Genomic DNA, 204704 nt, shown 5'->3' with positions numbered 1-204704 from the left:
ATTAGAAATCAGATGGCATAGATGCATGGTATTGTTCGCTTTTCTGTTGGTGGACTTTGGACCTGGATAACATGGTGCTGGCACTCTGACCCTTTGTGGCACATTACAGGGAGAGTCCTGGTGTTTTGGATGATGCTATCATTGACTTGAATGGCTAATTCCATCAGCTTTACTTGTTCAGTGGGTTTACAAGTCTTGGGAAAAAAATTGCACAAAGCCTTTTGTGGCTCCAGGGGATAAACTACCTCAGTGATATCACTCAGTGGCTGTACTGCTCTGTGGGTAATGTAGGCACCAGTTTTTGAAAAGCAGTCCGTTAGTCTAGCATTGCACTGCTGTAACAGTGTTGAGTCATGATGAACAGTTCAAAAGCAAATAATCAAGACAATACAGCAGAACCAGAAATGTTGCCTACTGTATCCTGCACATTGGTTTCTTGGTGCCTTCATTACCCACAATGCAACTAAGCCAATTAGGTACATCACCAGAAACAAATTACCACATTTCTTGCAGCTTCCTCAGGAGGCACAAAAGGGTTTATACTACTTTTTCACATATGAGGACCTGTAAAAACACACTAAAGGATAAGTTCACCCAAAAAATTGTATTAAGTCACAATATAACAAGTTCGATTTCCTTTCAGCCAATTTTCCAAAGTCTGCACTACTGATTAACTGATAACTCCACTAAAGTTCACCCAAAAATTCAGTCACTATCTGCTCAGGTGAATAGGAATAGGCAATGACTGAATTTAAATTTTTTAAGAAAATTGACTTAAGATGATTGTTTATGCCCCCTTTTGCTTTAGCTGCTAAGCTAGAACAAAAAAACAAAAACAAAACTTGGGTGCGCACCCTGTTTAAAGTTGGTAAACAAGCTGAACAGTAAGTTGAGAGTGTAAATGACGTCTTTTCAAATCAACTTTGGATCTCAAGGCTAACAGGGTGTTCAATTTTGCCCGCCAAGCTTTACAAAGCTATTTTATGTTATTTTGCATTTGATTTTTTTAAACCTTAAAAACAAGTCCCCCTCTACTTCAGTTGTTCAGCAGAATGCCACAGTGCTGTTTTTCTGTGAATCTCCAGATATGTTTTGTGGACTGCGAAACTCCCCCTGACTTTCCATCTGCATGAGAATGAGTGTGAGTGTGATTTTTCAATTTTATGACGAAATTGTCCTCTAATGTGTTAACGGAATTAATGGGGTTATCTTTTAAATAGTAGTGTAAAATGTGTGATTATATTATCTAATAACATTCTTTGGGTGAAGGAATCCCTTAAAGTGTGGTCAGAGGTTTTCAAATGTGAAAAGGTAGTCTTAACCCTTTTGTGTCTCCAAAGGAAGCTGCACGAAATCTGATAATGTGCATGTAGTGACGTCACTAATTTTGACTAAGTTGCATTGTGGGCCAGGTTTCGAAAGAGAAGAATGTATGGAACATGAAAATCTACATTTCTGGTTCTGCTGTATTGATTTGATCATTTGTTCTTTAACTGTCCGTAGGGGGGCCAACTGCGTTACAAGAGTGAAACCTGTTGCCTACATTACCCATAATGCAGCTTGGCCACCGAGTGAAATCACCGGAATCGTTTTATCAGCGTCCTTATCTAAGACTCGAGAAAGCCTCCCGTTTTGCTGTATCTCTTGAAGCTACCCGGTACCGGCCGCTAGGTGGAGCTGTAAAGTAACGTGTGCCCGGTGCTACACAGGCGCCAGCACCGTGTGGCCTCTGCTCCAGCTCAAACAGAGCCCAGCCCCCCACACGCCAAACCAGCCTGCCTCGGCTCAACAAGGGGAGGGATGCGCGGCTGTTGCTGAAGCTCCTACTCGCGCTGCTGGCGTTTTACCTACGTCGTACTGAAGCAACAGTCACCGGGCAGTTTCTTTGACGTCTTCTGGGATGTTGCCACTACACACGACTGGCCTGTTGAGAAGGTGTTTCCGTAGCTTTCCTTGTACCAGCGTTAGCTAACACAGCTAGGCACAAAGACGTCCAGTCAGCTTCTAGCCGTTGTTAGCTAACGGCAACTAGCTTGCTAACAACACAACCGGTGAGGACGAGCACATCCTTGCGAAGTCATACGCGGGTTAATCTGTGCCGACCCGCTCCGTGGGCTATGTTGGCTGCTTCGTGAGAGAGATTCGCCTGTGACTTGAATCGAGTGGTCGTATTAGCAGTCGACACTCATGTCTAGGACACTTCGAGCAACATATCTGCATTGCTGGGTCGTTGGCTGCATGATCTTCAGCTAGCCACGGCAGAGCGTCGGTCTTGGAGGGATGGTGGCAGTAGCAAAACAAGCTAACTCCGTCTGAGTGCAAGAAGTGAGGAAACACTACAGCCGAGTGGGAGTTTTTGGTTTTGTTTATGTTAATTGCAATTCCGGGGTGGATGACGGGAGGACCGACCTGACAACCCTTGAACGCTGTCGGAGCTGAAACTGGGAATATCGCTAACAGATCGAAGGGATTATTGTTGTGCCTCTAAGTGGATTTCGGCCTCCCGTTCAGGATCGTCGTGGGAACACAGTAAGTGATTTGACATTGAGTGAGCCCACTCCCTCAAAAAAAAAAAAAAGACCCGCTCTCCCCTCGCCGACCTTCATCCTCCGATGCGGAGATTTCAGTAGCACCGGCAACCAAATCCCCCCACGGCGGCCGGAGATGCTGAAGTGTATCCCCCTGTGGCGCTGCAACCGCCACGTCGAGTCGGTGGACAAGCGGCATTGCAGCTTGCAGACAGTCCCTGATGAGGTGTACCGCTACAGTCGCAGCCTGGAAGAGCTTCTCCTCGATGCCAATCAACTCAAAGAGCTACCAAAGGTATGCAGGGTCCATAGCCCAAGAATATCCCCTTTGAGTCAGTCAGAAATGTGTGTCATTATCCTCACTGAAGTGGCACCTGTGTGGGTCTTTCGCTGGGGTTATCTATGCCAAATTCACCTTACCACTACACATTTGCACACAGTCGGTGTTAGATTGGCCCATTTGAAACGCAAAGGTGACGTAAGCAGAAAAATAGCTTGCATGATATCACCTGCTCAGGTACTTCCCTCCTTCCTGCATCTTGGAAATGGGTTGGGTCGTTCTGCCCTGCAGTGTTGAAACAGCATTAGATAATGAAAGCAAAAACAGTCCCCCCAGTTTCAAGCATGCATCTGTTTTGCACATATATCAGTGGATAACAATCAGTGTGCAACTCTGTAAGTGTTCTTGGAAACACCCTGCCACACTAGAAAAAGGAAGTAAAGTGCGAAGATGATTGGGCCAAGGTGGTGGGATGTTTTTGTGTGCAGGCTTCTCTGACTAACCCTGAGCAAAACAGCTGGCACACAACATGTTGCCTGTAGTAATGGCATCAGTGGCCAAGTTGTATTGGATGCAGGGTGGGAAGGCATGCGTGGAATGAATTGCAAGGCTGTCCCCACCCACACTCCCACTATTTGAAACATTACAAAAGTTCTCTGTGCACGGCCAAAGAGTTATTTTAAGGGGAGAACGGTTGTTGTTGGTCTGTATTCCCTGCAGCACTCCAGAGCTGTGGAACAAAGCACTTGCTTGCTCGACTTTCTCCTTGTTTTATTCAGTTCGAGGCATTGTTCATTATTGGGACAAGGCACTGGCTGTGATGGTGATTGAGCAGGGAGTTCATATGAATAGACTGGTTAGTGTTGGACATTGTCAGTCTCTTACGTTTTGTGACTTTGCCTTGGTGGTGAAAGGGACAAGTGGCACATTCAGTAATGATGATTGTTAACAAGTCAAGGTCAACAGAGGCTGTGTTGACAGGAACGCCTGTTACCTTCTGGTAATCAAACAATGGAACTTTTTAGTTCATCTTCCAGCGATAGATGCATCTGTGTTTTTGAACAATCCCTCATGTTTTAGTCTGTAATTATGTTATTTTATGTCATGTTCTTATTTTAGATCAAGCCTCCTGGAGTTTGATTAAAAAAAGATGTCCTTGTGCAGGTTAACTCTTGGGACACAACTTGGTTCTTTTGGCACAGATGGACAAAGAGTTACTCTAAAAAGACGCACAGAGAGCAGTTGCCGAATATTTAACCTGACTTCAGTGTAATTAGGGCCTTTTCTTGGCACAAAACTTCAGGGCTACTTTGCCTGATGAGGCTTACTGCAGACACAGTGTGTTTCCTCCATTTATAGTTCATACCTGTCAAATATTCTCAAGGTACCTGAAGCGTGGCCCCTGAAATACTAAATGACAGATACACCCAAATATTCTGGTGCAGACAGCTAACCGACACGGTCTCTCTGTGTGGCGCTGGCTTCAACCAGGAGACATAAATGCGTGGTGACAGAATGTCTCGTGTGGTCGCGGTGAATGCGTTGCGTGCAGACACAAAGCATATGGGCCCTCTCTGGTCCTCAGAGTCAGCGGGGCTTCAGCGAGGGAGCAGTGTGAGAGGTCAGGCCCATACAGGGTTGGGAACAAGGGCACTCACTGACTGTATGATGAATGGCATTACCATAATGAGCTCATAAACGAGTATGAGTCCGAATGCCTTTATGCATTTGTGCACTCCTTCCAGGTCACAGCGTATTCAAGTCAGAGATGAGTCTGGATGCAGTTGTCAGTCTTTGGCTATTTTTAGATGCAAGTCTAACATCCCGGTTCATTTTTGCTCTTGAGTTCATGCTTCTGCAAAATAACCCAAGAAAATGTGTAGGAATTGTGGCAGGCTTATCGGCTACACCACCATGTACAACACATGTCAGGGATGGAGAATAATAGGCAGAGGCGACACCCTCACATACTGTCACTTGTTTTGAAGGAGGGCTAAACTGTCCTGAGACAGTACAAGTACATTTTGAAACAATCAAGATACGACATAATCAATACCGCCATTCAGTTAATTTCAAACACAGGAGGCTGCTTACTTGTTTTGAATAAATAATGAACTATAAAGCAATAGCGACACATAGAGGTATTTTAGTGTAGTACTGTTAAGGGTGGAAAGGTCTCTAGAATCGTATTGGAAGGGGTTTAACATAGTGAACAGATGGAGATTTAGATGCCCTGACAGTTTCTTAAGTTTGCTGTGACTCACCCCCACCGCACTGCCCACCAATCTTAGATTATGGTCTCTCTGGTAATGATGTTTCCATTTGCCACATCAAGAGCAGTTTTCATTAAAAGAAAAGACACTTGGAATGACCATTTTTCTCTGCTTGTCTCAACTTTTATTTAAGTAGTGATTATAAGACATGATAGAGTGTAAAGTATAACTCTCTATATGGAAGGAGTTTAGAGAACCTGTTAAGTAGGCATCTGGTCAGGAATTCCCCTCATGCCCATACATACTTAGCCCTTAATGCCGCCTTGCTGCTATTCTAATTACACAAACCTAATCTTGGCTCTTTTGTTTTGCTTTAAAGGGTATTTAGTTTGTGATTTTTAATGTAGTTAAACTATGAAGGAGCCATGTCTCATTTTGTTTAAATTTGTTGACCTTCTGTCAGTTGTCGAAGAACTGCAAGTGATAGGCTGGTTGTAATTCCATGTTTCCCTATACTTGTTCTGTGTTTTCAGCAGAGACATTTGCACTAAAAATAACCTGAATTTCTTATTCCCCCTTGACAAACTAGCCCTGCCTCAAAGATCATGTTGAGGAAGAGGGGAATTATCTTTTTAGCCATTCTCAAGTCCCATGACAGGTTACAAAGAAGTCCATTCACTAGTCTGATTGCTCCCTTCTAATATCGAATGTCATGGCTCTTTGTGTTTCTTGTGTGCACTGCAAAGCCCCTGACCTGGCGTACATTAAGCCCACAAGCACATCATGCCACAAATGATCACTTTTAAGACTTGTTGTAGGTCAGTTACACCTGCTGAAAATCAAAAGGAGGTCCAATTATTTGAGGAAGAGCAGGGAACTGATCAAACATATGCACACAACTGGGTATATCTACTTCTTGTCTCTGCTTTTCCACTGTTGAAATAGGGAACAAATCCCTTGTGGGTGTGCCCGTCAGACTTTGCAAAACAGGTTTTAAGCATGTTGCTCCCAGTATTCTTGCCTAATAGGACCTCCTGGCTACACTTGATATGTTACAATACATATATCCTGCCACAGCCAGAAATATGAGAACAGTTGCATTAAATAATTGGGCTGTGATGAACTCTATAACTGCAATCGTCGACATGTTCAAGATGACGACTAACTGAAGGTCAGGTGTTGACTGAAAAGGGAAAATTCTACAGGTAGATATTTTGTTGTATACATTAAAGGGGAAGTATATGTGCATGATAAATAGGAAGGATGACAATGTGATCTTTTTAATCCTCAGCTGTCACCAGTTCCCTCTCTGTGTGTGCGCTAACAGATCTGTGGCTAAAGGGCAGATTGGGGCTCCGCTCGGCCGTGTAAATGCCCCTCAGTACCTCAGTTTTGACCCCCTCTGCATACACGCCAGAGTGCCTCCATGTGCGCTTCCTCTGGGGTTTGCGTTTCTGCCATCGAGTCTTTTGGAGCACATAAATGCACCGATAAAAATCTTGAGCGCTTTTCTCTCAAGTCCCCTGTGCATGTTCAGCTTCAGGTCATGAGGAAGCCCAAATGAGGCCCCTTCACTCAGCTGTTGCAGATTGTGAATTGGTTTGCCATTGTATACCCACACTTGAATTGTCATGTGTTTAATTTTATGTGCCCTTGTTTTCTAAAGAAGACAGAAAATAGCTCACTCTAATTGGGAATGAATGATGCTCCACCCATCTACTGTATAATTTCTGATTAAGGTGTGAGAGAAATTCAGCCAGACCAAAAGTTCACTGCGAGAAGCTTGGTTTTTAAAATGTAGGACATGTACACTTCACACTGTCCTTGCAGTTCTGCAATCCCTCTCCCCTCTCTGAGTTTCCACTTAACTCTACAGGAGAGCCCTGGTTTGTCTCTCCCCAGTGACGGGCTGAACTAAGCTAGGCCCAAAGATAAATTACACCTGCCACTGGCCTCTCTGCGGTACAACCACATCGTTCCTCTGGCTCAGCTCTTTCTTACTTTTCTGCACTTTTCTTTCCTGCTTTGGTCAAACTGGTGAAGCCACAGTCTCTATTGTTCAGAAAGTATAAATGGAACTTAAGAATGATTTGTCGTGTGATTGTTTTGTTTTTGTGGCTCAAGCCAGACTATATGATTTCCTCAATTTGAGGCTGTTTTGACCCTCCCCCCACCCTGATTGTAAAGAACTAGATCCGTGAGAAAAAACAGGAATAGAGGTTTATAGAAAAACGTTTGTAATCCCCCTTCCCCCCCCAAAAACAGGATCGGGCTGCATCACAGCCTGAAAAGTGAAACAAGAACTGTTGAGGCTGTGAAGAAACAGCAATGTGAGAGATCTGAGATTCTTTTTGATGCAAGAGCACATTCAGCAGGTTTCTTTGTCTGAGCTGATGACCAGCTGGTCTCACATCCTGCCTGCCCCCCTCCCCCAATCTGGTGGGACAGAGGGGCAATGGGAGGTGTGTGTGCGTGTGTGAGAGTGAGTATGTAGTGGTGGTGGGGGTGGTGTATTTTATTCCGGAGATGGATTAACAGGAGAAGGCGGGGCTCCGGCACTACAGTGGAGGAAGTGATCGAGGAGCTGAGCTCCACTGATCCACAGTCCTCTGGGACTCCTGGTGTTGCGACCATCCATCCATCCATGAACAGTAGGGTCTGGGCTGACATGCAGTGTCAGGTGGGGAAGAAGCAGCCAGAGAAGTGGTCACAGAGCTAACAGCTGGTTCCTTGGAGACTCCTGTATGGTGAAGATGAATCGTCTGCTTTGCTCTGTCTGACAGCAAATACACACCCACCCTCCCTCCTTCCATCCCTTTCACTTTGAGAAATCATGCATTCCTCCTGGGAAATGGCAACAATGTTAACTGGGTAAAGGCAGGCCCACATTACAAAATACACTTTCGCTGAAGAAGCCCTGACACACCAGACCGACGGCTAATATCAGGGTTGTTTGTGAGCATCTTTGGTCCCAGTCGTTGCAGTGTGTCCTGCCCTGTTGGCAATAGCCAGCTTCTCTTTTTGAAGGTACGAGCTATTTTACTGTTGGCTGTATTCTTGGCGGTGAGTTCAAGTACAGTTTTTTGCAATAAACATGCAATGTGAGGTGGCGCAACAGTCTGCTGTTGGTGCAGCTAGTTCTTTGATGATGTTTGTTTGTCATGTCTGGGCCCTAAGGCATGCATATGCCACTGACCTAATTTTTATGGTCAGTATAGAAATGCATTTTTTTGCCCCTGAATGCATCCTTTCTACCATAGATCCATAACAGTTTTAAGTTTGTATTTTTTGTATTTTTCAATATATTTCTCAAAATGCCAAATAAACGTAGAGACGTAAGATTTCTGCTTGTGTTTCTTGTCATATTATTGTAAAAGGAATACCTTTCGGGTGGTAGACTGTTAATAAGACAAAACAAGCAATTTGAAAGGCTCAGGCACCCAGTTTGAGAACTTTAGATGGGCATTCTCACTAAATGAGCAATTACAAGTAGAAGTTGGCAGATTAATCAGTAATCGCTGGTTGCAAGCCTACATAAGATAGATAAACACCCCCCTACAGCGCACACTCCTATTATTATTATGTTGATAGTTCCACCCTGTTTGCTCTGTTGACTTTGGGCACAGTAGCATTTCCTGTACAGGCTTTGGCTGTCATGTGACAAGCATCCAGTCATGCTCTGCAGTGTGATTTGAACACCCCGGCCTTGGTCAAAGGCCTCAAAGGTAAACAAGGAGGCAAACTCCAGTGAATAATTGATGGCTATGGTGGTGCTGGTGGCAGCTGTTTGCGATAGGGGAGCGTCTGTGACTGGGCTGCATGCCCTGCTGGAGCACTGTGATAGGATGGGAGCTCTGTTAGCAACAGGCATTAAGTACACACAGACAAGATGTGCAAGGTGACGGCATTTTCTCTTTTTTTGCCCCACTGTATTTTTGTGTTGATTCCATTCTCTCAGCAGCCAGTGTTTAGAAAACTCATGCGTAAAGGGCAGTGTCCAGGGTGTGGTGCGCCTTAATCCTCACTCATAAACTAAAATGCAAAGCAAGAACAAAACTTCATTGAGTGTCTCATAGGCAAAGTTGTTGGTGGCCACTTTTAATTCTCCTGTCGGTATTGAGCTGCAAATTCAGAGAATTCCTCCTTAGTTGAGCAAAATCAACTTTGTTTTAAGTCACATAATTTTAGGGCTGCAGAGTAGATTGTGATGTAGATAAATTGTTAGATTAATAAAATGCCAGGAAATAATGAAAAGATGTCAGTTAATTGATATGAAATATCACATTTTTTATGCAATAAGAAAAGTAGTAGAATAGACCTTTATAATATGATAAAAATAATAAAAAATCAAATCATATGGCATCATTTAGATGGCATTAGAGAAACTGCAATTGTGATATGATTACTGCTATGATTACTGATGCTGTTTTGTCATACATTTGACTTTTTTCAAAAACTTGAAGCTTCTGCGGTTTGGATTTTACTAGTGGAAACAAGGGAATGAATATTGTATGTAACACTAGATACAAAAATCAGTTGCAAAACTCCTGATCTTCTTTGTACTCAGAACTACACAACATAACAGGATATGTCCTGAAAATACATACACATTTGTTAGCTCTCTGACTTTGTATAAGACAGACAAACCAGATCAACCAGTTGTAATTGCCTAGTAAGAAGTTGTTTTTCTCAAATCCTGTTAGCATTGCAGTGTGTCTTCATCTTGTGCCAAATGTTTATTCTGCTTGCGTAAACTTTCAACTGGTTATTTAGGCCACAGACTCAAAAAGGGACCGCCGTCGTCATGTTTGGAGTGGTTAAATTCAGCAATGACATTTTCTTTGGGGATAGGAAGCCGTTTCTGAACCTTTGGATCATACGGGAGCTCTGGAGCTCCACTCTCAGTCACACAAATGGCCCTTTGAGGTTAATCTGTCCAGGGTGCTGATGTCGCTGTGGGTGGAAAAGGTCACCCAGGATGGCATTAAAACCAACCACAAACAAATGCTGCCCTTTATCTGCTGGCCACACACGACCATTGAAGGCCTCTATCTATCACACTGAAACCTGATAGCCCTTAAATCTTCCGCCTGGTGCACTTTCTTTACCACTGGACGGTTCACCGTCTCTCACCTTCAGCTCTATTATCTCCATCCAATTTAGTGTTTACAGTAGAAGCCATGTTTACCACTTAAAAGCTGTTTTAACATGTCTTCAACAGAAGAAGTGGATTCGAATTTAATCAATTAGCAACCGCTTAATCACCTCAACAGCTACCACAACAGAGCCGCTCTGTGTTTTGAAACAGGTGGCTGGTTCAGAGGGACTTTCTGTTTGGGCTCGTCCTGGTGGGAGAGTTGCTACAGGCAGCATACAATGCCGTAGGGTTGTTTTTTTTCTGTGGGGCAACTCAGGCATTCAGTCAGCATCTAGGTCTGGGCCGGTCTTGGTTGTTGACGCCCGTGTTTTTCTTGTTGATTCCTTTTTGTTGGGAGCGTCTCTGCAAGCAGGAAGTGGGAATAATCAAGTGAGTTGTGGAATGCCCTGTTTTTGTGAGACCATCTCCATTCTGGACATTGTTTTGTAGGGAATTGAGGGAACTTTAAGTCAGAGCATAAAAACAGAAGATTTGAGAAAAATCAGCTTATGTTGTATTGTTGTTTACTCCACTGACCCTCCCCGCTTCCTAACACAGCAGAGTTTCTGTTCTGCTCTGTGCCCCTCCTTCTCTCTCTTATACTCACCCAGACACTCAGTGTCTTGGACTGATAAAGTTTATGATAGGTGATGTAAAGCACCTTGTTTCTTTGTAATCTCACAAGATGTGGCACAAACCCGTGAAGGAATGTTAAGCTCAAGAGTCATGATAAAGGAGTCCAGTACCACTCTTGTGACTGCAGCAGTGTTTACCGCTGCGATGGCCGTGTCTGCACCACTTGAATACTCTTCACTTGACTTGCTATCTCGTTGCCTGTCATCTGCAGGGCTCCAGAGTGCAAGCATTTGGTTCCATTTGGGGAATATTTTTTCCCAGCCCAGCCAGTTTTGATTGACGATTGTCTCTAAACTACTGTGGATTGCATTTCTGAATAGCAGAAATGTTTTGCACTCCATTGAAAACTGCCATCTCTCTGGTTTTCAACTTTGTAATTTCTAAAACTGAATTAAATCCTAAATAATGTTGTACTGCACAAAAATGCAAACTTCCTGATCATTACTAATGTTATCATTGACTGAAAAATAATTTACAACTTATCTAATTGCTACGTTGTCTACTTCCCTCTGTATTGACCACTCTATTGATTTAGCCAACCATTAGCAGTTATCACTGATTTACCATTTATGGAAAAAAAAATTCTTTTTCTTTCTGTGCCAGGAAACTACTATGTTGTATTTGATAATGATGTCTATTTACTGCATACACTGGATTCTACTGAAGGTATATCTTCAGCTGCAGTGTCTCTAGTAACCATGGTCTTATCGGGTTGCTTTAGTCCACATGTTAACTCCACCGACACTCATTTAATATCCAAGGGTTTTATTCAGCTGTTGTACTTGTCTTGATAACAAATCTCAGCACCCTTACTTCACATGATGTTAAGTGTAATGTCCTTTTAAAGATAGAAAGGGAGAAGTTGTTTTTATAGTAGAGGGTGTCAGCATCTTGCTTTAATATATTGTCTTCTGGGTTCTGTGCATATCAATTCTACACTTTTGCTTATCCGTATATATATCAAATCACAGATATAATACGTCATTTAACACAGTGATTTGATGCAAAGATAGAAATCTGAAGCATGATATCCAAACACAGCTCCAAAGATTAAAAGTAGTGATAGTTATATTAGTCATCTCAATATTGCTCAAGGTATTTCGGCCATTTACCAGCAGTCCTGCTATAATCACAAACTGACAGATATGAATGAAATCCGGAGTTATTCCCCCCCGAAGCAACACAGCTGCATCAAAGTAGAGAGAAACTATTGGGGCAGGATATGAATTGCATGAGGGAGTCTACAGGCCAATATTTTGTTGCTGCTCCTAAAAATGAAAGTGGGTCAGGGCCACCTGTGAAGACGACGTCTATAGCTCTGATTTGGGACTATGCTTTTAGAATTAAACAATGATCCACAGTCATGGATGGTTAATTGGTTGCTGAGCAAACACAATGTAATGCAAGTTGAATGTGTGGGTTGTACCACATGACCAGTTTGAGGTTTCTAATAGAGGTGCTGATGGCTGAATGTTTGTGTGTATTGCAGAGAGAATAGATGAGAGAGGTCAATAGAAAACACAGCAGGGATCTGCAACAAAGCAGTGCACACGCATGTATGCGTCATGCTCATGCCAGCGATGAATAACAAACAAAGCGTTAACAAGTCCGTAGGAAAGAAGATGGCAGCAGTTCGTGTCCGCTGTGGCTGCGTGTGTGCGCGCACATCAGCGTGTCTGTCAGTCGGCCCCCCCCAAGCATATCTATTCATCTCCAGTGCAGCAAGAATGCCCTGATTTTCTACACGGCATTCATTTTTTCATGTGAATATGTTTTGGTCTAAGCACTTAACCCTTTCTTTGCTTCTTCTTGTGTTGATATCTTTGCATTTTAGACCAGTTGACACAGTCTCAACAGAACAGTCAAATCTGATGACTGACTCAGCAAGTGCTGACAGTTAGGGCATTGTTTAGACTAAAAGGTCGGTTATTTTAACTCGAGGAAATTCAGCAATTCACAATGCAGCTCTTTGTGTTCATTCTCCCTCTAGGGAACTTTCTAATAATATTTCTTCCATTACAAAACCATATAGGTTCCAGAAAATATAAATCTTTTGAGTTAAGGATACTGGATAATGTTACTCCTGTTTTGATTAAAATTGAATGTGATAAGTGGCATTTTAAACAACCTCGCTTCAACCTTTCCTAAATAATGGTTTTGCGTACGACTGAAACGTTCAAGACATGGCGACAGGCTTGGTGTGCTCTGTGTAATTAACTCAGCATAGCTGTGTTTGCACTGCAGCACGTGACATCCGAGGAAACGCAGGCATGCCTGGAATCTCCAGGAGTTTGCCCTGCCCTCTGGAAGCTGCACTGACTCTTCTCACTCGCGCTCACACACACACTTGAACTCTGCTCATTTCACATTCCTGTTGGTGAAGCCCACACACAGGCATGACACATAGACAAACGCTACATGCATGCATGATACACATCTTGTTTCAGTTGAATTCTCAAGCTAATTGACGTTAATTTCAGTCTCCCTTTGTTAAATATGAGTGTCTGCTCATTCTAGCTGTGCACTAATTAAGCTAGCCCATGAACTTCTGGGACTTCAGATGCAAATGGGAATACTGGGAAGGAGCTGAACAAATGTAGAATACACAATGGCACTTCTCAGTCAGCTTCATGTGTAATTTAATCATATTTGGTCACGTCTTGTTGGGTAATTTGAACTAATTTAGCAGACACTGGCAATGTCTTATTGATGTTCTGGCAAAAACTAAAAGTGCTTTCAGATGGGCTGGGCTGATGCACAGTACAGTAATCATGGAGCAGCTCATGACACGCTGCCCATGCTAACAACGGTATCAAGGCACTGCGATTACGCGATAATCAATCAGCAATCACTTTACGATACATCACAATATTTGTGTATCTGAAGAACACAAAATCCCCCTCTTTGACAGATTTTTTGAAACAATTTCCAAAAAATGGGCGTTAGGTCTTTACTCAGTGTTTTTTTTTTTTTTTTTTAAGACACATTGCTGCAACTTGTTCACTGCCAGTTCTGGAGTTAACAGGTCAAAAGGACAGAGACAACCTTTGCCTCACTTGATTTAATTTGTTTAATTTGTGTAAATTAAGACGTTTGTGAAAGACAGACGTTTACAGTACAAGGAGTTGTGAAGTAGGGACTGGAAAACAGGGTAAGTGGAATCTGTTTAGAGCATCTTCAAGTTTTCATGTTGCACCACTGCCTTAGTGTATTATAATAACAACAACAATGATAGACAATTGTTTTGCTATAGGAAGCAATACGGTCTACAGACTGTTGGTTATCACTTTAGGTAGCAAGAAAGCAAGATTTAACAACAAAATGTTGCAGGACAGAGATGCCAAAAATATGGTGAGAAACCGTGTTATCATTACATAATATACCTTTAGTGTCTTACTCAATGTGTTGGCCATATTTCTGGGCTTACAGCACAGATGTTTGCCAGAATAACATGCATAGACTTCTGCTCCACTGTGTTATGCAAATTTTCGCCCCTAAGTTGGAAATTGTAAAACGTGTGCAAGCACGTTTCTGCCTCTCTCTTTCTCTTTTTCTTTAAATTATTTCCACTCGAAAAGCTTCAATAAGACAAATTATATAAGAGTTTGGATGCTGGAATTCAAGTGCACAACTCCTCCTCTTTTGTAGTTACCAACCTTTGCATGATCTATGTGTGTGTTCTAAACGTTTTGGCTTTCACACCTGCACAGTTCTTCACCATAGCATTTTAACAGACTGTCCCTTCATCAGCTGCAATTTCTAACCATTTGTACCTCATGTCTTTTCAGCAGAATGTTTTTCCTATTGTCTACAACCAAGACCGAACCAGATTCCACACATCCAATCACTTTTATTTCATTTAGCACTTCTATTAGGAAACATTTTCAGACTGCTTGGACAGGCTGCAGGATGTGTATTGTCACATGTTAGTCTGTGAGCAGCGATCGTGTGTGTGTGACATTTGCTGCAGCTCAGCAGTTTAACAGTTCTTTTGAGCACAGGAACATGTCAAGTAAGGTCAAGGACAAGTGCAGATTGAGTGTCAATGTACCATGTGTGGTTGGACTCGGCCACCTCATATTGCCATGAACGTGGCATGCTGGCAAAGGTACAAAATGTGCTATCAGGGCTCAGAAGTACAGTGTGATTCTCTTCATGTGCATCATCAGGTTCCCCCATAGTGTATTTTTAGACCTGCTATCACAGACCAGGTTCATGACGTCGGGTGTGTAGAAGAGCAATGTTTCAGACAGCCATGGGGGGATCAGCATGAGCTTGCCTGTGGGCTTAGGGCTTGTGTTTTGGTTGTTCCTGACGTTGATCCTCTCTGGAGTCGTGTGGGAGGGGTGTGCAGACTACTCTGTAATTATGCTGTCTCCGTGACATATTAATGGGGTTTGGCTTGTAATCATAGGTAATGGTACCAGTGTCTTATATGGATGATAATCGTATGTGCCAAGTGTTGAGCACTCTTCTGGCCCAGAGTTTACTGAAATGATTAAATACATTTAACAGACATAAAGCCAGATTACATCACTGTAATCATTCCACTTGTGACAATACAGTGCATACATTCACATACTGCTTTGAGCAGACAGTAAGCGTGTCTGAATCAAGCGATGCTCAGTTTTCTTTTCGTCGTCAGTCGAGCGTCACCAGGGAGGTTTCTGCTTCCTTGTTCCCTTGGCAGATTCATTGAACAAATGCCTGTCTCCAAGGTAATGGATCTCCCAGGGCCAGTAGTTTGCCTGATGTGGGGGTGCGTTTACCTTGTGTTGTCAGGCAGATGCACCAGATGGGCTGGGGCTTTCCTGTCACTGCACACCTACTGTACCTTCAGCGTGTACACAGAGGCCCTGTCGATCGCTGTTCCAAATCTACTTGCAACACCACAACCTTGGCCTCTGCCCGAGTCGAACACGTCGTACAGAAGCAGAGAAGAAGAGCAGAACTGCTTGTCTCAAAGCTACACTTTGTCCTTGGACTGTGAAAAAGCTACAGCAGGCGGGCACGGATACTTTATAGCAACACCTAAAGTGGAGCAGTTATTTCTCCACAGGGTAGATAAGTGAACTACATAGAGCTGACTTTGTCCTGCTCTTGTGGACCACTTTCTGAAATTTGTGTGTTTTTGCTTCTCTGCTCTTTCAGTCTGTACTAACACTACAGAGTTCAACATGTACGATACTGTGCAAACAAGCTGCAGCCTGTTAACTAAATTATCTGTATTTGATTTTGCTGTTTTGTAGCTTACAACTTGGATATTTTGACCTTTTTAATTTTTGTACTCAAACAGTGGGAGTCCTTCTGTAATCCAGATTTGTTGGATGCAGGCAAAACTGACAGATGTTTGTCAGCACATGTGTATGCAACTCACGGCCAGCTGTCGATGTCACATGATAGGGTTACTTTAATTCTGACCTGATTGCGCTGTGAAATTATAGGAAGGTCTGACTTAAATTTATACTCTTGTCATGTTTACCGGTAGTTAATTTGACAGCAGGAGGTTCATTTTAAAATTGGTTCTTCTGGATTGACTGGAGTGTATTTTGCATAGCCAGTGAATTTAATCTTAGTTTAACTGAGTTTCACTTATTTTGGTAGATGCGGTGATATTGGTAGCTGGTTATACCAATTGATTTACTGAACATAGAATTTTGTTTTTTCAGACAGCATGTTTCAAGCTCCAAAATCCATCACTTTAGTGCAATCTAATGGTAATTCGTCATGAAAGGAAAACTTCACAGAGAGATTGAGAGAAGGAGAAGAAGTCAGTGAAGTTTCATAATCAACAAGACATTTCTGGAGCCTCTCCGAAGAACAGTATTGCAGCATTCCCCCAAAAAACTAAAATAGATGGGTACTTGTTTTAAAATGTAAAACAACAACAATAAGATTAAGAAATACCTTATTTAAACCCTAAATCTGCGGTCAAGCTCATGCACCCACTTCAGACAGAGTGTGCTCTAACTGAGTCTCTCAGCAGCTACATTTTGTCTCAAAAAGGGGTCGATTTTGGATGCTGAGCTTATGGAGACTTGGAAAACTAACTTTTTTCATATCAAGTTCCCATCTTTTTAGTTATTTACTATAAAACTGTTTTAATGCAAAGCTCCAGAAATTTTTTTCTGGACTATGAAGCTTCACCTAACTTTCCATCAGCCTGGGCATGAGACAGTAATGACTGAAATCTATGTCTGTCTTTCATTTTTGGCATCAGACTCTTTTGTCATTCAGACAGCAGCATCTTGAAGGGAAGCTCTGACAGATTTTCTGTGAATAATGATCACACTATGTATCAGAACCTGGCAGAATTAAATCTAGGCTATTTGTTGTAAAAAAAATCTCTCAATGTTGGTAATATATTAACATGGCACAGGGAAAACTAATGAAGCTACGGCTGTCTTTTTCCCTGTCCGTTTCAAACGGTCAGGAAACATTCCTGAGAGAGAATCATAAAGGCAGAGATCTGTGTGAAGCCCGCTACAAGAGGGTGAATGCCGAGACCATTGCTGGAAAATGATAGACGCTGAGCCACATGATCCTGTGAGGGAGGCCACAACCTGGACACATACAAAGCATCAATTGTACTGAGGCTGTTAGTGCACTCACAACACTCAAAGGCACTTTCAGTCAAATTTTTTAAGGTTTAATACGTGACAGCCTCCCCGTAGTAATCATGAAGAGGAGTTTAGATAGCATTTTTTTGCTTTCTTTACAGTTTTCCGACAATTTGCTACACAGCACAAGTGGTATAGATGAGATAGCAAGCGCGGATCAGATCCTCTATTCTGCCTCAAAGTGTTGATATGTAAGCCAGAGTTAAGTGTTTTATCTTGACAAGCACCTCAGCACCATCTTTGTGTATACAGTACATATCCTTCACACAGTCTGTAGTACTCCTCTTTCCGTTGCTCGTGTTTGATCATGTTATGTGTTGACAGTATACCAACTACCCAGAAAATTACTTGTATATACAACGACTGGTCCACCAGTGCCAGAGCGTAGCCATGTCTGTCCCCTGCTGCAGAGCCTCACTATGGGACAAACGGAGAGCTGGCATGCATACAGGCAGCACATACCGGATCTGGCCCATCCAGGAAAGCGCCAAACGGCCTCTGTGGACTATAAACAATAGGGCTCCTGGTTTTGTGTCATGTTTGTGGGAACACAGAAAGAGAATGAAGAGAGAATTTGATGAAATCCGGTGGTGGAGTTGGAGGGCCTCCTCTACAGTTGCTGGTGTCCCTGTGAACTCATTCATTCCTGCTGTGTGAGAGCATAGCTGGGGAATCTCAGGCCAGTAGTTCAACTAAACAGTAAAGTCTGAATGGGAGCAGTGGTGCTTGCTTGACCATAAATATTTCAGCAAAAACAAAACCTGAGGTCCAACCCTTTATGCTCACTGTGTGGTCATTGCTCCTCAGACACCTGTAGGCACAGTCGTTATTCACATTTCCAGGCAGTGATGGTGTTTATTATTCTGCAGCCTCTTTGGACAGAGTCCTATTATCTTTGGTTCATCACTGAATATACACACACACACAAAACATGGCTGCTTAAGTTGTTTTATTGTTTCCTGCTTCCTGTAATGTAGAATAGTGTTGTCAATAACAGTCTATTGATTTTATTTGCTAAGTGTTGTGTGTTTTAGTCGGGAGGAAGATGGGCCTTATGAAACCTGAAACTGAAGCAAACTGCAGGCAGGTGTAAGAGCTCTGAAAAGGTCAAGTTCAGTGCTTTCAGCCAGGCTGCTGCTTTGAATTTGGTTTGGATTGCAAATCTGCACAGGGACTCAGTGCTAACACCCTTTTCTCCCTCCACCTGTGTGTTTGTGTTCCTTAGGTTGTTGCACATGTCCCAGGACCGGCGGTGCAAGCTTTTCCACCACTGCGATGGTTTTAGTAACCAATGCGGTGATTAGCCCACCAGTAGTGCGACAGTGGAGGGATTACACAGCTATTTTTAAAATGCTTTTTTTGGTTTCTTAATCCTTCTGACAGCAAATTGATTAGCTCTACTTTGTGGTCAACAAAACTTTTAAGGATATCATTTAGGCATTTTTCAGTTTTCTTTTTTCCCCACATTTATTGACAACTAATTGATTAATCGAGATAGAAATCAACAGATTAATGGACAATATAGATACCTGTTTTCAGTAGGGATGCAAATTTTAAGCAGTTGATAGTTAGCTGCCTTAATCAACTATCAGTTGATTGTTGATATATGAAATTAGTGGGCTTTTATCCATTAGAAAACTGTTTAAACCACTGCCAGTATTTACTCTCGGTGCAAAATCGGAATAGGCTACTTTGAAGTTAAAGGAAGAGATAAAATAAATACCAAGTTACATTAATGATAAACTAAATTACACAGAATAATTACATATTGTTCAATTGGAAGTCCCGCCTGTTGCTATTCAAAAACTGGCCCAACAAAGCCAAAACAGAAATGAGGCTACCAAGTTCGTCCCTAGTTCGTTGCAGCCCTATCCCATGTTCATGTCTCACAGAGGCCTTGTTTGAGTCGAGGAGCCGTACAATGCCATTTCCACCTGTTCCCTCTCAGTCTTCCCCCTTCAGCCCTCTGAGGTCTACATCAACAGACACAAGTGTGATATAGGCTTTCTATTTATTTTACATCATATTTACAGCTGTCAGAAAGGAATCTATAAGCTCGACATTCCATTTGGCACATTTGGCTTCATTCAGTAACTGCTGAAACATAATAGCATTGTGTCAAATCAGCACAGAAGGCAAAAGGGGGGAAAGCCCATGTTGTCACTGTGGTTGTTTATTAACCGTGTTGATAGTTTGGTGTTCTGTATTTTCAGTTTGTAGTTTGAAGTCTTCATAATGGGCTACATTGTCACTATTTCAGTCCCTAAATTGAAGGTTCCCTCTTTTCCCTAACAGTTCTTGTTTTCCTCAACAAAAATCTTCACCATGTTTATCCAAAGTAGGATGCTGTAAAGCCGCCAGCATATACAAGAGCCCTCTCATACACACAATCATAAACACACACACATAAACTGTGTACATGTGCAGCCCGGGGCCGTAAGCCCTTCAGCTAGGACCTTCCATCCAGTCCTCACTGACTGTGTCCTGACTCATGCTCATTAAAGAAAACATGCTACAAGCTACTATTTATATGCCAGCGTGTTTGTAGTTGCCCTTAGGAATACAAGTGTGTCCTTACTTGATCGGCTTTGTTTAAACAATTTAAATGGGGTCATGTGCTGAAAACTCAAGATGGAGCATGCATTGAGAGATTATGAACTAGTTTGACAAAATGCTGCTTGCTACTTTTTGTTATAAAGGCTTGTTACTTGTTGTAACAAGTAATGTAACACATTCGTTTTAACTGTTCTAATGTGTTTTTCTCCTGCTTCTTTAAAAGCAGTATGCAGCCACCTTCACATGTGCGAGTGCAGTTGTATTTTGTCAGTGTGCAGGTGTAATTCAGCTAGCAAGATGGCCTGAGAATAGAGGGCAGCTTCTGGTTCATTAGTCTTGTACTGTAGGCTGTTTGAGCCTTTGTTTTATCGTCTTAATAGAGGCAGCTGCTAAAACTGTATGTCAGCTAAGTATGCAGCCAAACGATTGCACAGCCTCTACCCTTTGTTACCAAACTGTTATTGTTTTTATTGTTGGATACTTGTTTTATCTCCCTCCAATATCTCTTCCTTAGAGCTGGGTTTAGCTCCTACAGCTTAAAAACTTCAGATGTGTGGTGTCAGACTCAGACGTTGCTTGGCCTGACTTTCGGCTGTGTTTTCTCTCTGCACAGATCAAAGTCAACAGGACAGGTGTAAGTAGATGGGAGTTAGCTTGGCTGTCAGTCATACTGGCTTCACCACGCCCTTCTTTGTGTGTGGCCTATTGAGGGACTGGAGCCAGATAAGAATAGTCACGGCCGATAGTGCCACTTACGTGAAACACTAACATATAAACACAGTGTGCTTTAGATTGGAGAGTGTGTGGGAGACGGTGGGTGAGGGCAGAGGAAGTGGGATGTAGCTTTATAGTCGTGTGTGTGTGTGTGTGTGTGTGTGTGTGTGTGGGGGGGTGGATGGTTGTATTGTCAGTCTGATGAAGCCAGTGTGAGGATTGTACTATGCTGCAAAAGAGCCACAGTGGACCAGATTAAACCACATTAATGAGTCTGTTGATTTGTTGCATGTGTTGATTAATAAATGACATTATTCATCTGTAAGAGAGAAGGTCAGCAAGTCTTTAGATTGTTGAGGTAATTTGTTGGGCAGTGGTGGAAGTCTCTGCCGCCATTAGTGGTGCAGAGTGTCCAGAGCACTGTGGGAATCCATTGTGTACCCTCATTTCTTCATTAATAATCCACCATCACTCTCTTTCTCTGAGCTCTCTCCTCTCCACCTCACACACAATCTTCCTTTTCTTCTGAGCACTCATCTTCTCTATCCTTCTTAGTCATTCCTTCCTTTTGTTATCCTTTGCCACATTCCTCTTTCAAGTCTTCATCCTTCCATTTCCAGCCCTCTCTCTCCTCTCTGTGGTGCCCTCTCGGACAATGGAGGAATCCCCCGGCCTGGCTGCAGGAAGGGGGGCCACGAGGGCTGGCCTGTGACTGACAGCCTTGTGTGGGACTGGCTGTTTGGCCTTTGTCCTTCTGCCAAGGAAAATGGAGGGAACCCAGAGAGGTGGAGCTGCCGAGAGAGAGGGCAGAGGGAAGGAGGAGGGGGAGAGGACCAGTTAGGGTGTCATTCATGTGAAGAAGTTTTGGTAACTTTTAAACCATGGTCTCCAAGAGGAAGAGATGTTTTGGCCAGCACCAGACCTTGTTGCTTTATTTGCATTGGCCTCAAAATGTCTGAACATGTCGTCTTGCTGGTGCCTTAAGCCTCCTGTAACTTTGTGCTCGAGATGATAAATCTAGTAAGAGCAGGAGGACTGAGTCTTGTGTCTGTGCTCACTCATGTAGTGAGTTTATATCACAACAACGACTGCAGCTATCTATAGAAGCAAATGTGCAGTAATGAGGCTCGCCATTCGAGTGACCGACCAAGTTACTCAGTCAACCAGATCCTTTTTTTATTTCCCCGGACACTGAAAGAGTCCAGACCAGCACAAAAGCATGTGCTCTCTCCCCTCCCCTCTCTTTGAGCCCCTCACCCCAATAGTGTGCACACACTGTGTGTAGTTTGTGTGCATTGATATTGGGAAGAGTGGGGACATGCAGACTAGGCCGACTTGGCAGATTTGGCACCAGATTAAGAGGCTCTGGAATGTGTGAATAGGAATTCCACTTAGAGGAGAGGAAGTGTGTGAGAGTAAAACAGAAAAACGAGGGTTACAGGAAGAATAGATGAGCGGTTTAGTGATGGTAGTTCGACTTCCTCTTTCTTGCAAACGTGGAGATGTGGGAGTCCATTGATTAAATGCCCTAGGCGAGCCGAGACTTGATGAAGTTGGTTCTTGTTTTTGTTTTTGCCTCTGCAGAAATTATACCAGCAGTTTAAAACAATGAACCCAACCTTGGGTTAATGATTCAGAGCGCACATGGAGTGTCTGGGTTTTTTCTACGGTCTCCTGCACACTAAATGTGCTCTATAGGAGGAAGGCTGAATTTAGTGCGTGTCAGTGTGTGTGTGTTTGCAGGGCAGGAGGGGTCTGCTCCGTCTTCAGTCTGATGGCATGATTGGAGGGAAACTGTAAGCTAAATGGAGTCACTTGACTGGAACAGTGCATCCTCTGTGAACATCAGGCTTTCGACTCACTGAACCTACAGTGGAACGTTACTCATACACAGCACATACAGTTTACTCACATGTGTCTCGCACACACACGCACGCACACACACTTGGCCTCTTGGTTATCTGCAGTCACATTTTAATTAGTTTCTGTGGAGTGATGTGAGGTCGACAAACATTAACATTCCACCCTGTGAATTTACAGTCTCTTCAGGCTCATATAAACACACTCGTAAACACTTTTTAAACAAACACCCACCACTGCTAATACACATGAACACACATATATCCGTGTTAACATACTACCCAATCCCCTTGACACACACACATGCTGCGGGATACTTCTGAAAGAGTTCTTGGCAACCTGATGCAAAGTAAAACTCTGTCAGCAGTGGTGTGTGCTGACTTTAAGACCTACAGCACAGCATCTCCTCTCCTGTGACTTAAGGACGTCAGCATACATGCACATGCACACACACACACACACACACCTACAAACACACCCTGAGGCACATTAACACACTCTGAGTGGAATGTAAGCTAAGCAAGGCGATGGAGATAAGACAGCATTTCACGATGCTCCGCACACACACTCACAACCTGCTCTGCTCTCTGTCGCAGGCTGCTCATGGGTGACGAGGCTCCATTCACTGTATAATAATGGGGGGATAGCTCATGTAATAAGTACCCACACCGCAGAGCCCATTTCACACCAGCTTAAGTCGGTCACATTGTGGATGTTACACGGACCCAATCCTCCCGGCTGTGAAACCTTATCAGAGTCCAACAGAATCTATGCAGCTGTGTCAGTTCTCACAGCTGTCTGAACCACCATTAATGTAATATATTTAATACTTTTAAAGCAGTTTAAGAAGGAACATGGCCGCAGGCTTGAAACTAATTGTAAACACTACTGCTGCGAACTGGTTAAACAAAGACTGCCTACTACATTCGACAGTCATTAGGTGGCTTTTGTTGATTTTAGTGTATTGATGGATTTGTCTAGATTGTTTTAGATCTGTATATATGGCTGCAGCTGCTGATTATTTTTCATTACTGATTAACATCATTGTTTCATGTAGTATCAGCTTCAACTTCAGGTTAGGAACCTCTTTAAAATACAAAAATATAAAAATTTGGTGTCGGCCATGAGAAGCAGGTGATCATTGGCTGTCTGTATCGAACCAGCAAATGTTTGACATTTTTCCAAAATGACTGAAACAATCAGTCATAGAAATGGTTGCTGATGGACTTTATTTTGAACAAATAATTGACTTTACATTACAGCGTTGTATACAGAAATGACAATTAATAGGACCCATTGTCCACCTTCCTTAGGCATGAGCAAAAACCACTACTACTCGTACTAACCTCGATGTACTTTGCCAATGAACTGTGAACAACTGATATTCTGTGTTTGTGCTCTTGAGACCCCACACTGCCCTCTGCTGACATGGCTATCATTTACCCACCTCCACTCTCAATCCCTTCTGTTCACTGCACTAAATCCTCCCATTCACAGCTTCACTCCCTTCCTTGAGAAAACAACTCTTGCAGGGCTCCCACTAAAACACACCAGTTGCAAGTTATAAGGTAAAAGTAGCATAGTGGGTCTGAGTAACATGCTGCCTCACTCTTTAAAAGGTTACACGCACACACAGGCCTGTAAAAGCTGCCTGAGTGACTGAGCAGACTGTTGTGGCTCATTAATAGAGACGGTGGCGGTACACTAAATCCCACTGCTCCCGCTTGTTATTCCAAACGACCCATTGACCCGTGTAACACTGTTGGTTCTCTATTGTTTCATTTGAATGTACACCAGTCGGTGGGAAGCAGCAGGGGCATCAGATCCAGTTTTCATTGATAGAATAAGCAGTTATTGACTGCTCTAGAAGTAATTGGATGCACCAAACAAAGTATTTAATCCATTGTACTCTTATTTGATGTCAGTTTTTGATTGGGCAAGTTACTTTGCATTTTCTCAGAAAGAAATTAAAAAGAGGAGCATGCTTGCAAATTAAATCTTCATGTTCGCTTTTTAGTGCTGGAGTAAAGCTGGGTTGAGAACTGAGTGTACAGTAACACATTTGTCTCCTAGAAAAACATGGCAAGCCTGTCTGTGAGCGGCCACTCAGGAGTGAATGGCCATCTTTGTGCGTGTTCATAACTGCTTGTTCACAGGCATGATTGCATTACTGTCTACTGCTTTCCCGTCATCACTGATTGAGCTCTGGACGATATCAAGACAGGGGAAGAATGCGCTGATGTGAAAGCTTTTATTAGGTGATTAGCTTGGCCTGGATGGAAGAATTGCTGATTGTCCATTAGCAGTAATCCGGTTGCAAAGACTTGCAACTCATCAGCATTTGTTGTGAGTTGGTTAAGTTTCCACAGCGCAAGTTTTCAGGTACGTTTTTCAGCGCGCCCTTTCCCTGAGAGGCTTTGGTCCCCCGGGTGTCACCTGTTCTGCCAGACAGGTTGCCTCCCCTGCCGATGGACGGTCCCCATCTGGGCTTGTCACTGGTCACATGGTCCCTCACAGCTCCTGTTTCCTGTTCCTGTCATCGGATACCTGTCACCTGCTACTCAGGGAACAGCCAACACCCTCTTTTTTTCTCCCTCTGGCTCTGTCCTTTCCTCACTCTCCATCAGGTGTGGGTGCTACCAGTCAAATACTGGGAAATTGGGATAGTACTGACAAGCTCTGTCTTGTGCTGCCAGCAACAGATTCAGGCAAAAATCTTTGTTGCTGTAGCCGCCCTACTCCCCAGCCAAGCACAATACACATAACTAGTTAAGAGCAGGAAATGTCTGTCATCGAGGAACAGAGTGGAGCTGAACTGTAGCATTCTTCTCTCTGGCAGAGTAATTGTAGAGCTGTCTCCCAGCATGTTGTATTGAGTGTGTGTGACAAGCAGAAACCTGACAATACACACATCAAAGACGGTTTTGTGTTCTGATTTACAGCATATTTATGCAACAGGAGTGTAACGGCATAGTCCCAGCAACTAAGCAGGCGCTTGGAAATTGTCCAGATTTATTGAATTTTCTTATATTAATCTGTGGTAATTGACACACAATGCTTGTTTTCAGCTGTGGGCTTTGTGGGCAGCCTGAGGCTTAATTTGAATTAAGGTGTAGGCTCCAAGCTTGTAGACGTCTGTACATCCTATGTCCAGAAAGCATCCCTGAATAATGACTTGATACAAATTCCTACCCCAGAAAGCCTAAGTCGGCAAGTTCCGCAAGAATCCTCATCCCTGAGAAAGTCTGAGAAGTCAACTGGCTCTTGAAAGGGGGGACAGTGGGCCCACTGTTGGATGCAGCACCAGGGCCTGATTGAGGGGTTAATAACTGCATAGTTTTGGCCTGTTACCCTCGCTGTTCCCCGCCAGCCTGTCTTGTCTGTCCGTCTAAACAGCAGATGACACACAGACACACACAGCACGGCTGGCGCAGGAATGTTTCTGAACGCTGCCCCATCCAACAACCAGGCTCTTGTGAAAGCACTTGGCATGGCCACAGTCGCAGCTCTCTCCTCTGCCTGGCTATCGAAAGCCACTTTGTTTGGTTGGCGTTGCCATGGTGAGGAGGAGTTTTCGGGAATATTGGGATGTTTTTGAAACCAGCTCTTAGGACAGCCCTCTTCTGAATATATGGGATGTTTTGTGTGTTCACTTTAGAGTTGCGGTTAAGGCAGAGATAGGAATGTCTGCAGTATTTAAAACACTAACTTGCTGATGGATTTTTGGTCAAACAATTAACATTAATGCTGAAGTGAGGAGCTGATTGAATTGATAAATTGATTGACAGAAATAGTCTGATAGTCTAATAATAGATCTTTTTCTCTCAAATTTAGAGATTCTTTGTGGTTGTGGGTTTGTTTGGTGGTTTGTGGGTTTTCTAATTGTTGTTCTTTCCTATAATTCTGGTGTCTAAGGTGAAGGTCTCTTGCTATCCTACCATGTTTTTGTTTTACAACCTGTATGACTTACTGGAATCTCTCCCGACATGTTGATGTGCATCTTTGTTACTACAGATCCCCCCTTAGACTGTAAATAGTTCATGAGAAATCTTAAAAGGATATACATTGTTTAAAAGGATAATACGAAAGGAAATGAACACTGTAGAGTCAAACCGTTCATCGAATGCTCTTTGTAACTGCAACACTTTCTTTGTGGTTAGTGAAAAGTGCTAAGCTATCTTCTAAATCAAGAACTGAAAAACAAAAGGAAAATAATCATTTGATGCAGCGCTGCTAATCATGCATTTGCACTGTTTTAACTGCTTCTGCATTTGGTCTATAGATTTGATACTGATGCTCCCAAAAATGTGTTAAGCACTCTGAATCCTGCCAGGTTTTGATGATTGTATTTAACATAATATCGTTTCTCTCCACAGCCTTTCTTCAGACTACTGAACCTCCGGAAGCTCGGCCTGAGTGACAATGAGATCCAGAGACTCCCTCCTGAGGTGGCTAACTTCATGCAGCTGGTGGAACTGGACATCTCCAGAAATGGTACCTGCAAACATGAACTAGTTGCTCTGCAATATCTGATTTTAGACCAGCCATTAACGCACAATTGCGTTAACAACTTATTCTAAAATAACCTTCCGTTCATGTCTAGACCACCTCCAAATATACAAAACAAAAAGAGGGGTTCTGTCTGTAAAGATGATATCTGACATGTGGTGTTAAACAGCAGGCACATAGCCAAATCAGTTGGAGAATCAACACGCTCACTGCAGTCATTAAGTAAATATTTGCAAGCCCTCATTGCCAGATTATTCAGTCTACGCCCAGCAGCACAGCAGACATTCATACATGAATCACCATGCCCCTGAATTATTCCTTTAAGACAAGGAAAGAAATAAATTCAGCACCACAATGCAGCTAAAGGTAATGTTTCATACATGTCATTTCATTTGGGACTGCTATTCAATTTCTGCATCTCATCAGCTGTAACACACACAGATATCGTGCCCTCTCTGTGTCCTTGCATGCTGCATGCACACATGCACATGGATGCAGGAAGGGCCTGTGTGGCAGATATAAGACATCTGCTGCTCTGCTACACACTGCATCAGGTGCTGTTGGAGCAATGTGCGGTGGCCTGTGAGGGCCTCTCCCATCTGTCTGCCTGTCTGCTCCTGCTGCAGGACAGCACTGAGCCAGATAAGCGTCACAGGCTGCTCGGCTCAGTGGGGATTTCTTAACTTGCACCTGCAGGATCCAGCGCTAGAACTTCCTCACCTGGTCTAGCCACCGGATCACATTACTTCTTGTGCTTTCTATATGTGCGCCAGACTCAGCTGGCAAACGTTGAGCTGAATTTGTTTTTATCCTTCTAAGCTGTTGTAAAAATTAATTGTAAAAGCTAGGATGTGGGTACATTTCAGTCATCAGCCTGTAATGAGGGAGTTAAGATGTGTCTTATTGTCTTTGCAATATTCACAATAAGTAGATATATATACAAATTTAGTGTTGACATTGTGTTGATAATACACATGATAATATGTAAATCCAGAGAAGATCTTTGCTCTTGTGCATCTTTTGTCCTTCTACAATCATTAGAGTGCAATTTTTCTTTTTTGTACACTTACTTACACTTGTAATTTGACTTGACCCTGCACTCATATTGTCAGGGGAATTTAATTGCCAAAAAACGAGGCAAAACACACAGAAAATGGTTAAAGTTGAACTTGATTGCTAGCTCTTTCCCCCTGCAAAATTTCTATAGAGAGACCACAAAAAAAATTATTGTGAATTTTTTTGGCCTTAATAATGGTATAGTAAACATCTCATATCTTGACTGCCCAAATATTGTTTATGTAGTTATTGTCACACACATGATTAAATGCAGTGGGACTATGAATGGAGCTGAGACTAAATGGATATACAGCCCTATAATTAGACTTTAAGGCTTCTTTAATTCATCCAGCTGTAAATTTAAGTGGCCTGTAAGGGCTATTTAAGGAATATGTATAAATAGTGTCCTTCCTTTTTCTTTTTACTTTTTAGTATGTACATTTTTTAAAGGTATCAAAGAAACAGACAAGACACAGTAGATCTCAGAAACATTTGGTCACCTATGCATCTGTGCAGCTTTTCCCCAGTATTTCAAGACTTATTAACCTGTTGATTTAGCAATAAGCGTACTCTGTTCATCCCTTGAATAGTAGTTGCAATATCTGTTCAGTCTTTGTTGGCGGTCCAGTCTGTGACCATTCTTTTGTTACAGCTTTCATACATGCAGCTGATAATATCTCTAGTAGATATTTGTCTTGTACCTTTAAATGAGTTTGCAGTGCTGCCCAGAATGATCGTAGAAAAGGAGCATTCGATTCTATCACCCAGAAATGTTCTGTTTCACTCATAAGACCTCCTGCCATTTTGACCAAATGGTTGGGCAGCTACTAAATCTATGGAAATGTTCTGCCAGCTGTCCTCCGCATTTGACCCTCCCTTAGTTTATCCATTTTACCATAAATCAGAACAACTTCCCGCTGAGACTCAAATTCTTTGATATGAAGCTCGTTCTGATGCACAACTATAAATGTGTGATTGCTCTCTACACTTTGTGAGAGATGTAATAACACTCTCTGGTGCAGCCTCCATCTCTTTCTGTCTCATTTTCCCTTTCTCTCACTTCCCTGCTCTTGGCCATCTGGTTCTGATTACAAGCAACTTAAAATGATTCGCTCCATAGATTATGACCCCCCCAGTTCTACCTCTGTGTGTCCATGTTGCTGACTCCAGTCTCCCCCCGACACCTCCTATTTTCTCCTGCAGACATTCCTGAGATCCCTGAGAGCATTAAGTTCTGCAGGGCTTTGGAGATTGCAGACTTCAGTGGAAACCCCCTGTCCAGGTAATCTATTAATCATTACAGTGAGAAAATCTGATGTTTGCTCATATGCAACAAAGAGGGGAGCAGCCGTACAGCATTGATGGAACAAAGCATGGGAATCCCATTTGTGTGCTCTAATTACTTTGATTTCATTTTGTAAATGTGCAGTGAATCATATTTGGCACTCATATGAATGTACAGTCTGCGCTTCATGCTGAATAAACAGTGCAGCGTGTGAATACACACCTAGAGGAGAGATCAAACAAACCTCTGTATGAAAAATAAGTGTCAAATTAACCTATACTGGGTACTTATTAATCTCTGCGACATCCCTCCATAAAGTCAGAGTGCCCCTAATCAGTGATGTCTACATTAGAGCTTCACCTTTAGACTTGCTCCTATAGAAAATTAATTCAGGGAAGTTCTTTGATGCTGAATGCTTTAGCAGATGGGAACATTTGAAGGGACGATAGTATTGTGTGTATGAGTGATCTCATGTGTTGTACAACAAGAATCTCTCTCCACTATTTTCCCTCCTGCCTCTCTGCTTCAGATTGCCAGATGGCTTCACTCAACTCCGAGCGCTGGCTCACTTGGCACTCAACGACGTGTCATTGCAGACGTTGCCCAACGACATTGGGAAGTATGTACACATGCACAATTTGCACAATGGCTCATACCGTAGTAGATAATACAGTGGGGGAAAATTTGTTTTTTTGTCTTTGATATTTAAAGAAATGGTTGTCTTGTCTTCATATGTGATTACTTTTTTAACCCCAAAATTGTCAAACATAATCATCGGGTCACATGAAACAGATCAGTATTGTTGACTTTTTTTTGTGTTTGTTTCTTTTATGGATTACAGTTTTTTCAGAGTTTATGAATGTGTTTTTTAATCTTTATGCTTGGATTGCACAGCAATTTCAAGTCTATTTAAATTAGAATTTTTGTTGTTTTTATTTTGATACCGAACCCAGGAAGACTAGCAGCCACGTGGAAGTTAATGGGGATCCATTAAAGAATAATTATATTAAATTTGCTTTTAGCTTCCAAATCATTTTAATTGAATTATTAATCTTTAAAACCATTAAAAGATCTGGAATGATTTATTGATGTGTTGATAAATTCAGCATTGATCAGAAATGTTTCTGACTAATCACTCTAAAAAATATACTAGACATTCTCTAGTTGCAGCTTTAGAAATATCAATATTTATGGTTTATGTCATTGTAAATTAAATATTTAACTGTTGGTTGGACAAAATATACAAATCACTGTGTGGAGACTAGGCCTCTGACACCATTTTCCGATGATTTATAGACTAAGCGGTTAATTACCTAAACAAAATTGCTAGTTGCAGCCCCAATTGTGAATCGTTACTTGAGAAATTGTCAAGGTTATAACTTTTGACAAAATTATAAAAGCTCTCTAATCAAGTCATTACACTGGTGTCACCAGACCGGAGGCCTTCGATTCAGATAGATCCTTGATACATTAAGAGACCGAGTGGGTTTGCAAGAAGTGTAATTCTGTCACCCAGTGTACTCGGAGGCAGCCGGTCTCTGGGCTGTGGGCCACTGCTGTGCTCAGACAGATGGAAGAGCCCCTCACCATGCCAGGCAGCCCAGACGAACAGATCTGCCATCTGACTAACCAACCTGCCTCTCCTCTCGCCTCTCTCACTCCCCCGTCCTCTCTTTTCGGCACCTGCCAACTCCTATCCCCTCGTCCTTTTACTCACCTCCTCTTCCTTTTCCCTGCCACTCCTCCTTTTATAGCCTAGCCAACCTGGTGACGTTGGAGCTCAGGGAGAACCTGCTGAAGTCTCTGCCCACGTAAGTGTTGTCTCCCTCCAGAACACATACACAGCAGGGCTCAGTTTCTTATCTAGTTCCCAGTCATCTCCCTCAAGAACAATGGGCACTTGTTGACAATGCTAGATCCCAATACTCATCTTTGTACTTATAGTAGTTAGAAACTGTTTCACTTACAAATGCAGTTACATAGAAAAGAGATTTATTGCAGCATGGAAGAACATGACAAAAACAAGCTATGTGAACGTCTGTAAATTCTTTACATATGTCAGTACACGTGAATGAGTGGTATGTCTGCTCCTTGTTCTTTAGGGCCGCGTATTTGTGTGACTTACTGCATGTGCTATTTTGTGATCCTATTCAGGTCGCTCTCTTTCCTGGTGAAACTGGAACAGCTGGACCTGGGCAGCAATGAACTGGAAGTTTTGGTAAGTCAACAAGTCAAACACCCTCAATTGTGCACTGAAAATATCCATGTGACATGTATCACAAACATCCGTCTCACATTCCAACCACAATAATTATGATCCAAACCACATGTTTACTCCACCACACACATCAGAGCTGGTCTGTCAAACCTGAGGCCCTGCATGCACTATACCTCACAGTGAGAGCTTCTGTAAGCCTGGACACACCCACCTATCTCAGTAGGGCAGGGAAAACAACACTTCATGTCCAGACAAAGGTTGAGGCTGAGGAAACGGTTGACTGTCGCATGCCTGTCGTGGGCATAATTGACATCCTCGTTAATGTAATTTTGGCACTTGTGTTTCAATTCATGATGTTTTTTTGAGATATAGCTCAGTTATACTTGTTTATTCAATGGACTTTGGAGATTCAACAAAGAATTATATATTGGACAGTATGATTAAATGATGTCACTATTATCCTGGACAAATAGAGATTTGCTATACAATCTTGATAATTCTTAAAACTCAATTTTTTTAGTTAAGGAATACAAACAATCTTAATTAAAGTAATCATACCGGTCCCACTCAGTATATAATGATACGTAATTTGTGGGCACGTCCCTTTTGTTTGGAATCCAGAGTATTTTGTGAGTGGTACAAAGGGCAAGCCAAACTCTGAGTCACTGGGACAGGTTTAGGGTTTTGGATTGACTGAACAGATGCAGGCTCCCCTTTGTGGCAATCGAAAATAAATCAGGAAATCAATACAGGGCTGTACGTTATCGAGCTAGACAGCTTTCTCAAGTCACTGATTATTCCAATTCTAGAAAATTAATCAGTCAATTTATTTTTGCTATTCATGCTATTTTGTTTTGCCATTGAGCATTTTCACCCTGCAAAATGTCATACTAAAAGTTGTGAGTCCAGTGTTCTGTCACATACTGCAATTAAAACATTAGATGCCTTTAAATGTCTGTGGCCTCAGCCTCTCTTACATCGTTTGAAATGGAGCCGATTTCCACTCACATTTCCGTTTGTGGCTCAGCAGGCAGTCTGGCTTTGCACTTAAAACATTAATAAAAAAAATCAATAAGCCTTTTCCAATTGTCTCTAATCTCTCTATGTTGCCCCTTCTCTTAGCCGGATACCCTTGGTGCTCTCCCCAACCTGAGGGAGCTATGGCTGGACCGTAACCAGTTGTCCTCATTACCACCAGTAAGTACACTTTAGTTTGTTTATGTTTTTAAAAGCTGCCCTGTTGCAAGAAGTATGTGTTTTGTCTTTTATATTTTTATAAATCTAGATTACATATGTACAGAATAAACTCCCACTAGCAGACTTGTTTCCATTGTTTTTGTTGTGAAGGTAATGGTTGTTTTTTGCCCCTGTCTCACTGCAATTGGTATTTTGTGTGTGTGTGTTTAGGAGCTGGGGAACCTCCGGAGACTGGTGTGTCTGGATGTGTCAGAGAATCATCTGGAGGAGCTTCCCTCAGAGCTAAACGGCCTTCTGGCTCTCACTGACCTGCTGCTCACACAGAACCTGCTGGAGGTCGTCCCAGACAGCATAGGTGAGAAACACGAGAATGAAAGAGAGGAACATTGTCTTGGCGGGGATTCAGACAGAAAACCGAGTCGCTGAGGTGTTGTTTAAGGTGTTGGTCAGATGTGAAGCACGATCCAGGAAGCTTAATGGCCTATCAGACACCAAACACACTGCACAACAGTGGGTTATGCTCACCACATTTTATAACCTCAGTCGCTCACATGAAAGTGTCAAATGCACACCCATGTAAATATTGTCATGTGTTTCTCAGCGATCAAAACAGAAAATAAGGCAATTATTGTGGGTTACATAAAAGAACTGCAACAAGTTATCCCGTACTAATTAGTGTGGGTTTTTGTAGTTTTTTTTTTTTCTTTTTAACACGCTTTCTGTGAACAAAGTGTATATTTTAGGTGCTTGGGGAAAGTTTGCCATCTAATTAGGCAGCACTAGATTAGTTAAACCCTTGGGCAAGCCCACTGTGTGTAGGAGGCTGTGCTCTATTACATAGGAACAGCACTGCCCCCTGCTGGAGGTAAAATGCCAGTTAAGAAAAGCACAAGCAAAAAAAAACCAGCTGTAAATATGTCTGTTTTTGATTTAATTTATTTAAGTCCAGAGTCCAACATGACACATCTAGTACAAGTGTTTTTAAAATGTTTTTTTTTCTTCTGTGTTTGTGTTTTGTGTCCAGGCTGCCTGAAACAGCTGTCCATCTTAAAGGTGGACCAGAACAGACTGACCGACCTCACTGATTCAATAGGAGAGTGTGAAAACCTCACAGAACTCGTCTTGACAGAGAATCTTTTACAGGTAGGGACATACAAACCACTTACAGCAGCCTGTCACTGACCAAGATGGGATTTGTGTTTGCCCATTAATACTTAAGTGTGCTCTTAAGCTTCATTATCATTCCCTCTGATTAATAAATGGCTTCTGTCTCACTCCATTAAAGTCACTTCCTCGCTCGCTGGGCAAGCTGAAGAAGCTGACCAACCTGAATGTAGACCGCAACCGTTTGGGCAGCGTGCCCAAAGAGCTGGGCGGCTGTGCCAGCCTCAACGTTCTCTCTCTGAGAGACAACCGTCTGGGAAAACTGCCTGCTGAGCTTGCAGATGCCACTGAGCTGCATGTGCTGGATGTAGCTGGAAACAGGTAACCTCACTTAACACCCTCAACTGTGAAGAATACACAGCAGCTCTTCATGCTAAGGTTAAAAGTTTAAAATAGAAAGTCTCCTACAGAGATATTTCTTCTCTAGTGTGGCTGTCTTAATGTGATCAGGACAACAATATAACCTCATGTAGATGTGCTTTCAAAGCTGTTGTACAAAGTTACAGAAATTACATGTTAGAAAACCTCAAGAAAATGCACATAAAAGGGCCTTTGGTCATCTCCTGTTATAACGTTGAAGAGAGAACAAGGTTTCTGCAGTAATATGACATTTATTCAGGGGATTTATTTATGTTTTTAATGTGTACACATGAATGTTGTTTTAATACATCAAATTCTGATGCTTTTTTGTGGTCACAAATGTAACATTTTAAGATCATAGAAGTTTAGTTGATATTTTCTTTCAAGTAACTCTAAGGGAGAGATTGTGGCTCACTGTACCTCGTCCCTTCTTCTGTCCAGATTACAAAACCTGCCTTTCGCTTTGACAAACCTCAATCTGAAGGCCATGTGGCTCGCAGAGAACCAGTCACAGCCGATGCTCAAGTTCCAAACAGAGGACGACGAGCGAACAGGAGAGAAGGTGTTGACCTGCTATTTACTACCCCAGCAGCCTTCTCCAAGCCTAGGTGAGTACTGCTTCATTAGTTTGTGTCTTTTGTCAAGCATATTTTCAGATGTCTCTTGAACAAATTGTCATTTAGATCTTTTACTTATAAAATATGACTGCTGAGCTCTAAAGATTTATAGTATGCAAAATGTCTGACATCTTTGTTGTTGTAACTGGTAGGACATTTCTCCTGTATTTTGAGCTTTACAATTAGATTCTCTGTCATCTTGAGTCTGTTAGCTAACTAGTTGTAGCTTGTACAACCACGCATGTTGTGAGGTACTTGAAGCTGTCCCTGTAACATAATAATAATATAAAACTAGTCTGTGGCTTGACATCTCTCTTCTCTTCACTTTTCCTTTATTTTTCACAGAGAACTTGTTGCAGAACAGTGTGGATGACAGTTGGACAGACAGTAACCTGAACCGAGTGTCAGTCATTCAGTTCCAGGAGGAGACCAAAGCTGAGGAGGAGGATGATGAGGCTGCTGCAGAGCGCAGAGTGAGGAAACACAACAATACAGTGTTACTTTAAGTCCCCTTCATGTTACATTACACTCACATAATTCACAGGTTAATGAGCAGTATTATTTTAGCTAAGTGAGATTGAAAATTGAACTCTAACTCATGTTTTTAATCTGTTTTTCTTCCTGTCAGGGCCTTCAGCGAAGAGCCACACCGCACCCGAGTGAACTGAAGGTGATGAAGAAAGTGATCGAGGAGAGGAGGAATGAGGCCTATACATCCAGACCTGATGGAGAAGAAGAGGGCCTTGATGCACAGGTACAAACATTATTATCATGTCAAGAGATTTAATAATGTTGTCTTAATCCGTTTAGTTTTGTGTCATTATTCACTGGTGCACTTTGCTTTTGCTTTCAGGAGAAGCGGCTCAGTGACCTGTCCAATCAGAGCCATGACTCTCAGGTCTCTAATAGCACACTATCAGCCACCTCTCACGAGGACAGACACAACACTGCTGCTGTCACACGGAGGGAGGATCTCATAGATGGCCACTCTCCTCAGGAGGAGGAAGAGCTGGATGAGATGGAGGTGGAGTACATTGAGGTGAATTTTTTAGATATCCATCAGTATTAGGGTTGGGAAAAATTTTTTGTTATTCGATGCATTGCAGTTCCCCCTAGAATGATTATGTCTCGATGCAGATAAGTTGATAATTGGAATTTTAAAACTGAAATTAGTTTGCCCGCTGCAGAGCGCTACAGAGAAGGTAATTAATCTGTTGATTTTTTTTTAATGGTCATCACACAAGTAGGAAGTGAGTAGCAAACTCAGATTTAATTATTATTATTACTATTATTTATTTACGTCATGCATGGAAATGTACACAAAAAAATCATTGCATCAAGATGCATCGATAATCGGTTTAGAATCGAATCGTGAGGTGCCAAGAGATTCCCACCCTTAATCAGTATATTACAACCAAAGAACACATGCAATTCTCAAGTTGTTATCTTTCTCATTAAATATCAACCTCTTTTCTCTAGCCCACTGTGCACTTTGCCGAGGAGCCCATTATCCGTGGCGGGGATGAGGAAGATGAGGAGGACGGTGAAGATGGCGAGAGGAGCGAAGAGGAAGACGAGAGGCCTGCCTTTCCCATGGAGAAGCAGCGTCTTATTAGGAAAGACACGCCACACTACAAGAAGCACTTCAAGATCACCAAGCTGCCCAAGCCCGAGGCGGTGGCCGCGTTGCTGCAGGGCTTCAGTCCGGATGGCCTTAACTCCCCGACACAGGCCACCCAGGACGAGCAGGACGAGGAGGAAGACGATGTTCTGTGCACCCCTCAGCACCATCACAGAATGGAGGAGCTTGGGGACAGTCGGCTCCAGGTCAACAGCAGTCAAGTCAAGGTAAAGGAGAGATCCCAACACAAGGCAGGAATGTGGAGGGTAGCTGGCAAGCATTTCATAATGAGTAGAAACTTCTTACTGTTCTCACCTGTATTTGTGCACATGTATAGAAATATATTCAATATGTAAGTAAGGACATACAGTATGCAGAAAAGTTGCTTATTGTACGCTTAAAAAGCCTCTGTTCATGTTGTAAGAATATATTTGCATCGAATATATTTTGTGCTTGCTCATTGCCTCTATGCAAACACTTAATATGTATGCATAGAGTGCCTGTACCACCTTGCAAGTTGCATTCGGTATGGAGCACTTATTAAGGACGTGGCATTGCATGCAGGGTCATTGTGGAAATGAAGACGTCTCCACTTGAGCTGTAAATCAAGGGGAGTGGTTTTCCATCAGGAGTTTTACTGCAAAGGCACCAGCGGTCTCGCTTCGTCTTTAGCTCTGCCTCAAAGACGAGCTGCCCCTCACGTGAACTACCTAATTGTAAACATGTCTCATAATGGGAGACAAATGATGGAAATCTAATTTTAAATCATATGAGATAGCTTCTTGATCTTTGACAATAACACATCAGCTAATAATTCTGCAGTGTCAAATGATTGATGATTTTCCCTTCCACACAAGCATCTGCAGGCTTTTTTTGCCCAACACCGGCCCAGTTTAGTAGTAAAATTCTTGCCATATTTATCAGCCATCTCCTGATTTAATTGAATAATGACATTTTCACACTTTGCTCTTGTAACATTGTGTGTGTGTGTAAGCTTTAAAGTATGAATGACGTCTGCTCCGGAGCTGCTTATAAAAAACAATCTTCTTATTGATCATTAGTATTCGGGGAGACTTAATGAAAATTTTTGATTATGCTTAGCATATTCTTTTTAACACTGTAATCAAACATCATCGTTTCACCAAATCTGTGTTGTGTGTGTCTGTGCTTATGAGTGTGTGGCTGACCTCAGACCAACCAGAACATATACCGGCAGAGCTGGAATGTGAGATCCAACGAGTCTCTTTTGTGTCGTCTGTTATGGGATGTTTAAATCATTATAGTGAAAAACATTGTTTATTCCTGCAAAATAAAATTCTTTGATTTTTATTCAGCCTTTTTTTGTTGAACTTTCTGTAAATGACTCTTCGGAAGTCATCTTTTTGTAGGCTTGTGCACTTCAACACAGTTTATCTTTTTCTATAAATGAAAGCTTGCTACTGGAGGAGTTTGCTCCTTGTGGGCTTTTTGTGGTCTGGGAGCTTCTGCCTTCTGTTGTCCGCTCTCTCTACACCTTGTGTTTTTCACTGTAGCCCAGCTCCTTGGTTTTGTCTTTCCATCTCTGCCTGTATTTGCTTCTGGTGGCTGGGGAGTGAGTGTGTGATTGCTTCTGCTTCAAGGTGCTCCGTCCCAGGGGACCAGGAAGTCTTTCAAACCTGAAAGCAGACAGTGGAGTGTTTGGTGTGTTTGAGGTTTATGGAAAATGCGAGAAAGTTCCTTTAGTGTGCTTGTGAGCATATTTTTATTTTGGCCTGACTAATCCGCATGCCTCTCGCTGGTTCCTGTCCTAACAGGGGGTGTCATTTGATCAAGTCAATAATCTGCTGATTGAACCTGCTCGAATTGAGGAGGAAGAGGTCTGTACATACTCTTTCCCGTCCGGTCTGTCTCTCTGTGTCCTTCACTCACCCACTCATTCACCCACCTGTATTCAGAGGTAGAGAAAGTACCCACAGAAAATTCATGATTAATTCAAGCCAATCACTAGGGACCCCCTAACCACAGATCATCTTTAAGAGGGCCAGTGTGGCAGAACTGGATGCAGGAATCAAGTCTTATTTACTACAAAAATTGTTTTTTTCTTTCTAGGCAGCTGGGGTTTAAACACTTGAAGTGAGGTTAGTTGAATGTTCTGTGTTCGATTGCATTCTGCAAAATTTGACTAGTGCTCCATTGTTGAAATTGTATTTTTTTCTCTCAGTTGTGTCAATTTATGTTAACAGCTTCAGTTAGCAAGGTCAATATCAACTAGTAGGGATCAGTGTGGGTAGTCTCAGCTACAGGGCAACATTTCCATGCATATTGTTCTTTGCCATACATTATCTATATCTAAATGATCCATCATGTTTCTCATCCACAAGGAGTTACAGTTGAACATATGACTCAGCCCTCGTTATGTTATTTGATCTGATTCACAGCAGAGAGTTATAGATACAAATGTAAAACAGAACAAGTTGGAGACAAATGGAATAATGCCAAGATAAAGTGTCAAAGTAATAATGATACTGTTTACCTTTGACTTACAGATATGACTGATAAGTTGTAAAACACGCATGGCATGTAGCAGTGTGCTTTGCAGAAGTAGATTAAAATAGATAAAAACTGCAAGATAAAAGCATGAAATCCACAGGAATGCTGCACATCTTATCTGAGTAACACGTGACTTTTTGTCATATCCATGTAATGTTAGGCCAGATTCATCTTCAGCAGATAAAATAGCGGGTTTGCACATGACGCAGCACGTAAAATAAGAAATACTCTCTCAGGCACTTTGCCAATAGTATAATTTTTGCTGGAGCCCCAACCTCCCCAGTAATTATTAGTCTCCTGGATGCCCACAGTTGTGTTATACCCCTCAAGCTGAACAATATCTCAAATTGTTTGTCCCCCTGAAAAAAAAAAAACTAAAAGCTTAGTGTTCGACTTAAGAAATATAAGTCCTGCATCAGGTTCTGTCACACTACGTCTCTGCTGCTGTGCCTTTCCTCTGCTTCTGCTGCTTCGCTCCTTTTCATCCTTTGTCCACGCTGTGTTGCCCTGGAGTGAATGGGCTGGTAGAACTGTGATGGGACGAGTCTGCTTCACCAGCTTCCTTCTTTTTTTGGGTACGAAGCAGGTAACTCAACTGCCAACCAGAGGAGGAGCTCCAGATTCATGAAGACGAATTACTTCCCAGTAGTCTAATGTTAATTTTATAAACTTGTGACATAACTCAAGTTTTTAAATTGTATGAAATGACACTTGATATTTGTATTGTTAATATTTTGTAGAGGTGTTTTTTTTTTCTTCTCTAAACATATCTGTTTATGCATGCTTTTGTTCATAGTGATGTATAAGGATCCTCTCCTATGCCGTTTACTCCTGAAGAAAACAAGTCATTAGAAACATTGAAGTGTAATTTGTCACCACATGAAAACGGTCTCTGCAAGTTTAAGTCTGCTTTGGTCATTATTGCAACAAATGCCGTGGTATCTACACTACAACTGCAAATCATCTCCACCTCCAGGACACAGCTCACTCTTGTCATCTGTTACTCTTGACATTCCCTTTTTCCTTACACTTTCCTCATTTATCTCCATTCCTCCACCTTTTTGCATGGCTTGCAAATACATAGAAAGTACAGTCTCTTACAATCTACTTCACATTTTTAAAGTCCCTCTTCCCGTACATACACAACACGTATTCAGTCAGGGTTAAGCCTCTGTGAGTCCAATTAAAGAGGCCTTCAGATAGTTTGTTTTTGCTCACTTTATGTCTGAAGTCTACTGTCAATTAAGTGGTTACTGCACGATGACAAAGGATTTGGCCGCAGCTCTTTCAGATGTCTTTAAAACTAAAATTAAGTAACAAAATCATCCACTTAAACTGACATTAGGCTCCAGACAGTCACAGTATCTCTCCATCCATCTGTTGGCATGTTGGCAGGATGTTGCAGTGATACAGTTGACGCCACCCTCTGGCAGAAGGAGGGAGGTCACCCATAACCTATATCTTACACATTTAAGAGAATGGGTAAAGAAAATGATAACATTGTGGGCATGCCTCCCTCTCAAGCTGTCCTGAGCTGAGTGGTGTTTAGAAGGGCTTCACTAGTAGTTGTGTTGACTCCCGGCTCCTTAACTTGCAGCACACCCTGAACATCCAGCGACAAACAGGCGGACTGGGTATCAGCATTGCAGGAGGGAAAGGATCTACACCTTACAAAGGAGATGACGAGGTAAGACGTACCCCTAGAGTCTTGTTGGTTTAACAAATCAGAAGTCATCGATGACACATTCACCTTTCTTTTTGTTTGCGTGTTCAGGGAATCTTCATCTCCAGAGTTTCTGAGGAGGGTCCTGCAGCCAGAGCAGGGGTGAAAGTGGGAGACAAACTCCTAGAGGTGAAGCATTTTTTAATTCAACAGCTTTTTCTTCTGCTTTCCAGTAAGGTGTTTAAATTAAAAGTGAGTCCTTCTCTCCTTGTATTTGTTTTAGGTCAATGGAGTGGACCTCCATGAGGCAGAACATCACACAGCAGTTGAAGCTCTCCGTAGCTCCGGCGCCACAGTTTCCATGACGGTGCTGCGGGAGCGTATGGTGGAGCCAGAGAACGCCATCACTACAACGCCGCTGAGGCCGGAGGATGACTATTTCCCACGGGAGAGACGGAGCAGCGGACTTGCCTTCAACTTGGAGACAACTCCTAGCGGGCCCCACCAGCGGCTCTCCACCTGCCTGATCCGAAACGACAAGGGGCTGGGATTCAGCATCGCAGGGGGCAAAGGCTCCACACCCTACCGTACTGGAGACACGGTGAGAGTGAGAGCAGAACGATAACACAATCTGATTAAACATAGAAACTGATTCATTGATCAGTAGATTGACAGTAGATTGATCAGTTAAAGAGTCAATTTTTTAAGCAAAAATACCAAATATTTTCAGGTTCCAGCTGTTGAGACATTAGGATATAATGCTTTTCTTTGTTGATATGCTGTTGACTGAATATCTTTGTTTTGCAGACTATTAAAACAAACAAAATGAATTCCTTGCCTTAGGCTCCAAAAAAATATGATTGGCTTTTTTTTTTTTTTACTGATTAATTAAGAAAATAAACAACCAATTACTTTTAAATGAAAATCGACAATAGCAGTAGATGTTATACATGCATTAAAAAGAAAAAAACAGTTGCAGCTTCTGATTTTTCATCATAAGTACAAATCTGACCAAAGTCCGTAGTCGACTGAGAATATAGGTAGGAAGGCACAATATATTAATTATTAAGGACAAAATTATTGGGTATTTATCAGTATTTGTGGCATTATAGCAAGATGTAATTGACTAATTTACAGTCTGCCATACAATAACTAAATGTTTGTTGCAGTCTTGAATTTGGGTCACAAAGTGTTTACAGTAACTGTCTCAGTGAGTGGGATCTGTCTTTTAACAGCATCTATTCTAGCCGCAGCGTTTACAGTCATCACCAGGGAGACGGAGATATGAATAGCCAGCCTTGACACCTGATAGGTCAGCTGTAATTGCGCTGGCTGAGGTGTATATTTGGGTCAGTCCAACACTGCATTGCAACTCATGCAGCTCAACGAGCCCACAAAGAGGAGAGGATTCCTAAACTTTAGGATTTAGACGGGTGTGACTGTAAGTCTTGCCTCTCTTTCAAAAGCTTTTTGAAATGGATGCAGTGACTTGGCCTGTTAACAGCTGATATAAGGGAGGAGGTGCAGTAGACTTTGCTCCTGCATGTTTTTGTTATGGTGAGGCAGAGTAGCAGTTTTTATTTGGTTAAAAAAGTTGTGTAATTTGTCAGAACAAAGGGACAACATGCCTTAGGGGTCACGATTTTGAATGAGCTGCTTGTGTTGTAATCCCAATTTGTCCTAATGTTCAAATACTATGCCGCTGGTCACTTGTAATGTATGTGTGGGTTTGTTTGAGCATATCTACATCTTTATATCTCAGTTTGTTTGGGACATTGTCAGCTGATAACGTCACAGATCGACCCATGTACTGTAAAGTGTGCCAGCAGGAATTAATAAAATAATTCTATTTTTGGCTCAGATCCACAATGTCGAATATCCCACACTGACTGACTGGTAACTCCCCTCACAGACAGCTCACAGTTAGCACAGACTCATCCTGAACATTGCAGCCTGTTGCACCAGTTTACCATCGACCCTGTCTACTTTGATAGACAGGCAAGGGAGAACAGAAGTGATGGAATAATTACCATTTTTAGTTGCACTATATTCATCATACATTTTTATTCATTATAAAATGGTCTCAAAAAGAGTTATTTATCCACCAATGTACCAAAAACGTCAACATTTGACAATATCTTATCTGTTTTAGGGAATCTACATCTCTCGCATCGCAGACGGAGGAGCAGCACACAGAGACAGCACACTGCATGTTGGCGACAGGGTGATCTCTGTGAGTACAACGCATCCCCTCCACATCTCCACCCGGGCATCACTGTATACAGTGTGATGTGATCAAAACAGGGTTTCCTTTACATTGTGTCTCGTGGTTTTGAGAAGTGGAATCATTTTTGTTCTCTCAGGGCTCCGAGGTGAAACTGTTTTGGTTGCACATAAGCCCTGTCCAGTGTGTTTAAATGTTATCATTAGTTGCACTGGTGCACCTTACATTCAGCAGTCTGTTAAAATGTATTTTTATACATTTTTTTTTTAAATCCGAACACCAACAGGGTGTGTAGATAGCTGATGAACATATTTTTTGTAGCTTATTCTGCACACTTTTATCAGTTGATGTCTTTATTCATCAATAATATTTGAAGTTGATGTTTCCGCTTTCATTTGGGATTTAACAATTAGTTCAAAATTGATCTCACCAGATGTTCACGTATCACGCATTCTACATCTGTTCAGTCTTGTGCAATGCAAAGGAAACACTTCATGTACAGTATGTCATCAGTGCTGTGTTGCAATATTGCCATTGTAATTATGCTCACAACGCTGCTCTCATCACTCAAGTTTTGTCTTGCCATGTCAAAGACCAACTTGTTTTCTGTCCCATGCTGACCACATGCAGAAAATTAACCCATCAGCTGAGACAGATTACTAATACAGTCTTCACACACTAATTCTAACCCAAATTCTCCTTAAATAGCGGGTACATAGTGCAGGATTTAGATTTTGAAGTTTTCCTGCATGCTCTTCAGTTTCCTCTGCTGATCACACTTCACGCTTGGCTTTGCTCTACTTTTTCTGTCAGCACATTAGGCGCATGAGTTGCACGTTTTTATCCACCCACACTTTTTCATCATACACTATTACTGTGAACCGACTGTCGGTTATGAGGATCCTCTCTCTGTATGCCTAATGTGAAACTCCTTTTCCTTTTTTCTTTACTGTAAGCTGTGCTCTCTTGGATCACAGAAAAGCTTCCTGAATTATCCTCTTTGCTTTCCTGCCTCCAGCAGTTGTCAGGTTTTCTTTCTTCTGTCTATTCTTTCTCGCTTTCTCTCCGTCTGCATGCTCACTAATGCATTAAGTGCTTCTTCTTGCCTGCTTGGTGGTGGGTATGGTGTTGGGGTGGAGTGGGCTGAGCCTGTCGTCCCGCTGTCATGGTAGACTCGTCTCTGTGTTACAATGGCAGTGGGCGCAGCAGCTTATCAGCCTATGGTAAGAGCTGGTACTGTCGGGTCAGCGCTGACCTCTGCTTGTCTCTTTGGACCAGTGAACAGTTTTTAAAATTGTGAATGCCAGGAAGAAACCTCCTAAACTAAAACCCAGGTTGTTTTAGGACTTCCCTGCTTGCCTTTGTTGACTTAAGATCAAACTTTTTGGAGAAATTTCGACTGGTGTTTTAAGTAAACAAATGCAAGATGGGGTGGGAAAGAGTTGAACTAATTAAGTTTAAAGATAGCAGCACAAACAGTCATAACTAAACTTAATATAAACTGACTTCAGGGAGTTATTTGGAAATAATTAGCTTTGCTTGCTCATAGCATTTCTTCCTCAAGGAAATCTGCCAGCTTGAGTTGCCTGCAGCAGCCCGCTGTTACCCCCGCTCCCTCTTCTGCTCTGCCTGTTCCTGTTGCTCGTTATAGGTGTTGGGTTCTTCCGCAAATAACAGTACTCACTTTGGTGCACTCACAAACTCACTGGATTAAATCTCAGAAGGTTTTAGATGTTAGATAAACATTGTGAAGTAGTCAGACGAGAGAAGACTGGTGGCAGGTTGCCGTTTTTCAGCATATATTGTTATTTATTGTCATCGTGTCGAGTTTGGGCCGTTGTCATTGCGAGCGTCCTGGTGGGCTGACACCCTCCGTGGTTGGTTTTACTGTCGATCCAGATCAATGGTGTAGACATGACAGAGGCCAGGCATGACCAGGCAGTAGCGCTCCTTACCGGCACCTCCCCCACCATCGCCCTCCTGGTGGAGCGAGACCCGAACGCACCAGGGGGCTCTCCAGGTCAATCCCGGGCACGAGCCCACTCCCCTCCACCCCCAGAACCCTCAGATTCACCCGACCAGGAGGAGGAGGGCCTCCTTCACGGGAACCACCTGAACCAAATGGAGGACGAGTATCCCATCGAGGTGAGACCTCTTGATATTTGAGTATGTTGAAAAGCTTTTTACTTCAATTAGACCTTGCTATAGAAGCCTAATGAAGGCATTTGATGTTAACATTTGTTCATTTGGCCCCTGCCTTATCCGTAATGCTGTCCAGTTCCAGAGAAGATGGTGTATGGTATGAAGGCTTGGTCTAATTTAAATAAAAGTGTTCTTTAGTCTAGCAGGGTAATAAAAGCTGTGTCATTCCCCCTCCCAGAAATAATGCAGTTTACGTAATAGCGGCTTAGGCCTGTATAGAGATAGTTGTAGGTAGGTAGTAGGTTGGTTTGTGTTTGTTAGAAAAATAACATGCGAGTTATGTTTAATGGGTACATTATTTTTAGATTTAGACTTAGAATAGATAAAATAGATTCTGGAATCATTTTATCTACATTTTCTACCTTTTACCCAAACAGGAAGTGACCCTGGTGAAGTCAGGTGGCCCTCTAGGCCTGAGCATCGTAGGAGGTAGTGATCATGCCAGTCACCCTTTCGGCGTAAATGAACCCGGGGTTTTTATCTCAAAGGTAAAACTTTAAGGTAAAAAGTTTTTTTTACCAGTTTTCAGTTTTTAAGCTCTGTGTCTCACTTTCCATGGTCGGTCTCCTTATCAGGTGATTCCTCACGGTCTTGCATGCCAAAGTGGACTGCGTGTTGGTGACCGAATATTAGAAGTGAACGCCATCGACCTGCGTCACGCCACCCACCAGGAAGCCGTGCGAGCCCTGCTGGCCAACAAGCAGGAAATCCGTATGTTAGTGCGGAGGGACCCATCACCACCCGGGATGCAGGTGAGGCAAACTAGAACAAATACAAATATACCAACATAGATAAATCCATCTTCTTACCTAGTCTGACGAGCTGTTTATGTATGATTGCAGGAAATTTTGATCCAGAAACAGCCAGGGGAGAAGCTTGGCATCAGTATTCGTGGAGGGGCCAAAGGTCATGCAGGAAACCCGTTTGACCCAACAGATGAAGGCATCTTCATCTCTAAGGTTCTGAATTTTATTTTTTTGTCACCATTAAATTAATTTTAGCCCAAAGAGTCTCACATTTTTAGTTCTGGAAGCAGTCCAGTTTATTTCAGGACACATCTCATCTAACTGAGATTTGTAAGTTAGCGTGGTCTTGATCGTTGCCTACTGAGAAGAAAGCAGTATTAAATTTACTCGGTATTAATACTCGTACTTTGGTTGATATTTAAACAGGTGAGTTCCAGCGGTGCCGCAGCGAGAGACGGCAGGCTGCAGGTTGGCATGCGTATCCTGGAAGTGAACAACCACAGTCTGCTGGGGATGACGCATACGGAGGCAGTACGAGTCCTCCGTGCTGTAGGAGACACCCTGGGCATGCTGGTGTGTGACGGCTTTGACCCACAGAAAGTGGCTGCTGTGGAGGTAAGACGCCATGAGCAGTCTGATTCAAATAGAATGTGTTGAGGCATTAAGAGGACTCTACAGTATAAATGGAAGGGTAACCATATTTATTGGATTGATGAATTAATTTAAATGACTTCAAGTTAAATAAAACTTCAATTAGCTTTATCAAAAGTTGCCCAAACTTCTTCAATTTACATTAACTTCTTAAACAAAACCCTGTGTTTTGTCCATTTCCAGTCTTCTCCTGGCATCATTGCCAACCCGTTTGCAACAGGCATCGTCCGTAAGAACAGCATGGAAAGCATCTCTTCTATAGACCGAGACCTGAGTCCAGAGGAGATCGACATCATGCAGAAGGTATGATACAGAATATACAATGTTTGAGTGGTCATACCTATCTCTGGTTATGTATATGCATATTGGAGCATTCACAAGTACTGTGTTTTAGTAGTCATTGACTAATCCCATAAAGAAGTTGAATAGTTGATTGATCAGAGCACATTTCATCATGTTTTTGCACTTTCTGTTGTTGGAAGCCATCTTAAATGCTTTGAGTAGCCCAAATATGATGCATTATGTGTTGCTAGTGGCTTTGATATTGGACTAATAAATACTTCTGTGAAACCTCATGTGCATATAGCAATCGTGCACTGTTTAGACTTGATAAAGCCCTGACGAGCACTGAATAAGAGAGGTGAACAGTGTCTGGTTGTACACCAGGAAGTGCAGCACAGGCCATTCATCTACATTCCAGGAATCGGTTTGGCGATTTTGTTGTCAAGTCAACACGTGAGTCAGATGTTTTGTTCAGCAACACTCTGCTTCAACAGCAGTTTGGTGTCAGTGATGGTGGAGTATGACTCACTCCAACTGCACATACCCATCTTTTCACTAGAGCACCCAGAAAGCGCCAGCACAGTTGTTTATTTGGTCCAGATTAGCCTTTGGGAGACTGCCCGAACTAAAGGAATGCAGAATCTAGTTGCTGTTGTTTCTCAGTCATAAAACTCTTAATATATAAAGTGCTTTGGTTTAAATTACTCAGGCAGTCAGTGTTTCTGCAAAGATTTACAGGATGAATAGTAAGCATGGATCAGAATCTTAAATCTCTTCTCCAGGAATCTGAGATGGTGAGAGAGACATCGCAGTGGGAGCGAGAAGAGATGGAGAAAGTGGTAAGTGGAACTGAAAATCCATTTTGGGAAGGCGGGAGGTAAAATGGTATCTGTCAGATCAGCATAGACGGCGGAATTCAATTTTACTCCATTGTAGCTCAGAAAAATGGCAAGCCAGGGCGGAGCTTTAGAGGCAGAAGCTCAGGTCGGTGTGTTATCGGATGAATGAAGCTTCTCCTCTGGGTATTGTGATTGACAGAACTGTTCCTGCATTGTCCCGCCTTGCATGCTTTTTTTTCTGCTCCCATAGCGAATGAATAGAGTACTTTCTAACGTGTGTGGGTTCTATCCTTTCTTTCCCTTCTGTGTTTCCTCTCACCTCTCCTTTACCTTTGGTGTGTTTGGTGTGATCCAAAATCATCCAATCATCCCATCTCCATACACCCCTCCCCCTCACCTCTGTTTTCTGTTTTCTCCACTTTTCACTCCCTCTAACACTTCTTTCCTCCTCATCTTCACCTCTCATTGCATTACTGTGTGGCTGCGTGTGCTTGGGTGTCCTCCCTCCTCCTCCTCTTCCTCCTCCCCTTCCTCTCATGGTGAAGGAGCGAATGCGATTGGAGCGAGAGGAGGCAACTCGCCTGCTAGAAGAGGAGACTGAGGTGAGACACTCCTCATCAGCAGGTCTGCAGACAAACTTCCTATCTATGCAAAACGGGCCACAAAAATACCCCAACACTACCTCAGACATGTTGCTCATCACTGGTATTTCAGCGAACATAATAATCTTTTTCACTTTTCTGACTGGGGGTTACATATATATCGAGTATAGTGAATGACGGAATTGGTTAACTAAATACTTTACACACCTGCTGTAGATCTGTGAAACTTGCTTTTGCTAGACCTCAGTCAGGCAGGATGGTGTTGAGACAAAATAAACTGCAGCTCTATGGTGACACAGAAGAAGCTACTCCAGGATTAAGCCTGCAGCCCATACTTCTAACATGGGGTAACACATGACGTAGATGACTTTTACAATAGATGTGTGGATCCTTTATGTCATGGGTTGGCTTCTCTACAATTCTGCTCAAGTCAAACAAATTCACCTTGTTTTGTGATTCCTGCTTGTTGTGTAATAAACCTCAGCCTTGTCCACTTCTCACCACTGTTGTCTCTTTTCTTCTCTGTAGAACATTGGCACTGGACCTCTAAAACTTGACTACAAAACCCTGGCGGCACTGCCCACCACCAGTCTGCAGAAACTCAACAGGGTAAGCCTCTCTTTACATTCCCAATCCTATGACTTTTCTACGTGTTTGAAAAAGAGTGTACTCCCTTCGTGTTGTAAATTGATTTTTGTTCTGTGCGGCTATGTTGGAAATGGCCTTCATGGCTCGGAATAGACCTCATGGAATCCTGTGTTTTTATGTCCTGGGAAACCAAGTGACCCACAGTGGACCAGTTGCCCCTCCAGGAGCAGGAATGTTAACCTCACTCCATGTGTTAACCCCCAAGTCAACATTACAGACGGTGTCTCCAAGGCCAAACCCATTCATCAGTCTGATGTAATTTTGTCCCACATCCATTTTTGAGCCATTGTGACCACCCTGGATAGAAGAAATAACAAGAAAATGAAGGAACCGAGCTCATTCAAAAGAATTAAGTGGAATGAAAATGGCTGTTGAAGAAGGACGACTGGACGTACAGGAGGAGGGCAGAATTAAAAAGGAAGCGTGGCCAGAGGGCAGCAGGCGCTGTCCTGCTGGATAGAAAAGCAGTGTGAGTGTGTGGAAGAGATGGGGGAAGGGGACAGCTGCCCACTATCAAACAGCCTCTCCTCGGTGATATTTTAAACCTGCATCTGGCTCAGAATTGGATGGAGTCTCTTGGGTGGGTGGGGTGCCAGACAGGGAGGGAGGGTACGCCTGAGAGGAACAGACAAGTGTTTCAGTTTTCAAAGTCCTTGGAGGAGTAAGCGGACATACAGCATTGTCCTGTTACCATCCTACAGGTAGTAGCTTTGTACTTTTTCTGCTTTCTGTCTTGTATTTGTCTTTGTCTTTATCTTGAGTCATCGTCTCTGCCTTATTTTGATACAACCGTGTTAGAAAACACTATGATTTTGATTTGGTTTAAGACACGCTTGAGTGCTAAACTTTAAATAGACAGCTATTTGGATTAAATCTTTTTGTGCCCTACTTGTAGATCTCTTAGAACTTAACCTACATTTCATATGCAGCTGTTGGTGCTCAGTGCGTTAAGAGGTGGATTTGCTGCTCCAGCACATGTGCTGCTCCAGCACACTTCTCACACTGTATCACAGGGAGCCGTTACTACTGCCTGAAAGTTGGTCACAAAAGTTCTTGTTGAAAAATGGTAGTTAAGAAATGTTGATCAATCCAAAATGAGTGTGTCTTTAGTGTTAACAGGCCATGGTTTACTGTGATTTTATATTTCATAAGAAGTGAGGTCTCTGACTTTTGGTTTTGTAACACTGAAAATGCGAGTTAAGAGTTGGATTGTGGTACCGTTTTGTTGTTTGGAAGGAGACTTTTGTTTTATTTCTTTCAGAAATTAAGATATAGTTATAAATACAACATCTTGTTTTATCCCCGGTAAGAACAAGTGAAACTTTTCCATTTAAATAACCATTCCAGGATAGATCTTTGATATATCTGAGGTGCACTTGGATGAACCATTTCCATCATTGTCCTTGAGCCTTTATGAAGACAGAGGTGGCGTTCGGATCGTTCAAGATCACAGAATGTAATGGTCACATTTGTACAGGTTGGGGGTAAAAATAGGGAAGCTTTACTTATACAGCACCTCTTTAAACACAGTTACAAAGAGCTTTACACACATGCACACACACACACAGACAAAAGAAATATAATTGAATAAACAAATAGAGTTAAAATACAAACACAGCACATGGAGAGACAGCCAAGACAAAAACAAATTAAAAACCCTAAAAATGATTCAGTTCCCGGCTCCCTCAACTCGCAGCGCTTCCCAGCCGGGCCAGCTCAGCATGTCGGCATGCTGACGAACCAGCAGCGTCGCATCAAAACCCCCCAGCTGTCCCTCACAGTCTGTGTCGGAGCCAAAAGGGCACTCACTCACATTCCATCCCACTGACCCCTCATCACACCACCAATTCTTATAGTCAGCATGTAGAGCACCACATTACTGCCCCACAATGCTCGTTGTATTCTTAGTAAGTCTATTTTGATTATCACCAGACATGTCAAGGTCTGATAAATGACCAAAGTTGGTTAGTTACCTGGGTTGATTTGAGGAGGAACTTCCTAACATGACATGTCTATGGTTACGGTATCAGGTTTCCTTACATGTGTTAGGTTAAACATGTCAGATTTTCAACTCTCCTACAGTGACATTAACTGTCCTCTATGTTGAGTACAGTAGGAGATGAAGGTGTGCTGGAGCCTGAATGTCTCGCTGATCTGATAATGTGGTTATTTAAGGCAGAGGCCCAAGAGCCTGGACTTTACCAATGTGTCTGGCAGCGTAGAGCAGCAGTTACAAGTCTTGAATGATGGGTGGGCGCTGAGAAACTTCAGGCTTCAGGGAAGATTTAGTGATGTGAGCAACTCCTTTTAGCAGCTCGAGGCTTATGTGTCAACAGTCTATTTACAGAAGCACATCTTAAAAGACAAGGAAACACTTTGGTGGTTTGTGAAAGGTTACTTTTATTTTTCCATGTTTTTACTTTGTTTCCAGAGTTGACTGACAAGCTTGATTTATAACGATAAAAGATGGATCTGGTTTTGCCAATTTACTTCTTAACCATTTACAGTGGCTCCTAAAGGATAACTCTGGTTTAATACAAATTGTATCTTGATTAAGTTGGTTATGATAACACATCACGCACCGATTGCTAAACCAGCACTGGTAATAAGAAGTTGGAAACACAAGCAATCAGAAGATCAGATAGTTGTAAACAAAGCCACAGAAAACAAAGACAAATTTAGAGAAACGTTTCACTGGGATATATTGAGTCAACTATAGATATAATTCCCACTACACATCCAGGTGGCACTACAAATCGGTCAAATTTAGCATATAGTCTGTTACATAGTGGGTAGTGAGTGAGCTCTTCACACTACTTTGGTGACAGCAGTGTTATTATAACTGATGAAAATAAAATAAAAAGTTCTAATAAAGTGTGAGTGATGGGAGGGATTATATACTTTTCTCTCATTTTCTCTCTTCTGCTTTTAAACCTTTCTTTAAAATTCCATTTGTGATTATTTCCTTTGAGTGAGTAGGTTTCCTGTCCGGTTTACTGTATCTGTCCATCCTCTTTCCTTTGCTCCTGTCCAGTTCTCTCCTTCTGTAAGTCTGGCTACTCCCATGGAGGCCCCCCTGCAGGCCCAGTATGGAGCCCCTTTAGAGCCTTTGGGCTTCAGTTTAGGCCACATGGACCCCGAGTCCGGCCCCAGTCTGAACGAGGAGCACCTGCTCCAGTCTGAACACGCTGATTATCTTCATGGAACCCAGTTCTCCCCTAATGGGACCTCCACTACCGACAGTGCTGGCTCATCAACAACCCTTAACTCATCATCGTTTGTAGCTGAAGAAGAGGAGGAATGCTTGGTGGACTCTCAGCCTATCTGCTTCAAAGAGAACCCTTTCTTGGTGGCCAATCGGAAAGGGAAGGGTCGTCCTCCAGGACAGCAGCTCCTGTCTGGGCCTCCTGTGGGCTACGGGAAGCAAGGCCAGCTGCAGCCCTGGTTGTTCAGCAAGGCAAGCCGCCTGCCTGAGTGTGGTTTGGAGGCAGCATGGTGTGTTACTGCGCACAGTTTGGTGTTTGGCTCACTTGTTTCCCTTGAACGGGGTTATTTTATACATCAAAGCTTTGTGGAAGTTTTAACTCAAATATAATCTGAAGAAATGTCTTCAGATTAACGTTCTTATGCTGAAGAATTGTCTCTCACTTGATTTTGGCTGGCATGTATCCAAAGCATCAGACTCGACTATTTTAGGAGGAATGTAGAACTGCAACAAGTGACACAAAATGACACCACATCATTAGTCTGTGGGTAATCAATTAATCATTTAAGTTAGTTGAGTGTTTGTTGGAAAAATAAGACATTTCTATAATGAAATTATACCAGATGAAAATAATGTATAATAATAATGTAGCTTGTACTAATAAACCTACAAAGAATTGTCCCCTAAATCTAAATCTCGTAGCATTTAGCAGCTAAAGAGCTAGCTATTTCTCTCCGGAGCTGCTGGGGACCAAAACCAGAGCAAAAAGATAATAAATATTGAGCTTCACTTCATCAGGTCGACAGAAACATGACACCAAATTAACGATTATATTGCTGTGTATCTACTGAATGTGTAAATAAAACATTTTTTTAAAAAAAGGCAACAGAAAAAGCTGATGAAATGTCAGCATTGTTTGGGATTCAACGCTCTGGGTGCTGTGCTGAAGATTTTTCACAATTTTTAGAAATCCAACCCTTACAAACACACAGGAGGACTGATGTGCGGGTGAAAAAAGCTTTTTTTCCTGTAACAAAGCGTGTGTCCCGGTTGTGTGTATTAATCTCAGTGTAACAACCAGCTGAAGTGGTGCATGTGTTTTGCTGTGAGAACAGAGCTTGCGGCACCTTGCGAGGTATTCGGTCACATAGTCTGCACATAGTCAGGATCGACTGGAATGTGAGTCCCAACAGCTGCAAGGGAGGTCACAAGTCATGATGAACCACGACCTGCAGGACGCACAGAAAAGTGCAAGTTTCGAGCTTGAATTTACTGGATGATCAATACTCTCCCGGGCTAACCAGAGAATCTTGTTGTGGTATCTCTTTACTACGCGGTTTCTTCAGTGAAAGTAAGAGCAGCTGTTAAGTGTTTCTGGTGTGTGGTCTTTGTTTTTCCAGGCGCCTTCCTCTGATTACACCAGGACGGAGAGCCCGATCAGGGAAGCTCCGTACTCTCCTACTATCCAACCGGTGAGCAGCACTAACACCCATCGCTCCACTCATTGCTCTCCCACTGTCTTTTTATTTTATTTTCTCCTTTTCCACCAGTCATTTCAACCACTATAGAAGCAGTATGTCACAGTTTGACCCTTTTGACCTCTCCACCCTTAGCCCAGCCTCCACTCTTCCAACAGCCCCTTGGCAGGCAGGGAAACCCGCTTCGTAAGTGGGTCTTGTGGCCCTCTGCTCTGGACTGGAGTTATTTGTAGCACATGTGTCGACTGCTCTGAGCCCTCCTACTGTTAATAAAACATGAATAGTTCAGCTACCGTGTCTCCCGCAGTCGTAGCGATCTGAAAAGCATGTGACTGCTTCTCGGTGGCAGCTGATGACTGATGCTTTGCCTCGTGCAGACTGGATGCGTGTTCATCGGAAAGATAGATTTTCGACTGACTGTTCTTAATGCCGCTACTGACCAGCTGTGGCTTCACATTCTCTAAAGATATAATTCCTCTTGTAAAACAACCCTCAAATGGAGATTATTAGGGTGGAGGTGAACCCTGGCAGTGTTGCAGTGTTTAGTGTGTAATCATTTTGCATCATCCTAAAGAAGTTCCAGTGTTTAGAATTTAGTGGCTGCGGTGCAGATTCATGCATTTTATTTCATTGTCATTGTATTATTTCCATTTTTTTTGCAGGCAAACATTCATTACAGCTCCACTCCTACTGCCAAGGATGACACGTCATCATCAGTGAGTGTCTGTAGATCTTGAAAACAAAAAAAAATCTCCTATCCTAGATTAGAGAGGGATGGATCGCACTTAAGGTTTATGACAAACTAATATACTTAACGGTAGCAATGGCAGTTAAAAAAAAATGATTTCCTGATTCGATTCATAAAGTCCCAAGAGTGATCTTTTAAAAGAGGCTCTGTCTTCTCATGTAGATATGTTTAAAAATGAACACAGGTCAAACACAGAAGGATCTCTGTATTGCTAGTACATGTTTATATTTCATGTTAAAATTTGTAACAAAAAGTTGCATTCAGGGGCACCTCAAAAACTTGGAAATATATATACAAGTGTCAAAAAGGTTGTTTGTTGTTCTTTGACTACATCATTTTTAATAATTGAATGCTAAGATAATCATTTTCCATAAACAGATTTTAACCACAAATATCCAAAACTATTTAAATCTATTGTAAATATAAACAAGAATGTTTCAGTAATGCACCAGGTTAGATTTTTCACAGCAGTATTTTTCTCTGATTAGCTTTTAATATACATGCAACATTATATGTATTGTTGCTGAAGTATCGCTAACTGCACTTAAATCAGGTAAAACTGCATCAGGAAATCAGTGGCAGTACCCAGCTCTAGTAGACAGACACGTGCCAGAGTGATTAAATATCATAATAAAGAAAGAAAATATCTTAGTTATGTTTTAGAATAATGTATCAAGATCCAAACATTTAACTTGTTTGAGAGTTAGAACCTCCAAAGCTCCTAATTCTAGGGATTATGCTCTGATTCATATCCACCATCAGCTTCCATTCATTTTGAGTTGTCATTTCATCCTAAAGTTTGGTGTGTCTGAATAAAAAGGACAAACTGACTTGACTGATCTCTTGTATAAAGTATCATTTGTTTTCTCTCCAGACGCGACCGGGTGCCATCCAGCCAGTCGGGCGCGTGCGGCAGACCTCCTCCCCTGCCACCCCGGACGGCCACAGTCCGAACCCTTTCCAGCATGGCCCCTCCCCCTTCAACTCCCAGACCTCTGTAAGACCCCTCACCACCACATAGTGCTGTTTTCTATCCACTCTCAGCTCTGTGCCACCCACTCTGACTGCACAACCCCCAAAACACCCAGCTGGTGTCTCACAGCAGTACAGCAGAGATGCAGATAATTGAGCCACGAGAATGATTTTTGTTTTCTGACGAGGCTAAAACCAAAGACAGGAAGACTTGACTGAAAGCACAGGGGAGCAGAGTCTGTGCTGGTGCTGCAGGAGGTTAGCTGTCTTTGAACTCCACCTGCAGACGAAGCATCCAGCCCGACTCCGAGCTCCTGAATCAGACATAATTTCTCATAACTGCAGCTTTCTGAAATGTTCCGCTTATTTCTTCCTTTGGCAAGCAGCATAGCTGGATTGGTAAATAACAAAGAAGCTTGGATATCATCTCACGTCCTTCTGAGCTCATACAGACAAATCTGTCATGGCTTTGAACTTTCCGGGCCCTACTGTCCGTCTTTCTCTGGCATACTCCCCTCCTCTCTCACATGAAACCAGCCGCCATGCTGTTCACCTGTTCTCCTCCACAGTCTTCTTCAACTCTGCTGGTTTTTTTCATAGTCTGCCCTCTCCTCCATCTCTCTGTCCGTCTGTCTGTCTGTGTGTCTACCCCCCTCGGCTCCTTCTACCATATGAACCTACCCCTTCGCCCTCCATGACCACCCCACCCCCTCCCCCCCCTGCAGCCTCGCGCCCCCTCCCCCACCTCGCCCGACGAGTTCCCCATGAATGTCAAGCAGGCATACAAGGCGTTTGCCGCCGTGCCTCGCTCACTGGCAGTGCTGGAGCCGCCGCAGGTAGGCCGAGCTGCCCGGACTCCCCCGGGTCACAACGACACAAGCATGCTGTGCTGATTGGTTGGTCTCGCCCCGCCCCCCTCCTGACTGGAGCAGGCTGTCCTATAAGGAGCCTGCGCCGTGTCGGGGGGGCCTGTGACGTGCTGTGACGTGTGGAATGCGTTCATCGTTGGTTTTTGTACTCCAGTGCCATCATCTGTCATACTGGTGTTGATATTGATCCATTCGTCCATCCATGTGTGGCTCGTGTACTAATATTTATTGCCCCCCTGTTTTCATATTCTACCCCAGCTGCTAATCAGTCTGCCTGCTCTGTATCTGTCTTAATCCACAGAGTGAGTTTATTGAACTTGAACACTAACACTCTGCTGTGCCCAACAGGACCTGTACAGTGTGAGGAACAATTTCCACCCAAAGCAGCCATCTCCAGAGGTGAGTGAACATGCTGTCTTGAAGTTATCAACACACAGCTGTCTGTACTGTACTGGACCAAATATACAATGATATTTATTTCTAGGCATTGGAAAAAGTGTGGGTTGTGATTTATGACAGTACCAAGTTGTTTGTAGCCTTTATGTCCCGTCGGCTGGAGTTTCCGACAGCTTGTGTAACATGTTTTACTGCGGTGGGGGAAATAACTTCTTGACGAGTGAAATGAAAGCTTCTAAAGCTTCTCTCAACTTTGTTACTGCAAAAACCAGTCCAGTCATGCGTTGAGCAGCACAAAAAGAGAGACTGAGATGAGAGAAAATAATAGTTTTCTCAGATGTTCACAGATGATGGAAAAGAGGGGGAAGTGTCTTACAATCAGGCCATTACGGTGATTATCAGGTTAATTTGATTTGATCTGCAGCTGCAAGGACGAAATGTCCAAGCATGTCTAGATATGCTCTAAAAAAATCCTGGCTGTGACCGTGTGGTGACAAACTCTGTGGCCTTTTCAGCCTGAGTTGATCAACGAGGTGTTTGATGATGACATAGAGGGTAAGGGTCTGGCCGGCAAGCTCTCTCCCCGTCGGGAGTATTTGAACCTGGCAGCAGTGCCTCGCTTCTCCAGGCCGTCCATGGAGCTGCAGGTACCCACCGCCTCCGCCCACATCTGGACCAGCCCTCTTCTTTGCCTGGGCTGTGGTGTGCTTGGCTTGACCGGTGGTGGTGTCTCTGCTCCCACTGACTGGGAGACGGCCGTGCTACTTCTGTCAATAATGGGACTGCCAGTTAATTGATCTTAAATCGGCTAAATGGTGCAGGGTTCTGTTTGAATGGCTAATTTTCTTTTTTTCTTCGCAGTCTGTCATACTTCTCTCCTCTAGCATCCTGTATGATATCCTCTGCTCTTTTGTCAAATGACTCTGCAAAAATGCAAACAACAAAAAATTACTCTAAGCATTCAATACTGGCTTAATTGTGCTTAAGGAGCTTGTAATGACTTGTAATTTCCGATATTTGTGTTCAGTTCCTGCAGAGTCCTTCTCCTAGTGGTAAGGCCAGCCCAGAGCAGCGCTCTTTCAGGGACCGACAGAAGTATTTTGAGATTGACGTGAAGCAGCAGACACCAGAAAAACCCAAACCTCGGGTATCTCTTGTTGGAGAAGATGACCTCAAGAAAATGAGAGAGGAAGAAGGTTTGTTTTGTCGAACGCATCTTTTGCTAATAACCTGTAAAAACATTAGTTAGCTGACCTGCCCTCTGAATTTGTCCATCTCGCTCCAGAGAGGAAGTTTGAGCAGCGAGCGCGGGAGTATTTGTTGGATGAAGATGATGAGGATGATGAGGAGGACCTGGCTAAGCAGGTAGCGCAGATGAAGGCCTCTGGCAAAGTGTTGCTGGATGGCGTGGAGTACAAGGTGGAGCCAGTATCCACCCCGACGCAGCACTGCTCCACCCCACCAAGCTACAATGTCACACCACCCAGCTATTGTGGCAGCTCAGGGTAACAAGTTGGATATTATTATTATTGAAACTTCTTTTTTAATTCTTTAGCTAATTATCTAATGTGTGTGTGTGTGTGTGTGTGTAGGCCTTCCTCTGTTGATGGCAAAGGAGACTCTCAGAGGAATTCACTGGAGGACAGCTTCAGGCTGGAGCAGAGGCCCAACTCAATGACTGGGTAACTACATCATACACGTCATCATCGAACATTTCTGAGCTGTTATAGCCATTGTAGTCATCGCTGCTACTCGTGTGTCTCGCCAGTTTGATCCCAATGTACCAAGCGGACTCGTCGGCCCCCATCCGCACAGCCAAAGCAGAGCGCAGACATCAAGAGAGACTTCGTATGCAGAGCCCCGAGCTGGCTGTGGCCCCTGACAAGGACCTGTCCCCTGCAGAGAAACGAGCTCTGGAGGCTGAGAAGAGAGCCATGTGGAGGGCAGCACGGTAAACATAGCACACAACACATCCTGACAAGGAGGACAAACTAATAGTGTTTTTGTGTATTTTACTGTCCTTGTATCTCTAATACACTGACATTACAGGGATGTGTCAAAGACGAATACAAACCTGTCACCAAATGTAAATAAAATGAAATGAAGCACTTTGAAATGAGGTATAATTTAGCAGTTCTGAAAGTAAAAATATCGTGTTTAAATATGATTCTGGTTAAAGTGAAAGTCACATACAGTATATGAATAGTACTTGAGTAAAAGTCCATTCAGTGTAATCAAGTATGAAAAGCAATTTTCTGGCAATGTATGTACTTAAGTATCAAAAGTACAACAGCTGATTACTAGATTATCTGAAACAAATTAGACTTTAGTAACTATTTTTGGCTCAACTTTAGCACAAACATAAATGTTTTATCAGCTTTATCTGATCACACTTAAAGTTACAGTTGGCAGGTTACTCAGGAAGTATAAGTTACTTTAAAAAGTAATGACATTACTTAATGTTACTATTACTTGGTGTCGAAAGTTATGAGTTACATTACTGAATTGACATATTGTTACTTTTGTAATAATCAAAATCCATGATAAATTAAAGGCTAGTTAACTCATTACCTTCTTAAATGACTATTTCTGCATTTCTGTATTATTTTTATGTTGGCATAGCTCATCGTATCACAGCCTACCTAGGACAAACATACATTCTGGCACTGCAGTAATTATTACCATAATAACTGATTTGGGATTTGCAATCTCTTACACTACTCGTTACTGAGGAAAGTAATAATGTTACATTAATGTGATGCTGAGTAATGTGTTACTGCCCAACTCTGTACATAATATCAGTTTGTTGCCATGCTTTAAACTGTGCAGAGCACATGAAGGAGGTGAGGGTGAAAGTTTGTTTTCTTTGAGCGGCATGTGACAGAAACCTTGACTTGGCTGATAACTCTGATAGAAGCACACGGCTGGGGAAGAGTAATGAGGTTCTGATTAACAGTTAATAACACTGATCAATAACAGGGTTCAGTTTTTCACCCCAATGTTGCTCCAAATATAGGCCAACAGGCTGAGAACACCATCCTTTGTGTGTATGTGTGTGTGTGGTTAGTCTGTCTCCTCTTTTACTGTTCTTATGTCAAAAACTGGGATCTTGTTCAATATTCCTGGCTCTCCTAAATGTTTTATCTTCCATTCTTTGGTTTTCTTCTCTTTTTCTGTCTGTATGCCTTTCTTTCCTCCCTCACATTCCTCCTTCATCCTGGTGTACCCGTCATCCTATTCCCTCCTCCTCCTCCTCTCTTTCACCCCCTCCCTGGCCTTGCGGGGCCTAGGCCCTATGGCCTAGAGGAGGATGTTAAGCAGTATGAGCAGGACCTGGCTAAGAGGCTCTACCAGGCCCGAGTGAGGGCATCTCAGGGCACGCCCGAGGCCCCCCAGCCCCCCACCTCCTCTACCTCCTCCTCTGCAGCCTCCCAGCTCAGGTCTGCTCTTCGGCCCCAGCCACCAGGGCCAGACGCACGGCATCGTGAGGGTGTGCTGGGGTGCTTTGCCGTTGGGGTATTTTGCTAGAGGCCGAGTTGAGAAAGGTCCAAGCAAGCACTCGCAGCGACACTGTGACAGTGCTTCCACTGCCTTTCTACTGCTGTCTTGCTTCTGCACGTCTTTGCTGTTTCTAGCTTCCTCTCGTTCCCCCTCTCTCTATTCTCTGTCTTGTCTCCCCCCTCTCTGCAGCACTCTTTTTCATTTGCGCCTTGCTGTTCTCTTGATTTTCATCCTATTTATTTGTACTAACAGTTTGCAAGCTATTTGTGAGTTGAGGGTAAGCCTACTAGCAGTAGGTTGTCCTTTTCCTGGAATGCCTCTTATTGTGCAATTAAATTAAAGCGGTTGTTTGTCACAGCAGACCAGGACAAGGAGCACCCAAAATTAGTAGTGACGGGCACAACACCCACCTATCATGGTGTGTGCCTCTTGTCAGTCTCTGTTTGCATTTATGTAAGTCTCTTCTTCTTTTCTACCATCATTTATCTGATGCTGGTTGTTCCTCTCGTAGAATGAAGTCTCTGGAGCAGGATGCACTGAAAGCTCAGATGGTCATCGCCAAGTCTCGGGACGGGAAGAAACGCGGCACACTAGACCAGCTGACGGAGTCGCCCTCGCCTGCCCCCACACCTTCACCAACACCCGTGGAAGGTATGAAGCTGCAGTCGGTCCTGCTTGATAGTTATTTTTGTGAAGCACCATGTAACTTTTGTTTTGACCTGACTTACTTCCAAGCAAGTTAAATCAAAGTCTGGATCCCTTAAGATGATATTTTGTTTCCTCTGACAGAGCTCAGTCCTCGAGGACTAACCTCTCCAGGCAGGCTGGTAAGACTAGACCTTTTTCCTTTGTCTTGATTCCCATTTTTGGTTTTGATGGATTTTTCCACTGGCCTTCATGTCAGTGTGAAGGGTGTATTGTATCCTTTGTACAGATTTGGAAAGCTTCAGTCATCAATTATTTGAACAAGGCTTTAACACTGACTCTGCAGTTTTAATTAAAGGAGTATATCTGAGAAAGGAAGCATCTGCTATTGTTGGTTTACAAGGTGGAAAAGGGTAAAAAGTAGACTTCCTTCAAACCACATTGGCATTAATCCACCATCTTGCTCATTATCACTCTAGCCAATCAGCCATAGCTGGCTGTTTGAATCACCCATCAGCCTCTCTGCCTCCCACCCCTCCTTTTGCTATCCCCCTCATCCCTTTTTCTCTTATTCCTTTTCCTCCTCTCTCCTTTGACATTTGCCTTCTCCACCCCTTTCTCCTCCTCTCTGTACTTTATCCCACCCTCCTCCTCTTGCTCATTCACCTTGTTTTCCTCTTCTCCCTCCCCCCTCGACCTCTGCTCATCCCTGTTTGCTATCCTTCTAGTCCCTGTCGTCAAAGAAGTTTGACTACCGACAGTTTGCTGCCATTCCTTCTTCCAAACCCGTATACGACATCCAGGTATTGGCTGCATGCTGAGTTCCCGGGGCCCCAGCCTCCTCCCCTCCCCCTGGCTTCCCCTGCTGCCTCTCCCCTCTAGTTTCTCTGTTGATTAAGAGGCATCAGTGCAACTCAAGTCTAGGTTTTTGCTCAGTCATTGATCAGCACTTCCTGCTCTGCACTACAGTGGTGTGGCTCACTAACACTCACTTGCACAATGACAGCACTCTACATTTTTGACACACCAAATCAGCCCTGGGTCTCCTCACATTCTGCCTCCCCCTCCTTGGTCTCCCACTTAACACTCACAAATGTAAGAGCATCTGTAGCAGTAACCATTCACATCCATCCATCTCTAAGCTAACTAATCAGCACAGACAGTAACACCCAGCAGCTGCAGGCTGGTTTTTGATCCCACTAACCAGAATTGGTTCCGGGGGAAAATGGCCACAGACTCTGCATCTCATCCACTCTCACGTTCACTTCCATCAGCTCTCTTGTTCCACGCATGGGTCACATGTCAGGCAGAGGAGTAACATGTCCTCCTATGATGCTCTGCTTTTGAGACACTGGTTTCCTCCTGCGCTATCAGTAGGGTGGAGGTGTTTTCTGTAGTTTTTGTAAAGGGGGTGAAAGCAGGGGAAATTTGGAGTGGTGCTGGAGTGAGCAGAGCTTGTCTGGAAGTTATCTTTTCTGTTTTTGGGTCAAGTTATCTGTGGGTCGTCTGTGTCAGTCTTCGCTCCTTTGAGTGTGGGATCTCATGTGGTATCTCGTGTGGTTTGATTGTTGCACAGTGACCTCGGCTTGTTTGTATTCTTTCTCTGGTGAATGTAACGAAAGTGTTGTTTCTGCATAATGTTTCTGACTGACAAAAAAGGTGTGTAAGAGGTTTGTGTTCTGTCAGAAAGGTGACAATACAGGAGACTTGAGGGGGGCGCTAAGATCTGTAAGGTGAAGGTCACACGGCAGCAAAAAAATCTATCACTTTAATCTGAATGTAATGCAAACTTTTACAAATGTTGAGACAACTATGAGAAAAAAACTGCATCCAGACTTGTAGCAAGCCAGCCCCCTTTTAAATTTGACATTGTACCTTTTTTAATGAATATTCATACAAACCGAACTTGTTAAGTTGCTAGTTAAACGATTAACTTTTATTTATTTTCTTAAATTTCAGAATTCCTTTCAGATTCTTGTCACTCCCCAAAAAACTTTTACAAATATTTTTCGAATGTCTGACTGGAGAAATACAAAATATATTGATGAACAATTTATATAAACTAGTCCCTTTAATTCAATCAGGCCTACTTCAATATCCTATTTGTTACCCTATAGCGACTAAAATAAGATTACCCTCTATGAACCATATTCGAATCCGCTCAGTCCAGATCTTTAATTTGGATCCACATTTATTTGTACTCACTCATAGATACCATCCTAACCCTAACCACGCTCGATTTTCTTCATTAAGATCCATGCCCTGTTCCTCGAGAAATTATCGTAAATGTTGGGAAAAAAATGCCCTATTTCACTTTGTCAAAGAAATAAATTAATCCTGCATCCGTCCCTTTATCCAGACTACACTAAAAGTTAATGAGGTCCACTGTGGACCGAGATAAATCCTCCATCTAAGTGTTGTAGAAATCCTGCTGACAAACCAACAAACAAATGAGCACAGGTGAAGAGATAATGTTGTCAACCTGCAGTTAGCATGTCCTATAAAATAACACTGAAGTAGTTAATATGATTCTGGATTATCTTGCTAACAGCGGTGCCTGCTTGGTCCCTTGAGAGGTACAATAAACAGCTTTTCAACACTAACAACAAGGGGAAATATTATTGGTATCTAACAGCATCAGCACAAACAGACTACTCAACATGCTGCCTGGTTTCCGTTGTGCATTGGTGACTCTTGTCGGTGTTGCCCTGTCCGCTGTCTCTTTGTGGATGTGCCTACACTACACACCAAACCCCGGAACTGATGACCTAACTTAACCTCCCTTTCCTTTAACATGCCAATCTCTCCTGGGGGAGTAGTCGAGTAGATGTACTGTGGCTTTAGTGGCTCTGACAGATTGGGAGCTTCAGTGCTGTCTGCTAAAGCGGCAGTGAGCGGCTGGCACGTCTTCTCCCTCGCTGTCAGCTCCCCTTCTCACATGGTGAAGGCTTCCCCTGGGATACAGGCTACTGAGACACGTCTGCCCCGCTGTTACTGACTGTCTCCTCTTGTCTTCCAGTCCCCCGACACAGTCGATGACTTGCAGTTCATCGACGACGGCTCCAGTAACCCAGGTGAGTACAGGAGATATTCAGTGTTTTAAATAGTATTAGAACAAGCGAGAAAAATGTATTGCCTCAATTTCTTCTATTCCCCTTTGATTCAGGTGACTACCTGGGATAAGCGTCTCTTATTGGTAGGATCATGTGTGCATGTGTTTTGGGGTCTGTGTGTGATTGTATGTCTGAGTATTTGAGTGAGAAGTGTGCGCTGGCTTCAATCCTAACTTGTGTTGGTTCAGGTATTAAGATGGGGGTGTGTATAGCTGGGTGTGCTTGGCCTGCTGCTGCCCACCAAACATGAAGCAGCAACTGATGTGGAGAACAAAGTGGAGGAGAGATTTGCCATGTCAAAACTAATGACTTCACACTAACCGTGATCCTGACTGTGCATGAATGTGTGTAGCGCTGATTGAAACTAATGATTACAGGGAGCTCTGAGTGATTCCATCATCATTTTTTGGTTTCAGTATGTTTACATGCGGACAAGAAACCAGGTTACACAGGTCCTGGGAAATGTAGTTACATGCAGTGCAGTGACCTCAAAGGTCAGCCCTCCCCCTGATTTTATTTTAGAGGCATCTGAAGTAAGTGCACAACTTTTCCCAGATTGTGTCTGAATTTGACAAATGGTCTATTTGATGTCAATATATGAAATATTTTATATTTGAAAGTAATTGCAAAAATGGCCTAGTTTTTCAGCAACTAAGCTGAACTAACCCAGTCAAAGGTAATGGCAATGGAATCAGCTATTTAATAGGCCGACCATAGCCCGGTCATTGGAGTGCATGTAAACACCCATGAATACAGAGCTCATGGAGGTGGCTGGTTTGAAAACATGCAGCCACCGGCTGCTTCAGGTTTTCTGCTCAAACTTTTGGGTCCTGCTTGTTTCTAAGCTGTTGAATGTGGGGGCGTCTGTCGCAAGATTAAGGGATCCATCAGTCAACTGCTCCACAGATGCTGTTGCCGAGTGACTGTCAAGTAAAGCTTGGTCAACATGTTCTTGTGACTGAAGCTTTTCCTGTCACTTTTTGTCGTCTAGGGCCCGCTGCGAGCCCTGAGGCTGAGGTAACCACCGCGCTGCCTGCCACCTCAGCCCTGGAGGAGATGGCTTTATACAGCAACAAGCGCAAACTGAGGCAGGGCCGCCGCAGCCTGGAAACCGCTGTGCCCACGTAACACACCTCCCACCGAGAGAAGAAATCTGAAGACACGTTTAAATACACTGTGGAACACTGGTAACATGTGGGTGCATCCACGGGAGGTGCAGAGTCACTAAACACTACAGTGACAGTAGAGCCTGATTTACTCTACCATATATAACCACTGCAGAGACTACGATAGTCACCACACATACACACTCACTTATATCCTGCGTGCCAGTCTTGCCTATACAGTCTGTGGATGAGTTGGCAAGTCACTCAACAGTCCTTAAAGGGCGAGGAAAAGCTAGTGTGGGTAGATAGGATTGCTTCTTACAGATCATTCTTCTTTTTTTTGTTCCACACTTGGTTTACCTGGTAGAAGCTGATCGATTTTAAAAAAAGGAGTGATCGAAGGTTTTAGTTTTTTTAATTGTTTTCGCACCTCGAATGATTTTGCTGTTTAAAAAAAAACAAAAAAAAAAACACACATACTGGAAGAGAAAAGAAATGGGTCATAGCTATACTAACGATATTTTTTAGGCTTTCAGTGAATAGATTGTAAAATGTCAGGGCTTTCTTGAGCGGACAGGAGTGTATATATTAATCGAGGAGGGAACATCCTGCTACCTTCACAGTCACATTGTGGAGAGCTTTTTAAAGAAAACAATACATATCTTTCTCTTTTTTTGCACTGCCACTGATCAGCTTTTTACAATGTATATCTTTAGTAATTTATTGTTTTTATGCTTTTACTCAAATTGAAGGCCTTCTTTTTTAACCCATCCACTTCTTTTGGGCATACAGAACACAAAAGATGCTTATATAACTTATCATTTAAAACATTTCAGTGATAGTTATGGCTTCCTACTAATGAACTGCATATCACTTTATATCATTGAGTCTACTTTATATACACTTATGAATACCCCTGAAGGTTTTGAGAGAAGCAAATCTACAAAGTACAGCTGTGTTACATTCCTCTTGTAGATGACATGACTACACTGGAGGCAGCACCATTGAACTGTCAGTTTTACAGAAACTGTTTAGAACATCAGTTTGGCAACATGCATTTTTACCATCACTTAATAATTAACGGTACTTTCCCTGCCCTCTTCAGAGTATTTGTTTTTTTTATTTAACCAATGTGAATCATTAATGTCTATCCTGGAAATATGGAGTTGGAGTTGTTCCAGAGTGATGTGAAGGTAGCAGGTGTTTTTATTATTCTGTCTATGGTTAATTTAAATCTGATGCCACTGAAAAAAATCATTTATTATTGTGTGAATAATGTACAAATAGTGAAAGCAAAGCAAACTTTGGGTTTGAAATTGAGCCAGTCTTGACCTAGACCCAAGCGAGTGTCTGATGTGTCTGGGTTGGGACAGGCTTGGTATCGGGACGCTCTCTGCGTGTATATTAGTTTGTTAATGGGAGAGCTGACAGAGGCAGAACCGATTAGAAAACCCTTCTCAAGACATTGATCTCATTCAATTCACTGCTTGACACACTGTCAGTAAATGTATCTGATGGGTATTTTCGCAGAATCACAGCATAGTAGCATTTGTGTTAATTTAATGTAGGGTCTTCTAATGATAGCTTTCCATGTTGCTCTCACTGACTGAAATTCAGTTTGTTTGATAACATTTGTAATGGCTGATATCTCCTTTTTTTTTAAAAAAAAACTTACAGTAGGTAAATCTTTTTTTCAGATGGGTTTCACTACATTATTAATGCAGTGTTTCACGGTTTTTTGCGTTCATTCTTCTGTCTCGAGTTCTCTTTGGGGGCTTTTACTTGCAAATAGGTTGGAGGGGAAAGGGTCAGAGGTCCTAGGGTCAAGGGTTAGAGCTCATACAAGACTGTAACTAGTGAATTTGTACAACCAAAGAAGTCTATTTTGTGGTTCAGGAATAATAAATTTTACTTTTCATTTAAGAAGCTGATTCACTGTGTTGTGTCTTCTGTGCACACTACAATGCACACATTACATGGAGAGAAATTACATTTTATCACATGTAGCGCAAGTGAACACTGTAGTTCATTTTTAACTTGCACATTAAACTCACTTAACTAACAAGTGGGATTGGAGGAAATCTTCTCTGTCCAGGTGAGTTTCTCTGCACTGGAGTGAAGCCCAGCGCCCTGCTGTTCCTCTGTAGGGACAAAATCGAAAGGTTGAATTTTTGACTGGTAGATGTTAATTATAAGACGTTTGACAAAATTTAATTGCTGTTATTTGATGAAACAAGCAGATGTGAAACAGGATGGGACACTTGCCCTTTTCATCATTCTGTAGCGGGCATTGTAGAAGGACTCAGAGCTGGGATTATCAGGAAAAGGCCGTCCCTCCATACCCTCCTCCTGAGAGCAGCAGGGAAGCAGATGATACCTCGTCACCAAAAATTAGTCACAGCTCTTCCAACACACGTCAAACTATAATGACTTCCTCTCCATCGCCTGCAGCTGAGCGGGACTTGGAAGAAAATATGTAACTCCTAGCACCTGTTCTTTCTTTATTTTGTGTGAAGGTTTTTTTTACTCACTTGTCTGAGGCTCTTCTTCATAGTTACATCCAGCTCCTCCTCGGGTACCATGAAAGACTTCTTATACCAGATTTCAAATTCTGGAACACACATGAGATATTGATTATTTATCTGAGCTCTAAGGTATGCACTGTTTTCACTTTAAGGAAGATGTTTGGAGAACTGACCAGAGAGCAGGCGCACCCGACACTGATCCACAAGGTGTTGACAGTAGTTGACCTCTGCCTTGATGTCACGCAGCACCTCGTACCTCTGCCGGTACAGAGCCTTCAGCTCTCTGAGCCGCATCAGTAGAGAGGCATCTGGCTCCTGCAGCAGCGGCTCCCCCTCCAAAACCAAATACTGACCTTCATACAAAACACACAATGAAGAAATACAAAATATGAACCTTCACTGATCAAGACTGTGAGATGTAGTCGAAAATTGAATGGTAGAAAGTGCATCAGCACCAGTCTTGGATGCCATGTTAAAGCAATTGAACCAGCACCCTTACCAGCTGATATTCCACTCGTTTAGGTTAAACAAGCACCTCACATTAGGAAAGACTAGGTTCAATCTCATGTAAACTCTAGGAACATTAAGTACTTTCTTAATAGAATACCTTGGTCTCCTCTCAGCTCCCTGTGCTGCTGTATGGAGGTCGCGGTGCAGTCGATGTCTTTCTTGACAGTGTTAACCTCCTCGGTGAGCTGTCGAAGAAGGCTGCGGCGTTCCAGCAGCACAGCTTTGTTCTCCTTAAGGATGCTGTTGAGCTTACTGCCTTGTCCCAGTTTAAAATCCTCAAAGGCCTCTTCTTTGGGTGGAGGAGAGCTGGGCAGAGATGTCAATTTTTTCAGAGGAAAGGGTAAAAATAAAAACAAAGAACAGGAATCACATTTTACAAATAGGACTACCACATGTAGAGAAGACTAACTTCACATCATACTCAGGGTGGAGTGGCACATTCCCAGGCAGTTGTGATTCCTGTGTGTCCTGGCTCTCAGTGTCTGCCTCGGGTTCCTTCTCAGGCGCCTGGACACAATTCAGCTTTGATCTGGAGGCACTCTCCAAACGCTTCCTCGACACTGGACTCCCATCTCCCTGCCTCTTATTTTGGCTGGAAAATCATATTGAAGATGCCATTAGGAAAACCAAGTGGCTCATCAGTTTTGATACTTACAAAAACTTTCAAATGTGATGATTCTCAAGCCAATTGCAACAATAGGGGGCTATGTGTTTGAAGTACCCTAATTGCCACCATATGCTGTGAGTCTACATTGCTGCTGCTCCAGCTGTTCACCGTGTTGGTAGGTGGGACAAATCAATATGCTGAACAACAATAACTAATTTCCTGTTGTTTTAGAACACAAGCTTGCACGCGTCCATCCGCCTCGCACAGTAACTATGCTTCACAAACCCCTGATCTACTATATCCCAGAGTGGTCTAGAGAGAGTTCAGCCAAGCTGTAAACTTCTGCCAAAACTGACTTATTTGTGTTGTTGAGAACTGTGACATTTGAAAACAGTATCAGTATATCAACACAGTTTACTGGCTTCACTTACTTCTGTTTTTCCCGACACTTCTTAGTTTTGGCTTTAGTCGAACTTGGGCGGTGGGCATTTTTCGTAGACTGGGGCACCTCAAAGCAGCCAGCCTCCACATCCTCACTGACGTCTCTAGTGTTACACTCCTAAAGAGACAAAGAATACAACAAATCACAGCTGCTTCCTTTAAGTTCCTAAACAGTGAATCAGATGTTGACTGACCTTCACATCAGCTGTGTCAGCATGTTGGTCTTTTTCTACCAAGTTGTACATCTGGCACAGCTCAGCCTTCAACCTCTGCTCCTGCTCCCTGCTCATGCACACATGCAGAAACATGCTGGATCACTCCCCATGAACAAATCTGAGTTGCAGATCTAAAAAAAGGTAGACACTACTCACTGCAGAGCAAGCTTGAACTGGGCGAACACTGCTTGGATTTGCCTGACACTTATGATCTGTAATTAGATGTGACGCAGAGACAAATTAAAAGCCTTCAAAAGACAGTTTTTGTGTTACAGAGGAGGCTTTAATAGCTGTGTTCTTTGTTGTGTTCTCACATTGATTTCCTCCAGGTTTCCCTCCAGGTAACTCTGAACCTGGCTTTGTATCTCAGCCTGCTGTGCTTCAGACAACGGCTTAGATGTGCTGTCCGGCCTGTTCGCCTGGCATTAAGTAAGAATGATTTAAACTGTAATATGAACCATCTGAAATGTGTGAAAGTAAATCCTGAGAAAGCACTAGCTCATACTGAGAAGTTTACACTTAAAAATAAGAGGAATTATGGTATTTTCCTTTTTTCTAATGAAACATGTGTGAATTTTGTGCTGATCTGTGAGTTTATACAATAAACCAGGTAAATAAAGTAACACATGATCATGAATCATCACACCATGTCCTTGTTAGCTATACTCACCAATGTATTGCTGATGGACAGCTCCTCTTTTAACTTCTGTACTTCCTTCTCAAGTTTCTTGATCTGAGCCTGATCAAAACAACTTATTTCATGAGTATTATTACCCTCCTATACTAGTTTTTAGGGTCATATAATGTGGTGTGATATTGTGTGAACTCACAGCTGGATCCGTGTGTTCATTGACAACAGGGTCAGTCCGGACACACTTCATTCTGCCCGCAAAACGCAGAGTAGAGAGCTGCCAAGAATAATAGTTTAGAGCTGAAATGACACCATGTACAGTGACAAAGAGGCCACTTTCTGTTTTATATCATATATTCCACTCCTTACTGTTTCTTCTATCTGTGCAGCCTCACCGCAGATGTTGGCCACAAGCACAGTGTTGCAGTTTCCTCCTACAGGAACAGACAAATGCATTTTCATTTACAAGTAATACTTCACAGCTGAACTTGGACAAACAAATGCTAGTAGCATTGTCAAATACTAGACCTCACACTCTCACCCAGTGAGTCTTTTAGCGCATGTGTGAGTTTACTCTGTCTGAAGGGAACATGTTCTCTGCGACGTTCACCCAGGGCCAGGATGGCCTGCTCCAGGAACGACAAGGACCTGTTTATGTAGACAGCCTCCTTAAACATCTGACCCTCTGACTGGGGAAAAAAGGACGAGATATGAAATGGGGAAAGGTTAAGTGATGTGACAAATCTGACAGAAATATGTTTTTTTTTTGTATGGGGTCAAAACATTCAAAAGAATTTGAAATATAAGCTACGAAGGCTGACCTTTACATTGCATCATGCAACACCGTAAAAACTACAACAGACGGCCAACCAGTTTGTACGTTCTGTAACTGACTGAAAGAAAATAAAAAATCTAAAAAAAAAAGAAAGGAGAGAAAGTCATCAGTGTGATTTCTCTCAGTAATGGTCTCCACCCCTGATTCAATGTGCTCACTTAGCTGAAAGGTGCCAATAAGGGTGAACTGTGCCAACGTGCAGCACACACCGCAAAAACTAGAGCCACAGACACTCACCAATGGCCAGTAAAGTCAGACATTCCTCAAACTCACCCCAGTCTTTCCCAACCTCTCTGACCCAGCAAGATCCACCAGATTCAGCTTGGAGGTGACGTACTTGGCGTCTGTCAGAGTCCGTGAACGAGACTGTGAATGATAAAGATGATTTTGTTCTATTTTAAATATTGTGCAGGAAAAGGCATGTTGGAGTACTGAGACCAAAGTAAACAATATATTAAGCCATGAAGGTGATTGGACTCATACCTCAATATGCAAAGTGAAGATACAGTGGGACCTGGAGGAGTTCCTGTTCAAGGCATGAGATCCAATAATGCGATTCATCTCACCCTGCGTGAGGAAAGAAACAGCTTCAACTTTCAATTTATTCATCCATAAAATTGTGGAAATAACACAGCTCCTAGTTAACCAATGATGATCACAAATCATAAAAATGAAACAATCATTTTTTCAAGTTTTTTTGGGGGGACTGGGGTCTAAGTTTTGGCCACACACCTCAAACAGCAGATTGAGAGCCTCCTCCTCGCTGTGGACAGGATGGAGAGACAGACCTCTGACGAACACACCTCGGCCCGGCTCCTCCATCACCAGCATAGCATGAGGAGATGGCCTTGGCAAGCCCGGCAGCGATGAAAGCAGGTCCACCAGGGTCTCATTGTAGATCTCCAGGTAGGACAGGTACACAGTGAAGGCATGCTCGGTCCTTATCTCCACTTCCTGAAACACCTGAATACCATTTTTGAGTTTAAAAAAAAAAACATATTAACTATGTACTATGGAGCACTTTCAGAGGTAAAAAATATTCATATATGGAGCGACTTACCTCCTGAAGAGCCCGAGGAATGATGCCTCTCTGTTTGTATGATTCTGTGGATCCAGTCATGGTATAGGTCTTTCCTGCCCCTGTCTGCCCAAAACACATCACAGTACCTGAAAAATACACAACAGAAGACTTATAATGTGACTAACAATCTATTAACACACTATACTATAATAATTTACACACAATACAATGTTTCATGTAGATAAACAAACCATCTACCATTATAACCATCCAGTGCTCCCAGTACTACCCATCGGCACACTCGAGTGTAAAACTCCTCCTGAGACACATCCCGCAAGACACCTTCCAGCTGGAAGGACCAGGAGCTCAGCTGACTTTTCTTGGTGTCGAGAGGCTTCCTGGAGTTTTTCCTGTGATGCACGTTCACTGTCTGAAGGACAAGAAATAAAACGTTTTGACTGTACACTATCATTGAAATTATATCACAAAGTTTTTGCAGTTGTTGAAGCTGTGCTCACATTTCTGACCTGTGATGCAACTAGTATTGGACAGCTGACACATTGCCTACACAGCCATTTATGATGATGCACTCAATTGGATTTGGAGAAAAGTTTGTATGGACAGGTAAAACTAGCAAAGATGTAAATACCTGGGGTAAGGTCATTGTTGAGCTGCTGTAGACTGAATTAGTTTTACAGTACTGTATACACCATGATCAAGCCACTGATTCAGTGCCACCAAGAATCCTATCTGACTGGTTATACGTCACAAGTAATAGCCTGTCAACACTGAGTAATCTGAATGTGCAAAGTAATCATAAACTATGTCGCAGAAAATGTAAATACTCAAGTAACATACCTCAAAATTGTACTGAGGTAATTGTGGCTAGTTTTTAAATCACTGGTCATTCTAAATTTTGACACGAAAATGTTGTTTTTACTGCAAATAGGCATATATAGAACATTGATAGAGCTCTAGGTAAATGTTGTGTATATGCCAACTAAACGGCTAATTAGGCTATAGCTTAGCCTACCATTAATGTTGGTCATATGAAAGGGTTGGTTCCACTTTAAACCAGATAATAGCCTATAAATCGTAATACAGGTTTTCAGATGCCTTCAAGTTAATTCTTTGGACTTGTTAATTACCAGTCTAGCAACAAGACCTGTAGTTAGACTACCAGTTTAGCTTCAATTTTAGCCTCAACCAAACAAATAAAAACTGTCACCCCCTCTGTAAACTCATTGTTAACGTCGCCTGTAAGTTACCCAGATATTAATTTTCGGCTAGTTTAATATGGCTTGTTTATACCGTAAAATCAGCTTGCGGTTAATACTTTGTAAAAACGTAGATAGCCTGAGTCACCTGTCCGTCTGGAAGACACTGAATAAGATCCTGGGCGAAGTTTGCCGTTGGTCTGATCCGGACAAACACACCGACCTCACCGCTGTGAGCCTTCATACCGCCTCCGTCATTAACACGACGACAGAACCAAGCTCAGCTCAACAGACTGAAAACGAATATTAACTAAATCCTCAACTATCCGCAGGTGTTGTTTTTCTTTTTGTTTTTTTACATAAGTGCTCATTTGAGCTCTTTTTTTATCAGCTCCTCTCAGTCTACTCTGTTCACCTCCTGTGGTTTATGCACTCGGCGCTATGGCAACGAACGCGCGCGCAGTATGGCAGGGTGACAAAGCGCGTGCCCGCTTTATGCCAGCAAGCTAACTAACTAACTAACTAATTAACTAACAAACTAACTGAATAAATACTACTGATACACACACACACACACACGCACACACACACACACTACCAGTCAAAAGTTTGAACACACCTTCTCATTTAATGTTTTTTCTTTATTTTAATGACTATTTACATTGTAGATTCTCACTGAATGCATCACAACTATGAATGAACACATATGGAATTATGTGTTAAACAAAAAAGTGTGAAAGAACTATATGTGTTCAAGTAATATATTTTATTCCCACCACCCAGGTGTCGTCCTATCTATCTAGGCAATTTTTTTTTTCTGCGTTTATTTGAAAAACCACACAACTGCAACTGCATTTCATTCTACTGTCTTGTATTGATGATTATTTACTTCTTTATTTCCAATTATTTATTCCTTTTATTTAATAAAAAATGCACATCTTTTAAGTGAAGTAAAACGTTAAAATGACTGTGAAAGTAAGTAATGAAAAAGTTGTTTTCAAATCTTCCGTCTTTCACCATGATGCTGATTTTTCTAAAAAAGTTTATATTTCATATCTACTTTCAATAATAGGCCTCAGTTTTTAATTTTCTATTTTCACAAAAAATGGCTTCCATGCAGAGATTAAAGAAATCCAAAGCAGTTTTCTTGGAAACCAAAAAAGCTATATTTACATTAACCAATGTTTCCTGTGTGTGACCTCCTATTTGAGTATTTTTGAAGGAGCAGTGTGTAGAACTTAGTGGCATCCCTCGTCTCACCCTACCCCAGTAGTTGCCACTGAAAACGTAGACAGGGAGGAAGGCCCTCTCCAGAGTCAGTGTTTGGTTTGTCCCCTCTGGGCTACTGTACAAAATGGCGGATTGCGTGGAAGAGGATCCACTCTCTGTAGATTCTTAGGCCTTGTCCACACCAGCCCGGTTAATTTTGGAACCAAGGTTTTGTTAAATAAAAAAAACTGCGTACACACAAAGGGTGTAATAAAAAGAACTCTGCACACATGCAACCGTAAGTCCGCCACCAAGTGATGCAATATACGTGTAACACATATTTCACAGCAATAGGTGGCGATGTAACGTAAAACGGGAAGGCTGTTTTAACCAATCGAAATAGTTTAAAACCGGAAAGGGAAAGCGCGGCAAATACCAAAACATAAACAATGGTGACTCTTAAGGGGGAATTGTTTGTCTGGCCCGAGCTGGTCAACTAGGGTTAGTTCTGGATCGTTAACAACCTCTAACCACCTTCTAACTGTCGTTACTCTGTGTTTACATTGCTGCGCGCAATATTTACAAAGGTACGCGCTCAGCTCTGACGTAAGCAACGGAAATATTCGCGGTTGTCATATCCACACGCAACCTGAAACCCGAATCATCCGACAACCTCACCCTGGACCCCGGTTTCAAAAGACCACGGTTTCAGTGTTCCATAAGCACGCTTGCACATGGACAGAACATTAAAACCGGGAACATAACTTCATGGTTGCAAAATTAACCGGGCTGGTGTGGACGGCTCCTTAGTTTCAGGTGATTATACACAAGCGAAAACATAATTATGAATATTATATACATTTTCTGCCAACACATCTCCATAAATCCTACACAGTGGACCTTCAGATGGGCTTTGTTTGCAGCCATGCTCACTTTTTGGAACTTTGCTGACTTATTACGATCAATGATAGACAGTTTCAAATCTCCACAGGCTACCTTTAAGGTTAGTCTTACTTTTCATTCATTAGTTTTTGGCCACTTGGGGGCAGTAAACATAAAAACAAGCACCGACTATAGCTGGCAATTTTCTAAAGCTGTTTGTGCCGAGGACTAGTATTACTTGGAGACCTCTTGTAATTTTAAAGAAAGAAAAAATTACCAACCATATTTTTGCTAAACAGAGAGGTCACGTGTCAATATTAGTCCAAAAGAAATCTGCATGTTGCAGGTTTGTTTATTGTATTGCTATACTAATGTTTTCTGTTGTCAGACAAGTGAACAAGTATGACATTTGATTTGGGATCTTATAGCTTACAGACACTGAACCATGCTTATCAGTGATGATGTGACACACGTTACAGTTAGTTGTACAACAGGCTCCACTAAGACTCCACCCACTGACAGGGACACTATAAAGCAGCCAGTTGTCTGTGCAGATTAGAAGCAAATCTGTTTCCAAGATGAGGGGGCTCTTATCACTCACTTTGATGGTATTCGTTCTCATAGAATCCACAAAGGAAGAAGGACAGGTAAGACTGGTGTTTTTACCCAAATACTGACTAAAAACTAAAAATACAAAAATAAATTCTTGCTTTTCACTCACTTTGCAGTTACTTAAGAGTCACTTTGCAAGCCTCAGACTTGAGGCTTTACGATTTAATCCACGGGCTACAAATACATTTAATGATCTAGAACTGGTGAACATGCTGGTGATTCGAAGTGAAATGGGTTAAGTTATTGATTATGTGGCTGCTTTCTTTACATTCCAGTGTCAGTGCCCTCACTATCCAAACACTGTGAAGAACCTTGGATTTAACGTTTTTGTCACCACTTTAAGTGGAATTAAAACCTTCTCTTGTAAAATCTTGAAAATGAAGACAAGTTTAATGCAACAACCAAAAAATTCATATACACATAAATGCATAGAGTAACTGTAACAAACTCTACTATCATGGCTACTATAAAGCAGGTGTAGGTGTAGATAGGAGACTCACTTTTCCAAGATGAGAGGACTCGTGCTGCTCCTGATGACCAGATTTATTTTAGCAACATCAACATACATTGATGAGACTGAGGCGGCCTGCCATAGTCTAAATATGGAATGTGAACATTTTCTTCCTCCTTTCCAGTGCATACGGATTATTCAGTCAGTCTCTCCCTACTACACTTGTCTTTTTGTAACTGTAAATACAGAATGGAGGAAGTCACTCCAGCATTTAGTTTAGAACATAAATAGCAAACTTACTATTAACAGTCTGAAAAAACTCATCTCTGAAAAAACTTGAACATTCTCCTTAAAAGCAAGGAATCTGTGTGTGTGTGTGTGTGTGTGTGTGTGTGCGTGCGTGCGTGCGTGCGTGCGTGCGTGTGTGTGCGTGTGTGTGTGTGTGCCTCAAATATCTCTGCAGATCAGATCAGACTAACCTGAGCTTTTCGACATGGCTGCTGCTGCTGTTTACGGGTGTGCAATGTCAGATTTGTCACTAATCACACTGATTTGTCAATCACTAGCATTGTTAACCGTAGCCACATAGCCACGTGCGCACCAGAGCCAATCACTGCAGAGCTCACCCCAACGACATACCTTAAGAAACAAGCGGGTTTATACCGGCAGCAGCTCGAGCTGGACCGGGATTTTGCCAGCGGTTCGGTCCCATTCACTGCATCTAAACTGACTGTTGTGGACTAATGAGACTAAACAAGTCCAGACCGAGTCTGTTCCGGTCTGAGGAGATCCGGATACACAAGGACAACAAACTGGAATTGGAATCTATGGATGTTTGTGTGTAGCTAGCTGCCAGCTCTCCCCCACACGGCCAGCTCCTGAGTAAACAGATGCGTCGGCACGTCCAAAACTGGACTTACGATAAATAATGTCCACCACGCTTTTTTGCAAACATTGTTGTCACGTTTGCTGCGCATTTGGTGCAGGAAGAAACGGTAAAAATGTCTTTTGTCATGAAAGAGTCCGCAAGCAGCAAATGTTTGCAAGCAAGAAAACACGTTTCTATTGGTGGAAAAAGGCACCACACCAACCAATCACAAAATTATATGGTAAACCACATGATGTGGTCGCTGAGGGACAGGGGAAGTTGTGGGAGGGACGGAGGTGGAAGAGTGACAGCGGCAGTGACGGTGAGACAGACAGTGATAGAGAGCGAGTTTTAAGAGATGAGAGATCTGTGACTCAAAGAGTGTTTGGAGTGTATAGTTAGTGTGTTATGTAGTGTTTGGTGTGGTGTGTTTAGTGTGTAGTGGAGTCGTTTTTTTGTCTTGTGAGAAAACAGGGAGGAGGCGGCTGAATGTTGAGCAATGGTTCATTAAACATATTTGTGGTTTTCACGGTAAAAAATCTAACTTGTTCCTACTCTGATTTTATGTTTTTTTGTGATTTTAGGTCTATTGTGTTAATACAGTTTGTCAAAATGAAACAATAATTGTACAGTCACACGTGAGGTTGTGCTGAAAATAATGACACCAAACAAGGCAAGGTAAATCGTTTTTAAGATGAAATATAATGGTAAAATCAAAAGTAATCAAAAACGGCCAATTATATCCCTGACGTCCCACCTTCAATCACAGCCTCATTTGGCCATCCATGAAAACGCTACTTAACCTCCCACTTTTCTATAGGAATACATGTTTCCTATGGGCAGTGCACTAGTTACTGAAAGTAAACATGTGCGTCTGCTACAGGTTTTATTCCGCCCTCTGCTCGGCATCTTACCATGAATGTATAAAGAGAACCCCAGCGGGAACGTTTCAGAAGCCGAGCCTTTTGCCTACCCGACTTTGTAGATCTGGTAATTTTTTGTTTTATACAATTGGGAGTCTGCACAGGGTGTTTTGCTTTGAAAATGAATCTGATGCTCAATGCCGTTCCTGTGTCTCTGACTTCCTGCCAGTGTGATCTGCTCTGTGCAGAACCCAAAGCAGCCGTGCCCGGCTTGACTCCACTGTGCACCAGAATTGACCGCGGCCTCCTGTGATTTGTAATGCACTATCTGCATCTAGCAGATGGAGACTGATGTCAGGTTAACAAGGGGGAAGCTTTTTTAGTAAGTTTGCTAACAAGGGGGACAGCACCCCTCAAATCACCTAATGGTGATCACCAAAAGCTGAGCTGAACGTCTCCCAAGTCCTCTCAGCACAGTACACAGTACAGTTGTCTGTATATTGTGCTACATTTGTGTAAACATCTTTGTTACTTTACTTGCAGGAATAAGAAAAAAAAAGGTTAGATACACGGAATATTATTTGATCGTTTCCACCATTACCTGCATTCCAAATATTGTGGGGGGGTTGGTTTAGGTGCCCTAAATACCCCTATATTTTCTTGTGAGACATTGCCACCCCAAAATGATCACATAACCATCCTGGCCATCCCACAGGAAAAATCCGTGCAACACTACTGCTTTGGATGCAGAACACCATCGGGTGGTGGGGGGTTTAACTCAACAAACGACACGACAGTCAACTTAACAGTGGTGAGTAGACTGTGGGAGAAAAATACTTCACTATTCTTAAAGACTTTTTCAAAAGTCAAGGCATGAAAGAGGAGTTTGCCACTGAGACTGTGGCAGTGCCCATTGTATGTTACATGGTCATTTATTTTTTATTTGTTAGAATTGTACATTTCAACAACTCTTGAATTTCACTGGTTTTCATGTCTTAATCTGAATCTTGACCAGCTCATAGGAGCCAATGTGTGTAAAACCACAACTGATCTTCCAATTAAGAACAATCCATAATGACAAAGATCAGTGGGACCATTACTGTATATACGGGATATAAATATAGTGAGTAAATATAAGTAACTGACAGTGTGCACAGTTTCTTGGTTCTTTCACAGTCTGATCCTCCAGTTTGATCCTGTCTTTAAGACTTTCTGGTGTGTTAAACAGGGCTAAACATATATTCTTAAGTCTTAAGAGTAAATATTTATACGTTATTTGATTGAAGTGCGATGCATTTTTGTATTTCAGGCAACAGAGTTGCCCACAGTAAGAACAAAGGTAGGTGGACTTAATATAAACTATAACATATGATTGAGTTTTTTGGGCAGGCTGGAGTAATAACAGCCTAATATGACTTGTACACAATTTAAAAAACAAGCTGGTTTGCCCGTTCAGGTAGTGGCTGATGGCGTTCGGGAGGCGATTAAAAATAACTTGGGGTTCAGACCACAACCTGCCAATGGAGAGGACACCAAGGTGAGGAAATGTTCAGAACTCAAGGATAACAAAATACGTTGATGGCACCCTTAAATACATATACACACAGTCCTGCCGCAGTAAAAGTCTATTAACCCACTGCTGAAAATGTTGCCCAACAAGACAGCAAACAACAGCAGAAAGGCAGGCTGTGGTTTTAGTCTTTTTATGGGGTTTGTTCACAATATTTAGCTGTATTTGATACTTGAAGGGGTTCAAAACACATTTTCTTTCCAAGTTAAAGAATGAAGACATCATACATAAATTCACTTTGTATTTGAAGGCGGGAAATATTCAATCACAGTTTTACCAGTAAAAAAATGCGTTCCACAAGGCTCTGTTCTGGGCCCTCGTCTCTTTACAACATATATTAATAATATGTTCTCCTTGCTAACATTGCAGCCTGCTTTACAAATACCTGTTCCTAGTTAGACTTTGTCTGAGTAAGCAATATCACATTTGCCAAGAGATAAAGCAGCTGGACTTTGATATTAAATCTGAACAAATGGTGTTTTTTTAGTTCTGTGAACCACAGAACAAATAGAACACTTTTTTTTTTTAACTCCACCTACTAAACCAGAAACTATAAAGCAGGTGAAGGAGATCTGAGATCAATTTATGTCCAAGATGAGAGGGCTTACAGTACTGTGCCTGGTGGGAATCATTCTCGCAGCCTCGGTAAGACGGCGCACCAAGATTATTGGATTTCCTGAAAAGGAAACAACTTTAATTGATTTAAAAATGATGAACACTGCCATTGCTCTCTATATGTTTAATATACTTGAATGCTGTGAATAAAGCACATCACCTATTGCTACTTGTTTAGCAATAGGTGGTGTGCTTTATTCACTTGAACTTCTGCAACATGATTTGTGTCACCTGGAGCTTCCAGATATGTCAGATTTGGTGTGCTGTATATTTAACATTGTAGGATTATTGCTTAACTAACAGGTAAGTGTTAGAAACAGGCTGCAGAACCAGACTTCAGATTGAAACTATTTTGTTTTAAATGAAGAATGTCGTTTAGATTTATTTCCCCCATGACTCTGTGATAAGTTGGAGCATTCATCAGGTTAATTCTGAGTCATGTCTCTACAAAACAGGTTAACTGATTATTTTGCTGCTTTGTTTGTTGTCTTGTGTCAATGGCCTTGCTGAAACAAAATAAACACAACCCAAGGTCCACTCTTTAGTTTAGGGATGTATTTTACTTTGTGTTTTTTTATTCAAGGGCTATATATTTATTTTTCAGATCCCTCAGGGACACACGGCGCCAACTCAAACTCAGAAGCCACGAATTGTAGGTGAAAAAGTGTCAACAGGAGAAAATGATTTCTATTAATTTTCAACCCTCAACCAAGAGATCATGTCATTAATGAAGGCTGACCACTGGCAGTAGTTACAGCACAGCATCATTCTTAGCTCCAAGCTACAGATGGTGTTGTGCTGCCCCCACTGTAGTTGTGGAGTGATATTGGTTACAAACACAAAATAAGCATCATTTCAGACAGATGAGATCAGTTAAATGACCAAATTATCTTCCAAGATTAAACCCCTTTTTGGTGACAGATAAAAAATAAACATTTTGTAGGAATTGTTCTCAATTGTTGTTTATCAGCATACTAACATCAGTACTACTGTCAATTTCTTACATTTTTCTTATTCTTTAGAACCTAAGCGCCATTTTCCTTTTGGAAAATGAGAATGGTTTTCGTCCCAAACCAACTGATGGTAATGTGGACCAGGTAAGAAACTGGAATCAGCACTCACAACAATTTCAATATAAAAGCATCGTACAATTGTAAATAATTTAAGATGTTTATTCTAATTAAAATGTTGGTCATCTTGTCCTTACAGGAGAAGCAAAAATGAAAGAAGACTGACAGCAGAGGAGTGAGCAGACAGTGACGGGTTTAAATTCTGACAGTCACAGAAATGCTGGTGTAGCAGCCTATTCAAATAAACATTTGAAGCCTGCTGTGTGGGAAGTTTTTTTATTCTTTAATATTATTGGATAAAGGTCAACTGAAATATCTTCTTTTTTTTCTTTTAAGAGCAGGAGCCTTTGATAATGTGTGTTTGCTTTGTCAAAATCAACACCTACTCTGACAAACCCAGACACTACGGGAAATCAGTAAGCAGTTATGGGAGAGATTTGGCAGGTGGACACAAGTCTTTAGTTTAAAAATGGACAGAAACACGTAGACACTATAATCCTCTATTTTCAACGTTTAAAGATTCAGACAAGACTTCATTCACAAGGATCACTTTATTTTCTGTGTTAGACTCTTTTCTTTTCATCACAAACATTATCCAAGTCCACCCAAAATTTCCCAGCAGGGATCAATGCTCCCCGACATCTTTTATGGAAAGGACAGAAACATAGAACACATTTCCAGTTCTTCTTCACCTTTCTAAAAACATAACTATGCTCTTAGTAAAAATCCATTTGAGTTTAACCAGGCATACCACCGTTTTGTAAGTGGATAGTACTCTGTTGGTTTGGGGACGATTTGATTTTACAGAGGAGCAGTTGCTGTCACTGTCTGGAAATTAAGTTAAGCACAAGCATAGTGCAGGTGTGTAAATAAATACTACTGAGTAATACAGTGGAACCCCGACTTACAAAATTAATTCGTTCCAGAGGGTCTTTCGTAAGTCAAAATTTTCGTAAGTCGAAGCACCTTTTTCCCTATAAATAGCCTAATTCGTTCCAGGCCCCCTACCAGTCGTGTATTTCTTCTACAAATATGACTTAATATTTGAAAAAAACACTAAGAATATTCCAAAATACAATCTGAAATGAAGAAAATAATTTATAAATGATAAATGTATTTATAAATATCAATAAAATAAATTATGTATGTACCTTTTGAGTGAGGCGATGCTGGCTGAAGACGAAGTTCTTGGTGGGGAAGGAGGTGGCGGAGGTGGCGGAGGCTGAAGAAAGCATACGTATGCATGCATACATAGGTGTGTGTACATGTACATAACATTATGGAATTTAATTCTAAACATTAAAACTAAAACTTACATTTACGTTAATTAATGTACGTATGTACACTGTGCAATTATGTTTTTTTTTTTTAACATTTTTTAAACTTATAATTTTTTTTTTTTACATTTTCTATTTTATAATTTTTTTAAAAAATTCTATTTTCTATTTTTTTGTGCATTTTTATGTTTTTCAACTAATCACTACTGCTACTTTCATCGCTTTTCGCCTTCTTAGGCACACTTTCACCTGAAGGTTGAGGCAAGTACGAAAGCCAAGGGGTTATTACATGATTCGGAAGGCATTGTGGGCACAAAAACAGCTGGTCGGCTCAGCCAATCAGAGCCAGAGGACACATGGTGGTGGGTGGGGCCTCTCACAGCCAGAACACGCGGGGATGCTGCCCGGGGAGACGAGAGATGCATGCCACGGGCGAGGGAAATGGCGGTCGCGCGGGAAATTTGAAATTAAGGTGAATTTTCCTGTATTTGTGGGATTTCGTTACGCAGGCATTTTGCCGTACCACGGGCAAAAATATTGCCGTTAAGTGCCTTCGTAACTTGAGTTTTTCATTAAATGGGGTCTTCGTAAGCCAGGGTTCCACTGTATATTGACACACCTTCTCAATTAATGTTTTTCTTTATTTTCATGACTATTTACTTTGTAGATTCTCACAGAATGCATCAAAACTATGAATGAACACATATGGAATTATGTAGTAAACAAAAAAAGTGTGAAATAACTCAAAACATGTTTTATATTTTAGATTCTTTGCTTTGATTACTGCTTTGCACACTCTTGGCATTCTCTTGATAAGCTTCATGAGGTCGTCACCTGAAATGGTTTTCCAACAGTCTTGAAGGAGTTCCCAGAGATGCTGAGCATTTGTTGGCCCTTTTGTCTTCACTTTGCGGTCCATCTCATCTCAAACCATCTCGATTGGGTTTAGGTCAGGTGACTGTGGAGGCCGGGTCATCTGGCGCAGCACTCCATCACTCTGCTTCTTGGTCAAATAGCCCCTACACAGCCTGGAGGTGTGTTTGGGGTCATTGTCCTGTTGAAAAAAATGTGAAGGCATGGTATGTTGCCACAGGATGCTGTGGTAGCCATGTTGGTTCAGTGTGCCTTCAATTTTGAGTTTGAGTTATTTCGCATTTTTTTGTTTACTACATAATTCCATATGTGTTCATTCATAGTTTTAATGCATTCAGTGAAAATCTACAATGTAAATAGTCATGAAAATAAAGAAAAACCATTCAATGAGAAGGTGTGTCCAAACTTTTGACTGGTAGTGTGTGTGTGTGTGTGCATGTGCGTGCGTGTGCATGTGTGTGTTTGTGCTTGTGTGTGTGTGTGTGTGTGTGTGTGTGTGTGTGTGTGTGTGTGTATTAAAGAAAGAAATTCAAAAGAAAAAATTTGACATTACCAACCATATTTTTGCCAAACACTGAGGTCACATGTTAATCAGTTCATTGTGAATCTGCAGTTCATTGTGAATCTTGAAAATGAAGACAAGTTTCATGCAACAGCCAAAAAATACATATACACATTCATGCATAGAGTAACTGTAACAAACTCTACTATCATGGCTACTATAAAGCAGGTGTAGGTGTAGATAGGAGACTCACTTTTCCAAGATGAGAGGACTCGTGCTGCTCCTGTTGGCCGGATTTAGTTTAGCAACATCATCATACATTGATGAGACTGAGGCGGCCTGCCATAGTCTAAATATGGAATGTGAACATTTTGTGCAATGTCAGATTTGTTTGGACTACAAAGATACCGTTAATAAATTATTTCATAAATTCTTTACCAATTCCACTAGCATTGTTAACCGTAGCCACTATAGCCACGTGCGCACCAGAGCCAATCACTGCAGAGCTCACCCCAACGACATACCTTAAGAAACGAGCGATTTATACCGGCAGCGGCTCGAGCTGGACCAGGATTTTGCCAGCGGTTCGGTCCCATTCACTGCATCTAAACTGACTGTTGTGGACTAATGAGACTAAACAAGTCCAGACCGAGTCTGTTCCGGTCTGAGGAGATCCGGATACACAAGGACAACAAACTGGAATTGGAATCTATGGATGTTCGTGTGTAGCTAGCTGCCAGCTCTCCCCCACACGGCCAGCTCCTGAGTAAACAGATGCGTCGGCACGTCCAAAACTGGACTTACGATAAATAATGTCCGCCACGCTTTTTTGCAAACATTGTTGTCACGTTTGCTGCGCATTTGGTGCAGGAAGAAATGGTTTGCAAGCAAGAAAACACGTTCCTATTTGGTGGAAAAAGGCACCACACCAACCAATCACAAAATTATATGGTAAACCACATGATGTGGTCGCTGAGGGACAGGGGAAGTTGTGGGAGGGACGGAGGCGGAAGAGTGACAGCGGCAGTGACGGTGAGACAGACAGTGATAGAGAGTGAGTTTTGAGAGTTGAGAGATCTGTGACTTAAAGAGTGTTTGGAGTGTATAGTTAGTGTGTTCTGTAGTGTTTGGTGTGGTGTGTTTAGTGTGTAGTGGAGTCGTTTTTTTGTTTTGTGAGGAGACGGCTGAATGTTGAGCAGGCAGGGAGGAGCTGAGGAGCCCTGAATTTAAATGTAAATAGTTACATATAACTTTGTAAATTTCAAAAACTTATGCACAAATTTAGCAAACAACATTTTGTATTTGCATTATAAGTAATAACAATGGTTTGTTTAGCATATTTGTGGTTTTCACAGTAAAAACATTTTCCTACTCCGATTTTATGTTTTTTTTTTTGTGATTTTAGGTCCATTGTGTTAATATAATTTGTCGAAATGTCGAAATAATTGTACAGTCACACGTGAGGTTGTGCTGAAAACAATGACCCCAAACAAGGCAAGGTAAATAGTTTTTAAGGCGAAATATAATGGTAAAATCAAAAGAAGTCAAAAATGGCCAATTGTATCCCTGACGTCCCACCTTCAATCACAGCCTCATTTGGCCATCCATGAAAACGCTACTTAACCTCCCACTTTTCTATAGGAATACATGTTTCCTATGGGCAGTGCACTAGTTACTGAAAGTAAACATGTGCGTCTGCTACAGGTTTTATTCCGCCCTCTGCACGGCATCTTACCATGAATGTATAAAGAGAACCCCAGCGGAAACGTTTCAGAAGCCGAGCCTTTTGCCTGCCCGACTTTGTTGATCTGGTAATTTTTTGTTTTATACAATCTGGAGTCTGCACAGGGTGTTTTGCTTTGAAAATGAATCTGATGCTCAATGCCGTTCCTGTGTCGCTGACTTCCTGCCAGTGTGATCTGCTCTGTGCAGAACCCAAAGCAGCCGTGCCCGGCTTGACTCCACTGTGCACCAGAATTGACCGCGGCCTCCTGTGATTTGTAATGCACTATCTGCATCTAGCAGATGGAGACTGATGTCAGGTTAACAAGGGGGAAGCTTTTTTAGTAAGTTTGCTAACAAGGGGGACAGCACCCCTCAAATCACCTAATGGTGATCACCAAAAGCTGAGCTGAACGTCTCCCAAGTCCTCTCAGCACAGTACACAGTACAGTTGTCTGTATATTGTGCTACATTTGTGTAAACATCTTTGTTACTTTACTTGCACGAATAAGAAAAGAAAAAGGTTAGATACACGGAATATTATTTGATCTTTTCCACCATTACCTGCATTCCAAATATTGTGGGGGGGTTGGCTTAGGTGCCCTAAATACCCCTATATTTTCTTGTGAGACATTGCCACCCCAAAATGATCACATAACCATCCTGGCCATCCCACAGGAAAAATCCTGGCTCCACTACTGCTTTGGATGCAGAACACCATCGGGTGGTGGGGGGTTTAACTCAACAAACGACACGACAATCAACTCAACAGTGGTGAGTAGACTGTGGGAGAAAAATACTTCACTATTCTTAAAGACTTTTTCAAAAGTCAAGGCATGAAAGAGGAGTTTGCCACTGAGACTGTGGCAGTGCCCATTGTATGTTACATGGTCATTTATTTTTTATTTGTTAGAATTGTACATTTCTACAACTCTTGAATTTCACTGGTTTTCATGTCTTAATCTGAATCTTGACCAGCTCATAGGAGCCAATGTGTGTAAAACCACAACTGATCTTCCAATTAAGAACAATCCATAATGACAAAGATCAGTGGGACCATTACTGTATATACGGGATATAAATATAGTGAGTAAATATAAGTAACTGACAGTGTGCACAGTTTCTTGGTACTTTCACAGTCTGATCCTCCAGTTTGATCCTGTCTTTAAGACTTTCTGGTGTGTTAAACAGGACTAAAGATATATTCTTAAGTCTTAAGAGTAAATATTTATACGTTATTTGATTGAAGTGCGATGCATTTTTGTATTTCAGGCAACAGAGTTGCCCACAGTAAGAAAAAAGGTAGGTGGACTTAATATAAACTATAACATATGATTGAGTTTTTTGGGCAGGCTGGAGTAATAACAGCCTAATATGACTTGTACACAATTTAAAAAACAAGCTAGTAGCATAAAATAATTTGACCTTCAGGTCGATTTATCATTTATAAACCCACCGATTTGTTATAGACTCTAATATTGCTGTAAAGTGTTGTCGATACTTTGCCTGTTCAGGTAGTGGCTGATGGCGTTCGGGAGGCGATTAAAAATAACTTGGGGTTCAGACCACAACCTGCCAATGGAGAGGACACCAAGGTGAGGAAATGTTCAGAACTCAAGGATAACAAAATACGTTGATGGCACCCTTAAATACATATACACACAGTCCTGCCGCAGTAAAAGTCTATTAACCCACTGCTGAAAATGTTGCCCAACAAGACAGCAAACAACAGCAGAAAGGCAGGCTGTGGTTTTAGTCTTTTTATGGGATTTGTTCACAATATTTAGCTGTATTTGATACTTGAAGGGGTTCAAAACACATTTTCTTTCCAAGTTAAAGAATGAAGACATCATACATAAATTCACTTTGTTTTTGAGTGTTGCAGGTTTGTTTATTGTATTTCTATACTAATGTTTTCTGTTGTCAGACAAGTGAACAAGTATGACATTTGATTTGGGATGTTATAGCTTACAGACACTAAACCATGCTTATCAGTGATGATGTGACAGTTAGTTGTACAACAGGCTCCACCCACTGACAGGGACACTATAAAGCAGCCAGTTGTCTGTGCAGATTAGAAGCAAATCTGTTTTCAAGATGAGGGGGCTCTTATCACTCACTTTGATGGTATTCGTTCTCATAGAATCCACGAAGGAAGAAAAAGAGGTAAGACTGGTGTTTTTACCACAAATTTACTGATCTGAGAAGGTGAACATACTGGTGAGTAGAATTGAAACGGGTTAAGTTATTGATTATGTGGCTGCTTCTTTTACAATCCAGTGTCAGTGCCCTTACTATCAAAACACCATGATGAACCTTGGAATAAAGTTGTTGTCACCACTTCAAGTGGAAGTAAAAACTTCTCTTGTAAAATCTTGAAAATGAAGTCAGGTTTCATGCAACAGCCAAAAAATACATATACACATACATGCATAGAGTAACTGTAACAAACTCCACCTACTATCATGGCTACTATAAAGCAGGTGTAGGTGTAGATAGGAGACTCACTTTTCCAAGATGAGGGGACTCGTGCTGCTCCTGTTGGCCAGATTTATTTTAGCAACATCATCAGCATCTCCAGCTCCTAAACCGACAGCAATTGTACTGAAAAGGACATACTTTAACTGACTAGAAATACTAACTGCTAATGTCTTGTAGATTTCATTTCATCTTTCTTTTTCAATAACTTCACTCTATAACCATCCTTATTCTAAATAACCTTCCTCTCTCTCACTTTGCAATAACTCAAGTGTTACTTTGCCTCAGATGGGTAGAAGCAAAGAAAGCCTTTAAAGATTCAACAAATGAATACCAAGTTGTTCAATATGAATCATTACGTAACATTAAGTGTTCAAATGGAACTGTTTCTGAACCTACTGTTGAAATTCGAATACGACTGTACTTGTATAACTGGAATATTTCATCACCTTACCTCATTTGTGGAAACTGAATTTCCTAATTGTGATCTTCAGATTATGCACTTTTGAAGAAACACATTTCAAGTATATTTTCAACATTTATAGTAGGTCTCCAACATATAAAACTAAAATTAAACTGTCATTTCTCAGTTTCTGTAAAGTTTTCAGTTTTCATTTTGAGGTTACCCTGAAGTCAACTAGTACCATTTTTTCAAGAGTCAAACTAATTAAATTGTAACAAATTATTTTTTTCCCCACAGCTTTATTTGAAATCCACTGTCAGTGATGTTTGCAGGACTTTACAAACCAATTCGAGTGAAATGGATACCAAGCAAACTCTTTATGTCCTTGGTTCGAGGTTTTCTAATTTTAAAATTTCAATTTTCAGTCTTTATTTGGACTCAAAACAGCAACGAGTGGTGGCGGGTTTAACTCAACAAACAACACAACAATCAACTCAACAATGGTGAGTAGACTGCGGGAGAGAGATACTTCACCATTCTTAAAGAGTTTTTCGAAAGTCAAGGCATGAAAGAGGAGTTTGCCACTGAGACTGTGGTCATGCCCATTTTATGTGACATGTTCCTTTGTTGTTTATTTGTTAGAATTGTAGATTTCTACAGCTCTTAAAGTTGTCTGGTTTTCATGTCGTAATCTGAATCTTTTCTCCTGAACTGTCACTTCCCGAACTTTGTCATTTCAGTACAAAGTAATGTGTTCTTGCAACCCGTAGGAGCCAATGTGTGTGTAAAACACAAGTTTCACAACTGGTCTTCTGATTAAGAACAATCCATAATGACAAAGATCAGTGGGACCATTACTGTATATACAGGATATAAATATAGTGAGTAAGTACAAGTAACTGACAGTGTGCACAGTTTCTTGGTTCTTTCACAGTCTGATCCTCCAGTTTGATCCTGTCTTTAAGACTTTCTGGTGTGTTAAACAGGACTAAACATTTATTTATATGTCTTTTATAAATGCTTTTCATTTTTAAGAATCAAAGAAAAAGCTGGAGTAAACGTCTGAATGTGTGCCGCTATTTATATAAAACATTTCCAGATTCTTTTTTGCAGGTTTGTTTGTGGTCCAAAGTCGACAGTCTTGCAGGAAAATGCAAACAACCAGTTATCTCACTGAGTTAGAGTAAATATTTATACATCATTTGATTGAAGTGTGATGCATTTTTGTATTTCAGGCAACAGAGTTGCCCACAGTAGGAACAAAGGTAGGTGGACTTAATATAAACTGTAATATATGATTGAGTTTTTTGGGCAGGCTGGAGTAATAACAGCCTAATGTGACTTGTACACAATTTAAAAAACAAACTGGTAGCATAAAATAATTTCTTCAGGTGGATTTATCATTTATAAACCCACTGATTTGTTATAGACTCTAATATTGCTGTAAGTGCTGTCGATACTTTGCCTGTTCAGGTAGTGGCTGATGGTGTTCGGGAGGCGATTAAAAATAACTTGGGGTTCAGACCACAACCTGCCAATGGAGAGGACACCAAGGTGAGGAAATGTTCAGAACTCAAGGATAACAAAATACGTTGATGGCACCCTTAAATACATATACACACAGTCCTGCCGCAGTAAATGTCTATTAACCCACTGCTGAAAATGTTGCCCAACAAGACAGCAAACAACAGCAGAAAGGCAGGCTGTGGTTTTAGTCTTTTTATGGGATTTGTTCACAATATTTAGCTGTATTTGATACTTGAAGGGGTTCAAAACACATTTTCTTTCCAAGTTAAAGAATGAAGACATCATACATAAATTCACTTTGTTTTTGAAGGCGGGAAATATTCAATCACAGTTTTACCAGTAAAAAAATGCGTTCCACAAGGCTCTGTTCTGGGCCCTCGTCTCTTTACAACATATATTAATAATATGTTCTCCTTGCTAACATTGCAGCCTGCTTTACAAATACCTGTTCCTAGTTAGACTTTGTCTGAGTAAGCAATATCACATTTGCCAAGAGATAAAGCAGCTGGACTTTGATATTAAATCTGAACAAATGGTGTTTTTTTAGTTCTGTGAACCACAGAACAAATAGAACACTTTTTTTTAACTCCATCTACTAAACCAGAAACTATAAAGCAGGTGAAGGAGATCTGAGATCAATTTATGTCCAAGATGAGAGGGCTTACAGTACTGTGCCTGGTGGGAATCATTCTCGCAGCCTCGGTAAGACGGCGCACTAAGATTATTGGATTTCCTGAAAAGGAAACAACTTTAATTGATTTAAAAATGATGAACACTGCCATTGCTCTCTATATGTTTAACATACTTGAATGCTGTGAATAAAGCACATCACCTATTGCTACTTGTTTAGTAATAGCTTGAACTTCTGCAACATGATTTGTGTCACCTGGAGCTTCCAGATATGTCAGATTTGGTGTGCTGTATATTTAACATTGTAGGATTATTGCTTAACTAACAGGTAAGTGTTAGAAACAGGCTGCAGAACCAGACTTCAGATTGCAAATGTTTTGTTTTAAATGAAGAATGTCATTTAGATTTATTTCCCCCATGACTCTGTGATAAGTTGGAGCATTCATCAGGTTAATTCTGAGTCATGTCTCTACAAAACAGGTTAACTGATTATTTTGCTGCTTTGTTTGTTGTCTTGTGTCAATGGCCTTGCTGAAACAAAATAAACACAACCCAAGGTCCACTCTTTAGTTTAGGGATGTATTGTACTTTGTGTTTTTTTATTCAAGGGCTATATATTTATTTTTCAGATCCCTCAGGGACACACGGCGCCAACTCAAACTCAGAAGTCACGAATTGTAGGTGAAAAAGTGTCAACAGGAGAAAATGATTTCTATTAATTTTCAACCCTCAACCAAGAGATCATGTCATTAATGAAGGCTGACCACTGGCAGTAGTTACAGCACAGCATCATTCTTAGCTCCAAGCTACAGATGGTGTTGTGCTGCCCCCACTGTAGTTGTGGAGTGATATTGGTTACAAACACAAAATAAGCATCATTTCAGATGAGATCAGTTAAATGACCAAATTATCTTCCAAGATTAAACCCCTTTTTGGTGACAGATAAAAAATAAACATTTTGTAGGAATTGTTCTCAATTGTTGTTTATCAGCATACTAACATCAGTACTACTGTCAGTTTCTTATATTTTTTCTTATTCTCTAGGACCTTAGTTCCGTTATCCTGTTGGAAAATGACAATGGTTTTCGTCCCAAACCAACTGATGGTAATGTGGACCAGGTAAGAAACTGGAATCAGCACTCACAACAATTTCAATATAAAAGCATCGTACAATTGTAAATAATTTAAGATGTTTATTCTAATTAAAATGTTGGTCATCTTGTCCTTACAGGAGAAGCAAAAATGAAAGAAGACTGACAGCAGAGGAGTGAGCAGACAGTGACGGGTTTAAATTCTGACAGTCACAGAAATGCTGGTGTAGCAGCCTATTCAAATAAACATTTGAAGCCTGCTGTGTGTGAAGTTTTTTATTCTTTAATATTATTGGATAAAGGTCAAATGAAACTTTTTTTTTTTTTTTTTTTTTAAGAGCAGGAACCTTTGATAATGTGTGTTTGCTTCGTCAAAATCAACACCTACTCTGACAAACCGAGACATCACGGGAAATCAGTAAGCAGTTATGGGAGAGATTTGGCAGGTGGACACAAGTCTTTAGTTTAAAAATGGACAGAAACACGTAGACACTATAATCCTCTATTTTCAACGTTTAAAGATTCAGACAAGACTTCATTCACAAGGATCACTTTATTTTCTGTGTTAGACTCTTTTCTTTTCATCACAAACATTATCCAAGTCCACCCAAAATTTCCCAGCAGGGATCAATGCTCCCCGACATCTTTTATGGAAAGGACAGAAACATAGAACACATTTCCAGTTCTTCTTCACCTTTCTAAAAACATAACTATGCTCTTAGTAAAAACCCATTTGAGTTTAACCAGGCATACCACTGTTTTGTGGATAGTACTCTGTTGGTTTGGGGTCAATTTGATTTTACAGACGAGTAGTTGCTGTCACTGTCTGGAAATTAAGTTATGCACAAGCAGCAACCTGTTCTACACACCTGAATGAGGGCTGACACAGCACATTTACTTGTGAGGAAAAGCCTTGATAATAATAATAATAATACAAATAAAAAAAGAGAAGTGTTAAAACTGGGGTTGAAATGTACCACTTTACAACAAATTACGAAAAGGTGTGAACTCAATATGGCCAAACAACCTCTACTAATATGCTTTTAAAGTGGTTTCCTGTCTTTTGTTTCCCGGTAATGTAACATCTGTGACCATCTGGTGTCAAACCACAGTAAAGCATTTGGTTTTGGATTACAAACTAGCTTTAATTTCTCTTTTGCAGAGAGCAAAATAAAGCGAGGGCAGCAAGATCAAACAGTGGATATGAAAGACAGTTAGTAGCTGTAATCATCAGGCAAACTACAACAGCACTACATTCTTGAACAAAAAGGATTTTTTTTCGTTGGTATAATGTTTTTTTGTCACAGAGTGGTGAGATCCAGAGGCAGTCAGCAGCCCGTGAGACACAAGCACAGTTCTCTTCAGATGACACAGCAGTTTCTCTCTATCAGTAAGGCCACTTTATATAGAAATTCTAAATGAGGACCACAACCTATCGCTTCTTGTCCATAGATCTTTGCAGAGTGTCATCAACATGAAGAAAAAAAGAAAAAACAAAGCTTCAAGTTTCTAAATTAAAGAGCCTGGTGGCCAGCTTGTACATGGGGAGGATTGGTGTTTGCCCCGTTCACCACCACAGCAGAGAGAGAGAGAGGAAAAAGAAGAAGAAGCTCAGTCCACATCGTCACCACCAGCTATATCGCTGAGGTAGTATCCCCCACTCACGAAAGCCCCAACCGCAACTCAAAAACCACCCCAAAATACCAAGTGCGATTGGGTTATAACGATCTTGCAAAAAAATAGATATTTTCACAGAAGTTTGTAAAATCATCTTGCCTAAAGTTATCTTCGATCCTCTGTGGCTTTATCGAAGCAAGTTGAAGTCCAGAGAAAAGTTGCGCCACACAACTGCTGCTCTGAGCACAATCCACAAAGGACAACTAAGTTGTCTTTTGTTGCTGCTGCAGTGTTGTACGTTTGGGTGTATTTTGCTAATTCCTTTTCAATTGCTCCCTCTTTCAACAGCCCCTTCAGCTGCAGTCCTTCAGTTTTGCCGACCAAGTGTATGTAAAGTGTGTAGCTGATTTATTCAGAGGGAGTGTCACTGTATGTGCTGCAATAGTGCGTGTGTGTCTATGTGTGTGTGCGTGCATGTGTGTGTGAGATGGCGGCAGGACTGCAGTCAACACAGCTGGAGTTCAGCTTCCTTCGAGGGGCTGGGCCGGACGGTGCTGAAGGGGCCAGGGGATGGAGGGGAGCAGCTCTACTTATCCCCCAGGATGGCGTACTGGTTATCAAGCTGCAACTGCTGCATAGAAGCTCCACTGCTCTCCTCTCTGCCACGATTCCTGTGTTTCACAACCTCAAAGGTCTTCTCCATTTCTCTGTCCCTGAAACACAACCATGTACGGGTTCAGTCATGCTGCGACTAGAAACTGTATCAAACTATTACCATTAAGCTCCACTCACTTGCGTGTCTCCACGTGCTTGGCGGTGGCCAGTAGAGATGGGAACTGTGTGTCACTGAAGATCTCAGGAGGCCCCTGGGTGTGCACTCGTTTGGTGGTGGTCAGCCGAGCCCCTGGAGGGCGATATACCCCAGCAGGCTTCGATTCAGGCACCTCTTCCTCCTCCACTATTAAAGACAAGAAATTTAAAAATGACACCAGTTAAAAGAACTGACTTTTATGGGCATTCATCTTATTAAAACATCTCGCAAACCATAAGGAGGTTCCCCACTTCATAAGTAAAGTAGTACTCTGTCAACCAGTGAAATTGTAGTTTTCATCCAGGTCTCTACATACTCAAACATTTAAAGACTTTAAAAAAAAGGTACTGAAGTGGAAGTTTAGGTAAAATCAAAGCAATACTATGTTGACACGTTTTATTACAGTGAGAATGTGTATGAAATTTTGTCATAATTCTTCTTGGGTCATGGCCAAAAAATATGTTTTGTGGGTCGCAGTCATCTTGACCTTTGACCACCATTTTCTAATCAGATCTTCCTCAAGTCCATGTGGATGTTTGTGCCAGAACTGAAGGCATTTCCTCAAGGCATTCCTGACACGTGAACCAGAGGCATAAACATGTGCACGGCTTGAAACACCACGAAAATAAATATAAATAAATAGAGCCGAGTCATAGGATGCCATGACCTTAGAGTATTGCACGATTAGCTGGGCTGAAGCTGGTTTACTCACCAACGGGTGCAGCGGCAGCAGCAGCAGGAGGCGGAGCTGCTCCAGACTTGTTCCAGGGACCGGACACTTTGTCTCCGCTGACCAGAATGATCTCTCCATCCTCGCCAACCTCCTCCTTCTCATATTCTTCTTCCTCTTTCTCATCACTAAAAAAAAAACAAAACAACAACAGCCAGTAGGCAGTTAAGAAATGTACTCATGTTAAGCCATGTCAGATTTTTTCATAAAATATATGGGTAATTCACATATTTTTGGTATTTTTCACTAAAATCTACTCTTCTGTAAACTCGGGATGGTGAAAATGAAAATATGCATATTTACACTTAATATGTAACAAAAAATTGTCTGCTAACAGTTTTAAGATGTGTTTTTCAGTACGCTGATGGTATTACACCACAATTCCCGTATCAAATGTAATCTGAATTAATTGCCATTTTTAACATAACTGAAAGGTTGAAAATAAAAAACATATTAAAAAAAAAAACTGATTAGGATCATGATTAACTGCATCATTACAAACTGAATTGGCCCCACAACCAATGCATAGTGGCAGCTTCGTGAATACAATCTGTGCAGGAGAGTTCTGAAAGCTTGCAGATACTGGAACTAAAGTTCAGTCATTACTAAAGTATGTTTGTGTTGGAAGGTGGGTGACCAGTCATAGGGTCCTTACTGGCCCCCACTAGATGGTACCAAGGCTGACGTGCATCTTTTCATGTGGACATGGAGTCATTACAGCCAAATACATATATGTTTCCCCTCTCACCTTATCTGTAGAGCTTGGAGACGAAGCCCACTGTAGTCCACTTCTTTCTGCTCAAACTCTTTCCATTCCTCGTCCTCCTTGGCAGAAAGATGCATTAACTCTCAGTAAATTACAGTGATATTACATTCATGAATATCCTTTAAACTTACCAAAAGTGTAGCAGTATTGTTCTCGTAATACTTAATTTAGTGAGGCTCCTTTTTACTTGAAATGACATTTGCTCTCTAGTAAGATATTCCCAAGATATGGTTACACATGCCATTTACAGTTTGAGTCAACGTGAATTTACACCATTGAAAGAATTTCTTCAACAGTTCTTGTAAAGGATAGTTTAGCTTGGTCACAGAATCATACCTTCAGGTCTGCTGAAGCTAAAGCCAGTCCACCCCGTTAAACCCAGTGACAAATGGCGGCTCGGCCTAGCTGGACAGCCACGATTCAAAGAGGAGAATGACAGCTTTCCCATGTGAACCAAGGCCACTGTCAGGATGTTAGCTAATACGCGGGCCTCAAGCGGTTACATTAAACTTATATTTCAGACGAAAAGCGAAAACTGTAGTTGTGGAAAGCAGCAAAAAATAGGGTGTCGTGTCAAATCATGTGTCCCGTTACAATGCGTGCCAGCTTAAACCATATGCTATGTTAGCTAGCGACCGGCGTTTTCTCGCTTCGTGTCAACTACAGCTATCTAGCTTTTCCTACATAAATCGGTGAAACGTTACAGCGCTGTCAGGAAACGGTAATAAAATTCGAGCAGGAAGCAGACTGTGACGGGGGTTACACAATTTGACACGACACCGGCAACTTGTATAAAGACGAGGAGGCAAAAAAGTTATCGAAGAAGAGCAGCGTCGTTTACTTACCTTTTCAATCTGCGTGTCTTGATTCTCGTTTTTCGCCGATTTTTCTTTCTCCCTCTTGGTTTTCTTCACCACCATCGACGTGGGCCCGGCGGCGGACTCCTTTCCCTTTCCTTTCTCTTTCTTCTTCTTTTTATCCCGCTTGGCAAAGAAATCGTCCAGGCTCTTCTCTGTAGGTACATCCGCCATTTTCAAAGAGCAACGTTAACTAGTTGAGCTAACCGAGCAATGACAAATGTGAAAATTTTCTCCCGAGAAATAAGGGAACAGTTATGTAGACGGTCCGAGAAGATGGAGTTTCTCCTTAAAGTGACGGTTTAACGTCTGGTACAGGCTGATAAAAAATGTCCACCCTGGATCCCTGACTGGAACGTTAGCTACCCTGTCAACCATGCCATGCACGGGCTATTTGACAAATCTGTACCGTGACCCGGAAGTACTTCGACCACGAGCCGGAAATATTACGAGCCTTAAAAAATAAAATCACGGCATAAATCCATTTTATAATAAGCACCAGTCATATTTTAGTGAAGCGTTTTCATTTTTATCAAAGTTTTAAGATTAAACAAAATCAACTCCTACCGAAATTTTAATTTAAAAAAAAAAATCTGTGTAATGTCAGTATAATTTGTTGCATTTATACTTTTAACCATTTTGAAGTATTACTCAATATTACCCACAATGTAGTATTAGCATAGAGCGATATCTTTACATCTATTTCTCTTAGTATTTCCATTTCTATATGTATGCTACTCAGAATTCAGGGGTTTAGGGGATATTGGAATATTGGTCTATATACATGTAGGTGCGTGGTTATGCAGTAAAAGTCAAATGAAATGTGTTGCATTATTTTTGGGGATCAAAAATATTCACAAAACACTAAATTAAAAGTCACATCTGACACAGAATAAACAATTAAGTGAAACACTAGAATATCCCAATATCTCTAACTAACCTTGAGAAGTCTATCTATATATACAAAGTTGTCATACATCATAAGTTTAATGCACATATTTTTACAGTTATTTTAATATAAGCACTTTTTAGATATCAATATTTATATATTTTATTCTTACCTAGTCTTATGTCTAATAATCTCTCTCAGTTTAAATCTTCTATACCTCTAGTGTGATATTTCTTTTCTGGAAGGAGCAGCTGTAACATGCACATTTTCTCCCTCGAAGATCAATAAATTATTTCTGTTTCTGATTTCTGTTTCTATGACCAAATTCAAAAATAGTATATTTCTTTTATTGATACATAACAAGTAATTATAATATGCCCGAAGTTGAAAAAAATAGATATAATGTGTATAAAAAAATACAAGGGTAGCTAAATGATGTTAGTAAATGAAAATTATGGTATTGTTTTCAGTCATATGTGCACATATATTTCATCTCATGGTGTGGACATAATAGTTCAATGTTTAACTTTACATAACTTTGTTCAGCTTTGTTGTTGTTCTTGTTTCAAACTCTACGTCGATTCCCGTCTTTCCTGAAAAAGTTTGTGGAAATGTGTATTAAAACAGCGGGTGAGTCAGATTCCTTGTATGGGTGCACATACTTGACTAATAAAGCTGATTATATATTAAAAATCTGACTTTGTTATGTTATGATATGATACAACTTTGTCAGCTCATACTAACATTCATTTTGCTGCAAACTATTTATATTGTGGTAGATATTTCAGTTTGTGTCAGGCTGACTGGAAGTGATGGTGGATAAAGACAACATGGCGGACATCCACCAGGAGCCTCAGCTTACACTCTGTTAAAGAGATACTGAGTCATAACCTTTGACTTAATGATTACTTAATATTTTGAAACTGTTTTTAGTGTCTCCATGTTTTTGTTCAGGGGCTGCTGTAGCTCAGCAGGTAGAGCAGGTCGGCTAGTGTTCGGATTCAAGTGATTCGGTTCAAATCCAAGCTCCAGGCTGAGCTGAGCTACACGTCAACGTGTCCTTGAGCAAAATACTGAACCCCAAATTGCTCGTGATGTGCAGTTGGCACCTTGCATGGCGGCCTCTGCCATCAGTGAGGGCCCTGCGATAGGCTGGCAACTCGTCTAGGGAGTACCCTGCCCTCACCCACAGACAGCTGGGATTGGCTCCAGAAAAAATCCCCACAACCCCATAAAAGGGATAAAGCGGTTACAGACAATGGATTGATGTTTTTGTGTGTTTTTCTTTTAAAATGTTTGGACCAAATTCTCTGCATGCGCATAGAGCAACTTGAGTGGAGTGGATGCATGATGAAATCATTTATAACCTTATTTAGAGGGTGTAAAATATTGATCAGCTCTTACACATTCATTTTTGACAAAAAATAACCTCCAAAAGATGTATGTTTTTTTAAACAGACGAGACTTTAAACCCCTGCAGCGCTGCCTCTCTGGGAACCTATCTGGACACCATGCAAAATGGCATGTGGCCATTAGCCTAGTTCAAAAAGAATTTCAAATGTGGGCACAAAATGGACACCGTCACGTCATGTTTTGCCAGATTTGAAGAGGTTTCAAATGAAGGCTTGTAAACAGATTATTGACCTGGTGCTGTGTTCCCAGAGCTGGAGGTCACTTGACCAGATGCAGCACTGGTGCACAAAGAAGAAGAATTCCAGCTCACTGCATCAATGGATGTGCTGCGGTCGGCAGGACTGTTAACAGCTCTGTCATACAGTGAACCAGTAGGAAATATCTGTTTGTTACATGTTGTTTTTAGAGAGGACAAATGAGATAAATGGATCAGTCGGTGTGTTTTTTTCTTTGTTTTATTGCTCAGCAGTAAAAAGTACAGTGTATACTACAGTACAAAAAATACATAATGTTGAACACTGCTCCACCGTGCCACTGAACGTTTTGTAAAATATCCACTTTTGAGCGTGCAAAACAAGAAGCCCAGCTGTGAGCATCCAATGCAGGAAATATCAATATGTTTAACCGTGTCGTTCAGCACACCACCGCTTGAATCGGTGATTTCGGAACAGCGTTTCACAAATTGCAGGAAAATCTTTAGCGACGATAGAGGCAGGCAGCATCGATTATTGAAGGAAAACTGCAGCGATGCAAAGTGAAACAGATGACAGAAGGACCACAGGTTCAGTAATCAAACAAAACATTAAAAACAAAACACTGCCTCTGTATGTGCTCACAGTAAATATTCAGCATTGGTTATTTATCTCAGTATTCTTATTGGTCGAACATATTCGACGACCTCTAACACGCGTTACGCGCTCCAGCAACTAACTCACAGTCATTCCACGTTTTTCGACAAACACAGTTTGCACTGATGGACAAACACAGTACTGATGGAGGGAGACATTTACAGTAGCAGGGTTGGTCTAAATGTTTCCTACAGCACTGAGGAACTCTCTCAAACTGGGATATAACCAGTAGCCACTCCACGAGACAGATAGACGGACACACACAGAGGCACAAACAGACACACACACACACACACACACACACACATACAGAAACAGATAAAACTGAGCTTGAAAGTGATTCTCGCTTGATTTAAAGTAATAGTGATATTTGGTTTTGGGAGGGGGGGTATTTCAACTCATCCGTCCACACTTCACTGCACGCTTGCGCAAGTATGCTTACATGCACGGAGGGGGTACTCACACTCACACACACACACACACACACACACACACACACACACACACACACACACACACACACACACGCGTACTGATATATAAAGGGCCAACATAAGGAATTAAGACATCTATGTGGTCCCTCTTTAGAGAAGCTGGTGACACGTGAGGGGGAAACGTCATTTGAATCAGTCAGAACTGCAGGATGTAGACCCTCAGACCCTGCTCAACTAAACTTTAAAATTAGGGCCTGTATTTATCAAACTGCTAAACGTCCATTTTTAAAAATCCCTCACTAATACTAACACATTTTGGAATGGAATGAAAGCTATATTTGACATTTCTAATGCCTTAAAAATGCTCTTAAATTCATGAGAACTCCAGAGATATCAGAGGAGCAAACAAGGTGACGATGGCTTTTATATACACCAATCAAATCACCGTATTCCATACACTAAATTCTTACTTTAAAATGATTACCAGCCGTGACAGCGAGCAGCCAGTATTGCAGCTGGAACTATCAGAGAGATAGGGTATTATAATCTTTGTCAAACAGATTAAGTGTCACAAGATGCAGTTACAAAAAATGTACAGGTATCTAGTTCCTCTGATGTACCTTGTATACCTGCACCAGACTGTTCTGTTTGCTGCCAACCTTTTCGTTTCCATTGTACTCAGTTTCCTTTCATTCAAACCTTATCTAGCTGTTTTGAAACTGCTTTAAACCTGCAATAACTATTTCTTTTGGCCACTTGGGGGCAGCGAAAAAACATAGTCAGCTTTAAAAACAAGACTAAACAAAGAGCAGATTAGAGAAAAAAAAATCAGTGTTTTCTGATTTGCTGTTCCAGCACGGGGGCATAAATGTGATTGGTCGTGTGAAGTTTTCGCTCAGTTTCGTAAATACGGGCCCTGATCTCACAAAATCTCTGTTTCCCCCTCAAGTACATAGGTGCTTTATTCAAGTTCAACAGGCTATAAGTATTTGGGGATTGACTGATTTAAAGGAAAAAATAAAAGCAACCAACAAAAAAACAAAAACAAAGACAGCTTTTAATGTTTTTCATAGCTTTTTTTTTTCTCTCTCTCTTTTTCTAAAGCAGACTTCATGTGGCCGCATCCACAGTGCGCTCACCGTCAAGCCACTGGAATGAAAACCAAACCACATACACTCTGTATTTTATAAAGACGATAAAAACCTTTTTTTTTTTATCACAATTAAGCCTTTTTTGTAGAAAATGTACATCAGAAAAATATGCGGTGGCATTCTCATAGTAAATAGTGTCTTGTTTACATCATGTCTTCTTTCTGGATGCTCTTTGTGTTCTGTCATATACAGTATAAAGTCGAAAGTCTCTGGATATTTACCACATATATAAAATAGACAACAACAGCAGGGGGAGTTGAAGAGGAGTCTCTCTCTCTCTCTTCCTGTCTCTAGATGGCGGACGCCTTGTCTCTGTTGATGAAGAGGGTCTCCTGGCAGAAAGGGTTAACCAAGACCACGCTGCTGCCGCTGTAGTCTCCATTAGGGGGTAGACAGGTGTCATGCTCCTGCAAACACACACACACACACATTAAAAACTGTTTGCGCAGGAGGGCTAACTGTGAAACAACAGCTGTGATTCATGATTTCAGGGCTCAGCATTAGGGCTGCAGTCTACGTGTCTAATCTACAGGCGATGAGCAGAATAAAACATTGGTTCGGTCCACCCTGGGGCTTTTAAGGAGATGGCGAACGAAGATTTCTGAGAAGGCTAGATGAGGAGAGATACAAAGGGAGAGCGGAGGGGGGAAGATGTAAAAGCTTCACAAAGGGAGGGATGACGAAGAAGAAACTTAACGAAGGGGGGGATGTAGAGAAATGGTTGTTGATGGTGAGTCAGCAGTAATGAGGCAGTGCTGGAGGAGGGAGGCGTGAAAAAACAAAAACGTTTTTACAGCAGGAATCAGGCCATTTCATCGGCACGACCCAATCAAGTCAGTCGTTTACGGGGCCCATGACCGTTTTCTCCCAGAGCACTGTCATTTACCTAGAGCACCGGGGAAGCTATGTGAGGCTGCTGCTCTACAGAGACAAAACAACACCTGGGTGTCACCAGGGGCATCCCGCACATGATCCAACCTCAGCTTCCCTCTCCTGACGCCGCCCCGCCGACAGGCGGAAGAGGAGCGCAAATTGAGCAGCGGAAGAGGAATAAAAGAAAGGAGACACACGGTGAAATGGTCACTGGGGAGAAGGTGACATAAAACATGCAAACAGAACCAAAAGGCACAATGATGCAGGAGTGAAGAGGTGGTGAATGAAAAAATATACCATTGTTATATACTGAAATCTCCACTAGATGGTGCTGTATAGCCTCTTTTTACAGTCAGATCTTTTTATCACTATAATAAAACGCAAAAGTCATTTGACAAAAATGAATAAATAATTGGTGCACAGTATAAGTTCAGGAGGCAGATATTTTGTGTACTGAAATGCTATATGTTTTTGTTTATAGCATAGTTATAGTTTCCTGTATTTAACATTATTTTTTATTATGATTATTGTTTAGTAGGTTTTTTATTTCTTATATCATGTAATGCATTCTTATTTTTACTATTTTTATCAAGTGTTTTTTATTCTCAGTCTTAATCTCAAATAATTATGGCATTCTATTCATAGAAGTAGAGATATTTAAGGACTGATTCTTTTCTCAAAGCATAAAAGAATCCCTCTGAATGACATTTCTATCAGCCATTTCTGTGCTCACTGAGCCTCACGTCATTATTATACTTGAAAGACAATTTAACTTGAAGGTGGAATCAGACGGATTTGTTTGAGCTGTTCGTGAACACACCAGAAGGGTAGCTGAGTCTTATTCCCAAGACGCCAAACACCGACATTTCGTGTCAACAAAGTGCCCCGAGCACAGCAACAAAGTGAGAGGATAAGAAAATACAGATGCAGGGCTGCAAATACCGGACACTAACATGCCTTTTCTCTCTTTTCTTTTTCCGTCTTGTCATGTCTGTTTTGAAAATGCAAGGAGCAGAAAGTACAAATATTTGTGTTAAAATGTAGGGAGTTGTCCAAAAAATTAATACTCAAGAACAGATACCTAAAATCTACCTAAAGAGTAACAAAAATAAAGTTGTTGTTATTATTACTATCGTTATATATCTTTAAAAAGTGGTATCTATAAGCCTAAACAGAATATTCCTGACAATTGTCATCACTAGTGGCCTTCCATATATTGTTTATAGATGAACACCAGTATCTATTAAGCTTTTTTTAAAGGTGTATAAATATTAAGAATGTCGTTGTTTGTTAAGAGATACATATAACCTGAAGTTTAATTAATTTTAAATTTGCCATTTATTAAACCAAACGAAACTCTGCACAATTTTCTGAGTATTAGAAAAAATAAAAAATCTGCTAAATTGTATCTTCTTTAATTTATGGTCCAAATGTTCTTTTAAAACTAAGCAGTAGCAGTGTTTTTAACTTACAACACTACCTTGTATGCAATTCTAGTTTTAGATTTTTACCCCAAACAGTACATTTTCTACATATGTAATCTAAAAACTGTGTTATGTGCATCATCATCTCACATAAACAAATCAATTTCCCACAAATTCCCTGTTCATTGTCATGAAAGCTGCTCCACTGCGCATGAAAGCCAAAAAAGTTTGGCTGGCATATGGTTCAGCACCCAGCTATCAAACACACAACTGTTCCCCAAGTTCCATGTGGGGGCCGCTAGCTGCACGGCTAACTGAGCTAACTAGCTAACAGCGGCCACAGTTAGAAGCAGTCAGCGGTTACTCTGATGATATGCTGCTCCTTATTAGTATGAATTCGACAGGTGGATAATTCTTGCATGCTGCACCTTTAAAAGCCAAACGTATACATTCATGACAATAGTAATAAAAAAGTACTGATAGGATGATACCTCCATGTACTAACAAGTAATCTTAATAGATAGCCTGCAGGGGAATTCGCTATTTGCTTTTTCCCAGTAGCATCCCTGTAAATCGTCTTAATACAGCGTCATGCTCAAGTGCACTCCAGCCGGCCCTGAGGCTTGCTGACAGGAGAGATCGGGCATCTTGTGGTTTCCATACTCATTAAAACCATTCTGCTGACTGATAGTGAAACATCAAGTAAACGTCCCTCTCCCCACTTCTGTGTGCAGTGCTGTGCAGTGATGGAGTCAGTGAGCCAGGAGTTTGTACCTCACTCTCCAGAGTGTGTATCTCTCTGGGCAGCTCCACGGCGTGCCTGCTGAAGTAGTCCATGGTGATGGCGTTGTTCCAGTAGCTGAGGTTGTTCTCCTGACTTGACGACTTCTTCTTCCTCCTCATACAGCACACCGTCAAAAGCACAGCTAGAGCAGGCGGAGACAGGGGGGGGGAGAGACAGGAGGGTTAGCACAGAGACTGAGGAGCTGCTGCTGCCGTTTCAAATAGGCTCTGAAAGCGCCCACGCTAAGGTAGGTGCTCAGGTGGAGGCTGTCATGTTTCACGTCAACATGCCACCGGTAGGGGAAATTGTGGATGAAAGGGGGAAAAAAACATTCACACTAAAATGCTGTTAGAAATGGCTACTGGTGCTGTGCCTGGGAGTGATCTTGTGAAATAGATCTAAGCGAGTAAGAAATCCATCAGTTTGACCTCATTTATGCTTCGGGCACTTCAGCAAAGACTTAGGTGGAGCGCTGGTCATCCTGCATTTGGAATCATGAAAGGAATATATATCATATTATCAAAAGGGGAAGAAAGTCTTCTCCATCAGACCAAAATGCTAAAAATCGTGTTTTGCCCCGAGGTGCATCTCTCTAAAAAAAACTCTCCCTCCCTCCTGTTATTTTGGTATTGCTCTCTCTCCAACTTAATGCAACAAGATCAAGCCCTGCAGGGTGTCTGGGGGCTTTCAAAAGGCATTCTAAGAAATGAGAGAAATCACATACTGAGGTGAGTCTTAACCAGGAAAAGCTGAAGTAAAGTCAGGGCATGAAATGAGTAAATCACGAAACTTTATGACAAAATAACTCGACGGTGGCCTTGAGTGGAATATTTGGTTTGTGATTGATTGAACACCTGTGTCACATCTATTTGTTAAATCTGAGGATACAGCTAACAGCCAGTTAGCAAGGGGAAACAGACAGCCTGGCTTTGACCAAAGGTAACGAAATCTGCCTATGAGCACGTCCAAAGCTCATTTATAAATACCTTGTTTGTAACCTGTTTATTTAGAGGGTAAGGGTTTGACGAAAAGGTTTTTTTTTTTAAGGATGGGTGAACTATAGCATATGTGAAATAGTAGTATGAACACAGAGGTGGCACAGAAGTATTTATCTAGCAAAGCTGCTCTGTCATGTGCAGATCTACCAATGAGAGGAGACTGTAGCATTTAAAGAGACAGAGGAGCTAATACAAAGCATTCCAGACATCAGACAATTTGATTTGAGCATTAGAGCATTTAAAACATATCTAGTAGAACCCAAAACCAAATTATGAACAAGAAAATTAGGATAATATGTCTAGGTCAGCCAAACTCTAAGTAGGTCACATTTATTAATTCCAACTTTGTGATGCTGCTCTGACATTACTTACAACATGACGACACAGGCACGCTGATGGCCAGCACGATCCAGACAATGTCCATCCTGCTCAAGCAGATGGTCATGCGGGATGGCGGGGAGTCGACGGTGGGGCCCGAGCTGTTGCCAGGCGTCCAGGGGTCCTGGGTAGTGGCAGGCACCTGCCTGTTCTGGAAGCTCCCGTTGGCGGTGGAAAGGGGCTCTGAGCCGTTCACTTGAGCAGACGCCTCGTCGGCCGAGCTGCTGTTAGAGATCAGCCCACCATATGCAGTTACATTTCCCAACCAGTGTCCGTGAGGGGCATTGTCTGTGCTGTTACCTCGGACAAGCTCCTCAGTGGTGGCCTCGTCGGGTGCAGTGTGGCTGCTTGGGATCTTTGTTGGATCCTGTGTGTTGAGCTCAGTGGACAGGGCTGGCGTGGCCACCGTGGAAGTTAGATTCTTCGGCGGGACTGGAGCGTCAGGTGGGACACTCAACTCTATCCTCAGTCCTTGAGTTGGGGGCTCGTTTGATCCATGCACCTCCCTCAGAGTGATGGTGTGGTGTGCGTGCTCCCTGAGTTTCAGGCCTAATGCGGGGTCAGCATCCTTTGACAAAGAGGAGAGGGAGGACTGCTTTAGATCTGGAATGTCCCGCCGGCTGGGGTCAGTGGATTCCTCCACAGACAACTTCTGAGGCTCCACGTGGAGTGCAGCGAGTGTATCTCCTCTGTCTGATCCAGGGCTGGACAGAAGAGCCAGGGGGTTTGGAGCGCCTCTGGCAGAAGAGTCCACGTCTATATTTGGGACCGCTGTGCTGCTGCTGCTGCTGGCCTGGTTAGTGCTGACAGTAACTGGGTTATGGACTTGAGGTACTCTGACCAATTTGTGCATGTGGCCTTGGTTGACAACATCAGAGCTCGGCTCCTGGGGCCGATTCAGATGACTTTCAGTGCTCACAGTGTTCGGGGTGACAGCATTTGTGTCATGAATGGGAGGAATCAAGGCAAATGGGTGGAGGGCGGCAGTAGGGAGGATGATGTCTGAGGGCTGAGTGCCTCCTTTGGGTGACCATTCCCCGCTACTGGAGCCATCCTGATGCCAGTCCGAGGGGAGAGGTTGGGGGGCAGACAGGGGGCTGCTGTGGGCGGCTGCCATGTGGACAGGATCCTGGGATGTCTGGCTGAGGTACAGCTCCTGTGCTGATGACACCAGTCCTACTGACAGTGCTAGGAATGCTAGAACACCTGCAGAGACAGAGAGAGAAAGTTGGCGATTAGCATGTGTTGACGTTGAATATCCTTTAGCGTTGTGCGACGCAAAGCCAGAGAGAGCGCAGAGCCGTGGCTGAAACTGACCGCTCAGGTGTTCAGAAGAGCCTCGTCTTTCCTTATAATCCTCAGCCTATTTCAGCTACTGAACCGCTGTGTCACTCATCAAGTTTAACTAGTTGATTGCTTTATCAACTGCATTATTCACTGGACGAGTTGCAGCGTGCAGCTGGGACTTGGAGGACGTCTCTCTTTAGATGCAGAGTTCAAACATTTCTGCTTTGTTATTTTGCAGACAGGCTCAAAGAGCTCAGTCTTCACCGAGGTGATGAAACAACAAACGTTTATTTGATTCTAATCTCTAGACAACAACGAAAATAGGTAGTTTAGTGTGTGTGTCAAAACATCTTATATTGCTTTGATCCATTTCATTAGCATTAAAAAAAAGGTGTCTTTGAAGGAATGATTCCAAAAACTAAGAAATCTGTTCGCATCTTCACACTTTTGCTTTGCTTGTTTCGAAGTCAACTGGGTTTTTTTTTTAATTAATGGGATTTCAGTTAACCACCTGAGTTAAGGTCTGTAGTTAAAAACAAGCTTAGTTCGCACTCGTGGGGTTTTAAGTGATGTATTTAATGTTGTAGAACAAAACACGTACATTTATTCAGCCTGTGGTGACCATAGAGCTTATGTCAGGCATTTAACTGAAAACTTATTTTTCAGAGAAGAGACGAGGGAACCAGGAGCATGATTTTGCTAAACTACTTCCAGGTTTTAGGACTCATTCCTGCGGCACTTTATAGTTTCTTGTTGTTGGAAGCGTAGTGATGCTGTTGATGTTAATGTAGATGTAGTTTCTGTGTAGCTTTAATGTTCGCGATTGCATTAATGCTTAAAAAAAAAAAAATCATGAAAGGGGTGTTCATCGGTGGCGATGATCTTGCTGAACAAAAAAATGTAAGCATCATACATTTCTGTTTGCCACAGAGCTTATTTTCTGCAATCATCGTAAATCAAATTGAAAAAAAGTTATCTTTAAAAAAATACATCATCCCTGCAGCAATCGAGCCACGGACATACCAGCCGAGTGAAAAAACACATGAATATAGAATAATACAGTTATCAAATGAAAATGCATTTTAACCGGTTCCTGCTCAATTTGACACAAAATGACTCCTTTACGGTGACAGGGCATCAAAATAACCCACTTAGCATGCTAAAGGCATCTCAGAGAGCCTGACAGATTCACTTTCCCGAGCTCAATCCCATAAGGAGGCTGAGTAGTGACAAGTCATTAGCAGGTGCCTGCAGGGAATATCGGTCCTATTATGCTATCCAGACAGCAAGAAAGTCATAGAGGGAGGAACGTGCAAAGGCTTATTAATTTCCCCTTTGCTCCCTCCCTTGCATCCCTTATTGACACTGTTAAACAAAGCTAATGTGACACATTAGTGGAGCTCCCACCGGGCGGTTCCTATGCATTCAGCCGGGAACAGAACATGCATTAACACAGAGTGGGAATAATCGAAATTCCTGTCGGGATTTGGTCATGTAGCATGTTTTAGCCACAGGAGAATACAGGCTCAAGGTTGTTTTGATACATGATTGCATTTAATTTTCAGTTTGCTTAAACCTTTATGGCCTTCAGGATAAAGCTGGCCACATTCTACCCTTTTCTGATTTTTCCGAAACCAACAACCTCTGAACGTCTCTCAACACATTCCGACTACTCAAACCCATCGATGACACTCAGCCTTCGGGCCGGTCATACACTGTTCACAATATGTAAATGAAAAAAGTCTCAGTGGTTTCTCAACACAGCTGGGAACTGTAACTTAGGCAAACTTTTTTTCAAACAGGAAGAAATGGTGCATTCGTCGGGGACCGGCTTTGGATTCATGCATATTCCGTTTGCCTCTGAGTGTTTATGGCTGCAGGACAGTGTGGGAGTGATTAAAATTAATCTATACTGTGTGTGTGTTCATGGTAATAAAGGAACATGTCATGGAACGCGTCAGCGCGGCTCACTGATGCATGAGCTGTAGATACACATTTTACACAATTCACAGGATCTGTTGACAATAAGCAAAATGTAGAACGCTGCGTTTAATAATGCAGATCTAAAGTCATCATGAAGGATTCTTCTGAGGAGCAGTTTAATGGATAAATTCACCCATGAAAATGTTGTCATTGTTGACCCAGCCCCATGCTGATGGAAAGCACTTTCTTGAACAACCTATGTAGATGGGACTTATTTTAAAATGTGTCAATAAAAGACGAAAAAAAAAAAGGAAAAAACCCCACCCCATACAGCTCATTACAGCTCATCCAGTGTAATCCAGTACCCCTGAAGCACCGCGATCCCCAACTGATTTGAAAAGACGTTATTCACACCCAAAGTCTTCCCTGTAGCTGCTGAGCTGAAACGTGTCAGCACACACCCTGTCTGAAGCTGGTGCATGAGCTCGACCACTTTTCAAACCAATTTGGGATCTCTGGGCCTCTGCACACTTGGATTACGCCGGATGAGCTGTATGGAGCCATTTGACGGGTTATTTTGTCCCCGTTTTGAACAAGTCCCCTTCTTCTTCAGTTGCTCAGGAGAATGCTGCAACACTGTTTTGCTTTGAACCTCCAGAAGTATTTTGTGGATTATGAAACTTCAACATCTTCCATCGTTGGGATGGGGGTGAACAGACACAGTAATTGACTTATATTTCATTTTTGGGTGAACTTATCCTTTATTAATGCATATGCTAAAGACATTTACTAAAGTCTCAGACAAGGAAAGCCTTTTAACGGAACATATAAATGCTTAAATATATGTATATTGCCAAAATCATGTTGAAATTAATATTCTGTTGTGACTTACTGCACAATTTTTTTTAATTCTGTAAAGCTGACACACAACAGTCTTACAGACGCACACAAACCATGGCCCTCAGTGGGTATCTTGCCTGAGTCATAAAAAAATACTTCAGTCATCTCAATCACTTGTATTACTGAATTGACTACCCCCAAGTCAGAAATAGAAGTGACTGAGACTATATTGTTTTGAGAGTTATAAAACTCCCCCAAAGTCATAGAGTCAACGAAAACACACAAATCCCAAGCCACCAGTGTGACCTAGATGTCTTGGCCATTGTTTAACCATGGTGGTCCCTCAGTAACTATGGAAACCCAGTTTCCATTTTCAAGAGGGGCTCAGGGGAGGAGATGTGAGAAGAAGCGAGTAAAGAAAGCTGTCGAACATGTAGAGGGAGAGGGGTAGAACGGGACGTTATATTTCAGAAAAACAAACATTTTAAAAACAGCCCAGACTGCCGTCGATATCAATAGTGTCAAAATCAAGCGCCAAAGAAAAGCTTCTCCATCCTCTTTCCTCTTTGTTCACGAGGGGGTTTAAAATACACTAAGCGCTGACTATTTAAACTCAGCCACTGAATCATTAATCATATTCTTCCATACTCAATCACACAGACTACCAGCATAGAGGGTCCGGGCCCTGTCTTCCATTAACCAAGCCTGTCACGTCTCTAATCCACGGAGTCCACTCCAGACCCATATCCGAGGAGATAACACACATGGCCGTCCTTGATTTATGACTGCTCGTCTTTTTCAAAGATGATCCTTCAGGCAGGGAAATAGGCAGGAGGCAGACAAACCCGAGCTATCAAAGCTTAACGTATTGTTGATCATCAGTAATGTGAACAGTGGTCACATTTAGGACAGATTTGGAGGATAAGGGCCTCTGAGACGCTTGAAAGATGTTACAAGTCTATACTGGAACAAAAACACAAGAAGAAAGACAAAACATAAGTCTGACTTATAACATCTGAATGACAAATAAAAGCAATGTTGTGACAAATACTTCAATGTAACACATGAAAGGAGTAATAATCATAATTTTCTAGAAAAAAAAAAAAATTGATGAATGGACTCATAGCTAAGCGTGAACGTCTAACGATGCCGTGGTCATACCTTCAATCAGAGCCCAAACCTGGCTGTCACAACCTGGCAACCTGACACTCCGCTTTCTACTGAATAAAACATAACACCCTGACTCCCTTTCCAAGCAGAAATGAGCAAACTTAATGCTCTGGCACACGCACACATAAACAGGACGACATCCTCTGATTTGTCCGGGTGATCAGAAACATGCAGTTACACCCTGATCTCTAAACCAGCGTGGAGATTAATATTCATTTGGGACTTTGCAGTTTATTAAAATCATGTTTTATTAAAGATTACATCTAAAATGTTGAAGGGGAGATGCTGCTAGTAAGTTTGCTCTCAGACATCTGACTGCCCGTATATCTGTCAGTGCTGAATACACATGAGGATAACACCTTTAAATTCTGTACCAGGAGCTGTGTTGAGATCTGAGGGGTGATTAGTTTTTGATTGAGACTCCTGGTTTGATTCTAGCAGGAATCTCATTAGTCTCAATAACAAGGCAAACATAAATGACTCAGCTTATAAGATCAACACGAGGAGATGTTGAAATCTCAAGAATCACAAAGAGGAGAAATGCTCAATATCATATATTCAAAGAACAAAACAGGAATACCGTTTTGCACTAAATCTGCATTTTTGCAGGCTAACCCCAAAAGTTAGCATCGCCCTGTTTTCATTAGCAAAAAATAAAAAGCCTATAAGATTTTGGAATTGGATTTGGATTGTCATCATTAAATAAGCTCTGTTGCAAACACAGATTTATGATACATTTTCATAATCGTCAACAACACTTTTATGATTTTCAAATGAAATCACTATGTTATGTTAGCGTGTTGGGTTAGCCTTAATGGGCAGATTTAATTAAAAAAACATAAATGTGACATGGAGACGACAGCTTTTTTCAGCCACTTCATTGTGGTAACCTGATAAAGAAATCTGTCTATTCTGACCTGCAGAGCATTTATTATATTGCTGAATTCATGTGTATGTGCAGGCAATGTGTATCCTTTACACATGCACCGAGGCAAATGGGTGTAATCTGTCAGGACTGTTGGGCATCTGGCTGATGGAGTGAGCGCGTAAGCAGGGTGAACGCAGAAAGCGAGCCGGGTGCTGCCTCCACAAAGACATGCAGAGGAGAAGCGGGCACAGCGAGTGAATTAACTCCAGAAATGATTGAAAAGGCTCGAGAAGTGAATTGAGCTTCATGAACATCCATTATTGAGTTGAAGCACGGAGGGGGAAGAACATGAGAAAAACTGAATGGGGAAGAGGAAGAATAGCGAGGTCGGCCAGGGCGGGAAAATGTGCAAATAGGAGACCAAAGGTGTGGTGGGAGTAAGAGAGGGAGATGTGTGGGTGTTTCATCAGAGGATAACATGGACAAAAGCAAAGAGGGTGCATTAGACACATTAAACCACAGACCGAAAAGAACATTCAAAGGAAAATAAGGTGTGAGAGGTGAGAGAATATAGCAGGCACCTTTTTTAAAATACATTTGTCTTGCTCAGCAGCGCTTGCCTGCTCAGCATTATTTTTTCACTACTGTGCCTGTTGGCTGTTTTTGGCCTGACATGATATTTTCTTTTTTTCACAAGCACAAAAAGAAACAGCCCACAGAAAGAGACGGTCCATTTTCAGCTGTCATGACGCAAGAGAGGAGGCGAACGAGAAAAATACTCTGAATATTTGCTCAGGCGAGGACAGAATACAGCAACATTGTTGTGCAAGGTTGCGATGGAATGAGATTTTTTATATGATATGATATCCATCTCACTAAATATCACAGCTTCACAGCAACAAATGCTTTATAGAATTTCACAGAGCATTATGCTCTGACGGACATGAAACTTAACATGAACTTCAAATACACGCAATTTAATACCACATATAGAGTTCAATACAGAAGATAAGAAAATGTAACAGTATGATGATTTTTATACCTTAAAACTGGTATATCGCTCAAGATCAGTGCAATCGCTAGGATAAATGTTAGCTAAGTACATTTCCTGCAAAACCTCAGATGTTTTAAAATTTCACATTTCTTAGCCACACATAAATAACATTTTTTGGTCACCAGGATCAGAGATGGAGAGGGTCCGACTTCCAACAAAAAGCAAAGATTTTCTACGCCACAAAAATGGCTGAAAATGGCCGCCACAAAAAGAGAAGGAAATGTTTCCATGTGTCCCTTTTCAAGCAGACAAAAGCTGGTTTGACCCTGAGCGGCGCCCTCTAGTGGTTGTAGGCAGCGATGGTTATATCGCTTGAAACAGACAAATCTATTTTTGTACGTAAAGGGAGAATAAACGAACCTTGAAGGTTTTGTCCTGGAGGGCGACACAAGCCTTACACTGTTATCACTCACACCAACTTGTTGCCCTCACTATCTATCCAACCCAGCTGATCACCTCTGAATGGCACATGCTAATATCATGAAGACAAACAACACCCCGTTAAAATTACTGTGAGATTATGCCCCCATTTATTTGACTAATGGTGTCAACCTGTTTTCAATCAGCTAACCTCTGGATGTATGGAGGGCGGAGCAATTTATGCAGGAAACCTGCTGAATTAGGGCTCTTTTGAATGCATAGGAAGCCGGTGACATTCGCTGAAGTCCTCCATTGATGCCATCGGGGACATCAATAAATCATGTTGCAAAGCAGGAACCTGCGCACTGATCCAATGCAGGCTTTGTCCCACCAATCATTCATTATTAGACTCAATGTCAGGGGACAGGGGCCAGAGCAGCTGCCACAGAATCTAGAGTTACACTGGTGAAACAAAAAAACATCGTAACATTTACTCCTGCTGATGAAACTCTGCATCACATTTTTTGCCGCTCATAAGCTAAGACTCAATTCCAGAAGAACAATATCGTCCAGGCACATGCATCATCAGTCTTCCAGCCTAATCAATCATACCCGAGCACTTAGTGTGCGGTATGGAGGCTATCAGTGCTTATGCACTAGCCTGGCTGCATGATCAATCCTAAGGGGGTGGGTGCCTCTTGCTGTGACGGTGGGATATTTATCTTTCTTTCCAGGGGTCACCTCAGTCTACGTGCGACAGGAGAACGATGTGGCTCGAATGTACAGCGACAATCTGCCCATGAAGCAAGCGCCGGAGCCAGGCTGGTTGTGTCGCATCATCAGTGGGCAGCTGGCGGTGGCACTTTTCGAATTGGAGGCTCTACAGGAAGCCAAAAATAGGAGCTGCAAAATCATCCATCAATAAGGCTCGCGAGGGGCTCGCCAGGCTGTACTCCTGAACTGTTACAGTTGTTCCTTAATCCCCGTCATGCAGCCTGAGCAGGGTGATGACGGAGCAGTTATGTACGGGGGAACAAAACACATGCGTCCAATGGGAATCTGGCCAAGATTATATGTTGAAATGAATGAAACTGCAACACAATGATAAAACCTGTGAATGACGTCAGGGAGGGGTATCGCTGACTTATGAAGGTCATATAGAGGCATCAGTATTACATTGAGACTGTTAAAAGTTAATTGTAGTGTGTTTAAATAACTGTTTTAGCTTTAATCTTATATTCTTGTTCGGGGGCTTACATTTGTTCATTGACTTACATTAAAAAAACACCTTTTAGCTGGTTCTGACACACAGTATGTACGGCTAATGTGTTAGTTATCAGAGACTAACTATAGATAGAGGAAAAATATCAGTATTGGAGTAAATGTTGGCTGATATAAGGAAAATTATGAACTTTACAGCAAAATTTACTGTTTCATTTCATTATTGTTAAACTGTCAAATATCCTGCCTCCATTATATATATTGAGGGATCAGTGCAAATCTGCGTATGTATATCCAGGCAGACCTCATCATAAAAATGACCATATACATTTCTTGTTTAGTGGCGACCTTTAGTGGCTGTAGTCATTATTATGGAAGCAAAGGAGGAAGTCAGGCATAGTGGCATAGGGAGGAAGTCAAGGGTGGATGGTCGGGTCAAAACAAATGCAGGACTTTCACCAAGAAGACTACTATTGGTCTCCAGCGTAGTTCAGTTATATCACTTACATTATGTAAGTTATGTTACAACCATAGGTTGGGTGCATTTATAACTTAAGCTTAAGTAATGTAGTTATTTTAAGCTGAATTATGATGTTTGCCTAACCCCCTAACCTGACCAAGTTGTTTAACTGTTTTATTGCCTAAACATAACCAAGTAATTTTCATGTCCCCAAAGAAGCGAGCGCAATCCATAGGTCCGGTCCATCCGGTATGAGGATGTGTTAGTATATCTGCATCAGCCTTAAAAAGAGTAACCCCCTGTTATATCAAATAGAATGTGAAGAAATTCAATGTATGATTATAGTAATTATTCAAGGTCATGTCAGTGGTTAAATTATGGGATTAAATACACTAATGCAGTAAAAACTGGCCTTGGAAATGAGCTGCACTGCCAGCAGAAATGATTTCATCACAAACTTGGATCGACTCAGATGTACACTATATTACCAAAAGTATTCGCTCACCCATTCAAATGATCAGAATCAGGTGTTCTAATCACTTGGCCTGGCCCCAGGTGTATAAATTCAAGCACTCAGGCATGCAGACTGTGAAACAAGACATTTGTGAAAGAATGGGCCGCTCTCAGGAGCTCAGTGAATTCCAGCGTGGAACTGTCATAGGATGCCACTTGTGCAACAAATCCAGTCGTGAAATTTCCTCGCTCCTAAATATTCCACAGTCAACTGTCAGCTCTATTATAACAAAATGGAAGCGTTTGGGAACAACAGCAACTCAGCCACGAAGTGGTAGGCCACGTAAAGTGACGGAGAGGGGTCAGCGGATGCTGAAGCGCATAGTGCAAAGAGGTCGCCGACTTTCTGCACAGTCAATTGCTAGAGAGCTACAAACTTCATGTGACCTTCAGATTAGCCCAAGTACAGTACGCAGAGAGCTTCATGGAATGGGTTTCCATGGCCGAGCAGCTGCAGCCAAGCCACACATCACCAAGTGCAATGCAAGGCGTCGGATGCAATGGTGTAAAGCACGCCGTCACTGGCCTCTAGAGCAGTGGAGACGCGTTCTCTGGAGTGATGAATCACGCTTTTCCATCTGGCAATCTGATGGACGAGTCTGGGTTTGGAGGTTGCCAGGAGAACGGTACATTTCAGATTGCATTGTGCCAACTGTGAAATTTGGTGGAGGAGGAATTATGGTATGGGGTTGTTTTTCAGGAGCTGGGCTTGGCCCCTTAGTTCCAGTGAAAGGAACATTGAATGCTTCAGGATACCAAAACATTTTGGACAATTCCATGCTCCCAACCTTGTGGGAACAGTTTGGAGCGGGCCCCTTCCTCTTCCAACATGACTGTGCACCAGTGCACAAAGCAAGGTCCATAAAGACGTGGATGACAGAGTCTGGTGTGGATGAACTTGACTGGCCTGCACAGAGTCCTGACCTGAACCCGATAGAACACCTTTGGGATGAATTAGAGCGGAGACTGAGAGCCAGGCCTTCTCGACCAACATCAGTCTATCTTGATTTAAGGACAATTTGGTATTGTAATAGTATCACTGCTGTTATTTTTATTTCTATGTTCTGTCCTGAAAGCAGAAGAAGAATTCAATGAAGCAATCCTGTAATTGCAGACTTCAAAATACCAAACAGAATTTGGTAATATTCTGTCTTTTTACTGACCTGTTCATTAAAAGTTTCTGCATATTTTACTTCCCAACGTGAATGTCTAAATATTTCAAGGACCTCTCCCCTCAACCAGGAATAAAATTCTGGGAGGGAGAAAAACTGGATCCTTTGCATATTTAATTTTTGGTGCCCAATAAGTATGTACTCACCCGCGGTTGCTACAACCTCCAAACTCTTGTAAAAATGCACAGGATATGACCTCAGCATCCTACGATTACTACTTTCTTTTTGTCTATTTCCTGACCTTTGAAACTAGACTGAAGATGCTAGGACAATAAATACACATTAAGCCTAAACAGTACGTTTTTTTCAATAACCATGCCAACATACCCTTGAGCAAGACGCAGACCCACCCTCTACGCTCTCATTTTAAGTTGCTTGGAATAAAATGTTTAACCTAAAGCCTGAGATGTAAATGTACAAGATCTAAAGGGTATTACTGTATGCCCACCTCCTCACTAATGGGATAAACACAAATAACTGCTGGTCTGGAAGCCCCAGGGCATCGAACCATAACCAGTAATTAAGGATGTCCTGCTCACCACCCAGCCGACCCTCCGTGGATCACATTTAGCCTCATTTATGCTAATCGCAACCACTCCACAGTAGCGGACAAACCTCCATGGGATTCCCCCCAAATCCCTCGGGGCAAATGGAGCAGGCTTTATCTACCTTGCTCATCGGAATACCAATGAGCCTTTATCACATCATACTGGCACACACACGGCGGCTCTGCTGTCTCGTACAGAATGAATTCATATCTCGCTTTTGAGGATAAAGGGCTGACAGACCCAAATCAACGTAATCACGAGCCTTAAACCGGGAGTTTTGTTGAAGGTAGTCCAGGCCTTTAATTTTAAGCGTTTGACGTGCCGTCAGAGAGAGTGACAGAAAGCTTCAGGCAGACAAAACCCTTTATCAGCGGGCCAACTGGAGAGCTGTCTGACTAACTGCTGCTAAGATTGGATTATCACGCCTGGACGGAGCGCTATCGGCCCTGACTCACTTCATGGACCCACTGCAGCTTCTACAACTATTACAACTGCCTACACAGTACTACTACCACCTGTACCCTCATCGAGACTAAAATCAAAACAACTAACACTACATCGCCGACGATCACTACCTTTATCATTGTAACACAACTAATGGCGATATTACTGCTGCCACTACTCCGATCCCTGAAACTATCACCACTTCTGGAGGTCCTTTTGCTAATACTACTGCTACCACTACACTATTATTACTACTGCTACTACACTATTATTACTACTACTTGTACTACTACTGTAAGAGCTAATATCCCCTTGATTAGTTCTTCAAGTCCACCTGCTAACACTTCTAACACTTGGGGTAGAAGTGGCTAGCAAGCTACGGCTACACTCAAGATACAGGTGAGACCAGGACCGAGGCCGAACCGAACGAACCTCAGGACAGTAACGAAAAAACTCCCAAAGACGTTAAACTAGCAAATGAGGCTAGCGCTACGCTGCTAGCAGCAGGCCTATGTGAAGCTAGTTTAGCAACCTCGCACATGAGACAAACCCCTCGATAGCAGGTAAAAATGGCAAAACAGTGAGTTGAGTGATGAAGGTTGATGATAATATTTTATCTTCAGGTCTTTCAGGATGTTCCCAATGCTCAACAGAACATATCACTACTGTTATTAAATCTTCTATGACACATGTGACATACTTGGTGGCACGTTGCTGTTCTGCCTTCTGATAACTTTTTTAGCTCGTCAGATTTTTCTTATACTCACATGGATATTCTTGGTGATTTCTGCTGTAATCTAGAGAAGAATTACGAGGTAGCTGTCGCCTGTGTTAGGGCACGATAGTTACATAGCTCTATTTATATGCATTTGTACATGTACTTCTCCTCCCTGTGATATCTATCTGATGCCCAACTGCTAACACCACTTTTAGGTTACTACTCAGACTAATACTTCTGCTCGCACTACTTTCCTACTACTTAAATCAGTACCATTCTCACTTTATCTACCACGCTGAAGTGCCCACACTTCTCCCACTACATCTTTCACAATCTGTACTAACAGCACTGCTGCTGCTACTACACCTGCTCATCATCCTCGCCTTCCTCTTACCACTGTGACTTCATTGTTTCTGAAACAATACAAAAACTTCTCATTGCGTCTTTGCGTTAATGTGGACAAGGAAAAAAAGTGCTACAATACAATGTGGTGGAGTGTAAAAGCTATAAAAGCTGGATGAGTCTACAGGAAGGCTTTTCCTTCCTGTCCAGTGAATTTGTTGGAGCACACTCATCTTTTATGAGTGTCGCCCCTCTCAATTAACAGAGCTCTCGTGTAACTTGACAAAGACGGCTCCTCATAAAGAGACGCATACATGTCCTGGGTGTGTAAATACAGAGTTATTTTTACAGTAGCACAAACAGACAAATTCCTCTGGTTTGCTCCTGGGTGTGTTCGTCTGCCATTCTGGGAAGAGCGTCTGTCCCGTGGGGGGGAAACAGACAGATAGGGCACGTCCTGTGGACCTCTGGTACCATCCTGGCTGAGGAGGACTACTGCGATGGGCGGAGTGGCGGAGAGGCGGAGCGGGGAGGGCGCTACAGATGTGAGGCCTGAGATAAGAGGGCGAGCTTTTCGTAACAGGATAATGGCTTCCTGTTTGAATGCTCCGCAAATTGTTTGTCAGGTTACAGCAGCTTTGAACAGAGGCGTGTTTATCTGGGGATCGGGCGAAGGGGGGAGAAGGCAAAAACAAGAACAACAAAGAGTACTCGAGCTGTTTACTGGGATAATGATTTAGCTACAGCGACTGTGACAGCGGCAAAGGATCTTGACAGGAAGGACAAATGTTAAACAGGATGTTGTCTGGAGTCTGAGGGGGCACGCTGAATCGCAGACCTGTAGTTACACAACCACATTTACACAGAATTTCAACATTTTTGCTGCTGTTGGCGGCTTTAAAAAGTCAGAAAAACAACAAAATCATGATCACACAAGACAAGACAAAGTCGGATTGGGAACATTACCGTACTCAAACCTTGCGTAATCGCTTATGATTCACACCAGCTGGTCGTTCAAGTTGTCATTTCTTTTTTTAAAGGAGCTGACTTCAAAAAACAATTTGCAAGCAACCGCCTCACTTGTCAGGCTTTGCTTTGAAGCTGCCAAACAAACCTAATTGGCAAGAGACAAGTAAGTTCCCCTCCATTGTTTCAGGTGTATTATTCAACACGCTTGGGTAAGTACATAAGCAGCACCGACAAAACAAAAGGCGGTGCAGAAGGTGACCAGAGGAAAACAGACAAGCTCGTCCTGCTCTGATGTCTGTCACGATGCCAGATCGCCCATTTTGGCCCTCCTCTATCTGCAGCATCTCCTCTCTTTTCTGTTCGCCGAAAGATGTACTGCACAAAGAGAGACTTCAGGTGGGCTTTTCAGCCCCGCTCACTGTCAAAAGGGAACCCTGATGGAAGTTAAATATGCCCGAGGTAATTCAGGCCCCAGCTGGATCGCATGAACGTGCAAGGCAAAAAGTGGAGCGCCGTGCTTTCAAAGACTGGATCGACTGGAACAAAACCAAAAGAGAGGCTCGACAATATGGTCTCAGTTTAAACTCTGCACAAAGATACACTGCAGCTTCCTCCTCTTCATCTGTGATGTGACCTCACACCACCTCTGCGACGGCTTAAAGCACTTCGCTCACAGCAGTCCAGTCCAAGTTTATCACTTCTGAGGGATTGAGGCAGATTTGTCGGCAGACAGCCTTTGGCTCCGCTCCCCCTGAGGTGGAGCTTTGGGGTGCATACCAGATATCATCAGGCTGTTTAGCTAACCGTTCAGGAGCCCAGTGGGTCCTGGTCTGACCCCCATGTTCCATATTCATGTGACATTCTGCGCTGGTAGCCTGCCAGAGCTCCGTACATCCACTCCCAGAGCCTTTAACCTGTTCTCTGAATTCAAAGCAGCACAGACTCCAGATGGAACAAGAACTAAGTGGATATAGCACTGAAATCTACAGTAATCTGCAGGAAACCTGACGAAACGTTGTCATTTCACCACTTCCTGGATGATCAGCAACTGAAAAGACAGCTGATCGTGGAAAATCTGAAGCGGCATCGGACCACATTTAAAGGTAAACAACACATTTGATAACCCGTTTAGCTTCCGTCAGCATCTAACCGCTTCCTAGCAAACATTACTGTACTACTATTACTGTTAGCTACATGATACATTAAGGGAAAGGCATTCATTAATTCTGAAATATCAACGCACATCTTGGAAACACTGATTTAAGCCTGAAAGTGAAACACACTTGATGTGATCAAATGGTTAAGTTAGCTAGGAAGTGGTTGAATGGGTTATGAAATATGTTATTTTGCCCTAAATATGGCCCGTTTTCCCTCCAGATTTTCACTATTAATAGCAAAGTTGTGAAATGTTATCAATTTTTCGGATTCCCTACATTTATAGGACTTGCAACACAGCAGCATAACATTATCCTGGCATTCGAGCTCCCTGTCCTGAGCATGACGCCAGAGGAAAATGGATGTCACATGAACTATTAATGTATTGGTTCGACATTTTGGGAAAAGCACTTAGTAACTTCATGTCGGGAATAAGATGAAGAGGTGGATACAACTCTAATGTATCTTTATGAATATGAAGCTTCTAAACTGTTGTTGTGTATGTTGGCTTACAGACCGGAGTCTGGACTCTCATCTAACATCCAGCAAGAAAGCAAATAGCAAAACTATTCCTGGAAATTACGTTTTTCTTAGATCTCCAAAATATTTTTGACTTGGCATTTAAAAATAGTCTTCAGAAATGCTTGAAAACAGATCAGCCGCGTCAGCCAAACTCTCACTGAACCCGAATTTAAAAGACATCATTTTAAATTGTCAAAGCACAACTTCAGTTGTGTGACGATGTAAATGCTTCCAATTTAAGAATCACCCATGGACGTTCGTGGTTATATTTAACCAAATGCTTGAGTGAAATATCTGATGATAGTAAACCAGGTATGGTTCTTATTTCTAAGGACAGATTTTTGGTTATTATATCAGTGAAAATGTACATGTTGTTTGTGCTCTTTTCAGCTAGATACTAATTTGTAAGATATAAACAAGCCCCCGAAATTTTGATTCTCAGTTTGGTAACTGAGTCCCTTATTGCACAACTGGGACGCCCCTCCAGATGCCCTCATCCTCCTCGTCCCCCCCGCTGGGTCTACTCACTCAGCAGCTGGCAGCGCAGGACCTGCAGGCTTGTCTTCATGGTATCATGTGATCCGGCTCCTCCTCCACAGTGCTCATGGTTGTCTAGTAGAGAGAGCGAGAAAGAGCAAAACAAAAAGGTATCAAAATCAAATTCAAGTCATGGGTCCAGTATCACTGTGATATACTGTGATTGTGTCTGGGCAGCTCTACGTAGAGTAGACTCTGAAAAGGAAGAAGGGATTGTAGACATGATTGTGCAGATTAACCTTGACAGTTTAATCCTTGTAATGACTGCCACCTCTCACAGCGGGCAATATGACTTACACCGATCATAACAATCCACAATAAAAGACCAGGTAGGACTGCAGTGGTGGTCAGCCTCAGCTGCCAGGCTTCAAATCAGCATTGGCATCCTGCAGGCAGTGCTGGTCAGTAAAACCAATTATGGAGCATTAAACATTGACCAGTGAGCCTTGTTCTGAGACAGCCAGTGCATGTGTGTCAGCGAGAGAAGTACCCAAGGGTGCTCTTCAGGAGAATGACTCACGGACGGCCTTCTGAAAGGCCTCACACACACGATTCTCCATTCACCCCAAAGAGGGTGTGCATGCATGTTTGCCTCTCTTTGTGGAAATGCCCTTGGACAACACATGTGCCCATTTACCACTCGTCGAAGTGTTCCGAACATAGACACACACCTAACCACCCTTCGCCCTACCTGCATGAATAATCTGTTGTGAGTGTGACTTGTGAAATTGGATTTGTGCCCCCCAGGATGAGGGGTCTGGTTGCAGGCAACCCGTATTTCAGTGGGAGACATGTGCGAGATGAGAGGGACAGACAACAAAAGCACAGGGCAGCGGAGTACTGATCCTTTTCATAAGGTTTTATTTCTCATAAAAGCGGCCTCGCTCTTGAGATTGAGAGGAGGCAGCACAACATCTGAGTCATCGTGTTTATATTGCTGCCATTGTGGCAACCTTTTAATAGTTCTAAACTATGTGGAGCTGTAAATCTAGAGGATGCAACTACAGACTATTTGGAGGTATTTCAAATCTTTGTTGAGTAAGGAAGCGGCTAACACAGCACTGCTTTGTGTTTGCCTGGATGTCACCTAGCAAGTTTTGCTAGCGTTGTTTACAAAAATACCAGCTAATAGTAAAATAAAAGAGCAATAACTTGTGTCAATGCTAAACAATCAAGATATATATATATATATATATATATATATATATATATATATATATATATATATATATATATATATATATATATATATATATATATATATATATTCTAGTTTTGAGTGACATTGAGAGCACCACCATAGAGAGGCCAAGTCCCGATTATTTCATGTTACTTTTGGATTACCTCAATACCAAACTTTTATTCAGTCTTAATGACACTATGAGTCATTTTGTAATCCTGTTAGTGGTCTCTATTTTCATTGAAAGTGTCTGTCATGTAATTCAATTTTCTTTCTGTAATTTTTTACTGGAATACATTTACCTTTTTTTTGTATCCCAATTGTGTAATCCCATTACATGTGTTTGGTTGATTCCCAAGATCTTAACAAGAGAAAATCAAAACCATAACAATGGCTACAGCTTTTTACCAAGTGACACATTGGGAAACTCAATTTCTCCCCCTGGCTCCATTCTCACAAAAAATAAAATGAACCAAAGCAATAATTTCAGATGGGGAACTAAATTGTCTATCAAGGCTCACTTATAGATGACAAACATGCACAATTTTGTTCTTGTTCCAAGTGTTTAGAAAATGAAAACAGAGATGCTCGCTGCTGTGCCGCCCTTAACTCACAGCTTTGACTATAATGGTATGGGCTCGGTCATAATGTAGTGCGAGTAATTGCAAAAGAGATGAGGCTGCAAGAATACAGTGGTACGAGCAGAAAATGAGTTTTTCACAGCTTCACATCCGAGGAACTGACACTGGCTGCAACCGTCCAGAAAATCCTCCTCGCATACATTCGAAACACCATAATGCTGCAGTGGTGGCAACTCTGTAACAGCAATGTTTCAGAGTTGCTGTTTTACTCCTTCCCTGTGCTTTCATTTTTTTTTTTTTTGGCCTAATGAGCTCAATGGCAGGGTGTGAAGAGAGCAGCTGAGCCTCTCCACGGTGATTACACCTCATCAGCAGTGCCAGGCCAACGCAGGCTCATAGACACGCTCTTTAATTTGCAGGGCAAAAGGGGTGAGGCCAGGGGAAAGTGGGTGGGGGATGGTCGAGACAGTCACAGGGAGTGTTTCATTTATACTGGTTATAACATGACAGTAAAAGGTTTTTTTTGTTGAGGGAGGACAGGCTAAACGGACAAAAGACAGGATGCTCAGGGCCTCCAGCTTGGGAGCTGAATCATAGTTCAGCTCTGCGCACACATGCAGGTAAAAGATAATACAGGATGACAGTCCCAGCCACGGCCAAAGACAGGACGAGTGGTTCACTGGCAGATTGCTGACAGTTCTGTTGCTGAAACACTTTAACACCTGCCCACCAATGCAGAAACCTGGATTCAAGTCTGGTGCCTGTTCACAGATGAGAAGCTGGTGAGGGATCATGTCCTTGTTGTTGCACAAGGGATTCCTGCTGGGTGAACGGAGGATTTGCATGGAGGCGGAGAAGTGGTGATGAGTTGGGTGAAACAGTGGGGGGACCAAGATGTAGGTAATGATTGATAGTTGTTTTAGGTAGTTATCTGTATAATAGACAAATAGGTGCAGGCTTTCAAAAGAAATGAAAATGTCCACCGATTAACGTGATCATATGTTGGTAGATTTCTGATTTTACGCTGTCGACACAATCTACTATCCTTCTACCTGGCTCATACAGGGATGTGTCTGATGTCAATCAAATAGCGCACACTTAGGTAAAGTTCAGGTTAACCTGTCACTGTTTTTGCTGCCAACACTACACCCATTTGTAAAATAGAAACTACCACAATAAGGGAAAGGTAGCTATAGCAAAGACTAACAGCAGCTTAAATAACTAGCATTCATCACACTGTGCACCATTTGCAATCACACAGGTCAGCAGACCTCAGTCGTAGCCAGCAGTGGTCATTCTTCCAGACCTGAAGAATCAAAAACATGTCATGTAGTCATACAAATCCAAGCTTGTATGTGTTAACAGCTGAGGGAAAAACAAAAAAATGATTATTTTTAAGTGAACTTGACATTATACAAAAAAAAAAATCCTCTCAGCATCATGCACACAAGCATACACTTCATTCCACATTTAGTTTGTTCGGATCTGGTCACACAGTGGTAATTAGCTTTTCACAGTCTGGACCAACTCTGCTGTGAAAAATGCATGAAAATGCCGTAGTAACATTGCATAAACAGGGGCTTTTTATTTCCCCTCTGTGAAATACAGTCTTTCTGTTCCGAGCCTAGCTACACACTAAAGTAGTTAAAGCACGGTCATTTACGTGACTGCAGTACCCGATGCCTCTCTTACACACTTCCTACAACAAATCCCCTGGACTCCATTACTCACACAGGTTACCTAGGCGACCATCCTTACAGGAGATGCTTTGACATAATCGCCAGTGTACTATGACTGTGATACCTGGCTGAGATGTGATTGCGTTGTACTGTAACACCTAAAAGTGTGTGTGTGCACGTCTGTGCAGTGTTTTGGTAAACTTTCAAACTGTACATATTACTCAGACCAGACTTCAAGGATTGTATCTTGTTATGTGTTCATGCATTTATGAAGTTTTTTGCTCAAAAGTCAAAAGAATTCATGCAGCATCCAAGGTGGAAAAAAATTGTAAGTCCACTCCATCTCCAGCTCCTAAAAAGGAAAGTATCACCCTTACATGAGGTAAGGGTGGCACTATTATTATTATTATTTCATAAACATACACCACACATAAAAACTAGACTCAACAATAATCAAAGGATTCACAGATGTTTTTTAAAAACAAGCATCCTGATTTTCTTCTATTTAAAGCATCAGTTTAGTACTTTGCCCATAGCAGCCTAGCTTCCTATTGGAGAGGAGGAAAAAAGAATTGCATGGCAACTGACATGCACGCAGACGGCAGCCATCACCATGGCAACGCTAATAGTACATTATATTCAAATTCATTCACAAGGACATTTTGGGTCTCAATCAGAATTGGGAGGAGGAAAAAAAAAGAGGAAAAACTGAGGAATTACAGAAAAACCTGTGGCAAAGTGAGACATCCAGCAACAGCCTGCTTGTCTCTGCGAGGCTTCGTGTTTGTGGTTCTGCTGACAGGCTCTGGTCCCAGAAGGTCCGAGACAGCAGCTCCGAATAGTGTGTCTGGAGGGGGGCGCGGACTGGAGGCCAAAGCCAAGGTCACCCGGGATGCCACAATGAAATAAGCCTGTCACTCCTTCTCTCCATGGCCACCAGCCGCAGGGATAACAATGCTTTTAATTTTGGACTTCCCTCTATTCTGCGGTTATGTATAGGAGTTGTGGCAGCAGGCTGGCTGCTTGCCCACAACGGCTGCAGCCTGAGAGCTTTTCCATAACGAGAAAGGGGAGGAGGAAGAGGAGGAGGAGGAGGAGGAGGAGGGAGGGAAGTGTGGGAGTCGACAATGACGGTGTGAACTACAGTGTCATGTTCTCACAGTCAACCGATAACTGGACCTGCAAACCACAACTGCTCTCACGCTTTGGTTTGCCTCCTTGTCATGAAGTGGAGGGAGCAGCAAGCCTCTGTCTTAGGAGTACAGAATAAAGAGAGGTGAACCGTGAAAGCCTTAAAGTAATTGGCAAGATACATGCGGCGAAAACAGTGACATATAAAGACTGGCGGCTGAAGCTCTGCTGTAGTGAGATCTCATTTTTCAAATTTCTCAAAAAATGTTTTCCAGCACTTGCAGGAAAAATCACAGTGGATTGTGTTATAATGCGGTTACATCAGCGTTGAGTTCATAGCATCAAAGCTAAGGCTTGGTGTGATCTCAGAGCTCCATTTCGAATTGTGGGAAACCAACTTCCCTCAGCTCCGCCCTTCCTCGACGACCCACGGGACATGCCTACACAGAGGGCGTCCATTTCTCCTTTGAAGTTGTTTTACCCTTTGATGGAAATCAGCAAACAGCCCCTGATAGTGCCGTTGCTGCAATCTTCCTCTGTCCATGCGTCTCTTGTGTTCATGTTGATATGGCACCATCTTGACGGAGAATATGGCTGTCGTTCTGGAGTGAAGCTTCACCTTTGAGGGCTGGTGATGCCATCTTGATGACCTTATAAAACCATCAACCGTCTAACTTGCTAAGCTCGCCTGTCTGAAAAGTGAAGCCAGTGTTGAGCTGCAGTCAATCCAACAGCCAGCAGAGTTTGGTTTCAAAAAGAAGTCGGATTGTATATAGGCCTATGAGAAAATGAGCCTACTTCTCACTTGATTTATGACCTCAGTAAAACAGTTTCCTGATGTGTTCATGATCTCATTTGCTATGATTAATTATTCTTTATCAAAGCATGGCGTACATATTATAAATCATGGTCCCGTTTACAGTAAAACAGATGGTAGAGCAGGGGAAGATTTAGGCTGTGGATACCTTGGGATGGCAATCAAAAAAACAAGATGCTAATGGCCATTGGGCCAAACCAGAGGCTTCAAAACAGTGCTGTAATGTAACAGTGGATTTTCATATGGTTCAGTAACGTTTTGCTGTCTTTTTCATTTTTTAGTATGGAGCTTTTTTGCAGGTAAAACATAAAAAATGACTCAAATTATGATTTTTCCATGAAGAGAAGGTGAATCATGATCAACGCTGATGATCAATAGATTGTTAGAGTCATTGTTTTGAGCAAAAATGCCTGACATGTTTGGGTTCCAGCATCCCAAATCTAAGGGTAGCTGTGTTTTTCTTATTCATGTCACAGCATATTAAATATTTCTTTGTTTTTAGACTGCTGATCAAACTGAACAAGCAATATGAAGAGGTCATTTTGGGCTCAGGGAAATTCTGATGGTTGTTTTTTAAAATGTTCTGATATTAATGCAACTAAACGACTGTAGGTGTCCTTTTTTCAAGGACTGACACAAATAAGACCGCGGGCTCTCATTAGAAAAGACTTTGTCCCGGGGTCCTCCATTTATAATTATATGAAAACAAAATTATTCCCCTTCCTGCTGGGCATTTCCAGACCCCACTTTGACAAACTACTGGACTTTTCTTTGGGTTCATTAGTCAAATACAGTCAAGCTGCCCTACCCAAGCTCCTCCCTCTCGTCCAAATATGGACACTTCTGGGTTGAAAAAGTCAAGATGCCGACGGTCTTAATGCCAAACTCGAGGCTTCAAAACAGTAGCCCACAAATCAATGGCTGACGTCACAGTGGTTTACACTTGCTTGGCACCAGTTGTGTAAGACTGTGGCTTATTGTGCAACACAGAAGCTGATTACTGATTACTGATTACGGCAAGGGACAATTCTGTTATGAAACCATTTTTCTTCAGGGAGGAGGGTTAAAAACCAGCTCCAGTGACTCACATGAGAGAGAAACTCTGGGGCTTTGATAACTTAATAGTCCTGCCGGGATACACACAACAACTGAATGGTTACAAGTATTGATTCGATGCAACAACAGGCCTAAATTAAAACGCAAGCACCAAGACTACAAAGCAGGAGTAAGTTTCCAGCGAGCTTCCTAATCCCTGCATCCCTGACGGTGCTCATACTGAGGAGTCAGTGTGGTGAGCCGAGTGTGTGAGCGCTGTCAGTCGTGGCCCTGGATGGTGAACCTGGCAGGATGAGTTGCTGGTGCTGCGTCATGAAGGCTGGCAGAGGATGTGCAGGTTATCAATCAGCAGCATCGCTCCCCTCCAGGCCCCGCCGGCGGTACAGCAACACACCAGCCATTAAAAGAACATTAGGCTCCCAGCATGCTGTTCACTCTGATCGTATAGCATCGGAGGAGGAGACACATCACCATCATCGTTCCAGTCAATCACTACTATCAATCACTTGGTTACATAAAAACTGTGAATGTTCTGTATACGAGCCTGACAAAATCAACTTGTTATCGGCTTCAAAATATTGTGTCTCTGAACAAACACTGAGGCTAAAAAGCCTTCGAGCGTGCAGAATGCTTGTTCTACTGATAGAATAAATACATGTGGAACAAGTTGTTGGAGTCCGACAGTCCTCAGAGAAACAAGGCGCATATTTTATTCAACTGTATTTCTTTGTTGCTGTTGCATCAATCCCTAAAGTTCTGTGCCACACTTCTGCAAAACACACAAGCATTTGGTTCATATGTAGCTTAGAGAGGGACAGCAGAGAAGAAGATTTTGCTGCAGGATTGTTTTCAGGAGCTTCTAACAACAACTTTATTTTATTTTTCCCTGTGAATCTGGGTCACCGTGTGAATCTTTTTTAAAAGCTGTAAATCAAGGTCGACTGCAGGTGCTGTCCTAAATGGTATTTCCACAAGGGCTAGATGACAGTGTGTACCAAAATGTTATTAAAAAGAGGAGACTGGGTAACCAACACTTCTGCTATACACACTTGAATCATCTACAAACACAAACCAATCTCCAGGTATGAAACAGTTAACAACAACGAGACAAATGCCTCCAGGTTCATGTTCATACAGTTTGTCTCCGATGGCTAAATCATGATTATACAGACAGATTTCATGTGCTCAGTGAGCAAGCTGTCAGTTTGTATTCATGTCTTGGCTAAAGACATATTTTCTATGTCAGGGCTGAGAAAGGAGGACACTGTAGGATTAAAGGCGATGTGCTTGTCAATAGTCACTGATGTAGAAACCACAGAGAACAGGATAAGAGCGGTGTCATACTTCTCTGAGTGTGACTTGGATTTTAGTGTGTTTCTTTAGCTCTCTTTGCAGCTCTCCATCCTCATTGTTATACATACCAAACACAGAATATCAGCTTCACTCTCGCATCACATCAACAATGGGGAAACCTACTGTAGCTCTCGCAGGATGAATGAATCTCTAACTCGTTCAGAGGAGAACTCCCACTCAGGAGGAGCTGTGCTTAGGGGCAACTGAGGAGGAGTTGAACAGCATCTCTGGCCTCTTCATTACTCAACAGGCTCACACAGCCAGGACCAATGACTAAAGCAATTCATCAGACAACTCATGGCCAGAACCCTCTCTGTAGGTGTGTGAACACATGTGAGTACACAGACAGAGAGATAAATGGTGGTCAATGATTATTCCTGCCCATTTGTACAGCTGCTACAGAGTCCCTATAAATGAAAGATGTTCTACAGCATGAGCTTCCTCTACACTTTAGAGCTGTTTTACATCTTTGAAACAAAGATTCCAGAGTCCAGAGCAAATCTCAAGCCCTTTAAGTCAAGTCAACTATTATCTTAACAAGTCCGAAACTGAGAAGTATCAAGGCAAGTCTCAGGTCCAAGTCAAGTCATGAAGAAGATATTACAGGAGGAAAAAAGAAGCTTTTTTTGTCAAGTCTTAAGTCAGATTTCAAGTCCTTTAGGGGCAGTTTAGGTCAAGTCAGAAGCAAGATCTTACAAAGTCAGAAAATGAGGCTTTGGCTGTCAAGTCTTCAGTCAAGTCTCAACTCCGTAAGAGCAGGTCTCAAGTCCTTTAGGGTCATCCCAAGTCAAGTCATATGGAAAATATATCCCAGTCAGAAACTGAGGCATTTGCTTTCAAGTTTCAAGCTATGACTTTAGGCAATCAGGGTTTAAGTTTGTCACGTCCCACCGCAGTCAAGTCCAGATCAAGCTGCAAGTCCTACTTTTTGTGACTACAGTCTGACCCGCAATTAAGTCCCCAAGTCTTGATCAAGGTATTTATTGAGTCAACTCTCACCTAAGTCAAACCCAAGTCCAAACGTCTTCAGTCCTCAGTAAGTCAAGTCTGAAATCCTTTTGTTGACTTAAGTCCAACCCCAGTGTCCAGTCTACAAGGAGTGAAGTCTCAAAAAGTAGTGATGCCCCCACTTTAGTCTGTGGGTATTGAGTATCATGTCTTGAGTCAAGTCTTTAAGGAGTTTAGATTCAATCAATTCAGGTCCCACAAGAGTCAAATCCAAGTAATTTTTGTGACTTTAGTCCTACTTGATTCCAAGTCTTACCACTTCGATCTCATTGCATTCAAGTCTGATTAAAGTAAGACATCACACAAGTATCAAGCAAGTCAAGTATCCTGTTGTCATTTTGTTTCCTTATGTCTTACCCTGTGTCCAAGTCTAAAGCTTTGTCTTAATTTGGCCTCAAAATAAATGTTTAGGTCGTAAAGTCTCAGGCTCAGGTTTCATTCAGCAACCTTGTCAGTCTCAAGTCCATAATTTGCTGACTTAATTTCACCTTGTGTCCAAGTATCCAGTCAAGTCTCAATTCAAGTCTCCAGGTGGTCAAGTCTAAAAAGAAGTCACGTTTCAATTACACATTTTCCTTTAGCAAAGTTCAACCCAAGTCTCGGGACTCAAGTCAAGTTTCTATCCAGTCACGTTGAGAGTCAAGTCTCATATCAGTCAAGTCTTGAGTCCTCATCGTGTTAAGTGTTGTTCAAACCAGGTCTCAAGACTGGAGTCAAGTCTCGAGTAAGTCTGGCCTGACGGCAGCAAAGTCAAAGTCCTCAGTTCAGTGATGGTAATCAGAATTGATTCCAAGTTCAAAATCTCAAGTCAAGTCAAGGCAGCACTTTTGTTCTATGTTCTTTAAACTCTGAGACAAGGTGTCAGACACAGACGCTTCACTGTATCACACTTGACAGTCATTAAAACCAAGGGAAGGCCAGACTGTCTGACAGATTCGGCAAGGGATTGAATCAGTGGAACAAAAAGTGAGACAGGTAACAGAGCCCCGGGGAAGAACCTGTGACAGACTTGTTATACCTCTGGAAAGAGGACACCACAGACTGAATAGCAAGCGTCTGGAATGATTGAAGGAGGCGAGCTGTCAGCAGATGCATTTGATTAAAGCTGAAGTCAGACTTGACAGGCAGAGAGCACACGGGAAAAAAACTTTATTGGCGATGTTCCCTTCATGTGTTTTTGTTTAGTTTGACATAATATTAAGGCATTTCTTTATGATACTTGTAGACAATGGAGAATCAGAAGAGTAGGGGCTCATTATTTTGCAGCTAAGTTCAACAGCCGCCCACTGCGAAACCCGTTTTAAAAGACACACGTTTGCAGGCGAACAGCAGCCTCATTTGGCACACTCCAAGAAAGCCAGTGGGTGATTATCGGAGGAGTGTAAAATCAACTGAAACAAAAGCAGAAGGGAACAGTGTGAGAGGAAATGAGCACGGCAAAAAACAGGTAAATTACAGCGCTTGAACACAATATGCCGGACTTCGCAGATAGATAAGCTCTTAGACGGTGTCCAACAGTGAATCAGATTTGATGGATTTCACCTGTAAGACGTCCCGAGTGGGTGATATTTGACTTTTTTCAGTATTAACTGCGCGCACACAGCCCTGCACCTTAGACTCTGAGACCTGTAATACCTGCAATCGCTCTGCACAAGCTTATTCCTTGAGCCAGGCAGTAAAGGAGGAGCAGACATTGGGATGCAGCTCACCCCTCGCCACTGTCTGAGTCGTAAATATCCTCGCCTCTATCTCCCTCTCCCTCTTTCTTCTTGCCGTCCTTACGTGACCCCTGACTGAGCGAGCGACTGACTGACTGACTGACTGACTGACTGACTGACTGACTGACTGACTGACTGCGAGAGGCTCAGTGTCGATGAAGAGTAACGTGAAACTACAGCGTGTCACTCCGCGCTACGCCTGTCACCACCGGTAACGCAATTGAAGAATAGCATCGCCTTCGAAATAGGTGAATTAGGGGGCTCGGGACGACAGTTTAATTCGCCACACTTACTGGATGCATAATGACACTTGCCATTGGTCTGAACACAATCCAGACAGTACATGGAAACGCTTGCTTTGAAGCATCCCAGCTCATGCTGGAGCAAATCTACAGCATTTATCTACTACAAATAACTCTAATAAAGATTTTCCAAGCCAACACGTCTCCTTGGATATAAATATTTGACTGCACAGCTAATTACTTGACTGATCAAGGTGATATTTATGCAAAAGTACATAAAAAAGTGCCTTCTAGCAGCATGTGGTCGATAGGAGACTGCCTTGTCTCAGACTTGGCTGATTTGTGGACACGTTTTCCTCTCTCCTGTTTGTGATTCTGTGCTAATAAAGTCAGTTAAATTACTGTCTGCCTATAGTTCACCGAAAAAAACAGAACAGGAACAGAGACGGGTCATAAAGCGGTTTCTCATCAGAAGCCTCGAGAGGAGGTGAATAATTGGGACTGCATACGGAGCTAAGTTAAGCACAAGACGAAATCTGTTTGCTGAAAGCGTAACCCTTTCTGTGCCCTCTCTGTCTTCCACATCTAAAACGCCCGCGGATAAACATCTGATCAAAGCCTCATCGTTGGCTTCTGTCTCGCTGCCAGATCTCCAGACTGTTACGTCTCATGGTGCGACTGGAAGCTGTCAGGCCGGCAGACGGATTGATATGTAAAGTCTACCTCTCTCGCTCGGCCACATTGATTATCGGACCGGCGTCGCTCGATGAGGCCACAGTTAACGGATAACAAGCACATAATCCTCCACGTAATAGCTGTCAGAGATCTAAATTTACACCAGGGGAACATGCTGGGAGACCTTTGATGTAGTATCTGAACTCATCAATCAATGATTTTAACACCAACGCACAGATGTAGATTCTTTCTCTAACTTTTAAAGTGTTATTTGTTACTTTCAGAAAGAATATTTTGAGAATTGATTCAGACTCAGCTCATGTGGTTTTCATTTCACTACCCAGAGGCTTGCAAAAGCGGTTAGCTCGGCGATAACTTGCATTGCTGCTTGTTCTCCGAGCATGGATCCTTGGCAGGCCGGGGAAGATAAAGTAACTTTGCATAAGTGCACGTCTGTCTAACTCCCTGAAGCCGGGAGACACGTCGGAAGGAGAGGCTGTTACCGCTCAGAAAAGTGATCTCCAACAGCGGCTCTAACACAGGGCTTGATGTTGTAGAACAGCCCTGAGCTGCGGGGCCTTTCTTCTCTTCATCTCCCATCTCTCTTTGCTCCCCACTTCTTTAATGTCATGTCATGCTTTCATCCGAATAAGTATCTCCCTTTTCCCCTTCTCTCATCTCTACTTCAGGCTTGGTCTTCATGCTCCGAGTCCCTTGAACCAGAAAAGGGCTTTTTAACGCTGCAGGGGTGGGAAATGCAGCCGGCAAATGGGAAATTCTTGAAAAATAAAAATATGAGGAATAATTTAAATACTTCCAAACCAACAAGTAAACAGGAAATCTGTAAGTTTTATCATAGCAGTCTGTGCACAGACTGACTGACACTTCATATGAGATGCTGATCCTACCATATTTTGTACAAACAGGAAAGTATGTAGCCAGAAGGACGTAGCCATGACTACCCTGCTGGAAAAACCAGCATAGACCAGCATATGTAGTGCACTATGCTGCATGGAAATCCTGCTGGTCTATGCTGTTTTTTTCCAGCAGGGTACAGATCAGTATCATCAAATTTGAATCTAAAAATGTCACAAAAAGCAGGTGAAAAGTGGAAGTATCGAAGGATCAATTCATGACTGCCTGGTTTTACTGGCATCTTACACTAAATAATACAGTTAAATACCACCATAACCCACCATATTCTAGCATTTAAAGCTGCACTAATCAATATGTTTAAGTTAACAGTGGCTCAAATGACTTCATGAGATGTGGAAGAGGCTGCTCATAGAGAATGTGGTGTGGCCTCAAGGCGCCCTGAGGGCTTTCACACCTGTAGCTTTATGACCCATCTCAGCAGTGGCACCTCAATCTACGGAGGATTTTAGCATCTTTCAGCTAGCTTCTTTGGTCTGAGGGCTATTAGCTTCAATGTTTTGGTTCACTCTTACAGCACTCATCAGTTTATTTTAAACAGGTTGACAGTTTCCATGAAAAAGCTTCTGCACAGCAACAAACAGCCAACAAAATTAGCATGTTAGCGAAGCTAGTGGAACAAAATAGCAGTTGAACAGCCTGATATTTGCCTCTGCTGCCACCAAGTCGCTCAAAAAACAGCCAGCCAAACAAAAAGAAAAGAATGCAGCTTAAAAACAATTCTTTCATTTGCCATTTCTTCAATGTCTGTACAGTCGAATACAGAGTGAATTAGTCTATAACGTGCAATTTTCAGTCATTACGCAAATGTCAGCTCACAAAACAAAAGGGCAAGCTAGTGTTATGACTAAGGAGTGACATTTCTTTAACGGAGAATTAGTCAAGCTACGTAAACCTATTTCAGTTTCGCAGAACTATGGAAGATTGACAGCAGAATCCAAAAAAAATCCAAGTTGCATGCTCGCATTACATGAGGCTGAGTGTACAGTAGAGTGAGAGTCAGAGCAAGAGAGCGTCCTCTTCCCCCAGTGAACCCATGTTGACCCCTGAAAGCCCTCGTGAGTCACTCTGACATCAAATGGATGAGGTATAATGCAGCGTAAAAAGCCTGAAATATATGATGTCCAAAACTTTTGACTGGCAGATATATCTTAGCGTGTACAGGAGCGGTGGAGGTTAGGACTCCATTAGATTTCCTGTGCAGCCGGTGACGTCGGTGTCCTCCATCTGACAGCCCGTCTGCAGCAGGTCGAACACCTGTCACACCTCACTTTCTGCCAGCGATGTTGATGGCCGACCTGCGCTGGTGGCCAAACTGCCCTTCAGGGAGAGCTGACATGGTTTGAGTAACCACTCTCAGAGACAGAGTGACTCAGCTGGAGAAGCAGCAACCTTTTAAAATGCTAATCATGAGTCAGAATACATATATTTAATGTTTTGTTTTTTTTCAAAACCTAATCCCTAAGTGCTTTGTGCAAAACCACAGATAAGTCAAAGCTTTTCATTTCTTTATATTGCAACCCTAAGTTCGTTTACATTCAGGTTCGTGTCTTGAGGTCTTCTTAAAAAAACCCCATTTTTGTTGCCACAAACCCAGCTCGAAACGTCTTGTAGTCTCCTAAAGAACATCTGTGTTTGTTGCCAGAAACACAGCTGGGAGATGCCCGATTTCCTGTGAAAAATATCCGGTTATGGTCACCACAAACATGGCTCGAAAACGTCCTGAGGTCTCCATAAAAACACTTGGTTCTGTCGCCACAAACACGTCTGGAAACTGTCACGAGTTCTCTTCAATCTCAAATATATCCAACGCTGTCATGCTTAGTAAATCAAAAGCAGCTCTGTCGCCTGTGACTTTCCACTATCCAGGGGATATTATTGTGTTAATATATATCGGCTTGAACAAATCATACATTGGATCGGTAAGAGAGACACCTTTTTCTTTTAAATTACGATCAGACCTCTAAAATAATTTGAGTACAGAGTGAAACAAGACGGAACATTTTCTGCATCTCATCCTTTCCACCAGCTACGCAGAGGGAGACGTGTGCAGCCCGAATGAAAAACGAATCATCAAAAAGCAGTCTGTAAGGTAAAGCTTCCACTAAAGTGTGAATTCGCCTGATGCATGCTTGATATGGATTCCTGGGTACATTTACTATTCCCTTCAGACGATTCCTCGAGGTTCGGAGAACAGTAAAGAACCTCCGATGCGGCATCCCGTCCAATCGCGTCTCACTCTTCAATCTGTGCTCTGCTCTGATTGGTGATGCGCGAGGTATTTTTAGCTCCAGATGGCTCAATAAAATCAGACACTTCTCCAGAGGTTTTTTTTTTTTTTAAATTGAGACGAACAGACAAGCCAACGCCGCGGCGAAATAGCATGACACGGCAGTAGCACAGCGGCGCCGAGGGTGCTGTCAGCAGCTATCTGTCCTCCAGCCCCCCAGCGGGCATCACAGTTAACACAAGGCCTCCCTGAACGCACCTTGCCCTCTTGCACGGAGCAGGTGGAGAAAGCCAGCGAGGCTTTATCGCCGAGAGCAGGAACACAAGCGAGCAAACTTTGAGAGCAGGAGAACTGTAAGTGCACTGCGGCACAACTGCTGCGACGTTACGCTGAGGAGGACCATTTGTCAAAGTGCCTCCCACTGGAGGCCCCCTATGTGAAGGAGAGCCAGTGGTCTTAAGAAGAAACAGTGACTCATACGTTGATAAAGGTTAACTGCACTGCTCTTCCACATCCAGACGAGCTCTCATGAAAGGATGGTTATCGCATATGAAGAATATAGAGAGAAGGCTTCGCAGTTGAGCCGCGTGTCTAAATGATTCATGTCGCCTTGCGAAGGATCATGCGTGAACATAAAAGCAATTTTGTTTGCCTTGAGGGTGAGGGATTAAAAATGTAGCGGTGCGCGATGACAAAGGGTCGCACCTTCTGGGCTCCTCTAGGTTTTACTCAACGCCACAATGAGGTGCCCGAGGTTGCCACCAACATAGAAGGCACATTACCATAAACAAGCTTAATCCCCTCAGATTTAACATAACAGATGTAACAGGGCGGGACAACGTGCTCGAGCGAGGGCGAAAAACAAACTCTGGGCTGTTAAAGTCATGCCAGGGCAGTCGAGTTATTATCAATGATGATGCTGCAAAATGTGCAAGACTAAAGCAACAGAAGAGTGGCTCCCAACCTAGGGATCAGGTTTGTGCGATCGCGGCCTTGACCATCGCAGAGGAAGAGGGCAACAAGACGACGTCATTGAAAAAGTGCCAATCAAAACTCAAACGGTGAGAAAATATGAGAAGGAGGCTGTTTTGATCTCCTGCTTTATTTTGTGTTTTTATGGGTTAAATGGTCACTACGTTAGAACTTCTTCACTCCCATTGAGTGAAAAAAATCAGGCAACCTCAGGCAAGAGTAGAAACTTCTTGTGAAACTGAGGGCATTTTTTTCATAATTTGCCATTTCCATCAACCTTTACTAATGTGTTATGTCAAATATGTTGAAGGAAACACGGCAAATGTGAGAAGGGCGCACGAGTGCTTGACTGAACAATGACTCAAGTGGACTTCGCCGTCTTTAAAGGGTAACGAACCAAACATTTTTTGGAAATATAATCTGCTGAGTGTCTTTTACAACTAAGGAAGCAGAGGTCACCACGAAAGGAAATAACTAACGTAGGAAATCCTTTTGTTCCAGAACAATACTGTACATTCCACTGCCTGTTGTCACATTTTTGTACCATTACATCTTGAAATGCACGTCTTTCCTGTAGATGAGAGCTGTGACAATCTTACTGAATGTTTTACGAAACCACACAGGAGCAGGACAGGAAACAGGGCCCTTTGTCACATTCAGGAATGTCCATGAGGTAGACACAGCAATTCCTGCATTTTACACACTGATTTGCATTGCAAAAGAAGGAAATGCACGCCGTCTCCACTGTGTCTCTATACTTCCTGTCTCGGTTCAACGTACTTTCTGCCGAAAAAGTGAAGCACACACCTCGTGCGTCCAGGAAGTTTCCCCGCTCTACACACACATTCCTAATTTTACCTCTTGACGCGGCCTCTTGTCTGGTGACAATGGCAGGAACGAAAGGCGGCGGGGAGGGGTGTTATTTGGAAGGGGGGAGCGTATTGTACCTCGTTTCCTTAAGTAGCGCAGCAGAGAGCTCTGTGAGCCAGCTGGGACAAGTGAACGCGAGGAGCAACATCCGAAGGGAACGTCCAAGGTCCAGAGGTTTCCCGCCGGGCGATGACCACGTGTCCGGAGAGGCCGAAGGGGAGAGATGTTGTATTGTTCTCCTCTCTCCTCCTGCTCCTCCTCCTCCTCCCCACCACTCTGCTCCATCCCCCCACTATTAGGGAGACGGATTAACTCCAAGAGCTGAGAGTGTCTGGCTCGCTGTACGCAGACACACACACACACACACACACACACACACACACACTGCATCAATTAGGCCTTCTCGGTGTGATTCAGCCTGACAGACGAAGGCAGATGCACTCTACAAAAACATGACAAGCACAATTGGCCAAAAACTGGAGAATTTACTCATGGATGAGCAGCCCAGTGGCTCAATTCTCCAAAAGGCCTAATAAGCCAATTACAGTGAAGCTAAATTGCGAGTGGTTCAACACATACACGCACGTCAAGCAACAAAATCAAGTTTGTGACTGGCACACTCCAGAGATGACTCAGAGTGATGGAGCTGGGAGCCTTACATAAGGACGAGCGCGACAGCAGAGAGCGAGAGGTAGAGAAGCAGTGATGTTTGGTTTCAGTCTTGATGGAACTGGAGCGGTGGCACCGGAGCTGGAACGACGTGAGCCGACACTCCCTGCGGCTCTCGGACTGATGTTTACCTGAAGATGACAGGAGATATGACGCCGTGCTGACCTGACACGGTTGACATTTTAAAGTGGGATCCTACTGAGGCCAGTCCAGTGGGAGTCCAGTAACAGTGGAGGAGGTGTCACTGGGCAGAGTTGTGACACATTATTTGGATTAATATCACAGAGCAGACGGCACCCTGCGGTGTAGGTATCGTCTGCCAGGAAGTCACCAAAACCCTGAGAGGATGTATTCGAATCGACAGAATTTTAACAATCTTACATGTGTTTAGAAATATTAACAACATGGACATGAGTGATCAACAGTGTTAGTTCTGTCTTATAAATCAATGTAGAATACTTGGTTATGAGATTTCCTGATGTCGCATAAATAGTTAATTTCATAGAAAATTTTCCCAAACACACATTCTCAAGGTTTTCACGCCAAAGCCATTTAAATATGGTTGCAACAAATGATTGTGATGATAATTGGATCATTTATTCAGAAAATATTGAAAAAATGGCCATCTCTATTGCTAAAACAACAAGCTGGTGTCTTAGAATTGCTAGTTTTATCTGAACAACAATTCAAAATCCAAAGAGATTCGATATAAAAGACAAAGTGAGAGAGGAAAATGTTGACATTTGATAAGAGATCCTTTGAGCTAAGCGCTAATGTTATCAATGCAAGTGTAATGTATGATGTTGACCATCCTTGTTTAGCCAATTTAGCTTGACACTTGACACTATTTGTGTGGCTGTACTTTAGCACCGCTGTGCTTTAAGCAAAATGCTAATGTCAGCAATGCTTAAACACTCACAATGACAGCTCACACACTGTTCAGCAGGTGTAACGTTTACCTTCTTAGTTTAGCTAATTCACCATTCACCATTAACAGAATGTTAGCTAAAAACATTTAAAAATAACTGTTGCTGCTTAATCTATTCATTTTTGACGCACAGTAAATCAGTCATCTCTGCACTGAATTCAAAAACTGCTCTGCCTGCTGTTCACTTTCCTCCTGAAGGTTTGACAGCCCTTCAGAAAAGACGTCGACCTCCATGGAAACTGTCCCTCTTTCAAAGAACCAGACTAATCATTGTTGACAGTGGCTTTAAACTATCAATGAGAAACAGCCATTAATATCTGGTAGCATCCAAATATAATCCTCGTTGGTGCAACTGGGCCACGCAGTTGATGATTGTTGTCCCGCTCACGGCATCGTTCCGAACCGCTGAGAGCGAAGCAAGATAATTATGGTGAATCAGTTTGGAAGTCCTTCAATGACACTCTTTCACAATTCTTGAACGGGAGCGCACACAAGCCATAAGAGGATTTGTGTGTTTGTGTTGAGTAAGTGCACAACACTGGTTTGGTAGCACTGAGCTTTGTTGTTGCACAGAGTCTTGTGCAGGAGGTTCAGGCTGTCGGCTTTTCTGAGGAATGCAACCTTAATACTTGCGCTTAGAGGATAAATACCATGTTCCTATCGGTGTGCGGTAGCCTTAAAGTTGTCCCATGTTCACATAAGAAGCTTTAGCATGAATCACTGTCGAACACACAACATCCATCAAAAATATCTCTCACAGATGCCTTTCGGAGAAATAATGAAGCAATCAGTGCAACCACTCAGCACGCTAATTATCAACGCTAGCCTGGGACGCCCACCGGCAGCATCTTGGAGCTGGAGTGTGTGTGTGTGTGTGTGCGGGTGTGTGTGTGTGTGTGTGTGTGTGTGCGTGCATGTGTGTCAGTTTTCCAGGAGAAAAATGTCTCACCAACAGACGTTTAATTACCAGAGGATGGAGAGCTTTGGTTGGCCAGTGCCATCACTCATGGCTGAATTAATGAATAGGTAAACAGCAGAGGAACAAGCAAGAGTCAGCACGGACCAAATCCGATCTGCAACACACACACACACATACACACAGAGTCAGCTGTGGTTACTGATATGAATGAACCATATGGAATGCTGGAGATGAAGCTGAAACTCGCAGAGTCTATGATAAAGTGATAAACCGTGGATGATACACGCCCTTTGGTTCTTACATCCAACAGGTGACATAATGACTCCATGGAGTTATCGTACATCTTGGTTTCCAGCACAGATGGTTGACAAATTAAGGCATGAATGCCGTTCTTCCAAAAGAATAATATATTATTGTCTCATTTTGTGTACTGATGATGGAGGAGAAGCGTGCTATCTTACACGTCTTGAATCGTCCTTTGTGCCTTATATAGAAGCATCTGGATTAAATAGATGTTTCTTGGAAAATCTGTAATAAAATTACATTTCAATTCATTTTTTTTTCCCAAAAGAAAATCCTTTGTTAATGTTATGTTTTAAGTTCAGCGACTGACAGAATAAACAGAATAAACAAACTGACCTTAAAGGACAACACAGTTTCATACTATTATACTTGTTTATATGTGGCGGACCCTGCCACCTTCCCAGCTTCAAACAGGGTTCTGGGACTTTACTTTCCTCTTATTTTTAGCTTGTTTATTCAGCTATGGGAAAAATAAATATTTCTGAGTTGGAATTATGACATCATTAATATTGTAAACATTCAAATTCCGAGTTTAAATTTCTTCTCCAAAATTACATAGTGCCTCTTTAACTGTCATGATCTATTTGTATGCAGTGTTAGGGTTAGGGGTTAGAATTGTTAGAATTGGGCGCCGCATAGCTCAGTCGGTAGCGCGCGACCCATGTGCCGAGGCTCTGCAGCGGACCCGGGTTCGACTCCCGGCCCGGGTCCCTTTGCTGCGTGTCACTCCCCGTCTCTTACCCTGTTTCCTGTCTATCTCTTCAGCTGTACTGTCAAATAAAGCCAGAAAGGCCAAAAAAATACTTTAAAAAAAGAATTGTTTTAATTTTGCTTTTACAGCTAAACACATGTCATTTCAGTTTGGAAGGTTTTATACAAGTCATATAAAAGTTGTTTTCATATTAAAATCTTTATTTTTAAGGTTTATTATATCATCATAATAAATTACTGAATTATGTTTAATCGCTCCATTACAATGGTTTTTCATTGAATTTGTCAGCCATCTGTATCGTAGCTTCTACTGAGTTTCATTTGATGTTTTTGAAAAAGGACTGTAAAAGACTGTAATGCCACAACATCAATCAGTCGGATTTATTTACTCTTACTTGTGGATACGGCTGTGAAGCCGATAGTGCAAAATCATTTTTTAAACATCTTTGGTCTCATTTTTGTTTATTTTGTCTAATTTGGGATCACTAGAGCTGTGACCATCAGTTGAGTAAACATTAAGTCGATCGACTAAATATTAATCAGCAGCTATTTTCGATAATTGATTAGTCACTAAACTAGTTTTTTGTTGTCAATACTAAATATTACTTTTTTCTAGCTCTTCAACTGTTTGGACTTCATTCAGCATCAAAACATGACAGTCAAAGACATCACCTTGACCTTCTTTTGACTGTTTTCTGACATTTATGACACCAGCTGTCCAGCCGGCTACAGTCCAATTATTTTTCTTAAAGCTTCAAGGCCGACTTATTGACATTAATCTTCACTGGACATATTTTTAGCTTGCTGCAAAGCTGTGCTCCTATAACTATAGTAATGTCAGAAGAAGTATTTACCAGAGCAGCAAGTCTTGAAATATTTTGCGTGTGTTTGAGCACGTGACCAACTGTCCAAAACCTAATATATGAAACTAGAAAATGTTTGGCATTTTTCCTTTCTAAACTGCTTAAAACAATAATTGATTATGAAAGTGGATGTTTTAATCTATAGATTTAGAATCAATGAATCTGAACTAAACTTGCTTGCTGCTCTCTCTTTGCATTTAGCTTCAGGCTGGAGCGACGAGCGTCCTCGCTGCACTGTGGGATTCAAGAAGTATCCAGTCCAGGGTGTAAACTGTCACTGAGCATAGTTACAGAGAGACGAAACCCACCCAGCCAAAGAAAAAAAAAAAAAACTGCACCAGACAAAATGAATGTCAATGGCTTTCCGGTGGCCTGTTTACGGCCATCGTAGTTAAATGTCAAATGCTCGGCCCCGCGGGGAGACGGGGCTGGCTGGGAGAGAATTTGCAGGTGTCCCTCCCTCCATCACTCCTGCTGCCTCCGCTCTTCTCTGTGTGATGTTGGGCATGGGACAATACATCGGGATGAGCGGCAGGATCTATTATTAGTGGGAAAGTGAAGAATGGAGCGAGTGCCCAGGGGAGAGCAGGCGAGCCCGGTCCAAAACCTCACCGACATTATTTTAAGAGTTGCTGTGGCGACAGTTTCCGCAAAAGATGACTTCTGTGCCGCAGACGACATAAACTGGAGGGTGCGTGGACGTTTAGAGGAGCGTTCCAGTGGGTTCGTGGTATTTACTACAAATCACTTACACACAACCACAGGATCATGTTTAAAAATGTCGGATGGGTTTTGTCTACTGTTCAGGCGTTCTGTTTGCTGCAAAATCACTTATTCATGTGACCCACCAGTTAAAGGTGCACTATGTAGTTTTGGGAAAGACATTTTAATCAGAATAGAGAAATCATTGATTGATTGCATATGCATAAACAAACTAAATAAAAAAAAAAGCTCTCTTTGTTTTCATGACTGAATGAATTGAGTAAACAAACGGACCTTAGAGGACAACACTGTGGCGGACCCTGCCACCTTTCTAGCTTCAAGCAGAGTTCTTCGGACCCAATTTTACTCTTAAAACATGTTTCATCTAATTTGGAAAATCTTTTCACAGGCAAAAGTTGAACAAAAGAGGACAAGTTTGGTAAAAGCAGTCGGGCATATTCTTTCAGTTTGCGAAGAGGCAGGTGAGCTGTTTCCCCCTGCTTCCAGTGTTTAGGCTAAGCTAAGCTAAGCTAAGCTAAATTCCTCCTGTTCTCTCCCTCAGTAAGAAACACACACACAAAGCCAAACTCTGTACATATTTAAGGATTATAACTTTGGGGCGCGGGGGGTGTTGGATACATGCATGCATACTGGTACGGCCCCAAGTCCACAACTATGTGTGCAGAGGAAACGAGAGGGATGGAACAAATCCAACATCACCAGATGCATAAACTCTCATTACAGCGCAGCGAGGGAGAGAAAAATCATTGCAGTAACTACAGCATGTTTGACATATCGTATACCACAGCAGGGCTGCAGTGTTTTTACAGCGCAAACAGCCGGTGCAGCGACCAGTGTGTCCAATTTATTTGCAGCCTCTGACAAACCCCAAAACATCAAGTCATCCCCCCCACAAAGGACACTCTCCTCCCCTCTTCAGGAAGGAGGGAGAGAGTCATTCCAGCAGCTTCAGCAGCAGTTTCATTTGGCTTGAGCTGCCTGTCGTTCACAGCGGCACCATTCTCAAGTGAGCTAATCTGGGTGCGAACATGGATCTTGTGGTTCAGCGGCTTGGGGTCACAAGAATAACTGTGAAGCCGGAGAAGTTAACAGTGACGGGCATTTCAAAAGAGGAAGCATTTCCAAGAGCCCGGTGTGACATACAGCCAGACGTCTGCCCAGCGGCCCAGTGGATTCTGTCGTTGCCATGTTGCTCCTTTCTGCTGCCAATGCTGTACTCGCTCCAGCATCAATGTCCTCCCGACGCGATAATGCCACTGTCTCCATGGTGATGTGGCTGCCACAAAGCACCATCCCTGCCACCACTACCAGCGCCACAGACACATCCACAAACACACATACACACAGGCGAAAAAACCCACTGAGTCATTTTTCCTGTTTTTTTTTTTGTTTTTTTTTTTAAACGCCTCTCTGTGTATGAAAATTAATTTGCAGGGCCAACGCCTCGCTCCATCTTACTCACCATTAATGCTGTCTCAGATTACTAGACAGCTTTCCAGCCCCCCCGGGGCCACGAATCTCTTAGACTGGAGAGCTAGACGGGAGAGGAGGAGAACAGGAGCAAAACCATATAAACTGCTCTCTAATTGGGGGTGACAAGCGCTGATAGTTTCACATTTGAGGAGTTCTCCCAGAGGTGGCTAATGTAATGATTACAATGAAATGTCAGCTCCCATGACACCCTTGGCGAAAGAAGACATCAGAAACATGCTACGTCGCCATTCTGGGTTGTGTGCTAGCCGTCATGGAGACTAGGAAAATCACCTTTCTACTTGAGGAGCATTTTGGAATTTGTTTTGATATGTCGTAAGTGTTGCTGCTGGTTTTAAAGGCTACATGGCAGTGAAGTGACGAACTGCTCCTGATGTCCTGGTCGGCACTGCTATCAGTGTATGAATTAATGAATTACTGTAAGCCGCTTTGGACAAAAGTATCAGCTAAGAGTGTCATTCTGTACTTTGCTCTCTCTGTAATAATAAAAATGTAATGAATAAAAAAATCACCAAATACGACCAGCATTGCTTCAAAAGAAGAAGCTGTTCAAAGACCTGGAAGCAGCCGGAGGACTGAAATAAAGAAAGGTTTTCTGCCGGCGTGATACCTTCAGGTGCAACTGCTATAGAGACTTTCAGGCTCTCAAACACAGTACACTCTTAGCTTCTTTTCTTGTTGTCCTTTGAGAGTTGCCCTGACTCACTGTGACTGTGAGGGGTGACGTCTCACTCTTTTCTTTTTATAACAATACTCCAAATACCAAAATGTAAGATAATCTATAGTACCGATGTAAGTCTCTTGATACCCTTTAAACTATCTAATTCTGTACCCAGACCTAATCGCCCAGCTCTAGTCTGAGGAGTCTTTCCCCTAGCCCCTTATTCGTCCGTCTCCTATATATTAACTTTTACCTCATGTGACCTCACCAAGCGCTGCACACGAGGAACATCAGCGCCGTTGCTCTCCAGCACATCAATCAGGCTCTCCAGCAGCCATGAAATGAGCCATATGCGGCACAGCCAGAGCACGGAGAGAAAACAATGGTTTTATACACTCCAGAGCTCCAGATTTCCTTTCCTGGCATTCACACTCCCTCAACTTGGACTCAAAACAGCGTGAAAAGGGTAGCGCAAGTCACAAAATCAAATGCTGGCTTCGGGGAAGGTGATTACAAATGCTGGAAGGGGGGTGTTTGTCGGAGGAAGTGCTTTGATTTAGGTAGCAGTGTAGGGCAGAGATGACCAAGCATTTAGGACAAGATAGGGGAGGTGTTCCCCCCCCGTCACCTCAATCCTCCACAACAATTAGCTGCTGACAGTGACATAGAGCACAATAAGACGCTCTGCCGTGGGGAGGGGGCTCCTCAGTCCCCAGCATATGGTGACACTTTAATCTGCAGCTCTCTTTTAGATGAGTCCAGCTGGTAATCAGGGTTTGATTTTTACTTGAATTTTATCTCAGAAAGCAAACAAAATGACATATATTATGAATACAGTTTTCTAGTGGGACTGGCAAGCATTCACAAATTATAAATGACAGGATCTTGATGGTTTTTTTTGTTGTTTTTTTTGTGTGTTGCGAGAAGTTCAGCGCTAAAGGAACAAATATCCAGATCAAAGAAGTTGCCAAGGAAACTAGAGGCGAGCGGCTGTGGCTCCTGTCTTTTTTTTTTTTTTTTATTGTTTAAACTCGATAGAATAGCACTTTCTTGGTGAGAGGGTGGCGATTTGCTTCATCACACGCCAGGGTCACAACCCTCCGTCCATTACAGACTCAGAGTAATCCCAATAGGTGAGCCCAGCCTCAGACCCCGTAATCATCAAGCTGACACCTGCTAGTATTGTCCGCCCCCATCACATGACCCCCCCACCATCCCCCAGGCCTGGTTGAGACGAGGGGTAACACAGACTCCCCCCACCCAGACTTCTTCTCCTCCCACCAAGCCTTCTCATAATCCTATTAGACCCAGTCATCTGCACTGAATTTTAAAAAAAAAAAAAGCGACGAAAAGATCCTAAAACACAAACCCTCAGTGTCCCGAGGAGGCCCCTGTTTCACTTTTCACATGAGGGAATCACACGCCGCTCCGCATATATATACAAGGAATGTTATAGTTTTCTAGATATTTTTTTTCTCAAGGTTTTTTGTGTGACAAGACAGTGGAATAAAGACTGGATGATGGTAATAGCTGTTAAGTAACTAGTAAATGCCAAGCTAAAAGGTTGTGTCTGTCAGAAAAAAGGGGGGAAAAATAATGTTTTAAGACTTTTTTACTTCAGAGTAAAAGTTATACAACAAATGTATAATTCTGAAGTACAAAAAGGCTTAAAACAATATTTTTTCCCCGTTTTTTCTGACAGACAAGTTGATTGTCTTTTATGCCTGGCCCCTTAAGTTATGCATACTTGTGTGTTAGCTAAGTAAAACACTGAGAACATAATGACTTAAGCAGGTTAAATATCTGCCCACAAAGCCACCTTTTGTTGAAGCCAAAGCCGAAATACATACTGTTTTCTTCTGAGTAAGTCTTTATTATATAAGTCTATCATGTAAAGTATACAGAAACACAAACAGGACTAGCTTACAGCCATGCGAGCTGCTCTGTGAAACTGTATTTAGGCACAGCAGTGCTTTCAGTTAAATGCTAGCAGGCTCACGATGACAAAGCTAACATGCCAAAGTTATTCTGTATATGCAGTTTTCTTAACGTGGAAAAATTAGATTAGTTCTTTGGTACATGGTCATAAATCATTAAGTTCACTCATCAAGTATTGGAAGATTTCAAAATGAGCATGATGACAGTGTTAGATGAAAAGTCATGGGATCGTCCTTAGGGGAACATGAATGCCTGTACCAAACTGAATGGTAATTTGTTATAATGTGGTTGAGACATTTCACAGAAGATCAAAGAATCAGTCATGGGATTCCTCCATCCAGTAGATCCTGAGGGTATTTCACCGGATAAGTGAACTGCTGGTGGTGCTGGTAGAAAATTCAGAAGCTCACCAAAGTCATTAGGGTTCATCCTCCAGCCAGGCTGCTGGCATGGTTAAAACTAACACCTGGTAGCACAATTAGAAAAGTAAGGGCATCACCAAAGTCACTAGGATATATCATCTGGGAACCATGAATGTTTATGCTGATCCATTGAGTAGATGTTTCAAGATTCATCATTTTCAGGTTCCAGCTTGGACTCACAACTCCTTTTTTCTGCCCAAAGCTAAAAAAGAAGCCTTTGTGTTAATTCCCACTGCACGTGTTCCTCCCCCTGCAGTATTAGCTCTGTCAAATACTGCCTAACAATCTCTAAAGCAACACCCAAGAATCGGCTTACGTAACACATCTAAAATGGCTACTTCCTGAGGGGGAACTTAGTTGGCCCTTTCACCCCTTGGGTCCCTCTTGGCACAGAGGGTGACCATCAGTGGGTGGAGGTGCAGATTGGAGTGGCATGGCTGCAGCTGAGGAATGTGAAGAATTCCCCTTGTAAACACCTCATGCTCGGACGGTCACCACGCTCTTATCTCCTCCGTGCCCACTATCGCCCCCTTTAATCATCATAATGGTTAGTTATTCATTACCTCCGCCCCTGCTTCTTCTTCTTCTTCTTCTTCTTCTTCTTCTTCTTCTTCTTCTATCTGCTCTTCCTGTGGCCCCTGCTCGCTCGGGGCAGGTGGGGTCTCTTCTACTCAGGGCTTTAGTTTAACCGAGGCACCACATGGTATATCATCCACCATGATACCCCCCCCAATGGGCAAACAGAGCCTGCTCTGATACAACTGTATACAGTACAATGGCTTTCAAATGTCAACAACTTGAAAGAGAGGGTTTTTGTTCTTTCTGCGCGACTAGCTCCGATGGGAATGCTCCTTAGCTGATAGGATCATAAGTGGCAGAGGATGGAGGGGGGGGATTTATTTGTCTTCTCGGTTGAATAGAGTGATTTTCGTTTGCTTTTCAGTACAGCACGTCCCCCCGTGGCTCCTGTATGTGAGCCGCCGCCCCCCCCAACTCAGCTTAAATGAAAGTCATTTGGAAAGCAGCTGAGGGCCTTCGTTAAGACTGCGTGGCATTTACAAAACAGGAAAGAAACGGCGCAGGCTGGCTTCTTCCTCCCTTTGCTTAAGCGAAATCCTGTTTTTGGCCACTTGGAGGAAGGTGCAAAAGTCCATCCTGAGCACATACTGCGTCGCATGAGGGGCCAATGGGGGCCGCATTCCACCTCATGGTGTACCACTCTCTACCAGTCATGAGGGACGCTTACTTACAATTATGAAACCCGGTCACACCGCCATAGTCACATTCCCCAGCAGTTTCCCATCAGCCCAGACTTTCTGCTGAAAGAGCCAGAAAGCAGATTTTCCCATTTCCTGGAACTTCCTCGATACGTTTGTTTAAGGGAGCTCCCGCCGCTCCCGATGGGAAAGACGATATTTTCCGGGTGTTTTTCAGTGTTAATGTAGACTCTTCCTGACACCGGTGATAAGAGCGCAGCTGCGGAGGTTGTTCTGCCGCTGCACTCTGAAAACTCCTCCAAATGTTGACAGTAGATATCACACACGAACAGCAGGGCGTTGAAATGACCAGAAACACACTCCGGCTTCCACCGTTCAGAACAATATCAGGCAGCATTGACAGGATTTGCCGGAGATGATCTGTAGGGGAAGTCATCTAAATAGTCCTCTTCATGTCAGTCATCTAGTCTTCACGTTATGAGCTCTTTTTGTTTATTTCATTGTTTTTGCTTAAACAAGCAAAGGGTCAAATTATCAAGCATGTCATGGGTGATACAGACTGTGACGCCAGTCGGGAAACAGCTGTGATTGGAAGGAGGGCACTCTGTAGAAAAAAAATGTTCATTCTAAGGAAGCAAACGCACAATGATTCCTAGTTTCAGGTGAATACACACAAATGTCATTACCTATGTATATTATATTTCATTTCTGCCCCTAGATCCTGCACACTGGACCTTTTGAGACTGACCTCAAACGGTATGAGACCAATTCCACTCCAGTGAAAAGTTGCTGAAAAACAGACGGATTCGGAAAAGTGAATCCACGACACGATCTATCTGAACCGTGTTTCGTCCAATAAACGTTCACCGTCCACGGCGTCCCATGATACCTCTCTGTGTACACGACCGGTCGTGCCCACAGAATAAATGTCCTCATTAGTGTTAAGTGCTTTGCTCATATGCTCCCTAATACCCATTCATGGTATCACAGCATGTCAGCTCGCCCCGAGGAAGCTGTCAGCTACAGATGTCAGTACCCCCGCTGACCCCTTCTCCCCCTCCCCCCACCGCTGCACACACACGGCACTGGAGGATTGTCCCCCCAGAACAAAGGAACGAGGGGGGTTTTCTGTGGAGAACGGGCAACCAAACATTCCTGCCACAATGGAGAGAGTGGCCGGCAGGTTCAATTAGCAGACTTTTAAACCGTGCTCTATATGATCCCAGTGTGCGTGACAACAAAGCTGGGGGCTCCACGCTCCAATGGGGCATTCGGTGACGCCGGCTTGCCCTGCGTTTTAAGAGAGTTTCACCTATTATCTGCTTTGTTGCTGCCATGTTGCCAGAGAAATAAATCACTTGAAGGGCACTTTGGGGTGAGATCTTCAAGTTGAAAGATTGATGCCCGTGTCTCTCTCTCCAGAAAAACTTTAAACTTTTCGAGGTAAACCCGCCAACCACTGCTGTAAATAAACTGGGACTACAGCCAGCCACTGCGAGGGATCTTTACCATTAATCTCTGTGGGAACAAAGTGTCACCTTAAGTCTAATGAAACACTCCAGACACAGTCTCTTTTTAATTGGACATGATGCTCTCTTTCCTTAATTTCTTTTAGGATTGTCAAGAGAGAGAGAGTGAGCCAGTGATCATGATGAGGGGACCCCATCAACCTCAAAAATGAAATTTTTCCTTCCCTAGTTTTGAAAGAAATTGTGATTTTTCCAGGAAACAGCTCAACTTCTACTGAAGGCATTGTCCCGACTTGTTGTCAAAACCCCTCTGTGTCATGCAGTGCTTTAAATGATGCTCTACAGTGGCATATGTTGCAGTGTGACAGCCACTGCTGCTCACGATTGCCTGGAAAACCTGCACAGGCTGATCGATACGCAGAGGTAGTGGAGGAGCAGCCAGTGAAACGGGGCGCAGGGAACAGGCTGAGCTGTCTCGATGTGAAGTGGAGTAATAAACTGGTGGACTCACCTATACACAAGGTGCGCCGTAACGTCGGGTACTTGACGTATCCGAGGAGAAATGGAGCCCCAGAGCCGCTGTGTCACACTTCACACCATCCGGGCGCACATGTTGCCAGTCCCTCACGGGGGAAATGTCACGATCGTGAGCCGCGCGGCGGACTGCGGGAGCGGACCGGCGGCACAGCGTGTCCAAGGCGCTGGATGAGATGCGTAGGGCGCCACCCTTTGCCGTGCCGGACCTCGGGGACTCTGCGCCCACCCTGTCCTCTGTCAGCCGTGAAAATAGCGGGACATGGAGCTGACTCTCCGCCTCGGGGGGGCAGCGCGATGTGCCGATGATGAAACTGTGAGCCGCTGATCCGCTCCGCTGCTGCGTGGTGCGCAATTAAAGAGGCGCGCAGGACGCCGGTGCCACCCACCGAAAGGAGGCTTTCGTGGCGAGTGTACGGGCTGGGAATTTTAATGAGGGCTGCTGCAGAGTTTCCTCCCCGTTCCGAGGCTGAAACCCACTGTCCCGACAGGAGAAGCTTTAAGTTACCTTACAGGAGAGGAGGAGGAGGAGGGAGGAGGAGGAGGAGGAGGGATGACGACACGGGGCCACGATGAAGCTCAGCGTTCTGGACACCTGCCAGACAGCAAAGTGGGAGATTAGGCCACCTCAGTGGGACACCTGTTGACCGAAAACATCCAAAACAGCCAAAGCCAAGTGTGGATCCCGCTGCACATCATGTCTGATCTCCCTCACAGTGTCCTGACTGAGATTAGAGCTGCAGCAGTTCTGACAGGAAAAGGTTGAACTCATCTGCCTGAAATGGCTGGTAAATTAATCAGGAGTACTTAAATGTCATTAACTTAGTAAAACTATTTCCTAAACATTTTTTCTAATTCATATTTTTTTTCATAAAGCTATTCGATTATTTTTCAGCTCTTCCAAAGACAAAAAATGAGTACAAGACAGACATTACTGGACTCCAAAATCTTGCATTTTTTTTTAAAATTTTTTTTTAGGACCAGAAATATTCACAAAATAACATTTCAAATATGTCACAGAATAATCCATTGAGAGAAACTAAATTATTACTAAATTATTTCCTACTATTTCCTCCATGTAAACTATTTTCATTAGGCCTGATCAATTTGACTGATCGACATTATTGGACTCGTATCTTATGTTGATCTATATGATCAACATAAGATAAGAGTTGATTAAATTATTAAATTTACAAAACTAACTAACTACTTAAAAATAATGGACCACTGTATGGTCTGTTCAGTCCCTGTAATTGAATGTAAGGAAATACATTTGTTCAAGAACTGCACTTAAAGGATAAGTTCACACAAAAGTTAAATTTCCGTTATTATCTACTCACCCTCATCACCCCAGTTTTGTCGAAACACAAAACGTTTCTGCAAAACAGCGTTGGGATCTCTGGGCTTCCGGACACTTGGATTACACCAGTTGAGCTGTATTGAGCCATTTCATGTTTTTTAGTTTGTTTTTTTACGTTTTGTCACAAGTCTCCATCTACTTCAGTTGTTCAGGAGAACGCTGCAATGCTGTTTTGCCGTGAAGCTCCAGAAATATTTTGTGGACTATACCATCACTCAACCATCAGCATGAGGGTGAGGAGATACTGTTTCCCTCTTGATAGTAAACTTATCCTTTCCTGCTCTGAGGTACTTGTACTTTTCTTGAGTATGTCAGTATTCTGCATCTTTTGGACATTTTGGATGCAGAAGTCATACTTTTTACTGCAGTAGTTACTCTGCAGATTGCGTACTGCAACAATTAAATACTTTTACTACGTGTATGGGGGACTTTCTTGTTTCCCAAGCTCCTTAACACGATATCTTTACTTTTACTCAAGTAAGCCTGACTTTTGAGTAATTTCTACACCTCTCATCATTCCTGCTTCACACAGCCTTTGAGTCACAGTCTGGTATTAGACATCACAACATCCTCCAGGCTACAGTGGACTTCTACACCCAGATATGTTTCATTTTTTTATATGACCACTGACTCATGGGTATTCTGAAACGTTTGGTTTAAAAGAGATATATTTTGCTTCTTCATCTTTCCTTTGACTCAGTGTTTTATGTAGTTTGAGAAAAAAGTCCACAGCAACAGAGGCTCCTCTCTCCCACAGACAACGCTGCTCCTGAAGTGCCATGTCAGTGTAGATTCTGTGACTTCTTGACATCACACTACATCACAGTGTTACACATTTGCATAATATATGCATAAACACTCATTATACCACTTGATAAAACGTTTAATCTATTTGGCATATAACTCTACAGCTCAGTGGTTCTCAACATGGGGGCTGGGACAGTTTAAAGGAGTCAAAACATTAATCTAAAGTGTCGAGAAGTTTCCGACAGTTTTACTTCAGCTTCTCCTTCCTCTGTCCCTCTTCCCTGAGATGACTCAGTTGTAACCTCTGTCAGTGCAGCTCTTTCTCCTTTAATCCCACACCTCTCGAACAGAAGCTCAGGCCCGAATCTGTCAGCTGGTCCATCTATTACAAGGTTAAACCACTTATCTGTCCATATGGGAGGGGACACGGGCATCTAACTTCAGCTGGCACCCTGATATGAAACAGCACAATGCCCTGGGAAAGGCCTAAATCTACACCGGGTAAACAAAATCTGGTGTTTACAGCACAGGGGAGATCAGCACGACACAAGTAGCCCGCAGTCACATGGGTCATTTGGTATTGAGTGTTTTGATTAGTTATTTCATTCACTGGATAAAAAAGAGATCACTTTTAACAAGGAAAGAGCAGCTGAAGACTCATTACGAAGCTCTCAAACATTAATTAAAGTTATTAAATATACCTGATTGTGGGGTTTCAATGGACTAATTACAAACTGAAATTCTCATTCTGTTGCTGATAAATCACTCCGAACACAGGCCTGAGTCATACAGTGAAGATGTACTGCCCCCCAGAGGTCACATCATCTCATTGCACCCAATTACAAAACGTGACTCGACGTTTTTCTGCAGCCCTTCATTGAGTCATCCATCACAGCCTCAGGCAGCAGCCGACTGCAATGCTCAGAATTGAGGAACACCAGTGTGACGAAACAAAAACTGGTGCTACATTTATTTTATTTTAAAGAAATAAAAAAAAAAACATCTTATTTACAAACATTTTCACAGGCATAAGGATTTCATTGATAATATTTATTAGTGATATTTTAGTTCAGGCGCGTCTTTTTCAGCCTTGAGTTGTCAACTGCTGCTTTGCGCTTACGTGACGGTGTGCCCGCAGGCTCTTCAGAGGCAGCGTCGGTCAGGTAGTACAGCTCGATGGGCGGGGTTGGCTCCTGATGGGGAAGAAAAAAAGTATATATTTGACATTGACTCTAGTTTAACAGAAGAAACACTGTTATATTTACATAAACACAGCACAGACATAATATAAAATGTTGTAATTCATTCAAGCATTCACTGACCTGCATGAGGTAGTCTGCGATGTATTCTGGTTTCAAGCATGTGACTCCCTGGTTGCTAGCCACCGATACATCGACTCTGAAGTCTCCTGGCTTCAGCCGAGTGAAGTCTGCGAACAGGTGAGTGGCATCCTTATACAAAGACGGGGAGGGACTCGGCAGGACCTGGAGAGAGACACTACAGGTAAGACCTGTGGCTTTATAGAAAGGAATATGACTGAAATATCAGAGATGGGGTCAAGGTTTCACTGGTAAGGGAGCTGGATCTAAATCATGAAAATATAAAGAGGAGCAAAAACGGCATGTAGAACCATAGCATTTTAACATCTGTATGGTGAACAAAGTGTTTGCCTGATCTAAACCAGAGTTGGTGATTGGGACAGTGGAGAAGACCGCTTGCAGACGGCTGCAACGGTCTCTCTCAGTACAAACGTTGTTGTTTCCATTAGTCAGTCAGCCACAAAAACATGGCGAAGTTGTCCTTTAAGAGAGTGCTCACCTATATGCTGTTAGACTGTTATAGAAGCTCTCTAATGAACACTTTCTCTTGATAACTGCAATAGTAATCAGTAAAGGACAAATAAAGCAGAAAGTAGAAACCTTCGCCCCGCCCGACTGCAGTAACCGCCTGAAGCCTGATTCTCTGCTCTGGTCGATGTTCAGCATCACTGTCCATCCACTGAAGGCTCCCTGAAAAAACAGAAGAATACTAAGTATTCTTTAACATTCAAGTAGCAGATAAAACACTACAAAGAACAGTAATGAGGACTGTTCTGTTGGCTCTGTGTTTATGTACCCCCTGCTCAGATCTTCCCTGCAGGGTTTTCCTCCAGCGCATGGCAGCTAAGGCCAGTCTCCTCTGCTGGGAGGTGATGGAAGGCAACGCATCCAGAATGGAGCTACTGCCCCACTCATACTCATCCTCCTGGAACACAAACAAACACAGAAATGTCCAAGTGTTCTTAGCATAAAAAATTTAACTTCCTACCAACCACTTTGTGATTCTTCAGTGAAGATTGTAATAATGGTTATATATATATATATATATATATATATATATATATATATATATATATATATATATATATATATATATATATATATATATATATATATATATATATATATATATATATATATATATATATATATATATATATGCTAACTAGCCATGGTGGTTTGTTTGCAGATGTTTTAGTATTTTAGAAAACTAAATCTACGCCTTTCACACCACTTTTTTGCTGAACCATGAACCAATTTCAAAATAAAAACACAGAAACAAACTCTGTCAAAAACTGTATTTTTAAATGCACACAGCTCATCAAAATGGTTAGAATACAGGGCAACAGGATGATAACTGACAAGCTACCCATTAAACTAACTGCCGTATAGCATTACATAACAATAAGGTAATTGCAGGGTGAACAGAACAGTGTTAAATCTTCAGATCCTGACCTGGATGAAGCAACCCACGGAGCGGCAGGCCTCCAGGTACGAGCGGTGCAGGATCCATTTGCCAGCTGCCATCGCTGCCAGGTACTTCTCATTACGCAGAGGAGTCCCGACGATGATGTGGGAGCAGCTGGGGTCGAACGACTGCTTGTCCAGGACTACACCACCTACAAACAGGAGTAGACAGTAAGGAAATGAACAACTATGAAGATATGTTTTACTGACAGACTAATTATTAGAAATAATTTACTCATATGTCATCATCTGTCAAGTGATTATTAATGTGTATAGTTGTAAATGCTGCTTTGGTTAAATACACCAGCTTAAAGTGTAAATACTTGGTTTACTGGCAGTGGTTTATTTGAGGATCCTGAGCTCACAACGTTTTTAATCAGAGGAAGTATCTGCAGGAGGAAATACTCTGAGACCCTGGAGGCATATCCTCCCTTTTAGTCATGAGGGATTAGCTGCTCTGACTTCAGGGCTGTGATGTGTTCGCTTTTTATACTGCAGAATGATGAAACACCGTTAGAGCCCTAATTAGGAGGAAGACTCACCGAGCTCCTCTATGAGGTGACTGTAATCAATGCGTTCCTGCGGGCTGAGGGAGGACAGCTGAAATCTGGGTGGCTGCTTTGCTTCCTCGTGCTCCTCCTGAGAGAAAGGAAGATCATTTTATCACCGGAGCTTGTCTGAAAGAGACGATATAGGCTGCAAAATACAGCCCCATGTATGTAGATGTTTTTAGACGCTTGATAATGTAAACTTGACCCTTTACCTGAGGCTCTGGTGCTACCAGGGGGTTTGCGAGAGGAAAGGCGATGCTGGGGGCTTCAGGAGTGAGGAGGTCATTTTCTCGCTGCTTTGTTGGTGGCGTTTTGACTTTCTGGCGCATGTGCTGGTCGATGACATCACAAGCAGCTGGGAGAGGATATAGACATTAAAGTCAAGTTTATGGTTTGAAATTAATAATCTGTAATAATAACGTAATCCGTCACTAAAGTTGTGTTTGTCTACAGTCCTTGGTAGTCTCAGTAACTGGTGATTCACTAAAATCAGGAGTACAAATAGAAATGGTACGATTAGTTGATTTATTGATTAGGTGATCAAAAGAAAATTAGTTGCCAACTATATAGATTTAGCATTTAACTAGTTTTCCAAGTCTAAATGTCAGGCATTTACTGGTTACAGCTTCTTAAATGAAAGGATTTATTGCTTTTCTTTGTTATTTAGGATACCAAAGAAGAATCTTTGAGTTTTGGATTGAAGATGTCACTTTGGGCTCTTTATACTTTATAACCGCTTCCTCTCTTACCCATCTCCACCAGTTCAGAGTCTGTCATGGAGTCCCTGAACTGAGGGCCGTTTTCTGCAGTTGGAGGAGGTGGACCTGCGAGGGAATCCGAGTGTTGTGAGGGACTTCCAGGCCACTGTAGGTTATCAGCTAGCTTGGCCCTCTCCTCCCTCGCTGTAGGGTCATCCCAAACTATCTGCTCACTCTGAGATGGCTCTGTGTTGATGTCCATAGCTGCTTCTCTTGAAACCCTGAAATCAAGAAAGATCCATCTAGATTGATCTTGATGAGGAATGAGTGGATACTTACTTCATTACCCTTTGAACTGTTCGAACATTAATTTTCTTTCCACTTAAAATGCATAAAAGTCATACACTGTGTTGTTTTATAGCACAATAACAGTCTTTTAAATTTTAACAGTTTGTTATGAGACACATAACATCTATGGTTCCCTCACCGCAGAGCTTCCAGAGTACGTCTGTTCCCAGTGCGCCCAACCCGGCTGCCATCAGGTGTGTTGGGGCCAGAGTCAGCCCCTCCTGATCCCATCCTGCTGAGTCTGACTGAGGCCCGCCTGCCTGTCGTTATTTTGGTGGCTGACATGATCTCCTGAAGCTGTCTGTGCAGGTTCTCTCTCATTTCTAGAGTCTCTGAAATATCTGGGCACAACAGATAATCAATAACAATCACTTTTAAAAAATGACTGATTCTACAAAATACCTGCAGATGTTTTTTTTACGAATTAAATAAAAGCTGGAAAAAGAAACTCACCACTTCTATCTGCAGCATCACGCACCTCTTCCTGATTTGCACTTCCATCGCTTACACGACGTAAAATTGTAGCTTCTTCTGTGGCAACGTGTTCAGACTGAGGGACACATTATTAAACATAATTAAATAAGACACTCCTGCAGTTGATGACGTTTAATAATTCCCATGAGAAATGTGAGATGCTTCACTAAATCTTGAACGCGGCCACACAAGGTCAAATTACATATTCAGAAGCACCGTGACGTCTCTCACCTCTGAGATGTCTTTGTGTTGGGTTCGCCTTGAAGTTGGAGACCTCTGAGAGCAGTTGGGCACCTGGCTGAGGTTTAGGCTCATCTTGGGGTTGTAGGTGAAAGGATAAAGAGACTCAGGGACGTGCCTCTGCTCTTCAGCACACTGCACAAGACAACATGAGTAACTTGTTAGCAATAAACTTCTGTTTGTCACAGGAGTTAAGTGAATAAACTGATTCTGAAGGGGAGCATAGCTGAAACTCCCATCTGTCTGCAACATTAGCATATCAAAGCTGGTTTTGATTAAATATTCGGCTTTTGTTGATGGGATGATAATTATTTCCCCTGGTGAAATGTGCTAAGAGAATACGAAATGATAACAGGCAGCACAAAGCATGAAAATAAGATCCCAAATTAAATCAAGTGCATCTTAATTTCACTTTGTGTGTCTTCTTGAAGACATCGTTTTTTGCTTGTATAACAAAAATCAACAAAATATTTTGCCTTAATTGTTCTGAGAGCTCCTTGATGGCTCAGAAGAGCCGGGTGACTCTTTTATCAAGACGAATCCCACATTTATTTAAAATATTAGAACAAATGTTCAAATATCTTATCATTTGTAATCATACAAGTACTTTTATAACATAAATGACCAGCTAGTGACTTACTAATTCAGTGTAGAGCTGAAACTAGCCATTGAATAACAGAACTACAGAAAATTAGCCACTATTTTGGTAACAAATAAACACTTGTAAGGCATTTTTCAAGGATAAATGACACTCAGTGGCTCTCAAATGTGAATATTTTCTGCTTTTCTCTGTTTTGTATAATCATAAACTGAAGATTTTGGGATTTAAGTTAGTCAGACAGAAAAAAGTAAAAAAAGGGATCTTTTTTTGCAGTTATCTAGACTAAATGATTAAATATTTAGCTGATAAAATAATCAGTTGAATAATCAGCGCTGAAAATTACTTATTCCAGTCTCAATCTGTTTAGGAGGGAAAATGTATTAAAATTTGTGTCCATATCTTTCTTTGCAGAGCACTTAATAATAAAAACAAGTTGAGAAGTAAATTAGAGCTCAACTTCATTAATATTTGCGACGTAGAAAACTTACAGCCTGAAGCCAGTACTGGGAGACCACATGCAGCCCTCGCTCCTTCACTCCTCTGTATTCCTTGGTGTTGTCTCCCACACGGCCCTGGTAGATGTAGTGTGTCACTGTATCGTCACAAGCCCATCTAAAGATGATTAGTTAATGAAGACATTTAATTCGAGGACTGTTTGTCCCCCCCCCCATCACTTACATCGAAATTGCTTTGAGAACTCTTCGCAGCCAGTACGGACAGAAAGATTTGAAAGATTACATGTGTGGAATACCTGAAGTCAGCTCCGAGTGAGGCAGCGATGGCGTTGAGTTCACTTTGCATTTTGCTCAGCTTCTTTCCAACACATATAATAACACCAGCCAGAGGGCCAACTTCTTTTTCTGAGACCTTACAAACAAAAAAAAATCAAGAGATATGATTAGTTTAGACCCTTTGAACTATAAATGCGGTTCTCCTGTACTGAGTGGCAGTAAAGACTACTTTATTAATAATAAATCCTCCATCAGCACCATCACTCCTGTATGTTTTATTAGACAAATTATGTGATTCTAACTCTGTTTACCTCCGTCTCAGTTGTTTTGGATAACTGGGGGCTCGCAGAGATGGCTTGCATATCTGAGTTGTTATTTCGGCTGCTGTTGGCCAGAGCCACCTTCAGGTTCCTGTGGATGACATCAGTCAGTGGCGTCCCCACCCTCTCTCCTGGTATGGATTTTCCCCCTGGAGTCTCCAACTCTCCCAGCGCATCCTTAACAACAGGAGCAGTCCATGTATTTATAACAAGCCAGAAGTCTAACAGTACATTTTGTTGCTGCTCAGTCGGTCCCAACCTTAACATTGAAGGATGGCCTGAAAAGCTGGTCTCTGCTGAGGAAGCGAGAGGGAGTATCCAGCTGCAACGAGGGCTCCTTCTGAAGGGGGTTCCTTCTGCTGCCCTCCTGGTTTTGTTTGGGGGTGCAGACGTCCTCTTCAGGCTTCATCTTGTCCAACACAGAATGAAACACTTTGCTCCGGAAGCGACCTAAATCCAACGGGGTAACAGCCTTACCACCCTGTGGACCCAGCAAAGGGATCCGTGGAGACGGACATGCTGGTGGAGGCATGGAGGGCTTTTGGGAACCACTGACAAAACTCTCATCATCCCTCTCTGTAGAAGAAAATAAAGTAATATCTGTAGCACCGGAAACAATGACAATGCCGAATCACACGAAATAACCAATACAGCCAAATTATATATTTGTAAATGAAGACATTTTTCTAACCTGGTGATGGCGGCAGGTCTACCAGAAAACGCTCCTCTTCTGCCTTCTGGCCAGTCCGAGCAGACTCCAGTATCCATTTCATGGTAATGGCTGGGAGCCCCCATTTCTTTGCTGCCTGATACTTTGTGCCTTCAGGGCTCTGCAGCACCAGATGAGTGCTGGCCAGCATGCCTTTCTTCTGGTTGGCCAGGCGCACAAAGTAATCCTGGACACTGCAGAAGAGACAGAGGAGAGGAAATGAGAAGGAGAGAGAACAGGCAGTGCTAACATCCCACAAAAGCGAGCAGCTCCTACAGCTAGAAAAATGTATAATGTCAGTACAAGTGCGTACTTAATATAATAATAGTATACCTGAAATACATTTTATTAGTAGAAGAAAAGTTATACCTTCAGATTCATCATTTCATTACAGAGCTAAAAAAAATTAAACTGTAAAATAATCAGCAAAGTAAAGCAATAAAGATTCAATTTAACCATAGTAGTTAATAAAAATGCAGCGCTTAAATTGCACCATGTAGCCTAAAAGTAAACCAGAATGTGTGGTCAGACTGAAATGTAACCATACTTGGCTCCAAGGTGCTTGGCTAGCTCCACCAAAGACTCCCTCTCTGCTCCGGTGAACTGGCTGACAGAGAGGACACAGTTTTTCAAAGGAAAATGTCCTTCCATCACAGGAACAGGGGTGAACAGAGGGTTGGAGGACAGCTGGAGAACACACTCCTTCTCCACACACATGGCCTGAACATCAAGGAGAGGAAAAATTATATGTATGTTCATGATTTATTTATCTAAACTCAAAGACTTTTCATTTATTGTCATACAAAACAAAGAAACAACAATCAATTAGGAAACATTATTATTTTTCATTATCAATTTATCTGACTGTTTATCGATTAACTGATTGTTTAATTATATAAAAATCACAAGCTCCCAAAGCAAAAGAGGCAATCTTCAAATGGCTTTTTATTATATCAAGATGACTTCAATTTATCAAGATACTGAATAGAGAAAAGGTCCAAATGCTCATACATGAGTTGCTGGAAGCAGATACTGTTTGACATTTCTGCTTGAAAATGGACCTTAACACTTAATTAATTGTCAAAATTTGTGGTTGAGCTTCTTTTATGAATTGTTTTTGGCTTAAAGATTGTGACTTTTGCCTCAAAAATTAGACAAGCAACACAAAGATATAAAGGATGATTAATTAAACATATATGTGCCCCTTTCTTTGACCAGTTTACAAACAGATAGCACGGAAATCCCCAACATCACCACATGCAGTAACAGTCTCATTATGATCTTACCAGCCAGGTATCAGTGACCACCTCATCCACTGTGGACTCCACTGAACAGCCTAACAGTGGGACCACCGCGTAGTCTGCCACGACACGTGTCCGGCCCATCAGCACCCTGCCTCCGTTTTCAGTCACCAGAAGAGAGAGCTGGGACTCGGCTTCAGCACCAAAGCCAACAAGAAGGAAACATTTCCCGAAAAACAGGCCTGCCTCGCTGGCCTCCTGCTGGGTTGATTCTGGCTCCGGTCCTCTGGTCTGGTTTGGTAGCCAGGGATCAGGCTGAGGCTCTGCAGCTGTACTGATAGACCTCCTGCTGTTACTTTCTGCTGGTGGGGGCATGTCAACTGCAGCAGAAAAGGAAAATTAGATTTCCTGCAATATATAAAGCAGTGAATTCTTCAACAACATATACTCACCTATTGTAGGGTCATCATCCATATACTGTGAGAGAAGATCTTCCTCTGCTCTCTTATGCCTGGGAGTGATGGGGCTGGCCACAGGGGGACCAGCTGATGCCCTGGAGGTGGGAGTACGATGGGCGGGCACAGGCACAGCAGCTGCATCCGGAGGCAGACAGTCAGGGTGGAAGTAAGCTGCTTCTGGGAGTTGACTGCCTTTGTTGAAACTATCCAACAGCCACTGCACTGTCACTACATGGGGTCTAGGAGGGAATAAACAGACATAATCATCATCTCAGTGGTCTCAACCTGCTAAATTGCAACCATTCTCGCCAGGTTCTGTTTATTTTACTTTATCGAGACAAATTGGATTAATAAGCACAAAAAAAAAAAACCTATGTAGAAGAAAAAGAGGAGGGAGAACGGAAAGACACGAAGAAGAGATAATCTTTGCACTCTGACCTGTGTGTTGCTTTGGAGAGAAAGTTCTTGATGTCCTGGTCCAGCTCACCCATGACCACATGTGTGAGTTCCTCACTAGGCTGGTTGAAACGCAGACCTCCTGCAGCGTTCACAAGACGCCGCAGCTTTTCCAGTTTCTTCCCTGGCAGGCCGCACAGATACAGCTACAAAACATTTAACAACATGCGTGAAACAACATCCGCAAACTGGTCTTTTACAATTCTAATCAAGAGATTACCAAGAACAAGTCTGCTCTTTATGAACAGGGATATTATTTTACTTACCTTACAGCCATCCAGTATATCATCAGCTGGGCAGACAGTGAGGTCGAGACTATCTATGGGGTCTGGAGCTTCCAGGCGGCTGATGGTGCTGTTGGTGACGGCTGTGTCATTTATTGTCATACTGGCATTGACAGAAATGTGGCTCAAACCCAACAGAGATGGACCCTCTGGAGTTAGAAAAAAAAACGAGTCTTCATTAAAATATATTACAGACTACCACTTGACACTTTTCACACCATGAGGATGAAGAAGTAATGTTTTTTTAAATACAGGGCCAAATAAGTGTGTGGCTTACCCTCCTTCTTGTTGGTGCCAGTTGGGGTGGAAGTGTGCGGCCGAGTGGTCTTTGATGCGTTGCGCTCCACAATGTACCTGCTCTCGTCTTGACAAAAACCCTTCTCTATGCTGTCAAACAGCCAGTGCAGTGACACGCAATACACATTCCACTTCCGTGCACACTCGTATTTCTGACCTGGAATCAAATACAATCACTCAGAATCACACTGAAACCATGACTATTTTGAATTTTGTAGATAGTGAGATGATACATTTATATTTGTCAATCTTGTTTTAAGCTATTTCTATTTTCAATAATGATAATGCAAAATAACATGTCTTACAGAAGAAGAAGATACAAATTAGTCAGTGAGCATAAACTGCTGGTGACTTGCCTGTTGGCTCACTAACGATGAGGTGCGTGCACTCATTCATTTTGAGCTGACCAGTGTAGTTTGCTCCATGCTGCTCACAGAGCCGCTGCACCTCTTTACGCTCTGTGCTAGAGAGTCCCGTCACACAAACAGTGCAGCCACGCAGCACAGGACACAAATAGTCCTCAATGGGTAGATCTGTGTGCCTGAAAAGACTGAAAGAGGCAGGTTTTTACATATATTAAATGTGCACAAATGTAGCCAAGAAAACATCACAAAAATCAGAATATATTGTTCTACAGTAGATATTAGAACAGAAATAATGATACAAACCAGTCCTGAGACTTCTCCCAGCAGGCTTTGACCCATGAGGGCAACAGGATGGGTTTACCCAAGCTGGCAGCTACCAGGTATTTCTTGCTGCCCACCTCTCCTGCTATCAGGTGTGTGACAGATACATTTAGGTCAAGATAGACGCGTCCACCCATGAGTTGCACCAGATCCATCACCTCTGTCTTTAAAAGAAACACAAGGATAATTGTATGCACATGCTGAAAAACAGGTCATGATCATGTCATCATTTGTGACTATTTCCTATCACCTCCATTCTGGGTTTTCTCCAAAACTATGTAATTATATTAATTAATATATGTTTTCATTACAAGCATACGCCTGAGACAGACACCCAATATATTAGCAAGATGCCTGACAGCACTTTCTCTCTGATGTATTTATCAACTATTAGCCTGATGATTTAAAAAGAGCAACAACTGGGAAGCAATAGGCGCAATGAGCTTACCCGTGCTGCTTTATCCAGGCTGGTGCAGGAAATGGTGATATCAGCCATGGCCATGTTATAGACAGGCCTCTCTGCTTTGGGGACACAATGCTGCTGCTTCAGGCAGTACAACACCACCAGTGGACTCACCACTCTGCAACCAAGCTACATCATAAATAATAAAGCATTACTCTCCATTAAAGCATTTAACCAATTCTTGTAAAATTCAGGATCAAGGTCTGGATGAATCAAATACTGAATCAGACCTTTTTGCAGTGCAGAAAAGCTGGGGTGGTGAAGCTGCTGAAGACAAACAGAGACTTGTCCTTCTGGTCCATCTGTAAGACAGCATCTTCGTCGATGGTTTTCAAGTACTTTTCAGACTGCAGCTCCAAAACGGCCTGTGTAGACATGAAAGAAGCACTGCATTATCACTGCAAACAAAAACACACAATTAAATCTTCATTTAAAGTTTAAGCCGGATGCCGGAGTTTACCTCATAAGCTTTGACTGCATGCTCTGTTCTTTGTCCTTTACTTTCCACAAACTTCACAATGAAGCCCGCTCCTTCTCCTTTAGACATGGTCAACCTATAAGTGAATGAGAAGCAGTGAAAAGACTTGACGTTTGTGACAATGGCAATAGCTAACCTTAGCAGTAGCCTCTGACTTGACAACAATGACCACAGAATGTGCTGTGACTTGGCGTCTCTTTAAAAAGCTTTGCTTGGCATTTCATCAAGAAAATACCGAACCTGTTATAGACTGGCACAACGTTAAATGTATATAATATAAGCCTACTACTAAATTCAACATAACCACTCATCTTAATGCTAGCTAATCTGGTGGCTAACGTTACTGACCTCCTCTTGATGGACTGTCAAACACATGAAGAGGCAGAGTCTTTACTCTGACAATTATCAATATGAACTGTGACTAGTCATGTGAAAGTACCTAAACATTACTAAGGTCTGTCAATAACAAACTCCAAAGAATATTAACCGTTATGTCACTTTCAGACAGAGCCTGTGCTTACTCACCTTACTTAAAAGAACTGTGCAACCGGTTAGCTAACATTCAAACAAACAATACGATTCAAAGTTTACGTTAAAAATGCTTCATAGACCATTAGCATTCATGTTATAACATTAGTCTCCACAGCATTGGAGAAATTAAAATACATTTCCCAACTGAATAATAATTTAGCGAAATTTAGAGCTGTCTGTTAGTATCTGCTTGTTGTTGTTATTGGCGCCAATGGCGCAGCTTCCTGTGCTACCTACTAATCCGACCGTGTTGAGTCGAACTCGACTGTTGAACAGATCCGCAGAAACTTTATATTCAGCGAATGACTGATACTGAAAAATTACACCAGAACTAAAGTAATATATGATTTTCGAATACAAGCAGAGTAATAAAAGCTTAACATATCGGAACACTTATAAAATCGCCTCGGCTTAATTTATATTTATGCACATTAAAGTGTGTTTACAGGTCTTACGTGAAAAAAAGTAGTTTTCCTGCTCCTTTTCAAAATCTGATGCCTATATCAAATTCCATTTGTTTTCAATATATTTTTCATCAGATAATGTTAACATTTTCTTACATTTTTAGGAAAGTATTACATTATTGCATGTTTTAAGGATCACAGGAAAAGATCTAACGATTCCAATGAATATCCATTTAGAGTTATTGATACAAATGATTGTTATTGTTACACTATTTGTGAGTGAAATTATCAGAGGGCCCATTATTTTCCCATTTTCACACTGAATCATAACATTTATATATAGAGACTTTATATAGAAATCATGTAAGTACATTCTAAGTTGTGACACTGGTGCATCATCTTGATAGTTGAGTAATGATGATTGACATTTTATACAGTAAGTTGTTCCCAAAACCACCAACCACAGATATAAGATCAAAATCTGGTCAAAAAATGTGGAAAATGCTCGTCACAATTCCCAAAGTGTCCAAAGTGATGTCTTCAAATGACTTCTTTTGTCCAACCTTTTATTGATTAGAAAAATGAGTAAACAATCCGGGATAAACTCACTGAATTAAACAAACATCAGTGGTAAATAAATGACAGTGACGCAACATTTTTATTACAGCATTTCAAGCAAATTCTAATTACAAATGTGTCAAATTAAGGCAATAAAAGATGTAAGGAAGATCTTCCCACACTTTTCTTACAACAAATATAGCTAATGATGCATCTGAGCTAAAATGAAACATGAGCAGCGTTCCTCTGGATATGACGCTCTAAGCTCAGTTCCAACTCCTCCCAGCTTTTCTCCTTGGAGCTTTTCTGGCAAAAACAGAGAGACAAGTGAGGAACGTATTAACTGCTTTGCTGCTTAAGAATCTCAACACTAACAGGAACAGTCAAAGCTTTCATACTCACTCTGTTGTGTATCTCTGTGTTTCCGACAGGCTGTTCAGGAGTTTTGGACTTCGTTCCCTCAGTTTGCTTCAGTCTTTGATGCTCTTGTTGTTTCTCTTTCAGTTTCCTCTGCAGAGCCAAAACCGTCTCATCCTGAGTCACCTTGGCCTGCGGACTCAGCCTGGCTCTCATCTCCTCTTTCCTGCAACAAACCAAAACTATCATAGCTGTCTGTATGTGACATCTGCGTCAGACCACATTTTCCTGCTCCCAAACATTTTCCCTGACCTGATGGCAGCGGCCTGTGCCTGCATTCTCCTGTAGAGCTCGATCTTGTCCAGGTGCTCCACCAGCTGCTGCTTCTTCTTCTCCTTCTCCTCCAGGATGTGCTCCCGTCTCTGCTGCTGCTCCGCTAGCTGAGCCTCCCTCAGGAGGGACAGCCGCTCCTTCAGCTCGACGAGAGACATCTCTCCCAGCAGGTGGTGGCCTGCAGTCTGACGTGGGACAGAAGAACAATCATTACATGAGAAGCATGTGAAAGTGTGCCGGAACGTGAGATGGCAGTCGTCCTTTCCTTCGCTCACCTCTGTGTCGTCAAAATTCTGTACCCTGATGTGAGGGAGCGATTCGATGGCGCGGATTTCGGCGATGATTTCAAACTTCCTGCTGAGCTCGGCATGTGCCTCCTCCAGTGCTTGACGAAGGAGCTCTCGACTTTGCTCTGAGACTTCCTTCACTGTAAAAGTTGCATGATATTGATGACACTTGAGTTTACAAGTGCATTATATTTCTGATATCGCGTTTACATGGAACACAAACAGGGTTATTCATATCTCTGTGTACGTGATCGTAACAGTATCCAAGTTTCCAGGAAATCAGAGCACATGGCAACATTTTCATGAAAGAATGATCACTGAATCACAGATCAGAAGGCGTACCTATACTTTTCTTGAATTTCTGCAGCTTCTCTTTAGCCGTCTTTGAGTTCTTGTGGCCCTCTGCCACTTGTTGCACCAAGTCTCTCATTTCTTTCTCCTCCTGCAGCCTCTTCTCGGCATATCTCCGCATCAGCTGAGCTGTCTACAACAAAACAACACATTTTTTCTTGTAAGAGTACATGTATAGAACAGCCACGCTTTTGTCTGGTTACCCTTGTCGTTACATGCTCTAAAGTGCCGTTTTATCTTCTCTAAATGCCTCCTTCAGGCAGTTGTGCAGTGAACTTCACCCACCTCTTCTTTCTTCAGCTGAGCAGTCTCTTGGTTGCGTTCCATGAGGCGGGCCCGGGCTATAGCCGCCTCCTTATGGCTGATCTGTCCCTCCAGATGCCTGCGCTCAATCTTGGTCAGCTCCTCCTGAAGGTCCTTCTCACGCATCTCCCTCTGCCACTGCAGGAAACACGAGGGCTCGCGAGCTCCCTCAACCAGACGCTCCATTCTGTAAATACAAATATAAAGAAATGACTGCTGGCTTGTTTATCCAGAGATCAACAACTTCTTGGCAAGAGAGACCTGAGAAGGAAAGGGAGAGACTGACTCTGAAGAACACTGCTTGCGTTTTCTATCAGATACTCAAACACCATTTGGACTGGACCACATTCTTATAAATTAAACCAACATCCGTCTTCTAATCACCAGATACAGATGGTCACATTTGACAAATTGCTCACGATGGTAATTTGAATGGAAGAAGTCAGATGTTTCCACTGACCCCAGCACTGGAGACAGTCTGCTGTGCTGTACCTTTGCAGCTCCTCCTCCACCTGACGGTCATAGAGCGCCTTCTGCCTCAGGGTGGCTGCAGTGTTTAGCTTTGCGGGCCAGCTGTTAGTCTTACAGAATCAGAAGAATATAAGCGGATGTCACACCTACATGAGTTTATATTTATCACTATCACACTGAAGGCCGATCGACTGAAATAATTAGCACTCACCTTTTGGCTGGAGGGAGATGCAGAGGAGCGAAACGAGTTGAACTTGAGTTTGGAGTCAAAGTCCACTGCGATCTGAGACCTCACCCTCTGCGATGCAAATGATGATCAGAAGTGTGAACAGACACAGAACCGTCTACTGACTGAAGTTTTATTCATACAGCCATCAGTTTATCCAAGACAGCCTTATATTGATTTTGACAGTACTTTGGACTCTACCAAATACACTGAAAAAGATGTGTCTTGAGGCATTTATTAGTTTCTGGAAATCCACGCATACAGAAAAGCCCCATACCTTGGTGCGTTCAGACTTCTGTGGATTTGCGCATCTCAACTGTTTCATATTGGCCTCATAGAGCAGCTCCTTCAGAGAAAAAAGACAGTTACAGAAGGGGCGTAAGAAAGCTGCTTACAAATTACAACAATAACTATTTTAATTCCATGCGCATTTTTCATCTACCGACAACCAACACGCATGATGCCACTGTTTCTTAAAATGAAAAAAACCCAATGACTGTAATTTCCCATATGCTCAACATTTCGTATATTATGGCTGGTTTTCACATAGAACATTTTTCTGACCTAAATGTGTCTTTCATCAGTTGCACAAGGGTTTTATCATGAGGCAAAGCAGAGTTTGTACCTCACTCTCCTGCTGGTTCTTTTGTTTGATTTCCTCCAGCTTCTGCATCTCTTTCGGGGCCATGTACGTGCTACTTGGCACCTATAAAATAAATTCATTGTGAGTGGTGAACCCTTCACAGCCTCAACACAATATACCTGCACCATAATGACCTGTCACTTCTATATTCTCCTCAGTCTGTCGGCTATAACACAAAAACAGAAGCGTCTACACGCATAAACTATCTGTGTGGCCGTGTTTGAAGGTAATGAGACTGACTGGTTTGCTTTTTTCCTGCTGTGGAATGAGCTCAGGCTTTGGCAGAGGTGGCGGTTTAGGTCTGGTGAGAGAGAACTCCTGCGGCTTGGTGGTTTTGATTGGAGCCTTCTTGACCTGACCCCCACGAGATACTGCGTCAGCAAGCTGCTTTATGAGAATATCGATCTCCGGGCGCCATCTAAAAAACAAACAGACACATCCTTTTGTTCCTTTTTACCTTTGGAATAACAATACTTTACCACAGAAGATTTTTCCTACCTCAGCAGAGGGCCAATCCAGTTTTTCTCCACATATTCAGCATCGTAGATGGTATTCCACTCTGCTTGTATCCACGTGGTGAGGTTTGTGAAGAAGAAATTCAGGAACTACAGGGCACAGTAACGGAGCTATTGATCGCTGGTTATTTCCAATACAGCCACAGGCTTTCACTCTGATCAGATGAAAGGTTTCTTACTGTTTGCATCCTCTTGATGTCCAGTGATTTGACAATGTTGCTGAAATGCTGAAGTCCAAGGTCATCGAGGGCAAACGTAGCGAGGTAACAGACAACTGATGAACAATATAGTAATAAAACATGTTAATGGATATCTTGTTCTATTCTGATTGGAATTTGCAAGATCGATTAGTGCATCAACTTACCGACAAATTGGCTGTGATCTCTGGGCAAGCATTTCCAGTTCCGGTGATAGAAGATACTGACAGCGACGTCCAGTAACTTTTTGTGCTCAATACATCCAGAAACAACGTCAAGTATGAAATTCTTATGCAGTGAGTCCATGTGCTGCAACAAATAACAAATGAGAGACATGTAGTGTAGTTTTTATAGTCAGATTAGTCAGTTTTCATTCATTTTTATTTTGTTTTTTTCTTTTCAGTTTAGTTTTTACTGTTTAAAAATATTTTACCTCAGTATTTATAAGCATTAGTATTCGTTCAGTATTTTAGTATAAATATATTGAAATAAGATGTGATGTCTGAAAACAAGTCTATATATCTCACTGAAATGCTACTTGTTTGGTGACTGTGTCTTAAGTAGGCTATAATGAGATGCTTTGATCAGAAAATAGACTGGATTTTGAGTTTTTGCAGGGTTTGATTTTTTGTTTTTTCTCACACCCAGTTTTAGTTTTTAGTTTAGTTTTTGTTAAGTATAATAACCCCAATGTTACTGTACATTGTTCATATAAACGTAAGTCCACCTACCTGCAGATCCTTGGCAGCATCTTCCACGAAGTCATCCAAACACTGCCTGCCAGCGTTGAACCTGTCGAGCAGCACAATGGCCTCCCAGACAAGTGATCCATAGCTCGATGCCATTTTGCTGGAGAATGATAACCGGTGGTGAAACAGATCTTTGGCGGCAGGAAATCCCTCAGAGGTAGAGTTATAGTCCTGTAATAATATCAATACTGAGTGAAAGTTAAACTGAGTGTCTACCAGACAGAAACCAAAGTGTCTGCCGTGAAAAAGACGCTCTGTCAAAGCGGAACCATTGTTTTCAGCCGTTGCTAAGCAACACAACGCCGTAAACAGACACATCCCAGCTCCAACCATAGACACATGCTTTATATGTCTATGGCTCCAACACCTGCGCGGCACCATACAAAACCAGGAAGTATCAAGTTTTATTTACACTAATGAGACGTATCTTTATTGTTGGGCTGTTATGTTCAACATGTGATAATCCATCAGAGGCAGATCAACAGATAGCCGAGGCCACGCCCCTTTCCGGTGGATATAACGGGATCTTATTTCGGAAAAAAAGTTTGTATGGTAGTGAATGAAGAAACAGATATTTGTTCCCCGCTTGAATTGTGCCATGAGCTACACATATGAAGTCTGGAAATCTAAAAGATGCATTTTCAACTCAAGAAAGTCGCAGTTCGTCGTAATTAAAGTAAAACATCATCTAGTTTTGTGTGAAACTGCTCACTTTACTAGATCATATGACAACTGCAGTTGTGTGGAATAAGAGTTGGACAGTTCCGTCAGCTGCTTATATGCAGGAGCAGCTATATAATGTTAAATTTAGGGGGTTTGGTGAGGTTAATAACGCAACTTTGGCTGTGTAGTCTTTATAATCATGTAGTTTAAAATCATATTTCATTCGTTTTTCTTGACTTGAAAATGTATCTTTAAAATTGAAGAACATCATATATGAAGTTCATGGCACGGCTCAAGTAGTATTTGTCATTCTCTATTCACTACCATGCAAAGTTTTTCCCATGAGGTCCACCGGATCTTATGAGGTAACACACTGTAATAGTCGTGGGCTGCCTTTACTGTGCTTTTGGGAATGTTCTGAGCATACTAGCGTTTTAAATACTATAATAATGTATTCATGACGTTGATATGCATGCCACTAAAAATAGTCTTTATTCATAAATTAAAAAACTAGTTCATACATTTAAATGGCATAAATTCAAGATCCAGTTGGCAATATAAATCTATGAGTTATGGTTTTAAAAAGTTATTTAACATGACAAAAGCTTTAGAATTTAACGAAAATTTTGCAAAATCGCCAGGATCGTATTGTTCTAACCAACAGCTTACACTCTGAGAAAATACATGCATTAATTTCATTCTTTGGCCAAGACCAAAAATGCATCCTGCTTTTGAGACATGAACAAACAGTAAACGGTTCATTCTGCTGAAATCTCCCCTGAACACAAATGTAAATACAAAAGAACAACACTGTGGGTTCCCTTTTATTCTTAAAATTTTATGTACAAGTGCGACTGATTTATTTTTTTTTAATGTACATTCAATATAGAAAGTTTATATACGCAATATTACATTGAACATTTCACAAATTGCACTAGTCTTTCACATAGATTCGTAATCAGAGTCATTCGTCATGTCTTAGCAGAAGCTCATTTCCTGTGGTTATTATTCACTTATAAATATTCTAGTGCTTTTTGCATTCTGGGGGAAGGAAAATTACTTTAAAAACATGTGAGGCAGAAAGGGTAGCCTTCAAAGAGAGGGAGAGAGAGAGAGGGAGCAGACTGAAATATGAATTAAGATCAGAAGAATAAGAGGCTGGACATTTGGAGAGCATATGTGTATCAACTTTGAAATGGTGGATTGATCTAGACAAGAGCGTCAGCATCAATCAGTGGAGAATCAGGGCAGAGAAATCATACACATATTTTCTGATTTTAACATATTTTCCTGTTCAATATGAGAATCCATTCAGTAGACCAGCAAATGACATATTTATGTGAGAAGTGGATAGGTCCTGTGCACAAATGTGTCACATACGCGGCTAAGTACCCTCTGTTCTGGATTTAGGGTGCGTTCAGCCAATCAGGATATGACAACGAGGAATAAGAACAGAGATGAGACAGTAAACCTATAATAAGCCTCAGTCTTCCAATGTCTTTCTCATGAAAAAAACATAATCTAGAGTAAAAAATATATTCATACAAAAAGTAAACTCTTCTGTGTCATTGGAAGAAACAAGAAAAGTAGCATAGAAACAAAACAAAACGTGGTCATCCGTTAAAACAATTTTAAAGTGTTTATGAAGACTTGAGTGCCGTTTGTAAAGGGGAGTGGAGAGTGATGCTGGAGGAGGTGTCGCAGAGATTTTGGTGATGGTCGACGACGGCCCCGCTCTCCTCCGTCTTTCCCTCTCTCCATCCCCTCGTGCGGGAGCTGAACGGTCCCTTCTCTGAGCTGCAGCCGTGAAGCTGCAGGGCAGTCTGGGTGGCCTGAGCGTGACCTGTGTGTGTGTGTGTGTGTGTCCGTCAGCCTTGGTCTCCAATGTCGTTGTCCACGGGGGGTGGGACGCTGGGCATTACAGTGGTGCCAGATCCTGCTGTAAGGTAACCTGCTACTCCTGGACCTGTGAGGGAAGGGAGGATTCAGTACATGTGTGACTGAGCTGGTGTTCTAGTGATGAGCTACAATGATGAACGAAACTACAGAACTACTGCATATATGGAGGAGTGATAACTTCTGCTTATGATGCTTTTAATGTTAGATGCTTTTAATGTAGGTTTAGGGTGTAATGGGAAAAAATCATATCTGCTCCAGTAAGGTTGTGGTGGGAGAACATTGCTTTCCATGTGTGATTAATGCTCTTTGTACTTTCTCTCAAAATTGGGTTATAACTATACTTACACAGGTAATAGACAACGTTTGTGCTTGAGCTTATCATTCTGAAGTAAATACTGAATGCGTAGCTGTAGAAAATGACATCATCAGTGTACGGATTGGTTTCCTATAAAGCTTTTTTTCATAATGTTATTCGGTCTACCACCAGGCTCAATTTCTCACAGTAAAATGAGGGTCAAATTATGGCACAAAGGAAGCGTGTCTGCCATTGCTCAACTAAGACAGGAGGAGGTATTGTTTTCCCTGGTCGCTATCTGCAGGCAACAGTGGAACCACTAAACTGCAAAAGAGAAAAACTCCTCTGATGGAGGAAGCAACGAAGGCAAAGACATAGAAACCGAGGTAAAAAATGAGCTGACAGGCATTCAGTTAATGAATAGCGCTGTGATGTTGATATGTTTTCCTCTTACCACCAGAACTTCAGTGAGTATTAAAACCTGCCAATTCATTAGTACTGTCAGGTGTGTTATTCTGCCTTTGCATAGTACTGAAGCTGGGGTTCTGAGGTCAAACTGACCTCAGAACTGGTCAAGCTGTTTTTTATTTTGGACACTAGGCTGGCTGCTAGAAGTAGCCTTGTTGCTAGTGCTGTGGCAAGGCACATTGTTTATATGTGCTTTTAAGTACATCCTTAAACAAAACAATACAGATAAAGTTATACAAAAATAACAAAAACCCAGACTTGCTGCCTTGTGGCTTTATGCCTCCCCACACCATCAAGTTGCTTTTATGAGTTATGGCATTGAATTATGGACAGAAAATTTTTCACTAAACATTATGTTGTCACAGGGAAATTGACCTTTGGGATATAAAATGTCTTTAATTCATCATTTTATCCTATTAGACACATCTTAAATGTTGTCACAACTATCATATGAGCTCAGTTTTACGAGGTCACACAGCCTTTTGATCAGCAAAATCTAATCAGTTCATGCTTGATTCCAAGTGGAAGTTTGTGCCAAATTTCAGGAAACTCCCTCAAACTGTCCCAAAGAAGAAATATCCAAATAGATACAGTTGAAAGTGCTGAGTCAAATATAATAATACGGTCAATGGCCTGTAGTTTCAGTAGCAACAAGAAGTACCACTTCCTTGCACTGACCTCTGGGTGGTATTAATGTTGCTCTTAATAAGTACTGCATTGTGTCCATTTCTTATTTTGCTTCAAAATTGACCTTTAATTTATTAATTTGACTCTATTTCTAAGAAAATCACTTATATTTTTTAGACTCCTCCTTTTCTGTGTTTGTGTGGTTCATGAGGGGATTTTTGTTCATTTGTGAATATTAAGTGTGTTTAGTGTTTGTGGATGGAGATGAAGGTGATATTATTTTCAGCACTGCAACGATGAGGGGGCGGGAATGGAAAATTTAGTAAAGGGTGAAGATGGAGGTAAAGAGGAAAGGTCAAACGTCAGGTCAAAGTCTACCTGCATCAGAACAAGCGAGAGGAGGGCTGCGAGGGCCCAGCTTAGGAGTTTAGAGCCCACCTCGCAGTGGGCTGCTGGCGGCCATGAGAGAAGGAGTGGATACCCCTGAGGAGGAAAATGTCAAGGACAAAGAGGAGGGGAAGGGCAGAGCCAGGAAGTTACAGGGCGTGGAGAGAGACAGGGTGGCTGGGTTTAAGCACAAGTGAGGAATCAGCCACAAGGTGGTGTTTTAGGACAAAGCAAAGCATTAAGATTCAACAACAGCCCAGAGAAAGGCACTCAAAACCTACCTTTAAAAACACAATTTGAACAGTTTTGATTCTTTAGAAAACATCAGAGACACGTTCAAATAAACACTGTACCTGTCAGGTAGCCTGCGGTCTGGGACTCTGAGATGAAAAGATCATGTTTCTGGTCTTTGAAGGCACTCCACACTGAGGACTTCGCTAGAATCTCGTTCACCTGCAGAGAAGTGATTGGTTAAGAGTTATTAAGATGATCATCCTGTATGATGTCATTTGGAAATTATTCAATTAACAAATAAAAGCAAGAATACCAATCATCGAATGGTTTTAACTGATAATCATGATATCACACCTGTTCTCCGAACTGCAGACTGCGAGTCATGGACTTGAGAGCCTTGACTATCTGGGCCTTTGTGGCTGAAGGGTTATCAAGAGTCTCCAGGCCAATTCCTTCCAGTAGCTTCAGGAGGTACGGAACCAGCTCCACTCTTAGAGCCTGGTCAGTTCATTAACAAAATGCTTGTTAAGTTGACGTGGTCATCAAACAATAATGATCAGCGTTAAAAAAAACAAAAAACAAAAAAAAAACAAAACAAAGGTGACTGGTGTTTACCTGGGCAACCAATTCAGTCTGCTCTTTCTGGAACATGCGGTTGAGAGCTTCACAAGCCAATCCGGCCATGTCGGCCCGACTTTTCATCCCATTCATGAGGGGGCCAATTGTTTCCAGAGAAGCCATGGAGCGCACACATAGCTATACAAAACAACACAGTGTTAGCTATTGTTTTTAGCTATGTTAGTGTTGAATTAATGTTTAATAAGTCAAACTGGATTCCTTGTTTAAAAACAGCAGAGCAGTGTAAAAACAAGCACAGGAAGCTTTACTCATTTGACTCCCCACCTCATTGTCTGACAGCACGTGGATGAGGCGGATGGAGCACTTGGGCACTGCATTGTTCTTGTGGTTGAGTGCTGCCAGGATGCGAGGCAGGTGACCCAGAGGAGGAACCTGGTCGGCCAGCTGGCTCTGTGTGCTGAACAGACAAACTGCTGCCGTGGTAACCGTCTCCAGGGCCTCACCCTGCAGGAGACCGGAGATGTCAGGAAGAGGTGAAAATCGCTGGTGTGACACAAGAAGATGATTGAAAACAAAACAAACGCTGTGTTTCTGTTTCTCACATTGGGGTTGTTTTTCTCCAGCAGCTCGGTCATGGTCTCCAGGAGGGACACCAGGAACTCTCGAGGCTTGCGAAGCACCCAGCCTGGCTGTGCGATGAAGATACGCAAGAAGACGCCACCGACTTCTAGCTCGCCCTGTCCTGCTCCATAAGCCACTGTGAAGTCATCTGGCATCTGATGAAACAAAGACGTTATTGTCACATTAAATAAAAACATGTTATTGTATTGTAGTGAGTTATATGTTAATGCACTTACTTTCCAGTTCACATCAGGATTATCCTTCTGCTGTTTAAAGTGCCTGTAAAAGTTTATGAAAGTAAATTAGGTGACGTTGAAACATCCTAATGGTTAGAATACAATATTTCACACTTGTTAAATAAGGTTCTTTTCATACTCAAGCATCAACTCCCGGACAGTTGTAGACACTTTCTCCCTCGAGTTGTCGTTCCAGATCAGTTCAGGGTTCTCATGTGTTCCCTCGAATATGTGCACTGCTGCTTCAGCGTTGTCTCTCATGGCATCCATGAACACACCAGGGAGGAAACGCATCAGCGTTAGACGCACCTGGCAAAGAAAATTATGAAAGAGTTTAAAAAGTGTTAAAATGATGAAACAAAGACAGGAGTTGTTTTGCTTTTTGTCATTCCAGACAGACCTTTGGCCCAACCAGCTTGTCTGAGGTCATCTTGGAGAAGAGCTCGGCAGTCTGCGTGCGGACCTGGGGATGTGTGCAGTTACAGAAGAGGTCGAGCAAGTAGATCAGAGCACCTGGGGAACAAAGAGATGAATATAAGCATAAATATAGAAGAAAATATCCAGAAAAAAAAAACAAAGCAGAATTACACTGACCTTTGGCCATAGCCTCTTTGACTATCTTTGTGTTGGAAGTCAGTGCATACAAGGTTTCCAACACAATTTGGCGACCTAAATAATGCAAAAAATAGGTTTTAGTTCAAAGATACACTTCAATAACTACAGCAAAGACAAAAAAGTGAACCAGTGGTCTTGTTTTTTTCTTACTGGAGGGAAGTGAGTGTAGCAGCAGCAGAAGGTTGGACAACACTAGTGACTCTGCAATGTTGCTAACACATTCCTGGTTTGATGTCACTGTATTCACAACCTGTAGATGAAACCAAAATGACTATAATGCAGGAACGGATGTACTGGCAACAATAACAATTAGATATTCAGACCAAGAAGCTCTACCTCCAACACCAGCTGCTGTACTCTGCCAGCTCCGTGAACCCTCAACAAAGAGAAGAGCAGTTTGAAATGTCCGATGCACTCCGTCTCCGAACCTGAAATGATGCAAAGAGATTTACTTTGAAAAGAAGCTAAGAAATTTTGACATCTCAATAAAAAGCTGGAGGAAGTGTCATGTCTCACCAGGGTTGTTCTTGATGACGTTGCGTAGAGCCTCTAAAGCCATCTCAGCGAAGCGGAGCCTCTCAGCGTGCTGCTGGGACTCCACCTTGTTGCTCTGACTCATGGCCAGCAGAGTGTGGAGGTACTGGGCCTGGGAGCCGACGTAGTCTAGCAGACTGGCTGCAAATGCTTTGGGGTACTAACACACAGACAGTAAAACACATTATAGCAATACAACGGGTAGACTATTACGATATTAATTAAGAATATTTTCCATTTTTTTTACTCTTCTCTGACAGTAAACTGATTTTCTTCAGATTGTAGAAAAACATATATTTGAGGATATCATCCATGGCTTTGAGAAACACTGATCACTGGACATTTTTATGAATCAGAATACTTCCTGTTAATCGAGAACACAATTGACAGAATAATCGACTGCTAACTACAAGGAAAATGTGTGTCAATGCTGCCGCCAATAATCACAGCTATTATAAATATAGCTGTCTGAGATGAGGGTTCAGACCTAATTTACGCTTGAGTGCTTTATTCCATATAAAAACCTTTTGGCAGACAGATGATTGATGCCAAAGGGCAAACAATGAAAATGCTTGCTGTATATTTGATGTATCTAATTCTTGTACTCACCTCAAGAGGAAAAGTCGGTTGCTCATTGTAGACCCGGACAAAGATCTCTCCAACTATCAGCTCTTTGCTGTGATCATTGAACACAAACTCTGCACCAAAGCTTTTATCATTTTCTCCCTGAAAAGAAACCACAGAGAAGATGCATGAATACTTAATAGTTTATCAATAATATATATGATAGTATGAATATATAGCATTTTCCTATATAAACAATTGCAAAGACGACCATTTCTATAATATAAACATCAATAGTGACTAAGATCAATCCCATATGTGGGTTAACCTGTTGCCACACACCACGTTATGTATTGTTTGTAAGAAAATGTAACAAACAAAGTATGGAAGAGAAAAAAAAATACATAATAATCCTACCCTCTTTATGTTTCCCTCCTGCTGACACTCCAGGAATTCCAGCAGCTCGGCTCTTGTTCCATTGTTCCAGATCAAGTACGGGTTCTCTGAGTTACTATTCAAAAGCTTCAGGACCTGAAAGAACAGCAGGACATGTGGAGCTCAGCTTGCTGTTGGGATTTATGGATGTATATGATTTGCATCCATTTCTACGACATACCTCAGCAGGAGTTCCTGTTCCCAGCTTCCTTGAGATGTACGGTGTCAGCATGGCTGCTAAGCTCTTGCGGATGGTGGGGTTCTCAGGAGGTGTTCCGTCGATGCCGTTGGTCTCTGAAACGGGATTGTTCCCGTCTGGTGTGGGTGGTGTCTGGGTGTAGCCTCCAAGACGGCTGAGAGCTACCAGACTGAGCTTGGCCAGGTTGTTGGCGACCTCCTGTTGGTTTGTTTCCTGGTTGGCCTGAACGCCACTCTCCTCCAGGGTGTAGTCGTAGTTGAAGAGGTGGACCAGCAGGTGCCAGAGCACACCAGCATGGTATAGATGGGTCTGTAGGAAGAAATCCACTGCGAAGGAGCTCACGCACTGGACTGCCAGGGCAGCCGTTTTTGGGAGACCCTGAGAGGATGTGAGAATGAGAATTGAGAATTAACATTTAAAATTAGCATTTTGTCCAAATGAGTAAATATTCTTCAGACTCTAAAATGCTGAAAAATGAGTAAAGATTTTTTCTTTGTGATAACAGACAGAAAGGTTAAAAAAAAAAAAAAAGCAGGTGCAGTTTCTTACCTTTCCATAGAACAAGATGTGACAGAGGTCCCTGATGATGTTTGGCAGTTCAATTATCTTTTCTCTGCACTCCTCAAACTGGGCTGCGACACTGTAGCACTTACAGATGTGCCCGCACACCTGTAGCACATTAAAATGTTGAAAAAGTGTTTAAGAAATCACTACAAGGATTAAAGCACTAATTTCTGGAGAGAAAGTTGATGACAGGTGAATAAAGATTCTCACCTGTACAGCCATGTCATCAGGCTTGCTGGACGCAGTTAACACAGCAACACACCGAGAAAGAGCCTCCAGCAAAACCTGATCAAAACACAACACTGATTAATTCAATCACAGTTCTCCATATGTAGACGAATGGTTGTAATCTTTTACTCAGACAGGTTGAGCCTTAAGGTTTTGAGATGGGGTGTTTTTACCTCAATGCCGTTGTCGCGGCGCAGCTCCTCTGCATTCAGAGCAGAGCAGTTGACAGTGTGGAAGGCAAGTTCAACGGCAGCCGGAAGGAGCGGAGAGGTCTTGGAGAAGAGCTGATCATCCTCCGTTTCCATTGTGATCGTTTTGATGAGCATTGGGTAACCGGCGTATTTGTAAGGTTCCAGCTCTGTTTGTAGACAAAGAGAAATTTGTTAAAGGTCAGTTATTTTCATTTTACTTTTTGAAAAAATCATTCAGCACTATGAGCCTAAACTTGTTTCTCACTAAATGGATGAAAAACAACAGGAAAAAAAAAGAGTAGCAGAAATGGGCTCTATCTATGTACCTTGTTTGTGTCGGTTGAAGAGGATGCTCTGAGTTTTGAGGATGAGGATGATGTTTTCTGGATCGGGGCCGTCCAGGATTCGTGCAGACTTTGTACAAAGGAACTCGTAGGCTTTGTTGACTTTCTCAAACATGTCCTGAAAGATAGATAGAAAAGTTGAAAATTAAATCCGTGGATTAAATTATGTTTAAAGCTCTTACACACATATCATGCTACTAATGATCATAGTACGTACTCTGCCCTCGGGGTTCTTGTCGGGATGGTACTTCTGTGCCAGTCTGAAGTAAGCCTTCCTGATTTTACTTTCCTCATGCCTAAAGCGAGATATGCCAACATTTGAGTCCTACAGTCCAATTCCACATTACCCAACATTTAATCCCACCCATTTACACATACTTCAAGTTCATTGCTACCACCTGGACAAATAAGAACTCAAAAGCCACTCACTGTCCCTGTCCTTGTGGGAGGTTGAGGACTTCGTAAGCGTCATCCACAGACATGGAGGGAGGCTTTTTCTCCACTTCTCTCTTCCACGCTTCAAGAGTATCTTTTAGAAGCTTCACCTGCAGGTGAAGAAGATACAGTAATAATGTAAGTTGGGGTTCTTGTAAAACTAATTAGGAAAGTGTTAAAAACAGAAGCCTTTCCTAGAAAATAGGACACTGATAAGGAGAAACAGGGGAAAAAACAAGAAACATACAGGTTCTCGAATGGGCCAGTTGGGGAAGCGGGTGGTGTCGCACAGATGTCTGAGGTAGTAGATGTTGCAGAAGAGCTCGTTGTCCAGCTGAGGGAAGCTGATCACGGGTATGGGGCAGTACTGGTAGAGGGCCCGAGTGTTGCTCTGCAGTCTGGGGCTGAAGTCAGCTACGTGAGCAGCTATCTTCTCGATCATCATCCGCCTGAAAGTGAAAGTTTAAAGACACTTTATTGACATTTCTATAAACCAAATGGCTTGACACGAATTAGACATACTAATATCTACCTCATCTCACTGCTCCAAATGGCCTCAGGTGTATCAAATTCTCCAAGGAAGATCTCTGAGATGCGCTCAGCCTCGTAGTTCTCCAGGTAACACACCATGGCCTCAGGCAGCACTGGACCCAGAACACTACGCTGCACAATATCCTGACCCTTAGACTGGGGACAAGGCACAACAGATTACTTTTAAAAAAGATATTTTTGTAAGACACAATTTGTCATAAGGGGGGGAAGAAATCCACTTTACCTCCTCTGATTTGAAGGCTTGCTTCAGATGTGTGTACTTCAGGAACCTAAAAAGAAAACACAAATGTCTCAGAGGTCATTATCAAGTTATATTGTTCTAAAGCCCTCTTCTTGTAGCTATGCAAATTACCATAAGTAATTCTATGTCGGAATATTTACTAATATGTAGAACAAGCCAGTCCGTTTCTAGTCTGTCTGTTGTTTGTCTGCTGTCAGTCATCAAGACAGTAACAAATTCTGGGGGGGAATTTTAGCATATTTGGATGCTGATATGACATTTGTTGTGTGTTTTCACCTTGCCACAGGAAGCACGTTGGAGCCAGTGTACATCATGATAAAGAAGAACACCCCAGTTAAATAGAGGCGCTGCAGATTGGGGTTGTCCTGCATCACCAGGTACAGCATGTTAGCTACCTTTTCCACCAGGATGGGGTCAAAGGTCAACAGCAGCTGGAGTGGACAAAGAAACAACTTGTCAATTTACTTAATTCAGCATATTAGCAAACTGGATATGACATGAAAATATAGGCAAAAAACCCCCCCACAGATTTAGAAGGTGCAAATACCTGAACAATGTGAGGGAGACAAGCGTTGTCACTGATCATCCTCTTGATCTTGGGTAAAGGACGGATAATGGCATTGTCTTGGTCCCTGAGTAAAAAGTAAACAAACACGTTATAAATGGAGGTGTTTTCTGGATGTACAACCACAGAGGTATTTTCTGCTTCACTCACCTGCTGGGGTAGTAGGAGCACATGGTGATAAGCATGTTAAGGATTAGTGTAGCCAGGTCGGACTCATTCATCACTGCTTGCCCAGTGGCCAGGAGGCACCATTTTAGCTGGGGGATAGCCTGCAGGGGACGCCAGCCGTCCATTCCTTGAGCCCAGCATCGCGTCTTTGCTGTCAGGACGCCTGTGCTCCAAAACTCCTGCATCTGGAGACGGAAATGCAACAACACAAGTGGTGAGAAGGGGAGGTTGTGTTTGTCATTCTGAGGTTTCAGAGCTGCATGTAAACAGAAATATTAGAGAAATATTTATTTTCTTTAGTCACGTACACAGATTAGGAATATGACCATTGTCTTTTTCCAAATAAGGGCAAAAACAAAAATATTTTCCTCATGCAAATGTAACCACTGCAATAACTCCTCTAGATATCATCAAACTACATTACCTGACTATTTGTACCACATCACATAAGTAAAAATATCAACCATGCCCTGAACAACAAAGATGTTATTAGAGTTATCAGTAATAAATTACATTATGCTGTTGGTAAAAATATTACATTTAACCCAGTTTGTTAAATTGGACATTTTAAAATGATAACATACCTCCTCAAAACTGAAAGGTCCTCTTCTCTCCTTGTCTGCATTTCCAAAGTACCACTCTTTCTCACTCTCCCTCTTCATGTCTGGTGATGCCTCCAGCACATTGCTCTGTGGAAAATAACAAGACCTCTGTTTGACACTCTAGGGAGATTAATTAAAACTTCAAACGAGGGTCAAGGTTGAATTAAATCTCAGCAGTGGCTCATAGAGAATTAGAAAATCAGTATATATCAGTATATATATAGAGAGAGAGAGCTCTTCTTTTCACGCAATATGCAATATGACTCACCTGCAGGGGCACTGTAGCTCTACTGGTATGCAGGTGTGCCAAGGTGAGCAGATCCACCAAAATACGCACTCCATTTGAGTCCATCACCTCCTTCACATTTTTCTGCGGAACAAAAAATTAAATCAAGACAGAGGGTTAGCAATGGAAGTTAAATGAACAGGCACTTCAGTTGATTTTACAGCTTACCCTGTTGAGAATGAGTTTGTTGAGGAAGAGGATAAGTCTGTCTCTTTCAAGTTTGTCTGTGCACTGTAAACACAAAACAGCATTTTGGATTTCAGAATAAATGTTAAAATATGAAAACACTGCCATTGATGTATTTATATTAACTCTCGCAGTGACAGTCTGTACTTACTCTGTCCAGCATGCCCACAATATATTTTGTGTCTGTGAAGGGGCCAATCTCCTCGTAGCACTTCCCATAGACTATAGCAAGGGCCTGCAGGCACAGGCACTTCATCGTAACTTTGGGTGTAAGCAGAAAGCGATGGTAGAGTTCATTGAAGAACTCGTATCTGAGAAGAAAGAGAGGGAAAAGCATTCACTTTGGACTCAGTGCAGAGTGATAGCATCAGTGCGGACTGCTGGGCTGTTGTATTGCAGTCTTACGATCTCTTGATGGCGTTTGATTCTTCGTTTTCATCCTCCTCAAGCAGCAGACGCAGGTAGTAATCCCCGATCTTTATCTCATCTGAAAGGCACTCGTATTTCACCTGCAAACAAAAGAGCACAGAGATAACCCTGTATTTGTCTGTGGGATTTACTGAGGTATCACGGTCTGGCTAAAAATTCACAAACTTAACATCACAGATATTTATGGTTCTAATATAATGAGAGCAATAAGATCCAGATAGCAGCGAACACAAACCTCAAACTCCTGGTGATTCCAGGAGATGACAGTGGCACTGCCGAGCTCACGGTCGACGCTGAAGGCCCGCATCTCCCCCTCAAGAGCATCCCGCAGCTCCTCCCTTGTCTTCAGGTTCCAGATGAGGTTGGACCGAGCGTGGTCGAGCTGGAATCTTGAGAAGACAAAGAAGCATGTCAGGATGGTGGACTGAAGAAATAGTTTTCTGTTATATGAGTAAAAGGTCAGAAAAAGCAACCTGTAGTAGAAAAGCTCCCAGTTGACTTCAATCTTTATCCTCTGCCGCCTCTTCCTTAGGATGACGGGCTTTTGGTTTGGGTTCTGGAAACGAACAAAAGATGTAATAATTCAAATGAGTGTATCATCAACCACATCATTTTACATTTGTCCTTTTTCAGCTTATGGCATAAAAGAAGAGTTTGGAGATTAAAATGGCGACAACATGAGCAAGGTTTCACACAAACAAGAACAACAGAAACAGAAATGAAATGAAAGGAACCAATGTGTATGCCAATGCAACATAAAATGTTTGTCACAAGGGAGAAAGTCAGTTTTTAGAAACAACGAGAGCAAAAACAAACATGTCGCCATCGCACCAACATAGAAAATAAAGTTATGACACTCAAAAACCAAGATGGGATCCCAACATTGAGTGTGTTCTTGTAATTCTAGCGAGGTGAGACAGATCTTTACAGAGAGATTTATATGCTATGTGACGCTTTATGTGCTTTGCATAATTAGATTCTTAACTATCATATATCTGTTGTGTCATGCTGCAAAAGATGACTTTGCTACTCAAGCCTCAAAGGCTGAAGTTTTGTATAACTTTTTACTTGCAAGGTGAACTTTTTTGTGCATTATGGCAAATTTTCTGCATAAACAAAACTGGAGTAAGCAACACAAAATATTGTTCCAGGCTACTTGGCAAAGGTCCTTCTGTTTATGGTAATTCAACTCTTAAATGTGGTCATTATTATTTATAAAAAAAAAACTCTGAACATATCCTGTATTGACAGCAGGACATGGTCATACTTGTTAAAATCTATGCTTTGATTGTCTGTTATTTTTATTTGAATGTGGAAATCCCTTGTAGACCGGACTTTGATTGGCTGAATGCGAAAAACACACTCAATGTGTAACATGAAGTTGGAAACATGGTTTGGTAAAGAGAAGGAGGATGGAAAGAAAACCAGGATGGATCCCATTGGTGAGTCCTACTTACCAGGTTATTTCTGTCCTGCTGCATTGTTTGACAGCAGAGAAACCACATAAGACAAGGGGAGGGTGGGGCAGAGACAACACAGAGAAGTTATTGTTCCCTCAGATCAAACAGAGGTGAATCGAAACAAAAAGGATCATTAGAGTGAGGTCATACTAAATTATCTGTCACTAAATTGCTAAGATTTATTAGCAGCTACCATGCTGACAACAAATATACTTGGAGCATGAGGTGCAGATCGGAAAGGATGTGATTAGGGAAAATTCTGTGAAAGCAAGCCAATCAAAACTTGTAGCTGATCAGCCATTTTGCAGTAAAATCATGAGAGAGAGCAGAGAGAAGGAAAAGGTGACATTCATGTGAAGTCAGTTTTAAGGTTATTTGAAAGTAGATTTGATTTCACTTAGTTGGAAACATCAATGGAGCAGTTTTATTAACAGTCTAGATAACAACACAAACCTCAACCCTCCCACACAAATTTAGACTCAAAACACCTTAGATTGGCTGCCTGCAATTATGACGTGTAATTTGAACATGTGATTTCATTTACATTTTAACTAGGGCTGGGCCTGTGTAAATATTTTCTAACTGGTTTGATATTAAGCCAAATTCCAGATACCAGACTGGACTTGTGTGTGTCACACCATGAAACCAACCAAACACAGAGCTAAGTGTGAAAATGCCAATCTGGACTGAAAGTAAAGCAGTCAAACAGCTTTTCTGGCTACATTTCAGTGAACATGAAAGCCAGGGCAACTCAAAACACAGAATTAAATGTATTTCCCCTGAGCTTAGGTAAACCCTATGTTCATAATTTGTATATGAAAAGCTGTCCCATCTCTTAGCCTCAACAAGTTCCAGAAAACTTTCATAATAAAATCCCTGTTAAGAAATGAAAGGTTTCTGTCCTCTGAACTGCAAGGAGGCTCCTAATTTGAACAGATACCGATAGGGAGTGTTGCATTTGTATTCAGAGTGTAATGAAGCAACTCTTACAGTGCAAACAGGGGCAGCTCAAATGGGACTCAAGTATTGTGGCTCATAATATATACACCACAACTTGTTACTGATGAGACTACAGCAGCACTTATTGCCTATCCAGAGGATCCTGCTATCAAAAATAACTTTGAGGTTTAAGCTCATAAACCAGACCTAACCTGCAAAACCGGAAACCTACCCAACCCTTACCATAACAGATACTCTTTAAAACAAAGTTGACCTTTAAATATAAATAACCCTTGGTTGCACTTAGACACACCTGGAATGGAAAACGTTTGTCATAACTGAAGAAAAAATGCATGTTAAACATTTTTGAAAATGCAGACAAGCAGTCTAATAGCAAATATGCAAAGCACAGAAAAATCAAATGTGACTGCATCTTGACATGTGATGTTTCCCCAAGGTCAGGCAGCATCAGAGCCGTCACTGCTCTTCATGCAAATAACAGCAGCAGCTGAAAAGAGAGTGAGTTTGCCTCTGGATACTGCAGCACTGGTCAGCAGCAGCAGCAGCAGCAGGAGGAGCAGATAGAGACACCTGAGCACAATGTCAGCAGCAGCAGCAGCAGCTTGTCTGATAGATAATAGGTAGATCAGCCCCTCAGCCCTTTTGTAAAGGCAGATAATCCTCACCTCCTTCTGGGCTATTCCCATTTTATCTCTCCAGTGCATCAACACTATATCGGCCTTCTCCTTGGCAAACTTTTCCACCTCTTTGGCTGCTTTGCCTGCCATCCGCTGCCACTCTGGGACTTTGTTTCGGTTTAGCTGGTCCTGTGGGAATATGAATATAACAAAAATGTTACAGATGTCAAAAAAGTTATTCTTATTGAGCATCTGCAGATATGGTATATTTGTCCAGATACCGTGGCGATTTTCAAGTTGTCACGGATGTGCATTCTGTCCACATCTTTCTCCGGGACTGCATCAGCACTGTCCAGGTACGCCAGCAGGCCTGTTGGCTGAGAGCGCACAAGGCAAAGTGAGATGGGTTAAGACTTAAACAAGGTGCATCAGCTGCCAGAGAAAAGCTCTGGCTTACATCCAGGAGCACTTCTCTTGTATTGCCATCATTACACTACTATTTTCTGCCATACACATTGGATGGGTATCAAATCTCTGTGTTAAGGTTGGAATCTGTAGCCTTACCAGTATCCTCTTGAGGAGGTTCATGGCAACAGGATTCTCTGCTGTCCACAGGCCAACAAGGTGACGACTCAGCTGCCTGATAAAGAAAGATAGACATAAGCAGCTGACTCTCTGGGTAAGAGTATGAGTAAAGTATTGAACTGTGAATAAAGAGAATTCATTGGAGGCTGGAACCAACAAACCCAAATTACTAAAAAAAAACTGTGTGAGTGTGGATTTATTGAGGTTAGACCTGTTGGTAAGCATCCGCTGGTCAGTGCTGATGGTGAACAAAGAAGTGTGCAGGTGCCTTGGAAGAGCCCCTTCACTCAAGGCCAGCTCCTGCATCTTAGTGGCTATTTCCTTGTCTCCCTCCTAAATGTAAACAAATAGTGGTTGGTTATCATCATAAAGCATGACGATGAGGTGGGACCAAGTCATTGTTTTAGGAGGCAAGTCCAAAGTCCTAAACTGTGAGTTTTGAGTCCTAACCAAGTCATTAGGTACTCTTCTTCAACACAGGGAAGATCACTTTAATAAAAAGGCTTTGACTCAAAACTCTCTGTATAAGTTCAAATGTCAAAATAGGAAGTTGTGGCTCTCCATTCGTGGAGGGAGGTTGAGTTCATCGAAGTGTGTTTCCAATATTGGAAAACCATGAATACCCTCACCTGCATAACTTGAAAAAGCTGTCTAGCCCAATAATGTGCAGTCCTATATCGTATTCCAGGTTTATTTTGAATTTTCTACAAGGGGGAGCCTGCATCTCCATCACTAACAAATTTCCTAAGCGTGTCCCCTTTGCGGGTTCGGCTTTCCCTTTATGTTCTACATAAATCAAGGTAAATGACGTGTGTAGATACCATGCATTTCTGAAATAAAGTACATCAGGGAGAGGTGGTGCTGACCAATTACTTGTCCTTTATTAATACAACAAAAATATGAGTTTCACGCATATTTGTTGACTATCTAGATATCGGGAAGTGCAATTATCTTGGCCAGGGTAGACTTGACATTAATTTTTCATATTGCCCAATGCCTTGTCTCCGTTTGCATGCGGATTGTTTTCGTACAACCTCCAATATTTTCTTCCAACTAGAAACTTCAAGTTTCTCTCCTCCAACTTGACTGGATGCTCTGGGACTGGTTTAAACAAAGTGGATCTGGTGTTGTCTCATATTTTTGAGGTGATTTATCAAGTGCAAGTCCACACTCTGATGGACACTAAAGACAACCAGCATGATACTATATACACTAAACCACCAAACGCACAGAAAGGCTTACCTCAATGATGGCCTTCATCACCAGACCTGCTCCCTTTACTATCGCCATGGAGGGATGCTGGAGATAAAGACAAGTTGATTCAATGCACAAGCATCTACTGACTTGAAACCACTCATATTACTGACAGGGCACTGCATTTACCTGGAAGAGTTTGAACAGCGTGCGACCATTGGCGGCAACCATCTCAAGCAGCATATCAAACTGCTGCCCTTCTGTGGTTTCACTGTAGGGCGCGCAGAGGGCAAACGTTAAGAAATCCAGTAAGGAGCTGATGACCAAAGCTCCTGTTCCATGGTCCTGAAAAACAAAAGAGAATGACAGCTCAGGTTCTGGAAGCAGAAAAATGTATTTAACGATATACAACTTTCAAATCTCCTCATTCTTCTCAGCTCAGGCTGCATTTAAGATTGCTGACAATATGAGGAAATGTACCACGTTAGTGATGAATTTTTCAAGGAGGTTTTCCAGGAACTTCTTGGAGGACAGCAGAGAGGCCTTGTTCAGCTGTTCCTGCCTCAGGTCATAGTCATCGTGCATCGGCTGCAAAGAAACATGAGAGAAAAGGTCAAGAGCAAGATTCCAGTGAGTGGAGTTTTCACCCAAAATCCTAACTTGATGCATAAAAAACATTGAAAAATGCATGTTGCATATTTATGCATGCATCTGATTGATGTCCACATATTTAGGTGATACTTACACACATAAGGGCACAGAGCATGTCTACAGCAGCATGTGTCACACTGTTGTTGTTCCGTTTTAAAGCTTTTACCGTCTTTACTCCCAACTTTTCCCTGAATCTGTGACACACAAACACACATTCCTCGACTTACCAACACCAATAAAACGAACATGACTTGAAAAAGTTGAGACACAAAAACATGAGATTATAAACCAAACAAAAACTGTATTATTCAAAAGAGGTCTGGGGTTGGATACACAAAGAATTCATTGCTTCAGAAGCGGCTTGTTGATTCTTTTGTTCACAAACTGTCACGCCTTCCACGGGACTACTAAGCGTAACAACATGAAAGATGTTTTCCTCACTAAGCCATTCATGAATTTATGGTCATCTGCCCCTTGTAGTTGTGTGAAGGGAAACACCAAGCCACTCTAGCGATGAATCTTTCAGGAAAACCAATCATGGCTCATTTGCTTCACAGGAACAAATAATAAACAGTAAATACAGTTCCTCTCATACATCTCAGTGACCCAGAGAGATCACTAGGTTCTTTGATACTGTGATGTACAGAAATGTAAAGGATAAGATGGGCAAAGAGGATAGTAGGAGAGAGCTAGCAGCACAAAAATAAAGGATGAGAAGATGAGATGGCGAGAGTGGAAGGTCAAGACAAATCGAGGCAGACAGCTCGACTGAGCAACATAACCTCCTGTCTGAAGTGCCGTCTAAAAGCCAGAGATGAAAGCAGAACAGAGATAAAAGAGGAGAAGGCTGATAAACAGACAACTGAGAGAGACTCTGGAGAGGAACGAGAAGGAAAAAAGCAGGCAAAAGGGCGGACTGAGATGTATGGATTCATATTTACGTTGCATCTGTGACTCCAGACCCTTGACCAGACCTTGGAATGACAGAGCATGCCTGTTACCAGCAGCTCAACAAAAAATACTTTAAAGAAATAAAATCAGGAAGGTAAAGTGAGATAACTGCTGCATTCTTACTTAGGCAGCTGTGTGAAAGCCTGGAAGCCAGCCTTGGAGGCCACCAGGCGGCGGATGGCCTGGAAATGGCTCTCCAGCTCAGCGTTAAGAGCTGGCAGCTCTGCCTCCTGGGATAAAAGTGCCAGGATGGCATTGTTGATGAGCTTCTCTTTGTTCTCAGAGAAAAGACCCTGAAGAGAAAACAGAGAGCGAAAAGACAGTGAAACGAGTGTGAATCGTGCCCGGGCAGATGGATGGACATTAATCACCCAGGACTTGAGCACACTCACATCTTGGGTTACTGCATGCAGCACTCCACTGTAGGATATGTTGGCGTTGAATCTGAACACTGCATCTGCAAAGTTGCCATCTGACAAAGGAAGGAGGGGTGGAACAGTTAAACCAAAGCATATATATCACCTCTAAGTGAGATCAAGAGTCTGCACTAGTGGGTCTCCAACACCATCTTTAGGTACAACATAGCCCCAGTTGGTACCTTACGTACCATTTATTGTAACCATTTTATTCCATGTCCTCTTTTGTTCTCATTTTATTATGTGAAGTTGAAACAGAAGTAAGAAACACTATGCCTGTGAAATATGAAAAGGAGATTGTGGATGCCTATAAGATTCATCATGATCTAAAATAAAAAAAAATCATTAGATTTTCATCCATATATTTTTCAATACATCTTAATTTAGCTGGGGCACATCACTGCTTCAACTGAAATGCTAATGTTAGCATGCCAACATTCTCACAACTACCATGCTAACAAGCTCATCTTAGTTTAGCATATTAGCATGCTATGAATTGTTAATTGAAGCTACAGAAGTACAGCTGAGGCTGATTAGTATCTGGCCATAAACCAAAACCAAACCAAAAACACAGACAAACAAAAAACTGGCTGAAGTTGATCCTGGATCAAATGTTAAGGAATGACTAAAGTCAGTAGGGTTTATCTTCTAGTAACCATGAATGTCTGCATAAAATTGTGTCAGTCCATCTAATCTATTATCAAAACCATCAAAATGAAAATCTACATCTAAACCAGCCTGACCGCATCATATAAAATCCAAATCATGTGAATGAATCTCCTGAAATCAAGGGGCTTGAACTCACTCGGAGGTGCCGCCAGGAATTTGAGATGCAAGCTCTCCACCTCCTCGTCCACGGGCATGCTCAGCAGGCCCCATCTTTGCCCTCGCTGTGTGGGGGCCATCTTGACACACACGTCCCTGTTGCCTGATGCACGGACTCCATCAAGGAGGCTGGCTAACAGGGAGTCCCTGCAGACACACACACAAACAGACTCAACTAAATGCATTACAAATGATTTGTGTTTAGAGAGTGAACAACAAGCACATAGTTACAGGAAAGAGTTACGCAGGAGACCACATGACACACAGAAAAATAACTCCTCTTGTAATTACAGTAAACAGTGCTGAAAAACATCAAGCAAGAGAGACCAAAAATACAAACACTTTACAACCCACAGAGCCATAAAGACAAGTGCATGCATTTCATCTGCGTACCTTTCTGTGGAGGAGAACTTCCTGATCTGACCTCTGATGAATTCAACTGTAAACACCTGAGGGTTGTCGACATCACAGATGAGGGCAAATACCTAAAGGGTGATGAGATAAAGGACAAGAGTGAGAAAAAAAGAGGGAGGGGAGAGTGTACTCACATCACAAGTGCTTTCATCCAAGCTGTTAACTCGCAGTGATGCAGTTCATACATAATGAAACAATAACAGGCAGTTCAATTAAAATTTATCTTCAAAAGGAGTGAAACACAGGGAGAACAAAATGGTTTTCAGCGTTAACATAACAGCGTGAAATTTTGATGACTTGATCTCGCTTTACTGTCTTAGCGCTCACCTCCCCAAAGGGTTTGATGGTAACTATGTTGTATGAAGCCGGGTCTCTCTCCACTAGACATGTCTCTGTCAGGGCCAGTATACGTTTAATAGGCTCCTAAGGAAAGAATGCAAAAATCAGACGATTATTAGTCATAGTCACACAACTGATTAATATAACTTGGCAGCACAAGTAGGCACTAAAGATATGGATACTAATAGATTATTACCATTCAGTTTATCACCATAACATACATGCATCTGTTCCATGGGAACACCAGATCAGGCTTTTTTTTTTTTAATTATGTTTTTGGATATTGTCTGTTTTAATAGGCCAATTAGAAACCAACCAGAAATCAGAATGAAAATAAACACCAAAATGTGTATTTTGGAAGTTTTCTTTCCACTTGTCAGAAAGAAGTCACGTTATAGCAGCGAAATAGCCCAAAATCTCAATGTTGACTAGTGGACCTCTCAATAATACTTACATTTGGATAATTTCACAGTATGAAGGGCTTTTAAAGGATCTACAGCGGTAGAATGTTAGGTAAGTGAAACATATTGGACAAGCTACTTTAACTGCTGCATATGTTTTCAAGCAGACGCCCTCTTAGCAATCTGTTAAGGGCGTCCTGATGATTCTCACCGGGTGTCGAGGGGTGATCTTCTGCACCACAAACTCAGCCAGTGAAGTGATGCTCTCGTCTGAGCTGTACTTCCCCAACCTGTCTGTCACGAAGTCCTCAAAGGTCAGGGCGTCCTTCCTCAGTCGTAGTGTGATGCCGATGAAGTTCCCCGCGTGCTCTATGGCGCAGCGGATTATGTCATCTCGATGCTCCGAGGCAAACAGATGCTGAGGGAAAGAGGCAAAGATAGAGGGGAAAAAAACGTCCTCATTTTGTTTCAACACACAACAACATGGTGCACACACACAAACTCTCTATGAATGCATACCAGCCTGCTGAAGCCGCCATAAAGGATGCAGAATCCTCCCTGGTAATCAGACACCTCCACGAAGCCTTCTACATTACGGTAGTCATAGGAACACACCACCCGGTTGGTTTGTGGGTCGATTTGGTCGATGCCGCCAGGTGTCACCTCTAAACTCACAGCCTTTCTGGTGTCACTCCAGTGGTGCTTGTAGCAGTTGTAACGCTGTTCAGCACACATGTCAAAAACATTTTTGTGTCACCACAGTGGTAAACATGCCTAAATAGATAACTTTTATTGACAGATTTTAGTACTTACCCTGCCTGTTATCTTTCCCTCTGAAAACTCTGTTCTGAATCTCTGTGAAGGAGGAAAAACAAAGAAATAATCGTCCACAGCTGGCTGTAAATTATCCCTGAGTGACTTATATGACGTATTGTCTTCACTGCAAAATCAGGAAGACATTTAATGAGCTCTGTGGGGAAATACCAATCCTTATTGCTGTATCTAAACACCTCAGCATGAGGACTTTATTGCATCACAGCAACATACTATCTGCTGATACACATTTCTGTTGAACAGCTACAGCGAGTCAAAGACTGGAGATTTGCAAGCGATGCATTCCCAAACAGTGTATTGTATATTACTTGACTTTCCTGTGGCTTTTTTTCTTGATGTTTTTGTAAACAACACATCAAAATGTGCAGCTATGACACAACTGAGAAAACATGGAAAAAGACCACTTCTGAGCTCCTTCTGCTGAATGTGTTTAGTCATTGTGAATTAATGCAGCTGCTTGTCCTCACCAGTGCTTCTGTAAGCAGCTCTGTCCGGTGCTCTGTCGAGAACTTGAGCGTTTCAGACTTTTTGCCACTGCCTTTGCGGAATGTGAGGTTGAACTCTGTTCCCTGACCTTTTCCTACTGGACCGATACCACAGATGTCTCCATAAGGCCACTGGTACCACGGGCAGCAACAACACAGAAGCAAACACATTGTTAGAGTCACACACAAAAAATATCAAAACATTTTCTTTGAATCCCCTTATTAAGTGTTTGATGAATTTTTATGTATCAAATAAATGGGAAAATGGAAAATCTCAAATTCATGGCAGATACTTTTTTTTCTTCTTTTTCTTTTTTTTTTTCAGCATTTTGATAGTGTGCCAGAATGATGATCCCTAGTTTCTGGGCAAAGACACACTGTTGCATGCTGACCTCACAGCAGAAAGCTTGGCATATCTAAAGGCTGAGCACAAAGTGGTAAAAATATGGTGTTTATTCAGTTATTAGCGAAGGATCAGTGTGCTTCAAACGTATTTTGAATAGTCACATGGATCACATCCCACAAGCATCTGCAAGGCACTGATAGCTACAGCGAAGAGGAGCTTCCTGAATGATATTGGAGTTCCTCGATAACAGGACTGCACACACACTGACCTGATTTGTTACTTCTAGCGTGGTAGGGTTGTATGTGGTGATGCCATGCGTCCCCACTGAGAAGACTCGCTTGTACCTGGAACACAGACATGAGTCAGAGAGGCATTATCAGCGACACCTACAACAGCACGGAGAGTCACATAAATGTATCAGTGAATAAAGAGGCAGAATGTGCGGTGGCTTTCCTAGCGTGGGGGATAGCTGAAGCGAAGCCACCAGATCCTGTTCATCTTTATAACTCTGAAAACTCTACGAACTTGTGATCGTTAGATTTCAAATTTGCAGAATACATCTCATCACGTAAAGCTCCATTACGTCAGCTAGATGGCAGGGTGGTGTGAGAGGGAAAGGTCCATTTGCACGACCATTGCCGCCCTCTGAAAGCTAATGATGATGAGTCAACAACAGGGGACATTCACTGGGGCTCAATTAACTGATGATATCATTGTGCACAGGTTTGTAACATCACTTTCCAGACAGTTTTATGAGGCGATGGCTGAGATGAGGCACAAAATGAGGGAAAAATTATTAGATAAGATCACTCTTTCACTTTCAAAGCAGCATTTTGAGACCGTTAGCCGGGCTGAAAGTGATAATTATGCAGCCTTAACTGCAGCAGTGATTTCTTTATATCAACCTATTAGACGCAACCTTAACTATAAGAAAATCTGCAGTTCTTTCAATAAAAATGATTGCATTAGATCTCTCAGCGATTTCTTGTATGTCAGTAGTTCTGAGTCACTCTTCGTCTCGGAAACCACTAACACCAATTCATCAGAACTGATGTTAGTGTGGGGCTTCCTCACATCATAGGCAGGAAATGTGAAATCATATTTTGCCAATCTTTCTGCATATTACGCTGAGTGAATGTGTGAGTGTGCGAGCAGGCAAGCACGTCTGCTTGATCACTGAGTGGTTTGCCAGCAGTCTTTAGTTGGTGCTTTTTTTGGTGAGATTTAGGTTTAAGCAGTGGGTATGTTAAAGTGTTAAATGTGAGGGGTTATTTGTATCTGGTATACATGTGTTTAACCACATACAACATGTTCTTTTGGTGCCGCAATGGGACTGAACATGCTGACTTGGCTCTTTTCTTTCTTGCACATCCTCATTTGGTCTGTATACCAACAAGAGTTCAAGTGAATGGCTCCTTCTATCTATAAAGGCAGAGTAAAAGGAAGTCAAATTGAGAGGTTACTTCCACATAACGCTTTCATACTTGTGTACAGAGTAAATGATGAACATAAACAGACAGGATGTGGCAGCGGCCCGAGGCAAGGCCAAAGTAAAATATTAGGTCAAAGCACATCTCACATTCCAACTCTCTCCTCACACTGAGGTTCTCTTCCACACTTTTCTTTTATTTCATCATCTTGGGCAACAAAGTCTGAGACCATGACTTCGTCCTGATTCTCAGGGTGCTGTCTGTCCACACATTTTGACCTTGATGTTAAGAGGCTGGCTTGACTGGGTGTCAGCACAAATGTAGTTAATTATTCATTCTCTGTGGGCTGACTTCTTCTTCTTTTTTTTTTTTTTTACTCTACCTTGATGCACAGCAGGCAATATCCAACCCTGCCTGGCCAGTGTGTGTGATCAATGCGAACAATGAATCACATTTACTATATGTCTGAGGCAACACTAAATGCTCCGGAACAATGCCAGTCACTGTAAGATTTTGAGGAAATTTTGACATGCTTGTCATCATTTTGTGAGTTTGTGTTGTACGTAAGGTACTCACAGTCACTTTCTGTCTGGTTTGAGCAGCTAGCAACCAATCACTCGTGTTTCCATTCATACTATATTCAATAATCTAACTCTAAACATACTAAAAAAATTATGCATAATAGCCTAAAGATGATCTTGAAAATAAAATGAAAGACAGCTACAATCATGCCGATTTGAAATATTCTAATCAAAGCATCAAACGCCTCGCTAGCCAACTTTATAACCAAGTGATGCAGTTTGAAGTTCAGAGGAAGAGCTGGAGTTTTGTCTCCAGACACTGAAGCCAAAGTTTACTGCTAAGAAGTTGAGATTACAGTGATCCGGGAGAGTAAATTAGTATACTATTGTAATATGTTGAGACCACAAGAATTTAAACAATCCTACCCATGTTTTGCATGTTTTGACTTATCTGCAACAAATCCCTTGACATCACTGATGACCATTTCACAATCATGCTGCTGTGGTTCACATTTCCATTCATACAAAGATATGTAATTCAACCATGCAGAGACTTGAAACTACTTTGTGGTGGCAGAGAATCTCTAATATTTTTACATCAACCAAGAGCAGATGTGATGTGCACATTGTTTTTTTGTACAGGACAGGGCTTAACAGAAACATAACTATCATGATGGCAGAAAAACATTCACAAAAAATCTAAATTATTCTGGTACATTGTCTTGTTAGATGGCAGTAATGTAAATGTATGAAGACAAAGAAGGACACTATAAAAAAGCATTGCAGGTACAGTTAACACCATAGATATATCAGAGGTTACTCTTCCTTCAGTCCTACTGTACGACATGTCTTCACAGCTTTTCCTTCCACTTCCCGAGTTTCATAATAAATTGCATTAAGCAACTTCCTGTATCTGACTAAACTCCCCTCATAACTGCCTCTCCTCTTTAAAACCAATTTCTCCAAAAGAAGGCTGAACAGAAGATTTGTCCAACAACATAAAAAGCTAAGACAACACTACTTTATCCCCTAAACAAACACTGGATTTTAGAGCTGCGGTGTGGTGGAGTAATGTGAACAACAAACCCACGACGATGGGAACAACTGACTGAAAACTTTGTTAGTAGGTATTCAAAGCACAGCACATGTAGTGCGAGGTAAAACTGCCAGTGAAACATAAAGCCTTAGCATCTGTAGCAGCTAGGTTTGCTTATGTTGGAGGAACAACACAGAGAGTAATAAAGGTATTCAAAGCAGATTCAAAGGGGAATGTGATTTGCATCTTCATGCTCTAAAAATGTCAATTTGTTCTGTGTTTGACCCCTTAAATGACACAGAAATCTCTGAAAGAATCCATCCCAGTCAGAAATCATGCAAATGTCCTTCATTAGGACCACATAGAGACAAATCTAATAACGTAAGAGTCACAAGACTTGAATTAAACATGATCATGAGGACAGGGAGAGGAGAAAACCTCAGCTGTAACACTACAGCAACCCTACAAAAGTTTAGGTTTTTCTGTGATTTTAGTCTTTCAGACATGCAGTGATTTTCAGAAAATTTGATTATGTAATCTGAACCACTCTGAAAGACTTGTTTTAGACACGCAAAAAGGAAACCAGACAGAGAATAGAGGAAACTACAAAGCAGCACCACATCATTCTGGCTGTTCTGGTTACCCTTCAACTCCCTGCACAACAAATGACCCACATTCATCCTGTCTGCTGACCAATCTGCAGTATTGTCCTGTTCTCAGAAATCTGACAAAAATACATCTGAGCATCTTTGCCAAATTTACAAATAGGAGCTAAAGCCTGATTTTTATACATGCATATCAATTAAAGGTAAACTTAACCTCTTCATATATGCAGTAGAGAAAAGTATCCAGTTGTAAAATAGAAGTAGAAGTAATGCTGAATACTGAAAGGGGCATGCTAATCACAGATGAGTCTAATTAAAGTTTACTTTTGGGAACATGTTCCGTATTCACAGTGAAGAGCTGTGATCCTCTCATCTGCGACACTGATTAAGTCTGAGATGATCCTTTAACAGTTTCCAAGGCCGGAGTTAATTAAACTAGCGGGCATAACCTGTTAGGTTTTGCTTTGGCTAACAGGTATTGTTTCTCAGAGCAATCTGAAAGCTATGTTTTTATCAAAGGTTGTTGTAGAAAACAGTTTTCCTGGTTTACAACCCACTGAAGACAAAAGCAGTCTGAACTGAGGCAAGAATGAAGCAAGATGAAGGAGGATATCCTGACAACACCTTCTCTCTTGTCTATTAGTGTAATAAAGCTCTGTCTGACTCGAATTTCATTTGATGCATTCATATGAGACTGCTGTAAAAAAAATAATGCTGTTTGCCAGCATTCAGGTACTTATGTCTGTACTTGTAGTCACACTTCACTGATAAACCACAGAATCGTATTACAAAAGCACCCCATAAAGTTTCATTTAATTTCTTCCTGCTCAAACCAAAATTTGCATGGATGTGCTGTTTTTTTAACCGGATTTAAACCCACTTAAAAAATGATAGTGATTCATGCCTTTCTCATCATCAGTATATGGGGTCGCCTGTCATTTTTTGTTTTATTTCTGGTGTGTCAAGTTTGAAATCGCGAACATGTAACAGTAAAAAGCAGCATGGAGGACAATGGTACAGTTGTTCTTTTTCATATTTTTGACTTCAGTCTGGCTTTCCAACTCAACGCAGACTGAATGACGTTTGAGTGTTGCTTGAACACATAAGAATGAAAAACTATTAACAGGTCATCATCCTTGAATGAAGGCAGACTGTATCTTTTCCCATCGAAGGCAAAATCCCGATGTGCCTGTGTCTTAGTGGGACTTTTGTCCAGTGTAAAAGGGGTATCATATTGTCTTGTGCTCGCTCTCATCTTTCTCTCCCTCTTCGAAGGGTCAGATAAATGACCTTCAGATGTCAACATCAGTAAATTAAGTTTCCATCCCTTACCCACATTCAACCCAGTTTAGGAGGTGGGACACAGACCAAGGTTAGGTTCTTCTGACCCATTCAGGTCAACAATAATGCAGGTTTACATTGTCTCATTCTGTTGTTCTAAATGGGGTAACGGCCTTCTCTGTCCAGCACAGGCATGCATCAACACTCGTCTCTGTCGGACACTTCAGGAAGCATTAGCAGGATGAAGCTCTGATGATGGCTAATGCTCTGCAGCCCTGCTTAAGTTACCCAAGTCAATGGCAGGCCTTAATGGGTCAAAGACAATTAGGGAGCAGGTATTGGTTATTTGATCCCACTGGTTCACAGCTCAGACTGGAACTTGTCCATCCTTTAGCTCCGAGGGCCACCAAGTATCTATATTAAGTACCATTTAGTCCATGCCTGTATTGACATAAATGCATTACACTATATAATTGAAATAAACAAAACACACCAATAGATTAAGATATCTGATACATTTGATCATTAGATGACTGGGGACTTGGAGACATATTTTATTTCAGAATTATCATAGTTTCCTTTTTATTAGTAGTACAGTTTCCATTTTCACCATAATATGTTATGTTGTATAATAAGTACATTAGTAAGTCAAGTGAAAGAAAAATCCATTTCTAACTATTTTGATAACTGATTAATTCTTTCAGTTACTTTAAGTAAAATTGTCAAACATTTTCTTGTTGCAGTTTCTTAAACTTTAGCATTTGTTGCTTTTTTTAGTCATTCATGATAATATGCTGACAAAGTCCAGTAAGTCCTATTGATTTGACAGTAAATAGGACTTTGGGGGGTTTGGGAATGTTGGTTAGAAAAAAGACGCAATCACTTTGGGTTCGGGGAAAATGCTTTTTTGACAATCCTTTGACATTTTATTGACTAAACGATTAATGATTAATAGTGATAATAATCAGCAGGTTAATTGATGATGAAAATAGCTCTTAGCTGCAGCCATTATTAATGGGGAGGTTTGTGTCAGGGGAATGATTTAAGACATTCAAAAGAGGTATTACCATATAAAATCACAGCCATGTAGACATCACAGTCTCAGGTAACACCAATGCCTCCTCATGCTTGTTGTGTTGATACATTTGACCAAATCGACTAAAGCTAATGACATGTACAGTATATATTATTTTATTTTAGTTAGTTTTGCAAGTAAACACTATTGTTTCAGGTGGTTTACATTTAAGTTGTTTCAGTTAGCTAAAATGTTTCGTCACATCTTGTTTTAGTTTTTAGATTAGTTGTACTAAACTGTAATAACCCTGGTTTGCATCTTACATGCAGCATGTCAGCCTCCACATCCTGTCACATTTATTTTTATGTCAACACCTCAAATAGTGCTAAAATAAGGTCACAGCTTCAACTGACACATACTGTCTACACATCAGAGTGCACAAACACCCCCTTCCTGTTCCAATTAAATGTATATGACTGAACATAATTAAGACTTTTCCTATTGTTCTGATGACACAAAAAAAACAACCTAGTCATCTTTACAGGCACGAGAACAATAACAGAAGGCGTATTTCCATTGTCTCCTAAAGTGAGCACATCTTATATAACAAATAACAAACAATTATCAAAAAACTGGCTCCTGTGTACAGTTGATCTGTATGTATTTGTATCCTAACAATGCATAAATGTCACTTCTGCTTCTTTGCTGCGTTTACAGACAGGGTCTTTGTCATCGGGTTACATTTCATGAGACAGTGCAGCTTTACAAAACACACTTCACTGGTACTGATCTGTGACTGCTGACAGTGATGTGTGCAGACCTCCTATCCCTGGCTGAGATAAGGAAGTCAACACAATGTAAATACTGAGTCAGGAACGCCAGGACTGTCTTTAAAAGGTGATGAAGGGAAAGATTTAAGCTGATGTTGCCTCATAAACATTACAACGAAGAGGTGGAATAGACGGTGGGGTCAAAGGACAAGTTGTGGGTCTTACTTTCCCCTCCAGGAGTGTTTGGTGGTGTAGAAACAGGCCAGGTCTTTGTTCTCTTTGACAACATTCATCTTTTCACAGGACCTACAAAACAGAAGAAAAGATATTATTATGGCTGGGATCAAAAGTAAGCCCTTCTACAGTTTAAAAACAGGGTGTAGAATAGGGTGCAGAAAATAAAAAACTTGAAGATCTTCAGTTGATTATATTTTTAGCTACATAGCAGAGGGGACGAATGCTCTCAGTTGACATCAGCTCTATAAGAAGTCACCAAATAACCTGCACCTTTACAAGTCATTACTATGTCAAGTTTAGGTAACACACATTCCAATATACCGCCACACACTTAACACAGTCATTCAACATTTTGCAGCTCAAAGAGAGAGACTCCCAGAGGACACTCCCTCAGCTTCAGAACCAACGCTGAGTTGAGAGTGATTATCGAATGACAGAGAGTGGCCCATCGCTCCATAATGGACTGATTCTTCACAGATTTTCCTCAGTTATGAGCCATAGAATCAGGGCAGCTGTTAGCACATGACTTACAGTTTATCATAAACAAGTCTTCCTTAATACCCTCATGCTCTTTTTCATGCTTGCATTTTCACAGGCTCGCTCTGAAAAAGAGACATACTTGAGTAACCAGTGGGTTACAACCAGCTCACTCAAAGAGAGGATGTGAAGGTCCTTCATTCAGGCTGATATCACGGGCACAAAAAACAACATTACAGTGCACCAGCTGAGCATGTGTCAATAAAGTCTGGCGCAAAGCCACTGTGGCCTATTGATTGCTTTAGATAAACAGGGGTTAGGTTTAGTGCTTAGGCCCATTGCATAATTTGAATGAAAAAGTCTGGAAATTTTACTTTATGGCAGCTAGACACTCCCGGGTTTCCCCATCTAACTAGGACAAATTGAGATGGTTAAGAGTGATTCTTCATGACAGATTGTTTCAAACAAATTAGAAATGAAGGCATCAACAACAGAACAGAGTAGAGCAGATGGACGGAATAACGGCCTCTCTGATCCTCAGTGCAGCTATTTGCTGGCGGCTGCGCAGTGACAAGGGGAACCTGTGTCAGCACTCTGCCAGGATCCTGGAAAAATCTGACTCCAGTTTTCCTTCTGCCCTGTTTCAGTGTGTGACTGAAAAAGGGAGCAGCAAAATAGCCACAAATGATGGAATCCACCATTCACCAAGGGGACAATAATTGCCTGACATTCAAAGAGGGCAGGAAGCAAAATACAAGCCACTATCAGGTGCCACAACACTGGACAAGGGACCTTTAAAAATTAGCCAGTGTCGGCATCTCAATAATTGATGCCTGTGCTGAAGGAACAAAGGTGCAAGGAACAGTACGGTGCCAAGTTTTGCATCAACATTTTTTTTTTCCCCCCAAGCATGCATTCATGGAGCTGCATAATGAATCCAATCCAAAGCGGGGGGTCGATGGATGGCACAATAGGAGATGTTAACAGTGCACAGCATGCTCTTTGCTGCTGCAGAGGGCAGTGCAGTTTTTATTATATTACGGTGATGAGTGTAAAAAAAGACCAAGGCAGATTCCAGGGTTGGGTCATGTGATTATCCCTCCCAGCTTTTCCTGCCTGTATGCAGATCAATAGCATAATATTCATGACAGAGAAAAAGTAAATGGGGGAACAGTGGAGTAAATAAATGGAAGGCCCACAGAAAAACACACAATATTTACATGACAACTTGTTTCAGACAGGTCTCACAACTTTTCAGTAACCTTAGCTGCAGTATCAGCAGAATCAAACCTCTAAATGGGACCTATCTGAAGAACAGAAAACTGTCATCTACAAGCTACAGCCACAGGTTATTTCATTTCATGACTACTACCACGTCACTCTTGTCAAACAGCTGTTTTACTCTGCATATTTGTTTGTCTTGTGTCTTCTCACCTGTCTTTCACAGCTGCTGGAAAAGGTTGGATCCCCTGTTTCCTTTTGATATAAAATATGAAGAGGAAAACTGCTTCAGCATCCGTGTGGGTACAAGGGTCAAACTATCATGTGCCACTGCATCATTATATGGCCCATATATTTTTTTTCCTTCTGTTTTTACCCCTATCTGTAGTTAAACTGGTGCTGAATATACAGCTTGCAGCATAACTGGACTGACAGTAGACAGAAGTAAAGTAAGCTACTAAAGTCTAACATCTACAGGGAACAGCTGGACCTTGATTCTCTTAAATAATCCATACAGCATGTTTGACATGTCATCTACTTAAAGGCTTTTTTCTTCACTGATGACATGTTGCAATGTCCTCCTTTTACTTGCCAACCATATGAAGCAATCTCCCCACAAAGACGGGAACTTACTCCACTTCATCTTCCATGGTTCTCCACAGATTTTAACAACCACTTGCTAGCTGAGCATATTACACTTGATATTTTTTCTATACATAAAAAAATTAAGTTGCACAAAACGGCTAACGGTGATCCTTAAGTCCATTTGAGGATGTGCACTGGCTGCTGATCTGTCAATTAAATCCATGCCAGGCAGCATTAACGTTACCTGACTCTCAAGCGTTTAGCCAAACTCATTGCAGCGGGCCTAACACGGTTAACTGTCCGGCTAAAAACAAGCACGACGCGGCCGTTACAGCTATGTCGACGCTGTTGCTCCACCTTGCTAAAAAACACAGACAGCCCCAGGCAAGTTTGTTGTCGGCTCTTGTTTACCAGATGTAAAGAAAAAGGGGCTGTGGCAGGCTAATGTTGGGATAGCCGCAAGCTAGCGGCTAAGTAGCACATCACTCAGGTTCAGTTGGACTGCTAGCTAGTCGCATTAGCAGCGGGGTTCAATCAAGCAAACATAGGGAAGAGGGCTTGAAGAGAGTGGCAAGTGCCAGCGGGTGCATTTACCTGTAAAACTGCTATGGGGTGTTATTCGTAGCCGTCCCTCAGCCCCCCACCCTCCTCTGAGTGCGGTCGGTGCTTCTCAGTTTTCCCACTCGGGTGCTGAAGGAGCTCAGTAACGGCGTATTCCCCCCAACAGGGCTCAGGACGCTGCCATATTCCTGATAGCAAGAGTGTGCCACTGCGCATGCGTGAGGCCTGCCTGTCATGCGGCTGTCAGCTGATTGGTTTGTCTGGACGCGGAATTAAGGAGATACCTGACCCGAGATCAGCTGTTCTTCATTTTATTTACGGCTTGTATTGATACATACAGTAGACACTGACCTCGGAACAGTTTACAGTGCAGGACGACTGCGGACTGGCTTTGAACAGTAGCGTCTTCAGTTTCTATTTCGTTTAATTTCAAGCGACAAAAGAGTGACTGCGCGACATTTTGAAAAGTAGACAGGTCAGGCT

At 42.1% G+C, this 204704-nt stretch overlaps 6 protein-coding genes and 1 long non-coding RNA gene across 22 annotated transcripts; 2 read left to right on the top strand and 5 right to left on the bottom strand.

Moving 5' to 3' along the window:
• Positions 1 to 1467: 1467 nt before the first annotated feature.
• Positions 1468 to 66921, top strand: scrib (scribble planar cell polarity protein). Of its 10 annotated transcripts, XM_037079233.1 has the most exons (45): positions 1468 to 2823; positions 26921 to 27038; positions 29313 to 29391; positions 29924 to 30013; positions 31149 to 31205; positions 31549 to 31612; positions 32735 to 32809; positions 33020 to 33164; positions 33834 to 33952; positions 34095 to 34294; positions 34775 to 34941; positions 35296 to 35423; positions 35579 to 35704; positions 35804 to 35989; positions 36430 to 36798; positions 38365 to 38427; positions 40698 to 40787; positions 40875 to 40952; positions 41047 to 41364; positions 42916 to 42996; positions 44887 to 45132; positions 45567 to 45677; positions 45765 to 45941; positions 46032 to 46148; positions 46362 to 46550; positions 46770 to 46889; positions 47651 to 47707; positions 48253 to 48309; positions 48838 to 48918; positions 53563 to 53634; positions 54303 to 54356; positions 55263 to 55385; positions 56086 to 56196; positions 56578 to 56628; positions 57141 to 57272; positions 57653 to 57821; positions 57911 to 58130; positions 58218 to 58307; positions 58394 to 58576; positions 59916 to 60065; positions 60638 to 60777; positions 60916 to 60953; positions 61500 to 61574; positions 63791 to 63845; positions 64876 to 66921. In XM_037079233.1, the coding sequence occupies exons 1-45, from the start codon at positions 2665 to 2667 to the stop codon at positions 65010 to 65012; spliced, it is 5667 nt and encodes a 1888-aa protein (XP_036935128.1). In that variant the 5' UTR covers positions 1468 to 2664; the 3' UTR covers positions 65013 to 66921. The 10 variants fall into 10 exon arrangements, with proteins under 10 accessions (XP_036935128.1, XP_036935127.1, XP_036935124.1 ...); XM_037079229.1 differs by lacking the exons at positions 56086 to 56196; positions 59916 to 60065 and adding an exon at positions 63938 to 63967 and having other exon boundaries at positions 1485 to 2823; positions 64876 to 65014; XM_037079225.1 differs by lacking the exons at positions 56086 to 56196; positions 59916 to 60065 and having other exon boundaries at positions 1485 to 2823.
• On the bottom strand, positions 66656 to 73446 carry kif9 (kinesin family member 9). Of its 2 annotated transcripts, none has more exons than XM_037079235.1 (20): positions 73141 to 73446; positions 72034 to 72205; positions 71815 to 71921; positions 71487 to 71717; positions 71238 to 71321; positions 71028 to 71120; positions 70461 to 70608; positions 70289 to 70353; positions 70119 to 70196; positions 69959 to 70027; positions 69603 to 69707; positions 69445 to 69500; positions 69268 to 69355; positions 69064 to 69191; positions 68435 to 68617; positions 68123 to 68331; positions 67689 to 67868; positions 67522 to 67601; positions 67256 to 67339; positions 66656 to 67131 (listed from the first exon to the last, which is right to left on the bottom strand). In XM_037079235.1, the coding sequence occupies exons 1-20, from the start codon at positions 73234 to 73236 to the stop codon at positions 67045 to 67047; spliced, it is 2343 nt and encodes a 780-aa protein (XP_036935130.1). In that variant the 5' UTR covers positions 73237 to 73446; the 3' UTR covers positions 66656 to 67044. The 2 variants fall into 2 exon arrangements, with proteins under 2 accessions (XP_036935130.1, XP_036935132.1); XM_037079237.1 differs by having other exon boundaries at positions 68447 to 68617; positions 73141 to 73445.
• Positions 73447 to 92169: 18723 nt separating this feature from the next.
• Positions 92170 to 96838, bottom strand: cdv3 (carnitine deficiency-associated gene expressed in ventricle 3). 2 transcript variants are annotated; one of them, XM_037079305.1, is made up of 5 exons: positions 96405 to 96838; positions 95542 to 95618; positions 94776 to 94921; positions 94045 to 94210; positions 92170 to 93965 (listed from the first exon to the last, which is right to left on the bottom strand). In XM_037079305.1, the coding sequence occupies exons 1-5, from the start codon at positions 96588 to 96590 to the stop codon at positions 93839 to 93841; spliced, it is 702 nt and encodes a 233-aa protein (XP_036935200.1). In that variant the 5' UTR covers positions 96591 to 96838; the 3' UTR covers positions 92170 to 93838. The 2 variants fall into 2 exon arrangements, with proteins under 2 accessions (XP_036935200.1, XP_036935201.1); XM_037079306.1 differs by having other exon boundaries at positions 95542 to 95615.
• A 2317-nt stretch (positions 96839 to 99155) lies between these two features.
• tmem108 (transmembrane protein 108) lies at positions 99156 to 151705 on the bottom strand. Of its 3 annotated transcripts, XM_037079580.1 has the most exons (6): positions 150982 to 151705; positions 140721 to 140826; positions 121703 to 121786; positions 105603 to 106814; positions 104223 to 104374; positions 99156 to 101558 (listed from the first exon to the last, which is right to left on the bottom strand). In XM_037079580.1, exons 2-6 carry the CDS (start codon positions 140752 to 140754, stop codon positions 101442 to 101444), a joined length of 1599 nt encoding a protein of 532 aa, XP_036935475.1. In that variant the 5' UTR covers positions 140755 to 140826; positions 150982 to 151705; the 3' UTR covers positions 99156 to 101441. The 3 variants fall into 3 exon arrangements, with proteins under 3 accessions (XP_036935475.1, XP_036935476.1, XP_036935474.1); XM_037079581.1 differs by lacking the exon at positions 140721 to 140826 and having other exon boundaries at positions 150982 to 151702; XM_037079579.1 differs by lacking the exons at positions 140721 to 140826; positions 150982 to 151705 and adding an exon at positions 138234 to 138456.
• Positions 151706 to 154069: 2364 nt separating this feature from the next.
• topbp1 (DNA topoisomerase II binding protein 1) lies at positions 154070 to 165718 on the bottom strand. The gene is made up of 28 exons (XM_037079747.1): positions 165458 to 165718; positions 164915 to 165008; positions 164685 to 164819; positions 164440 to 164583; positions 163974 to 164155; positions 163662 to 163855; positions 163286 to 163462; positions 162991 to 163157; positions 162707 to 162870; positions 162263 to 162507; positions 161856 to 162190; positions 161117 to 161289; positions 160552 to 160763; positions 160120 to 160436; positions 159852 to 160037; positions 159561 to 159676; positions 159298 to 159421; positions 158200 to 158343; positions 157948 to 158044; positions 157634 to 157835; positions 157198 to 157427; positions 156661 to 156803; positions 156440 to 156536; positions 155886 to 156049; positions 155227 to 155355; positions 155031 to 155120; positions 154434 to 154595; positions 154070 to 154304 (listed from the first exon to the last, which is right to left on the bottom strand). The coding sequence occupies exons 2-28, from the start codon at positions 164999 to 165001 to the stop codon at positions 154176 to 154178; spliced, it is 4545 nt and encodes a 1514-aa protein (XP_036935642.1). The 5' UTR covers positions 165002 to 165008; positions 165458 to 165718; the 3' UTR covers positions 154070 to 154175.
• Positions 165719 to 166416: 698 nt separating this feature from the next.
• LOC119008484 (dnaJ homolog subfamily C member 13) lies at positions 166417 to 204443 on the bottom strand. 3 transcript variants are annotated; one of them, XM_037078831.1, is made up of 68 exons: positions 204255 to 204443; positions 201366 to 201446; positions 194751 to 194826; positions 194119 to 194268; positions 193631 to 193672; positions 193337 to 193537; positions 193029 to 193235; positions 192405 to 192500; positions 192057 to 192148; positions 191644 to 191810; positions 190815 to 190894; positions 190546 to 190715; positions 190413 to 190445; positions 189566 to 189665; positions 189301 to 189408; positions 189010 to 189165; positions 188869 to 188925; positions 187838 to 187959; positions 187606 to 187681; positions 187323 to 187418; positions 187090 to 187230; positions 185462 to 185479; positions 184478 to 184560; positions 184240 to 184393; positions 183981 to 184084; positions 183727 to 183886; positions 183558 to 183620; positions 183372 to 183473; positions 183086 to 183190; positions 182484 to 182686; positions 182316 to 182400; positions 182045 to 182199; positions 181751 to 181796; positions 181508 to 181662; positions 181223 to 181424; positions 180970 to 181085; positions 180758 to 180836; positions 180523 to 180658; positions 180179 to 180363; positions 179988 to 180062; positions 179763 to 179882; positions 179196 to 179591; positions 178997 to 179110; positions 178625 to 178741; positions 177998 to 178175; positions 177818 to 177909; positions 177632 to 177731; positions 177461 to 177535; positions 177267 to 177379; positions 177006 to 177175; positions 176867 to 176909; positions 176612 to 176785; positions 176349 to 176513; positions 170840 to 171247; positions 170276 to 170417; positions 170091 to 170185; positions 169895 to 170001; positions 169637 to 169814; positions 169379 to 169459; positions 169031 to 169099; positions 168739 to 168825; positions 168549 to 168637; positions 168039 to 168243; positions 167745 to 167886; positions 167391 to 167542; positions 167095 to 167300; positions 166828 to 167008; positions 166417 to 166731 (listed from the first exon to the last, which is right to left on the bottom strand). In XM_037078831.1, exons 2-68 carry the CDS (start codon positions 201431 to 201433, stop codon positions 166645 to 166647), a joined length of 8550 nt encoding a protein of 2849 aa, XP_036934726.1. In that variant the 5' UTR covers positions 201434 to 201446; positions 204255 to 204443; the 3' UTR covers positions 166417 to 166644. The 3 variants fall into 3 exon arrangements, with proteins under 3 accessions (XP_036934726.1, XP_036934727.1, XP_036934728.1); XM_037078832.1 differs by lacking the exons at positions 166417 to 166731; positions 166828 to 167008; positions 167095 to 167300; ... (11 more) ...; positions 170840 to 171247; positions 204255 to 204443 and adding exons at positions 172327 to 173486; positions 175550 to 175649; positions 175785 to 175928; positions 176046 to 176186 and having other exon boundaries at positions 176334 to 176513; positions 201366 to 201433; XM_037078833.1 differs by lacking the exons at positions 166417 to 166731; positions 166828 to 167008; positions 167095 to 167300; ... (12 more) ...; positions 190413 to 190445; positions 204255 to 204443 and adding exons at positions 173389 to 173486; positions 175550 to 175649; positions 175785 to 175928; positions 176046 to 176186 and having other exon boundaries at positions 176334 to 176513; positions 201366 to 201433.
• On the top strand, positions 171281 to 176831 carry LOC119008485. Its single transcript, XR_005071438.1, has 3 exons — positions 171281 to 171400; positions 176349 to 176542; positions 176636 to 176831. It is a non-coding gene; the product is annotated as an uncharacterized LOC119008485 (long non-coding RNA).
• Positions 204444 to 204704: the final 261 nt, after the last annotated feature.

The sequence above is a fragment of the Acanthopagrus latus genome, chromosome 19 (genome assembly GCF_904848185.1).
Source record: "Acanthopagrus latus isolate v.2019 chromosome 19, fAcaLat1.1, whole genome shotgun sequence".
Classification (NCBI taxonomy): domain Eukaryota; kingdom Metazoa; phylum Chordata; class Actinopteri; order Spariformes; family Sparidae; genus Acanthopagrus; species Acanthopagrus latus.
This window is presented reverse-complemented; position numbering and strand designations above follow the sequence as displayed.

Excerpts from the sequence above, each read along its gene's own strand:
- topbp1 (XM_037079747.1), bottom strand. The coding sequence starts at position 165,001 with ATGTCTAAAGGAGAAGGAGCGGGCTTCATTGTGAAGTTTGTGGAAAGT. Across the intron at positions 164,820-164,914 it reads ATGCAGTCAAAGCTTATGAG|GCCGTTTTGGAGCTGCAGTC; the intron begins GTAAACTCCGGC and ends ATGTCTACACAG. Across the intron at positions 162,508-162,706 it reads CTCTCCAAAGCAACACACAG|ACCCCATGTAGTGACAGTGC; the intron begins GTCAGAGTGCAA and ends ATTCCCTCCTAG.
- scrib (XM_037079233.1), top strand. The coding sequence starts at position 2,665 with ATGCTGAAGTGTATCCCCCTGTGGCGCTGCAACCGCCACGTCGAGTCG. Across the intron at positions 33,165-33,833 it reads GGTCGTCCCAGACAGCATAG|GCTGCCTGAAACAGCTGTCC; the intron begins GTGAGAAACACG and ends TTTTGTGTCCAG. Across the intron at positions 58,577-59,915 it reads GCCATGTGGAGGGCAGCACG|GCCCTATGGCCTAGAGGAGG; the intron begins GTAAACATAGCA and ends TGCGGGGCCTAG.
- cdv3 (XM_037079305.1), bottom strand. The coding sequence starts at position 96,590 with ATGGCGGATGTACCTACAGAGAAGAGCCTGGACGATTTCTTTGCCAAG. Across the intron at positions 94,922-95,541 it reads CTCCAAGCTCTACAGATAAG|TGATGAGAAAGAGGAAGAAG; the intron begins GTGAGAGGGGAA and ends TTTTTTTTTTAG. Across the intron at positions 94,211-94,775 it reads TGCTGCCGCTGCACCCGTTG|TGGAGGAGGAAGAGGTGCCT; the intron begins GTGAGTAAACCA and ends TGTCTTTAATAG.
- tmem108 (XM_037079579.1), bottom strand. The coding sequence starts at position 138,441 with ATGGAGCAGAGTGGTGGGGAGGAGGAGGAGGAGCAGGAGGAGAGAGGA. Across the intron at positions 106,815-121,702 it reads CCTGCGCTGCCAGCTGCTGA|GTGTTCTAGCATTCCTAGCA; the intron begins GTGAGTAGACCC and ends CTGTCTCTGCAG. Across the intron at positions 104,375-105,602 it reads CGTGCCTGTGTCGTCATGTT|CTGTGCTTTTGACGGTGTGC; the intron begins GTAAGTAATGTC and ends CGCCTGCTCTAG.
- kif9 (XM_037079235.1), bottom strand. The coding sequence starts at position 73,236 with ATGAAGGCTCACAGCGGTGAGGTCGGTGTGTTTGTCCGGATCAGACCA. Across the intron at positions 71,322-71,486 it reads CTCTCAATCTGCTGTTTGAG|GGTGAGATGAATCGCATTAT; the intron begins GTGTGTGGCCAA and ends TTCCTCACGCAG. Across the intron at positions 69,708-69,958 it reads TGTCCATCAGCAATACATTG|GCGAACAGGCCGGACAGCAC; the intron begins GTGAGTATAGCT and ends ACTTAATGCCAG.
- LOC119008484 (XM_037078831.1), bottom strand. The coding sequence starts at position 201,433 with ATGAATGTTGTCAAAGAGAACAAAGACCTGGCCTGTTTCTACACCACC. Across the intron at positions 189,409-189,565 it reads TGCTCTGTGCCCTTATGTGT|CCGATGCACGATGACTATGA; the intron begins GTAAGTATCACC and ends GTTTCTTTGCAG. Across the intron at positions 177,732-177,817 it reads TACAGCAGCTGGTGTTGGAG|GTTGTGAATACAGTGACATC; the intron begins GTAGAGCTTCTT and ends TTTCATCTACAG.